Source organism: Dreissena polymorpha, chromosome 1 (genome assembly GCF_020536995.1).
Source record: "Dreissena polymorpha isolate Duluth1 chromosome 1, UMN_Dpol_1.0, whole genome shotgun sequence".
NCBI classification, from domain to species: Eukaryota; Metazoa; Mollusca; class Bivalvia; order Myida; family Dreissenidae; genus Dreissena; species Dreissena polymorpha.
The window spans coordinates 109,840,765-110,129,122 of NC_068355.1; the positions used below are offsets into that span (position 1 = coordinate 109,840,765).

Here is a 288,358-nt window from a genome sequence, read left to right on the forward strand (position 1 = left end):
GCATAACTATTATATGTGTTAAACTTGAGCGTGTGAGCGTGTGTTGTCATAGTGTGCATGTAATCTGTAATGAAAACGACACAGTTATTTCCAGAAAAAAAAACATATAAAGGTACTGATTTGTAAAACTGCTGTTACCTTTTATTTGATTGACTGTTCATAAAGCTAAATACTAATGTGCTGTGTCAATGAATACTACCATATATGTGATCTCACAATTTTCCTGAAAATTTATAATAATTATGTGCACGGCCTTTGTTAAAATGGAATTATAAGTGGTCGTTATGAGAGAAAGTATTGAGCACAAATGAGTATACATGCATATACATAAAGTTGATGTATGATAACGAAAACAATGACACATTCTAATTGAACCATGGTAAAATCAAGTATCACAAAACAATTATATCCATAAAACTTTTGATTTTCAAGATGTGTGTTCCAAAAGTTTTTTTGCAATGAAACTCAATGCAGAGAGAATGGTAGGAATACCATAACATGCATAAGTGTAGCTTATGGACCCAATCTGGCCCCAGTGCTGTTATTCACTTGCCGCACTCCACATAAGTATGAAGATGAAGCAAACGACAATCAAAATACTATCCTATGCGGACTTAGAGGGTGAGGATAAGAGGATGAGGAAGACCTATGCCCCCACCCCCCGAAAAATTACATGTAAAATATATTGCCATCCTTCAACGCGTTTTAATAACCCTTATTTAAATGGATACTGCGACTTGGTGGTATTATTTAACAAATAATATATTTTTCTGAAGTACTAAATGTTCGATTCATCGCACCTTTTGGTTACTGTAACAATCTTTCGGTATTTTAAAATACATTAGCACGTGATTTTGTATAATTTCTTGCTATCACATGGTCTTTGCAGTTTTCTGTTTTTGCAAGGTTGTTAATCGTTAAATAGACCCTTACCGGCCTCTCTAAACCCGGAATAGTGTAGCCGCTCCTGTCCATATGTCTGAGAAAACTTTGAAGCAATACGTACGTTCTGGTGATATGTACACCAATCTAATTGCAAGGACATTTCCTAACAATACTGTTCCGTATGATCAACATTTTCTGAGAGAGATTTGTTTCAGATGTCTTCAACGTATTTTTCAAAGTGCCATAAGTCCGTGAAAAATAACTGAAGCGAAGAACGCTCTAGAAGTATGAGTTTACTTAAAGAGGTTTATTAAAGTTCAGCCAGTAACAACCTAGAAATAGTCTGGCCAAGCAAGACAATATTTATTTCAGAAACTTTGAGTATCCGAAATATGAAACAACAATCATTGAAACTAAACCACCTTGTGTTATGCACACTTTCTTTTGGTCACGAAGCTTTCCGTAGAATTTTGTAGCTTTCTTATACAAAAGTTGCAGTTAAATAACCTGAACAAGCAAATTCGTTGAATTGATATCCCCCGCCAAATAATAAATATTTCTACAAATTTGTGACCTTTGATGTGTGACCTTGACTTTGGTCAAAAACACATAGGTCTTGCACTGCCTGATAATTGAGAACAAGTGACCTGAAAATCAATAGGGGTCATCTGCGAGTCATGATCAATGTACCTATGAAGTTTCATGATCCTTGGCATAAGCGCTCTTGAGTTATCATCCGGAAACCATCTGGTGGACGGACGGACCGACATGAGCAAAACAATATACCCCCTCTACTTCGAAAGGGGGGGGGGGGGGGGCAAAATGAGAAAACTGCCCCCCTCCCAGCAGCCATGTTATTCGACTAACCAGAATCATTTTTGAACTCAAACTCCCGATCAAGGAAACAAATGTTCTGAGCAAATTTCATGAAAATTGGGCCAAAAATGTGACTTCTACTGTGTTCACAGTTTTCACTATATACATATAGAGAAAAATGCCCCGCCCACTGGCGGCCATGTTTTTTTCACCGATCCCGACCATTTTCAAACTCGTCCGAGAAATCAATAAAACCAATGTTTTGACCAACTTTCATGATTATTGGGCAAAAATTGTGACTTCTAGAGTGTTAACAAGGTTTCTCTATAGCAAAATAGGGAAAACTGCCACTATATACATATAGAGAAAAATGCCCGGCCCACTGGCAGCCATGTTTTTACACCAATCTCAACCAATTTCGAACTCGGCCGAGACATCAATTGAACAAATGTTTTTGCCAACTTTCATGATGATTGGGCAAAAATTGTGACTTCTAGAGTGTTTACAAGGTTTCTCAATAGCCAAATAAGGAAAACTGCCCCGCCCACTGGCGGCAATGTTTTTCAACGGATCGGAACCACTTTTGAACTCAACCAAAATATCATTAAGACAAACATTTTGACAAAGTTACATGAAGATTGGGCATGAAATGTGAACTGAGCAATCAGGTGAGCTAAAAAGTTAGTAAAAGGTCGAACCTGGATTGCGCTTCTCTTCACTTAAACAACCGATCTACAATTATATTACGATCTTCGACATAAACTATAAGAGTTAGTGGGCGGACAATGTATGGTTGCCTCAAAATCGACTTGTGATCCAGAATTACGCCCCGTTTTTCAATACGGACGTATACAAAGTACTCAAAAGCAATCATTAATTGATTAAGCTATTTATTGAAATTTCGGCAGAGTCACTAGTATATAATGTTTTGTATGTAAGATCCAAATGTTTGGTTACCATTCGCATAAGCGTTCTTGCTCAAACAAGAAAACATATCACAAAGATAGCACTTAGGAAAAGTTATTGAACTTTGCTTGTTAGTAACATGTATACATACAGTACATCAACAATAATGAGTTTATGCAGTCAGTAAATCATCAGAAACAATAATAATCAGGTGAACTTTAACTTGAATAAAACAAGTACTTAGAAAATGAAGAAATTAGAATTCAAAATATATAACTTATATTGCTTTCCAATTTTCTGAACAGCAATTATTTGTTTTAAATTGATTTACTATGAAGCAACAGCAAAACGAAGGAAATTGGATTAATTTAGCTGCATTTACATACAGACTTGGGACATTAACCTTACCAATCAAAAACAAAAATAATCAGCAAGCAGAACAGAAACAAAAGAAAAAGTACCTTTTATTTTTTGGACCTGTGTATTGACTGAACTGATAATCTTTTCAATCTTTTCTAATACAGTAAATTCCTTCAAATAAAGTCTTCTTGTTGGAAGAAAGTTTGTCCTAAAATGTGTCTTAACAAACACAACTTTTAGAAGTAATACAGTAACCAGCGATTTAACACAATAATTCTTGGAATTATTCTGATGTATTTAAATATAAGGTCCTTGAAGCAGACAGTACTGAGGTATATACATGGCAAATAATGAACAGATCTCCAATTTAAAAACAAAACAAGTATAAATAGAACTTAATGAAAATTTTATGTTAAGCTATGATTATTTTCAGTGACAATACAAGACAAGTTAAATATTGTCAAACGGACATGTAAAACCATAACAGAAAGCAATCTAAAGATGCAAGTATTTTGCAAATGCATTCATGTCCAATTATGAAATATTTAAAGAGCATCTACACTTAACAATTCTTTTGAATTGTAATTGATAAAAACTCATATTTTAACTCTTAGAAAAAAATCTATATACAGATCATTAAAATGATGACCTCAGATATACCGGTATGCACAACCATGTTGTCTTTTGTTTGGTTGTTAACCTTACCAGAGTTGCTATTTACCAATTATAAATGGTCAAAGTTCAGATGAAATGAACTGCATGCACTTTGTAAGTATATAAATTCCATCTTGACACTAAGCATGGGATTAAATATAAAGTAAAGAGTTGAATATGTCTGCGGATCTTGACAGGTCTGTCTTAAACCTTCTTCACATGAGGGTAAGGGTTAGCCAAATGTTTTATACATTATAAAATAAGTTAAAGTTAAGAAAGCTTGACACAGGTTTTCATTCAAAATATGCTTAAATTCACCAAGATGTTATCTCATCGTAATATTAAATTGTACTGTTTTTATACTTGTACTTATATAAGTAATACAGTATAATGCAGAACATTCTTACAAATTAACCTAATTTGAAAATATACTTTTAGTTTTAAATATAAATGACACAATATGTGAACTCATTTTGCAGTACAATTCAATTAAGTACCCTGAAGTGTACATACAAACTTGCAATGTAACTGTACTTATTTGTTTATCAATGTTATCACGAGATAACATCTGTAATAAAAGATAATGGCACTCCAAAAATGGAAACTTCAGCTCAGATCAAGAATTAAATAGAAATTATCCATGTAATAAATCAGACAGCACGAGAGTCTTGACAAGTGGTCACAATTACCTAATGCAGCAATAAACCTTGCAGTAAATGGTGCATCATGAGAAAGAAAATTCAATTAATGACAAATGCTGTCTGAACATAAATCTTACAGTTGCGCAGAAAAGTTATCAGTTCAAGTTTTTTTCAGCATGATTAGGAAAATGGCTTTCAAAAGTTTAGAGAATTTTTGAAAATCAAATGTGCTAAGCCAATCAAATCATAACAGTAGCATAAACAAACATTAGAAATAATTTAACTTTGTGTGCTGGTGACATAAGCAGTGAGGTAAAAGAAAAGCATGTATAATGGGTTCACCTTAGATGATCTATGTATAGCAAAGAACTTTAAAGGGGCCTTTTCACGTTTTGGTAAATTGACAAAATTAAAAACAAATTGTTTCAGATTGGCAAATTTTCGTTTATGATATTTGTGAGGAAACAGTTCTACTGAACATTTACAATGCTCTAAAATGGCATCTTTTGACAATTTAAAAACCTTAAAATCATCAAGCGTTGCAAAGCGAAGCGATTGAATAATTTAGACAGTTCTGCTGTTATCGTTATATTTATGATACAACAAGGCTTGCTTATATAAAGTATAAAATACACAGTGCCCCAGATAAGCTGCGTATCTGCGTCTTTTACCCTATTAAAATGTTTTAAAACGCAAAGAAAAACATATCATGCGTATTAAAAACGCAACCAATTTGACTTATACACAAATTCGTCAAATTTGATGCGTACAATACAATAGCTTTGATCAAAAATGCTTTGCTCATTTTCGGTATTTTCTCTTTGAAATTATTATCGTAATGCGGCGACGATTTCATTCAGCAAGCGCCTGGATGAGGGAGCATGAAAACAGTCAAATTCTCTGCGGACTAGATTTCATAGTTAAATAGAGCGTTTGACCTCAAAATCAATAGGGGTCATCTGCAAGTCATGATCAATCTACCTATGAAGTTTCATTATTCTAGGCGTATGCGTTCTCGAGTTATCATCCGAAAATCATTTTACTATTTCGGGTCACCGTGACCTTGACCTTTGACCTTGTGACATCAAAATCAATAGGGGTCATCTGCAAGTCATGATCAATCTACCTATGAAGTTTCATTATCCTAGGCGTATGCGTTCTCGAGTTATCATCCGAAAACCATTTTACTATTTTGGGTCACCGTGACCTTGACCTTTGACCTAGTGACCTCAAAATCAATAGGGGTCATCTGCAAGTTATGATCAATCTACCCATGAAGTTTCATGATCCTAGGCGTATGCATTCTTGAGTTATCATCCGGAAACCATTTTACTATTTTGGGTCACCGTAACCTTGACCTTTGACCTAGTGACCTCAAAATCAATAGGGGTCATCTGCAAGTCATGATCAATCTACCCATGAAGTTTCATGATCCTAGGCGTATGCGTTCTTGAGTTATCATCCGGAAACCATTTTACTATTTCGGGTCACCGTGACCTTGACCTTTGACCTAGTGACCTCAAAATCAATAGGGGTCATCTGCAAGTCATGATCAATCTACCCATGAAGTTTCATGATCCTAGGCGTATGCGATCTTGAGTTATCATTCAAAAACCATTTTACTATTTCGGGTCCCTTGACCTTGACCTTTGACCTAGTGACCTCAAAATCAATAGGGGTCATCTGCGAGTCATGATCAATGTACCTATGAAGTTTCATGATCCTAGGCCCAAGCGTTCTTGAGTTATCATCTGACAACCACCTGGTGGACGGACCGACAGTCCGACCGACCGACATGAGCAAAGCAATATACCCCCTCTTCTTCGAAGGGGGGCATAAAAATGTCTAAGAGAGGTCAAAAGACGTCGGGGATTGTTGCGCCAAAATAATACAAATTTTTCAAGAAAGCAATAGCCAATAAGTGCCGAATCATTTGTGTTATCGATTTTGTTAGAATCTGTATATGCAGCAGTTAAGTTGACATCAGTTCATTAAAATTTATTACGATTTTAGGATAGTTTACAGTTTTATAAAATCAATACAAGTGTGCAGCTTCAACAGAAGTAAAGTAGCAATGATTTTAAGGTATGCATTTTTATAACTCATTTCACACTATTTCAAGAATGAGATCACCCTATTTTTCAAAATCAATAGGTTAAAAAACCTTTTTCCCAAATAATTTTCTGGGGCACTGATACATCACTCATTGTATGAGCACTGATGGCCAAGTGATGTAAGCTTTTCACCAGGGGTCAGTGGTTCGAGCCCAGTTGAGAGTTACTTTTTTTTCTCTTTAATTTTATTCTTGTTTTATTACTGAAGCTTTTTAGATCCAATGTTTACATTTATCAATATCAAGCATTTAATGACAAACTTCAATACATGCAGAAATCTCTGAAAAGGTCCCTTTAAGGAGGAAAATAACAAGAGGAAAAAAATGCTTATTTTTTGCACTTGTAACATGTGAATGTAATTTTTCATCAGCATTTTATTTATTTAAGCAACAATTAAATGCTTTCAAAACTATACTTTTTGCTATTGAAGAACTATTTCATATTGTTCATTATAGAAATTTACATTTGTCAAAGGCAAATTCACACTTACATGTATGTTTTTGAAATATACAGTATATAATTTACATTTAGCATTCTTATACTGTAGACAAATAATGTTGTCACTTTGTAAGGGCTATGGTACATTTCAAAGACCTGTTTATGCATTAAGCAATATTCATAACAAGGCTATTGCAAAGCAATATATGTCCCCTACAGACTCCACCATTGTCAGATTTTTTATTTTTTTTATTTGTTGCCATAGCAACCAGAATTTTTGACGTAGGAAGAAAATGAAATGATGTGCATAATGCCCATATTGCCATCTGTCCATGTTTCAAGCGCATGAAAAAATATGAAAAACTTTTAAAGTTATCGCAGGATCCAGAAAAAGTGTGACAGACTGACAGGCACACAGAGCGCAAACCATAAGTCCCCTCCGGTAAAACCTGTAGGGGACAATTAAAGACACCATGAACTTTCACCATTTGTGTTCATAAATACATGTATTCAGAGTTCTGTTGCAAGAAGTCAAGCAAAAACAATAATTCTTTTTCCTTTTCATTCATGACTAGTTTACCATTTAAACAGCAGATAGGACACGGGCTATTTATATTTCATGTTAATAAAGGCCTGTCAATAGGTAATTCTATATTGATTATAATATAGTGTATTCATGTTCATTAGGTGAGACCATTGACACAGTTTTGAAATGTTATCTAATATCTACATCATAAAAAATAACAGAATGTGGTTTAAATAAATATCACATGACTTTAGTCAAGAGTACATGTAAAATAAATGTATTGGTGACAATACATTCATTGTTAGATATAAAAGTATATCTAAAATAACTGTAACAATTAAACAAGTTATTGTATTGTAACATATGCATTTTACATTTGAGAGAAACAAAAATGATTCTGCCCATTTAAAGTAACATGGACACCTTTAAAATAACTTTTTTTCAAACATATTTTTACACTGCAAAAATGCTGCAAAAAGACTTTTAATCTGCTTTTTTTATTTAACTTCTGACTTAACATTTTTTGTGTAATATTCCTATTTGTCATTTGTGGCATTCTGGCAGTGTTGGTCTATTCCATTTCTTTGGGTTTATGCCCCACATAAACTAGATTAATTGGATGTATTTGTCATGTTTTCAGTCAAAGCAAATGAGTTTTATTTGAGGCTTTGTCAATAAGTACATGTATATGAGTCTCAATAAAAGGTTCAAATAACAACATATTTAAACAATTGAAACTTGTAATGTAGTAATATGAAAATAAACATTTAACAAGAGCACCACATAGCCGGTGCCAATGCTGGGCTGTGGGTGCAGTTTTGAATAAATGAAAGCTTGTCAGAAGTGACCTTGACCTTTGACCTAGTGGCCCAAACATGGGTGTGGCATGTAGAACCCATCAAGGTGCATCTACATATGAAGTTTCAAAGTTGTGTGTGGAAGCACTTTGATTTTAGAGCCTATGTTCAGGTTTTAGCAAGACGCGGACGGCAGATGCCGAACACCAAGATGGCTAGGACAATACCTCAGGTTTTCTCCGAAAACAGTCGAGCTAGAAATGACTGCAAGTATATTCAATTATAGTATTATTATTACATATATAATCACAGTTTAATCAAAAACATTGATTGCAAATCAATACAACACTTCAAAATGAAAACACAAAATAAACAAGGCAAACTCTATGGCAGTTGGTGACAGCTTAATCTTCAAAACTATATCTTTTATGATGCATAATTGTCATACAGCCATCAATATAATCATTAAACACTATATTATACAAACTAAGAATAAAATATAATTATTAAATAGCTTTCAACCTATATTTTAATTTAACATATTTCAATTTCATTTTGTTTATGTAAAATACTGTTTTTAAATCATGTAGTAATTTTGCTTGTACTTTTTTCAAGTGTATGTTTATATTTTCTTGGTACCTTTGGCATAATTAACATTTTCTTTGTCTTAATAAAAACTTATAGTGCCCTTCGTAATTTTTCTCTACTTCTGAACTGACTTCATGAATAGTACACAGTGTACACTCAGACCAGCTTTTGAGTGAAAATTACCGGTATGTAAAGAGATACATATACCAGAACTATACAGGTATATGTATTAGTGCTGCAACAATACGCCAAAAACAGTATTGCAATATATTGTCAGTTCAAAAACCCGTATTGCAATATATCGCAATATATTGCTAACTTGTACCAAAATTATAACTTGCCAATTACCCGATAATCCCATAAATTCCAATTTTAAAGCAAATTCTGGTAAATATTTACTATAATTGTGCTCAAGAATAATAAGAAACACAAACATTCGCAAATTTTCTTAAGTATCAAATACATTTTTGAAATTGTTACTATTTAAAGATGTGATGAAATAACGTCCAACCGGGGCGTTTTTCCCACTGAACACGCGTAATTCAGCTGATGTGATGTTCCCGTTTTTATACGACACAAAATACACCCATACTTTCCATGCGACGTTCTACATGTCTGTATAATTTTCGCGCGCTTTTTATTGAGACAAAGGATAAAGCACTTTTTATTTGACGCTATAATTTTTTATTGTCGCGTTAGCATTCAAATTTGGAAGCGTGTTTCCGAAATTCGGATTACAAATAATGCTCAAATCAGAATCGAACGAAACATTTACAGCTGTGCGCAATTAATTCAACGATAATCTGTTCAAAAGCATCGAATGAACGCTCCCATGGGTGTAACAACGCTTCTCCGTATAATACACTTTTTAGAATGCTATTTTTACGTAAAAAATAATTTACACTGCTTTGTTTTGTTTACCTTTTTATCATTATTTCGGATGGCTTTTCTGGACGAAATGTGAGTGAATTTTTGTAAAATTTTCGTACCGGTATGATGAAAATCATATCGCAATACAATATGCGGATTGCGTATTGCGATATATACCGATATACCGGTATATTGTTGCAGCCCTAATATGTATACAGTAATGTCAGAGACGTAGTTATCTTCGTCTCTAGAAATGTGAACAATCAATTTACTGATTCAGTTATATGTGCATTTTTCTATGGGCTATTCAGTTTTTTGCTCATCATTTATAGATGTTTAAAATGGAATCTGCATATAAATCATAACATTGTAAATTTCATTGAATCTATGTTTGAGTCTTATTCTAATTTCACACATTACCACTCTAAATCAGGCAACTTTGAGGCACTTCAAATATACAATGAAAAAATCACATATGTATCTTGTCATAAAATATCACATTTTTTTTGTACAGTGCTGTAGATCGATATTATGCATATTCGCTTAAAAAAACATCAACATATGGACATTATATAATTATAAAAAAAAAAAGTTTTATAACAACGCTTTAATGGTATGAATGAAGGTACATGTATAAATATAAATACTTAAAAACCCGCAACTTTAGAGTTTACTTTAACACTACAAGTAACTTTTTGAACTAAATGAAACATATTTTTTGCAATTACACATCTTAATTTAATATAGTATAATTTCTTAACAAATACCAAACCTATAGGGTCAGGCAAACTAATGCATACATGTCCCTAAGCATTCCTCCACTTAACTGATAAATTTTAAAAATAACCTAGCACCTATCTGTATCGATCAAAATATTTTACTTATGCATAATGGGTAAATGTTTATCCATCTAATACAGTAACAGTATTATTTATTGAAAAACAGTTCCAACGTAAGCATTCTGTACTCTTCAAAGAGCAATCACCATAACTACGACCAACAGTCAGCACATCTTGCTTGTGAGTTCTGTTGACTTGGACCATTACACAGTCTACTGTTTAAACAAGGAGAGCCATTAAGGGCCTCATATTTACAGATTTAGGCAAGGAATTTCCAACCTGTTCACTCAAAGCTTCTTGCAAGTGATTTCTTACAGCTGTGGCGAAACAGCCCACTATGTAAGTAATGTCCTATTATTTCTGATGAAATAAGGCAAGAAAATTCGCACACATTCAAGCATAGGCATCTTGCTAGCAGTGGCCAAATACTTCGGAAGATATTTATCAAGAGAATTAATGCAATTTAAATCAATGCAACTAGCAAGCAATTTCTCCAGCAACGCCCAATGGGGTACTACTCTGACTAGTAATAATGCTCCGGACAGTGCTGTACTCTGTGACGGTTGCTCTGTATGCTTCTCGGATGTCTGTAGTTGAGTCGTCTGACAATGGGGAACCATTTTTACCATAATTCACAACCCAGCCAAGACCTTTTTCTGTTGCAGCTGCTAAATATCGTTTTCTTCGGTTCATTTTATAAACTCGTAATCTTTCTTGTTCTTTATCATCATCTTCTAACACAAATTCCCAGCGTAAACTTTCCTCACTTCGAATTCTTGCCGCTTCCTCTGAAGCTTTGTTAACACTGGTCTTTGACGGTTCAGATTTTACTGCCTTTTCTTTCTTTGAAGAAACAGCACCATTGGCTAATGATTTTGAACCACTTTTTCCCTTGCTGCGAGAGGACCCATTTTTGGATTTCACAGACATTGTGGAAAGGTTTGTTGAAAGTATCTCGTCAATGTTCGAAAAGGAAACACTGGCTGGTTTCTTTTCCAAATTAATAGTTTCGTTACCCAACAGACAACTGGCTGAAGCTGTGCTGTTCGGCAAATCAGTTGTTTCCCCCAAACAAGGAGGAAACTGAAGTAGAGATCTGGGTTTGAGAATTCTAGTGACCAGTTCTGTACTGTTGTCAAAGTTTGTATTTGAGGCAGCTGATTGGCTGGTGGCGGAGGTGAGCTGAACCTTGCTGGCAATACCTGGTGACCCACTGGGTCGCGTCAGTGAGGAGTCGGACTCAGCACCTTAAATAGATAAGACAACATATGAGATAAAACTACTTATTAATTTCCATCTGTAGAAAGGAAAGAGACAAATATGACACTGATAATTCAAGGTAATCATGCAGTGTTTGAATTACCTGAAGGCAAAAATTAACATTTGCTACATATATTTCTACTTCGCTATAGAAATTTCTGGAAATGTTAGATTTGCATGCAATGTTTTTATAGTTTAAAATGGAAATTACTATAAACTACACTTGGTTTGTGGGGGTATAAAAAGTTGAAATCTGCTCATGTGATGACATGCTGAATAAGCTCCAAACAAGTAAAGGACTAAACAAACAGCAATATGTTAACAACTTCAAACAAGTTACTTGTTGTTCCTGTTCTCTGCACTTCCTCTTGAATTACTCTATTAATGTACACAGTTTTATATAAATACCTTCAATAGTGAGTTATGCTTTGTAAAACGGAAATATGGTTCTTTTACTCTACAATAACCGTTAATCCCCTCTATCAGTACCCGGTACATATTATATTTTAATCTCTTTAAACTCAATATGAATCCTTTTTATACTCCCTGAGGTATGCTACACACACGACCCAGGAAGGTAGGACATTCAACAGGACAGACAATTAGATATACAGATGTGGGCTTTGCCACAAAAGCTAAATACTCTCACCAGCTACTATTTATAGATCTATTTTTATTAATCCAAAATCACTATCATCACCATGTGCTCGTTTCAAAATCACAAACAAAACTCACTGTTCTTTCTTGTTAAATATTTAAACTTCTAAACATACAATTTCTACCAGCAATTATTTGTTTATATGGCAAGTTAATTTAAACATAATTAAACAAGAAATATCTTTTAAAAAGATATACGGCGTTGATTGTGGTTGGAGTTTGTGAAAGGTAAAGCGTTCAATGAATGAGATCAAGGTAACGAATGTCATTTTCTGTGCAGTTCTTAGCTGCATCACACGCAGTACATATGTTACGCAAAGTTTTCGCGGATTATTTTTCATTATTACATATTGCTGGTCATAAACCTATAGATACAAAACAGAAAACCAAAAGAAGAATGGAAGTGAAATTAAAACATATGAGTCAACCGGCCACACGCGAAGTATCTGTACATATTTTAAATATTTAAACGCGTGTTCTTCGAACAAACCTGTTTTAGTGGTTTGTCGGGCATTGCTATTTGATTCGATTATTAACAGTATCGAGAATCATCGCGCTCATGCTTAATACATTAGTCAAAATGGTGAAACAATTCTTGTTAAATTAATCAAAAATAATATTGATCATGGTATTGTTGAAAACACATTAAAAATCTATTATTGACATACCATAATTATATCGCTGAATATCTTCATTTAACATATTTCTGGTCTAAAGAAAATTCCAGTTCACCTAGTTCACGCGATAGCGTCTATATTATATAACGATTATTTTACTGGCCGCGAACTCAGGTCAGCACATAAGGTAGTCGTGAAGACGCAGCGATGACCTGTAAATAAACTCTGACATTCACACACACTGTCCGCGAACTGACCCTGATACCTTGTGGGTTGAAATGCAATGCATTAAAGTGAGGCCACACTTCCACTGCTCTTTATACTTTTACATGTTAACATGTTGACAGGAATATGGAAGTCAGTACTAAATATGAGAACATAGCCTCTAAGTACAAACGCTCTTGCGCTGGCAATCCCCTGAAAATAAAAGGTGCACGCACAAACTGTATTGATGTCGAGAGTTGAGTGTAAAACTGTTCTATCTATTAAGCCTTTTCATTATAGATACAATTGTTTCATGCAGTTAAACAGTGTTACAAAGAAGCGGACATGTTTCCAATGTTCTGGTGGTATACTCAATTCAGCCAATCGAATAAATGAAGTGTATTTATTCGTGTCTAGCCACGGGAAATTGTATTTGAATTTTATTGGACACTAATACACAGGTCAGGTAAGGTCAAAAGTGACGTTAAACAGCTATGCCGAAAAAAGAACAATCGATAACCATTTGCCTCCCTTTTGGGGCATACAACTTACCGTAGTTGAATTTAAAGCTATAAAGGAACATTGGTGATAAAGTATACTTAGCCAGTAGGTTGGCAGAACAGGGTCATTTTTCAGTTCTAATAAGTATGGAATTAAGCTAACAAAAGTTAACCTTCAATTAAAACGAACTTGTTAAGTCCTGAAAATAACATTGTAAGCATAATTGTAGACTCTATCAATACTTCACAATGGCCTTAAGATAAAGTTAAACAATCTTGGCCAACTATCAATTAAAACACTTTGTCCTATTTTGAATATTCACTTGCTATTGCAATTACAGCCAATTCGTCAATAGGTTTATAGAACTTTTGTTACTAAGATAGCAATATTTTTACGCACCAATTCTAGATTGAACTGATTTTAACAGGCAATTAAATCTGTTCAAAAAGTAGCTATTAGCTTACACCCCATGGACAGGCTTGTAGTATTGCATTATACTTCTGTATAATAATATTGTCATTTGTGTAACTAAAGAATGTTACAAACCATAGACCTATATTTTGGAATGCTTCGGTCATTGGAATTACACTAAATTTAGCCTTGGGAAAATACAAATGTACCAACATTGTGCTTTTCAGTTACATTTTAATTGCACTTTTTTGGCGATACATAATTGAAGAAATCGCAGAATATATATATATATTTATAAACCAAGGTTACATTGTCATAAAGTAACAGTCTTGAGCCTTTTAAGTATATTAAGTTTTAAAATGAGAGGCCAAAAAGGTCCAAAGTCGCTCTGAGGCCCTGAAATACTAAGGAACTCACTTGCAGCCCCAAGATATCATTAGAACAAATAATCTGACCAAATTTCACCAAGTGAACTATAAATGTAACTTTAAGAGTGCTAACAAGGTTTCACTTAAGCCATATTCGGATAAATTCCTCGACCCCTGGCGGCCATGCTTTTCATCAGACCCAAACTATTTTCAAACTGATCCAAGATATTATTAAAACAAATGTTCGGACCAAGTGTTATGAAGATTGAACAATAAATGTGACAATAAGAGTGTAAACAAGTTTTTACTATAGCCATATAAGGGAAAAAGCCCTTCCCCTTAGTGGCCATGTTTTTCAACGAACCAGAGCCATTGTCAAACTCGTCCAAGATATCATTGGGACACATCTTCTGACCAAGTTTCATCAAGATCAGACAATAAATGTGGCCTCTAGAGTGTTAACAAGGTTTTACTATAGTAGTATGTATAGCCATATTGGCAAAAATGCCCCTCACACAGGTGGCCATGCTTTTAAAGCGAGCAGAACCATTGTCAAACTCCTTCAAGATATCATTCGAACAAATGTTCTGACCAAGTTTCATGAAGATTGAAATGTGACTTTTAGAGTGTTAACAAGTTTTTGCTATAAAGGAAAAATTCACCGCCCCAGGCAATAAAGTTTTTCAACCACCCAAATCCATTTTCAAACTCTTCCAAGATATAATTGGGACAAATCTTTTGACAAAGTTTTATGAAGATAGGACAACAAATGTCGCCTCTAGAGTGTTAACAAGGTTTTACTATAGCCATATATCGCCATATACAAGAAAATGCTGGTGGTCTTAGTTTTCTTTTCAACAGACCAGAACCATTTTCCAACTAATCCAAGATGTCATTAGGACATATGTTCTGACCAAGTTTCATGAAGATCGGACGATAAATGTGGTCTCTAGAGTGTTAACAAGGTTTTACTATAGCCATATATGGTAAAATGCCTCGCCCCATGGTGGTGTACAGAATATTAATAACATTTTTTCAATAAACTTTAAATTTACTACATTCTAAAGATTTCTATTTTTCAATTTGTTTTCAACTACTTTACAAGATGATATGCATATATAATTATAGCACTCTTTTTATAAAGAATAATGATTCTTGTGAAGATAATTACCAATGTCCGTATGCAGTATTTACAATGATGCAAACCGGAATTAATAATGCATGTAAGGGATAGTTAGATCCAAATTCACTGATCAATATAAAAACCTTGTAAAGAAGTTAATGATGTTGTTGTGTGCTGTCTTTCAAAATCTATAAACTAAGTTTAAATGGGGGTTGACAGAGTACATTCAAACATTTAATTCCAATACCTCATTTCATTCTTTTTTGTCACAATATTCTAGTTTGGTTTTTCCGATATTGCAATGTAAAAGTGTTATTTGTACAATAAACCAACATTACAAATGTTTTAACTAATTTACTATAAATAAAACAAATTGCACTTTCAAGTATTAAAGGGACCTGTTCACATTTTGGTAAATTGACAAAACTGAAGAAAAAAAAATGTTTCAGATCTGCAAAATTTTCTTTCTAGTTATGTTTGCATGGAAACAGTAAAACTGAACATTGACCATGCTCTAAAATATCCATCATATGCATCTTTTGAGGATTTAAAATCCTGCAAATTATAAAGATTTATATACGCCAAATGATTAAATAATTTAGAGAGTTCCACTGTTATTGTTATATTTTGTGACATTAAGTATTGCTTTTATTAAGTATAAAATACCCTTCACCCAGAGCTCCAGATAAGATACGTATCTGCGTATTTACCTTATGAAAAATTAAAAAACCGCTTTAAATGATCGATCGAAGTGCGTAACCGGTAAAACAAATAATCCTTTTAAGGGTTAAGTGTAAGTTAACCTTTGAATCAAAAGTAAGTCAATCGAAAGAACCAAGAAATAAAAATGGCGGCCCACTGTGTTCTTGATTCGAAAAAGGGACGTTTCAATCGAACAGCGGCTCCTGCAGAAAGTAATTGTATATTACAATATGCCATAAATCTTATGATGCTTCTAGAATTTTTTTAATAATTTTAGGCGATCTCATTGTTGAAGAAGTTTATTATTAACTTACATAGACCACATATAGTGTGACTTTATTTTTCATTGCACAAGCAGTGCCATAACTTAGTTAAATTGCGAAATGGCGTTTGTGGTATACTACATGAAAACTATATGCAAGAAAGACCAAATCAAGGCAGAGATACAACACATGTAAGTTGAATATTTTAAAGAAAGTATGTTCATATCATCATTGATAATTTATTCTGTTTGCATTTATTAATTAACAAATAATAATAATTCTAGATTAAACACGCCATGTACTATGTCAGTTTTCTATGGAAATGGAAAATACACCTCAAAATTCCGAAATACCCTTTATGGCTGAAACAAATGAGTAAAATACCCTTTAACAATAATTTCAGGGGGTAAAATACCCTTTAGACTAAATCCTTATCTGGAGCTCTGCCTTCGCCATGTATGACCACCCATGGCCGAATGGTGTCAGTGCTGACTTTAACTGCAAGGTTTGTGGTTTAAGCCTTGTTGAGGATTACTTTGTTTTTCTTGTGTTAATTCTATCCTTGTATTTCACTCGAGCTATTTAGTTTCAATATTTACAATTATCATTTTGAAGCATTTAATGAAAAACTTCAATACATGCTGAAACCTGTAAGAAGGTCCCTTTAAGGTTTAACAAAATGCCGATCTTACATTTTTATCAGTGGTTATCTTTTGATTGATTTAAAGCACCTTATAACAGGAGCTTAAGCATTTTCAAATTTGTATTAACAGTGTTGTGTAGTTGAAATACTTCGCATAATTTATCTCTTTATACAAGTCAGTAATAAACCTTATCCACACATGTACATGTACCTCTCTAATAGCCCTGAAATAATCTCTACTTGTCTGCCATCATATCCGAAACTGAATTTAAATGCTTTCCACTTAAGACATTATGGAAAAATGATCTAAAATGGTTTATAACATAAAACACAAATAACAAGAAAATAATTCTGCAAGTCTAAACACCGGTCTGGCAGACATGGGATCGCATTCAGTAAAAGCAGATTAAAATTTAAATTTTGTATTCAATCGACTGAAAAGAAAACCAACATAAATGGATAACCAACCAAAAGTGTGATATTGCACCTCTGCCAAAAAAATTGATTAATAGTCACTTAATAGATTAACCACCAGTTGGATACATAATACGATAGATCCTATATCCTTAACTCACCCCACACTGAGGTCAGTAGATAATGATTTATGCAGACAATGACGTTTACATATCAAATCTCTATCAACATGCGATTACAATGTACTTAAGTTTTGAATTAATTTTTTGCTATTTACATATTGATATTCAATACTAATATTTGTTTTTTACAAAGTAGTAAATTTTAACCGCTTAAATGACAGTTGGCAATACAACCAAATAATGGTTTGCAGTTGTAAACATTACAATAACTAGTCACAAAGAATTTATCTTATCTGGTGTTCATTAATTAATTATGAACAATTTGATAGCATTATTTACACTGTTAAAGCTAAGGAGTCATAACAGTACAGTATCTACAGTTTTTAATTAACTCTGAAGTTTCTTTCACACATTATTACTGTTTGATGCAAACTTAATTTTAAATTAAGATTTGTCTCTTGTTTTTAAACACTAAAACAATACAACAAATAAATGTTAATATACTCATTCAAAACGTAAATTTATATGTCTGTTAACAGGTATTGACACTTTGCCCACTTAATAAGTTGTAATGTATAATTAAGAAATAATGTTTAATTTTGTGTTGTTTATCTACCAATAAACAACAGAATGGAGTCTTCAGGCATTCAAATTAATTCATCATGGTAATAGCCCCAAAGATGCTTATTTTTTACCAATAAGCAGCCACAATGCAAAGATTATTTCAATTCTATCATTGCAAATAAAGTTTGAAATTCAAATGAGAAATATAACGTGGGCTCCATGCAAGACTATCGTAACACACTTTTTGAAAATATTACAGGAGAAGCAAAAAACATTTGATTTTTCTTAAATTCTTTTGTTAAAGACAGGAGTTCCTTATTGTGAGTACAAACAACAATCTATTATATAATAAATTATGGAATAGTAAAATCAAAATTAACTTTCATCATATTTTATATTTTGAAATTTTTTTTAGTTACGATACTTTTGCAGGGAAAATGCTAAATTTTTGGGTGGGTTTTCCACAGAAAAGTATTGTAACTTGAGTTACGATACTTTTCCGTGCAAAATACCATACAAATGTAAGGAATATTTAGTTGCAAAACTATCGTATTTTTTGTTGTTGAAGTTTTCAGCTGCTATAAATAAAAAAGATTTGTCTGATTTAATTTTGGCAACTTTTATAATCATTTCTTATGGCCAGACTTACAGTAAGTTCAGGAAAATCTAAACAGACACTGTTAATATTTTGACACTTATATTCAATAACTCTTGAACAGTATGAAACATTTATTCCAGCAATATTGATTGTTTTAAACATTGTTTTTAACTAAAAATTGATACAAATCAAGAAATAATGGAAATATTTTGAAATTTATCAGTAAAGAAATATTCAGCTGTCTTTTAGTTGATGTTGTTCTAAAATACTGGTAACAGTATTAATATATTTTGCATACGTATTTCCATAAGATAATAATCTTAATATATTCACAGAAATTTAAAACAAAAATCGGATGTATTTTAAAATATATAGTGATAATGATTTGAACTAAAATCCAGAATCATTATTCAATAATGTACAATATTGTCAAGGCTATTTTCATAATTATTTGATGGTTATAATGATAATGCTTTGATGATTCCTATAATCTGACTTATTTTAGAATGATATGGAAAAAATATCCCTTTGAAATCCTTTTAAGTAAAAATTTATTCCCATGCAATTCACCCACTTACGATTAGTTTACAAACATCAAAAGTACTGCACTATTTCCAGTATGAAAAAAACAATCTTACATTTCTTATTGTTATAACTTGCTTACTAGTTTCTATATAAATTGAACTAAATTTTGATGGATTGGAATAAGTGAAATCCAAATTGACAGCTTTATAATAAATTACAAGAAACGGTAATTAAATCAATTACAAATATCAAAATTATCAAATGGCCAGTATATGAAGAGACTGTTACCCTACTCATGAGGCAGAAGTAGAAAAAATCAATGGTGCCCCCTTTCAAGAAGGTTGTCTGCACAAAGATCCTATGATGTCTCTTAGTTTTATAGAAATTAAATCATCCCTCAATAAGAATATTGTGCTGGGTCTTGTTATGTCTCTATATTGTGTAATGGCACATAGATTTACAGTATATTCCCCACAGTCATAACACAACTGATACTTTAATTGATTTGGATAATTGATGTCCATTTTTATGGTTTTAAATTAAAATCAATCTACCTTTTCCACTCTGTTGTGCCATTGAAATACAAATGTATTCTATAAACATGCCCTTACAGTCATAGAAGTTTATATAATCTGAGGACGTCTATAAAACTTTACTATTCCCTAGACAACATGCCACACCATTTCATAGACTATCAAACTATTTTGTCTTCTTGTCTCACCATTCCTTAGACTACTGATCTGAACCTGACTATTCCTTACAAAAATGACTTCAACTTCACTATTCCCTCATTGACAAGCTGCCTCACTATTCCCTACATAACTGACCTCAAATTCACTATTCCCTAGACAACTGACCTCAACTTCACTATTCCATAGACAACTGACCTCAACTTCACTATTCCCTCGACAACTGATCTCAACTTCACTATTCCACAGACAACTGACCTCAACTTCACTATTCTATAAACTAGTTGCCCCACTTTTGCGTAACTTTTGACCTCAACTTCATTCTTCCATTGACAACTGACCTCAACTTCACTATTCCCCATACAACTAACCTCAACTTCACTATTCTATAGACAACTGACCTCAACTTCACTATTACATAATCAACTGACCTCAACTTCACTATTCCATAGACAACTGACCTCAACTTCACTATTTGCTATACAACTGACCACACCTTCACTATTCCCTAGACAACTGACCTTAACTTCACTATACACTAGACAACTCATGAACTCAACTTCACTATTCCCTAGACAACTGACCTCAACTTCACTCTTCCATATACAACTGACCTAAACTTTACTATTCCAGACAGCTGACCTCAACTTCACTATTCTAAAAACTAGTTGCCTCACTTTCGCTTAACTTTTGACCTCAACTTCACTATTCTGTAGACAATTTGCCTCACCATTCCATTGACTATCAACCTCAACTTCACTATTCTTTTGAATAGCTGCCTCAATATTCCTTATTCTAATGACCTCAACTTCACTATTCCCTAGACTTCTTGCCTTACCATTCCCTAGGCTACCAACCTAAACTTTACTATTATTGTCCCTATCTTCATGTACCTAAATATTCCTTATTACCAACTTCTATTCCTTTATGCATCAAATTACCGAAGTTTTAGGGGAAAAAAAACGTGTTTTTCTAAGTTTTTTAGGTCTGAATCCTTAATTAATGAATGTAAGTATGTTTATTCAAGGCCCTATATTTCACCGAAAAACCTGAAATGTCCGGTATGAAGTAACATGCATTTTGTGTCAAACAAAGTTTGCGGGTATATTCACCCTCGCTGATGTCATAGTTATAGCTTTGTAAATGGCAACCGTTAATGGCATGAAAACCAAGAAAGAAAGAAAACAAACTATGTACTCTGTAAATCAATAAAGCTTTTGGGCCCACAAGGGATAATTGGTTAATCTAAAATCTGATAGTCCAGTTAATACATAATGACCCTCCATACATTTTCAGTACTATTATGCATTTAGTTTACACATCAGGCACCTTTTATCAGAAATAACAAGTTGATTTCAATCTAGAAAAGTGAGAATATTCAATGTAGGAAGGCTTAGATAGAATAATTACACGATTCACCAATATGTTAATACCAATTTTAATTTATATGATATATTTTTAATTGATAACATGTTATAAATGTTATAAAAATAATAGTATTCAAATAGTGATTTTTTGGTCAAAATAGTCAAAGCATTATCTGCTTTCATGAAACAAGAAATGATAAAATTATGATGTACATGTATAGCCTTTATGTTAATTTATTTTTATAGTTGAAAACAATCATCTTAGAAATCAAATAGTACTGGTTATAACAATCTTGTTGGAGATGTATGACAGTGTTGGCCTATCAACATAATACATCGCTTTAGGGTCTTTATGTCGCATTTGCCTTGTCTTTTAATGCGGATAATAGTTTGCAAATGAAGATTTTTTTATTGAATACCTTTCTTTAAAGACCTAAAAACATTTGTTTTGTAAACTGGCAATAAAACAAAATTATGCTTCGATCTTGACATTTTTTCAATATAACCATAATTTACACGAAGCTCAAAACACATACCGACACATTAACTTGTATGAGTTCCAAACTATAATCTGTCTATGTGTTGAATGAACAAATCTACAGAAAAAAGTAGGGATTTCCCAATTGCTATATCCTTTATTCTATACTACACAACAAAGATTGTCAAACAGTTATTCAGATCATTATTAAATTCTTCTTGAAGACAATACAGAAAGTTTTTGATTTTGCTTACCGGTAGTTTAGGTATTTGTTACAAATGGAAAAATTTCAATTGGACCTATTGGGGTAAATCTCTCCAACATTGTAATGGCTCTTGGTAAAGCTCAATTAAGGAGAAAACCTGAGTAAGACATCTAGGCCGAAAAAAATACATATTACCAACAATAATGATGGATGTAGATTACAATTATCGTTATGAACAGAAAACAGAAACAAATCAACAGAAGGATATAACTTTGTTGACTTATGTGGAAAATCTTAACTATAACCATGCTGAAAATAAATTAAAAACATTCCCAAGTACTAAGTTTTAACATATTACAATGTAAAATGTACCCCTGAAAACTCAAGTTACGATAGTTTTGCATGAAATAATTATCATGATGTAATGCATTTTTGTATGTAAGACTATCGTAACTCAAGTTACCATAGTTTTGCAGGGAAAAAACAGCTATTTTTTAATTACAATATTTCTGCTCTACAATCATTTCAACTATAAAGATTGGAAATATAGTGTTAGTAATTTTACAGTAAATGTATATCATTAAAATACTACGAAAATACCAAAAAGTCATTTTCTGAAAAAAGTGGAGTTACGATAGTTTTGCGTGGAGCCCACGATATCAACTATGCAATTAACAGGCTACATGCTTCTTTTTGTGTTGTTTATAAGTAGTTTTACAATTATTATACTTATTCTTTGTTAGGCCATAGAAAATAAATACGCAGATTCTCATCCCTGTCGCCCATCAAAATCGTCCCGCCCGAACGTTTTTCATTTTGAAAAAAAAATCAATAAAAAATTCGAGCCTCAAAATACTGAGGACGAAACGGCTGAATGAGTACGAAAATAGCAAAGTGCAAATCGGCAACTGAATTTCGCTGAGACACTTATCGATTTATAACGGCGCACGAGGGTTGTCTGAAATTTAAGAGATCGAGCGAAAACAACAACAAAATGTTTCTTATTTTGAGGTATAGAAACGACGTTACAACCATAAAAGATTGGTACAGGGTGTCAAAATGTGTAGAAACTTTAAATCTCTCGGACCTGTACAATAAGTTCATTTGTGGTTCGTATGGTCAAGCCCCATCGTTGAAAGTTGACCACCCGAAAATCGTCTGTGCCTTCGTCGGCGCAAATAAATTAGAATTGACACAGGTGTCACCCGATGTTACAGTTAGTCAAACTGTCGGCTGTCTAGGAAATTTTATTTACTTAAGTATAGGAGACCCCCCGGAAACTTCCCACATTAAATGTGCATCATCTTTATTCTCAGCATCTTCATCCAATTAATACAAACTAAACTTGAAATTGTAAATGCTGTCTATTGAATGCATACCGTGTTTTAATCAATGATATCTAGTCATACTGAAAAAATAATGTAAAGGGTTCTGTTACAGATTTGTATTTTCTATTATACTTTGTTTAGTCAATGTTTTATTGAATGTCATAATATGTTTAACAAGATATTAAAGGGTAAAATAAAACACAATAGTAAAAGTTTGATAATGTATTTCTTTTATTCTATATAATTTTACATACATACATACATATAGGTGTTATGCATATAAACCAACAAATTCGTGAACATTTCATTACATATACATAATATAGGACAGACACATAAAATGAAAAACAAGGGCTGTTTGTAAAACATGCATGCCCCCCATATGGGCTGTCCGTTGTAGTGGCAGCCATTGTGTGAACACGATTTTTGTCACTGTGACCTTGACCTTTGACCTAGTGACCTGAAAATCAATAGGGGTCATCTGCTAGTCCTGATCAATCTACCTATGAAGTGTAATGATCCTTGGCAAAAGCGTTCTTGAGTTATCATCCGAAAATCATTTTACTATTTCGGGTCACCATGACCTTGACCTTTGACCTTGTGACCTCAAAATCAATAGGGGTCATCTGCAAGTCATGATCAATCTACCTATGAAGTTTCATGATCCTAGGCGTATGCGTTCTCGAGTTATCATCCGAAAACCATTTTACTATTTTGGGTCATCGTGACCTTGACCTTTGACCTAGTGACCTTAAAATCAATAGGGGTCATCTGCGAGTTATGATCAATCTACCCATGAAGTTTCATGATCCTAGGCATATGCATTCTTGAGTTATCATCCGAAAACCATTTTACTATTTCGGGTCACCGTGACCTTGACCTTTGACCTAGTGACCTCAAAATCAATAGGGGTCATCTGCAAGTCATGATCAATCTACCCATGAAGTTTCATGATCCTAGGCGTATGCGTTCTTGAGTTATCATTCAAAAACCATTTTACTATTTCGGGTCACCGTGACCTTGACCTTTGACTTAGTGACCTCAAAATCAATAGGGGTCATCTGCGAGTCATGATCAATGTACCTATGAAGTTTCATGATCCTAGGCCCAAGCGTTCTTAAGTTTTCGTCTGACAACCACCTGGTGGACGGACCGACAGACCGACATGAGAAAAGCAATATACCCCCTCTTCTTCGAAGGGGGGCATAATAAAAAATAAACAAGAAATTTATTTGTCGGAAACACTATGTCCCCTTCTGCGCCACTTTGATTTAGTTTTTTTGACCTTTGACCTTGAAGGATGACCTTGACCTTTACCTTTTACCACTCAGAATGTGCAGCTCCATGAGATACACATGCATGCCAAATATGAAGTTGCTATCTTCAATATAGCAAAAGTTATTGCAAAATGTTAAAGTTGGCGCAAACAGACAGACAGAACAACAGACAGGGCAAAAACAATATGTCCCCCACTATGGTGGGGGACATAAAAATAAAAAGCCACCCACCCGCCCAAATTTCCCCCAAAATTTGGATGAGAATCTAATTATTTATTTTCTTTGGCCTTAGAATGATTGCTTCAAACTTTTTAGTTTCTGTTCGTGGTGAATATTTTACAGAATATACTAACAAACCATGCTCAAAGTCTTATGCATGTTATCTGAATTTGGAGAGGTCTAGCAAAAAATAATGGATTGATTAATGATCCATAGGACGTCATTTAGTACAGTCAAAACCCGATGACTCGAGCTCGCTGGGATGAACAGCAAAAATTTGAGCCATCCACCATTCGAGCCAACAGATTTCTGATATACTTATGTAAACTTACATGAATCGGCATTAGATTAACATCACAATTAAAAGAGCATTCATACTGTCTAAACTCCATGCTACTTTCTGATATTGAATTAATAGGAACCAAATAAATAGTTAATATATACTCTCATTTATCAATATTTAAAAAAAGTTACACATACAATAAAACAAATATCATAAAATAAATGTATTTGATATAAGTCTTAAAGAGCGGTTTTACGTAGCACATTTACGGGTACATGTAAGAAACAGCACTAAAAACAAAACAAGCATAAGCATTATTTAAATATAACTGAAATATAAATCAGCATTACAATTTACACGTATTTATATGCTTGTTTTTTTTTTAAGAATGGCATGTTGTCAGTCTAGTGTTTTGTTCATGAGTTGTAGTACTGATATAATTTGCAAAATTTTCTATTCCTTCAAGTTGCCATTGTTCATGTTTTGATGTAGTCGTTTGAGCCATAATAAAAATCCATCTACAAAAAAGCCAGGTTGTTTTTTACAAAATGTCATCTTTTACTCAAGTTAACTAACATTTTTTCGATATGTCGAAGTAAGCTCAATGTGACCCAACTTTTTTCCTTCTTTATCTATATTAATGAATATCGCATATCTCGATTTTAGTTATGTCGAAGAATTCGATATCTCGATAAAAAATTTGTCCCAAGTCCTGATTTTACATGTATTCACTGTGGTTTATCTCGAAGTGCGAATAACTGTCCCAGTGTCGGCAAAGGTGAGAAAGTTTTTCTTTGATACTTTACCGTCCAGCTTCGCCCGGCTGCTCCCGATACAGTGCGGTAGATCATTAATCCGTTAATTGCATCAATGACCACACGTGTGTAATGTCGTTAGCCATTAACACTTGAGTAAGGCCTTCACTTTATAACCTGTGGGTTTATTTTATCCTGTACAAATAATCAATTGAACTTTGCATTTCAAACAACAAAATGTACATGCACAGTTTAGTATTCCAGAACGTGATTTACGCATGTTCAGATGAAAACCCCTCGTCTTTATTGGACGTCAATGGCATCATAACTTTAAATAGCAACATAAACGGATGTTTACTCGACAGTTTAGAAAAAGATAAGCGCATGTGTTCATGCAATTCAGTAACACGTAAAACGTCATTTTAAGCATTTAAATAGCAAATTTAATCGTGCCTCGTAAAAACGTGTATATATCAGGTAATAGATAGGGTAGTAGAGAGTATTATGCCACACGGTGACGGCTTTATTTAGACCACTTAGCAGGTATATAGATCATGTTAAAAACAAGGTAAATTTTTTCTTTGAAAACGCCTTATTGGATATCTCGAACTCTCGTTATCGCAATATTTTTTCTTATTCCCGCCGACTTCAAGTTAACAAGAGTAGACTGTATAATGAATCTGCTTCAATAAGAATTGTTTTGTTCCCATCTGTTTTCATAAAAAATTAGTTGACTAGCAAGTGCTGTGCTTTCATTTCCAAATCCTTGCCATTGCAATGTTCACTTAAATCAGCTAATAATTTCAATAAACACCAGAGAGCTTCTAACACAATCAAGAAATGTAGTTATCCCCACGCTTTTTGAAAAAAAGGTGGGGATATTGTGGTTATCTCCGCCGTCCGTCCGTCTGTCTGTCCGTCCGTCCTGGCCACTATCTCCTCCTACACTAAAAGCACTAGAACCTTGAAACTTACACACATGGTAGCTATGAGCATTATGCGACCCTGCACTATTTGGAATTTTGATCTGACCCCTGGGTCAAAAGTTATAGCGGTTGGGGTGGGGCCGCGTCAGAAATTATCACTCATTTTTTTAGGTTATTTTACATTTACTTCTTTATTTCTACACCGATTCACTTCAAATTGATACTGGACCTCTCTTATGACAAAACGGTCAATCTCAACCATGCATGGCCCCATTCCCAACCCTGGGGCGCCCCGCCCACATAGGCCACACCCACCCAAAATTTCCATTTACTATAATTTTTTCATTTCTACACGGATTCACTTCAAATTGATACTGAACTTTTGTTATGACATAAGGGTCAATCTCAGCTATGCATGGCCCCAATCCCAACCCTGGGGCGCCCGCCCACATAGGCCACACCCACCAAAAAATTCCATTTACTATAATTTTTTCATTTCTACACGGATTCACTTCAAATTGATACTGAACTTCTCTTATGACATTAGGGTCAATCTCAACTATGCATGGCCCCATAACCAACCCTGGGGCCCCGCCCACATAGACCACACCCACCCAAAATTGCCTTTACTATAATTTCTTCATTTCTACACCGATTCACTTCAAATTGATATTGAACTTCTCTTATGACAATACAGTCAATCTCAACTATGCATGGCCCCATTACCAACCCTGGGGCGCCCCGCCCACATAGACCACACCCACCCAAAATTGCCTTTTACTATAATTTCTTCATTTCTACACCGATTCACTTCAATTTGATACTGAACCTCTCTTATGACAATACGGTCAATCTCAACTATGCATGGCCCCATTACCAACCCTGGGGCCCCGCCCACATAGACCACACCCGCCCAAAATTGCCTTTTACTATAATTTCTTCATTTCTACACCGATTCACTTCAAATTGATACTGAACTTCTCTTATGACAATACGGTCAATCTCAACTATGCATGGCACAATTACCAACCCTGGGGCGCCCTGCCCACATATGTCACACCCACCCAAAATTGCCTTTTACTGTAACTTCTTCATTTCTACACCAATTCACTTCTAATTGATGATGAACTTCTCTTATGACAATACGGTCAATCTCAGCTATGCATGGCCCCATTACCAACCCTGGGGCACACCTAGGTCAAACATTCGGCGTGGGGATACGCGTCGGCCTCTGCCGTGCCATTTCTAGTTGATTTTGTGTTTATTATAGCTAACTAGGGTAAACAAAAATAAGTGTGATTAATCTGCCTTTCAAAAATTCTTAGGTTTTTATATGAGCATTTTTTAAGTGACCTTTTTCTAAAGTTTCCCTCTGCCATTTTTTTAATTCTTGCTAAATCACTGCAACACTAACAAACATTACTCCTATACCAAACATCAGCTTATTAACACTACTGATAGGCGGATCCAAGGGGGGGGGGGGGGGCGTACGCCAATCGCCAAAGTAAAGTCAATTCATTTGATGTTTCACACTTAACTAGATCTAAATCAAGATTTAAACTAATTTTTCTTCTTTTTCGTACACAACATTTCCCACTAATCACAGACAATCGCTAAATGTTTTAACTTTAGACTCTCTGTCGCCCTGTTTTTCAAGTCGAACTTTGCGATTCTGATGTATCCCTCTTTTTGCATGTTGATTCTCTTTTCACGGCATTTTATGTCAACAAAGATGGATGCGCCAACACCAAAACGAGCGAAAATGCAGAAGACTTTGACAAGCTTTTATCCCAAAGCTGTGGGAAGACTGTAAAACTTGCCATTTTATACTCTCTTTTTATACTCCCACTTATCTGTAGAAATCACCATTATACCTTGTTATCATGAATTGCCTGTCAATCAATAGTTTTACAGGGTTCGCCAAAACTTGAAAAATCTGTCAGTCATTCGGACTGACAGACTTGAAATTTTTGTCAGTCCGAATCAGTTTCTGTCAGTCCCACTGTCCGACTTAACTATAGCAGCAAAACACAACAAAAGAGAGTACCTTTTAGATGTTTATTGGTTTTGATCACATTAAAATACAATAAAAAACATGTCTAAAGTCGATATAATTAAACAATTATTATATTAATAATAAACCACATATAAACCAAAGGTATTCTTTTTAGACTTCTTTTTGTCAAACTGTTTTTTAGCCTGCACAGCTCTGCAAATCCGTGTTCTTGAGAAGTTAGGGTGACATCCAATCAAGTTTGACTTAATTGCACACACCCATTCACACTACTTTGGATGACTTCAATTTCTGTTTATTAGCCAATTTCACAAGTTCTAAAACAACACCTATTGTTAAAATATTTTCTCTTAGCCGAGGTTGATTTCCAGGTTCAATTAAATGAATGTCTTTCACACCTATTTCTTGATAGAAAGGCCCATTACCACCATCCATTCTTGTTGTCTGAAATAACACAAAACATATTGCTACAAACTATCAACAACAAATCAAAACATAAATATCCCTATGTCCGAATTTTAAAATATCCGAAATATAGTACATCGGGTGAAAAATCTAATTTTGATTTCAGAAATTGTTGGTGTGTAAATTAAAATATATCCTTCCCATAAGAATATAATAATGAAACTATTTAACAGAAATGCTCACAAATGCCTGTTGAAACAAGTTTTCATGCGGTTTTTGTTGTGGAATAATTAAATGGAACAAACAAAATGGCGGACGCACTCGGTTGCTTTTTTTAACAAAGACCGTTGATTTTGAACTCGCATGTGATAGTCAATTCTAATCCAACTTTAAACATCAAAACATCAAAATGAAGGTAAGAAAAAAAGGATTTTGACAGAAGTTGAACAAAAAGCATTTACCTTCTATTTATCCAAAAGCATATTTTACACTTTGAGTGATCTTTTTGAAACCATTTTTCATCCGATTGTGTCGGTCAGTCGGACCGATTATCTTAAATCACTTGTCGGTCCTGAGAAATATTTGCCGGTCAGGACCGGCGGACAGACGGTTTTGGCGAACCCTGGTTTTAACGCACACATGGATAAACCGCTTGATTACGTCATTCCGTTCATATATTTGTTTACCTCATTTGCAGACAAAAGCCGGCGTGGTGCCATAGTAGTTTTTGTCTCTTAAATTTTAATAATCCTGAGAATCAGGTTCAAAATTTGGTCGGGCCACATTTTAAAAATATTTTTTCCACCATTTATTTACGGCATTTTTCTATTTTCTTTTCATAACAAATTATTTTCTTATGATGAATCATTCAATGTATACTTTAGTTTAAATAGATCTACTATACATTTTTACGGAAATGACAGAGATACGGGAAATATTGATACTGAAGTCATTTACCGGCGTGACATGCTCGAGAAGTGGTTGTCAAAGCCTTCAAAATCACTAAAATTGTGGAGCTTTCCAGGGGCTTTGCCGCCCTGGAAACCCTAGAAGGGCTTTGCCCTGCACCCCCCCTAACCAGAAATCCTGGAGCCGCCCCTGCTACTAGTACAAGTAGCATTTGGCTTTTATTAAAGTTTTATATGAGCTAAAGACGAAGAATATTGTAAAAAACAACAACAAACTTTCAAACCAAATAAGCAAAAGTGGTTACCCGTCCGATCAAGTGTTCCTATCCCTTCAACTTCCAATGAGTCAGGGCTTTGATCACTTTTTGCCGACTTTTTAGACTTCTTTTTCTTTCTACTCGCAGATTTTTTCAGTTTTTCAAGCGCCATTTGTGATTTTTTGACAGACAATTTAGCATTTAGGTTTTTATCCATTCCACACGCAACACAATTTCATTTAATTGACATTTATACTATTTCATACGAGGTTCTACTCGAACGTCTTTACGGCATCCGCCATGTTGTTTACCGTGACACCAGCGTATTGATCGTTTAAAAAAATAGTTCATCTATTAAAAAAGTTCGATAAGTATTGTTGCTTTTATCATATTCTGTTATGTTAAAAAAAATATTTCAATGTAAAAACTGCGATTTTAGAAAAAATGAAAATAAATGATCCGTTGCTAGGTAAACTGGTTTTCCCGCAATATATAACGGTGTCAGGGAAAAAATATACCTCTAGGAATCTTTTTGGGTTACATACTGCATAGTATCATTCGTAGCATATTGCACATTGAAGACGTACACGGTAAGCCCTGTGCAATATCAACTCAATATCAGATCGGTGAAAATAATGAATCACGGAGCCCATCCAACCGCGAGCTCATATTTGCGATATGAAAATTTGTAAAAGCCAACAAACAAACTTCAATTGCAATGCGCATTACTTGATGTTAAGATTTGTCAAATGCAAACGTACCGAAGACAACGCTTATTGTCCCCTACCGGTTTCACCGGAGGGGACTTATGGTTTGCGCTCCGTCAGATTGTCAGTCTGTCTGTTAGTCTGTCCGTCACACTTTTGTGGATCCTGTGAAAACTTTAAAAGCTCTTAATATTTTTTCATGAAACTTGCAACATGGATAGATGGCAATATGGACATTATGCACGTCATTTCATTTTGTTCCTACGTCAAAAATTCTGGTTGCTATGGCAACCATTTTTTTTTTAAATATTTCTGAAAATGGTGGAATTTCTGACAGTGGTGGAGCCGTTAGGGGACCATATTGCTTGAAAATAGCCTTGTTTAAACCTGTAAGTTGCTGATATCTTCACATTGGTCAGGTCAGCACATAAGGTACCGGTAGCCATGAAGACTTGGCGATGAAATGTAAATAAACGTTGACATACACACGCACAGATATCTTTACAGTACATTCGTTTTTGACACTTGACAAAAGTTTGCTAATATTTCGCGTGCGTGTGTATTTCGAACTTGATGTTATCCTTCTGCATCAGAGGTTCGTTGCATAAAACGGACCCGGAGTTTGTTCCAGAACGCATGTATCTTTACCGGTAACTCACTTGACTCACACACATTCTTGATGCTGTTCTGTAAGAAGTATTACATTTAAAATAATTGAAACACTTACGCTGTTTTCTTAATACGAATTCAATTTTCTATAATTGCGTATCTAGACAACTATTATCGGTGAAAGAGTTAAGTTATAACCATCTTTATAATAAGTTTCTGCTAAAGTTATTCATTTTCCTCGTAGTTGTTTTCTGAAAATTTACAGGTTGTACGTGATAGTGTTTTTTTTTAAAGATAATTGATCCTAAAACACTATATACTTATATGCTTTTATGCATCCATTTTCGTGGAAAGATTTTATCTAACCGATGTGTATCACGAAAGTGTTAAATAAAGGCTACTCGTTGTTTTGCATGGCCAACTTCTGGATTACGAACGAAAGAACTCGATATGAGTGTAAAACGCTTCATCACCGTATGAGATCGCGAAACGCGAAATGATCATCTTGATATTGAATCGTTACAATCAATTTCGGGTCCACACATCGCATTTTCGCGTCCTCCACAAATATAACATACGGGATCACGATGTGAGGTTGCGATATTAATATCACGATTTTGCATCATATTTACCGGAACACAACATCGCATCGTTTTTCTCACACTGTCAGTGCCGGCGACAGAGTATTTGGCACCCTTGACGAACGGTGTTGCACTGGGCTCCACCCGCGCCTACGGCAACTAATTATGTAATTAATATTAACTTTCACAGATGCATATGTGCTGCCGTTGGTTGAAATTCGTATATACATTCGATAAAATCTAGGTATGCATAGTAGTTTATGATGTAATTTCATTTTTTTCCCGCGCTTTCGCCTCCGCGAATGTAGAAACGAATTCCATCAGTTCAATGCCTCTATCAAGTGCATGTTCATTTGACAGAGTAGCTAGTCCAACAAATATATTTCTGGTAGCATGGATGTTCGCATATATGTTTTTATGAGTTTAAGCTTCGAGAAGCTTCGCTCACCACTTGCCACGGAAATTGGACGTGTCGAGAGGATCGAACGCGATTTGCAAGTTTATACTAGTGCTGGCGACACTATAAGTATGTTATATTAGTTTTCAATATAAAGTTTAGTACAACCTGTGGCAATCTATATCGTGCAACTCGCATGCAAATGGCTTTCAGTTCACTGCTTAGATCAACTGAATCAATCTATGAAGTCTCAATTTTGCAAAATTTTCTCAAGATTATAAAAAATGTTCCATAACTTCATTTCTAGTTTTATTCTGCAAACTGTGAACATCATAGAGGAAACCAAACACCGAACTAATTTGTTGCGTCAGATTAAATCTTTCTTCAACCGATTGTATTGCTGTGTCAAGCGAAGTAAAAGTTTACTTTGAATTTGTCATTTGGATCCTGAATAGGTTCATTGTCATTTCCTACGTATGCAAATTATTTCTTCTGTCTTCTGATAAGGGCTGATACTGGTTCGAAAAATGCTGGTATATCAGACTGAATATTTCAGTTGCACTTCCTTCGTGTTATTTCTGCGGTTAACGAGAAACTTCTTTGATTGTTTCATCAAGATTATTGATGGCACAATTTACATCTAATTCTGTTGTCTGAAGCTGTTTACTTTTTATGTTGATCTCAAACAAAACGTCATGCCACACAACCGACAAACTTTAAACTAGAAATGGCTTTTGCAGTACCGGTGTGTATGTTCATGATATATAACCTAGCTGATGCCACTGTAAAATTTGTCTCACCGCAATCTCTGCCATAGCATCGTAGATATCACTTATAGCTGATTATGAAAAGGTTTTAAAGCATCAATTCGACTTTTCCATCTTGTTTTTTTTCAGTGGTCTATCAGAAATATTTGTATATTAATTTAAAACTTCACAACGACGAGTAGATAAAGAAAATACGGCATAAACACGCTGCACTAGATCAAAGAAAGGCTGTTGCTTTAAAGCAACATTTTGCATCATCATCATCCAAAGTCAAGGTATGTTCACAGCAAGGAGCAAACGATGCTCGGGGATATTCATCTAAACAATTTTGTTCTACACCATTGTCTTTTCCCTTAATATTGTTGCCATTGTTTTGTCATAATAGTATCAGATGTCTTTTTTAGAAACACAAACCCCAAAATTAAAAGACGGCACTATTTATTTATTTATATTTTACGTAGCCAATAGTGCCGCCCAATAAAATTGTCGCACCAGGCGGCCGCCTAGTTGGCCTAGTGGTTGAACCGGGACTGCACACTGTCAAATCCGAATTCGAACAATCGATCAGTTGGCTGATATTTCTGTGTTGTCCATTCATGAAAGACCATAGACCTGTAGCAAGTGGTGTCAACAAGTTATTTAAGTGATTGGATTTATGAGCTTTTGTGTATTAAATTTTGATTAATATGCATGTGTTTAAACTATATATGCTCTCTGATACTTGTGTAAATAGATTGAATTGCAAAATGGACCGTTTTGTGGTTCGTGTATCGTTCTTCAGAACCGCACTAACCAAGTGCTAAGAAGAGATGTCTCGATGAGCCACAATCTGGTACATCTACCGGTAATCGTACAAAATTCTCAGACAAGGACTATGATGCGAATAAAATATTGCGGAAATTCCAGGAATCCTGTTTTATTTAATCTAATTTAATCTAATTTACGTAACATACCCCTGCATGGGTGACACATGAAGCTGATGACGATGACTGTGTACTATAACTGTGTACTACGTGCAGTTTAATAAGACTATTTGATATTGGACTGAATGAAATCATTGTGCCACTGTGTGATACTGTTGATAAGTGATTGCATGTCACATCAGACTACTTGTTGTATTATGTGTTTGTAAATGAATATTTAAAATAAAGATGAAAACTTGCCTCTTATCATTTTGTAGGTAAATTGTATGGACTACCAAATATTTTTACTTAAATAAGAAAATTTTCGGACACTGTATACAAAGACATGTGCTCACATTAGCCACATTTTTACGGATTGTTGATTTGCGCTATCTTCCGCGATAATTAAAATCGTTTTACATCGACTATCTGCTGATCCTGAGTGGCTGCAATATTTTGTGTTTTTAACGATTGCCAGTCAACTCGTACCTAAGTCAACTCGTACCCTAGTCAACTCGTACCCGATTTGGTCAACTCGTACTTTAGTCATTTTTCAGATTGGTCAACTCGTACCTTTTTAATATTTGTTCTTTATGGAAACAAATTGCGATGGGTGTTTGCATGCATAAGATGGTTTTTTTATGTTTATTGCAGGTACGAGTTGACCAATTAAAGTTATATTTTGGCATAACTTGTATGTTGTTTTTTTTACCAGGGTACGATATGACTAATTAAAGTAATTACCTAAGTATATATATATTTATTCTTATTAATATGTCCAATATACAAAGATTATATTATCTAAGAAATATATAGAAATCATATTTTCTTTCAAAATATATATTTATTAACAACAATCATTATCGATGTTAAAAGGAAAAATCTTACGGTATGAATCAGTAAAATATTTGTTAACTTATTCCATTGCATGATTTTTATAAATATTACCAAATTGCAAAATAATTATCATCCATGTCGTTACACTTGTGTATTAGTTAATAAATGTTGTTGTTGTTGTTGCTGTTGATATATATGCCTCAAATTATGGTTCGTCTCAAAATTGAGTACATGATTTAATCAATTAATCAACACCTAAAATACTTATTAACACCTACGTGACACGGGTCGTTAATATCGTAATTTACTTAATCTTCATCTTTGTTAAATAATGATTCACACATTACTTGACACGGGTCGTTAATATCTAAATCGATTTAATCTGCACCTTTGTAAAAATGAAGAACACCTTTGAATCCAAACTAACAACTAACCAATCAATTAAAAAAGATTAGGATTATTGTGTAAAACAAACGGATTTAATGAGTATTTAGATGTTTTAGCATTCTTCAATAAAATAATAAGATTTCCATGTAAATTTGAAACAACGGTCATAATGTTCGAATAATTTGAACATTAAATTAAAAAGAATGCAAGTTATTGTCTCTTGTGTTTTTATTTTGGCATTTAAAAAACACACAAATAACATATACTACATTCACATTTAACACAAAAAAAACATTATATTTCACACAGGGTAACAAACAAACCATCTACATACATCTATTAAACACAAGAACTTTTATTTATTAAACTTAATACAACTACCGACATAGATTATGTACAGCAACAAAGTTTCACATTTAAAACAGAAACAGAACCAACACTTGTTTTCAAAGATCTCATGATCGGACTCGGGCACAGACTCATTGTCGGACTCGGATTCCGAGATACTGTCGTCACGGAGATACACTTCCATGACCTCAACCGATGGCCGTTCTCTACATGGCACACAAACAAACGTGAGTTCGATTACGCCTTTCACCATTCTGTTGTACTGAGCAAGTGTTACACCTAAAAAGTATACAACCCGTTTTAAAAGTTTATATTTATAGCCGTTACAATTCCATGATACATCCCTATGTACAAATACAACGACGAAATAAGTTATCCTGCAGACATATATATTAATTATGTATACATTTAAAGACCTTGATTATTATGCATTACGTTATACTAGTTTATTTAGCACAGAATATAAGCACTTGATATTAATTAATATTATACAACTAAAACAAATACACAAAACGACCCCACAATTATATACGTATGTACTGACGCTATATATTATAAAGATGTAAATACCATCAGTTATTGACCAATTCAGGTACGAGTTGACTAGTGGGGGTACGAGTTGACCAAAAATCGGATACGAGTTGACCAAATCGGGTACGAGTTGACCGAAGGTACGAGTTGACTTAGGTACGAGTTGACTAGCTTCGGTTTTGAACAAAGTAATTTTTTTACGCGGTATATTTAGACAACAACAACAACCGTATACCACTACAACAAAATAAATAACAAATGTGTTCCAATCAAGAATTATGGAGTGATGATGAAGACTCTTTATTAATCGAGACCTTAAACAAATGTATTGAACATAATATAGGTGCTACCTAATTTACGGGCAAAAGCTTTTTAAGTTTTTTTGATAACCATGTATTTTTAATAAATATATTGACATGATTGTGTTCAAAATATAATAATTGTTGCAATAATTAAGTATCCCGGTGTGGGGTATTTTCGACGATGTAACGATTTTTCAACAAATGGCAATATAAATGATGCAAATAAATATGAAAGTCATGAATATTTTCATAAACAAATTTGTTTTAAATAGATTTGTATAAAAAACTTAATCAGAAAAGTTGTATACTTGTTTACAATAGAGAAAAATGTCCGATACTCACCGTTTGTGTTCTGCGTATCGGGTGGGGTATTTTCGATGGTCGTGCTGCACTAATAGTAAATAGTTCCATACTCTTCAACAAAGATAAGGGGTATGGTCCAATTAAAAAATGAACATATTTAAACTGTATTTAACTAGTTTGAACAGAAATTAACAGTTTTAAGAACTTATTTACAGTTTTATTTATGTCAGCTGTCTATTTTATTAATGTTCAGCAGTACACTTAGGGCAAAGGAAAGAGTCACCCCGCCTCAGTACTTTGATTTGTATACAAAATGTCAAATGTACCCATCCCTGACGCAAATCACAACATCCCCACTTGACAATGTTGATGAATGAAAGCTTTGTGTCAGTGCAAGGGGGAAAGAAGAGCTTGCACATAATGCACTTGTCAGACTCTGAAATGTCACTTTCATCTGAGTCGGAGCTGACCACCTCTTCATCTGGGGGCTGCTTTCCTTTCACCGGAAGGCCGGAGGTACTGGGTACAGAGAAAGAGATGATACACTGTTCTACATCTGTACACTGTTTTCCCTGTGACTTCAAGTGAAGCTTTATTGCGCCAGCAACTGGCGATTCTGTTATAGCTCTGCCTCCCACAACTTTACTTAGGGTATTCTTTTGCTTTTTCTGTTGAACATTTTTTAGAATTTGACCACCTTTTGTTTGAAAAAAAGATTCATCTGATTTTTCAGGAACATCTTGAGTCGAGTTGTTATTTTTGAAAGCTGTTGATGGAGCCAGATCCAAGGGGCTTATCACATTTGGATTTAAGGGAAATACACCCGCCTTTCTAAAAGCTGCCTGAATATTTGAGGCAGTCAGGGTACTTGTGTAAGCTCTGCAAGCAAGGGCACACACTTCATACCGTGTGATGGCATTACCACCCCTTTCTCTTATGTGTCTATGGCATGCAGAATTCCAGGCATGTTCTAGGGGCCCATAGCAACTGACATCTAAGGGCTGTAACAGATGACTACAGTGAGGGGCCAAAACAAACAGAATTATGTGTTCTTTTTTTGTCCATTCAATCAACGGCAAAGATACGTGACTCTTGTGGCCATCATATAATATGAGAACATATTCATGTCTCCAGCTGGCAAATACTTCAACAAATGATTTTTCATGTAATGGTCAAATACAACAGAATTTGACCATCCACTTTCAGTGACTGTGCCTGCTGCTCCAGGGGTAGCTCCTGCTAAAAGGGAGTCCAACATACGCTTACCTGGAAACACAAAATAAGGTGGTATTTGGTGTCCGACACCACTAACACATCCAATCAAAGTAACTTTTTTTGACTTTCCAAAAGTAACTGCCTGGGTTTTGCATAATTTTCCAGAAACAATTTTTGGGGGTTTATGTTCAACATTCAGTCCTTTCTCGTCGATATTGAATATGCATTCAGGTTTGCTTGTTAAGTCATATTTATTCATTATGTTTGTCAGTTCTTTAAAGTAATTGTTGATGGAAATTGGATTAGCAGACATGGCACGTGATAGTTCAAGACTTCTAGGCTTGTTCAACTTCAAATTTGGCCATCTGGACATGAAGCCATAAAACCAGTCAATTTAGCCTAATGTTTGCCCTTTTTGTTGTATACCAACGTGTACAGCGTAGTCAGATGCTACATTGATGGTTTCCTGGCGTGAGTAGCCGTAGCCTACTTCAGCCATTGTTTGCAAATGGCTAGCTAAAAATGCCTCTTGATCTAACGTGAACAAAGTGTGGGGCCCAGATCTTAAAGTGTCTATGTCAACTCTGCCCTTAACCCGATCTTTTAAAGTGGTTATGGGCACTGCGAACATCTTTGCAGCTCTTTCCACTGAAATCCCATCCTCTACCACAGCCTGGTACGCTTCTGTCAAATCCCCAGGGTCATACCTCCTGTAAGGGCCTCTAGAAGGACCCTTATGCTACAAAATATATGATATAATTGTTTTTGCACGTGCCAAATACAGTTTCCTTATTGATAATATCTTAATTAACAATAAAAACGATGTAAAGACTCGCATAACTTATTACACGTTTTTTATGTTGAACAGTATACTACAGGTTCAAATGAATATCACGTGACTACTATGGTATGTATGACGAGTGAAGCAGACGAACTGTCAAAAATTTAAGTTGTTGTTAAATAAAGTTAAACTTTATTCGTGAATGGTGATATTTAGGGAATTAGCTGAAAGGCATGAAAAGCATCATATTTGAACAAAAGTATGTTAATTTACCGTCCGTATAGCCATGAAATGGTAAATTAGGTCATCGTTGATGGAGCTATGTATAGTCAATGTAAACAACATGTGACTTACGTTGAGTATGCGCGGCACGCATGTTTACACCGGAAAATGCGCAATCGTCGAAAATACCCCTACGTCGAAATTACCCGATGTCACGATAATGCATCCAAAAAAATCAATCTAAAAACGAGTTACATGTTCCTAGCTTAAAGATCTAGCATCTTTTTTTTCTAGCCACAGGAATTTAAAGCTAGTTCAGAGGCTGTGGATGGGGTGTCTGCTAACTGGCTTAGTCACTGGGAGTGGGAGGTCTCTATATTGATCCCTTTAGTGGGTGCATTCTTAAGATAACCCTGAAGATAAACTATGGTGTACCATTTGGGTTGAAAGTCAAGAAGACCTACAAGGTAAAAAGGAGAAATGTACGTTGATGTACAATAATTGTACGTCTGCATACACATATAAATACACTTTGAAATATATATTTGTACGTCAAAGTACAATTTGTACTTCGACATACATGTTTGTACTTCGACGTACAATTTTTCTGAACAGCCAATCAAAAAACTTGTCTCTTGAGCCGCTTTTCCTTCAGATTTATTCATAATAAATGTTTAAAATCTCTTTTTTAATTGAGTACAAAATGAGTAAAAATATCAGAATGGCAAAAAAAACACACAGAAGTTTCAAGTATTTAATGCTTTGAAATAGATTATATACAAATTTGAAGAAGATTCAATTGTTACCTTTTTTAAATTAAAATTATTCAGCATATTGTGAGTATTTATTGATCATGCGGGGCGGAGTATCACGACCGTCCAGCGCATTACTCTGTAGGAAATTCCCAACGGTAACCAAACAGTTACCAAAAATAAACAGGATAAAAAATGTATAATAATCTCCCCGTTGGTCGTATTTTGTGATAACCATAACTTGCATAAGTCAGAGGTTAATTCCGCCACGCCAGGTTAAAAAATACGCACAATATCTATGAGTTAGCGGTCGATAGTCGCATAATTTGGTATAAATTATTATCATAATAATGTTTAATAAATACGCACAATATCTATGAGTAAGCGGTCGATAGTCGCATAATTTGGTATAAATAATAATAATAATAATGTTCAAAGTCAAATATCTCTAAAAGCAACAGATGTAAGGTGTCTTCTGATTGGCTAACACTCAAGGGTCGGTGAAAATTGTACGTCGAAGTACATTTCTTGTTCTACCTAGTAGGTCTTGTAGACTTTCGACGTCATGGTACGTCATATAGACACTTAAGTACTGGTCCTACCCAGGAAACAGTTTGTTTCATCAAATGTCTCAATTCAACTTGACAGCTTGCTAAAGCAGTTGCATTTAGCATACAGTTCACTGATTTAACATAATCAAAATCATGTGATGTGTCAAATCAATTTTGATTGACAAATTTGACAGAATTTTTTTTTAATCCAATAAGATTTAGACTGTCAAATAACACACACTACCTATTGAAAGTCATGCCTGGAGCTTTCGTCTGTATTGTCTTCTTATTTATTATCAATGTATAATTATGTGTAACGGCATAACAACATACTTGTTTCGCAAATTTAAATATTTAATAAATACAGGTATCTTGCAGGTTTCTAATTTTCTTTCGCAAACTATTGTTGAATAGTTTAAATTTTGTCGCCACTAAAAAACTAGCCATTTTGTAGCAATTCTTAAATCACAGTCTAAACTGCATACACTTAGCTCTATAGTTACAATTTTAATGCAAATATTAGAATGCATCGTGTTATATCATCCATATTTTTTTATTTACACATTCAAATAACACATAACACAGTACATATATGAAAAGGTATGTGGTATTGTGTGGAGATAAAAAACACTTCACATCATGGAAGAATAGAGATGCCAACTATAATGCTTAAAACAAATATTTTTTAACAAGCGTTTGTGATTTGTCAGGATAATAATAACAATAAGATATTGAAAAGATCAAAGCAAATAAATTCGACAGTAATCTGAGATTCGGCAATATATTTAAGACAGGTTATGTTCACGAAAATTGTGTTTGGTAAGGACTGTCACTATATGTAGTGAACCTTCTTCGGCTTAAACCCACTGAAGATGAGTATTCAGGGGTGATAATTGAGTAATGACTTAATTCTGGAACGGTTGCGAAGAAAAACAAATAATGCGAGAATATTTAGTGCGATTCGCTACACAATTATGATGTCATTGATATAATTTTTCCCTATGTGGTATTCTTATGTAATTTTATGTCTAAATTTCCATATGTATGAACGGTCAACGCCCGCTTCGAGGGCTTTTGCCCGTACAATTGTAGTCATTTTTTAAAATCTAAAAATATAGGCCTAAATATTTATCAATAATGATAATAATGCAATGCAAGTTCGTGATCTTTAAGGGGCCTTTAAACAGATTTTGGAATGTATTGAAGTTTTGTCACTAAATGCTTTATATTTATGCCCCCCTTCGAAGAAGAGTGGGTATATTGCTTTGCACATGTCGGTCGGTCTGTCGGACTGTCGGTCGGTCCGTCCACCAGGTGGTTTCCGGATGAGAACTCAAGAACGCTGGGGCCTAGGATCATGTAACTTCAATTACTTCATAGGTACATGTATCATGACTCGCAGATGACCCCTATTGATTTGAGGTCACTAGGTCAAAGGTCAAGGTCACGGTGACCCGAAATAGTAAAATGGTTTCCGGATGATAACTCAGAACGCTTAGGCCTAGGATCATGAAACTTCATAGGTACATTGATCATGACTCGCAGATGACCCCTATTGATTTTCAGGTCACTAGGTCAAAGGTCAAGGTCACAGTGACCGAAATGGTAAAATAATTTCCGGATGATAACTCAAGAATGCTTAGGCCTAGGATCATGAAACTTGATAGGTAGATTGATCATGACTCGCAGATGACCCCTATTGATTTTCAGGTCACTGGGTCAAAGGTCAAGGTCACAGTGACCTGAAATAGTAAAATGGTTTCCGGATGATAACTCAAGAACGCTAATGGCTATGATCATGAAACTTCGTAGGTAGATTGATAATGGCTGGCAGATGCCCACTATTGATTTTCAGGTCACTAGGTCAAAGGTCAAGGTGACCCGAAATAGTAAAATGGTTTTCGGATGATAACTCAAGAACACTTATGCCTAGGATCATGAAACTTCATAGGTACATTGATCATGATTCGCAGATGACCCCTATTGATTTTCAGGTCACTAGGTCAAAGGTCAAGGTCACGGTGACCCGAAATAGTAAAATGATTTCCGGATGATAACTCAAGAACGCTTATGCCTAGGATCATGAAACTTGATAGGTAGATTGATCATGACTCGCAGTTGACCCCTATTGATTTTCAGGTCACTATATCAAAGGTCAAGGTCACGGTGACCTGAAATAGTAAAATGGTTTCCGGATGATAACTCAAGAACGCTAATGGCTATGATCATGAAACTTCATAGGTACATTGATCATGACTTGCAGATGACCCCTATAGATTTTGAGGTCACTAGGTCAAAGGTCAAGGTCATGGTGACCCGAAATAGTAAAATGGTTTCCGGATGATAACTCAAGAACGCTTATGCCTAGGATCATGAAACTTCATAGCCGATATGGGGGTCATGCATGTTTTACAAACAGCCCTTGTTATCAATAACATTTATTAATGACAAACTTTTAATCGGGTAATAATTGTGACCTATTAAGATTTTTGTCATGATATTGTCATATTTATGATTTGACATATGACATATTTCAGAATCTTGAAATAGCCCCCAGATAGGCTTGAAACAAATAGTCATACATTTGAAATGAACATTTCAGGTTAATGTTAGTATAGATACTACTTCTAATTAAGGCAGTTTTCTTAAATATATAGAACTGTTTCAAATAACTGACAATTTCAGTAGTAAATAATTGTATTGGTACATGTACTAACCACATTACTACCGTATATGTCCTTATTGACGCTCATGCCCTAATAGACGCGCAGGCCGTCTTATCTGGGGTTCATCGGAATTTATCGGAACCATAAGATAAGATTAATGTAGCCCGTAATCCATTAAAGAGTAGCACATAACACCAGAAAACATTGTTTTGCTGGCCATTTTGTTTTCAACACGGTGACACTGTAAATATGCTACCTTGCGAGTATACTACGTAGGTTACAAACCAACAATAATAATAATTATTGTCGTCAGCACAGGTGAGTGATAAATCATAGAGATATAGACGCGTTTTATGTCTTCTTTTATTACAGTCAAACAAATGATATTGGTCTAATGATCGCGTACGATAATTATGCATTTGATTTCTTAAAACAAAACGGAACGAGTACGCTGTTTCTGTTAAGCAATTACCATTTACATTGTTCATTATTGAATATATATTTTGTCGATGTATATTCCTCGAGGACTGCCTGTAGCTCGGATGCAGTGAAAGGACGTTGTCTTGGGTGGTACGTGCGCTTTACGCCGATGACGCCAACTGTATGGTATTGAGTGTTTGGTTGTATTGTTTGACACACTATAAATACTTATCAACTAGACACAGTGAAGGCGCGAAATACCAGGTTAACCTTGATTTAATGGTGAGGGTCTCTTAATGGGGAAATATTTAAGTTGATGAAAAATAAAATGGGATCCACGGCTGATTTACGTTAAATTGGACATCGCGATGTAGCGGGTCTGCAGCAGACTACGTCATACTATTGGATTAAACAATGTTGTGAGCGGAAGGTAATGAAAATGTTACACTGTTCAAATGTGAGGAATAGGTGATAGTGGTTCGAATTTAACGCACATGGGTCTTGAAAAAACACGCGCAGTGCGCGTCAATAAGGACATATACGGTACCTGTATGCATTTTAAAACTTCCTGCAAATTCAAAGCTATTGCTATTTTCAGATGAAGAAGAATGTCCTGTAAAATCAACTTCCAAAATTTGCTTCACCAGCCAAGATGAAAAAAAGTTGCCAAATCGATGCCTTGGCATAAATGGATATGTGAACAAAAATATTGACTGTGTCATTTCCGAAACACACATTGATGGTGAAGTTGCATGTCAAAGTGAAATGAGCTTGGTTGAAATTGAATGTGGGTCGCTTCCAAAACGTTTGAAGAAGGTACGTAATGCAAGCGATGCAAATCACAGTCACAATGCTTGCAACCCAAGGTCACAAGGTTACTCCTCAGAAAGTCTTCTCAATTCTCAATCATCTAACACAAAACCAGGGTCTTTGGATTGCTTCATTACCTGTGACAATAGCTATAACCCAGAGGAAAGTGTCAACGATAAGAATTGGCCATTGTACCAATTCAGACCGGGATATCTATGGGTATCAGATCTCACTAGACAGCACTGGTGTGAACAGCAACTCCATTACTCGCTCACTGTTCCAGGACTGGTAGAGGAGAAGCCTGTGATGACACAGGGCACCAATCTACACCTTGAAAGAGGTCAGTCAGTCTTTGAGCAGATTCATTTTCCTAAATAATGATTACATGACAATATCACAATTAGTGGTAGTTTATAAATTTAGTTACTTATTCACAAACAATTCATGTTTTTGCATTTATCATAAATTGTATTACATAATTTTGAAAAATGTCTTGTTTTTATTTCAGAATTGGCAGTACATGATATTGTTGATGTGAAAGTCACTTCAAATGAAGACATCTGGACAATAAAAGTTTTGAACATGATTAATGCCATAGCAGGTTTCATGAATGGTGGATCAATTGCAAGAGAAGTACCAATTTTTGGGGCCCCCTTCGAAAAGGATGTTTTTATTGTAGGCCTTATTGATGAACTACGCTTTGACCCAAAGGAGTTTAGTATTGAGCTATGGGAGTTAAAAACTAGGATGAGAAAATCGCTGCCATCAAAAGCTCAATGTTCCCAGCATCAATTACAAATCATGCTTTACAAAAAAATGTTTGACGACATGGTGAAGGGGCTTTTAAAGAAGGACACAATTGCAAAGCATCTTTGTTTGGATTTTCAGAAGGAATTTGGTGAGGATATTCAAAGCCATGCATCCAGACTATTCCTGTCAAGTACAAATTTAGAGGAGCTAATGGAGGATTTGTTTACTAGGATGCAATGTTTGACGTGCATTCAGAGCATAGGCGTAGAGTACGTGCATCAAGACACCAAGGAGACCATTGGAATGAAGCGAGAAGTGTATAATGAGACAGAATTGCAGAGGCTATATAATCATTATCTTGGGTTTTGGTGTGGGGACCGAAAGGCAGTGGGCGTTGAAATTGAAGACGCCTGGAAGTGTCAATCATGCGACTACGCGGACATTTGTGAATGGAGAAGACTCAAAGCCGAGGAGTGTGTACAGAAGAATTCAAAGACTTAGTAAACACTTCATTAATGATAGTGAAAAATACATTTGATTTTATATACCATATTTATTTACCAGAAATAAACATTCTTGACTGTATGATTTTTTATTTTATAAATTGTATTCTACATGTATTTAAAAATATCATAAAGTTTGTAAGGCATGCCATGTTTATCAGTTGCTCAAAATGTAATAACAAATGTACTATGTAACTAGGTGCAAAATAGTGATGTACCAGAACAAAATCATGACTGTGGAATCAGGAAAATAAATTTATTTAATTGTATACTGTAATTCTCTTTGAAATATTTTGTGATGGCATGTTATCTTTATCATTTGCTTAAAATTAAAATGATAAAGGTACTAAGGGCAAAATATTGTATAACCTGTGTTTCCCAAATGTAGCAATGGCAGAACTGGCTTACGCTTTTGTTTGGTAAATTCAAGAAAATATTGTCATGGTGTTAATCTGTCTAAGGTTATTATGCACAAATCTCCTAAAGAACACTGAAATTGTGCTGACAATGAATTCCTGATTTAAATTCTCCATTCTAATCCAATCATTTCTTTTTACAAAATACTTCACAACTCCCTACATAGTTGTTAATTTTTAAATATTTAAATGAAAGTCTTTGAATAAAATAATCCAGATTCCTTATGAATTTGCAGGGCTTGACACTAACTTCTACAGATTGGTGTCCACAGGGAACCGTGCCTATTAAAATTAGTTCAAAATCCTGGGAAAAACTGCTGTCCCTCACCAAAATTTGGGGGTCTCTGGTTCCCAGGACACTGTTAGTGTCGATGCCTGATTTGGTAAACTATTTTCAATTTTATGCATTCTTTGTTTATGGGGAACATCAGTGAATTAAAATGGGTAATTCACAGTTTTAAACCACGAAAACTTGTACAGTTGGAGACTTTCTAACGCAACATGTATTCAAATCAATATAGCTCTCTTGTTTTAGAACAGATTTTGTTGAAATTTTGACTCTTGACTAGTTCAACACATATCTACTACTTCATGTACATCTAAATGAAATTGATCAACATTAAAATATCAAACATAACATATTAAAATAATCACTGAAAAGTAAAATTCTCAAAATTGTACAACGTATAATAATAATGTGAAAAGTAAAACCTTGTTAAAAAATGGTCATGGTTGGTTAAAAAACATGGCTGCCAGGGAGCAGGCATTTTTTCTTATATGGCTTTTCTTTTGTAAAAACTTAACACTATAAAACTCACATTTATAGTCCAATCTTTGTGAAACTTGGTTAGAACATTTGTTTTTATTATGTATTGGATGAGTTTGAAAATGGTTCTGGTCTGTGGAAAAACATGGCCGCCAGGGGCAGGGGCATTTTTCCTTATATGGTTATAGTAAAACCTTGTTAACACTCTAGAGGCCATATTTATTGTCCTATCTTCATAAAACTTGGTCAGAATATTTGTCCCAATGATATCTTGGACGAGTTCAAAAATTGTTTTGGTTGGTTGAAAAACTTTGCCGCCAGGGGGCGGTGCATTTTTCCTTATATGGCTATAGTAAAACCTTTTAACACTATAGAGGCCACATTTATTGTCATGAAATGTGGTCAAAAGATTCGTTCCAATGATATCTTGTAAGAGTTCAAAAATAGTTCCGGTTGGTTGAAAAACATGGCTACCAGGGGGCGGTGCATTTTTCCTTATATGGCTATATAGGGCTGTAGGAAAAAACTGTCAGGCCCTCTTGTTTAATGGACTGGAACTATTTTTAATCATTTCCAACAGATCAATGAAAATATGTTCTCAGTAAGTTGTATAAAGATTGGACTAAAAATATGACCTCTAGAGTGCTTTATAGGTTTAACTATAGCCACATAAAAATAACTGTATTGACCCCAGGAACCCATATTTTTAAATATGGACTGGAACAATTTTCATACTTAATATATAATGCAAACTAGGGTTTTCGGCAAATTTCATGAAGTTTGGACAAACAATTTGATTTACACTGTTCATAAGGATTCACTATAGCCATTTTAAACATTCAATAATAGAATTCCTTTAATTTGATATAGTAAGCTAGTTTTTGACCCCTCATGATCCAGTGTTGAACTCGCCAGGATATCATCGAGACAAATTTTCATGAAGATTAGGCAATAAGTGTGGCCTGTAGTGTGTTGACAAGTGTATGTCAATTACCCACCTCTGATGGAAAAAAAGAACATAAAAGCTCAGACATAAGGTGATCTGTATTCTGTATTGACAGCACATGTACAAAGAAGGAGAATATGACTGAACAAGAAAAGCTGTTGGAATTTTAGAACAAACTTCCATACCAGCTGGAATAATTTCTTTAAAAGTAACAGGTCTGCAGATACTATGGATGAGAGTATTTTACTATTGGACTGCTTCAATTCCATTTTAAAATGCAGTTGCAAACAGCACTTAAACTCTTTTAACAGCATCAACACATATACTGTCTGATGACTATAAATTAGATCTTAATTCAGGTACAAGTCTTTTTTTACAAGTTTGGATTTAAACCAACTGTATATCACTGTAATTTCACAATGAAACAATTATCAGAGTGCATTCTACAGCAAACCCTGGAGTTTTTCATACAAAACCAGAAAAGAAACCAAAGTCCTTCAACATGCATCTTTCTTACAAATAAATAAAATACCCAGCTTCTATTAACATAATTACTGACAGTAGGAACACATCTTACAAATTATTGACAATCAAGCTTTAAGCCTCTGTCACTAGCAAACTCGGTGTTCATTAAAATTTCTAAATTCTTAACCTTACAAACAATGATACAATGAGCATATTTATTTTCAACTTCTTGCACGTCCCCGCCGATTTTCTCTATTGTCCCTTCTGGTGTCCTCCATTCTTCTAGGTCTATCGCCCTGTTGTCTTACACTGGAATTGGAAGGTCTATTCTTTTGCCTTGAAACCAATGGAGATGAATTTCTGCCCCTGTCTTGAGCTCTAGACAATTTTGTTCCGGAAGCTTCTCGAGGTATCTGCCTTTGGGCCTTTTTATTTCTTATGGCTGATCGCTCAGAAGCGTCGCTGTCACTTTCCGAATCACTACTACTACTGCTGCTGCTGCTGTCAGATGATGATGACGAAGATGATGAGGAATCATTCGAACTAGAATCATCTGAGCTTGAACTTGATGAACTAGAGGATGAACTACTGGAATCATTATCACTTTCCTTTTCCTTATTCGGGTCCTCAACATCCGACTCTGGTTCAGTATCTGTGGGAGATCGAGACTTGCGTATGAGTCTTGATCGAGCATCTCTACCTGCTCTGGTTCGATCGGGTAGCCTTCTGTTCTGGGGTGATATATGACGTACTGGCAAAGGTCTCCTGTTCAATGGTGAGCGAGATCTAGACCGCATTCGAGGCTGCACTGGTCTGTGACGTGGTGGGGAACGCATTCTTTGCTGCAACCTTCTATTAGCTGGAGATCGAGAGCGATTTGGTCGATCGTTAAATCGCCGTCTAACAGGAGATCGCACAGGAGATCTTGTTCTGTTCAAATCACGTCGCTGACTCCTGGGAGATGGCAATCTGTTTTGTCTCAAGGATCGGAAATTGTCCAATGATCGCGAACGTCTTTTTCTATTCATTCTTGAATCTTCTGTTCGATCTGGACTCATTGTGATTGGAGAAAATTTTCTTCTCTCCATTACCGGAGAAGGTCTTTTCTCAACATTTTCAGGGGACACCCTTTTACTAAGTCTAGACTTAATATTGGTCGGAGATCTCCTAGGTAAGCTTGAAATAGAATTATCATTAGTACGAGCACTTAATCTTAAGCGCACATCTGACTGTTTATGCACTTCGTCCATTTTAGTTTTTATTCCATCCGGTGTAACTCCCCTCGGTCGTTTACGAACAATCCTCGTCTGTTCAGGCTCTGATTCTTCCTCCTCATCCTCATCTGATGGCTCATTATTTTCAATATCATTTTCAATTGTCATGTGCATTGGTTTCACTTTCAGTTTTACGCCTCTTTTGACATCTTCATCCGATTCCGGCGACATTGACCTTGGACTCGAAGAAAGTGACCTAGACCTTTGCCAGGTCACTGGAGAAGGCTTGCGAGTGTCTTGGCGAATTTCGCGAGTGATCATGTTCAAATCGTCTGGGTTTATTTCCCTGTTCATCTTCTTTTCCCGCAATGCAGAACGAAGATCAACCCCCATTATTAGCTGACGTGCATCGCTTAAAGACTTTTCCCTCCTTTTTGCATCAGCAACAATATTCAGCGCTCCAACCATCTCACGGGTTCTGTAAAACAAGTTGTGGGGATTTATGTTATATCCAAGAACAAATCTATATCAGGAATGTAAATTAAAAGTTCATAAGCCAATGGCACCTATAATTTTTGGTGGCCCTCTAGATTTTCTTAGACATCTTGTGTCTTCTGTAACCAGTTTTGAAAGACCTAAGATGGGTAACCATGGCCTAAAAGTTAAGTTTCTAGCCCAGGTTATATTTCATAAATAGGTGAACAAAATGTAATGGGTTTTTATGTCATTTTGCAAACTTATAATCATGTTTGATTAACACGTTACTGTATGAAAACTGAAAATTCAGACCACTTCATTGATGGATTTTGCCAGAATAGTGTTGAACCATGATTTTAAAAGTTACAAGAGCTCCGCAGTCGGAGACTGATGCCCCCTAATACTGGGCCTTGACACAGGAATGACAATTTTTTGCAACAAAACTGACCATAAGAGTTAATTTTATCATATTAGTGTGACTTAGCCACTTTAATAAGTTTTCAGTTGATACCGAATTATGCACTTCGATTAAATCATCCTATTGTAAAATGGGTTGGGAATATTATAGTATTATAACTAATGATGTCACAATGATAGAAAATTCAAATAATCGTTGTTGGACGAGTAAGTCAGTGATAATCGATTCTCTTTTTGAAAAATCAACAGAACTGATTTAGTAGATAATCATTGAAAAGAATGAAATAGAGATAAACTCAGTCAGCAGTCAGTGGTATGCATCTGTGTTCGTTTATTACACAGTTTGAAACACTTACCTTTGTTTTTATTGTTTAACATATCACCCGTTAATTGTGATATGTCTCTCATTTTTCAACATTAAAAGTTTAATAAAATTATGTTGTAGCAAGATATTATTTCTTTGTCCTGTTAATAGAGCTTGATACATTCAGCTGAACATTTCAATAAGGGCCATCTACTGTCCAATGCCATTGCGCATGGGAAGAATACAAATATTTAAACAAGTCTCATGCTATTGGATGTAGCTGTCAGTCTCATGCTATTGGATGTAACAGTAAGTCTCACGCTATCAGATGTAACAGTCAGTCTCATGCTATGGGATGTAACTGTCAGTCTCATACTATTGGATATAACGGTCAGTCACATGCAATTGGATGTAATGGTAAGTCTCATGCTATTGGATTTAATGGTCAGTCTCATGCTATTGGATGTAACGGTCAATCTCATGATATTGGATGCAATGGTCAGTCTCATGCTATTGGATGTAACTGTCAATCTCATGCTATTGGATGTAATGGTCAGTCTTGTGCTATTGGATGTAATGGTCAGTCTCATGCTATTGAATGTAATGGTCAGTCTTGTGCTATTGGATGTAGCGGTCAGTCTCATGCTATTGGACGTAATGGTCAGTCTCATGCTATTGAATGTAATGGTCAGTCTTGTGCTATTGGATGTAGCGGTCAGTCTCATGCTATTGGATGTAACGGTCAGTCTCATGCTATTGTATGTAATGGTCAGTCTCATGCTATTGGATGTAGCCGTCAGTCTCATGCTATTGGATGTAATGGTCAGTCTTGTGCTATTGTATGTAATGGTCAGTCTCATGCTATTGGATGTAGCGGTCAGTCTCATACTATTGGATGTAATGGTCAGTCTCATGCTATTGGATGTAATGGTCAGTCTCATGCTATTGGATGTAATGGTCAGTCTCATGCTATTAAATGTAATGGTCAGTCTTGTGCTATTGAATGTAATGGTAAGTCTTGTGCTATTGGATGTAGCAGTCAGTCTCATGCTATTGAATGTAATGATCAGTCGCATGCTATTGGATGTAACGGTCAATCTAGTGCTATTGGATGTAATGGTCAGTCTCATGCTATCAGATGTAACGGTAAGTCTCATGCTATTGGATGTAACAGTAAGTCTCATGCTATTAAATGTTTATGGTCAGTCTCATGCTATTGGATGTAATGGTCAGTCTCATGCTATTGGATGCAATGATCAATCTCATGCTATTGGATGTAATGGTCAGTCTTGTGCTTTTGGATGTAATGGTCAGTCTCATGCTATTGAATGTAATGGTCAGTCTTGTGCTATTGGATGTAGCGGTCAGTCTCATGCTATTGGATGTAATGGTCAGTCTCATGCTATTGGATGTAATGGTCAGTCTTGTGCTATTGGATGTAGCGGTCAGTCTCATGCTATTGGATGTAATGGTCAGTCTCATGCTATTGAATGTTATGGTCAGTCTTGTGCTATTGGATGTAGCGGTCAGTCTCATGCTATTGGATGTAATGGTCAGTCTCATGCTATTGAATGTAATGGTCAGTCTTGTGCTATTGGATGTAGCGGTCAGTCTCATGCTATTGGATGTAACGGTCAGTCTCATGGTATTGTATGTAATGGTCAGTCTCATGCTATTGGATGTAGCGGTCAGTCTCATGCTATTGGATGTAATGGTCAGTCTTGTGATATTGTATGTAATGGTAAGTCTCATGCTATTGGATGTAGCGGTCAGTCTCATACTATTGGATGTAATGGTCAGTCTCATGCTATTGGATGTAATGGTCAGTCTTGTGCTATTGTATGTAATGGTCAGTCTCATGCTATTGGATGTAGAGGTCAGTCTCATACTATTGGATGTAATGGTCAGTCTCATGCTATTGGATGTAATGTCAGTCTTGTGCTATTGTATGTAATGGTCAGTCTCATGCTATTGGTTGTAGCGGTCAGTCTCATGCTATTGGATGTAATGGTCAGTCTCATGCTATTGGATGTAATGGTCAGTCTTGTGCTATTGAATGTAATGGTCAGTCTCATGCTATTGGATGTAGCGGTCACTTTATATACAAATGTTTAAACAAGTTTTTATTTTTTTTTACATAAGTACAACTTACGACTTCCCTAGGACGCCAGGAGATGATTTTAAATTCATTTTAAGGTGGGTTTTCATAACTGGATATTGTAAAACGCAAATGTATATATTGCGATAATGGTTACATGCTTGTATGTAAAAAAACTCACTTATAATAGCTAATTGAGCTAAATTGTCACTCCGGTACAACTTCAATTAAGAATACCCTTAGATCCTAATGACAGAAGAGGACCGTTTAATTAATCTCTAGTTAGGTAGCCGTGGTGTAATGGATATGGTCAGGTGACTGCCTAGCGACTAGCAGGTTCTAGGCCCAGGAAACGGACTTGAGAGCTTTTCAATAAGCCTGAGACTTTCGATGCAATCGAGCTAAAATAAATAGGTTTTAACTAAACTTATCTCTATTTAATGAACAGAATTATGTGTGTCATAACTCACTAGAAGTAAGTAAAGTTTTACACACACAGGTTGTAGGCTTGGGGATGCGAGTCATACCTGTTTGCCTTCTGCTTCTCCTCCAGCACGTCTGCATACATCCTCATGACAGGTTTCTTGCGTACGCCCAGCAGGCGGGTCAGCTCCTCCTCATCTACCTCACTGCCCCCCGAGTCGTCTGCCTTGTCCTCCTTTCTCTCCACCCGCCCAATTACAGGGAACTCTGAATCACTCTCACCACTCTCCATTGCATCATCTAAAAGTATACCCACAATTACATTATTACTTTCTATCACTCTGCCTGTCCAATAGAAAACTGAATCACTCATGCAACTTTCCATGGCATCGGGACAAATTGAGACACTCGTGATATATGACGGGTTTATTTATTGTTCAGATATATGGTCTTCACTCTGCAATGTATCATCTTGAATGATCAATGCAGTGACATAACTTCTCTGTCGCAACTCTACTGGTTACAAGAACCACAGAAATCTCTCATCACTCTGCAATAAATCATTTGGACAATTTGTCAATGTGACAGCATACTAAGAATGGCAGTTATTTCTTTAGACTTAAAAAGCATACAATGTCTTTAGGCTCAAGAGTACAAGAGTCAACCCCAAACAGAGGACTGTTTTATTTCCTGCTAAGATATTTTGAAGGTCTATTACACTTAGCGCAAACCTTAAACTGCCTGTTTAATTTCTTACTACAGCGCTGGGAGCATTTGGTATACTGAGAGTCTCTAAAGGTAGAAACTATTTTTTATTTCTTTAGAAGCGATCTTGAGGATATTCCCAGAGTGTTAAATGTGCAGAGACATAGCAAACATTAATCAAGATTTAAGACATAAACTATCATATCTGATAATTAAAAATTGAGCAGATACCTAACTGGATAGTTGTGGCTGAAACTTTACATGTCAATGACCTATCATGGGCACCAAGTAACACTATAAATTAAAATATATAAACCTGTTGTTTTTTATAAATAAAATATACTGACACATTTAATAATAATGTGGACCGCCTACCATCAGACTCATGTTTCTTGTTTGCCCTGCGTATATCAGCTCCCTGCATATCGGTCTTGATGTAAATGTCCATCTCCTCCACATCCTCAGGAACCACATTAGAGGAAAACAAGTCATCCTCATATGTTATCTGGAATCAAGTGGAAGAAAAACAGAATTTTTTATTTAAACAAGGGCTGTTTGTAAAACATGCATGCCCCCCATATTGGCTGTCAGTTGTAGTGGCAGCCATTGTGTGACATACGTTTTTTGTCACTGTGAACTTGAACTTTGACCTAGTGACCTGAAAATCAATAGGGGTCATCGGCCAGTCATGATCAATGTACCTATGAGACATCATCCGGAAACAATTTTACTGTGTCGAGTCACCGTGACCTTGACATTTGACCTAGTGACCTGAAAATCAATAGGGGTCATCTGAGAGTGATGATCAATGTACCTATGAAGTTTCATGATCCTAGGCGTAAGCTTTCTTGAGTTATCATCCCGAAACCATTTTACTGTGTCTGAGTCAACGTGAACTTTGACCTAGTGACCTGAAAGTCAATAGGGGTCATCTGCGAGTCATGATCAATGTACCTATTAAGTTTCATGATCCTAGGCGTAAGCATTCTTGAGTTATCATCCGGAAACCATTTTTCTAAGTTGAGTCACCGTGACCTTGACCTTTGACCTAGTGACCTGAAAATCAGGTCATCTGCGAGTCATGATCAATGTACCTATGAAGTTTCATGATCCTAGGCTTAAGCGATCTTGAGTTATCATCCGGAAACCATTTTACTGTTTCGGGTCACCGTGACCTTGACCTTTGACCTAGTGACCTGAAATAGGGGTCATCTGAGAGTCATGATCAATGTACCTATGAAGTTTCCTGATCCTAGGCGTAAGCGTTTTTGAGTTATCATCCGGAAACCATTTTACTATTTCGGGTCACCGTGACCTTGACCTTTGACCTAGTGTCCTCAAAATCAATAGGGGTCATCTGCGAGTCATGATCAATGTACCTATGAAGTTTCATGATCCTAAGCGTAAGTGTTCTTGAGTCATCATCCGGAAACCATTTTACTATTTTGGGTCACCATGACCTTGACCTTTGACCTAGTGACCTCAAAATCAATAGGGGTCATCTGCAGGTCATGATCAATGTACCTATGAAGTTTCATGATCCTAGGCCTAAGCGTTCTTGAGTGATCATCCAGAAACCATCTGGTGGACAGACATACGGATGGACAGACCAACATTAGCAAAACAATATACCCCCTCTTCTTCGAAGGGGGGCATAAAAAGAGAGGATCGAAAATTGTTTTGTCTCCCTCTTTTTTTGTCAGAAATTCCACCATTGTCAGAATTTTTTTATTATTTATTGCCATAGCAACCAGAATTGTTGATGTAGAAACAAAATGAAATGATATATATTAGGGATGGCAAAATTATTCGAATATTCGAATATTCGATTGAATGGTCAGCATTCGAATGATAAAAACGATATTTGCATTTTTTTTTCCAAACGTAATTTCACCAATATTTAATGACCTGCGAGCCGCTTACTAAAAAGCACCCGAAATCACTTGGGATTAACATGTTTGACGTGACGTTCTGCGTGTCAAACTGATAACGCGGCCCGTATCAGTGTTGATTGCGCAATGCAATATACACACTCTAAGAAAAGCCCCGAACTGTTGTTTGTCAATGGGGTGCCAATTAACAGTTTCAATTGACTGGCGAATAATAATTTAGTTTTGTGATCACAGTATGTACAGCCATTAAAATGTGCGAATTACTCAAATCGCGCAATGCAATATACTTACTATAAGAAAGGGCCCGAACTGTTTGTCAATTAGGTGCCAATTAAGGGCTTCAATTGACTTGCGAATAATAATTTAGTTTTTGTGATCACAGTTTGACCAGACATTAAAATATGTGAATTACTCAAACGTAACAAATGATATAAATTAAACAATCATCAAGGGATCATTATTCAAATCTGAAAATGCCACCAGCCCCTTCTGAAGTATGGAAATACTTTACACGGTCTGTGGATAAGAAGACCGCAACGTGTAATGTGTGTAAACTTAGTTTTACATATGCGCGGTCTACTACAAATCTGTGGAATCATGTCACTGCTAAGCATCCTGGTTCACTTGAAAGTGATAAACTCAAACAGCCATCAATGAAACAGTTTACTGCTACTGGTAGCGTTGGTGTATGTGGGTGTTCTAGTGATGTGATTACTAGTAAGATTGTGAATATGATTGTGGTTGATTACCTCCCATTAAGTTTTGTAGATTCAAAAGGGTTGAAAGAGTTGCTTTCGTATATAGCTCCGAAATTACACGATCCCTTGCCGAAATACTATTCGTGCGCGTATATCTGAATTATACGACGTCGAAAGGGACTCCCTCGTGAAACGCTTGGAGTCCACGCAGAGTGTTGCTATAACAACGGACACCTGGACGTCGAACGCAACTGACAGTTATCTAACTGTCACTGAACACCACATTACTACAGATTGGAAGATGGAGTCCAGTGTTCTAATGACACGCGCGATGCCGGAGGGACACACTGGGGACAATATTGCTATCCGTCTACAGGAGTGTGCCTCTGAATTCGGAATCACAGATCGCATTGAGTCGTGCGTACATGACAACGCACGCAACATGGAGCGTGCCTCCGAAAACTGTGACTGGGGTGACCTTAGCTGCTTCGGTCACACACTGCAGCTGACTATCAAACCAGCCTTGGAGATACCGGCGGTTAGCAAAGTGCTAAGCAGGTTCCGTAAATTGGTTGGGCACTTCAAACACTCAACAACGCTCACCGCTGAAATGAGGAGACGCCAGACATCACTGAACTTGCCTAGGCACGAGCTAGTTCAGGACGTAGTTACTCGCTGGAACAGCACCCACGCTATGCTGTCTCGACTGAACGAACAACGCCGAGTTTTGTCAGACATAATGCTGGACAGTGCGGTTACCAAGAAAGCAGACCAGCACCTGGCTCTTAGAGACGATGAGTGGATTGCTGTTTCAGAGCTGTGTGTTGTTCTGAGTGACCTAACAGAGACAACGTCGTACATGTCAACAGAGAAGAATGTCTGATGTAGTGAGATATACCCGATTGTACGTGGCCTGCTTGCTAATACTCTCCGTATTGGTGACTTCGACTCAGATGTGGTTAGGAAAGTGAAAGACCTCATAGCAGGAGAGTTACATCGGCGGTTCCATCCCACCGAAACTGAAACAGGCAGTTCTGTGCCTGTGCTTGCTGCACTGCTAGACCGCCGCTATAAGGATCTGGATTTCCTGTCGTCTGCGCAGCGTCACAAGGCAGAAGAGGCTTTAGAAGGCCGGCTGGATGACATACCTCTACGTCTCCCTGAAAGTGAACCAACACCGTCCAAGCGTCCCCGTTTGAGTTTCATGATATCAAAATCGTCAAAACCACAGACTGACGAACTACGCCGATACCTTCAGGAACCAGCTGATGAGTGTGCATCACCTCTTGAGTGGTGGCAACAGAATCAATGCCGCTTTCCTCGCATCACCATAGTAGCCTACCGTCTAATGAATTCCAGCTACATCAGTTCCATCAGAAAGGATATTTTCTTGTGCCGGACTGATAGTGAACAAGTTGAGGAACAGACTTACCTGTGATCTTGTGGACAAGATTATTTTCCTCAACAAGAACTATGTGACCTTGAACCACGACGACAATGAAGCATAAATCGCGTTTAAAAGGCGCTAACACCACCGAAATTACTTTGATATCGTTATTTAAAAAATTCAAACAAAACTTAAATTTTATGCCGTGATGTTTTTCCTTATATTTGTTCTTGAATTATGTTGTACTGTGCATGCTTTATTGATATGCTTCTTTATATAAACGTTCATGCTATCTTGACTTTAAAAATATTCAAATAAAAATAAAATTCTATGATACGATGTTTTTCCTTCTATTTGTTCCCGATTACAGTATCGGTTATAGTATTAGCCGACAGCGATACAATGATTCGATAGCAACGTTAATAAACAGCCTCGTATTTAGCAAACGGATATAACTTACAAAACAATGGAAATTAACACATAACAAGGTAAAATCAATGCAGCCGTTTTATGCGAATATTCGAATATTCGATTGAATGAATTTGCGAACATTCGAATACCGATATTGGTATTCGATGCCATCCCTAATATATATGCATAATGTCCATATTGCCATCTATCCATGTTTCAAGTTTCATGAAAAAATATTAAGAACTTTTAAAGTTATCGCAGGATCCAGAAAACCATCATTTTCAGCAGTATTTTTAGTCTATTTGTTGCCATAGCAACCAGAATTTTTGACGTAGGAACAAAATGAAATGACATGCATAATGTCCATATTGCAATCTATCCATGTTTCAAGTTTCACGAAAAAATATTAAGAACTTTTAAAGTTTTCGCAGGATCCAAAAAGTGTGACTGACTGACAGACTGACAGACAGACAGAGCCCAAACCATAAGTCCCCTCCGGTGAAACCGTTATGGGACAATAAACATGAAATATATAAGCTACATTAATGTTAATGAAATACACAACACCACAAAACAGGGATGTACATGAGGGAGTCCACTATCCCTTGGCCTATAGAATATGAGCTGGGCCAATGGGTATTCTGAGAAATGTCAGATGTCTTCTAAACACATAGCTACTGAAAAAACATGTGACTGTGAGTGCAACTTTGGTCAAAATGTAATAAATTAAGCTTGATAGAACTGTTTTAAATGTTCATTCCCACACCAAGGATTAAGTGTGCAACTATTTATCTGATATTTATTATGCTGGTATATTAGTTTACACTCGAGCCTTGGTCATCATGGTGATAAATCCCACCACTTCAATCCTATTGCTTACCTGGTTTCTGTCTGACAAGGACATGCTTTTTGCAGGTACACCAAATGTTTCCAGGTCCTCCGCAGGTTGCTGATTACGAAGAGACCGTTTCCTGAATAGATGATCACATTACATAGTGACTTATTTACTTAATATACATTCCTGTAAAACGAAATTACATTTTGAAACTTTTGTCTGTCTCTAAATTGTTAAGACACAAAAGCAATTTATAGAGTAATTACTATTAAATATAAATTATAATAAATTAAAATCAATTGTTTACAAAAAATTATAAGTTCATTATTTAAATGCGTTGTTCCTTCCATTTCCCATGCAGTTAAAACATTATATTATTTTATGTTTGACTAAAATGCCAAGAAAAAAATCAAATACTGTGAAACCATTATTATTCGTCCGACATTAATTTTCGCCTTTTTCGTCCTTCGACCGATGGACAAATTCAAGATCCTAACGAACAATCATGTCCCATATTTGAAACAAATAAGACTGAATTACCGTAGGCATGAGGCATTTAAATCCAGCGTAATCCACGCATATACACGGGGCTCGAAATTAACACTCGCACACTCGCAAAATGCGAGAAAAAAAGATTGCAAGGTAAGTTATAAGCCACTAGTATTTTTTGCAAATAAAGAAATAGTGAAAAAAACGAGTTATATTGCTTAATGCGTTCGACGGCGTGAACGCTTAACCATAGGTCAATTTGAACGTCCGAATACCCATATGCGGAAGCGCGCACCTTGTTAGTTGACTGGTATACTTATAATACAGATACACAGATGGTATTGATACAAAGAACATGAAACAGTCGACTATTCACACTCAAGTTAAATCAAGTTTTGACACAAAGGGGTGTTCATTATACAGTGTACTGACAACTGACATTTCCTGTAAAACGCGAATGCAATAAGGCTGTTTCGAATGCGTCAACTTCGTTTAGGTATAATAGTGTTGATTAGCGCTAATTGTTAACAACTTTATTACCCATTGTGTTTATTGTGTTTTTCAGGGGTGTTGCAGATTATACAGCCTACACGCGGCGAATCCGGATTAAAGACAATACTATTAAACGCAATTAAAATATGACGATGTGTGATCAACACCTGACTGAAATATATTCTGCGCTTTGTTACAAATTAATAAAAAACATTTTGGCAATTGGCTTCGTTGTTTAAAACACTCGTTAACGATTATTCAGTCCCACTTACCCGCTAATCATAACAAAGAACGTGTCAATGACATAAAATAATAAGGGACAGTTACTATCACCTAAAATAACAGACTTGTTAATTGGCATATGCCAAACAAGGCCCACCTCCTGCAAGTGACTACCAAGTGTCACCTCTCTTTCCCCAGCACGATTTTTTCGCAACCGCGTATTACATGTATTACAAACAAATCGGAGGTGTTTTTTTTTCAAAACCAGAAATGGACGAATTTAAGAGCGGACGAAATAGTCATTTTTATGAAAAGGGTGAAATTTTGTGCCGACGAAAATAAATGGTTTCACAGTAGTTATATAGAATTTTTTTTTTCTTTTATATAGTCAAATATTCAATATTTGCTTTCTCTTTAGGTAAAACGGTGGATACAACACTTCCAATTGCACATTTTTCATTATTTATGACATTTGTTACTGACATAGTTTCCATCATATTCATAGACTGAAATATTTTAATCGGATCAAATTCTTTGCCTTATTCCCGAGTATAAGAATGGATCGGTGACCCTGGTGTGGTCTAGATGCAAACATGCTTTACTGTTTAATCCATTTTTTTTAAATTAAATGACAAAAATATTTAACTATTGGAACTATTCTGTAAACATAAGTATTTATCTTCACATACTTACTTTGACTGACTGAGAAGACCCTTAATACCTGAAAATAAATAGACCATAATCATTCAGTTCAAACAGGCATGTTCTGACATAAATAAATAATACAGTTGACAGCTGGAAATGTTTAGTAACTTTAATGGAGTCAAAAAATATTTGGCATAGGATACAGTGCATACTATTTAAAGTGTGACAATTATATCTTGCAGGCTGCCAACATATCAGAAAATGTGAAAACCTGATTTTTCATACTTATCTCAGATGTTGTCTATGATTCTCAACATATTAAATAGCCGCAATTCACAAAATAAGTCATGTTGGTAGATTACCTCCATAATTAGGATTTCCGTATTTTTGATAAAATATGCTTCGTTTTTCAGCTCCTGGTAACTTCACATCAGCTGTAGAAAATAAAGGAGTGTAAAAAGGTTTATATCCACTATATCCCACTATATAATACACTGGGATGTATGTATACTCAATATTGTTTTACTGTAAATTGACAGATATACGGCCTGCAGGCAATATGTAACCTCCTATTGTGTTCAGTTCATGTCACACATAACCCAGCATTAGTCAGAATACTAGAGCTTGTTACCGAAGCGACAAATAATGCCCAACCCTGCATGTTATATGTTGAAACAACTTGTATTTATCACGTTATCTAGAATACCCTGGGCCCTCCCCTTCCTCAACTTTCTTGTGGGTATGTTGATGTGAATAATAACTTAAAGTAAAAGCATGCTTATTAAAATTAAACATATTATTTATTTTGTTGACCTTATGTCTTAAAAATTGCAATTCATCACAAATATGAGCAATAATTCACCCTTTTCTAACCTTTGGTAGCAAATCGCATAAAAAGACACATTGTCTTGTTGAGATAGGGTTTTGCTAGCCTCCATTTGCCCGGTGGCCATGGTATCTTTTCCAGCACGTCCGTCTTAGAAGAATCGTGGATCTCCTCCTCAGACTCGCTGTCTGATATCTCACCTTCTTCTGTTCCCTCATCTTCCATCCTGTCCTGAAACAACAATCATGTCCATGTATGAGCACATTAATTTTGACTTCCCACATGAATTGCTATGATACTGTGATATAAACAAGATAATCTACAAGAACTGAGTCTCTTAATGTGTAATATTTCCTGAATACTGTGCCAAGTAAGGATTTGTTCATTATATTTGTTTGCTTATCTACAGGGGACAGCCTAGGGTTAAGTCTACAGGGGACAGCCTAGGGTTAAGTCTACAGGGACAGCCTAGGGTTAAGTCTACAGGGGACAGCCTAGGGTTAAGTCTACAGGGGACAGCCTAGGGTTAAGTCTACAGGGGACAGCCTAGGGTTAAGTCTACAGGGGACAGCCTAGGGTTAAGTCTACAGGGGACAGCCTAGGGTTAAGTCTACAGGGGACAGCCTAGGGTTAAGTCTACAGGGGACAGCCTAGGGTTAAGTCTACAGGGGACAGCCTAGGGTTAAGTCTACAGGGGACAGCCTAGGGTTAAGTCTACAGGGGACAGCCTAGGGTTAAGTCTACAGGGGACAGCCTAGGGTTAAGTCTACAGGGGACAGCCTAGGGTTAAGTCTACAGGGGACAGCCTAGGGTTATAAGTCTACAGGGGACAGCCTAGGGTTAAGTCTACAGGGGACAGCCTAGGGTTAAGTCTACAGGGGACAGCCTAGGGTTAAGTCTACAGGGGACAGCCTAGGGTTAAGTCTACAGGGGACCAGCCTAGGGTTAAGTCTACAGGGGACAGCCTAGGGTTAAGTCTACAGGGACAGCCTAGGGTTAAGTCTACAGGGGACAGCCTAGGTTTAAGTCTACAGGGGACAGCCTAGGGTTAAGTCTACAGGGGACAGCCTAGGGTTAAGTCTACAGGGGACAGCCTAGGGTTAAGTCTACAGGGGACAGCCTAGGGTTAAGTCTACAGGGGGACAGCCTAGGGTTTAAGTCTACAGGGGACAGCCTAGGGTTAAGTCTACAGGGGACAGCCTAGGGTTAAGTCTACAGGGGACAGCCTAGGGTTAAGTCTACAGGGGACAGCCTAGGGTTAAGTCTACAGGGGACAGCCTAGGGTTAAGTCTACAGGGGACAGCCTAGGGTTAAGTCTACAGGGGACAGCCTAGGGTTAAGTCTACAGGGACAGCCTAGGGTTTAAGTCTACAGGGGACAGCCTAGGGTTAAGTCTACAGGGGACAGCCTAGGGTTAAGTCTACAGGGGACAGCCTAGGGTTAAGTCTACAGGGGACAGCCTAGGGTTAAGTCTACAGGGGACAGCCTAGGGTTAAGTCTACAGGGGACAGCCTAGGGTTAAGTCTACAGGGGACAGCCTAGGGTTAAGTCTACAGGGGACAGCCTAGGGTTAAGTCTACAGGGACAGCCTAGGGTTAAGTCTACAGGGGACAGCCTAGGGTTAAGTCTACAGGGGACAGCCTAGGGTTAAGTCTACAGGGGACAGCCTAGGGTTAAGTCTACAGGGGACAGCCTAGGGTTAAGTCTACAGGGGACAGCCTAGGGTTAAGTCTACAGGGGACAGCCTAGGGTTCAGTCTACAGGGGACAGCCTAGGGTTAAGTCTACAGGGGACAGCCTAGGGTTAAGTCTACAGGGGACAGCCTAGGGTTACGTCTACAGGGGACAGCCTAGGGTTAAGTCTACAGGGGACAGCCTAGGGTTAAGTCTACAGGGGACAGCCTAGGGTTAAGTCTACAGGGGACAGCCTAGGGTTAAGTCTACAGGGGACAGCCTAGGGTTAAGTCTACAGGGGACAGCCTAGGGTTAAGTCTACAGGGGACAGCCTAGGGTTAAGTCTACAGGGGACAGCCTAGGGTTAAGTCTACAGGGGACAGGCCTAGGGTTAAGTCTACAGGGACAGCCTAGGGTTAAGTCTACAGGGGACAGCCTAGGGTTAAGTCTACAGGGGACAGCCTAGGGTTAAGTCTACAGGGGACAGCCTAGGGTTAAGTCTACAGGGGACAGCCTAGGGTTAATTCTACAGGGGACAGCCTAGGGTTAAGTCTACAGGGGACAGCCTAGGGTTAAGTCTACAGGGGACAGCCTAGGGTTAAGTCTACAGGGGACAGCCTAGGGTTAAGTCTACAGGGGACAGCCTAGGGTTAAGTCTACAGGGGACAGCCTAGGGTTAAGTCTACAGGGGACAGCCTAGGGTTAAGTCTACAGGGGACAGCCTAGGGTTAAGTCTACAGGGGACAGCCTAGGGTCTTATCTACAGGGGACAGCCTAGGGTTAAGTCTACAGGGGACAGCCTAGGGTTAAGTCTACAGGGGACAGCCTAGGGTTTTATCTACAGGGGACAGCCTAGGGTTAAGTCTACAGGGGACAGCCTAGGGTCTTATCTACAGGGGACAGCCTAGGGTTAAGTCTACAGGGGACAGCCTAGGGTTAAGTCTACAGGGGACAGCCTAGGGTTAAGTCTACAGGGGACAGCCTAGGGTTAAGTCTACAGGGGACAGCCTAGGGTTAAGTCTACAGGGGACAGCCTAGGGTTAAGTCTACAGGGACAGCCTAGGGTCTTATCTACAGGGGACAGCCTAGGGTTAAGTCTACAGGGGACAGCCTAGGGTTAAGTCTACAGGGGACAGCCTAGGGTCTTATCTACAGGGGACAGCCTAGGGTTAAGTCTACAGGGGACAGCCTAGGGTTAAGTCTACAGGGGACAGCCTAGGGTTAAGTCTACAGGGGACAGCCTAGGGTCTTATCTACAGGGGACAGCCTAGGGTCTTATCTACAGGGGACAGCCTAGGGTTAAGTCTACAGGGGACAGCCTAGGGTCTTATCTACAGGGGACAGCCTAGGGTTAAGTCTACAGGGGACAGCCTAGGGTCTTATATACAGGGGACAGCCTAGGGTTAAGTCTACAGGGGACAGCCTAGGGTTAAGTCTACAGGGGACAGCCTAGGGTTTTTAAGTCTACAGGGGACAGCCTAGGGTTAAGTCTACAGGGGACAGCCTAGGGTTAAGTCTACAGGGGACAGCCTAGGGTTAAGTCTACAGGGGACAACCTAGGGTCTTATCTACAGGGGACAGCCTAGGGTTAAGTCTACAGGGGACAGCCTAGGGTTAAGTCTACAGGGGACAGCCTAGGGTTTTTAAGTCTACAGGGGACAGCCTAGGGTTAAGTCTACAGGGGACAGCCTAGGGTTAAGTCTACAGGGGACAGCCTAGGGTTAAGTCTACAGGGGACAGCCTAGGGTTAAGTCTACAGGGGACAGCCTAGGGTTAAGTCTACAGGGGACAGCCTAGGGTTAAGTCTACAGGGGACAGCCTAGGGTTAAGTCTACAGGGGACAGCCTAGGGTTAAGTCTACAGGGGACAGCCTAGGGTTAAGTCTACAGGGGACAGCCTAGGGTTAAGTCTACAGGGGACAGCCTAGGGTTAAGTCTACAGGGGACAGCCTAGGGTTAAGTCTACAGGGGACAGCCTAGGGTTAAGTCTACAGGGGACAGCCTAGGGTTAAGTCTACAGGGGACAGCCTAGGGTTAAGTCTACAGGGGACAGCCTAGGGTTAAGTCTACAGGGGACAGCCTAGGGTTAAGTCTACAGGGGACAGCCTAGGGTTAAGTCTACAGGGGACAGCCTAGGGTTAAGTCTACAGGGGACAGCCTAGGGTTAAGTCTACAGGGGACAGCCTAGGGTTAAGTCTACAGGGGACAGCCTAGGGTTAAGTCTACAGGGGACAGCCTAGGGTTAAGTACAGGTAGAAGTCACCTCTCCCTCTACTAGGCTTGAGGAGAAGTTAGGAACAATCAAGAAGTCAAGTTTTCTTATTATATGATATGTGTCTTGTAATAAGTTGCTTTATTTTCAACATTTTAAATTTTTAAATATAACTTTATAATGATTTTTGTTTTATGGAATTCAATAATCTTAACTGTTATTTGAATTAACCATAAAGTAAACAGAAAAGACAACAACAAATCTTATTTCACTAATAGCATTAAAATGTTCATGAAAGTGCATTATATAATAACATCCAAACCCCATCCACCCACACACTAGACATAACATTGGTAAACTGTTCTATAATTGTACTAACAACACATAATATTGATGAACTTTTTGACGATGCTGCGAAGCAGCTCGTCTAAGTTATCATACCATGAAAAAATTCTTCACAATGGCGACCTATGTAAACGACCGAGCAAGTCCGATTGAGATAGCTCGATTTTTCTAATCGACATACCTAGCTGATTATCATTGAAAAAGGTATAGGAAGCTCAGCTATAAATAGAACAGCATATTCTGGGAAAAAGATTAAATAATAGTTTGAAAATGTTAATTTTAAATCAGTTATATTCGATCCATTATATGTTTATAGATCAATGAAACAACTATGCATTTTCTGTATTGTATTTGACATTTATCGTGATTCAGTAAATAAATAGCGAATTAAAACGTGTATAATTAACTTTCAACGTGATCATGAGTGTAAAGAAAACGAATTATTTCGAACCTACCATTTGTAAACGTTGTAGCGACTATGGTATATAAACAGCATAATAGACGTGTTACATCTGTGAAACTCGTTCTTATGCGTGCTTTCTCATTTTGCATATTTAATAAACTTTTCAAACAGAAATTACAGAGCCACATCAGTGCACATACTATGTTTGATAATTCATTCGTTTGTTGGATATTGTTTGCTGTTTTAAACACAAATTAGGTCATATAGCGGAGATTTAGTTAACCTTACCATATGTTCATGGGCGAACTCACGTATTCAAGTGCTCTTATGACTATGTGCTCATACCTACTTTTAGGAATCATCATGAAATTATTGCCGTACTTAACAAACAAACATACCTAAGCTTATAGAATTAGAGAAAAAAACAATAATCAAAAGAGAAAAATTATACCAGTATGTTCATGCACATGGGCATGTGATATCACGTCCGTACATATAGCATCATTAACTTAGGAAAGGAAACAACGAAATATAAAGTTTGGTATGATATACATGTGAAATTAAAGAGCATGGTGTAATTAAAGAGCATGTCAAGTTTTGAATTTATATGCTAAAACGTAATGTTATAACCCACAAACGTTTTACTGTAACAGAACGTTTTTTTAAGATAAGTGGTTCAGAAAATACACGTCAAATATCTTTTTAAAGATATTTCTTGTTATATTTGATCGAGAATGTAACCCGCCTCCCAGTTTTGCTGAATGGATCAAGTTCCCCACGGGTACTACTTCCCCGTACCCCCATTTTTTTTTCGTACCCTACGGTTTTTTTACCCAATTTTTTTCGTACCCAATTTTTTATCATACCCAAATTTTTGTTGTACCCACATTTTTTTTCCTACCCAATTTTTTTTTCGTAACCAAATCTTCTTTCGTACCCAATTTTTGTTTGGCATAATTTTTGTACACAAAATTTTCGTACCCATTTTTTTTCCTACCCAAAATTTTCGTACCCACATACACAATTGTGGTGATGTAGATAAACTTAAATAGATGCTTTTATATCAATCCTCTTCAAAAGCATTGTCACACCAGTACTGTCAGTACTTTGATCTATCATTGCACTTAATACACAAGATTTTTAAGGACTTCTCTAAAGTTGCATTATTGTAAAAAGATTTTTATTCATTCACAAAAATTAAGATACTGTAAAACCAACATTTTTGACTATTCAAGTGTTGCACTCAATACACAAGAATTAAATGAATATTCCTTTACTTCAATTTCTACATCAAACATATGCTGAAAGTTACTTCGCAGCAATTACTACAACAAACTGTTTATTTGGATTTTTACTGAAAACAACAGTATTTCACTCATATTACAGCAGTCGGTTAACCTACTAACAATGTTCCTGGGTAAGCTTGTCTAACCTGTCTAACCAGTCCTTAGAGCACACACTAATGACATTCACAGAAAAAGTCCCTACACCACATACTAGTCCTCACACTGTTCCATACCCCCTGTGTCTCCAGTTGAGTGGGTTTCTCCACCGCAGCCACCTCCTGCCTGTCCTCCGTGAGGTCCAGCTGATCTTCCTCCATGGCCTCACCCTCACAAACTTCCTGCCTGTCACCCTCACTTTGAACCTTCCGTCTGTCATCTTCACCCTCACATTGAACCTTCCGGCTGTCACCTTCTGTATCTCCTGATCCTTTCATTGAGCTCTTTTTTGCTTTAAAAAAGGGAATGGATCATTAACTCATCCTCCAAGGCCTATTTCTTTTTTACCTTCAGAAAGATATCTTCTAAGACCATCAAATATGCAATTTTGAAAATTTCGGTCTACATTAACCTGTTTGTCTGTTTAATTGTCTGAGCATGTTAATATATTTCAGTATGCAACCATTACAATTATTCACCACTTAAGAAAAATCAAAGGATGGTCAACTTATCTCTCCAATTGAGAAGTAGCCAATAGTGAAATGGCAGAATGAAAAGTATAAATGAAAATAGCTGCCAGCTCCACAGTACCTCATTATCCACCAGAATATTTTTATCAGAATACATTAACTTCAATTTTACCTGCAATAATCATTATGAATTATAATCAAGGGTGTCAATTGTCCCAAATTTAAAACCCGGAAAATTAGGCCAGGGATCTGGGAACACAGGTCCCCAACGGAGAAAAAGGGCAGGGCCCCCCCTCTCTGGACTCCAGTGGAGCCATCACTAATTGTACTATTTTATAGTTGTTCTAGTTGCGATTCTGGTGAAAATTATGCAAAATATTATTAATCAGACCGTCTGCATCACCACATGTGTATTCCTCATTATAGGTTTGTTTACAATGGACGTAAAAATAAATTAAATAGGCGAAAAATGCTGTATCCGAAAAACAACAATCCAAAAAATGTATGTATGTGTTTTGTACATGAAACAAAATGTGCATATTGTTTGAATGCCGAAAAATGAAAACCATTCATCTAGCAAATACGTAATCAATATATAATTTGGTTAACATATTGCTTTACAATATGCTATTGAACTGCTTTACTTTGCTAATCGATCACTTAGAATATTTCATGATGGCGGACATGTGCAACGTTTCGTTGACTTGTACTAATTTCGGAAAGTAGCGACGATTTTCTGTCAGTTATTGTTCATGTTCAATTAAATACCGGACAAAATTGGTACCAAGCGCAAAGACGATGAAGCTTTAACAAATATATTTATTTTGTTCTGAATTGATTGCGCTCAGTTTAAACGAATTTTCCCCTATTCCCCCCCCCCCCCCCCCATCATAAAAAAAAATCTAATCAGATTTTCATTAATCTCAAAATCGACCCTGGTGGGCCGAAATCCGTATTTCCGGAAAAATCCTGAAAATTGACAACCCTGTATAATAAATGCAGCAGAACTAAACTGATTTTCATTAATATTATAGAAAACCGATTTCAGAAGTTTAAAAAGCAGTCAGCAGAAAACCTGTGAATGCAATTGCCTTCACTTTGCAGCCAACGTATTGTGTCTATTTACAGTTTCACACATAACAATTATTGCAAACTAGATAACATGGAACAGCAGCTTTACCTTTGTCCATACTTTCACTTTGTTTCTTTGACACTGTCTTGGAAGACTTCAAGCCATATTCTTCCATAACTTGCTCATAACTGCGACTCAGCTTCAACATGGCCCGAGCTGCAGTGACCTTGTCCTGCCATACAACGTTGCCTGAAATAGATATCAGTACTGCCTGAACAGAGGAGAAAAGTAATACCTTCAGTTACTGCAGAGATCAGGAAAACTCTCAACCCCACCTACATATCAAGCTAATTTTGAGTCTAGAGGGCATTTTTTATTTAATTTGAAAAAAAAAACTGTTTCATAATTCTTGTAATTTTGAATACATACATTTGTAAATAATAACTCTGATCTACAAAATAATTTGCCTGCTTATCCATGCGATTAGAGCTTCTGAATTACTTTTAAGATCTTGTTTTCATACAATTACTACAAAAATGTAACAATTTTATTTAAGTACAAGAGGGCCAAAGGCCCACAGTTGCTCATCTGAGAACTGCTCTCAGAAACTTTTGAGATGTTTCTAAAACCATTTTCAAACTTGGTCAAAATAACAAATACAGAATTAACAAAGTTTTACGATAGCAATATAAGGAAAATGCCTAGCAGCCTGGCAATCATGTTTTTCAACGGATGGGAACCCTTTTCAAACTCAGCCCAGATATCTTTTAAACAACTGTTGTGACTAAGTTTCATGACGATTGGACAAAAAAATATGAGACTAATTGAATAGTGTTAACAAGGTTTTACTATAGCCATATAAGGAAAAATGCCCGACTTTCTCGGCCCCACCACAGTTATTGTTGTCATTCTTTATAAAGTACCGGAAAAACGGCACTTTCCCAATTAGGAAAAAACTACAAATTTCCCAATTGCTGTAAAAAATATTCCCAATTGAAGTTTTCTAAATAAAATGCAACATTTAGTTAGTTTCCCTGTGCAGCTGTATGGCTTGAACCTAAGTAAATTAATATTGACAACTTGACAGCACTAAGTTATCAACTTTAGGAGTATTTTGGAGCAAACAACCAAATACACCGATTTCCCAATATGAAGACTTCACGCTGCACATTTTTCCAATTTCAGGGTTTTTAAATTTTTCCCCAGTTGGGCTGGAACTGGTACTTTTCCCATTTGGGAAAAAAAATCGCTGCACCATAACCATTTTTGGAACTCGCCAAGCTAGGATTATAACAAATGATATTCTTACAAAGTTTCGAAAAGATTGGAACATAAATGTAACTTCAAGTGAGGTAACAAGGTAATACTATAGCAAAATAAGGAAGAAAAGGCCCAGGCCCATTGGTGCCATGTTTTTTCAACATCTGGAAACATGTTTGAAGTAAGCCCAGATATCCTGAGAACAAATGAACTGACCCAGTTTCATGCAAATTTGACTAAATATGTGCATTATGGGATGCTTATAAGGTTTATCCATAGCCATATATTATACCTCACATAAATTTGTTTCTTTTTTGCGTATATAAACTTCACAGGTCCGTTATTTTGAATAGTGCCCTGTAAAGATGCGCACGCATATTCAGCGGGCGCTATTTTGAATAGTGCCCTGCAAAGATGCCACGCATGTAATAGTGACCCTGAGAACAAATGAACTGACCCAGTTTCATGAAAATTTGACTAAATATGTGCATTTTGAGATGCTAATAAGGTTTTACTATAGCCATATATTATACGTCACATAAATTTGTTTCTTCTTTGCGTATATAAACTTTACAGGTCCGTTATTTTGAATAGTGCCCTGTAAAGATGCGCGTGCATTATCAGCGGGCGCTATTTTAAATAGTGCCCTGCAAAGATGCGCGCGCATGTAATAGTGACCGCTAGAATGTTTATTTGTAACATTTGTGCAAGTTTTACAACTGTTGTTGTTGTTCAGAGTTTATTTACAGGTCCATACGAGCCTCTTCACGGGGTCATTTTGGATGGACCTGACAAGTTTTACAACAAAGAGATTTCTGCTTTATATAGTAAGGGTAAACGCACGATTCGTTTGGCAGATCACAAGCCTGTGTCTTGTATTATTAAACACCTCTTGAACAAGAGCTGTCAGATGACAATGCGCTTGACTTTTCGAGTGCTTGACAGTATAACGTAAGCCATCATGGGGAAATTTTTCATATTCAATAATTTATTAGACGATCATTCAAAAATAAAAAAAGGATTTTTTATATATTTTTTGGGGGTATAATGTGGGGTGTGGTAATTTATTAGATGTTTAAAAAAAAAAATTGGGGGTGGGTGGGGCGGGGGGTAGGGGCATGGGGGGGGGGGGGGGGGTTAATGAGAGGGGGGTATAATGTGGGGTGTGGTAATTTATTAGATGATGTCTAAAAAAAATATTTTTTTTGGGGGGGGGGGGGTAGGGGGTGGGGGGGTGAGAGGGGGGTATAATGTGGGGTGTGGTTATTTATTAAATGTTTAAAAAAAATTGGGGGGTGAGGTTGGGGTGGTGAGGTTGGGGGGGGGGGAGGGATTCTGGTAGGGGCGTGGGGTATTGTTTGGGTGGAATCCATTGTGGAATTCAGGTAAGTGTTGTTTTGTCAAAGTGATAATAAAATGTGATCATAAATAAAGAAGTTATGGCAATTTAAGCAAAATTTTAAATTATCTAAGTGTAAAAGGGGCCATACTTATGTCAAAATGCTTGATACAGTGGTCTGCTCTTGTTATCCCCACGTTTTTCGGAGAAAAAGTGGGGATATTGTATTGGTGTGCGTCTGTCCGTCCGTCCTGGTCACCTGCTCCTCCTACACTATAAGCACTAGAACCTTGAAACTTACATACATGGTAGCTTTGAGCATATGTGCGATGGTGACAGTGACGGAATTTTGATCTGACCCCTGGGTCAAAAGTAATAGGGGTTGGGGCGGGGCCGGGTCAGAGATTTTCACTTATTTTTATGCCCCCCGGTATGGCACATTGGCCATAACTTTTGCAATATTGACGATAGCAACTTGATATTTGGCATGCATGTGTATCTCATGGAGCTGCACATTTTGAGTGGTTAAAGGTTAAGGTCAAGGTCATCCCTCAAGGTCAAAGGTCAAAAAACAAATCCATGGGAAGTAATAAGCTTCAAAGGGAGGTAAGTAAATAACATGCCAAATGATATAAAAAAAAAAAAAATCAAAGTGGCGCATAGTTACACAGTAGTGGCGCAGAGATGTATTTAGTATTCATTTGTTTGTGTTAACTCATCTGTGAAATGGTTTAGCTCAATCTACTGTTTATACAAGGGATTATAAAATATTGGGGCAAAAAGACACCTGTATATAAGAGAAGAGATAGAATGCAGTCAAGCACAAAAAGCGTGAGAAACTCATGGAATATAGCCTCAAGAATCTATAAATGGGCTGAAACTTTCAATTTGTGCAATTACAATTTTAGACTCATTACTGAAAATCTGTCAAAGTGTGTGGGGAAAAATGTGAGAAACAATTTGAAGCAAGAGGGACTTTGAACAGGCACATCAAAGACAGACATGAAATTTAACATATTCATTGTTGTGTACAAGATTGCGATAGAAAATTTTTGAGACGCTAATATTTAGTCAACCATTTAACCTCAAAACATAACTTTTCCAAAACAGAAGCAAGAAGATTGGCTATAAGAGAGCATGTTCAGTCATCTCATAAGTCATTCCATTTAGGATGACATGTACATAATTGACTACAGTAAAGTTGATTCATTATTAGATTTTTTAGGAGAGCAGGATGAGGAGGAGAAATTAGGGTATAGATTTTCACTCATTTTTTAGGTTATTTTACATTAACTTCTTCATTTGTACATTGAATTACTTCAAATTTATACTGAACATCTCTTATGACAATACGGTCAATCTTAACTATGCATGACCCCACTACCAACGCTGGGGTGCCCCTGTGTCAAACATGCGGCGTGGGGATACGCGTCGGCCTTTGCCGCGCCATTTCTAGTTTATAGGTTGGGGTCATGTTGGTAAACAAGTATGCAACATATAAAAGCAATATGTCAAAGGATATAGGAAATATTTGGAGTAGTACACAAACTTTAACATAGATTTATCAATAATATGCATATTCTAAGTATAAAAGGGGCAATAATTATGACAAAATGGTTGATAGAGTTGTCTGCTCTTGTTTATAGGTTGGGGTGATGTTGGTAAACAAGTATGCAAAATATAAAAGCAATATGTCAAGGGACAATGAAAATAAATGGGGTAGTACGAAAACTTAAGCATTTGCTGCATATTCTAAGTGGAAAAGGGGCCATAATTATGACAAAAGGCTTGATAGAGTTGTCTGCTCTTGTTTATAGGTTGGGGTCATGTTGGTAAACAAGTATGCAAACAAGGGCTGTTTGTAAAACATGCATACCCCCCTATATGGGCTATAAGTTGTAGTAGCAGCCATTGTGTGAATACGTTTTTTGTCACTGTGAACGATAGTGGTGGTGGTGGTGGTGGTGGTGGTGGTGGTGGTGGTGGTGGTGGTGGTGGTAGTAGAAGAAGTAGTAGTAGTAGTAGTAGTAGTAGTAGTAGTAGTAGTAGTAGTAGTAGTAGTAGTAGTAGCAGTAGAAGTAGTAATAGTAGTAGTAGCAGTAGCAGTAGAAGTAGTAATAGTAGTAGTAGCAGTAGCAGTAGCAGTAGTAGTAGTAGTAGTAGTAGTAGAGTAGTAGTAGTAGTAGTAGTAGTAGTAGTAGTAGTAGTAGTAGTAGTAGTAGTAGTAGTAGTAGCTGAAGTAGTAGTAGTAGTAGTAGTAGCAGCAGCAGCTGCAGTAGCAGCAGCAGTAGTAGTAGTAGTACTAGTAGTAGTAGTAGTATGCATTACAAAAATGCAGTTAGCCTTACATTTGGTAAAATTTAAATATATTACAAGGGAGGCAAATGCTGTAACAATAAATTTAAACTAATTGCATTTGTTTCCCCTGTATATAAGAAAGATATAATAGTGTATTACCTCCCCTGTCCTGCTTTTATTTATATTAATCAACAAAATTAAACATTAACACAATATTAAATATACAAACAAGGGACAAAATTGTCACAAAACCAGGTTTTCATTGTGAAAAAAAAATCTGATAAAGGGAGAAAACTCAAACTGAACTTTTGAAATGAACAAACAAAATTAACCCCCTTTGTAAGGTTTGTTTTAAAAAAAATATATTTTTAGTCGTGGCGACCTTGACATTGGAGATATTGACGTGATTCTTTCGTGCGACACACCGTCCCATGATGGTGAACAAATGTGCCAAATGATTTTAAAATCTCACAATGAATGACATAGTTATGGCCAGGACAAGCTCATTTTTGGCCATTTTTGACCTTTGAACTCAAAGTGTGACCTTGACCTTGGAAATATCGACGTAATTATTTCGCGTGACACACCGTCCAATGATGGTGAACAAATGTGCCAAATGATTTAAAAAATCTGACAATGAACGACATAGTTATGGCCCGGACAAGCTTGTTCCGCCCGCCCGCCAGCCCGCTCGCCCGCATTCGCTAATCTAATAACCAGTTTTTTCCTTCGGAAAACCTGGTTAAAAAACCTGGTTAAATATACAAAAAATATCATATTCTGATAATATTTTTACTGATCCACTGTATTTTACTAAAAGGATGATGTTTCATTGGACTGATAATTATAGATTTAGGATTACAGACCAGTTACTTCAGTAATATTGTTCAGAGTGTGCCCTGTTGGCCGCGTATGCATTCTTGAGTTATCATTCAAAAACCATGTTACTATTTCGAGTCACCGTGACCTTGACCTTTGACCTAGTGACCTCAAAATCAATTGGGGTCATCTGAGAGTCATGATCAATGTACCTATGAAGTTTCATGATCCTAGGCCCAAGCGTTCTTGAGTTATCATATGACAACCACCTGGTGGACGGACGGACAGACAGACCGACATGAGCAAAGCAATATACCCCCTCTTCTTCGAAGGGGGGCATAAATATGAAAGCAATATGTCAAGGGACAAAGAAAATATTTGGGGTAGTACGAAAACTTTAACATTTACACGCAGACGTCGACGCCGGGATGAGTAGGATAGCTCTACTATATATATTTCATATAAAATAGTTGAGCTAAAAATACAAAAATTAAATGCTATATTTACAGTCGTCGAAATTCGCACTAGTCCGACAGCAAAAAACTAGTATTTTTTCTTTCGGGCTTGTAGGAAATCCAATATTACAAGCCCGACGTGCTTGTACAATTCATTAAACAGAAAATGAGTTCCACTTTCATTTTCAATATTTGTAAACAAAGTTTTGAGCCGCTTAAATCAACAGCCGCTTATGTTTTAACACACTGCGCACACATGCTGGACAAACAGCCGATAATTAGATTACTGCGCATAAAGCGCATGGTTTTGTGGTTCCCAGATTACTATTATGTAAAATAAATGTTTTGCGTTGCGTTCGGGGCACAGAGAGTAATGGCCGAACAGTTGTCATTCAAGTACGTCGTTGAGGAATGCGAATCTGAGGTAACTGTGATTGATGCATTTGTCAACTGGCTTTTTGTAGAATAACCTGGCATTTAATTGCTTATATATTTTCTGGTGGTTCAGGTTTGCTCTCTCTTTCACATGGATATAGGGGATACATTTCTGCTATTTTTTTACCTAAACTTTATGTATATATTTATAATTGTGATTTGATTGAAATCCGTGTGTGAAATTAATTTCTTCTTATTTCAGGATCCGAAAGAGGCTGGCTCAGATGACGAGGAAGCTAACATGGATGAGGATGAAATTAATAAGATATTTGTATTGTATTCTAAAGATTGAATAAATGAATGCTTCTTTGGATGTTTTATGTTATGTTTATCTGCATTTTTAACAAAAATGTTTGGGCTAGTAAAATCTGACTCGGGCTTGTTCAAATTCCCATAGTACTAGCCCGACTTGCTTGTAGATTTAAATCTGAATTTCAATGACTGTATTTATGATCAATGTTTAGAAACATTTTGTCTGTAATAAATGCAGATATTTCTATATAAAATGTATCTTAATATGTGAAATTCTTTACAATAAAAATGAATTTTGTATATAGAAGCGAATTTTTCCAAGTCCTACTTTTGCAGGGAGACAACTCGCACACAACAATAATGCCGTTCATATTCTTAATTGTAACGATTCGTTTGGCAGGTCACGAGTGTGTGTTTTTTATTATTAATATCTTAAAAAATACAACAATTAAATGCCATATTTGGAATCAATGTTTTGCAACATGTTTTCTGTGATATAAGCAGTTACCTTTATATAAGATGTATCTCAATATGTAAAATAATTTACAATAAAAATGAATTTTGTATAAAGAAGAGAATTTTTCCGTGTCCAACTTTCGCAGGGAGACAACTCGCGCACTTAATAGTAACTGATAAATATTTATGGAATTTATCTTGTGTTATTTATTTTTATTTCTATTGCCATTTATCTGCACAAAAATGTTCGGTATAATATAAGAAATAGAAAACCTCACTTCAGGCCCAATGGCAGAGTAGTGACCAGCCAGGCAGCCCCAAATAGTATACGGACCTCAGCCTTCGGCTTCGGTCCATATACTATTTGGGGCTGCCTGGCTGGTCACAATTCTGCCATAGGGCCCTCAGTGAGGTTTTCTATTTCTTAAATAAGGAAAAATGCCCTGCCCCTTGGTGACCATATTTTTTTTAGACAAACCATAATCATTTTTGAACTCAGTGAAGCTATCATTAGAACAAATTTTCTTACAAAGTTTGATAAAGATTGGACCATAAATGTGACTTTCAGAGAGTTAACAAGATTTTACTATAGCCATACAAGGAAAAATGCCCACGCCTCCTGGAGGACATATTTTTCAATGAACCATAACCATTTTCGAACTCAGCAATGCTAGTATTATAACACATGTTCTGGCCAAGTTTCGTAAAGATAAGGCCATAAAATTACATGCCACTTAAACTAGAGAGGTAACAAGGTTATACTGTAGACATATAAGGATAAATGCCCTGCTCCCTTGGGACCATATTTTTCAACGTCTGGAACCATTTTGAAACTAAGCCCAGACATCTGTCCAAGTTTCATGAAGATAGGACTATAACTGACTTTAAGAGTGTTAAAAAGGGTTTTCTTTAGCCATATAAGGAAAAATGCGCCACCCCATGGCCGACAATTTTTTCAACTGACCTGAAACATTTTTGAACTCATCCAAGATATAACTACAACAAATGTTCTGAGCAAGTTTCATGAAGATTGGACAATAACTGCGACTTCTAGAGTGTTTACCGGTACAAGGTTTTACAATAGCCATATGAGGAAAATGGCAACCTGGTGGCCATGTTTTCAACCAACCGCAAACATATTCGAACTTGCCAATGATTTCATTGGGGCAAATCATCTGACAAAGTGACATGAATATCGGACCATAAATTTGACCTCTAGAGTGTCATCAAGGCAAATATTGACAACGTATGACGGACAAAGAGCACCTTGTGCTCAGGTGAGCTAATTATACAACTTCAAATCCAGGCGTTTTTTTTACTAAGAAAGTGACGCCGATAATCGGCGTCTTCCCCTTCCAGAATTTTCCCCCTAAAACTACCATTTCCCCTCCAAAAATATAATTTTTCACCAAAATATAATATTTTACCCTCAAAGAAATGTTTTTTTTTTCTTTTGGGAAGTCGACACTTATCCAATTTGTACCATGTACAACGATCTCGCTCTCTCTCTCTCCCGACAAACACTCAAATCTGGGAATTCCAGTGATTCTATATATAGCTCTTAAATTATGTCATGGAAACCGGGCAACTAATTATATCATTCATGTGACTATTTTACTGGATTCCGGTCTTGCGCGAGAAGGGTGTTTCGTCAATTAATTACCGGAAACCAGTCGAGTTTTCATCCGGGTTATGTGAAAGACAAGATGGGTATAAACGTTAAAACAGAAAAAGTCTCACAATTGGCGTTCATACATGAACAAGATAAAACGTTCGGACTTGGAAAATATTAATTGCGTTGACGCGTTTTTTAAGAATGCATCATCAAAAACCGTTGAAACCCAGCAGGATTCGGAGATACATGTAATCAATATCGATTAATACTGTCGGATTATTGTGAAAGTGAAAGTAGACAATCGGCAGCTGCCGCACATTTCCCTTTCAATACTGTAGCAGATCTAGATCGTCAACCCATTCATCATGAAATTGAAATCACAATATTGAAATCGTTCCCCGGCCCCAGTTGAAAACATTTCCCATTATTAGATCTACCCCTGCAACTTTATTTAGGACTTTGACTTTAATATCATACTTGTTCATGTGTTTAAGAACAAAAAGGTCAGAGACATGCCTCTTTTTCTAAAAAAAACCCTGAAGTCTGTAGGCGAGTTATAGACATTGAAATGAACAGTTTTTATTTTTTCCCCAAATATGTCTCTTTCGCGCTCGATTTTCCCCTTTTACCCAGCGTCCAGCGTCTTCCCCTTTTTAAAAAAAACACCCTGAAATCAATCTACTCACATGAGCCATCATCTATCCATTCACACTTGCCGGGAGCAAACTCGTTAAAGTAGCTGAACACGTCCTTTGTGTTCATGTCATGTACACCTCTGAGATGGACAGCTTCCATTCTAATCCCACGTTCGTCCTTCGTGCTCAGGTCAGCAGGCTTGATGCCAAGGCTGTCAACATGTTTCATACAATGCCTCAATTTTATTATACTAATAATTAATGATGTGCTCATTTTAATATAACACACATTCAAGTAAAAAAAGTGTATTTATTTTTGTGCACTTCCCATTTGTATGTAGATAGAAATTGTATTTATGATTTCACCATATAGAATATTAATCAATGTTACACAATAAAATGTTAATTTAAATCAAATATTAACATACATGTATTTGCATATTCTGATTAGACTGTCTGCTATTCCTTAATAGTTCCTAACCCTGCTATTCAGACATCTTAAATTCTGGCTCCTGATTAGTCATATTCGCTGGGTTTTACTGTAAATAGCTTCATGAAATACAACAAAAGCTATTTTTGACTATTTGTTGTAGTTTTTAAAACAAAACAAAGACTGGTGGATCACTACCTTCTTCAGGAAATTCAAATACTAACAACATAGAGTGAATATCATTCAAGTGCTCATAAGGCGTTCTAACCGTTAAAGAGATAACAGGAAACTTTTCCCGTTCGGTATAGCTGTATATTACATCATGACTTGGGCTAGTGGATTCAAACAATACATATTTAGACAGCCTATTTGTTGGTCTCATCTACAGTTCAATGTTGCAATGCATGCTACCTGTCATAGAGTGACTGAACATCCACAGGCTGTTCTGGTTTGTAATCCAGACCAAACCTCTTAGCTCGCTCTTGAAGTCTCTCAACAGAGTTCTGAATCAATCAAGTTACATATATATTAATAATATTAATAAAATACCATCATGCCTTAAAAAACTGTTACTGGAACTTGCGAATTACAATAGGAATCCATATTTGGGTAAATATGTTTGGCCTATTCTGCCTGTTCCCATAAATCATATACATAAGTGAAGAAGAACCAAAAGTAGTAAATTTGTAGTTAGTATCATATTACATGTGTTCACAAAATATAATTACCAGTTGCATTCTTTATATTGTTATAGTTCCACAAGAAACCAAAATAGATTTGAACATACATCGCAGCATGTAACATGGACAGGCATAATAACAACAAATATTTTAATGAGGAAAATATACTTCAGAATAACAATATGCAGATCAAACCAAAACAACTTTTGGACACCTAGTTTAAGCATGAATGAGAGCTGACTTGCTTCAAGACACTGGTAGACAATGATCTAAATCATAAATGAGTTCTGTACAGGCAGCGTGTAAGTTACTTTTGAATAGTGTAAAGTACAAAATCTATCTATCTATCTATACTGTCTAACTCCCCTTGCGGGTATTATTGACAGGTGCGCAGTCAATGCAAAAGAATGAAATAGATACATACCTCAAAATCTAAATCAATTCCAGTCACAAAATCCCCAGATTTGTTTTCATACACTCTTGTGGGCTGTGAATGAAATATAAAAACAACATTAATTTTCTAGAATACATCAGAATATTTGCATAAAAAAACAAAATTATATAATCCAAATATTTCAAAGTTGGTTTGTTTTAACAACAAAGTTCACATAAATGTAAGTTCGAGAAAAGTCTCACACACACACACACACACAAATGTAGGATAGATTATATTTAGTTTTTCCAGACTAAAATATAAACAACTATGGCAGACAGTGGTATTGTTTTTGTTGCTACTGCGGTTAAAACTGAAGGATTTTCGCTTTTACAAGGCAATTACAGGTGTTTTTCTTTATTGTTTTTTTATATCGACAAATACTGACACATCAGGCCTTTTTGGACAATATCATATAAAATATAGTAATATACTTTGTTTAGATGTTTATAAAATAAAATTGAGATAAAATAATCATTAGACATTAGTCAAAATATATAGATTAACAAATTATTTTATTTTTTACAATTTCGGATTGGGATGAAGTCCATTTGCTTCAGAATCGGGTCCATGTTATGGCCTTTTTGCGTAGCAGAAAACTCCCTGATTTATTCAAAGAATTTAAGTCATAAATGCTTGTCTTTGAAATCATTTACTGATATATGAAGATGGTTTCTAGACACAAATGAGCATTCCTTAAGCAAGAATACCATGTTGCAGTATATTTTAGTGGTAGGGAGACTTCTTCTTGTAAATGTTTGTGCAAGTAAGTTGACCGCTTTACAGCAGACTTGTGCGAATAGGATTTGATTTGTTCTTTTAGCCTGAAGACTTTTGGATTGCTTGATTCCAAGGTGTTGGAAATCAGTTGAAAATTGATGAAGCTTTGGAAATTTGCAGATGTGCAGATGTCATATATTTATATGAGAAGTACAAAAGTTGTTAACAATGTGCTTTTTTCTTTTATTTTAGTATATAAAAAACGGATCATTTTGAGGTTTTTGGTATAGCAGCTATGTGAGGTGGGTAGCAGCTTATTTAGGCTCCATTAGTCAGTGTTGGCTCGGGTACTACTTACGTGTACCCCGGGTACTTTAAGTATACTTACATGTATCCCGGGTAGGGTAAATGTACTCAATTGTACCCGGTCGATATTAGACTGTACCCGAGTTGTATTCCCGCCTAAAATCATATGTTGTAAAACGTGCCACCGATTATCTTGAACAAACTTCTCTTTTAAAAAAAACTGTGTAAACATGCTTTGTGAGTAGGAGTTTCGATAATATAGAGGCCATTTTACAGAAAAATGACATCAATGTGAATATATTTAATTTAAAAAAATAGCCGACAACAACCCATTAAGCTTTAAATTTCCTGGGTACGTTTTAGTATATTTACCGTACCCGGGATACATGTAAGTATACTTAAGAGTACCCGGGGTACATGTAAGTAGTACCCGAGCCGACAATGACCAATTGAGCCTTATTTAGTGTCTGTGCAGTGCTCAATATGAAACTGAAATCCATAAGTAAAGTTTGATTAATTTACCCGAACGAAGGGCTGTTCTTTTTTTGAAGGATTGACCTTATTCAATAACACGTTAAACTGAACGTCGTGGTTTTCTTCAACGTGCGATTGTTGGACTTGATCCGAAGATTGTTCTGAAACTTTATTAATAGTTGCTTTTTTCGCTATTTTTATATCAGTGTAATTGTCATCAATGTCGAAGTTTGGTTCTTCTTCTAGTGATAATTCATCATCATCATACTCATCTGCCACAGAGTTATCGTTGTCAATTGCAATTTTAAGTGTTGCTAATTTTTCTTTTCCGTTGAACGCCATTTTGTTTTTGGTAAGCAAGCTTATTTTTACATAAATTTTGATTGGATAAATTTGTTACGAACACAGTTAGTGGTCAATATTAATTTTGCTAATCCCCGTCGCATTTTAATTTATGTCAAACCGGTTTCAAGATAAACGGCCGCAAGTATATCATACCGACAATAAATAAATATTGATTTGATTTGATTTGAAGCCTGTAATAAGACAATAACATACGGCAAAGATCTATATTGACAGATTTGTGATTTTATGTAATGTGAGCCAATGCAGCAGTTTTGCATGATTTATACTTTCGAGAAAGGTCCGCGTATATTTAGATATCTTCATTATCTAGATTGTAATTAGTTGATATGTCGCCAGTAAATGGTACACAAAATGAAATTATTGCATAACATGAAACACAACATATTATAATTTTGGTTTCAGCTGTATTTTATTGTTAATGTTAATTTCATCTACAGTTAACATATTTCACAACTTCATGACAACATCAGGTTTCAAGTAACAAAAATAAATATCAATTATAAATAGAGCATACAACACTTACATCAGCGATACCGTATCTGAAGATCGCAACCCTAAGAAGCTGTATTCCTTCATCAAAACAAGAAGATGTGACAGCAGTGGTATTGCCCCCCCCCCCTTAAACAAGATGGACTCTTGTATAACGATCCAATGTCTAAGGCTGCAATCTTGAATGAGCAATTTACAAGTGTGTTCACAGAAGAGGACTCAAGTAACATCCCAAAGATGAGCGGTACACCATACCCTTCAATGGCAACCTTCGACATCGGAAATGAGGGTGTACACAAACTCTTGCGGAATCTGAACCCACACAAGGCAACAGGACCTGATGCCATCCCTACAAGGTTCCTTCAAGAATTTGCGAGTGAACTCTCACCTATGTTACCCTCATCTTTCAGGCCTCTCTGTCACAAGCCTGTGTGCCTGATGACTGGAAGCAAGCATTGGTGGCTCCAATATTCAAGAAGGGCGACAAAAGCACACCTGCCAACTACAGGCCTATCTCCCTAACCTCTGTCTGCTGCAAAATCATGGAGCACATCATGCACAGCCAGATAATGCAGCATATGGAAGACCTGAACATTCTGTCAGACGCACAGCATGGGTTCAGGAAGCGCCGGTCATGTGAGACGCAACTACTCCTGACCCTACAGGACCTCTCGTCAGCTCTTGACTACGGTGAGCAGATAGACGCCATCTTACTTGACTTCAGCAAGGCGTTCGACAAGGTTCCGCATGAACACCTTGCTGTGAAACTGAAGCACTACGGCATCAGTGGAAACGTTCTCACCTGGATTAAAAGCTTCCTCTCAAACCGAAGTCAACAGGTACAGGTCGAGGGCGTACAGTCAAAACCAGCACCAGTAACTTCAGGTGTCCCTCAAGGCTCGGTGTTAGGACCCTTGCTCTTTCTGGTGTACATCAACGACATGCCCTCCAAAGTTCAATCCACAACAAGGCTATTCGCGGATGACAGTCTTCTGTACAGAAAGATTAAGTCTCCAGAGGATGCACAGATACTGCAGAATGACCTCAATGCCCTCTAGGAGTGGGAAACAACTTGGAAGATGTCCTTCAACCCCGACAAATGTGAGGTTCTGAGGATCACAAGAAAGCGAACCCCGACTCAAGCAGACTACAGCATCCACGGGCACCAGCTGGCCTTAGTCAAGACAGGAAAGTACTTAGGCGTGACACTTGCCAGTGATCTTTCCTGGAAACCACATGTGGACAGCCGCACTAAGTCTGCCAATAACTCTCTCGCCTTCCTCCGCAGAAACCTCTCAAGCTGCCCAAAAGACATAAAGTTGCAGTGCTATAAGTCACTAGTCAGACCTGTCCTCGACTACGCATCAGCAGCTTGGGACCCTCACACACAGGCATGTATTCAAGAGTTAGAGGCTGTACAGCGAAGAGCAGCGCGATTCATCACAGGCAACTACAGGACTACAAGCAGCACTAGCCAGATGATCGCAGACCTTGGGCTACCTACCCTAGAACTCCGCCGCCAGCACTCTAAACTCCTGATGATGTATCGGATCACATATGGTTTTCTCGACATTCCAGCCACCGATCCTCTCCGGCGATCCATCACATCTACAAGAGGACGTGGTCTTGAAGACATGGATGGTGCAGTGGTCCGTTACTGGATACCCTACTGCAGAACAGACACCTACCGCCACTCCTTCTTTATCTCTGGAGCTCGATTGTGGAACCAGCTACCAAAGCACCTCACAGTTCTACAGACCCCAGAGTCATTCAGGGAAGGACTGGCCGGCCTCCAATTCAAACATTGAGCTTTCCTGACTGTACATATTATAAATATTAAATGTTTTATTCTTTTAACTGCACTCTCACGATCATCTTGTATATAACAAATGTACGAGTATGCTCCAGAGTGAGATTAGTACATCACATGGAAGAAGAAGAAGAGCCAAAACTGTAAAGCTACTTGTGCATAAATAATTTCAGTGGTACATAAAACGTCGGGATTTTACAAAATAATGTTACGATTTACTTGTTAAATTGCTAACATCTGAACACAACATAGCCTATTAAATAAGAAGTCAACTTTGACTGATAGGTCCGTTCTTCTCACAGATGGTTAGCGTATGGCTATGATATTAATCAGTGAAAACATCATATTGAATGATAAGTAATCCAATAATAACTGAAAAATCAACTTTTCTGAAATCAAGTTCTTATCAAATATATATACAACAAGGTATTCAACTCAAAGTGACCCGAAAACGGAGGGCATCGCTTTGAACAGCCATTACTGCATCAATTGTGCAGCGATTTTCACGAACTCTGTCTTATTCAACGCAGAAATTTATTTTCTTTCTGGAAATGTACATATCTTTTTACAAATGTTGGGTCAAATTTTAAGAAATAACACAATACACAACTCGCTTGACCTACTCGTTGTCGATCTTACGGAGGAGTCCGGAGGTAGCCGATGTATCACGATTGGTGGCATGGTCGATGCTGGTTCGCCAATTTGTGTTGGGTTAATATCACTCTCGTGGGCGAACACTTACTTGTATGGCCGATTCAGTATGTTGGCCATGTCTAACGGATCGCTGTAGAGGCTGTCGTTGTCTTTCAAGGGGACCATCAGAGAGTTGTCCTTTCTAGTTGACTTTCTGAAAGCCAAGAACCTCTTCTGTTTGTTGGGTTACCTGTCCTGTTCTGTGTCAGCGGTTTCTATAAGGTCTTCAATGTAGTTCCAGCAAGCGGCATCTCTCTTAATTGAGTGGTTGCGTTGGCAAGTCGGTCATTTGGCTTCACTCTATCTCTTTGTCTGATGAAGAGGTTTTTTCTATTTCTGTGGTAAGCTTTGCTTGCTTTTGTGATCCATGGTTTGATGCTAATCCCAGATAGACGTTTCGATGATTTGTGTTGGTTCATTAGCCGTTTTAGTTTCTGCTCAAATGTAGACAATATGTCATTTACTGGAATGTCCATGGTGTTTCAACAAACTGCGTAGTATTGGCTTACAATTTGGTCTAGGGATGCCTCTTTAAAAAAAATCATTAGCTGTTTGGACTGTGTGCTGTGTTTAGCCCTTGGCCCAGTGCATTCGTTCTCCCAGTCATTCTTGGGTTAGTTAGTCTCCTCCCAGCCATAGATGGGTGTTTTCTTTGATACTGATGAGGCAGGCATTGAGCAGTATATGGAGGTCTTTCGCTCTTAAATTTGACCATGATCCACACCGCCTTTAAGTTTTTGAATGAATACTCCTACTCCAGGGAGTTTGCTACATTAATCTTTCTTATAAGCATTGTTATTGGTCGAAAACACTTCTGGTTCTCAATAATAATGTTTTTTTTACAAATTAAATTGTTAGAAAAAAACAACAACAATATTTATTAGGGCCTTTTAGGCATATCGACGACCTTTTTATTTTGTGGCCGTTCTAACTTGATTTCAAAATTAAAAATGGCCGCGTCCAATCCGGCTGCAATTTCGCCTGTTTGGGTAAAAAAATATTATCAATTGATGAAACTGTAGACAAGCAGAAGTTTCATCCATTCCTATAGATTAGGAACAATCCTTATTTTGGAAATTGTTACATATTTCAGACTTAACTTGACTTATTCATCTTTTCTTATAAGTATCTAATATTGAGATTGTATCAATGAAAGAAGTTGTTCTTCGGACAGTTCAACAAAACCCTTTTCACAATCGGCCAAAATTAATAAGAGGGCGTAGTCAAGACTCGCAGAATTTTAGATCGAGGTTGAACATGTATCCATTTTTAATCCTTCCACTCCACTGTGAATCACAGGGATCTTTAAAAAAATCTTTTTTTTAAAGATCCCTGTGCTGTGAATGAACAAAAACTGTCACGTGACCACAAAAGTCAATGTCAGTTGTCATTTTTTGACAACAAACAGCCGCGTAAGGTAGGTTTTTCGGCATAGCTGTATTAAGCCAGCTTTTCACCTTACCTGACCTTTGTAAGTGTCCAATAAAATTTCCGCAGCTAGGTACGAATGAATACACTTAATTTATTCCATTGGCTGATTTGAGTATACCAACAGAACATTGGAAACATATCAGCGTCTTTGCTTTTGAGCCCTTTGTCCCGCCTTCCCGATATGAGACGATTTGTCCCGACATTTGTAAAAAACGATGTAAGGTCTATAAGTTCCCAATAAAATTTGCTATTCAAGCTCTGTTTCGCTAACACTTACCCCCGATTATCCCTTTATTGCCCCCAATTAACAATCCGATTCTACTTATCGTGTGTACAGTCTCCGCCAAACTAGTCAAATTTTTACAGGACAGTAGGTCCTGTAAACTGGGAAAAAATACAGGACCTCCTCTTTTTTTACAGGACCTACCAACTACATAACTATATTAATACAATCACACGAAAAGCGACCATACATGGTACTTGTTTAGTTTGATAAAACATGTTCTGAAAACTATTGAACACATTTATCATTATAATTGCACTATGTACAAAAAGATTTCATTTTCATTTTTTCTTCATATTTTTTCCACTTCTCTTTCTGTTTTTCAGAAGAATCAGGTGGTGCCGGTCGTTTTCCACCGGGAGTCGCTCCCTCGTAATATCGTAGAAACATTTTTCAAACAGTTTTCAAACTCGGAGGTAGCGTTTGTTGATTCTTGTTGCTAAGTCTCAGTGCGCATGTCAGAGAGGAATCTGGTCAATAAGGCCTAAACCGACGGCCGCCTAGATAATTGATTTTCACGCAGGGACATTGACAGTCAAGATGATGACATAGCAAATTAAGATGATCACAATTATTTATAACTATCTCGATTATGTCCATACAAATTGATATTTGTATCATTTAATAATCAGATTTATAATTATCTTAATCAGCGACTAGGCCGTCATGGATTTAGAATGTCCTGACGAGCATTCGTCATATGGTAACGACGCAAAAAATGGACCAATCAAGTGCATCGCACAATTCTGTAGAGTAGAGCGTTGGAACGGAAAGACGCGTTAGCTATTTTTATACCGCGGAAAACTTTCAGAGCCGTAAAAACATAAATAATCAACAGTTTCGTTCTATTTTTTTTACCGGACAATCGGTCCTGTAAATTAGACCGAAAGGCCGGACCTTACAAAATTTTACAGGACATGTCCGTCGGTCCGACCATGTTTGGCGGAGACTGTGTGTACCAGTGTTGTTTATGACACCTTATCAGCGATTTATCGGCTAATTATTGATTTCATCAGGCATTAACACTTCATGACTAGACATATTAACATATTAATGCTTATCGTGTCGAAAAAATATTAAATATACAGGCTTACGAAGACAGTAATTAATAATTAATAGATACTGTTACATAGAAAAGGTATACAACATTCTATATTAAATCTGAACTACAGCAATCTTAATAAACAAGAAATTCTAATAAAGCTAGGTACGAGCCATGACAGGGTGCGAATGATTCGCCCAAACTAAATGACGGGATTGTACTCAGTAGGAGTGATTACAGCAAAATATACTATTATAAACATGTAGGGAATTATACAAAATAGTGATAACGACCAAAACTTACACCATAATAGGCCAAGACAACACGATAAACGAAATACAACAGTGAAAATTGTCGACTAATCGCCATGCCATGTAACGAAACGAGAACGAGGCTCAACCGCGCAAAGCAGTGTAGCGGCAAGTAACTAAAGGAAAGTGGAGAGGCGAAAACCAAACATCACACTCCCCGTCTGATATCTAACGAGATATCACTAAGCGATAACAAACCGAGTCTCTACATAATTACAATAGCATACAAGTCTTTCAAAAATTTAACTGAAACATTTAAGAAGCGGACTGAAGAGAACAAAATCTTAGTACACTGTAACAGGCACAAAAATTCTGTTATAACAAATGAAATCTGGCACAAAATTATGGCATTTCTTGGTTTTGTTTTGTTATGGAAATTGACTACATTAATGACATAAAAAAATAAGAATATGAAAAGAAATACATGTAATACAAACTTATACAGAACCTAACAACAACAACAACATTCATTATACTGTAGTATCTGCACTACTTTCACATCCAATCACAACATTTGCTATATGTTTCACTAGATAACAATCAAGTTGTTCATAGTCTTTTGACACGTTTGATAACTTGTCAAAAAATACAAAGTTTCAACAAAACACTGTTCACAGTTCTAACCTCTAACAAGTAAAATTGTTTCCACAACCACTGGGGGCTGACGAGGTATAAGCGTAGTCCGTTTCGCTACGAAGTCGGGTATATGTTTTACTACGAAAACATTGTGTACATACACTACTTAATCAGGCGAGTTTCATCTTTTCTGGTGTTTATGGATTAGAGAACGGAACATCCAGTAATGGTAGGTACTTATTTTCAATAACAAACTAATAACAAATGTGCGTAGTTTCAGCCTGTACATTTATTTTGTGGTAAAATCGAAATATTTTGATTTGAAGCAATGCATAAGGTGGTTATTATGTTAAAATAGCCAATTACGGTAGCTTAAATCGAATAAAACGACATGTTACTTTGATTCATTGTACATTACACATTTTAAAGTACAAAAACGGTTACGAACATGTATTTTAATTATTCAAATGCTTTGTTTCGAAGGAAATTACAAGTCCCTTTATGTATAGGTTTCGCACAGAGTATGTATTGGTTGTGCTACGAAGTACAAATATAATGTATAGGTTACTCAACGAAGTCTCTGTATCCTTTTCAGGACATATCACATGCAGTTTGCAGTTACTGCAGACTACCATTTCCCAGTGCAAAAGATGCTGTGCTTAATTGTGCGCATGAGCATCCAAACGAAAAGGTTCCCTTTATGTGGGAGATGCCTTGTGACACTGCACCAGGTGTACAATACAGAAATCGCACGTTCAATATTATGGGTGGCGACATTAAAAAGTATGCTGAAAATATTACATTCAATCCGGTTTCTGGCAAATTCATAATTCCGATAAAATCTACAGTGACAGAAAGTCATGTGCGAAAGATATCACGAATTAACACGCCCGTTGTCAGATATTTCCCGAGCCAGTGGTACCTTCGGACAATGTAGACACAACCGGGATGGAACCGTCAGAGCGCCGGTTTAATTATGTACCGTAGCTATACCGGGACTCTGTCGGCATTCACCAGGCTCCCCGTAGCTCTGCCGGGGTCTGTTTGGGCCCCGGTGGAGCTATGGTGCCGTACCGGTGCAGTTCCGGTTGTTCACAGTGCCACGCCGGTCGTTGTCGGTCCTTCCCGGTGACTCGCGGTTCATCTCGGAGGTATTTAACATTTTAATATTTTGCCAGTGCAGCCCCGGTTGTCCCCGGTCGTCTACGGTGCAATCCGGTGGAGCACCGGTTCATCCCGGTATGGCCCCGGTTCATCCCGGTAGATGCCTGATCACGCGCCGGGGCTCCGCCGGCATCATAGTGAGACCGGACCTTAAGCGCATTGTAACACAAGGTAAATTTACCGGCCGTCATGTACACAGTAAACAATAACCTGTGACAGAAACCCACTGTCAAGCCTTAACAACAATACATTGATAAGGAAATTGTGGATTTGTGCCATTGGGGTCCTACTTTCCACACCTTACGGCTGTTACAGGTGTTGATTTTACAGGTAAAATCATGTATACGAACATGAAATTCATCTCAAAATTAGTTGGCGATAACCGATTTTCAAGAAAATCGCTTTGACAGATAAAATGTAAAAATCAAAATCCGTATGAGATAAAGGATCGAAGTTGGGACATGGGATTTACTTTGACATAAGCAGAGTTTCGAGATAACATAACGAGCATCGACTGTTACTAGTATTTGTTAAAGAATACCGTATGCTAAAAACCTATCGTCGGTCTCTATCAAAAAGAACGTATAAGGGATTGTCACAAGGTGAAGATGCGTAATTTATATTGAGACCGACGACAATAGGTTCTCGACTCTCAACTGTCGTCTTATATATGGATTTTCGATTTTGATCGTTTCCTTTGGCCTAGTCGTGAATTTAATTATATCATAATAATGTGCATTACCATGTCGACTGTGCGCTTCGGATCATGTTGTGTCGTTGTTACTATCTCTTCCCCAAAGGAAACATCCAGCCACTCCATGACTCTGTATTTAAAAAAAAACATGTTCTTTATTTCGCCTTTGAGAGATAACCAATACGTCCTCTGTGAGGAACGCATACACGCTAAAGCGTTGTCGTAGCGAGGCATATACGTATACTGTCAGAGACATGATCATACATTATAATACTATTTAGCCTTTATTTCTGACAACTGGGTCACCCTATACATTTCTGAACACACCAGTGGCTTAACAATACATACATCAATATGGAAATTGTAAAATTGTGTCAATTAAACATAGATGTAAACCTTAATTGCATTTTTGTAAAATAAAACTTGACTTCGGTTTGATAAAGCAGCGGTAAATTTAATGTTTAACGCATAAACCAGACACTAGTTGAATCATAATTTGATGTAACAGACCTATGAAATGTCATTGTGCTTAAATTCAGAGTTTTGTTATTACAAAAGCATAATCTTACCTGTTTTAAACACAAATTTCCACTAATCCGTTCTTCGATGTCATGTGTATGTACACAATGTTTTCGTAGTAAAACAAATACCCGACTTCGTAGCGAAACGGACTACGCTTATACCTCGTCAGCCCCCAGTGACAACAGGTCTTGTTAGGAACACTTGTTTATCATCTCTTATTAAACATAACTCAACTTTGCGAACCTTTCCGTCTGAGCTCGGAAAAACTGTTTTTACTCTAGCAACAGGCCACTGATGTCTGGTTACTTCTTGATCTTTAACAAGAACAACATCATCAACTTTTAAGGGGGGCTGTTCTTTGTTCCACTTTGACCTTTGTTGAAGGGACTGGAGGAATTCTTTTTTCCACCTTAACCAAAATTCATTGGCAAGATACTGGACTCTTTTCCATTGATCTCTATATAAATCTTTCATAGAGAAATCTCCTACAGGGAGTTTGCTATGGTCAAGTTTCATAGTGAGCAGGGCAGAAGGACTAAGAATCTCAGAACATTCTGGGTCGGAAGAAACGGGTGTGATCGGCCGAGCATTTACGATAGCACTGACTTCTGCCATCAAAGTGACAAGAACATCGTGGGTCAGATTGTGAGTATTTAGCAGCATGGAATCTAAAATGCGCCTAGAAACACCGATCATGCGCTCCCAGGCGCCACCCATATGTGAGCTGTGGGGTGCATTGAAAATCCAAACACTGTCATACTTCCCCAAGAAGTTTTTTGTCAACTGGTCCTCCACATTTATGGTATTTACTGCAATGTTGTCAGTGGCACCGATGAAGTTCGTGCCCCTGTCTGATCTAAAGACTTTCACCTTCCCACGAATAGCCATGAAACGGCGGAGCGCATTTATGAATGCAGAACTGGACATCTAGTCCACAACCTCTATGTGCACAGCACGAATCAACATACAAGTAAAAAGCACAGCCCAACGTTTAGAACTGGCCTGAGAGCTACGTGTCTTGCGGGAAACCACTTGCCAGGGCCCAAATACATCAACACCTACATAAGAAAAGGGGGGCTCAGATTCAGTTCTGTCCACTGGTAGATCCGACATCTTTTGAGATTCAAATCGTCCCCTAAGCCTTCTACATATGACACAATTGTAAATGTACGAAGAGATAGCACGTTTAGCACCAACAATCCAGTACCCACCTTGTCTAATAGCACCTTCTGTAAAAAGACGGCCTTGGTGCTGTACAGTTTCATGAAAGTGTGCAATCAGTAGCTTCGCAATGTGGTGTTTACCAGGGAGGATAATGGGGTGTTTTTCTGTCAGGGGGAGTCTACTCTGACCGAGTCGTCCTCCAACACGAAGAAGACCGTCTTGGTCAAGAAATGGACTCAAAGATACAATCGGACTGTTTGAATTAATATCATGCTGCAATGACAAATTTTGTACCTCTTCTTTGTAAACTTCAGCCTGTACTGCCTTCAGTACAACAACTTTTGCCCTTGATTTATGCCCAAGCGAGTTAGATTCAGGACACACATGCCAGCTCTTGCACTTTGTAACTTTTTTGAATGACATAAAGATGTGCAACAGAACGCTAATAGCTAACAATAACTTGCTCCATGAAGAGAAGCGCTCAAATCGATCACAATCAAATGCCAGAGGGGCCTGAACCCTGGTTGTCATGGTCACAACCTTGCTTCGAACTTCTGAGTCTAAATGAGGGTGTACTAAAGGGTGAAACTCTGGTACCTGGAAAACGTGCTCGTAGAGAAATGAGGGCCCTAACAGCCAAGGGCTGTCTTTCAACTTAAGCGGACTACTACCTCTAGTGCCAATATCAGCTGGATTCTTCTCAGTACAAACATAGTTCCACTGCTGCGGAGTGCTAACCCGTCTTATTTTCTGTACACGGTTTGCAACATAGGTATGAAACCTACGCGACTGACTACAAATTTATCCGAGTACTACACGACTGTCAGTATAAAAACTGACCTTTTCAAAATCTACATGAAGATTCTCTGAAACTAAAACAAACAACTCTGTTGCAAGAACAGCAGCACAAAGCTCTAATCGAGGGATGGTATGACTCTGTGTAGGGGCGACCTTCACCTTACCCATAGCAAAACTAACGTGCTTCTCATTTGAGCCTACACCAACTATAAACACTACCGCTGCAATTGCCTTCTCCGAAGCATCGGAAAATATATGGAGTCGAAGGTTAGACAATGAACTGAGAGAGACCCTAAAGAAACTTCTAGGTATCTTGACTAGGTTCAAACACTGCAAACTTTGAAGCCAGTTACTCCACCTGACCTCAACATCATGTGAAAGAGGTTCGTCCCAGTCTACGCCACTGTTAGTGACATCACGCAGCAACAACCTACCCTCAATAATTGCAGGACCAAGGAAACCCATAGGGTCAAAGATGCTATTAATGGTTGACAGAATTCCTCTTTTAGTTACGAGTTTTTCCTGACATTGATTGGAGAACACAAAACAATCTTGGCTTAAACTCCATTCTAGCCCTAAACTTTGAGAAATAGGGAGAAATTCCTGATCAAAGTCAAACTTCATTAAACTAGGGGCAAGATCATTCTCTGGGAAAGCCTTTAAGACCTCTGGATTGCTAGATGTGATCTTATGGAGATGTATTCCAGTAGCAGTGAGTGAATTCTGGGTCCGTTTGACCAAACTTACTGCAGCTTCAACGGTAGGACAAGACGCAAGACCATTGTCAACGTAAAAATCTTGATGGACAAACTCAACAACATCTTTATCAGATTTTTCTACAGCCTTACGCAACCCATAAGTAGCAATGGCAGGGGATGGCTTATTACCAAACACATGTTTAGTCATACGATATTCAACCAATGTTTTGGAGGGGTCATTATCCTCATGCCAGAGAAATCTTAGAAAATTTCTGTGAGTTTCTGTCACACTGAAACAAAAAAACATCTGCTCGACGTCAGCCACAATGGCCACCTCTTCTCGTCTGAAACGAAGCAACACTCCCAATAAGCTGTTGGTGAGGTCTGGACCTTGTAAAAGAACAGAGTTAAGAGAGACCCCTTTGAACACTGCGGAAGAATCAAAGACAACTCTTACACGATCAGGCTTGCGCGGGTGATAGACCCCAAAGATTGGCAAATACCAACACTCTTCTCCGTCACACAAGGGAGGGGCTAATTCTGCATGAGAGTTTTTCAAAAGATTCCCCATAAAGTCAAAGAAATGTTCTCTTTTTACACTGTTTCTTTCTAGACTCTTAGCTAACGTTTTAGCTCTATGCTCTGCTTGCACTCTATTCTTTGGGAGTTTAGGTCTTGATGGTTTGAAGGGTAGAGGGGCAGACCACTTACTGGTAGGGTCTAGGACAAACTCTTTGTCCATGAGGGACAAGAAATCACGATCTTCAATTGACAGTGATGGTTAATCATCACGGACATCCAGTGCGAATCCAAAATCAAATGCATACATGTCTGTATGATTTGACATAGTACATAGTTTGAACAATGTACAACAACCATTATCTATAACATACGTGTTGTCACAATCATGCTTTACAAAATCTGTTTCAATGTTCTCAGACACATTTATCTTACTAGTACATGGTTGTAAAAGTGAGGCACGCCCATCACCCACGACAAAGGTTTTGCTTACACGGACATTGCTAATGACATGCGACTCACCGATACAGACCTCTCCTATTTTGACCCAGCCTAGGGGCAATAACTGCGCAAAAGGGCAACCATTCAGACCAATGCGCTGATCAATAACGTGATGGATATTTGTAAGGTCGCGACCTAGCAACATCAAAATTTTTGCATCTTTGTCTACCTCTGGGATATGTTGGGCAACATCAGATAAATGTGAGTGATAGGCAGCCACACTAGGTGAGGGTATTTCATCCCTATCTGAAGGGATATCAGAGCATTCAATAATAGAAGGTAATTGAAATTCAGTCTTGCCATCAATAGATTGTATCAACAAATTTTCTGATTTTCTACCTGCTTGTAATGACACACCTGAACATGAAGAGAGAGTATATTCAACAGTTTCGCTATCAATATCAAGAAAATCAAAGAGCTCTGACTTTGCCAAAGACTTATTGCTCTGGTCATCAACAATTGCATAGCATTTCAAAACCTTATCAGGAGTTTGTTTATTCATAACATTAACTAGACCAATTTTGGCACATGATTTGCCCACACCATTTTCACATATCTCTGTGCATCTTGTCTGAACACCAGGGTTTGTCTGTGGTCGACTTGCATCCTGCTGCTTCTGCTCCCCGCCTTGAGAACTCCAGGGTTTAGGAGCTGATTCTCTATGTAACAATGTGTGATGATTATTTTTACCACACTTTTCACATTTATTATTACTTACACATTTTGCCACAGAATGATCTTTACTAAAGCACCTGAGACACAATCTGTCTTTATTTAACACTTTCCTTTTTTCTTCATGGGTCATACCGGTGAAAGTGTGACACTTTGACAAGTGGTGGCCCGAATGATGGATAGGACACGCTGTTTCCTTCATAGATCTTGGTTCAAATTCAGTTTTTTTGGTAGTCACCGATCTTCCACTTTCACCCATTCTAGAAGTGGTTGAACCTGGTTGATCCGTGTCAAACTTGAAACTCGAGTCATTGAACACGATGCTTTTTTTCTTGATGAAATCCGCAAAAAACGAAAACGGCGGAAAAGGTACCTTATGCGATTATTTATATGCAGCAGCACGAGAGATCCATCTTTGCTGTAAATTGTATGGGAGCTTTGCAATGATCGGATTAACACCCACAGCCGAGTTGAAGTATGCAAAGCTTGCTGCGTAGCTTGGATTTTCCATTAAACCCTCAACTTCAGCTAATATGTCAGCAAGGTCAAACAACTTGGTTACATCTTTGTTGGTGAGGCGAGGGAATTGTTTTTATTTTACGTTTATAGTGTTCATTACGGTTTCAGCTGATCCATATCGCTCATCCAAACGAGCCCAAATTTTGGCAACAGCCTCGTCCGAATCATGCAGGTAAGCACTCCTCAGACTAAGCGCATATTTCTTCGATGTGGGGCCGAGATAATTCACCAATAAGTCAGTTTCTTCATTGCTATTTAAGTTCATTTCTTCACAAACTGACTTAAAACTTGCCTTCCAGGCCCGGTAGTTGTCCGAACAATCGTTAAAATTGGAGATGAGGTCTTTTCTCAACAGAAACTGACTGATGTTGTTATGTTCATTAAACGTGCTCATTTGTTGCGAATATAATGGTCGATGTTTCTCAATGTAATTTTTGACTGAGTTCATTTTGTCTTCTTGCTCATTTGGTAGTTGCAAACTGACAGAACCTGCAGAATTTGATGTGTTACACATCTTTCTCAATTCCTCTGCTTCAACCGCAAGAGTGGCTGCCTCTTTTAGTTGGTGAAGCATTTCTATTTCAGCATCCAGGTCGGCTTGTTTTAACAAAGCAGATGTTCTCTGCTTTTTCAGTTCCATCTCTTTTGCCGCAAATTCTAGCTTCAACTTTGCTGCTTTAGCTTCAGCTGCCTTTTTCAACATAATTGTCGTAAATGAGTCACTTGTAGACGATACATTTGACATAACTTCAATCTTTTCAGAGCGTAGAAGTTTAATTTGTCTCAAGTATTCTTTTACTTGACTCTCACATTCCATGAACATATTGTCAACATAAATTATTTCAGCTTCACTTTCAAAAGTTTTTGTTGATTCAAGAAATTTCATGAATTCACTGTAGGATTGCTGAACAACAACATAAAGGTCACTTGCATTGTCTCTGCACTTATTCAAAGCTGAAATGTCGCTGTTAACTGATAAACCCGGGTCCTTTTTAACATATTCAGTTAAGTCATAAATGGCACCCCTAAAACGTGTGTAGAAGTCTTCAACCTTTTTCTTGAATAACTCCATGGCTTTAAAAGTCAATGATCGCTGCCTATTTGATCTCCTCATGAAGACGAACCATCAACGAAGGCGAGATGTTCTTGAAGTACCATAATAAAGGGTTATTTTACTATTCTGGATTATGCAAAGGAAAGCCTCCAGATAGCTAACAAGGGTTGGGGCGATAAAAGAACAAGACGATTTCTAATTAAAGATTTTCTTCTGTTTACGCTCCAACTTGATGGTAAAATACTGGAAATAAATCAAACAATAAATGTATAATACTGTACGTGACTAGACAGAATACTTATTATGACCGAGAAATATATCAAAATTGAACTCTTAGTGAACACTTCATGACTAGACATATTAACATATTAATGCTTATCGTGTCGGAAAAATATTAAATATACAGGCTGACGAAGACAGTAATTAATAATTAATAGATACTGTTACATAGAAAAGGTATACAACATTCTATATTAAATCTGAACTACAGCAATCTTAATAAACAAGAAATTCTAATAAAGCTAGGTACGAGCCATGACAGGGTGCGAATGATTCGCCCAAACTAAATGACGGGATTGTACTCAGTAGGAGTGATTACAGCAAAATATACTATTAAAAACATGTAGGGAATTATACAAAATAGTGATAACGACCAAAACTTACACCATAATAGGCCAAGACAACACGATAAACGAAATACAACAGTGAAAATTGACTAATCGCCATGCCATGTAACGAAACGAGAACGAGGCTCAACCGCGCAAAGCAGTGTAGCGGCAAGTAACTAAAGGAAAGTGGAGAGGCGAAAACCAAACATCACACTTCGAGTAAAGCATCCATAGACTTCTTTTGTCCTTTTGTTTTTGTTGGTGTAAAAACGGTTGAGGCGTTGTTGAGAGTTAAAATGAACACAAAGACGGTTTGCTTCCACCAAAAACCTACCTCTGAAATGTGTACGGCCGCGCATTCCGTGTGTAACTGATGTAACTGTTTGGTAGATAGTTTACTGTAACCCGTACTTTCAGTGTACTGGATAGCCTCCCTGCGTTAATGTTTGCCATTGAAATTAATATAATGAGTGTTGTTGTCGTAATGTTCTAGATTTTGTACTTTAAAAAGATGAATATTATCCTCGTTGTTTGCTATTGTCTTATTTTATAAAACTGTTATTGTTATGTTTTAGATTCCATGCTTCATATCAGATGTTTTATGTCTTGAATAAAAGTATCACGAGTATTTGTTAGTACTATACTGACTACAGTAAAGGTGGCATGATAAAACGTTTTAGGTGTCCCGCTTTTGGGTCAAATGTCCCGACAATTTTTTATGGAATGTCCCGCTTTGGACCTAAACAATTATGGCATGTATGGCAAATGCGTTTGTACTTGAAGGCTATGTTCTAATATTTAGTACTTACTTCCATATTCCTGTCAACATGTTATTGTTAATATGAAAAAGTAAAAAGAGCAGTGGAAGCGAGGCCTCAATTTAATGCATTGCATTTCAACCCGCGAGGTATTGGGTCAATTCGCGGCCAGTGTGTGAATGTCAGAGTACAGTACACTCCACGCGTTTTCCCCAAAAAACGCGCTCCCTCCGCGGGTTTTTTTCTGCTAGCGAGTGTTCACGCGGCGTTGAGAGAGCGAGGTGAACTCGTATAAAACACTCGGCGTTACGCCGCGTTCGCTAATTCCCGCGGCGTGTATTACTTTAGCCTAGTCGGTAAATGCAGACAATTTCCGTTCTTATCAGTGACCGCCGCTCAACGCCGCGTTAGCAGTGTGCTACTGGGCATGCCAAAAAATAAAAACATTGTTATAATAAATTGTTTAAAGCGGGTATATACGATTTTGTCAAATATTAATGAATTTATATAAAATGTGTAAAAAACAAATTATATATATATTTCAATATAAATTAAAATAAAAGTTAAGAAGAACATGTGTCGAAAAATGCGAAATATGCCAGATATTTAATTCTCAAATTGAAAACGGCTGTACAGCCGAATTCGCCAGCATGTATATCATACATGTACAATGTGAATCTAAACTTAGTTTAACGGTTTATTTGAATTTCTGCAACGAAATCTATTCATACGACACACGCACACTAACTCCAATCCTAATACAAAGACGAATGCTTCGGTTATTGTAGGAAAATATGTTCGTCACAATCGGCTCGGGCCGCTAATTTGTCTTTGCTGCATTTTTATGAAATTCGGCTTTAATGTATAATTTTTCTTGTCTATTTTGTGTACTTGTAACATATTTTATCAATATATTACAAATAAACACATATAAAAAATCGTATATACCCGCTTTAAATACTGTAGTACATGTATAAAAAAGATACTTGTATAGAAAATTAATACGTATAAAAATTATGTTTTTATTATGTATTTAAACAAATTATTATAACAATGTTTTTATTTTTTGGCATGCCCAGCAGCACACTGCTAACGCGGCGTTGCGCGGCGGTCACTGATAAGAACGGAAATTGTCTGCATTTACCGACAAGGCTAAAGTAATACACGCCGCGGGAATTAGCGAACGCGGCGTAACGCCGAGTGTTTTATCGAGTTCACCTCGCTCTCTCAACGCCGCGTGAACACTCGCTAGCAGAAAAAAAACGCGGAGGGAGCGCGTTTTTTGGGGAAAACGCGTGGAGTGTACTGTACCAGTAGCGACTTCTTGTTGTTTCGACAATGGCCCCTCAGTCTGTACGATTATAGGGTGGTAGTTTTCTTGAAAAAAACATGGCGGCCATTTTGATTATTTACGATTACACAACATATTTTTACCAATTTAGCAGCCAGGATAGCGTTGTATCAATGTACATGGAAGCCTACGGTATGTTGAATGAAGATATTCAGCAATATAATTATGGTATGTCAATAATAGATTCTTAATGTGTTTTTAACAATACAATGATAAATATTATTTTTGATTAATTTAACAATAATTATTCCACCATATTGACTAATGTATTAAGCATGAGCGCGATGATTCTCGATACTGTTAATAATCGAATCAAATAGCAATGCCAGACTAGCCACTAAAACAGGTTTGTTCGAAGAACGCGCCCATAAATACGGATACTTCGGATGTGGCCAGTTGACTCATATGTTTTAATTTCACTTACATTCTTATTTTGGTTTTCTGTTTTGTATCTTTAGGTTTATGACCAGCAATATGTAATAATGTAAAATAAGCCACGAAAACTCCGTGTAACATCCCATATTGCGTGTGATGCAGCTAAGAACTGCACAGAAAAAAGACATTCGCTATCCTTGATCTCATTCATTTAACTATCACAACCATATATCTTTTTTAAAAGATATTTCTTGTTTCCAATATCTTGGCTGATCATCCTCTGACTTTCATACGACCTAGTGCAGGCCACAGGTATTCGGCGTGGGCCAAGTCACTTTAACACCATCAATTTGTCATAAAACAACATTTTTTTATCATATTGACAAAAAAAAAGGATTTTTTTTCTTTTTCTGATATCATATATATATACAAGGTAGGTATCTCTTGACACAGAAAAATCACCTTCGTCAACATTTTAAGCGATTGATTGCATAAATGGCGGTCGATTTTCGTAAACTATGTACCATTTTGTTGGGAAAGGTTGCCTCGTGACGAAAAATGACCACAAACGGCTACTTGCCAACATAACTACAAGAAAATACTTCTCGAACTCGTAGAAATACTTGGTCGGCTTCGATCTGACCGATAGTTCAGTGCCGATTTAACAAGAGTAAAATTATCGAAATACCACAGCTACCGAACATATGAAAACAATATAATTTATGCTAATGTAGATTTAAATTAGATATAACAAGTTAAGATTTATGTCATTATGCACAACATATATAAATTCTGAAACAACAAAAATGAGCTATTGTTAATAAAATAATATGCAATCTTATTGATTTGTGACTTATACTTTTTTACTTGTTTAAATATTTTCTGTAAAATTTGAGTATCATTTAAAGGGTGTCTATGATGATTTCTGTGTATTGTCAAAACTGCTAAGGTGTTTGTTGTTTCTTTCAGCTTAGCCTCATGTATATGCTTTTGTCAACGTAAACAACATCAAACTCAAGTTTTTGTTTCAAAACAGTTTAAGGTTCTAGTATACAATTTGTTTACTCACACTCGATTGGTCATTGTCGGCTTGGGTACTACTCACATGTACCTGGGTACACTTAAGTATACTTACATGTACCCCGGGTACGGTAAATACACTAAAACGTACTCAGGAATTTTAACGCTAAATCAGTCGTTGTCGGCTTAAAAATTCATGTTTATATTCCCCAAAAGATATGCATTTCCGACTGAATTTGAATCTTGTGAACTCCAAGCCACAAATAGCTTAACATTTTTTTTTTTTTAAATGCTATAATTTAATTGGCATTAAAACGTTTGACAATCGATAACATTTCTAAAGAATGTAAACATAAAGCGGGGTTCAAGCTCACGACGTCAGGTTTCTACGCAACTGTTAATGTTATACAGAATATTAAACAGTATAGATTAACAACCAGAATAATAGAGTTTACAATTTCCTCTTAAAATGCCTCGACACTTTTAGACAAAAAAATCTCATTATAAACATTAACAAAATAAACATTAATTACTAAATAATCGTATATTTTTCATTTCAGAGTTGTTGGGGCCCTATAGTGACACAGTCCATTTAATTAAAGGAATTTTAAATGATTTAGTGTTAATATGAACATGTTCGGAAACTTATTGTAATGCCGGTTAATGCTTCTTGCTATTTACTTAACAAATACTTACATGTGTCTGGTGAGGTCCTCTTTTGTACTAAATTGCTTCTCACAGCAAGAATACTTTGACAAGCCGCGGTGCCTGTCCTTGTGCCGTTTAAGCCCCCACGTGGTTTTGAGGGCGTCTCCGCAAAAACGACACACATTTGACATATCTGTAAACAGGTTTAATATACTACATAAACACTATGCATTGTGTTCGGAAACTAAACACAGCTCATGTATAATATAAACAAATTATTCGAAGATATAAACTTTGGATAGTTTTTAAAAATGTAATGTTGGCGGGATAATTATCTATTACTACAATTAGCAATTCAAAATGAATTTAAAATTTTAAAATAGTCATAGTAAAATGTAATGTAACCATTTTACGGCATATCTTTATAACTTATAACAGCGGGTGACCACTCTTAGGAAAATTTACATGTACAACACACACATGCGTGTCGCGCTCGCACCATATCATTTGCCATATTCGGTCACGAATGTCAACTTTCTAAGGAACTTTTTCACTTTTCGTACACATTAATGTATACGGCACAGTTGCAGTGCTAACGTGTGCGTGGTCATAAATACTATCAAGCTTCTAAATCTATTTTAACATTAATATAATACTTGCTTAAGTAAATGTCATTATATAAGTAAACATAGAAGTGGTAGTCCCTAAAAGGTCAAAGGAAAACCCTGCATATACATGTATTTGTTTACTTGCATATTTTTGCTACTGACGTTTGCCATTCCTAAACGTACTGCTGACGTTTGCCATATTTGTTTTCACTCTTTAAACGTTTATTTATTATCCGATAGATATTTTTGTTTGCTTATGCATAGACATATGTAATATATGTTCGTCCGGTAAAGCATAGACAGTTCTGTGATCGCTAATTTTCGAGAACACTGACTTTTTGTAATTTTACTACTGACGTTTGCTTCTTAAATCGAAAATTTGTGTGGAAGTGTTCTCGAAAACCAGAGCAACACACAAATGCGTGATATACCATTCGGAAGCTATATGCATGCCATATTGCCTGCACTAGGTCGTATGAAAGTCAGAGGATGATCAGCAAAGATGTTGGTAAAAAACCTACCTTGCGCGGCTGTTTGTTGTAAAAAAATGACTACTGACTTTGATTTTTGTGGTCACGTGACAGTTTTTGTTAATTCGCAGTGCACTCATAGGCAAGGCGTTGAACAGTCCAATTAGGCAGAATGTCACAAATTCAACAAAAGTGCAAAACTTCTAAAAATGGAAAAATATGTACTGCCCAGCACTTCTTGTGATGTTTTCATCAAAGGCATGATACAATGAGGAGGGCAGATACTTTGATAATAAGGGATAATGATATTGTCAACACAGTGACAAGATGAGATTGTAAGAATTAGTAACAATATATACTTCCCATTTTAAATGATCTGCATTACCCGGTAAATAAATGTTCTTGAATTAAGTACTTAGTTCATTCCATTTTTTACACACATTTTGAGTCTCTGCATTTGAGCATTTTTTATCACAGTGTTTAATCAAAGATCGATCAATTATCTTGTTTATTGATAGATCTGTGGTTTTATTGCCCCTGTGATCAGCACAAACCCATTATCTCATGATCAGATACTGTGCCCACAAATATTAATAACAACTAGTTTTTTTCATAAGCCACGGGCAGCAGATGTCTGGCCATTAAAGATGATTTATGATACCTACATGCAGACATGTCTTCTTCTGGTAGTAGTATTGCGTAGTCATTTCTAGGACTAATTTACGACGCAAAATACTCAAATTGAAAATGAGTCTTACAGATTATCAGAAACTAAATACTTTATAGATATATGCCAGTTTCATCATAATTATAAAAAGAATGAAGTTCGTTCCTACGCTTATTTTGACACAGGTGGACGTTCGTTCCTATGTTATTTTGACAATGCGGACAATGGTTCCTACATCATTTTGACAGCCCGGACTTTGGTTCTTACATTAATGCTATTCTGGTCATTATTATCACTTTTTTTCTAAATGAATATTTCACTCTTGGTAATTTTTAACCGGATTTTTTAATATGTCATTAAAGTGTGTGCTACAATTAATATTTGTATATTTTTATTCAGGTTTAACAATTTTTAGTGAGCATGAGAATAATATCTATCAATGATAAAAGTTATTGGAATATATCGACTAACATGGAGATCTGTTATTAGCGAAATCTTGTGGATATCTGGGCATTTTTAACTGCATTGTCACTCTAGTGTAGACTTAGACGTGTGTTTCTTAGCCTACTGGCTACCTTAGAAACATAGCACAGGCTGACCGCGTTAGTTCGTTAGAAGTTCCATGTTGGCAGTGAATTTAAGGGAGTTGCCCATTACTATATACATGTATACATGACGTACATATTGTTTTCACAGTTAAGGTCAGGGATTTTTCAGCACTGTCTGCGCCTCCGGAAAACGGAGGCACTCCCAAAGCAAACGGACCCGATCCCAAACCGAAATTATTAAAAAAAATCCCTATTTCCATAAAAAAAATTTTTTTTTTTTTCTTTTTAAGAATGAAGTGTCTTATAACTTGTGTGACTAACCAGTGTTTGTTTTGGTAAAAAATATCTGCTATAAGGTTTTGACTGTACAGTTCTTATATCAGAGTGTAACTGTAACTGAAAAACAAAACTGCAGTACTTGAATAAACGTTGAACATGCCCAATATTGCATCTTTTTTATATAAAGAAGACAAAGTTACAAATAAAAACAAATTTATTTGTTAAACCACTGAATTATTTTAGCATGATAAATTCACAATTTTTTCCCAAATGAGCCGTTTCATCAAAGCAAAAATTCCCAAAATGGCCAATTTTGTCGATAAAAAATTCCCAATTTGGTCAGACTCCTTTTCCCAAAATAGGCAGAAAAACCCCTGAAGGTATTGCCTATAATTGTACGAACCAATGTCTGGATGTAAAAATCATGTAGGAGCGAATGTCCGGGCGTGAAAGTTATGAAGGAAAGAATATCAGGACTGTCAAAATAATGTAGGAAGGACTGTCCGGGTTGTCCAAATAACGTTAGAACGAATGTCCAGTTAGTCAAAACAACGTAGGAACGAATATCTGCTTTGTCAAAATTAGCATAGGAAAGATAGTCAGTGGGAATGAAAGTCCGGATCCTATTAAAGAGCTTAATACCTATACGCTTTAAATATTTATTATTTTAATGCTTAACATAGAACGTATTGAGCGGCCCGGTACTGGTAAAATAAAAAACCGTCATTGAGTAAGGCCTAGTCCTGTAAAAAGTGTAAGTAAGTCTACGGAACAATATTGTTAAAACAAGCATTTTTGTTGACCACAACGAGGTTAAAACCATTTAATAATGTTTGCGAAAAATGCAAACATTATAGATTTATTTTATATATGTGTCACTTATAATCACGTGCTATCAATATGCATGCACAGACAGTTCAGTTTGCACTATGTCCGTTTTTTCACTTGTCTATAGAATTCTTTAATATTGTCATTCACTGAAAAGGAAAATTGTAAGTACAGACAGTGTCAAAACAAAATTAACATAATACTTAAAGTGATATCATGGGCATCTAACAGTTTATAGGTGTCAATCGCAACCGTTGTTTATTTTTGCTGTTTTCACTTCATATACACTTATATTTGTTAATGCAGCATCAACATACTAAAACAATATCCCGGAAAGAGAAAAAAAAAAGAATTGGAATATCAACCATACTTTCATTTGACAACTGATCATGCATGTACAATGTTAACCTAAATTTAGTTTTAGTGCAGATTCGTTCATACGACACAAAGACACAATTTTGTTTTACGGATCATTTCGGCATAGAGGACTGGGTGAGTCATGTAAAATATCGAATATAAAATATATTTTTAGCGAGGCTGTTTTGGAGAAAACCTGAGCTATTGTCATAGCCAGCTCGTCGTCTGCCGTCCATCGTAGGCGTCGTGCTAAAACTTTAAGATTGGCCGTAACTTTTTAAATATTGAAGATAGCACCTTGATATTTGGCATGCATGTGTTTCTCATGGAGCTGCACATTTTGAGTGGTAAAATTTCAAGATGAACATCATCCTTCAAGGTCTAGGGTTGACAAAACAAAGTCAAGGGTAGTAATAAGCTTTAAATGGACATAGTTATCTGACCTGCCCACGTATATATTTTTGTTAAATAAATCAAAGCGGCGCAGTAGGCGGCATTGTGTTTCTGACAAACACATTGTGGTAAAAGGTCAAGGTCATCCTTTACGGTCTATGGTAAAAAATACAGATTTAAGGGAAGTAATAAGCTTTAAAAAAGGAGAAAATTATTCAATATTGAACATAGCCACTTTATATATTTGGCATGCATGTGTATCTCATGGAGCTGCACATTTTGAGTGGTGAAGCTACAGTCACAGTATAGTGGCTTTAAATTATTTGCTACTAAAAATAGAGATTTGTTACAGACAATTATTTTCAAGGGAAGTAATTTATATAATTATAAATCTCATATTATATATTACTTTACCAAGAATTGAAGTTCTTTTCACAGTTACTAACAGATATATTATTTTGATTATTTATAACTCAAATGATTGATTTTTCAAAGTTTTTTTTTAAAATGATATAATGATAATTTCTTTGATGTACATTACAGACCTGTGGACTTATGTCCATAGATAAATGACCAACTCTGGTTTTATTTTATGAAAAAGAAAAAAAACTCTGGTTTTATTTTATGAAAAAAAAACAAAAAAAACAAACTCTGGTTTTATTTTATGAAAAAGAAAAGAAAACTCTGATTATGATCACTTTTAAACCACAGGCCTTGGTTGTCAGTGATGTCTGACATGGTCTTAATTGACTGTGAGACCCTCCCCACCCCCACCCCCCCAGTTGGATTGGACACTTTAAACCACAGATAAATAGAAATTATATATCAATGCGGCGCAGTAGGGGGCATTGTATTTCTGACAAACACATCTCTTGTTGGGTCACTAGGTCAAAGGTCAAGGTCACTGTGACCTCTGAAAAAAAATTAATTAAATTCTGACAAGCTTTCGCAGCCGAGCATGGCACCCGTTATGCGGTGCTCTTGTTATAAACAACTGGTAGCAAGATGAGTTGCAGATAACCAGTAACCACATTTTCACTAACTCTTTTGACCTGTTAATTCTTTTCAGCTCAATTCAACAGTGCAAAATGCCCATAATATCACTTTAAATAGTGTCATTTACTTCGACTTTTATAGTACTTTGTCATATTGTTATTCATCAATACTCTTAAACTTTCGATAGTTCACAAAATATATCACACACCAACACACCCATACCTTTGAGAATTATAGTTATATAATGCTATGCATTGTATTATACGGCCTATGTATATCTTTGTTTTGTTTAATTATTGCTGTTTAGTCTCCATACCACCTTTACTCTGATGGTCATTGGTAACTCGTATGTTTATGAAGATGAAATACAATTTATAAATTAACACTAATGTACTAAATATCATGTTGTTGAAATATTATTTAGGTGTTAGAATATTTAATGATTATATTATAATAACTTATACATTTATTGACTAAACTCATGCCTGTGTGCATATGTTTGACGTTATTGTAACCAGTGTAAGTGCTCATGAAAATTCTGAATGTAAAAAACAACAATCAACTGGTATAAAATCATCTATATTCGTGGCCAAAGAATGTTACACGTTCAGCCTCGTTCTGAAATTCGACGAGTCACATGATATCTAAAAATAGCAACAATGGTAGTAATATGATATTGGTCTATTAATAACATGAGCATTTTGTTTGGAAAAATATACATTTGGCATAGAATTTAGTAAAATTTATGTTGAAATGCAAATAATTGTGAAAATATGATCTTTTAACCCATTTATGCCTAGCGTCTACAAAAAGTAGATCCATATAAGACGCTGCATAATGCGGCGTCTCATCAGGGTCTTCGCTGTTTGCTTAAAGAAATTTCTGTAAGAAATATTCTAAAAATATAAATAAATATACCAGACATCTCTAACTTTGGAAATAAATTGATCCAATTTAGAACGATGGGAGAGTCCACTCGGCATAAATGGGTTAAACAGTTGTGCTGTACCAGTGCTTGGTTATTGTTGTCCCCTACCGGTGAAATCGGAGGGGACTTATGGTTTGCGCTCTGTGTGTCAGAAGGTCTGTCACACTTTTCTGGATCCTGCGATAATTTGAAAGTACAGTCCAACCCCTCTTAAGCAGCCAGTAAAGGGAAACAGCCAAATTGGCTGCTTAAGCGGGGTGGCCTCTTAAGAGGGGGTTGCGTCATAGGGAGTCTGGAGTTGATGAGTGCATGGCCAACTGTTCAATTTTTGTATAAACAAAATGGTGAATATGTGTACATATACTAAACAATGTATAGACTTAATATAATTTTATTTCTTCTTTTCTAAACTCAGCTATTAAACAAAATTTTGATTAAAAAAATAATAAATAATATTCATCTTTCTAATCATCATCATTAGAATCAAGTTAATGAAAAAGATTCATTCTCGTGATTCATTGTTTACACAATGCGCGTTGTATGGCCCCAATGCACTTAAAATGGGAACAGTTGTGAATCAGTTATGCATGAATAACTCGCGTGTCACTATCAATCGATAATTTAATTGGATATGGCAGTTTTATGGCTTTGTAATACCTACCGCACGAATTGGTCCCCGACAGTGATCTCCTCCACGATAAAATCGTGGCCAGTTACTTAAGAGACTGGTAATAGCAACCGGGTGTAATCCTCCTGGCAATCGTGCTTTTCATGCAAAAATTATAAAAACATTATTTCGCCGCGTAAAGGGTTTTATCACAATTCATATATTGAAATCATTGTAAATATAAAACAAATATAAATGCTTTGTTTAATTCCCAAATGAGAATACCGTAATAATTTGTTAACCGAAACACACTCCCGATTGTTTTATGTTAACGAGATGTTTACAAATTCTAGCATCAAAAAAGTCCTCATGTATTTCTTTTGTCCCGACAAAAGCGCGCGAAAATTATGCACCAATGTACAATGTCACGTGAAAAGCGTGCGTGTATTGATTTTTGGATAAAAACTTTGTAGCACAGAGAACATGTAGATCAGTTGATTTCGGCTAAAAGTTTCGTTGTTCTTTTTAACCAGGTTTTTAACCAGGTTTTCCGAAGGAAAAAACTGGTTATTAGATTGGCGAATGCGGGCGGGCTGGCGGGCGGGCGGAACAAGCTTGTCCGGGCCATAACTATGTCGTTCATAGTCAGATTTTAAAATCATTTGGCACATTTGTTCACCATCATTGGACGGTGTGTCGCGCGAAATAATTACGTCGATATCTCCAAGGTCAAGGTCACACTTTGAGTTCAAAGGTCAAAAATGGCCATAAATGAGCTTGTCCCGGCCATAACTATGTCATTCATTGTGAGATTTTAAAATCATTTGGCACATTTGTTCACCATCATGGGACGGTGTGTCGCACGAAAGAATCACGTCAATATCTCCAATGTCAAGGTCGCCACGACTAAAAATAGATTTTTTTAAAAAACAAACTTACAAAGGGGGTTAATTTTGTTTGTTCATTTCAAAAGTTCAGTTTGAGTTTTCTCCCTTTATCAGATTTTGTTTTCACAATGAAAACCTGGTTTTGTGACAATTTTGTCCCTTGTTAACTTTTAATTGGCCGATAGTTGTCATAATGTGTGATTGAAATAGTATGATTCAACAACTACAAATAATAAATTATAAATTAATAATCTCTTTTCCAGTAATAATAGGTGATATTCGCACATGTGGAAACAAAAAGATCAAACGGTCGCATATTGCTTTAAACCCAATAACCCGATAATCCGCCGCTAATTAATTGCAATTTGCAAACTGGCTGTCAAAATGTTTATCACACATCACGCTTCAGTACTACAGAGCCTAAACCGCAGACTGGAAGTAAGTATCGATTTTATCGCGGTTGCGTCGGTGTAATTTTGCCAATGAGACTGACTTACTCGCGCGAGACCACTCATATGGGGGAAATTGAACATCTTGGATACAAAATTGCTGGCAGCTGGCCGGAGAAACGGGGTTACTGCTTAAGATGGGTGCATTATACAGTGTTTATCGACGGTCGCGGCACAGACCGGCCGCCTACACGGGGCGACCGGCGATAAGGGGTGACCGGAAATAGGGGTTGGACTGTACTTCATATTTTTTTAATGAAACTTGAAACATGGACTGATGGCAATATGGAGATTATGCACGTTATTTCATTTTGTTCCCAGGTCAAGAATTCTGATTGCTATGGCAACAAATAGACTAGAAATATTGCTGAAAATGGTGGAGTTTTACCGGTAGGGGACATATATTGCTTGGCAATAGTCTTGTTTGTAATGATACAGGGCCCTCAATCTATTAAATCTGCCGCCGCAGTCCCCCACCTGAAAAGTATACTTTTTTCTCCTCCCCCCCCCCCAAAAAAAAAATTTTTTTTTTTTAATAGAAAAATGTGTCTCATGATTATTATATCTCAATTTTATTTCAATTTAATCTTTGCAAACATACTAAATTATGAAAAATGCAAAGAATATAGTGCAAACATGTACAAATTTAATAATGAGAGAGAAAGTAAAAAAATCCCCCAAAAAAGGAAACGCAGCGAAAATTCCCCCTCCTAAGGGCTGCGGACCCCTTCCCCCAAAGTAGTGTGAGGGCGCTGTGATATTTCCTGGTTTTTTTTTTTTTCAACGGTGTAAGGCTCTATTAATTTATGCTCATAAACATGCAAAACAATACATACAATTGGTGTTGTTTATTCTAGACAAATATACCAATAAACCTTTACATACATGTATATACCAAATGCTAACGTGTAAGAGATTGTTTACTTTTGAACAAATTAAAGGCATGTTCTGTACATCATGTAGGGTATTTTCGACAAACTCATTTAACTATTATACTTCCCAAAAGGTTAAGCACACCACTTCAAAATTAATTGAACACTTGTTATGAATTTCAAAAGGGACATTCTTTATATTAAAAAAATCGTTTATTTTAATGTTCATAATATCCATTTCATATTGCTCTCAAATGATAGTTTAATATTTTTAGGTGCCTTCTAGATAGAAGAATGTATCTATAAAACCTATAACAATTGTTGTTCAAAAAATGCTATGTATATTCATTTTTCATAACATGTCATATTTTGAATAAGATATAAAGAAATGTATTATTTTGGTGGGGACGGCAGTTTGCATGTGTTTGATATCCTAGACTAGCAGAGATTAACTAACAGAATACGGCACACCCAATTTTCTTTTTTCTCGGGAACCTTTTTCTGTTGAACATTATACTATATATTCTACAAAATAATCATATGGCTATTCTTGAATGTTTGTATGTGTAAAACAGACGTTATGACAACATTGGATTCAATTAGAAATTATTTAAATTTTAAATGACTTGGAATATTGAGGGATTAGTTAAAATGGATGAAAACTGTGGTAACTATTGTTTACCTATGTGAGTGTCCAGGGTTTTTTTCCCACTTTTTGGGAAGATAGCCCATGACTTTGGAATTGGGAATTTTATCGGCATTTTCATGAAATTGGGAAAATAAATTAATTAGCCTTTTTTTCCACATGAAAAGTCCACTGATTAGGGAAATACTAAATTTGATATAACTCTTTATAATCATTCAAATTTAAAGAAAACAATCATATAATACTTTGTTAGATGTAATTGAATTAAAATTGAGATAAAATACAAATAAGACTTCTTAAAAAAAAATAAAAAATTTTTTTTTTTTTTTTTTTTTGGAAATTGGGAATTTTTTGCCACGTTTTGGGAAAAAAGTATACTTTTTGGGATTGGGAACATAGCCGAATTTCGGCTATAAAATCGGGCCAAAAAAAACCCTGGTGTTAAAAATACCCCTACATTGAATTTTTGTGTTGCATTTGGTAGTTATTGCTCAAATTTTATTTGAAATGAAATAATAATTTAAAGAATATTGTTATTGTAATATTTTAAAAAAGTATTTACTCTACATTCATGATGTCAAATCATAGCTTAGCCTTATGTAAAAAGTTTAGTTGTGTTTTAAGCAGAATAAAATAAGAAAATAAAGTTAAAGCAGCAAAAATGTCCAATGGCCTTCCAGAAAATGAACCCAAATTTCAGTCAATGATTATTGCCACCTTAGAGTCTTCTGACATATTTTTTATTGGTAGACTAGTGGCAGGCTTCAATAGACCATTATATATGTTTAATAGTGAAAGTTGCTACGCAACATTTCAATCAGCTGCCCAGAATTAGAACTGATGAGGTTGCTATTTTATGTCCTAAATTTCAAATTTCCATTCTCTAGATGTTACACTTACAGCCAGTTTGTATTTATTTCAGGCCAAATATCAAGCTTGCATATCAAAGCCATTTGTGCCTCGATGCCTAGAGCTGGAGAGCATTCTTGCCAACTCAAGTCAGAAGGTACATTAGTTAAAATAATTGATAAATTGCCAACTAGATTTTGATGTAAAATATCTGTGACAATACCGGGCTTTTGGGTTTCATGCATCAGAAGGGAGACATATAGATTCCGCACTTTCTGTTGATCATTCCGGCACCGTGTCGTGGCACACATTGTACATGCATGATATACATGCTGGCAAATTCGACTGTTCAGACATTTTCGATTTCAAAATGAAATACATGTATCTGGCTTATTTTGCATTTTTCGACACAGTCATGTTCTTCTTAACTTTTATTATCCCCACGCTTTTTGAAAAGCGTAGGGATATTGTGGTTATCTCCGCCGTCAGTCCGTCCTGGCCACTTTCTCCTCCAACACTTTAAGCACTAGAACATTGAAACTTACACACATGGTAGCTATGAGCATATGTGCGACTTTTTGGAATTTTGATCTGACCCCTGGGTCAAAAGTAATGGGGGTTGGGGTGGGGCCGGGTCAGAGATTTTCACTCATTTTTTGTTATTTTACATTATCTTCCTCATTTCTACACCAATTTACTTCAAATTGATACTGAACATTCCTTATGACAATACGGTCAATCTCAATTATGCATGGCCCCATAACAAACCCTGGGGCGCCCCGCCCACATAGGCCACACCCACCCAAAATTGCCTTTTATTATAATTTCTTCATTTCTACACCCATTCACTTCTAATTGATACTGAACTTCTCTTATGACAATATGGTCAATCTCAACTATGCATGGCCCCATTACCAACTCTGGGGTACCCCGGCCACATAGGCCACACCCACCCAAAATTGCCTTTTACTATAATTTCTTCATTTCTACACCGATTCACTTCTTATTGATACTGAACTTTTCTTATGACAATACGGTCAATCTCAACTATGCATGGCAACATTACCAACCCTGGGGTGCCCCGCCCACATAGGCCACGCCCACCCAAAATTGCCTTTTGCTATAACTTCTTCATTTCTACATCGATTCACTTCTAATTGATACTGAACTTCTCTTATGACAATACGGTCAATCTCAACTATGCATGGCCCCATTACCAACTCTGGGGCGCCCCTGGGTCAAACATGCGGCATGAGAATACGCGTCGGCCTCTGCCGCGCCATTTTTAGTTTTAATTTATATTGAAATAAATGTATAATACGTTTTTTTACACATTTTATATCAATTCATAAATATTTGACAAAATCATGCAGTCCCACTTTAATGTTATAAACATAAATAAATTGGTAAACATTTGAAAGTTTCAGATTACTTTCATTGTTTTAATTGATAATTTTCATCGTTTAACTACAACTGCTTTTCAATTTTGAATTTGTCTTTGTGGACATTATATCTGTTGATTGACAGAAAGTGTACATTATTCCTTCAAAGCAAAAGAGTAGTTCATTATTTCAGAGCACTATCTTGATTATCAGCCCTTTATTAATTTGTTTTTCTTCTTTTTAGCTCAACTGTCACGAAGTGACATGGTGAGCTTATGTGACCGTGTGATGTCCGGCGTCCGCTGTGTGTGCATGTGTGCGTGTGTGGGTCCGTCAACAATTTGCTTGTGTAGACAGTAGAGGTCACAGTTTTCATCCAATCTTTATGAAATTTGGTCAGAATGTTTATCTTGATGAAATCTGGGTTGGGATTGTATTTGGATCATCTGGGGTCAAAAACTAGGACACTAGGTCAAATAATAGAAAAACTTGTGTAGACAATAGAGGTCACTAGGTCAAATAATTGGAAAACCTTGTGTAGACAATAGAGGTCACATTTTTCATCCAATCTTTATGGGGTCAAAAACTAGGTCACTAGGTCAAATAATAGAAAAACCTCTAACAGCATTATTAATTGTTTTCCACTAAGTGTACAATAATAACTTATACATTGTATATCAGATTAAAGAGAATAAAATTTTCTTTATTATGGTTTTTTATGTAATGAAAATCCATAAAGGATAAGTGTTATTAATTGTTGCTTAATTATTGAACAATGCTGATTATCGGTATTGATTTTTTTCCTGACATGCCGTCCCAGATATTAAACTCTTTAAGCTGTAGACTGTGCATCAATACATCGCCGTGTTATTGACCTGAAAAATTGATACGCAGTAGGCATTAACACCGGTCAGAACGGGTCATCGAGACAAAGGAATATTACTGGTGTGAAAACAAAACATCGTAGCGGCTTAAATAAACAATTACATCTGATTAAAGATTGCTGCCAATTTAAATCAATTTGAGTAAAAGCCCTTAGCGAATTATCAACTTAGTCACACAATAAACTTAAGTAAAGAAGTTTATAATTGATTTTAATTTCGTAATGTTGTAATGATTAAAGGTCTGATTGATTTTGCAATTCCGTTGGACCAAAATGTCCGACTCAAAAAAATATAATAAATATCTTTAATAATCATCGTCTGATGCTCCGTGGGATTCATATATTTGCCATCAAAACATGTAGAACTAAATACGTTAAAGGGACTGTCAACCACGACGACGTAGAAAAGAAAAGTTGTAAAATACCGTATTTTTTAACAATTATTAGTTTATATTGATTAAAATATCACGACTGGTATATTAAATTACTTGAAAAAAGCTGTTAAGGTTTCATATTTTCAGTATATTTGGTAATAAATTTTACTGGGTATGTCTACCAGGTAAATACTAGGGATGGCATCGAATACCAATATCGGTATTCGAATGTTCGCAAATTCATTCAATCGAATATTCGAATATTCGCATAAAACGGCTGGATAGATTTTACCTGGTTATGTGTTAATTTCCATTGGTTTGTAAGTTGTACGCTGTCGACTAATACTATGACCGATACTGTGATCGGGCACAAATAGAATGAAAAACATCGTGTCATAGAATTTTATTTTTTATTGATTCCACAGATTTGTAGCAGACCGCGCATATGTAAAACTAAGTTTTACACACATTACACGTTGCGGTCTTCTTATCCACAGACCGTGTAAAGTATTCCATACTGCAGAAGGGGCTGGTGGCATTTTCAGATTTGAATTATGATTCCTTGATGATTGTTTAGTTTATATCACCTGTTCCTTTTGAGTAATTCACATATTTAAATGTCTGTGCAAACTGTGATCACAAAAACTAAATTATTATTCGCAAGTAAATTGAAGCCCTTAATTGGTACCTAATTGACAAACAACAGTTCGGGCCCTTTCTTGTAGTAAGTATATTGCATTGCGCGCTTTGAGTAATTCACACATTTTAATGGCTGTACATACTTTGATCACAAAACTTAATTATTATTCGCCAGTCAATTGAAACCGTTAATTGGCACCCCATTGGCAAAAACAGTCGGGGCCTTTCTTAGAGCGTGTATATTGCATTGCGCAATCAACACTGATACGGGCCGCGTTATCAGTTTGACACGAAGAACGTCACGTCAAACATGTTACTCCCAGGTGATTTCGTTTGCTTTTTAGTAAGCGGTTCACAGGTCATTAAAAATTGGTGAAATTACGTTTGGATAAAAATGCGAATATACGAATATCATTTTTATTATTCGAATGCTGACCATTCAATCGAATATTCGAATATTCGAATAATTTTGCCATCCCTAGTAAATACCAGTTAACTATAAATAATGCCAGTTGATTGATCATCATCGTCACATGGTAAACCCAGGAATGCAAATTGTGCATGCGTAGTGAATTGTATATATCTAATATAGAAAATCAGGGTTTTTTCTGCCTATTTTGGGAAAAGGAGTCTGACCAAATTGGGAATTTTTTATCGACAAAATTGGCCATTTTGGGAATTTTTGCTGCGATGAAACAGCTCATTTTGGGAAAACATTGTGAATTTATCATGCTTAAATAAGTCAGTGGTTTAACAAATAAATTTGTTTTTATTTGTTATTTTGTCTTCTTTGTATAAACACATGCAATATTGGGCATGATCAACCTTTATTCAAGTACTGCAGTTTTGTTTTTCAGATACAGTTATACTCTGAGATAAGAACTGTACAGTCAAAAACTTATCGCAGATATTTTTTACCAAAACAAACACTGGTTAGTCACACAAGTTACAGCATAATTTTTCTCTGCTTTCTGTTTTTCAAAGCATCACATAGCTCCTCCAATGTTTTGTCATTCAGATCTAGACCTTCAATGCAGGTAAGCATCAGATGAGTAAGTTTGGTTTGTGTGAATAATCATAAGTCATAAGACACTTCTTTCTAAAAAAAAAAAAAAAAAAAAAAAAATTTATTTTTTTTGGAAATTGGAATTTTTAAAATAATTTTGCGTTGTGATCGGGTCCGTTTGCTTTGGGAACGCCTCCGTTTTCCGGAGGCGCAGACAGTGCTGAAAAACCCCTGAAAATGATCAATCTACTAGCGTTATTTATAGTGTTTATATCGTTATGTCACCTATTTTCGCGATGTACTTTCGATTTCAAATCACGAAATTTTATTACCAATTATACTGAAAATATGAACTTTTTTCAAGTAATGTAATATACCAGTCGCGATATTTTAATTAATATAAACAAATAATTGTAAAAAAATACGGTATTTTAGAACTTTTCCTATTTCGTCATTGTGGTTGACAATCCCTTTAATACCAGTGTCGTTTTTATGTTTTCGATCTATTTGTGTCCTCCGAAGAATAGCTCCCACATGTTCGGTTATACGCGTTATTTTCCGAAATAACTCGGATCACGCGATACTATATTCGTAAAATATTCTGAACGTAGAGACGGAATTTGCCGAGTGTGTTCCGATGTATCTGAAATACAAACTGTTGCTACTTGGTTTATTCCGTGACAGCGTCTGGAAATTTCCAAACGGATATTTATAAAGTACTAGATCTACATTCATGTGCATGTCAAATCGCAAAATGCGAGAGCCGGGACCATGCAGCAAGGTGCTCGCATTTGTTAGAGGTCAATTGTCCTCAATGTAAACAGCATTGCAAAGCGAAAATAATGTTGACTTATAATTGTTTTCAGGTGATTTCGTTTTCAAAATATTGTTGTCTTCTTTCCAAAAGATTATTTCACAACTAATTTTATTGTCTTTATATTTTGTATTGTGAGATTTGCCTGATATGCTGAGGTTTCTTACCAAAGTATTACCTGGTGCTGATAATATTATATTGAGAATATTGGCAAAACAAATTCGTCGAGACTCAAGTGATTGATCATCTATTAATTGAAGGTACCTCAGATGAGCAGGAGACTGCTGAACCTGATAATGTCGTAGACTTTGACGCAGAAACTCAACAAATCAATTAACAATACTGTAAAGGTGATAAGAGTGATTACTGTTCAGATTTTCAGGAGGAAGGAGACAATGATAAGAAGATAATCAATTACTGTGAAATCATTTATTTTCGCCAGCATGAAATTTCGTCATTTTTATAAAAATGACGTTTTCGTCAGCACTTAAATTCGCAAATTCCTGACTTTGAAAGGAAAATGCTTCAGTCAATATCCGATTTGTTTGTCTGAAATATATTGCGGTTGCGAAAAATCGTAGTGGGAAAAGAGGGAGGACACTTGAGAGTCACTTGCAGGAGGTGGGGCCTATTTGTCGCATGTGAATATACTAGTCTTATGTTATCAGGTGATCAGTAATTTGCCCCCATTAGTGTATCATTATTATGATTAGCAGATTAGTGGGACCGAATAACCTTTAACGAGTGTTTGTAACCCGGTTTTGAAACAGTGAAGCAAGTTGCCAATTGGTCCTATTCATTTATTATCATGGCCAAACTAATAACAATCTTACCTTTATCGGCGCAAATTAGAGAAAGTGCGAAGATTATGGGTTAAAATTAGCAAACAGTTTGGTCAGTTTTCAATAAAGTTTCAAGAGTTTTGCATCGTAAATATTTGATCACTTTAAGTACAATAATTTTCGGAAGTATAAAATTAACATTGCATTATGGGACAGCGGTTTCATAGGGCAAAGTTCAGATTAAATTGTTACAACCAATGGACGAGTGAGTTTAAATTAGATTGAATGCAATAGGATACAAAGCAATGTTTTATTGCGTTTAACTCAGTCATTCGAAACACGTGCTTTCCGGGGATTTCTTAGAAATCGCGCAAAAATAAAAGTGAATTTTTGAAAACAAGTTCCCTACGTAACAGACAGAGTATGTATGCGTGGATTACGTTGGATTTTAGTGCCTCATGCTTTTGGTAATTCAGTCTTAATTTGTTCAAATATGGGACATAATTGTTCGTTATGATCTTGAATTCGTCAATCGGTCGACTAACGAAATTTACGAAAATTAATGCCTGACGATATATAATGGTTTCACAGTATTTGAATTCCAATCTCTATTCCCATAAAATCTGTTAATATCTAGTAATATATAGTAACATACTTGTTTTATGATATTACTAGATAGTACATACTTGAAATATGTCATCATGATATAAATAAATACTATGTGTAACCGTCATTTCATTTTGTGTTTTCTCTCTTTTTGTTTGGTCTGACAAACACTCATCCGGTCTGACAGAATTTGGCAATCCGTCAGACCGATTGTCTGACATCAATCTGGAAGTTTGGTTTTGTCTGCTAAATGTGTTACAATTGAGAATGATAATAGATGAACGGGTATAAAACCCTTGACATTTTCGGGTATAAAGTGTCGGAAATTGCGACTGTTATTATTGCGAACATAGGCAATAAGCCTCCTCTGGACTCTGACGAATCTAATGACCCGGTCTCAAAAAAAAATCAAATCTGATAATAGATCATTCAAAGATGTTTGGCTTTCGGAATTCAAGTGGTTAGATTATAATGCAAAATCAAAAACGATGTATTGCAAAATATGCATACAGTTTCAAAAATCAAATTCATTCACATCTGGGTGTAGTATGTTGAAAAAAGACAACATTTCAAAACACGAAAAATCAAAAGGTAATAAAAAAGAATGACAATCAATATTAAAATGTATATACATTAATATATTAATAATATATTAAAAATAACAATAATATTTTGTTATGTTCATAATAAATATATATTGACACTTTTCAAAATGAGCTTTTTGTTTTGAAATTAAGCATATTTGATTTTGTTTTTTTCAGATCACAAAGAGGCCTCACAAGCTCCTAGTCGTAAAACATCAATGACAAATGCGCAGGCTGCAGCAATATCTAAAAGTGAAGCAGCTGTAGTGTCGGCTATGACTAATGTGTACTTTGCTGCACAACATACTCTCGCATCATCGCTGGACATTGCCAGACCTGAACAGATTGTGTGTCTTGCAGGTAAAAAATAAATAAAACATCTTTAAAACAAATTTGATTTATTTTAAATTGATTGAATTTTTTTTTTTAAGTTTGCTAAAAAAATTGAGCAAAACATATTTGAAAACAAATTATATTTTCAGGTTGCAAATTTGTATTAATATATTTTCAGGGTGCAACCCAGCTCAATGACCTTCGAGTTGACAGCCACACGTCATATGAACACAGCTCCAGTGTGTCGAAATTTCAAAACTGTATGGCAGACGTTCTGAGGAGTGATCTTCTCCAGAAGATACATCCATCATGCAAGTACAGTATCATGATCGATGAGAGCACAGACATTTCAGTGAAGCAAAATTTAGTGACCTATGTTAGACTTTTGGAAACTGATGAGTTTGGAATGGCTTTGCCACATACTTACTTTTTAGGTGTGGCTGAACTTCAATGAGCAAATGCAGAATACATGAGAATGTAGTTAATTTGCTTGGTAGAAAGGGAATTGACATTCAAAATGTATGTGGGTCAAAATTTATGTGGGGTGAGCACTGACGGGGCTTCTGTAATGGTTGGGCGAAATTCTGTGGTAGTCACCTGTCTGAAGCGTGCAGCACCAGGTGTGTTGGCAACACACTGCATAGCACATGGGTTGGCATTGAGTTGTGCCGGGGCAGCCTTTACCATTCCATTTTTGGTAAAATACCAAGAGATTTTGAATTCTGTTTATAAATTCTTTCAAATTCTCCAAAAAAACATGTCCACTCTTTCGCAAATTCAGATGGTTCTAAATTGGGGAACAAAGAAGTTCAAAGAAATGTTTCACACTATGTACTTCTATAAATATTGTTGTAAACTGTTTATTTTTGTTATTCACACATGATGATTATAGTAATAAACATATTAAAGCTTCGTTTTGTAGTTTCTTCTTTAACACCCCTTAGCCTAGACATACAACAGGTGGTTCCGAATGCTTTGCTAAAACTTTGGCTACAGTTTCTAAAATTTGGCTACACAAAATTCCATTTGGCTCAAATGTTGGTTACAGAAATTTTTGGGCCAGGAGAGCTCTGTTTGGATTGTATTTGGGTCATCTGGGGTCAACAACAAGATCACTAGGTCAAATAATAGAAAAACCTTGTGTAGACTATAGAGGTCACAGTTTTCATCAGACCTTAATGAAATTTGCTCAGAATGTTTGTCTTGTTAAAATCTGGGTTGGGATTGAATTTGGGTCATCTAGGGTCAAAAACTAGGTCAAATAAAAAAAATAATTGTAGACAGTAGAGGTCACAGTTTTCATCAAATCTTTATGAAATTTGGCCAGAATATTAATCTTGATGAAATCTGGGTTGGGATCATATTAGGGTCATCTGGGGTCAAACACTAGGTCACTAGGTCAAATCATAGAAAAACTTTGTGAAGACAATAGAGGTCATAGTTTTCATATGATCTTAATGAAATATGGTCAGAATGTTTATTTGAATGATATCTGATTTTGGATCGTATATGAGTCATCTTGGGTCAAAAGTTAGGTCACCGGGCCAATTCTAGTCAAACCTTGTGTAGATGAAAGAGGTCACAGTTTACATCACGTCTTAATGCAATTTTGTCAGAATGTATTAAAGGCTCTATAAAGGTCACAAATCCAATTATTATGCATATCAGCTGGTCTAATTTTTACCGGATTTCAGTTACTCTTGCATAAAAACTGCTAATAACACAGCTTAGGTACAACGTTGTCAAGAATTATGGAAGATAAACCCGTTTCATAATTGGATGAAATGTTAACATTTTTGCAACTAACGTGATGTGTAGCCTCAGAGCGTTGACATATGCTAAAAATAGCCGAAAGAAAATTCAATTTTAATTCTATTTTAACAACTTTGTACCAGCAGAAAGTAACTTATTAGATCACTACAAACGTTTTAACCATTTAGAAGAGACCTACTTTGTGAGTGATATCGGAAAATGTTAAAAGTCATCGTTATATTTTTGGTGACCTGAGTCACTTTCACTTTCTCTTTCACGAGTAAACAGCGATGTAAATAAACTGATTGTTTGTAAACACAATTGACTTGGAGGACACTTTATTTTGAGCTCAAAACAATTTGTATTGCTCATTTTTTTATTATTATGTCCAATAGCATATATATATATATTGTTTTTTGATAACCTTTATAAATAAAATAATAAAAAAATATTTAAAAATCTGTAAATAATTACGTATCTTCATCTTTATAGAGCCTTAAATGAATGAAATTTGGCTTGGGATTGTATATGGGTCTAATAAAAAGTTCATGAAGCAAGGTTAGTCAGGTGAGCGATTCAGGGCTATCATGGCCCTCTTGTTTTAAATTCCCTTCAATGCAATTGGATATCCAAATCAAATGAACACAGAAACCACTGTCGTAGAAAATGTCATCTGAACACTGTATTATGTGAATTGGGAATAAGACATCAAACTGGGAATGGACACCATTTTGGTGATTTTCTCTAACAAAACTATTCATTTCATGATCTACATTTATTTTTGTAATATATTTTCTATAATTTAAGCTTAATAAGCAATTTTCCATGACTTTTTCATTAACAGTGATTGTATTTTTATCATTTAAAGTGTATTTTTAAACTGTGTCCATGCGCGGCATGGACACAGTTTCATTTCATGAGGATTTTTTGTTAAATTAATAAAAAATCCAGTTGTGAAGTAAAATCAATTTAAATGATACTATTATATATGCAAGTATCTGTTTTAATTATAAATTGTCAAAGTAGATAAATACAACATATAAAACTGCATATTATGCACTTTTGATAAAACACAATTTATTCCCAAATTGATGTCTTATTCCCAATTCACATAATACAGTGTTTCTGGTACAAAGAGCAAAGATAAACCCACTAAAATCTGAAAGTAACCACATTGTTATGATCTTTTAAGTATTCTGATGTTTATGCTGAGTTGAGACCAATTTCTATTTAGTTGCTGCTGTAAGCATGTAACATAACAAGGCATTGGTCAATACTTTTGGCATAAATGCACCAAAAGAATGCAAGCACTGTCAATGTTGCATTAGTAAATAAGTGTAATAGTAAAGATTGTGAAAGATTTTGGACAGACTGATGTTTTGTGGAATTATTAAAGTGGATTTTGAATTTGAGTGATGAATGATTCACACCACTATATGTGAATGGGATCACTGATGTAAGATGTCCAGTGTAAGAGACAAATATTTTTGAAGTTGTACAAACAATTTTTGTGTGAAGTATTATATTTTAGTTTTATCAAAATTAATAAATGAAATTAAAATGCTTTTTTAAAACTTCACAAATGAGACAATAATGCCCTTTCCCTTTTGAAGGTAAAAAGACCAATTTAAACACTGGCTCACAGGTTGACATTATATTCCCATCATAGTTAAAAAAACTAACTGTTAGCAGTTTTACAGAATCAATAATTCTGCATCAGAATTAGATACAGAACCCATTTGTGTCAAATATTTGTTGCAATCTAAATACATTTGTTGCAGGATCTGAGTTCCCTGCTACCCTATATCCTTGAGAATATCTTTGGTTGTGGGCCAGAACCTGGTTGGCCATTAGACACCCTTTCCAAGAGCCATGGGGTTGAATTTGATGTGGTGACAAAGTTTCTTGGACCAGAGGGACCACTGCTGAATTTTGTTTACAAACTTCAGTTGGACACTTATCTGACATATGAGTTTCCATTCGCAAGTTTACCGGTGAGCTAAAATTCGTTAAAATATCAAACATTAAATAAATTGCTTCTTATGGAAATCTTGACTACCAAATTAAATAAAATACACATTGAAATCTGTAACATGGTAATAATTTTCCAAGTAACATTTTATTGTTCAGCAATCCTTTTCTTTGATTAAAATATACAATGTATAATAGTCCAAACTTACTTGTGTGCTCGCATTTCTGATCATCTATGTTTTTCTTTGTCTATATTTTTATTTTGAATTTTCATTACACAACGGAAAACTCAAAAATAATATTTCTGAAAGTCTAAAGATTTAGAGTGTCAAAAGAAATCCCTATTGTAATGCCTGGAGTTAATTCACAGGTGTATCTACTTTGTCATAACCAGATTCTGTAGTATATATTCTGATGTATATATTGTATATGCTTCGTTCATACCAATCATCTGTAGTATATTATCATTTGAAAGTAAGCATACCGCAATCTTGCCTTCTTTATTAAAAAAATAAACATACTATTTAAAATATTATATGTAAGTAGAAATATTGTTGCCCCTTTCAATTTTAAAATGTAATTCTCACTCGAGCATATACTGTAAACGTATAGAAATTCGTCGGTATAAAATTTCGTGGTTTAATACAAAACAATTAATTCGTTGACACGTAATTTCGTGGATTTAAAATAAAAAAACAAATGATTCGTTGATACGTAATTTCGTGGATTTCAAATTTTCGGGGAAGACTGACCATCATAATAATTAAACTTTTATTAAAACAACCAGAGTAATGCTTATATGTGTTGACAGCAAGACTTGAGGTTAATGTGCACTGAAGGATGACAGTTTTGCCGATTTTTGTCGATAAGAGGGATAAAGCGGTGCACTTGTGGGTCCCCCTCGCTAATTGCCGCGAATGTTGTTTTGACAATATTTGCAATTCTCAGAGCAATCGGTCCCCTAGTAGTTACAATTGAGTAATAAGGTCCCCAAAATACACGTGTGAAAACCATTGTCTCTTTAAACTTTAATTGGCACTATTTGACATTTGTGCTAAATCTGCAAACTGTTAATTTAACGACGTCACGAAACATTGATATTCTATATAAACACACTACTTGTTATTCATTCTAACTTTAAGTAATCATTTACATCGTAGTTGAAACGTAAATAATTTACGTCAAATGGGTGGAAAATAACAACAACATTCTCAATTCGGAAATGGCATTCGGAAATGACCCATTTCGGATTAAAAATGTATAAATAATCGCTGGTACTTGAATTCGTGGTTCAGCGGACCAATGAAATCCACGAAAATTCGTACCATCCGAAATTTAATGGTTTTACAGTAATCTGCATGCCTTTTTCAGGGCCCCACCCGCCATATGATTGAAGATGGGAGTTTGCCCATGTTTTATGTGAACAAATTACAGTACCAGGGCTACTCCAAACCTGTGCTCACACTGGGTATTAGTCATATGACAACTTATAGTGCTTTTAACAATAATCATGTTAAGTCTGCATTTAAATGCTAACCATTTGGACTGAAGTGTGTGATTATGTTAAAATCTAACCTATATATATCAGGGATTTCAATAGCTTTTTAAAACCAGGAGTAAAATGACCCTGTGATTGACATTGTTATGGGTAATATGAACTTTTCTGGGGTCATAATACTGAGGTATAGATATTTAGTTTCTGAATATTTTTTTTGGACTGTTCTAGAAATGTTGCAATTATAAATGTGAGTACATTAATTTACCAAAATACAGCACACTATAAAATAGATGTGTGTTTTAGTTTTATGGTAATATTTGCTTCAACATGATGAAAGGCAGATAATTTGCAAGAGTAAAACGTGTAATCATTGCAGAATGCTTGCATCATAAAGCAGGATTCTGCTTCAGTTGAAATCCATGTAAATATTATTTTTTAATTAATTAAGAATGTCATCTGGTTTACTCATGCTATTACTTTCTGATATCATGTTTAATCAGGTTTTCCGAAGGAATAAACTGGTTATTAGATTGGCGAATGTCGGCGGGCGGGCAGAACAAGCTTGTCCGGGCCATAACTATGTCATTCATTGTGATATTTTAAAATCATTTGGCACATTTGTTCACCATCATTGGACGGTGTGTCGCACGAAAGAATTACGTCAATATCTCCAAGGTCAAGGTCGCCACAACTAAAAATAGATTTATTATGCCCCCCTTCGAAGAAGAGGGGGTATATTGCTTTGCTCATGTTGGTCTGTCTGTCGGTCGGTCGGTCCGTCCACCAGGTGGTTGTCATACGATAACTCAAGAACGCTTGGGCCTAGGATCATGAAACTTCAAAGGTACATTGATCATGACTCGCAGATGACCCCTATTGATTTTGAGGTCACTAGGTCAAAGGTCAAGGTCACGGTGACTCGAAATAGTAAAATGGTTTTTGAATGATAACTCAAGAATGCATACACGGCCAACAGGGCACACTCTGAACAATATTACTGAAGCAACTGGTCTGTAATCCTATATCTATAATTATCAGTCCAATGAAACATCATCCTTTTAGTAAAATACAGTGGATCAGTAAAAATATTATCAGAATATGAGATTTTTTGTATATTTGTATATTAAATATTGTGTTAATGTTTAATTTTGTTGATTGATATAAATATAAGCAGGACAGGGGAGGTAATACACTATTATATCTTTCTTATATACAGTGGAAACAAATGCAATAAGTTTAAATTTATTGTTACAGCATTTGCCTCCCTTGTAATATATTTAAATTTTACCGAATGTAAGGCTAACTGCATTTTTGTAATGCATACTACTACTACTACTACTACTACTACTACTACTACTACTACTATTGCTGCTGCTGCAGCTGCTGCTGCTGCAGCTGCTGCTGCTTCTACTACTACTACTACTACTACTACTACTACTACTACTACTACTACTACTACTACTACTCTACTACTACTACTACTACTACTACTACTACTACTACTACTACTACTACTACTACTACTCCTCCTCCTCCTCCTCCTCCACCGCCACCGCCGCCGCCACTGCCACCGTTCACAGTGACAAAAAACGTATTCACACAATGGCTGCTACTACAACTTATAGCCCATATAGGGGGGCATGCATGTTTTACAAACAGCCCTTGTTTTGAAACATAGGTTAATTATAAACAATCAGTTCAGTTTGAGTTTCCCCCTTTATCAGACTTTTTTCATATTGAAAACCTGGTTTTGTGACAATTTTGTCCCTTGTTTAGATGGCTTTTTTCGGAGAAACCCCGAGTTATTGTCATAGCCAGCTCATTGTCTGCCGTGGTGTCTGCCGTCCGAGCCGTGCTAAAACCTGGACATTTTGCTCTAAAATCAAAGTGCTTCCACCTGCAACTTTGAAACTTCATATGTAAATGCAACTTGATGAGTTCTACACTCCACACCCATTTTTGGGTCACTAGGTCAAGGTCACTGTGACCTCTAAAAAAAATTCTGACAAGATTTCATTTTTAGCTCATCTATTTTTTGAAAAAAAACTATGAGCTATTGTCATCACCTTGGCGTCGGCGTCGGCATCGGCGTCCGGTTAAGTTTTGCGTTTAGGTCCACTTTTCTCAGAAAGTATCAATGCTATTGCATTCAAACTTGGTACACTTACTTACTATCATGAGGGGACTGGGCAGGCAAAGTTAGATAACTCTGGCGTGCATTTTGACTGAATTATGTGCCCTTTTTATACTTAGAAAATTGAAAATTTTGGTTAAGTTTTGCGTTTAGGTCCACTTTTTTAAGAAAGTATCAATGCTATTGCATTCAAACTTGGTACACTTACTTACTATCATAAGGGGACTGGGCACGCAAAGTTAGATAACTCTGGCGTGCATTTTGACAGAATTATGTGCCCTTTTTATACTTAGAAAATTGAAAAATTTTGTTAAGTTTTGTGTTAAGGTCCATTTTATTCCTTAAGTATCAATGCAACACTTACTAACTACCGTAAGGGGACTGTGCAGGCAAAGTTATGTAACTCTGACTGGCATTTGGACGGAATTATGGGCCCTTTATACTTAGAAAATTGAAAGTTTGGTTAAGTTTTGTGTTTTGGTCCACTTTACCCCTAAAGTATCATAGATATTGCTATCATACTTGGAACCCTCGAAACTATCATAAGGGTACAGTAAAAGGACAAGTTGCATAACTCTGGATGTCATTTTTACGGAATTATGGCCCTTTTTTGACTTAGTAACTTTGAATATATGGTTAAATTTTGTGTTTCGATCCACTTTACTTCTTAAGTATCAAGGCTATTGCTTTCAAACTTCAAATACTTTCATGCTATCATGAGGTTACTGTACCTGGCAAGTTGAATTTTACCTTGACCTTTGAATGACCTTGACTCTCAAGGTCAAATTATTAAATTTCTCTAAAATTGCCATAACTTCTTTATTTATGATTAGATTTGATTGATACTTTGACAAAACTACTCTTACCTGACATACCACAATAGACTCCACCCAAACCATCGCCCGTGCCCCCCCCCCCCCCAACCCCCCCCCCCCCCAACCCCCCCCCCTATTTTTTTTTTTTTTTTTTTTTTTTTTTTTAAGATCATCTCACAAATGACCACCACACCCTCACACTATACCCCCCCACCCACCCCACCCCCTCCCCAATTTTTTTTTTAAACGGTTAAAAAACAAAACTATTTATTTTGATTATTTTATGTTTGAAATACCGTCCAACCATCGCACCCAAGAATCCCACCCCCACCCCCCCTCCCCCCACCCGAATCCCCCTCCCTATTTTTTTTTTTTTTTTTTTGAAGATCATCTCACAAATTACCACCACACCCTCACACTATACCCCCCCACCTCACCCCCCCCCCCATTTTTTTTTTTGAAACGGTTAAAAAACACAAATATTTATTTTTATTATTTTATGTTTGAAATACCGTCCAACCATCGCACCCAAGAATCCCCCCCCCCACCCCCCCCCACCCCCCCTGATTTTTTTTTTCCTTTTTTTCGCATTTTTGGAAGAAAATGTAATAAATGTCCACACCCCCACACAATGCACCGCTCTTCACTCCACCCCTCCCTCCTTTGTGATTGAAAATGAGAGTCCCTTCACCTTTAAAAAGAAAATAGATGAGCGGTCTGCACCCGCAAAGCGGTGCTCTTGTTTCAAAATTGCACCTACAGCTGAGTGTTGGCACCCATTATGCGGTGCTCTTTTTCAAATTTGCGATTAATTTCTGGTTTACTAGTATGATTGATGTCTGATATTCCTGTTTTATTTTTAGTTGCTATTCATGTTTAATTCACCTTTTACACTTTGTGATTCTTTTATGACTTTCATGTTTCACGGTGTGACTGATTTTTCTACCCCCATTATGATTGGTAATGGGGGCTATATACATGTAGGAGTCACTTTGTTGGTCGGTCTGTCTGTCCCGCAAATTTCATCCCATCTTCACCAAACTTGGTCAGAAGTTGTATCTAGATGATGTCTAAGTCAAGTTTGAATATGGGTCATGCCGGATAAAAACTAGTTCACTGCGTCACTTCGTGCGTTTTAAACGGAAAGTTTCTCCGGACCATAACTATGTCATTTATCGTTAGATTTTAAAATGACTTGGTACTTTTGTTCACCATCAAGGGACGGTATGTCATGCGAAAGAAGTAGGTTGGTATCTCCAAGGTAAAGGTGACACTTGGAATTGCCCAAAAATGAGCTTGTCCGGGTCATAACTTTGTCATTTATTGTGAGACTTTAAAATCATTTAGCACATTTGTTCGCCATCATTGGACGGTGTGTCATGCAAAAGAATTACGTCAATATCTCCAAGGTCAAGGTCACACTTTGAGTTCAAAGGTCAAAAATGGCCATAAATAAGCTTGTCCAGGCCATAACTATGTTGTTCATTGTGAGATTTTTAAATAATTTGGAACATTTGTTCACCATCATTGGACCGTGTGTCATGCTAAAGAATTAAGTCGATATCTCCAAGGTCAAGGTCACTCTTTGAGTTCAAAGGTCAAAAATGGCCATAAATGATCTTGTTTGGGCCATAACTATGTCGTTCATTGTAAGATTTTAAAATCATTTGGCACATTTGTTCACCATCATTGGAGGGTGTGTCATGCGAAAGAATTACTTCAATATCGGCAATGTCAAGGTCACACTTGAGTTCAAAGGTAAAAAATTGCCATAAATGAGCTAGTCCGGGCCATAACTATGTCATACAATGTGAGATTTTAAAATTACTCAGAACATTTGTTCACAATGATTGGACGGCGTGTCATGCGATAGAAGTACATCAATATCTCCAAGGTCAAGGTCACACTTGGAGCTGCTCATAAATGAGCTTGTCCGGGCAATAACTTTGTCATTTATTGTGAGACTTAAAAATCATTTGGCACATTTGTTCACCATCATTAAACGGTGTGTCATGCTAAAGAATTACTCCGATATATCCAAGGTCAAGGTCACACTTTGAGTTCAAAGGTAGAAATTGGCCATTAATGAGCATGTCTGGGCCATAACTATGTCGTTCATTGTGAGATTTTAAAATCATTTGGCACATTTGTTCATCATCATTGGAGGTTGTGTCATGCGAAAGAATTACGTCAATATCTGCAATGTCATGGTCATACTTTGAGTTCAAAGGTAAAAAATGGCCATAAATGATCTTGTTTGGGCCATAACTATGTCATACAATGTGAGATTTGAAATTTACTCGTTACATTTGTTCACAATCATTGGACAGTGTGTCATGCGAAAGAATTACGTTGATATCTCCAAGGTCAAGATCACACTTGGAGTTCAAAAGTCAAAAATGGCCATAAATGAGCTTGTCTGGGCCATAACTATGTCATTCATTGTGAGATTTTTAAAATGACTCTGTACATTAATTTTGTTCACAATAATTGGACGGTGTGTCATGTGAAAGAATTCAAGAGTTCAATGGTCAAAATGGCCATAAATGATAATGGCATAATCATTCTTAAAAATCGCCATAAATTATCTTCACTTGTTTTGTGAACACAGCATGCAAAATATTCAGTGTAAAGTATGTAGGGTATACGTCATGTCTGAGACAAAGCTCTAGTTGATTAACTTGTTCCAGCGTGTGCGGTCAATTTAATTGATTGATAACTTAATTGTTTTAGTGTGAGTGATTTTTAATTAACTTGGTTCAGTTTTTGATTGTATTAAGTAATATTATGGTGTATGATTAATTTCTGATTTACCTGTAGGTGCATTTGAATTCTACATGTTCCACTTCTGCCACATGTTGGTGTGCCCATCATGGCAGTCAAAACAACTCAACTGGAACAATATGGCAGATGTTGTGTATCCGTTTCTATTGGACAAGTACTTGCACTATTTTCTGCCTCTAAACAAGAAGAGTCTTCCAAAGTTTCCACTCTCACCAGCGTCAGTCAGGAGTTCTATGATGCAGTCTCCGACTAGGTGCGCGTTCTTTCTTTTAGCTGTGGATACTAGAAAACGCACATTATCAGCAGGGTTGTCATTATGATTGTAAACAAAGGATTATTTTGGAATAGTAACCGATTCGGCCGGGGGTCAAGGGGGCCGCCTAGGCCACCTCGTAGGTCGAGGGCAAGGCCCTTGTAGGGGGGTAAGGGGGGGGGGCAGAGCCCCCCGACCGAAAACGAATTCTATACATTTTAGGGACAAAATACTGCTATTCTCAGAGCATAAAGTTCAAATGAGGTCTAAAAAGAATAGAAAATTTTAAGATTTTCACATTTTTAGTATACTGTACAATGTAAAAACATATTATATTGATAGATCTTTGCATGCTCCAATTCTATCCATTACCCGATAATCCAGTATTATTACGATTTCTTTTTTTTTCAAAACCAAATTACGGCCAATATTGACGATGCATGACGTCCGCCATTTAACGCAAGTGCATATACACATTGAATTGTGGGATTGGGGAATTCCCATTGAACATGCGTGAATCACGTGACGCGATTTGAGAGCATTGAGAACCGTTTATATTTAGTAATTACGACAAATCAACGACTCAATCTAAACTGTTACATGTACCTCCTTTCAGAAAAGTTTGCGAAAGTGAAAGTGAATATCTGAGAATAAATTCAATAAAAACGCGTTTTTCTTTAAATTTTACCGAGTACTTTTCATTCCGGATCGTGATATAACTTGTCAGGTCATTCATGCATGTAGACCTATATGTATGCTGCATAGTTTGGCAATCTCAAAACACGTTATTTACCTACTTATTACGTTATGTGTTATGATCAGTTGTATAACAAAATGCATTATTTAATTGAAGTATTTTCAAATGCGTATAATTAAATGTGTTATCCGAAATCATTTTCAGATTTCATTATTCACGGAAAATTAAGAAAATTCTAGCAACAGAGACACATATATCTCGTGTTTTCCATGTACAGATGAAAATCATGCCAAAATTAAACTTCATGTATAACATCACGTCATTCTTCCTCGTGGAAAGCGTGGACTTTAATATTTAGATGCTGAATTACAACTTCGTAGCTCAGAGGTCGCTAATATCTTTTTTTTGTAGACAATCGAAGAGCATTGTTTAATATGTGGAAACTTTTTCTCTAACTAAAAAATAGTTAATTACGCTATACGGTGCTACATGCGTCGAGATACGGTCAGTAATAATCTGTGAAATGTACAGCTATTTGATACAGTTTCACGTGGGGTCAGCGTGTATTCGGCTGCCTGAGCGCTGATGGGTTGACGTGCTTACCAAGAAGAATTTGATTGACAGCTGGAAAAATCAATATTGACCACTCACTGAGAAATTCATTGAAAACGGTAGCTCTTAGGCGGAGTTAACGGACTGGCTGAATGACCGGGCGTCGCTCTACTATACTACGGTTATTATTCCTCGTCAATTATTATCGGTTTGCGTGATCAAAACTTCCGATCGCAATTTTAAAGATTCGGGAAAAATAACCGATTTTCTGGCGATTTTTACCGATGAATTCAATCGGCAATCGGTTAATAATGACAACCCTGTATCAGTGCAATAATAATTATTATATAAATTCAAAATCATTATCATCATCATCACCACACCACCATCAGCACCAGCCATCACCTCACTCAAAACCATGCTATAGTTTGTCTACCTGGAAGCACTTTTTATGGAATTATTAAGGACATTTGTGAAATATTGCATCTTGTCCAAGCCAAGTTCTTAACGTAAAATCAAAAAGAGTATTTTAGAACAGAAGAAAGTCCATTCTATCAAATGATTATTTGATAGCATAAAGCAACAGTGAAATTAACTGCTTTTTATGCCCCTTTCTTCGAAGAAGAGGGGGTATATTGTTTTTTGTCTGTCTGTAATTTTGTCACAAAACTTTAACCTTGGTTAAAGTTTGATAACTTTTGCAATATTGAAGATAGCAACTTCATATTTGGCATGCATGTGTATTACATGGAGCTGCACATTTTGAGTGGTGAAAAGTCAAGGTCAAGGTCATCCTTCAAGGTCAAATATCATTGTATTTTTTTTTCCTAAAACTGAACCCTTCGTTAAAGTTTGGTCATAACTTTTTGAATATTGAAGATAAAAACTTTATATTTAGCATGCATGTCTATCTCATGAAGCTGCACATTTTGATAGGTTAAAGGTCAAGGTCATCCTTCAAGGTCAAAAGTCAAAAAATACAATCGAAGGGAAGTAATAAGCTTAAAAAGGAAGATAATTTTTAAACTTGCCAAATGATATATTGAAATTTTATTTCAAAGCTGCGCATTTGGGGGCATTGTGTTTCTGACAAACACATCTCTTGTTTAAGTATTTTCCTATTAAATATTTTAGTACAAAGCACTCGCCAGGGTCAGGGACACAGACGAGGTCAAGGTCACGTTTGGGGCTCCTGAAGGCCAACCTTCTGTCTCCACAGAAATCCCACATTCAGTCCCCAAGTGCTGAGAAATTAGAGGCAGAAATCTGGTGGTCGGAAACGTTTGTCCAGGTATTTTTGGGGCCACATTGACTGCCATTCATTGTAATGCCTGTGGTATATTATAGCTTGTAAAATCAACCACTTGCAACTTGCTCTGTCAATGTATAGTACTGAAGAAGATTATTGTCTTTAATGTGTTCAATTCATTTTTTTGCAATTGTCTTTCTCTAGAAATTTTGATTTTGCAGTTGATATTATGTAGTTTTGTTTTATTGATGCTTGAACACATTTAAAATAAATAAATATATTAAATTGTTCTTTAATTGTAATGTTATTTAACATTAAGTTATGGTTTTTGTTATACCGTATTTAGATTGTTGCTGAATTTTGGCTCCACCAAAACACCCATGACGTCGAGCGAGGAATTACCACACATAGTCTGGTAAATATTTTACCTAAATTATCTGTAAATACAGCAAAATCAGTATTAAATAAATATAAATACCTGGTTCAACAACCTGGAGTGACGGCAAAGGCTTGTAGCTTTGGTTTTCTAAGCCATACTTAATATAGAGGATACAATGTTAGTGTCATTGTGTATCTGTATTTATCAGACGAGTTGAAGAAGATTTTCACACCGAGGCATGCTCAATGACACTAACGTAAAATTCTATTTATCCTAAATTATTTTTTTTGCGAATCTAACCTTGCATAGTAATATAAAAATTGTGATTTTCCCATATATTCCACATGAAATGGTCCTTGAGAATTCATCACAAAAGGTGAGTAACAAGACAAAATATGGCTATATGCCTCAATTCAAATTTAATCAGCATTCCAATTGTTACGCACTCAAGTAGAACACAAGCAGCTTTGTTCAAATTTAAATTCAAAAAGAGTAGTCCTTACATAAATGTACTAGCAGAGTAAAGGCAAGCTGTTGTATACAATAAAAGGTTACACAACAGCGTGTATTCTTTCTACAAAATCCTTTAACTGTAGGATGAGAAGGTTTTGTTTCAAATACTTAGCTAATATTCTTCAGAAAAGTAGAAATATTGAAATTACTCAGTTGTCCACGGATAAGTTGATTGCATAATTCTATTTGTTTGTAAGCAAATATTACTTTTGTCTGAGATTTGTGGTTAGTGTTACTGTTTTTGTTTTAATTTTTATAGTTTTCATATTTAAGTATTAAAACAATTAAAACATTTCTACTATTTGTTCAAAATTTTGTTTGATAAGATGGGCCTCTTTATGTCTTAGAAAATGTGTTTAATACACCAGGTATTCAATTGAAACTTTGCACATGTGTTTGTGATCAGTGTGGGAGGTCACTGACCAAGTTCCACAAATGATTGGAAAAATTATTTTAATGCTTTTAGTGTGTGAAATAGGCAAAATGTATTGGGAAAATATCCATGACTGTAGGGACAAATTCTAGTTTGACTGATTCTTATTCTAGATAACCCCACAGTATAATTTTTTTTAATTATTGAACATTCTTGATTATTGCTAAAGAAATCATTGAATCTTTCATTACATAGTCTTGGCACCGACACAACTCTAGTTTGTCTGAATCTTTAATGTTTGTAAGTATTGAACTTTATCATAGAAAAAAGTCTTTGTTTAGGGCAAATGCTAAAAAGTTATGATAATTTACATGTAGAATATAATAAACTAGTATGGTGTTGAGAGTACTGGATGCGATTCTTTTAACAAAACCAATTAGATTGATTCTATTTCTCAGAACACTTAACAAGTGTAAAATATGCATGTATTATATACCTTTTTTAGCTCACCTGAGCACAATGTGCTCATGGTGAGCTTTTGTGATCGCCTTTTGTCCGTCGTGCATCATGCGCCGTCAACATTTGCCTTGTGAACACTCTAGAGGCCACATTTATTGTCCGATCTTCATGAAACTTGATCAGAACATTTGTCCCATTGATACCTCGACTGAGTTCGAAACTGGGTCATGCTGGATCAAAAACTAGGTCACTAGGTCAAAAAAAGAAAAACCTTGTGAACACTGTAGAAGTCACATTTGATGCCCAATCTTCATGTAACTTTGTCAAAATGTTTGTCTCAATAACATGTTGGTTGAGTTCAAAAATGGTTCCGGTCTATTGAAAAACATGGCCGCCAGGGGGCGGGGCAGTATTCCTTATATGGCTATAGAGAAACCTTGTGAACACTCTAGAAGTCACAATTTTTGCACAATCATCACGAAACTTGGTCAAAACATTGGTTTGATTGATATCTCGGACGAGTTCGAAATGGTCTAGATCGGTAAAAAACCATGGCCGCTAGGGGGCGGGGCAGTTTTCTCTACACATGTATGTATATAGTGAAAACATGTGAACACTCTAAAAGTCTTTTTGGTCCAATGTTCATGAAATTTGGTCAGAACATGTGTTTTCTGGATATTACGGTTGAGTTCGAAAATGGTTCGGATCGGTAAAAAAGCATGGCCGCTGGGGGGGGGGGGTCATTTTCCTTATATTTATATAGTAAAAACAGCTTGTGAACACTCTAGTTTAGCATGTGACGGGAAGTAACTGCAAAATGGCTTTTGAACAATTATGTTGAATTGACAGAGTTGTCTCCCTTTTTTAAATATTTTGTTTTTAAGCACAAGAAGATTAAGTGGAATTAATTATAAATGATAGTTTTACATTCTGGAAGATAGCAAACTTTTGAATATGTTTTTTATTGTTTGATGATTCTGTACAATATGGCATTCTTTTATCAAACGATTAAAGCGAGACTACGATTTTTATATGTGTTAAATTGTAATATATTGATTAATACGTATTACAATAACACAAAATAGACAAGACATTGAAGACGAATTTCATAAAATGCAGCAAAGACAAATTAGCGCCTCGAGCCGATGGTGACAAAAAGATATTTCGTACATATTTTCCTACAATAACCGAAGAATTAGTCTTTTTATAAGGATTGGAGTTAGTGTTCGTGTGTCGTATGAATTAAGATTCACATCGTACATGCATGATAAACATTCTGGCCAAATTCGACTGTACAGATTTCGAATTCAGAATTAAATATCTGGCTTATTTCGCATTTTTCAACACATGTTCTTCTTAACTTTTATTTTGAATTATATTGAAATGTATGACCTTGTTAACACTCTAAAGGTCACATTTATTTTCCGATCATCATGAAACTTGGTCTGAAGATTTGTCCCAATGATATCTTGGATGAGTTCGAAAATGGTTTTTGTTGCTTTAAAAACATGGCTACCAGGGGCGGGGCATTTTTCCTTATATGGCTATATATGACTTTAGTAAAACCTTTTTAACACTCTAGAGGCCACATTTATTGTCCAATCTTGATGAAATTGGTCAGAAGATTGGTCTCAATGATATCTTGGATGAGTTCGATAATAATTATGTTTGCTTGAAAAAATGGCTTCCAAGGGGCGGGGCATTTTTCCTTCTACGGCTATAGTAAAATCTTGTTAACACTCTAGAGGCCATATTTACTGTCCGATCTTCATGAAACTTGGTCAGAAGATTCATCCCGATAATATCTTGGAAGTGTTCAAAAGTGATGCCGGCTGGTTGAAAAACATGGCTGCCAGGGGGCGGGGCATTTTTCCTTATATGGCTATAGTAAAACCTGGTTAACACTCTAGAGGTTTATTTTCTGATCTTCATGAAACTTGGTCAGAAGATTTGTCCCAATAATATCTTATCTCAGGTGAGCGACTTTGGGCCTTTCAGGCCCTCTTGTTGAAATGTTATTCTTGAATAGAAACATTAACGAAAAAATACTATTTATGTCAAGTAAACACTGTTAGGTATCCAAATTACTATATTTGCTGAAGCCAGGGAAGTTCTTTTACATTAAAATGTATTTTGTTTACCAGATAAGGACACCGGAAACTAAAGTAGTGAATACTGATTTCTGGTTTGAGAATTTTGCTTGCAGAATCTATAAGTGGAAAAAATACCTTATGAGGTATATAATGATAGGGTATCGAAACACCAAACATAATATAAAAATGATGAATTTAAATTAAAAAGTATATTGTGAACTTACGTATATCTATGCAGATAAACAAGTTGTAAGGCTAATGTTTTCTCCATATTGATTTAAATGATAATTAGCTTTCACATGTTGACTGAACAAAGACATTTTTCTATGTATTAGTTAAGCATGCTATATATATGTTGTATACTGTTATATTTAATGTTGTGTGTATGGAAACCAATCTTTTTCATATGATTAATTGACAGGTGAGGCTCATTATATCTTTGGAAACTTAATGAAAATTGACTATAAAATAAAACTTTACAGTTTTGTATCATAGCACACTCACAAATATTGCTGCTGTTTCCTCTTAAATTAATATGGAACATACACACACACATTGGGTGGTTTTCATATACTTGATAATATATTAAACTTGCACCAGGGACAGAAATAATCAGGGTCTAATTATGCAATGGTCCCTTGAATTTGTTGTGGGCTGCTAGATCTTTTGAGAATAATCATTATGTTCTCTGAACAAATGAGTACTGAAAAACCAGTGGCTCGTCGACTTAAGTCAAAGAATAAAGCATGTTCATAAAACTGTAATGTCCACACAAAGTCTAGACTAACTTGTCATCAAAAACCTAATTACATTGTTTGTCATTTAGAACAATTTGTCATGGACATAAGAATCATTAATTGTCTGTAATTTACTCAAAGTCTTTAGTATGTTGTCTTGGGTCTTGGTCTTTTCTTTATATTAATATTTAAGTCGAAGAATGGGTTGGGGAATATTGGTCTATGAGCAGGCTACCATGGTCTAAATAATTATTTATTACCTTGTTGCTTGCTTGCATATATCGGCTTTTACTTGTAATAGATTTTGTTGTACGCCGACCAAAAATGATGGTTAATTAGTGTTGCCTTCATGCAAACATGTATTTGCACAAATTATCATATGCGTATAAAATGGCTTAGTGTGACCAATCATTACAGCGAAGGCAATCTTGTCCTATTTAGCCATTTCTAGGTTAATGCATTTATTAAAGAGACCTTTTAGCTAGGGATGTCAACAATTATATATGAAGTCTATTGTAAGGCATGCACAAAAGCCTCAATAAAAATGCATATGTATACAACACAATTTTGGCCATATATCTGCTTGAAAATCCCACTTCCAGCCAACTCTTTGCCATATATTGATGGGTATTGAAATTTAAAATATCTTTACACAAATGTTAAGCATTATTATTTTTATATTTGACCTGTGCCGTGTATAACACCCTTCTCCCAACCTCAATGGTCAAGGTCACAATTAGAGGCAAGAGGTCAAATATGGCCATAAAAAAGCTTGTTGGTACTTAAAATATTCTTTCAACAGCTTTCCTGACTATAACTTTGTCATCAATTATTGCTATTTTAGAATAATTTACTTTCAACAGGGGTGTGAATTTTCCGCGGATCCGCGGATTTCCGCGGATCGGGTTGTCCCGGATGTCACTTCTGAGATTTGCGTAAATTCGTTGTAAAAAATGTGGTGAGGGGCTACCACTAATTCCGCGGACGTATTTCATAAGCGGCCCGAAATATCCGCCGCCCGCGAAATCTCTCCGCATTTTACACTGGTATATTATGCCTAAGCATTTTTAAAACGAGCCATATAATTGGCTTTCGTTTCCCAATCTTCCAATCAAAATCGTGTTCTTAAAATGCGCTCTGTGATTTGTTTGCAAATGGCGCCGTTGTGAAGAGAAAATTAAGATTATTGAAATAACAAATAGCAATCGAATAAACGACTGACATCACCTAGTCTGATAGGAATAATGAAATGTGTTTGTCAAAAAAAGACTACGTTTTAGATACAAGCAACACATATTTTGTTAAGAAATGTGCCCACTGAATTTGTGTCACGGAAACCAGTGTTTGCAAATTGGAGTTTAGTCTACTCGCGAAGTAAAACAATTTAGAAGAGTATCGTTCGAACATGGAAATAGACAAACATGATTTGATTTTTATATGTCTGTGGGTCTGTGTATAATCAGATTCATATGCATATTCTGCTTTCCACGCTGTCCAGTTAACTGAAATAGCTTTGAACTGAGTGAAGATGTGAAATGCAAGATATTGAAAGGTAAACAAATTAAATATATTCATTTAACTCAGTTAATACATCATTAACACCAGAAGAACACTCAAGTGTGTTTGTTTATATTTAGTCTATTAACTGTAATTCAATACATTGAAAAACTGCTGCTATTGATCACAATAAATACTTACTTAACTGTTTACTTTGCATCCTCAGTATGTTAAATGTGAAGTTTAACAAGTTTAATAAAGAAATGTTGTTATGAAGTTCAAAAAGTTGTTTATTTTAATGTCTGTTTTTATGTTTGTCATTGCGTTTTGCGCGCCATTCGCGTAGTCAAAAGCAGTCAACAGAATTTTCCTCCCCTCTGACTTTGCCTCAATCACACCCCTGTTCAATCACCAAGACCAGGAGACAGCGTGCTGAGTGTATCACCCATCTACCAATATCAAAGGTCAAGGTCAAATAGAGGATAGAGGTCCATTATGGCCATGCAACTGCTTGCTTTTAGACAAAATTTGAGTTTTTGACAAAACTTAAATCTGGGGACCTAGAGACACATGCATTGTTCATCTCAGATTTATACAATAAAAGAATAGTTTATTAGACTATGAAAATAACATAGAAAACATAGACATATACTGTAAATAATGTTTTCAAAAAAAAGCCATCATCTGTAAAAAAAATATAATTTCTACCTTATAATTTTTCAACATCTTGGTTGCTATGTTTTAATCAAGATAAGACATGTAATCTCCCACTTCATTGTGTACTTAAATCTCTTAACAAAACCTAATAACATGTTAGATGTATAAAAACTATGAATTTGAAGAATTGTTTATTCATTTGTACAAATATTAAATCATCTTAAACAGGCTACATGTACTAAGTGTGATATCACTTTAATTAGTCATTTTTATGATTTAAGTGCTAGAAGTTTGTCTGTGACACATTCAAGTGATTCCACTTGCTGTGCGATGAGCCTGCAATTAGATATTAATTGACATGTACAGAAACTCTTGACAAGAACATCCATCCATGACCAGTATGGTGTGCTGAGATGTCATTATTACGTGGATTGATTCTCTGTCCTCCATCAATTTATTCTATCAATCCATTGATTCCATCCATCCATCCATGGATTTATCAAATCCAATCTTGTCCAATCAATCTCATTTCATTCATCCCACCTCTTCCATCCATCTCATCTGATTCGATGGATCTCATCCAATCTGTCCATTTCCATTCATCCCATCAAATGCATCCCTTTCCATTCATCCCATCCAATAACAAGTCTATCCTGTCCCATACATCCATCCCATCAATCAAATCAACACATCAAATCAAATCCATTGCATCCATCCATTCCTTTAAGTCTTAAAGTGTCTGCTAATACTACACAGAATGATTTTGTTATCTTGGTAATTTGATAGCTTTGATTCAAACAAAAATATTACCTTCACATCATCTAACTTGAAAGGTCACATCAATTAAAAGTATTGCTCTACCTTAGCTATGTATAATTGTCTTGAAGCTTGTGTTATGAATAGCTTTCACATATAACAGTTGTCATGTATCATGTATGTTATCAACAACTATTACTAGACTACTATAACTACCTACTGGTCGCCTATGTCTTATTAGTTTGTCTGTCAAAGTCTTTACAAAAAATCTACCTTCTAGTCCCCTTTGTTTTTTCAGTCAATATATATATTTTTAATGGACGTACAGATTTGTGAATTCATGTAATAATTGTTTTTCATTTACAGTTTTGTTTTTGCATGGTTGTTGATTCTTCGGTTCAATTTTGATAAAAAAAATAGATTTTTAAAACAATCTTATCAATTACATCTGTATTAGCATTAACAATTGTATATACGAAAGCTCTAAGATATTCGGAATTCTTATTCAGCCATAACTGTGTTATAGTTTCTAGCATGCCTGAGTTGCAGTGGTCTTATTCATATGGTGTCCGCCCTGTGACCAAATAATACGGTGATTAATCCTTGTTTGGGGAGTGTTGTCATGATCTTTCCAAATAAACCAAGTACTGCTACTTCCCATCAGACAAAGAATGAATCAAAAAGTCTGCATAATCCCTTTGTATGGATTAAAACATCACTTATTTATTGTCAACTTTCAATGTTTTAGTAGAAAAGAAATCATTAAAATAAGAGTTGTTTTGGCTCTTTTAATGTTTTGCTACTGATGTACACGGCCGTTAATCACGCGCGCCACCTCTTTTTTGAGATGCATTAATAAATGAGCCAATGCAACTTCCGAGGTGGCGCTCAGGCCCGGATGTTTTGAAATTTAACAGATAATTTTACAGGGTGATTAGGTTCAATATGTTTTTCAACACATTTTGCAATATTTTTAAAAATCTGCCAATGTAGTGCGATTCAGCAATTATTAATTCATCTAAAAATGTACAGATACATACAATCACAACCCATTTGGAAACGTGAGGACCTTTATAAGTTGTGGCATGGTAGAATTTGTAAAAGCAAAACAATGTCTTTTGCCTGTGTGACGAGCATGTTCCATGCCAGTTAAATCGCTCATTACATAAAACGATTGCTTTGAACCTGTGCAAGTTAATGCGTGCACAAAACATCGGCCTCTAGCCGATCAAATAGATACATTTGCATTTTTCAAAAAGAGATGAAGCCAATGCCAAGGAGGTGGCACTCAGATTAAGAGGTGACACCAATGCCCATTATAGCTATTTGTAAGTGAAATATTTTATGTTATGATTTCTATTATGTTTACATGACTTACATTATTTTTTGTAAGTTTACTTCTTCAGCACATTTGAGTCGCGCGTTTTTAATTAGAAATAGTAGTTTTCTAATAATGTATTTTGATGGATTTAAACGATCGTCTTTGTAAGATAACAACATTTAATATGTATTATACACAAGTGTTAGCGGAAAAAGACCGAGCTATCATCATTTTTTGGAGTTGATAGTGGGAAAAACAACATAAATGAGCCTAATTAAGATTCGTTTACCTTGGCCTTATAGTAAATTAAGCATTGGGATTAACTGTCACATTAAGCATTGGGATTAACTATCACAAATCATAGTTTCAAGAAGAAGTGTTATCTTATACTTATTTCTTGAATTATCATACTGTAAACAACTATTGATGTCGATGAATTATTTTGATAATGTTGAACACTAAGTTATTGGTTTGATTGAGTATTACAAATTTTTGGTAGACATCGTAAAATATGTTTTATTCATGTTGATGACTTCTTAATTAAGTTGATCACGTACTGGTCGTGTACGTAATTCCGGCCTGTACGTAAAAAATCGACCACCTTTGTTTAATCATTTTCATGATCTAAACACACATATTTTGATTATTTTTTTAACAATCAACTTGAAAACCAACCCTACTCTCAAAATTTTGCAAATTAAAGACGCATATCACTGTAAACGTCTGCATTAAAATGTCTAAAAAATATGACGAAATATTTCTCACATGGGAAAAGTGATGTCATCATCCATAGCGAAAATTATATTCATATAAGAAACAAATATATTTGATAAAATTATTATTATTTCTATCTGATAAACTTTAATTAAGGTATTTTTAATTAATTGTATAAAACCTACATTTAAAACATAAAAATCAGGACCTAAATATAAACTTTTAATATATAAATTACCTCCCTTGATTAGAATATTAGTAGGTTACACGTTGTAAAATTAAATATAAGCGTTTACTAAAAATTGACACTAAAGTCAACTTTTTAGACAAAATGTTTTTACTTCCTAAGCTATGTTAGAAAAAGTTGATAAAAACTATTAAAAATATTTTTTTTTTATGAATTTGCAGTTCCCCATTAACAGTGCCTGTTTATATTTATTAAAATAGGTAGGGGGAGTAACTGGTATAATAATGTTGCATATATTTTAAGTTTCAAGTCGAAACATTTTGTTTGTGTAAACCTTTATTAATACTCTTAAAATGAGGACATTTGTCTAAAGATATTGCTTTGTAATTGTACCTGCAGATTAAACTGAAAAGTGGCCGATTTTTAGGTACAATAGCCCTACGAAAATTGATAGTTAATATGTCATTAATTTCTGTTGATAAAAGTAACATACACTGATCTTATTCTATTGAAATTTTCATGCTAGGGGTGTTTTGAACCCAGGATTATATATGTGAAGTTTAGTTTCAACCAGTTGCCTAACACAAAAGATTTTGTTAAAATAGTCCCAAAAGTGGCTGGAATTACGTACACGACCAGTATATATTTAAAGACTTCATCTTATTTATTATAGTTTATCTTATTTATTATAGTTTGTGTTTATGTTCTGTAAAGATTTGGGCCTTTGTATGTACGTTGAGAAATACATTTTATATAACAAATAACATCTATCAAATCTACATCATGTGATAATGTCATTGCGATACGACTGTAAATTGATACATCCTGCATTGGTGCCACCTCCTATCATTAGCGCCACCTCCTAAGCATTGGCTCCATCTCTTTTGGAAAAATGCAAAATTATCTACTACGTCGGCAAGAAGCCAATATTTTGTGCATGCAGCATCTAATGTATGTTGTACGCAATCGTTTGATGCCATTAGCGATTTAATTGGGTGGACATTTTCTCGTAACACAGGCAAAACTCATCGGAATGCTTTTTAAAACTCCACCATGCTACAACTTATAAAGGTTCTCGTGTTTTTAAATGGGTTGAGAATGTACGTGTCTGTACATGTTTGGATGAATCAATCTTCGCTGAATCGCACTACATTGCCTGATTTTAAAAATAATGCAAATTATGTTGAAAAAACATATAAAACCTTATCACCCTGTAAAATTGTCCATGCAATTTCAAAACATCTGGTCCTGAGCGCCACCTCGGAAGTTGCATTGGCTCATTTAATAATGCATCGCAAAAAAGAGGTGGCGCGCGTGATTAACGGCCGTGATGTAGGCTGCCTTCAACCTGGAGCTGCCTGCACCAGAAGAGACATCAATGACTTGGTTAAAAAACACATATTACAAAGAGGCTTTAATGACATTCTGTGAAAGATTTAAAATAGCTGTAAAAATCCAACTGAAGTTAGTAAAGAGCTTGAAGCCTCTGTAGGTAAGTGCGAAAAAATAAATTGTAATGCCATGTTTGATGATGAAAAGAATATTCGACTTAAGGAACAATATTTGTATGAAAGCACCAAAGAAAAATTATTATTGATCACACATACACACATATTTCAAGCTATATCATATCCACCACAAGTCAGAGGTGTAATTTTTCCTCCTTTGAACTGATTTTTTCCCTTTCAATGTCAAGTTAATTTTACAAATAGTTATTAACTTTGCTGGATCTATGCACAGATGAAGAGTTTTTACCCTGTAAAAATGGGTAGGGCATTTTCCTTCCCTCAGTCCCTTCTTGAATCAAACCCCAAAGCCGCTCTTGTGATGAAGAATTACGTCTGCTTGACAGGAAAGCTTTATGCCAAGCAACAACCATGTGCGTCTGGTGAGGCTTTTATTGAAACACCTCCATTACTTTGTGAACAGCGTTGAACCAGAGATAGTAGCCTCCCCTTACTCCACAGCTGAGACAGCACCCTTGGATGAATTCAAAAGGTAAGACTTAACAAATCCGGAAAGGGCAGGGCGTTTTCTTGCATGAAAAAACATCGGATGGTAAACTATGTACGTTGTGAGTCAATGAATTGTGTTGTTTCAGCTTAATTTTTTATATTCAAGCATCCATTCAACATATATTATATGAGAAGTGTTCCGTATTAAAAATAATTTGATGCCTAAACTAGGTAATTATACACTGCAACTCCAATATATCGCGGTTGAAGGGATCCAAAGATCGTAACTGTGATATATCCGCCGCGCGATATAAATTGTCAAGTTATTCATGCATGTATATGTATGCATTAGCATAGTTTGGCAATCTCTAAACACACTATTTATTTACCATATTGAATTATGTGTTATATCCAAATGTTATTCATTAGTATAACACAAAATATTATTCCATGTAAGTATTTTCAAATGCGTATAATTAAATTTGTAAACCGAAAACCATTGTTAAGTATTATTGTTCAAGAAAGCATGCACAAATTAGACCCATGTACAAAATGACGTCATTCACCTCATGGAAAGCATGGGCTTTAATTTAATAGTAGTGCAGTTTGACAAACTGAGGGACATGATTCACCTCTCAATTAAAAGCAAGAAATTTACACTGTATCTAACGCGCACAGATTGTTGAGATAGGTCAGTATTGACTTGTGACATTTACAGTTATAATTGTATACACCTTCATGTGTTTACTGGCCTTCATGTGTTTACTGGTGCGTTTCGGCAGTTCAAAGCAAAGTCAATAGAGAATGATAACACCCAAAACCGGTGATGTTGGGCAAGTTGTGTTATTGTTTATCGCAGTACACCGGTGCTATAGTGGTGTACGATGAGAGCAAACGATCTGGTTAAAACTGGATTATGAATGTCCGATTAAACAGAAATTCAAGTGGGTAAAAAAAAGGGTAAAATACAACTTTGAAACGGATTTTATCTCAACAAATAATCAGATTTTATAACATGTAATTAAGGAATAATGCTCATCAGATTTTTAGGAGCCATAGCCGATTCGCGATATATTGGACAACGCGATATAACAGACCGTGATATATTGGAGTTGCAGTGTATATGTTACGAATCTTCAATAGTCAAAACACTTGTGTCTGTATTTACTTCAACATTGAAGAAGCATTAGGAACAAAAATGAGTGGATTCATTTTTAAGTTGAGGCCATGCATAACAATTGAAGAAGGCCACTTGTGTAAAAAGATTGGAGCATAAAAATGGAAGGCCCCCCCCCCACCCCCTGTCCCCCTTGTCTTCTGCTTTAACTAAAGCCCTACTATTGAGGCAATCATACTGATACCATGTCAGAAGTGTGGTAAGCAGATCTGCCCTCCTCTAATATGCCAAAACAGACAAATAAATTAAGATATACAACTACTTTTAGCCAGGGTTGACACAGTGTATTTTAATTTAAGGTAAATGCAATGTGCTTGCTTCAAGCTCCTTTCACAAGCTGAACATGTCTTGTACATAATTATAAAACCAATATTTGTTGAGCAAGCAGGCAGAAAAGTTGTCTTTCAAACAATTTTATTTGAGAATTTTTAACATAAATGGAATAAATAACCCATAACATGTATGAGATAAAAACTAGTTATTTTCAGGTCCTTGCTTCCTATGTTACTGCAAAAGAAGATTTACTGTTATCTCCGCCATGGCTTCGAACGATGGCCCCTGGATTCATCATTCAGACTGGTTGGTACATTCTGAACATGTGTTCATCATTCAGACTGGTTGGTACATTTTAGCATGTGTTCATCATTCAGACTGCTCGGTACATTCTGAACATATGTTCACCATTCAGACTGGTTGGTATATTCTGAACATGTGTTCATCATTCAGACTGGTTGGTACATTCTGAACATGTGCTCATCATTCAGACTGGTTGGTACATTTTAACATGTGTTCACCATTCAGACTGGTTGGTACATCCTTAACATGTGTTCATCATTCATACTGATTGTTGCATTCTGAACACTTGCTCATCATTCAGACTGCTTGGTACATTCTGAACATGTGTTCACCATTCAGACTGGTTGGTATATTCTGAACATGTGTTCATCATTCAGACTGGTTGGTACATTCTAAACATGTGTTCATCATTCAGACTGGTTGGTACATTCTGAACATGTGCTCATCATTCAGACTGGTTGGTACATTTTAACGTTTGTTCACCATTCAGACTGGTTGGTACATTCTGAACATGTGCTCATCACTCAGACTGGTTGGTACATTTAAACATGTGTTCACCATTCAGACTGGTTGGTACATTCTGAACATCTTTTCATCTTTCAGACTGGTTTGTATATCTTGAACTCGTTTTCATCATTTAGACTGGTTGGTACATCCTTAACATGTGTTCATCATTCATACTGGTTGTTGCATTCTGAACATGTGCTCATCATTCAGACTGGTTGGTACATTTTAACATGTATTCATCATTCAGACTGGTTGGTACGTTCTGATCATGTGTTCATCATTCAGACTCGTTGGTACACTCTGAACATGTGTTTATCATTCAGGCTGGTTGGTACATTTTAACATGTGTTAATCATTCAGACTGGTTGGTACATTTTAACATGTGTTCACCATTCAGACTGCTCGGTACATTCTGAACATGTGTTCATCATTCAGACTGGTTGGTATATTCTAAACATGTGTTCATCATTCAGACTCGTTGGTACATTTTACATGTATTCATCATTCAGGCTGGTTGGTACATTCTGAATATGTGCTCATCATTCAGACTGGTTGGTACATTTAACATATGTTCACCATTCAGACTGGTTGGTACATTCTGAACATCTTTTCATCTTTCAGACTGGTTTGTACATCTTGAACTCGTTTTCATCATTCAGACTGGTTGGTACATTCTTAACATGTGTTCATCATTCATACTGGTTGTTGCATTCTGAACATGTGCTCATCATTCAGACTGGTTGGTACATTTTAACGTGTTCATCATTCAGACTGGTTGGTATGTTCTGAACATGTGTTCATCATTCATACTGGTTGGTACATTTTGATCATCTTTTTATCATTCAGACTGGTTGGTACATTTTAACATGTGTTCATCATTCATACTGATTGGTACATTCTGATCATGTGTTCATTATTAAGACTGGTTGGTAAATTCTGATCATGTGTTTACATTTCAGACTGGTTGTTGCATTCTGATCATTTACTCATCATATAGATTGGTTGGTACATTCTGATCATGTGTTCATCATTAAGATTGGTTGGTTCATTATGATAATGTGTTCATCATTAAGACTGGTTGGTAAATTGCAATAAAAGATTCATCATTCAGGTTGATTGGTAAAATTTGAACTTGGATTTATCATTCAGACCGGTTGATAAATGTTGAACATGTGTTAATTATTCAGACTGGTTGGTATATTCTGACATGTGTTCATCATTAAGACTGGTTGGTATATTCTGAACCAAGATTCATCATTCAGACTCGTTGGTACACTCTGAACATGTGTTCATCATTCAGATTGCTTGGTACAATCTGAACATGTGTTCATCATTTAGACTGAGTTTTTGTGTTCTGAATGTGGATTCATCATTCAGATTGGTTGGTACACTTTGAACATGTGTTCATCATTTAGACTGAGTTTTTTTCGTTCTGAATCTGGATTCATTATTCAGAATGGTTGGTACACTTTGAACATGTGTTCATCATTTAGACTGGGTTTGTTTGTTCTGAACCTGGATTATCTTTCAGGTTGGTTAGTATGTTCTGAAGATGTGTGAACATCTGATGTATGTCCTGTCTTTTTGTCTAGTGTTTCTTATGAAGACTTTAGAGCGGCTGGAAAATTTGCATTTTAAAGAATCAGTTAACAGCCAAGTCAGTGTCTCTTATCTAACTAGGTTTTAAATATATACTGTAATAGCATTATTGTTATTTGCACACTAATTTTTAATGGACTTTTGTTGGTCCTTTCAAACACATAACCAAATTTCTACTGAACTCTCAAGTCTGAAGTCTTATAAAGTCAGCAAATATAAAAGAATTTAAGGAACTTAGGCTCCTTCTACATTTAGTCATTATAGCTATATTAGTGCAATATTTGTTGTTTGATAAGTATTAAACCCATCATTTAAAATATTAACTTCAGTCGACAGCTATATAAGTTGGCGCAACTGCTTGCTGGGGTTTAAAGCCCACCATGTTAATGTAAGTACCCATTTCAGATGTTGGAGACGTGGCTGACGTTCATCCAGCCGTGGCGGTACAAGGATCCAGAGAACATCAGCCAGCAGCACAAGGAAACTGAGAGGGTGGATGATGTATGGTAGGATCTCATCTCACCATTCAGAAGGGAACATTCTCAAATCTTGTATAAGTGGATAAGCTTTTATCTTTCCACATGCATTTTGTGGATGACTTATGGTACTACAATGTTTTTTTAAGTATCAGGGTTGTGATCTTTCCGCGGATCAGGTTTTCCGGGGTCATTTCTGCTAATCGCGTACATTCAGAAAAAATGGTTAGACCAATTCCGTGTGCCTATTTCAAAAGCGGCCCGAAAACTATCCTCATATTACACTGGAAATTTCTGCCTAAGCATTTTGAAACGAGCGATGTCATTGGCTGTCGTTTCCCAATCTGCCAATTAAAATCCTTCTTTTAAAACGTTTTTCGAATTTCTTTGCTAATTTGTTTACAAATGGCGCATTAGTGAAGTGATAATGAACATTATTGAACGAACGAATCTCACAAAATCTAGGAGATTGAAAAATAATTGAATAACAAATTTAAATGGGAACAGGGAAGAAACAACAGTGGATATAAATCAGCATTTCCACTGTCTGAATGGGTACAGAAGATCGACTGTCTTGGTAAGGCTAAACTAAAGTCATTTTCCATGTGAAAAAATCGTGAACTAAGGATCCCATGGTAAATTGTCTTTAGTTGAACACTGTAAAATTGTTGACCTTATTTCAAATTTAAAGACCGTTAGTTGAACACTGTAAAATTGTTGACCTTATTTCAAATTTAATGACATTGAGCTCAAACGAAAGATTGCCTTCATCGTTCACAGGGATCGGAACACGCATTGATTTTGATTACAATTAATACTGGTGACTTTGCATATGTTTAATGTGATTTTATAAAGGTTTTCATAAATAAATCTTGTAAATAAGTTTAAGATGGTGTTTATTTAATGTCTGTTTTAAGGTTTGTAATTGCGTTATCTGCGCAATTCCCGTAGTCAAAATTCAGTATACAGAATTTTCCTCCCCTCAGTCTTAACCTCAATCACACCCCTGAGTATGAAAATGAACTGGCTGAAATCATTCATTAATGTATGAACGCTTTTATCTTTCCCCTGGCAGAACATCCATGACGTATGTAGGATTACAACTGGCGTTTCCAATTGAACATTCTGAAATTATTAGGTTGTGTTTGCTTAGTGTGTATGATTCCTGCAAAGCTATTATGAGGTGCCGTGTTTGATCCTTATTAGGTTGTGTTTGCTTAGTGTGTATGATTCCTGCAAAGCTATTATGAGGAGCCGTGTTTGATCCTTATTAGGTTGTGTTTGCTTAGTGCGTATGATTCCTGCAAAGCTATTATGAGGTGCCGTGTTTGATCCTTATTGGGTTGTGTTTGCTTAGTGTGTATGATTCCTGCAAAGCTATTATGAGGTGCTGGTTTGATCCTTACTCTGGGAGCATTCTCAAGATTTCTGTCTAAACTATAAAAGTTGGATCCAGAAAACTGGAAAGTGAATCAAAAAGCCTTTCTTTTTCAGTGCGATCCTGATACCTTTTTATACCTAAACACTTGCATTATTATGGATCAAGTTCGAGTTACGATCCTGTATCTGTTTTTTGGCCTAGTTGCAGGCCTCAGAGTTGGACAGAAATTTTCTCTAGAATACCAGTTTCTATACTTTTTTCCTTAACACTTTCAGATATGTACCGCATTTTGGTGTGTGAATCGATCTACATGAAGTTTTCGTACAATTCAATTTTAAAACAATTTACTCACTGCAAAAGGCTAACATGAGACGACTAGCTGAATGTTTTTTGTATCTGATGTCTTATTACCTTTAAGGTCAAGTTCACAATTACAAATCAGTGTCAAATTTGGCTATCAGCAGCTTGTGTTTGACATGAGCAGACTTTTTGAGGCAAAAGTGAAAGCAGGGGCATTCTTGCCCTATTGAAATAATAATGTTTTGTTTGAGTCTTCACAACCTGGCCTAAGTTAGTCAAAGCTTTAATAAAACCAAGTTTACATTGCTTACCGCTGCAGCAAGTAAATTTTGTTAGTTAATTTAAACAATTTTTTGTAAATTGTTCACAACAATTTACACTTCATTTATGTTTGAATGTTTGACAAGCATTTTTTTTGTCCTTTTTTATGCCCCTGAAGTTGGGCATATAGTGATTGCACTATCCGTCTGTCTCTGGGTCTGTCTGTCCGTCACACTTTTGCGTTTAGGTTTCTAAAAATGCTCATAACCTCAATGTTGCTTCAGATGTAGCCTTCATATTTGGTATGCATGTGTTTAAGGACAAGGCCTTTCCATACGCACACAAATGTTGACCCCTTTGACCTTGAACTTAGGGTCCGCGTTTAGGTATCGAAATCTGCGTTTAGGTTTTGAAAAAGCGTTTATCAGGAGCACATATCTTCCGATGGAGACAGCTCTTGTGTCTTATTCTATTTATTTATATGATCTTAAGTATGATAGTTAGCGAAATTGGCCAATTAACGTTTCACCAATAGGGCCCTGAATATTACAAAGCCAGTCAATAACGACATCATACTTATTTTGCTTTGAAAATGTTTAGGTTTTCCTTTATTTGCATAAACTTCCTGTTCTTCAATTTTCAGGTTTCCATTTATTCGTGATAACTTCCTGTTCTACTCAGCCATGTTCGAGGAGTTTGTACAGCGGGCCAAGCGAATGCACCTGACCTCCCTACAGCATGCCTACATCATCTTCAGAGTCGCCAAGGTAGCCTACCTATTTGGTGTGTAACAAACATGCAACTGTCAACTTAAATATACTGCAACTCCAATATATCATGGTCCGTTATGTTGTGTTGTCCAATATATCACGAATCGGCTATGGCTCCCAAAAATCTGACGAGTATAATACCCAAATAACATGTTTTGATTTGAGAATATGCTGAGATAAAATCCGTTTCAAGCATGTATTTTATCCTTTTTTTCACTCCTTTAATTTTCTATTTCATCCGTCGTTCATAATCCAGTTTTGACCAGATTGTTAGCTTTCATTGTACATCACTTTAACACCTGTGTACTGTGCTTAACAATAATCCCACTTGCCATACATCACAGGTCATTTCAGGTGTAACCAATCTCTATTGAATTTGCTTTGAACTGCCGAAACAAACAAGTCCACACATGAAGGTGTATACAATTTTAACTGTAAATGTCATGTCAATACTGACCTATCTCAACAATCTTTGTGCCTTAGATACAGTGTAAACTACTTGCTTTTGATTTAGAGGTAAAGATCTCTCACTTTGTCAAAATGCACTACTATTAAAGCCCATGCTTTCCATGAGGATGAATGACATCATTTTGTACATGGGTCTAATTTGTGCATGCTATATTGAACAATAAAACTAGGCAATGGTTTTCGGATTACAAATTTTATTATTCGCATTTGAAAATACTTACATGGAATTACGTTTTGTGTTATACCAATGAATAACATATGGATATAACACATACTTGAATAATGTAAGTAAGTAAGTAAGTGTTATGAGATTGCCAAACTAAGCTTATGCATACATATACATGTATGCATGAATAACCCTACAATTTATATGGCGCGCCGGATATATCATGGTCGCGATCTTTGGACCCCTTCAACCGCGATATACACTGCAACTCCAATATATCACGGTCCGTTATATTGTGTTGTCCAATATATCGCGAATCGGCTTTGGGTGTTACCATTCTCTATTGAATTTGCTGTGAACTGCCGAAACGCACCAGTAAACACATGAAGGTGTAAACAATTATAACTGTAAATGCCACAAGTCAATACTGACCTATCTCAACAATCTTTGCGCTCTAGATACAGTGTAAATTTCTTGCATTTAATTGAGAGGTGAATCATGTCCCTCAGTTTGTCAAACTGCCCATGCTTTCCATGAGGTGAATGACATCATTTTGTACATAGGTCTAATTTGTGCATGCTTTCTTGAACAATAATACTTGACAATGGTTTTCTGATTATAAATTTAATTATATGCATTTGAAAATACTTATATGGAATTATGTTTTGTGTTATACCAATGAATAACATATGGATATAACACATAATTCAATATGGTAAATAAATAGTGTGTTTTGAGATTGCCAAACTATGCTTATGCATACATATACATGCATGAATAACTTGACAATTTATATCGCTCGCTGGATATATCACGGTCGCGATCTTCGGATCCCCTCAACCGCGATATATTGGAGTTGCAGTGTATTGGAGTTGCAGTGTATATAAAAAGAATATAAATATTGAATAAATTGAATATAGCCAGGGCTTTTATTGTCCCCTACCTGTGAAACCGGAGGGGACCTATGGTTTGCTCTCAGTCTGTCTGTCGGTCAGTCCGTCACACTTTTCTGGATCCTGCATTAACTTTAAAAGTTCTTCATATTTTTTCATTAAACTTGAAACATGGACAGATGGCAATAAGGAGATTATGCACATCAATGCATGATGTTCCTATGTCAAAAATTCTGGTTGCTATGGCAACAAATAAAATAAAATAAAAATTACTCACAATGATGGAGTTTCACCGGTAGGAGACCATATTGCTTGGCAATCTCTTGTTAAGTTATTAATTTCATAACTTCAGAATAATAGCAATGTAAACTTCTTGGCAGTTGATTTTGGCAGATAGGATTGGAATATTTTGAAGTTTTGACATAATTGCATGACTTTTAGTAATGATTTTCACGTAATGTATTTGTTAGTGCTGAAACAGGTACCTGAAATTACCCTAATCCGCGGGTAAAAAAAATGCCTGCAGATCTGGGTCAAAGTTTTTGCGCACGATACCGGTTCGGGTCGCAAGTTACCAAGTACAAAATTACATGTTGAACGTGTAGCCAAATCATCTTTTTTTTTAAAGTGAAGAAAACCTCACAGATTTAATCATTTTAAACAGTGTTGTTTCTACAAATAGTCATAAATGAATAGAAGTGACGCACCAAAAGCATTAACATCCACTCTAACATATAACTTTAAAGGAGTAGGTTCACTCTAACATATAACTTTAAAGGAGTAGGTCCACTCTAACATATAACTTTAAAGGAGTAGGTCCACTCTAACATATAACTTCAAGGGAGTATGTCCACTCTAACATATAACTTTAAGGGAGTAGGTCCATTTTAACATATAACTTTAAGGGAGTAGGTCCACTCTAATATAATATAACTTCAAGGGAGTACGTCCACTCTAACATATAGCTTTAAGGGAGTGGGTCCACTTTAACCTGTAATTTTAAGGGAGTAGGTCCACTTTTACATATATATGAAGGGAAGTAGGTCCGCTTTAACATTTAACTTTAAGGGAGTAGGTCCATTTTAACATATAACTTTAAGGGAGTAGGTCCACTTTAACATATAACTTTAAGGAAGTAGGTCCACTTTTACATATAACTTCGAGGGAGTGGGTCCACTTTAACATATATCTTCAAGGGAGAAGGTCCACTTTAACATATAACTTTAAGACAGAAGGTCCGCTTTAACATATATCTTCAAGGGAGTAGGTCCACTTTAACATATAACTTTAAGGGAGTGGGTCCGATTTAACCTGTAATTTTATGGAAGTAGGTCCACTTTTACATATATCTTAAAGGCAGTAGGTCCGCTTTCACATACAACTTTAAGGGACTAGGTCCGCATTAACATATATCTTCAAGGGAGTAGGTCCACTTTAACATGTAATTTTAAGGGAGAAGGTCCACTTTAACATGTAATTTTAAGGGAGTAGGTCCACTTAAACATATAACTCTAAAGTAGCCACTGTTTGTACACCTAGATTAAATGAGGTACATGATATTTGCATGTAGAGCTACTTGCCAACCCATATTTGTTTTGTTTCTTAGGTCTTCAGTTTGCCAGGATTTCCACAGATGTTGAGAGAAGGTAATTTTTTGTTAATTTAAGTTTATTATTAATGTAAAAAATGGGTCTTACTTTAACCATATCTTAGCTTATTGCATTGGTTAAGTACATTTATGTGTTCTTTTCTTGCATGCATTATGATTTTCTTTTATAGTTTAATATGTATTAGCAAGGAGCTTGCAACACAATGTGACTCTCCATATGTTTAGCCATTTAAGAAAGCTAGAAAATACCTGTATTGTATATATACATACTCTCTCAAAATTGCTGACCTATTTTCACATAAGTAGACATGGGTGTTAATGTTGATTAATTTCAAATTGTGTGCCTGATCAATGTCACATAAATCATCTCCAGCCTGACCCATCTATACTATCCGATCTGATGACATCACAGGTCATAACCTTTAAATAACCAATCAAATGGTTCCCTTCAATCATGTTTGGTATACTTTTTACCCTGTCGGTAAGGATTTAAGCCAATCTCCTATATGTGTTCAAATATTTTATTGGTTGAAATATTGACCTTGAAAAGTCAACGGACCTTGACCTTTTATTTGGCAAATAAGCGTGTGAACATTAGGATTTAATTTTAATGAGATTTAGTTCTTGATTTACATCTTTTAAATTTAGAAATTTTGCTTTGTTATATTTTATCTATGTTTCACCTTCTAGTTACTCTTAACACTATAAACACAGTTTTAATAGTTGCTGTGTGATTTAATTTAACTTCTGTACATGTCTCTAGTGGAGCGTCTCATGTACAACTCTGGCTACCGACAGCACCAGGACCTTGGGGGCAGCTGCATAGCCCCAGACCTCACAGCCATACTCCGTGTTCAAATCTCTGATCTGGAGAGGCCTGACTTCCAGTACATTAACTTGTTTGGGCGACAAACAGATGCTGAGGTATGCAATTATTTAAGTGTGAAGAACATGTGTGTAAAATATTTGCACCAGGGATCATATTTTTTTCAGTTTTGTCGGTCCTAGACCGATTGGGGTCATGAAAGACCGATTCAAAATCCCAAACAGTCGGTCCGATTCTGTTTGTTAAAATTCCCATGTCATGAAATCGATTACACAGTGCACATACTAACACACCAAATAGCATTCTTATCTTGATTAGGTGTGATAAGCCATTCGCTGCAGTCTCTAAACCGGTCAGGACCAGTTTATTGCACGTCAGCCGACTAGTATCAGAGTATGACCCTTAGCAGAGAAGATTCGCGCGGTTGTGTATTAGTCATCGATAATTTCACTGGCTTATACCTAGCACACTTATCGGTCCATAATGTGTACTCGTCCACGATAAAATTGTTGACAGTTGTCAGTTACTTCGGAGATGAAAACCTCCATGTTATTCTCTTGGAAATTGTGCATTTCATGCATGATACAGTAAACTTTCATATAAACAAAGAAGAAAATTGGATATTCTGCAATAATTGTGGGCGGACCTTATACGCTGAAAGCACGCGCTTTAACTAAACAAAATATGCCGATACATTTTCCACCAGCGTAATAATCCGGCAATAAATGAATGAAAGTCGCGGATCTGATCGACAGATCAGCCAAAAGTTATTTTTATGGGCGGAACTTCACATAAAATAGTACACAAGAAAAATAATATACATTGTATAAATCTTTAGTAAAAATCGTGTTAGAATCGAAATAATTCATGTACTTTATTGTTTGTTGTTGAATAACTCACGACCGGAAGTTCAGATGCGTGGTTTCAAATCACTCATGCTTTGCACTCGTGATATAATCCCTACGCATCTTAACTATCAGCCGTGGGTTATTGGACAACAAACTATAACGTACACAAATTATTTCTTAACTATTTGGTTTTGTTATTGTCAGTAGCCAACCTACGCACAGACATTTGTTCGGTTCAGTGCATGTTTGTAAGCTATTATCAAGTCGACAACAATTTAAAACATCGGTAAAGACTTACACAGATTAATAATATGGACAACGATGAAAAAGTCAGATAAAACAGCACACAAAACAACAATGAAATAGCAAACTATAAAACCAATTAATAAAACTCGTATGTTCCGTATTTTTTTTAAATGCCTAAGGGAATTTAACTTGTACATTTATTATACCACCTTCATGAATGGCAAAATCAATGGTATATATTTTAACGTAATTTGTCATGATTTCGGATATAAATTTTCGGACACTTTTTCCCCATTTAAATCCAGACCGATTGATGTTGCAGGAAAATATGATCCCTGATTTGCACTATTATTTGAAATACATACAAACATGTGAAATATACCTTATATGTATAGATCTGTGTAGATGTAGAACATATCAATATTTATACAGGTATATTCATAGAGGTACAGTCCACTCTCGTTATCTCGACATCGGATATCTCGATTTTCTCGATATGTTGAAGTAAGTTCAATGTCCCAACTTTTTTCCTTCTTTATCTATATTAATAAACATCGCATATCTTGATTTTCGTTATGTCGAATAATTCGATATCTCAATAAAAAATTTTGTCCCGAGTCCCGATTTTACATGTAATTACTGTGGTTTATCACGAAGTGCGAATAACTGTCCCAGTGTCGGCAAAGGTGAAAAAAAATTCTTTGATATTTCACCCTCCCGCTTCACCCGGCTGCTACCAATACTGTGCGGTAGATGATTGATCAGTTAATTCCATCAATGACCACACGTGTGTAATGTCGTTAGCCATTAACACTTGAGCAAGGCCTTTCACTTTATAACGTGTGGGTTTATTTTATCCTGTACTAATAATCGATTAAACTTTGCATTTCAAACTACAAAATGTACATGTACAGTTCAGTATTCCGGAACGTTATTTATGCATGTTCAGATGAAAACCCCTCGTCTTGATTAGACGTCAATTGCATCATAACTTTAAATAGCAACATTACTGGATGTTAACTCGACAGTTAAGAAAACGATAACCGCATGTGTTCATACAATTCAGTAACGCTTAAAACGTAATTTTAAGCATTTAAATAGCAAATTTAATCGTGCCTCGTAAAAATGCGTATATATCAGGTAATAGAGAGTATTATGCCACACGGTGACGGCTTTAGTTAGACCACTTAGCAAATATAAAGATGTTAAAAACAAGGTAAATTTTCGTCTAATTTTTTCTTTGAAAACGCCTAATCGGATATCTCGAACTCTCGGTATCTCGATATTTTTCTTGTTTCCGCCGACTTCGAGATAATGAGAGTTGACTGTATGTACATGTTAAAAAATACATTTGCTTTATTATTGGTAAAATTAATTGAAATATACATGAGCCCTGTCTCTGTCATAATTTTGGTGTACAGTTGGATTCATGGATGTTATAACAACAATAATTATATAGCTATCTTTTGGATATTGCAGATGCAGCATTTGCTGAGGCAGATCCATGCAGCAAAATCTGCACTTGAGGCAACCGTTCAGGAGCCAGAGAAGAAGTCTGAAAAATCTGGCTTTGCTGCCTTCTTTGATATGTCCTCATATTTTGAAGACAACTCCAAGGCCTATGGGGACATGAGTGTAGTGGAAGTGAAGAAGGTCATAAACCACCTGGAGCAAACAGTCACTCACTTCTGTCAGCTGTTTGGGGTAAGCTTGTCTGCCGTCAATTGAAGTGATGACATCAGGAAACAGTTATTTTTAACCAGGTTTCCGAAGGAAAAAAACTGGTTTTTAGATTGGCGAATGCTAGTGGGCGGATTGGTGGGTGGAACAAGCTTGTACGGGCCATAACTATGTCGTTCATTGTGAGATTTTAAAATCATTTGGCACATGTTTTTGTTCACCATCATTGGATGATGTGTAGCGCGAAAGAATTACGTCAATATCTCCAAGGTCAAGGTCACACTTTGAGTTCAAAGGTCAAAAATGGCCATAAATGAGCTTGTCCAGGCCATAACTATGTCAGTCATTGTGAGATTTTATATTCATATGGCACGTTTGTTCACCATCATCGGACGGTGTGTCACGCGAAAGAATTACGTCAATATCTCCAAGGTCAAGATCACAATTTGAGTTGAAAACCTGGTTTTGTGACAATTTTGTGCCATAATGCAATGAAAAAACGACCGGAAAAAGGCTTCGAAAGAGAGGCATATTGTTTCCCAAATGTTGTACTCATTCACTGTTACATTCAATCATTTGGACTCATTTGATCATCACCAAACTTTTTGAAAATGCTGATTGGTATTAAATGGAAGCCAAGTGAAATAACTGGCGAAGTCTCACTAGGCTTTTTTCAGTTATAGAACTTTAAGTATATCCATTTGTTAAGTTTTGTTATATAATTTCAGATCTGTAGCATATGGGCATATTTAAAAGGTATGAACTTGAAACTCACATAGGTTGGAAGATCTTTTAAGGGAAAATACAGTAGGTTAAAACAAGGAAAATGCAATGAACAGCCACTTTTGAAAGTTTTGATACTTACCCAAAAGTCTTTTCTGACAATCAGTTAAACATAACTTGGTAATTTAAGATTATCTTAATACAAAAAATTGCACAAGTTGTTTTAAGAATTGAGATACAGATTGATTGTTAACTCTGTATCAATTTGAGTACATACAAATCCTATGTGGGATTTATGTCCCAGTCTAAAGAGTGACCCTTGAGTTAAGTATTTAAGTACTTGATTACATGTTTAATGTATGTTTATAAAATAAACTATAAATTGAATTTTTTTTGGTAGGGAAACAAAACATTTAATTACTTATGGGACATTGAATTTTGTAGATGAAACCTAACGAGCAGGCCATGTTCATTCCACAGTCGCCGGGGGACACCTCCCGTATCTCAGGTCAAAGGTCAATGATTGGAAACATGTCACTAGGTGACCAGACGTCGCTGATGAATACCTCTATGGCCTCGTTACCAAGCACACCTGACCACAAGATGACTAGTCACGGACCAGAGTTGACCGAGGCTGGAAGATTTCAGGTGATTTAATTTTGTAACACTGTTGTTTGTCAGTTTTTATACCCCCAGATCAAATGATCAGGGGTATATTGTTTTTGGCCTGTCTGTCTGTCATTGTATGTGTCTGTCTGTCATTGTATGTGTGTGTCTGTCCCAAAACTTTTACCTTGGTCAGAACTTTTGCAATATTGATGATAGCATCAGTGATTCATTTTGAAATCTACATAAGTGAGTCCTTGGGACTCGCATATTTTGAAACAATGGGTCCAAACTGAAAACAATGGGTCCCAGATTGTGTCTTTGTAAATTTGTTGCAAATAATCTACTTAACATGATACGCCTTAGCAAGGGGCTTTTTTATGCAATTTTACAGCTTAAAACAGAAATAGGTTTATAGCAAGTAAAATCTTTATTTGTTTTACTTTTAATAACAAACAGTGAAACATATAACATCTTAAACAGAGAACTTTTAACATCTTTAAAAATTTGGACTGACTAGAGTTTTAATAGATTGGATGACTAGTGTTTATAATTTTTTGGTCAAAATTAACCCTTTCAAACAGTGTGACAAAAGACCATTTCTCCTTTGGCCAAAAGGTTTATAACTTCATTACAGATTTAGTGTAACAACACTCATACTGTATTTAAGGTGTTTAGCCTTTTCACCTTGTTTTTTCTCCACAACTTCACTCTCATTAGTTTGTCTTATTTCCCTACAGTAAACCTGTTCCTGAATTTGGTCAAGACCTTATTCTGTACAGAAAAAACCCTCTCACATCCTGCAGTATAATCAGATGCAGATGTCTGTGTTGTTATATGTACCTACATATTAGGTAACATAGGACAGAATACTGTATGACCTGTATCACTATTATGTATGTACAATATAAAAATAAAAGATGCTATTTATTTCAGAACTTGCAAATTTTAATTGTCACTTAGAAAAAATAACACTGCTCAATTAATCCAGAAAAGTATAATAACATCGCTTTACTATATAAATAATAACTGCACTCACAATAGACAAAACCAAACTGTGTTTTCCGCCATTTATTCTTCACATTTAAACCACATAGTTTGCATCGAGGTTGCGTTATCGATAAATATCTTCACAACGAGTTTAAATTGTTGAGGATCAATTTTGAAAACCTTTTTCGGTGGCATTTTCTTTGTTTACCATCTGGGACAGTCAATTAAACGTCAAACGAACTTTTAATAAAACACCGTAACTGATTGGATAATTGATATATTTCAACCAATCAAAATACGCGTATAACATTCGGAATGAAGTTATGAGACTTCCGTTCTACTTTCCAAAACGGTGTTGACATGTGTTTTGCTTATATCCATGAATCAAACTCTGTATCATGTACAACTTTGACGTGTTGAAAATCGGAGTTTTTAAACAATGCATCCCGAGTATGCACATGTTTGAGAATGATGCGTCCCCAGAAAAAAACGTGCGTCTGGCACGCGGGACGCACAGCAAAATGAATCACTGTAGCATCTTTATATTTGGCATGCATGTGTATCTCATGGAGCTGCACATTTTGAGTGGTCAAAGGTCAAGGTCATCCTTCAAGGTCAAATATATGGCTTCAAAGCAGCGCAGTAGGGGAAACTGTGTTTCCCAAACACAGCTCTTGTTCTTTTTATGAATGATAAGTATATTATGCAGAAATATCTAACAATTCTTACATTTTTTTCTTACTAAAACATTTTTTTATCCTATGACCAGATGAAAATCGATAGTATAACAACGATCATATAAACATGAGCTTTATACTATCGCTATTTTTAGATCAGATTTGGGTTTTTCCAAAAACTGGAGAATCTGTTTTTGTCAACTACGGAAAAACTAAATCGTCAAAAAATGCCATATTTGACAGTTATTAATGGAAAATTGTGAGGAAATAATGGGATAAATAGAATATTATGTGAGTTTTGGATAAAGATCAAGTTTATCATGCTCGGCACGAACCATGTTAGCGCTAATAAAGCCTCGCGCTACATCGGTTCTAAGCCTCGCATGATAAACTTGATCTTTATCTAAAACTCACATAATATTCTCTATTTATGTTTGTTTCTAAAGTTCAGAATTTTGTTGAACTATATATATTTTATGAAAAACTTGTTTTTCCTTTTTTTCTTCATTATTAAAAAGTAGTCAAAATATTGTGCTTTCCAGCAATTAACTTTAATTTGCATTGATCAATCTTGATAAAACTTGAGATATAAAAATCTTTTATGAAGACCTAGATTGGGATTGTATGTGCGATATAGCAAGCTTTCTTGGAGACCTAGATTGGGATTGTATGTGTGATATAGCAAGCTTTCATGGAGAGCTCGATGGGGATTGTACGTATGATATAGCAAGCTTTCTTGAAGACCTAGATTGGGATTGTATGTATGATGTAGCAAGCTTTCTTGGAGACCTAGATTGGGATTGTATGTATGATATAGCAAGCTTTCTTGGAGACCTAGATTGGGATTGTATGTGTGATATAGCAAGCTTTCATGGAGACCTAGATTGGGATTGTATGTGTGATATAGCAAACTTTCATAGAGACCAAGATGGGGATTGTATGTGTGATATAGCAAGCTTTCATAGAGACCTAGATTGGGATTGTTTGTGTGATATATCAAGCTTTCAAAGAGACCTAGATTGGGGTTGTATGTGTGATATAGCAAACTTTCATAGAGACCAAGATGGGGATTGTATGTGTGATATAGCAAGCTTTCATAGAGACCTAGATTGGGATTGTTTGTGTGATATATCAAGCTTTCAATGAGACCTAGATTGGGGTTGTATGTATGATATAGCAGAGCTCCAGATAAGGTTTTGTGAAATTCTTAAATTACTACCAGATTTTCAAAAAGAATTCTTAACTCTGTAGTTTTATTCTTAACGTTACTACTAAGTTTTGGAAAATAATTCTTATTTTTTCTAAATGACCAAAAAATAAATAATAATGGTTATTTTCATGCAAAATAAATCAAAATAAACATACTAGCAACTTTATTTATGCGAGTTCAACAATGTCTTTTCAGTATTATACAATGTTATTTTTCAAATACCTTCATATGCCCAAACTGTGCTTAGATTGTATGCCTTTGATGAATTTTTACATATTTCACAATTAAAACGGGTCTCCCCTTCAATCTTTTCAACGATTAGCCACGGGACTTGTCCCTTCCACTCGTTCAATGTTTTTTTTGTGTTTAAGTTTGGACCCGTCGTGTCGCGTTTTTGTTTAGCTTTTCCGACTGTGTCGGCAACTGAACAAACAACATCGTATAAGATCTTTTGTATAATGTCTTTCTTAACATTTAACTTCGGCTCACTTTGCGTACAATATGTTAAAAGCGTGTTTTCGGACGCTTTGCAGTTTTTTAGGACGTTCTCTGGGCGCCGCCATTTTTTTTGACAGATAGACTGTATACGCCGCTTTTATTGGAAAAAATGCGCTTTGTTATACAAACCCGATAACCATTCTATATAAGCACCGCAAAGATCTTTAATACGCGAAAAGAACTAAATAAAATCGATATGATCCGATGTAAAAATAATATTCGTAACTTGATTCTGAAATTCTTAATGGTACGACAAGATTTTAAAATAAATACGTAAAGGACTTGAAAATAATTCGTAATTACGAAAATACGACCCTTATCTGGAGCTCTGTATAGCAAGCTTTCATGGAGACCTAGATTGGAATGGTATGTTTTTTTGAGAGAAGAAAGCTAACACAAAGACTTTATTATGAACCCAAAGGAGTGCATATAGTGATCGCAATGTCATTCGGTTTGTCTGTCTGTCTGTCTGTCTGTCTTTCCGTGCATTTAGGTTTTGAAAAATGCTCATAACTTCTTTGTCGCTTCAGATGTAACATTCATATTTGGTATGCATGTGTATATGGACAAGGCCTTTCCATACGCACACAAATTTTGACCCTTTGACCTTGACCTTGAACTTAGGGTACGAGTTTAGGTTTTGAAAAATGCTCATAATTTCTATCAAAGTGTTTATAGGGGGCATATGTCATCCTATGGATACAGCTCTTGTTTGAGGTTCCCTTCTGGGCCAGTCTAGTCAAGGTCACTGTTAATAAAAAAAGGAAAACAGAAAAAAGGTAGTTTCCAATCAAAAACTTAAGTTTGAATTGACCAATCATGATAAAACTAAGGATATAGCAAGCTTGCATAGAGACCTAGCCTGGAACTATACTTGGAGCATTGTTTGTAAGGTCATGTTCAATGTAAATATAGATAAAGAGCATGCGCTTATAAATGTATAAATATTTGCAAGAGCTTTTTAGCAAGGCATTTTTCCTTATATGGCTTAAGTAAAACCTTGTTAACACTCTAGAGGCCTTATTTTTTTGCCTGATCTTCATGAAATTTGGTATCATGATATCATGGACTAGTTCGAAAATGGTTCCTTTTGGTTGAAAAACATTGGATATTGTCTGATCATCATGAAAGTTGGTCAGATGATTTGTCCCAATGATGTCTTTGGCGAGTTGGAAAATGGTTATAATTGCTTGAAAAACATGGCTGCCAGGGGGCGGGGCATTTTTCCTTATATGGCTTTATATTGCTATAGTAAAACCTTGTTAACACTCTATAGAGTCCAAATTTATTGACCGATTATGAAACTTGGTCAGAAGATTTGTACCAATGATATCTCGGAGCTGTTCGCAAATGGGTCCGGTTGGAACAAAACATGGTGGCCAGAGGGTGGGGCATTTTTCCCTATATGGCTATAGTAAAAACTTGTTGAAGCTCTGAAAGGCACAATTATTGTCCAATGAACATGAAACTTTTTCAAAACATTTGTTTAAATGATAGTTTTTACATTGAAAATAGTTTTGATCTGTTGAAAAACATGGCAGCCAGGTGGCGGGGAAGTTTACCTTATATTATATAGTAAAACCTTGTTAGTACACTGAAAATTTATAGTTCACTTTTCATGTAACTTGGTCAAAACATTTGTTCTTATGATATCTTTGGCTGCACAAAACAATTTAGTTCCTTTTTGTATCTCAGGTGAGCGACTTTGGGCCTTTCAGGCCCTCTTGTTTATTTTTATTTGGTGTTGGTAGCCTACATGCAGACATGCTTCAAATTGCATTTGGGTCCAGTCAGGTTGATGCCACGGTCACTGTTACTTCAAATCGCAAAATGGTTTCAGTGAATAACTAGAGCTCCTAGAAAAAAATGGAAATAACATAGCCATGAATTGTTGTAAAAAATTTCATTGTCAAGATTTTTACATTATTTGTGATCATACTTTAAATTTTGTATGAATAGACTTTCTTGACCACTTGAGTGAATATATTTTCAGTTGATGAATGGCCTAAAGAAATTTGACCTGACCTACCAAGGGGATCCGGACTTACAGCCAATCAGAAGCTTTGAAAACAAAACCCTTGTTCGGGTGCTACATAAATTGTCAGACTGTCTCAATAAAATGGTACACGATTTGTCTCCTAAGCCTGTGCTTATGCTTGAAAGTTATGTTTCAAATACTGATAACCTGAAAACTTTCATGATAAATTTGATATTGATTTTGGGTTCTGTTATGATTTTTTCGGCGTAAGCTGTATTAAGCCAGCTTTTCACCTCTCCTGACCTTTGTAAGTGTCCAATAAAATTCAAATAAAATTTCCCGCGGCTAGGTTCGAATGAATACACTTCATTTATTCCATTGGCTGATTTGAGTATTCCACCAGAACATTGGAAACATATCCGCGTCTTTGTAACACTGTTTTACTGCATGAAACAATTTTATTTCTAATGAAAAGGCTTAATAGATAGAACAGTTTTACACTTAATTCTCGACATCAATATAGTTTGTGCGTGCACTTTTTATTTTCAGAGAATTACCAGCGCAACGCGTTTATATTTAAAGGCTATGTTCTCATATTAAGTACTTACTTCCATATTCTTGTCAACATGTTAACATGTAAAAGTATAAAGAGCAGTGGAAGCGAGGTCTCACTTTAATACATTGCATTTCAACGCGGGTCAATTCGCGGCCAGTGTATGAATGTCAGAGTTTATATACAGGTCATCACCGGAGTTCGCGGCCAGTAAAATAATAGTTATATAATAAATACGCTATCTGTGAACTAGGTGACCTGGAATTTTCTTTAGACCAGAAATATGTAGATTCTTAATGTGTTTTCAACAAAACAATGATAAATATTATTTTTGATTAATTTAACAATAATTATTCCACCATATTGACCAATGTATTAAGCATGAGCGCGATGATTATCGATACTGTTAATAATCGAATCAAATAGCAATGCCTGACAAACCACTGAAACAGATTTGTTCGAGGAACGCGCCTATAAATACGGATACTTCTCGTGTGGCCGGTTGACTCGTATGTTTTAATTTCACTTCCATTCTTCTTTTGGTTTTCTGTTTTGTATCTATAGGTTTATGACCAGCAATATGTAATAATGTAAAATAAGCCGCGAAAACTCCGCGTAACATCCCGTACTGCGTGTGATGCAGCTAAGAACTGCACAGAAAAAAGACATTCGCTATCCTTGTTCTCATTCATTGAACTATCAACGCCGTATATCTTTTTTTATAAATATTTCTTGTTTTATTTAATTTAAAACCTGTCTGTAAAGGTGGATGTTTAGATGCAGGAATGATGTAATTGTACTGCTACTTGTGTAAAGTTTTAGTTATAATATTATCTTGGCACTTGAGCATGTGCATAAAATCTGAATTATTCATACAAGAGATCGCAAACCGTCATGTGGAAAACAATTGGTGCTATATCATTAACCTCTTACTCTGCAAAACCACAAAAGGAATGGTCTAAACTATTGTCTATTGTATGATAAGGTTGTAATCTTGTCTCTGTCAGACACAGTGTTGTATTAGGCTTTTATCTGTTAGAGGCATTGTCTTATTAGGTTTTAATCTTTTAACTGTCAGACCCTTTGTTTGATTAGGTATGAATCTTGTGTGTTTCAGATCTTTTGCCCATCTATTTTACACGAATGCTTGTTACCTTTTTTTTTTCTTTCATTGCCATTTACATTTTCAATGTGTGATGCTGCCCAATATATTGTAAACTGTCTATCAAGTTTTGCATATTCTGGTATTAGCTCTTGTCAAGTAAATTATTGCTTGTCTTTATCACCACAAACTTGATAACTATTTACTTTCACTAATGATATATACATATGTATACCTGTACTGTAACCCCATATTTTCACTTTGGAGTATATATATTAATTACATAATATATATATTAATTACATTATAACAGTGCTCCAGCTAGGCCTAAATCGAAGGGCGCCGCGCCCTGCCCTCCCGAACCTCCGCCATGCCCCCCCCCCCCCCCCCCGAACCTCCGCCCTGCCCCCCCCCTCCCCCCCCCAAAAAAAAATAATATATTTTTTTTTTTTTTTACATATGATTATTCATAAATCTCTTATTACATTGTAATTACTTTAATCCTCATTGTAGACATTATACTGAATGGTTTAATAATAATGGGAATAATACAATTATTTATAACATATAAATTCACATGCAATAGGAAGCATTCCAGAAACACCCGCGCGCTTGTACGTGCCCTTTTCACAAAATACTGCGCGTCGAAAGTGCCCTTTTGACAAATAATGCGCGTCAAAAGTGCCCTTTTGACAAAAAAGCCCCCCTGCCCTTTTCAAATCCTAGCTGGAGCACTGTTATAATTATTAGTTAATACTTTTGAAGGTACTGTACCCCAAATTTTTACTTTGGAGTATATACATTTTTTTACATAATACAGTCCACTCTCGTAATCTCGAAGTCAGCGGGAAGAAGAAAAAATATCGAGATAACGAGAGTTCGAGATATCCGATTAGGCGTTTTCAAAGAAAAAATGAGACGAAAATTTACCTTGTTTTTAACATTTAAATACCTGCTAAGTGGTCTAACTAAAGCCGTCACCGTGTGGCATAATACTCTCTTCCTGATATATACGCGTTTTTACGAGGCAAGATTAATTTTTTCTATTTAAATGCTTAAAACGACGTTTTAAGTATTACAGAATTGCATGAACACATGCGGTTATAATTTTTCTAAACTGTCGAGTAAACATCCGGTAATGTTGCTATTTAAAGTTATGATGCAATTGACCTCCAATCAAGACGAGGGTTTTCCATCTGAACATGCGTAAATCACGTTCCGGAATACTGAACTGTACATGTACATTTTGTAGTTTGAAATATTCTTTCAAGTAAGCCATGATAATGACTTTTGGAGTTCAATGATGGAACAATATTCTGTAAATTTGCAACGGTTAATATACACAAAAATATAACTCAATGCATTTTGGAATGTTGTTTGTAAAAACAAATAGTCTTTCGGCCTTGCGGCAGGCTGTGTATTAATTGCAGTTAATTGATGTTAAAAAGTGACAGGCCTTACTCAAGTGTTAATGGCTAACGACATTACACACGTGTGATCAGTGATGCAATTAACGGATCAATTTCCTACCGCACAGTATCGGGAGCAGCCGGGCGAAGGGGGACGGTGAAGTATCAAAGAAATTTTTTCTCACCTTTTGCCGACACTGGGACAGTTATTCGCACTTTGAGATAAACCACAGTAAATATATGTTAAATCGGGACTCGGGACAAAATTTTATATCGACATATCGAATTATTCGACATAACGAAAATCAAGATAAGCGATGTTTATTTATATAGATAAAGAAGGAAAAAAATGGGACATTGAGCTTACTTCGACATATCGAGAATATCGAGATATCCGATGTCGAGATAACGAGAGTGGACTGTATATATTAATTACATAATGAATACTTTTGTTAATTTTACAGTGTATCAACATATACTTCATTCATTACGAAGCATTTTCCTTTCAGTTTCACACTGAGATGGAGAGACTCTGCAGCCGTCCAGATCTTATTGGGAAAATGTCACAGGTTTACTTGTCTGCCCCAATATCACCATCCAAAGTTCCTAGCTCACCCATTCAACGAGAGGTGTTTGAACAACTGACCAGGCCAAGAATAAGCCTTCGATTCCTTGGTAGCTACCAGACTCTGATATACCTCATTATAGTGTATTTTGCACTCAAGTATCTAGCTGGATTCGGGCCCATAGGCTATTTAATGTTTCTGGTGCTGTGCACTATTGTGTACGGGTTGTTCCGGGCATTGACTTTAAATAAACTTAAAGACATTAAAAGCAATTGAAATTTAAGCATTACTTGGTGGAACTAAGCAACAGGTGTTTTACAGTGAATACAACGTCATAATTTCATGAGCCTGGTCTTTGACGGTAAGATATCGGAGGTGTGATCAAGAATATCGATATGACAATTTCTGTTTTTGAGATTGTACTCCCGTTTTACGAATAATAATATACATTGGGAATTCTATGACAAAACATGTTCAAGTTACATCAGGGAGAATGTTAAATACATCTCAAAAGTGATATACATGTATTGTGAGTTAAAAGATAGATATTGATTTCATATCAGTGTTTACCTAAGACGCATATCAATATTACTAACTGTAGGATAACATAATATGTAATTATAAAAATATATTTTTGGTCATTAGCAAAGGTCATAGAATTACTCCAATATTACTGTGCTTAAAATGTATATAATGTACTGTGCAATTATGTAATATTGTATTCATAATTTGTTCTGAAGTAATTTTGGAAATTGTTCGTGAGTGCAATAGTAACATCATCATTAATTATAATATTTTGTTTACATGATTCTTTAGAAAAAAGTATCTTTTTATTCAAACTAATAATTTAGATAAATGTCTCGTATGGTAATAGTTAAGGTGACATGTTTATTTTGCATGGCACAGTTTCGTGTAGTATATCTGTATGTTACTATATATGTATATATTGTTGTGTATGAAAGATTTCTTCAAAACGCACATGAACATTAAATAACATAATGCAATTGACATTTAAATTGAAAAAAGAAGATAAAGTTTCTTTATTATGATCTCCATAATAATAAGAACACAGGGATTGAAGTCTCCCTATTAATGGAATGAATGCATCTGTCTTAAGCATCATCCCTCGCTTGATTGATGGTATGAACATTGTGCATAACATTCCAAGGCTCATCCCTCAGACATGTCTCATGAAAATGTTACTCAATGTCCAAAATAAGTCCAATAATTAATGTTAAAATATGTAATGTGTAAACATGAGTCAGGTCTGTTATTTTGTTAACTTCAAAGAAACTTAAATGAAATAAAACAGTAAAAAATCAAAAGACTTACTTATGTTGTTACGGTGTATGAAACTTAATTTTAACTGCGAAATTATTGATTGACAAGGATCTAGCAAGTGACGTGTCATCACACTTACAATCAATTGTTGTGACACAAACTCTTAGCCAACTGCTTGACCATGACAACACACACCAACACAAAATGGAAATAAAAGGATGTTGGAAATGTATTTCAAGTGAAGAACTACTTAAATGATTGTTTTAGTCTGTGGTGCGATTTTTCCTTTAAGCTGATTATCTCCATGTTATGATAAAGATTTCATTCATTTAACCTGTCTGTTCGATGTTAAGTAGGTCATGCGAGTTGTGTATCGTGTTAAAAGTTGACCTAGCATTTGTAAAAATATTGCATTTTTGCGTTGAATAAGACCGAGATCGTAAAAATCACTGCACAATTGATGAAGTTATGGCTGTTCAATGAGATGCATCCCGTTTTCGGGTGATTTTGAGTTGAATACCTTGTTATATATATATTTGATAGTGAAATATTTTTTAAGAAAAGTTGCTTTTTCGTTATAATATGATTATTTATCAATCAAAAGGATTATTTCACAAATTATTATCATAGCCACACGCTTACCACCTGTGCACTGGGCAATAACGCAATTAATTTTAGTAGTACCCGAGCTGACGGTTTACAGTCGACTCGTTCCTAAGTCAACTCGCACGGTAGTCAACTCGCACGTTTTTTGACCATTCTAGGTTCAAGCTCGTATTTTACACTGCAAATTTTGGTTGAAGTACGCATGCTATAGTTCTAAGATACTCATATTTGAGCATCTGCATGTTATCACAGGAAATGTTTCAACTGATATTGAATGTCATTCAAGTTGACATATAATGTGTTCATGTTTAGTTCGCCGCTTCGCAACAAAAGCGGTTTCTAAACGTGCTAATTCGTATTCGTACAGTTTGTTGCCCTGTTCCGACGGGATTTTGACATCGACAGGCCAAATTGTATCAAAACATTCAATGATAAAGAATGTTTTTGCTGGGATAGGTCGACCAATTACTTGCCTAAATTATCACAAAAGATTAACCTGAAGTTCAAAATATTTTTTCTCAGATTTATAAATATTTACATCGCACAATGTTGCCCTGTTCCGGTGCCTCTTTTCAGTTCCGACGGTTTACCGTTATTTTTTTACTAACCCGTAAAAATCGCTAAAAGAGGTAAATTAGGGGAATGCAAAACGTCTTAATATGCTGCAGAAATAATATTTGGACAACTATTGGGAAAAAGGCACCATCTTTAGGTACGAAATTGAAGATATCGTTATGAAAGGCTATCACCAATTCAAAATAAGGCCTCCAATGCATACCGAGTTAAATGTGGACTTAGAATATACAAATCTATATGATGCAAATGCAGCATTAGTGTGGATTCCACCTATTGAGGACTTTCCTCCAGAAATGAGACAGAATGTAACAGACCAAAGTCGTTTCTTAATATTGTATGACATTGCAGGATTGCCCATAGGCCATGTGCCAAGAGGACTAGCTGGTGCATTCAGAAATATCATAGAATTGGAGGGTAAAATCACTGTTTTAGCCACTGGAGAGCCCTGCCCTAGCTTTGCGCCCTGGCCAGCCCCGGAAGCAACAGGTGGGGGTCATTCCATGTGACTTCATCATAACCTGTGCAGATAATGACTTTAATATCATCTCTGATGCCATCGATAGTATGCCCGAGAAGGAGGCAATGAAGATACAATAGATGTAAAAAAATGACGCAAAACAAAAATACATTTGTACATATAATTATGTGAATTGTCCTTCAATAATAAAACATATGAACCATTACTATGACCTTATGTTGGTTTTTTATCGTTATTACAATTATTACATGTAGCTACATAATACAAAGTAGGCTCATTTCTGATACAAGCACTCCAGCTGAAAAGTTAACACAACTATGGACACACATTAACAATATCTTAAGCATACAAGACTTGGTGTATATTGAACAATGTCACAGTAAACTATTCCAGCAAAGTTACAACAGTGCATATTTTATTTAATTGACAAACAAATGGCAAAATAATTATACTCCTTCAGAGGTTAAAGCAATCTTATCATAGTCATGGTCTTCGGGAATACAAGAAACATGGATCCAACTGTCGCATATATCACATTGAACCCAACCATCTGGATCCTCTGGAACTTTCTGACAAATCATGGTTCCTATCAGCTCTTGTTAAAGGAATACCTCTTCCTACATCTTCTAAGGCCTCTTTCACTCTAATCAATTTACCAGGTGATTCTCTGTATCCCCTCTTATATGTCAAAGTTATTTGTGTAGCTTTTTTACTGTGCTGGGCTCAAGTGTTGAGCTTGCTTCCGGGAACTGTAGTTACTATTACGTGGAGTCCTGCAGTCTGACCCACTGTTATAAAGCCTAATTTGTCCCATGTTCCTGTTGAAGAAAAAGAGAATACATTTAATAAAAGAGAAACAGAAAATGATTGAAAAAGCATGGTGATATCGGATGTCAATGCCTGCTTACAGTCAATATTTATTGTTTGGGCCATAGGAGTCTATATCAACATGTATACCGCCACGTGTTGGAAATATTTCAATAATCTCTTTGAAAATATGGACAGACAGACAGACGAACATAAATAGGTTATTGAAATGTAACCGGAGTCTGAGCAACTGACAATACAACAAAAAATAGTTAAAAATTTATCAAAAACTGTAAAATTGCAGGAATTTGCTCATTGTCCCTGAGGAGCCTCACCACTCAATGTTACGTCAAATCCATCGGAACTGGCCAAAAGTTTTCCATTTATTTTTGTTATAATTTCATTCAGATAACAGATATTGATTTATATAATATTTTTAACATATGCTGTCTGTACCTGTGCAATAACTTCTGCACTATAAAATATTCCCTGCCATGCCCAAGAAAAATTTGACATGAAACTCATTATTAAAAACGTCATTTTTCCGATTTTCAACCAAGTAAAAAAATTAACCTGCCATAAAGTATTTGGGATTTTGTTACCTAAGATAAAGATTTCATCAATCATGTACTGCTTGTTCAACAATGGCACGTGTGCGTGTAAAACGAAACAACTTAAGCTTTGTGGCCGCCGCTATTTACTGAAAGAACATTCGGATTCCATCGGAACCGGTGAAACGTCGGAACAGGGCAACGAACTGTATTCCTTGTCTTAACAGCCCTTCTGGGCCAACCGTGACAAGCACGTAAAAGTGTTAATGTAAAGTTTGTGACACCGTTGAGACCTTCTTACTTATATTAGACTTATAAAAGTGCACCGCGGATGTAGCCTTGTTTTTAATGACGTTTATTATTTGTAAGTGTCTATATCTTTCAGTATGTAGAGTAAATAAAAGTCTTCTACAATGGAACTCAACACTCTGAAGCCTCATTAATTTACCCCTGTGTCTTAAACCAGAACAGTCTATAATTGTGTGTACTTTCTCGTCTGTGTTGAATGAGTCCCATGTATTTGGCATCAGTCTCTCGATTTCAAAGCGGATGTCGGCTATAATGGGTTTTCGTATTTCTGACGTCAATGAACAGTTCAGAATAAAATGGCTTAGCGTTTCTGGAGCTTCGTTACATAGAGGACGGTGTTGTAAAATTATTTCAGTTGAAGGTAACCTATTGCAGATTTTACAACACCGTAATTTAGCATGAGCATGCGCACTAAATGTTTCCTGTTTACATTCGTTACAGAAAGTTGCAATCATAAATTTCATCAATAAAGGTATGAACACAAATTTAAGCATCGTCAGTTTGTAGTACAAGTGCACCATGGTGAAAATTGATAACAATTTAATTTAAAAATACATATTTCTATAGCTTTATGCTGAATTTTAATATTGTCATTCTGCGACTAAAATTCAAGTGCTTGCATGTTTGTCTTTTTCTTTTTAAGGGGCCGTCCAACAAATTTTGGCATGTATTGAAGCATGTCATGAAATGCTTTATATTGATAAATTTAAACATTTGAACAAAAAATCTACAAAAAAATTAAAAAAATTAAAATTTAAAAAAGGAAAAAAGTCACCCTCATCAGGGCTTGAATCACTGACCTCTGGAGTCCTGGAGTAAAATGTCTCCCACGTTGATCACTAGACCATCCATTCTCATGCTAAGAGCAGATTTATTTTCTTTAACTATATAAGCAATCCTTGTAGTATCCCAAAGTAAAACGACAACAACAGATCTTTCCAAATTATTCAATCATTTCGCGTCGCATGACGCTTTTCAGGTTTTCAAATCATCAAAAGATGCATATAATAGCGGCTCCTATTTTGATAATTGGTATCTTAAAAACAATAATTTTTGTTTTCTCAAGGTTATTATGGCTCAATGAGTCATTGTTGACCCGTGACAGGCTTGGCGAAATTGGAAAAAATCTGCCGGTCATCCGGACAGCATTTCAGAAAATCGGCCAGACCGGAAACATCAACAACAAAACTATGTACATTAACATAAACCCTTTATTTAGCTTAACAAGCCTCTGCTGGCACAGTGCTTTATCCTAATAAGATAACAGTTTTTCGGTGTTAATCAATTCGTCATGATAGCCTGGACAATCTTCTTCAATTTCCTTATCTTCTTCAGTGTCACACAGTTTATCAATCTCCTTTTTGAAGTTAGGGTCTATAACATTGTAAACTAAAGTAAGAAGAAATATCGAAAATAAAATTGGGGTTAACAGACACTGACCTGTACAATCAGGGCTTGACACTAACTTTTTTTAACTACTGACCCGAAGGACCACCAGCTTTCAGAAATTACTGGTCCTCCAAGATTTCAAGTAGTCTGACAATTTCTATGTTATTTCACTTAAATTTAAACTTATTTTCCGGACTATCCACAATGTATTGTGCATTTATAAATAGAAAACTATACTGTATTAATAAGTCATTTTGGTGAAAGCGGCAGTATTCAGCATTTTCACGACCTTAGAAGGCTTAGCTTCTTCCTTGCTTTTTTTAGCATTTTCTTTAGCGACATTGAGTTAATAAGTATCTGAATTTTGATGGGCTTGAAGAGAAGGCTTTCTAAAATGTACACACCCTGTCACATACGAATGTCCTTCATCTTCATCAACACGGGCCTCGGCACAGTACTTTACACAAATTCTACATGTCATGGTTTTTTTTTGGTTGAATAATAATCAACCCAATTGAATTCTTTTACCCATGAATCAATAATTTTTTTATCTCTTATCCTTTTCATATTTTCGCTGTACTTCAAGCTCCTCTTCATTGGTTTTAGGTTTTTTAGGTGGAGGTTCAATCTCCCCTGAAATGAAATTCCACATCGCGAAAACTTATAATCTTGAAAATAGGCACGTTTACTCTTCGGCAATATCAAAACATTATTAGGCGCCTTCCAGTGTAAATTCGCATGGTAAACAAAGTATATTCTAATGGTACTCATATTGATAAAATGCTGATTATTGCTGCTTTTTCAAAATAATAAATACCATTTTATTTCTTGATCTGAACGCTTCGAATTTTATGTTCATTTGTGTATCGATCACGGCGAAGTCCGGAAACATTTGCAGGAGACATTTGCGGAACGCAAATCGATTTTAATCCGATTACAGGTTTTTGTTATCCGGGCATCAAGAAAAATTGCAATTTCCAATATGTTGCTATTTTTATGCCTGTCTCGAGTCGGCCCATAAAATAATGATGAAATTATCTGTTCATTATGAACATATAAAGTTGTTTTATTGATGAAAACATAATAAGTTGGCCAGGATTTTTAACTGGTTCGACGGATCAATCAAATTTCTAGTTTCACTGGTCCTCTTTTTTTTACTAACCCCGGGTCAACGGACCACCGTTAGTGTCGAGCCCTGACAATGTAAAATGATAAAATTTTTGGAGACCTATGACGAGTGCATGTTATAAAGATATCACTAGAACATTGTTTATATTTAAAGCCATGCTTCATTAAGAAATTCATATTTTAATGTCCTTATCTACTCAAAAATATGTCAAAGCTATCAAGATCTTTTTTGTTAGAACACAGTTGCCATTTTTGCGCGTTTGAAGTAGGTGTTGTATAACCAGTTCGATTAGCTAATTGTACGTAACAAATTTATTACAAACATCAAAACAATAAGCAATTTCATTTTCATGATGTAAGGGGTTTGCTTTTCGAATTCTCAACTTAAAAAAAAAAGATTTGTTTTCATTCATTTCACATTTTGCCGGTTGTCAGGACCGACATTCTTGTTAAACCTGCCGGACCAAATGGGAATCTGCCGGTCAGGACCGGCGGACTGACAATTGCGCCAAGTCTGCTGTAATGGCCCACAGTTCACCTGGAGGTGACTAGAAGCAGTTCTTGTCACCCGAGGGTGACTTCAAGCCGACGCTAGTCACTTCAGGCAGGGCTTTTTTCCTGATTTTGTAAAGCGGCCCTGGCCCCTTAACTTTGTGAAAAATAAGTCGTGAATTTTTTAAATTGTGAGAAAAAATTAGTTGCAAACTTGTACAAATTGTGAAATTGAATTGTTTAAGAATGAGTATAGTTAAAGGGGCCTTTTCACAGATTTTGGCATTTTTTAACTTATTCATTAAATGCTTTATATCGATAAATGTAATCATTAGATCGTAAAAGCTCCAGTAAAAAATCAAGAATAAAATTAAAAAAAGGAAAAGAACATTGCCCGGACCAGGTTTCGAACCAGTGACCCCTGGAGTCCTGCCAGAGTCCTGAAGTAAAAACGCTTTAGCCTACTGAGCTATTCCGCCGAGTACACATACTTGACGTATTTTATACCTTATATAAGCAATCTTCGTAGTTTCACAAAGTTTAACGACAAAAACAGAACTCTCCAAATTATTCAATCATTTCGCGTTGCAACGCTTTATAATTTTTAGGTTTTACAATCGTCAAAAGATGCATATAATGGCTATATTAGACCATGGTAAATGTTCAGTATTACTGTTTCCTCACAAATATCATAACTAAAACGAAAATTTGCGAATCTGAAACAATTTTTTTCAATTTTGTCAATTTACCAAAGCGTGAAAAGATTCCTTTAAAGCATGTTTAATACTTGCATCATATTGAAATGTATGTAAATAATGCATTCAAATTATATTATCATTGTCTTGACACTTACTTTCAACAAATAACCACTTACAGTTAGATCAACAATATTCTGAATGGTAAACTCTATATAAAACCGTAGAAAATCCTAACCCCTGTCAATATCTTGTCTGGCTTAATAAACTTATGTAAGAAATTAAAACCAGTTATTTTTTCAGATTTACAAAGAATAAATACATACACTGTTTGAACATTACTACGCATAATGAAAATGCATAAAAATTAATGTTCACAGTTATGCTTTAGTTTAACCAATATGTACAATTGTAAACAGATAAGATATAGAATAACAAGTCTCACTTTCGGTTATCAATGCATGAATCATATGCTTTCTGTTTCAGCAAAATTTAAAACTACTTTCCTTATAATGTAATCAATGTCTGTTTTAATTTTGCATTTTAAAAATGCTGTAGAAATCTTTTGTGTCTTTATTGTTATAGGGAATTGCTATAAATCTGGATAATTTGATGTTTTTTTTTAAATCTTTAAAACATACCAACGCCAGATTTCCACTGCCATTTTGTTTGTTCATGGTGAGGTTGCTCGGCCGCGCTTGAACTACAGTACAGTCCACATGTTTTCCCCAATTTCCCTTGACACTCTGCAGACAGTATCTCTGAGGGTGATTAAGAAAATTCGCGATATGCGTCGTTTGCATGATTTGGGACTCCGCAGTTAATGATAGGCAATTTGATAAGCCGATGCGCCGGCCCTCGACGTTGACAACGCGGGGGGAAACTCAGTGTTTAACGAGATAACGATCAATTAAACTATGTTTGACTTCCTGATTTTCAAATAAAATTACATTTATTACAAGTACATATATATATATATATATATATATAGTTATATAAGTAAAATGTAATAATCCAGATTGTGAATATTATATAATAAAAGTAAAAACACGTGTCTGGGATTTTAAATATATATTGATTTAGCCAACGCGTTTAAAATTTAAACCTAATTTAAAACGTCTGTTAACCAAATCTTACTTTTCATCTCAAGAACCAAGAGTATCCAAATGTAATGACTCTAGATGCGCCCTGTGTGGTTATATTATTGAAGGGAATTCTTTTGATTTTAATGGCAAAATGTTCAAAATAAAAACTAATATGTCATGTGATATACAAAATGTGATTTATGTATTATTATGCAATGGAAGCAAACAATATTATATAGGTCAAACTGGCGATAAACTTAGAAATAGGCGATCTGTCCATGAACAACAAATGCGAGACCCCTCAACAAGACAGATGCCTTTAAGTAAACATTTAGATGAATGTTCACATAATGAACCAAAATTTAAAATATTTCCATTTTATAAGCTATTTTCGAACAATATTTCAGCTAGGTTAGCAAAAGAACAACATTTTATACATGTATTTAAACCCAAATTAAATTTCATTTAATATTTATTGACCTTATGACGTCATAATTGATATGATGTTATCTCCATGACATTTTGACGTTGTAATATATTGTATTATGCCCTGATGAGCTATGCGAAACGCGTTGGCTAAATCAATATACACAAATGTATATTTAAAATCCCAGACACGTGTTTTTACTTTTATTATATATATATATATATATATATATATGCAATTAAAAAAAACAACCAAGATAGCTCGATCCCTATGTGGTTGTAGAAGTAGTTGTTGTTGTATAGAAAACTCGTTGATTTACAACGAACAAAACATCTTTAAACTGATATTTACCAATAAATATAAGTTTGCAACATTGTTTTTATTTTGATAATTTAATCCAAAGTTTTCATGTTATCAGGTGTTTTTAGCTCACTTGTCACGGCGTCGGTTGTGTGTGCGTGCGTGTGTGCGTGCGTCCGTCAACAAGTTGTTTGTGTAGACTGTAGAGGTCACAGTTTTCATCCAATCTTTATGAAATTTAGTCAGAATGTTTATCTTGATGAAATCTGGGTTAGGATTGTATTAGGGTCATCCAGGGTAAAAAACTAGGTCACTAGGTCATAAACTAGGTCAAATAATAGAAAAACCTTGTGTAGACAGTAGAGATCTCAGTTTTCATCCAATCTTTTTTGAAATTTGGTCAGAATGTTTATCTTGATGAAATCTGGGTTGGGATTGTATTTGGGTTATCTGGGATAAAAAACTAGGTCACTAGGTCAAAAACTAGGTCAAATAATTGAAAAACCTTGTGTAGACAGTAGCGGTCACAGTTTTCATCCAATCTTTATGAAATTTGGTCAGAATGTTTATCTTGATGAAATCTGGGTTGGGATTGTATTTGGGTCATCTGAAGTCAACAACTAGTTCACTAGGTCAAATAATAGAAAAAACGTCAACAATTTGTTTGTGTAGACAGTAGAGGTCACAGTTTTCATCCAATCTTTATGAAATTTGGTCAGAATGTTTATCTTGATGAAATCTGGGTTGGGATTGTATTTGGGTCATCTGGGGTCAAAAAGTAGGTCACTAGGTCAAAAACTAGGTCACTAGGTCAAATAATAGAAAAACCTTGTATAGACAATTGAGGTCACAGTTTTCATCCAATCTTTATGAAATTTGATCAGAATGTTTATCTAGATGAAATCTGGGTTGGGATTGTATTTGGGTCATCTGGGGTCAAAAACTAGGTCACTAGGTCAAATAATAGAAAAACCTTGTGTAGACAATAGAGGTCACAGTTTTCATCCAATCTTTATGAAATTTGATCAGAATATTTATCTTGATGAAATCTGGGTTGGTATTGTATTTGGGTCACATGGGGTCAAAAACTAGGTCACTAGGTCAAATAATAGAAAAACCTTGTGTAGACAATAGAGGTCACAGGTTTCATCCAATCTTTATGAAATTTGGTCAGAATTTTTATCTTGATGAAATCTGGGTTGGGATTGTATTTGGTTAGTCAGGTGAGTGATTCAGGGCCATCATGGCCATCTTGTTTCTATACTGAACATGTAAACAAATGACCGAGGACCCTATTAAAAGTCTCGCAAATCTGTGTGAATTGACAGTTTGACGTTATGAAAGGAAAGCCTCTCCTGTCTAAAGGTATAACTTACTCAAGTAAGCACGTTCAACGAAGGTATAAGGAATGGTTTTAATTGTCGGAACAAAGTCAATTCTCTGCTGACTAATGCATTTATTTTCTCTTTGTAGGTAGGTTATTCCATTGATTGCTTAAAGAAGGTGGTTACTATTGAGTTGATAGTTGCATTAAATATTCACAGTTGTATTCTAGATGCCTTGACATTCAAAACAATGTTTTACCAGTTATTATGGACCAAATCGGCAGAGTGACATTCACACATCTTAATTCTTTTGTTAAAACACCGCAGACAGTAGTCTACACAATAGGTCAGTAGACAAGCTTTGCGTGTTTTCATAATGTCAAACACTTAATCCAGTTCCGTCCAGATGTCATCTTTAATCAGTTTACAGTACAATTTCTGTTAAAATAATAACTACTAAAATACCGTAACGCTAAAGATTCTACGTGTTCGATTTGGAATTAATTTGGAGGAAATATCAATTTATTCGCGATATAATTGTGTTAAAAAATACCAAAGAAACTTTTAACCAAAATCAACAGAATTCAATGTTCTCTGCGCAACAAGTTTTGTATAAAAAAATCAATACACGCACGCTTTCCAGGAGTATACCTTGACCTTGTACATTGCAGCATAATTTGCGCGCGCTTTTGTCGGGAAATATACATAATGACGGTATATTGGAAGCATTTATAAACGTTGTGTTACCATTAAAAATTGTTAGGGTGTTTCGGATTACTAATTATTATTCTCATTTGGAAATTTTACCGAACATTTATTCTTGTGTTATATGTGTTATGAATTAAATAATAATTTGTCAAAACACTTAACATGTCGTATATTCATTCATATTGTAGACGTACCTGTGAATTAAAAAAAATATTTTTATATTCATATTAATTTTCTATACAGTTATCTTTATTAGCTCACCTGATTGCTCGGGTGAGCTTTTGTGACCAGTCTTTGTCCGTCATCCGTCTGTCCAACCGTTAACAGTTATTTGTTAACACCCCAGAGGGCACATTTCTTTTCCGACTTTCATGAAACTTGGTCAGAAGTGTTGTACCAATGATATCTCGGTCGAGTTTGAAACTGGGTCATGCCGGGTAAAAAACTAGGTCACTAGGTCAAAAAAGAAAAACCTTGTAAACACTGTAGATGTCACATTTTAAGCCCAATCGTCGTGAAACTTTGTCAAAATGTTTGTCCTAATGATATGTTGGTTGAGTTTAAAAGTGGTTCTGGTCCGTTGAAAAACATTACCGCCAGTGGGCGGTGCAGTTTTCCTTATTTGGCTATAGAGATACCTTGTAAAGACTCTAGAGGCCACATTTTTTGAAACTTGGTCAGAATATTTGTCCCAATGATATCTCGATCGAGTTAAAAACTGGGTCATGCTGGGTCAAAAACTAGGTCACTCGGTAAAAAAAAAACAAACTTGGAAACACTGATAAGTCACGTTTCATGCCCAATCTTCATGTAACTTTGTCAAAATGTTTATCTTAATGTTGGTTGAGTTCAAAAGTGGTTCTGGTCCGTTGAAAAACATGGCCGCAAAAGGGCGGGGCAGTTTTCCTTATTTTGCCATAGGGAAACCTTGTAAACACACTAGAAGTCACAATTTTTGCCCAATCATCATAAAAGTTGGTCAAAACATTGGTTTTATTGTCATATCTCGGACGAGTTCGAAAATGGTCCAGATCGGTGAAAAAACATGGCCTCCAGTGGGTGGGGCATTTGTGAAAACATGTGAACACTCTAGAACTCTCATTTTTGGCCTGATTTTCATGAAATTTGGTCAGAACATTTGTTTCCTTGATACAAGAGTTGAGTTCAAAAATGGTTCTGGTCAGTTGAATAACATGGCTGCCAGGGGTGGGGGGGGGCGGTGCAATTATCTTATATTTATATAGTAAATATATTAAAAAAAGCTTGTGAACACTCTAGAAGTCACATTTTTTGCCTAATCATCATGAAAAGATTGGTTTTATATATATCTCAGATGAGTTCACAAATGGTCCCGATCGGTCAAAAAACATGGCCGCCAGTTGGGGTGGGGCAGTTTTCCTTATGTGACTAGAGACAAAACCTTGTGATCGAATATAAGTCACATTTTTTGCCTTATCATCGTGAAACTTAGTCAATGCATTGGTTTTATTGATTTCTTGGACAAGTTGGAAAATGGCTCAGATCGGTGAAACACACTTTTAAGCTCACCTGATTGCTCAGGTGCAGGTGAGGTTTTAGGATTGGTCTTTGTCCGCCATCCGTCCACATTTGGTTTGTAAGCACTCTAGCTTTCACACTTCTTAATCATTCTTTATGAAAGTTTCTGAAAGATCTCAGTCAAGTTTGATAATGAGCAAAATCACATAATTAATGCCATAATTATTGCCCTTAGAATGTCCAAATTTTCATTATATTATACAAAATCCTTGTAAACACTCTAGAGGTCACAATTTTGTTTCAAATTTTTATGAATCTTGGTCAAAACATTTATTTTTGTAAGCAAAGTTTGATGTCTGGTAAGGGGGTCAACTCAAAATATAGGTCACCAGGTCAAATCTTACAAAAACAAAAGCACTCCATACGCCAGAGTTTTGGTTCAATAATGATGAAACTTGACCAGGATGTTTGTCTGGACAATATCTAGGTCAAGTTTGACGTTAGGTAAAGATTGAATGAACCGACTCCTCTCAGTTGAGCAAACTAGGGCCATCTAAGCCCTCTTGTTTTTATATGCCACAGTATTTGAACAATTTTTTCATAATAACGTTTTTATTTGTTGGCATGCCCAGTAGCACTGTGCTAAGGTGGTGTTGCGCGGGGGTAGCTGATAAGAACTGAAATTGTCTGCATTTACCGACTAGGCTAAATTAATACACGCTGTGGGTAAAAGCAAATTCCCCTTGCTTTCCAACTCTGCGTAAACACTCGCTAGCAAAAAAAATCTGCAGAGGGAGCGCGTTTTTTGGGGAAAACGCGTGGACTGGACTGTACTGTAATACATTGGTTGCACCAGTTAAAATCTGTAATTGATTCATGTTTGTACAATCGAAGACAGTTAAAGGATTTGTAAATATAATTTGCAAATTCGGACTAAAAACAGTGAAACAAGACATATTTTTAGCTCATCTATTTTTTTGAAAAAAAAAGAGCCATTGTCATCACCTTGGCGTCAGCGTCCAGTTAAGTTATGCGTTTAGGTCCACTTTTCTTATAAAGTATCAATGCTATTGCATTCAAACTTGGTACACTTACTAACTATCATGAGGGGACTGGGCAGGCAAAGTATGATAACTCTGGCTTGCATTTTGACAGAATTATGTGCCCTTTTTATACTTAGAAAATTGAAAATTTGGTTAAGTTTAGTGTTTAAGTCCATTTTATTTTAAAGTATCAAAGCTATTGCTCACTGAAAATTGTTTCATTTATATTGCCGATCTCACGTGTTATTTTATTTTCCAATAATTAATTATCTTAAAGACGATAACGATAAAGATAAACTTGTTTGTGTTTTTTTTTTTTAATTATAATATTACGTGTAAATGTTTTGATTTCAATGAATTATGCATGAAATGCACAATTTCATAAGTCTCCCAAGTAACTGTCCACGATTTTTTTATCGTAAAGGAGTACACATTGCGGACCGATTAGTGTGCTTGGTATAACTAAGACACTGAAATTTTTTATTGGTATTGGAACGGAGTTATTCACACATGACTAATTCACAACCGCGCATTTTATTTACATTTCCCATCTCACGCGTTCTTTTCGAGCGTCTATAATTGACAGGAGACTTTAACGACTCAAACTTCTCAACACCATTACTGACATTATTGGCGTTAAACAAACAATGGAGGTGTGAAGTCGTTTGCCGGTTCGCATGTTTTGATAATAGCCCAGCTACACAAAACTTTACAGGTGACGCAAATTGCTTGATAATCACAACCCCAATCTTGACAAGACGTATGAAAACGTGTAAACAAACACAACATCAAATTTATTTACACATTTGAAAAGCAAGAAAAACAAGGGCTGTTTGTAAAACATGCATGCCCCCCATATGGGCTGTCCGTTGTAGTGGCAGCCATTGTGTGAATACGATTTTTGTCACTGTGACCTTGACCTTTGACCTAGTGACCTGAAAATCAATAGGGGTCATCTGCGGGTCACGATCAATGTATCTATGAAGTGTCATGATCCTAGGCAAAAGCGTTCTTGAGTTATCATCCGAAAATCATTTTACTATTTCAGGTCACCGTGACCTTGACCTTTGACCTTGTGACCTCAAAATCAATAGGGGTAATCTGCAAGTCATGATCAATCTACCTATGAAGTTTCATGATCCTAGGCGTATGCGTTCTTGAGTTATCATCCGAAAACCATTTTACTATTTCGGGTCACCGTGACCTTGACCTTTGACCTAGTGACCTCAAAATCAATAGGGGTCATCTGCGAGTCATGATCAATCCACCCATGAAGTTTCATGATCCTAGGCGTATGGGTTCTTGAGTTATCATCCGGAAACCATTTTACTATTTCGGGTCACCGTGACCTTGACCTTTGACCTAGTGACCTCAAAATCAATAGGGGTCATCTGCAAGTCATGATCAATCTACCCATGAAGTTTCATGATCCTAGGCGTATGCGTTCTTGAGTTATCATTCAAAAACCATTTTACTATTTCTGGTCACCTTGACCTTTGACCTAGTGACCTCAAAATCAATAGGGGTCATCTGCGAGTCATGATCAATGTACCTATGAAGTTTCATGATCCTAGGCCCAAGCGTTCTTGAGTTATCGTCTGACAACCACCTGGTGGACGGACAGACCGACCGACCGACAGACTGACAGACCGACATGAGCAAAGCAATATACCCCCTCTTCTTCGAAGGGGGGCATAATAATAATAAATATATCGGGAAAGACCTTGCTGACATACTATTGTAAATCAACAAGTGCCCCCAAATAAATTGTGTAACCCTAGTACAGTAGGGTATAATATTGTGGGAAAAAACAAAGTTTAAATAAAAATGGCTTCCTTGTTTTTCATATTCTTCTTCAAATTTATTTGATTTCAATGCTCTGTATGTACCTGAAAAAGATAAAAAATATTAATGTTAACTTTATAACGATTGTCCATCTATATTCAGATTGTAAATATAACACAATTATTAACATAGTAACAGTTAAAACAACGGGGAACAGAATGATGCGAGTTACCGTAACTGGGTAACTGACAGGGAAAAAATGTCTTGGCATGGCTGTAGTTATGCATAACACGCATCAAGTTTTAAAAATTAAATTTGGGGGTAAAAATGTGCGCCTTATACACAACCTTTTACGGTAGATTCGATTGAAACTTTGACAAAACAACTCTTATCTGACATACTACAATAGACTCCACCCAAACCATCCCCCACGACCCCACCCCGAATCCTCCCCCCCTCCCCAACCCCCGAATCCTCCCTCAACCCCCCCATTATTATTTTTTAAAATTAAAGATCATCTAATAAATGACCACCACACCCTCACACTATACCCCCCACCCCCCACACCAAAAAATTAATTTTTATGCCCCCGGTAAGGTGGCATTTAGCAGTTGAACTGTCCGTCAGTATGTCAGTCAGTCTGTCGGTCCGTCCAAAAAAAACATTGGCCATAACTTTTTCACTTTTGAAGATAGCAACTTGATATTTGGCATGCATGTGTATCTCATGGAGCTGCACATTTTGAGTGGTAAAAGGTCAAGGTCATCCTTGGAGGTCAAATGTCAAATTTATGGTGTCTGTTCGTCTGAAAACTTTAACATTGGCCATAACTTTTTCAATATTGAAGATAGCAACTTGATAGTTGGCATGCATGTGTATCTCATGGAGCTGAACATTTTGAGTGGTGAAAGGTGAAGGTCAAGGTCATCCTTTAAGGTCAAATGTCAAAAATGTGGCGTCTGTCCGTCCGAAAACTTTAACATTTTTTAACTTTTTTAATATTGAAGATAGCAACTGAAAATTAGGCATGCATGTGTATCTCATGAAGCTGCACATTTTGAGTGGTGGAAGTTCAAGGTCAAGGTCATCCTTCAAGGTAATTTTTTTTTTTTATTCAAAGAGGCGTTCTCATGAAGCTGCACATTTTGAGTGGTGGAAGTTCAAGGTCAAGGTTATCCTTCAAGGTCAAGATCATTCTTCAAGATCAAAGGTAAAAAAAAATAACAAATTTCAAAGCAGCGTTATCATGAAGCTGCACATTTTGAGTGGTGGAAGTTCAAGGTCATTCTTCAAGGTCTAAGGTAAAAAAATAATAATTTCAAAGCTGCGTTATCATTAAGCTGCACATTTTTAGAAGTGGAAGTTCAAGGTCAAGGTCATCCTTCAAGGTCAAGGTCATCCTTCAAGGTGAAAGATAAAATAAAATAAAATTCAAAGCGGCATTAACATGAAGCTGCACATTTTGAGTGGTGGAAGTTCAAGGTCAAGGTCATCCTTCAAGGTCAATTTTTTTTATTTTTTAAATCAAAGCGGCATTCTCATGAAGCTGCACATTTTGAGTGGTGGAAGTTCAGGGTCAAGGTCATCCTTCAATGTCAAGGTCATCCTTCAAGGTCAAAGGTCATTTTTTTTTTTTAATTTAAAGCGGCGTTCTCATGAAGCTGCACATTTTGAGTGGTGGAAGTTCAAGGTCAAGGTCATTCTTCAAGGTCAATGTCATCCTTCAAGGTCAAAGGTCAAACAAATAATAAGTTTAAAGCGGTGTTATCATGAAGCTGCACATTTTGAGTAGTGGAAGTTCAAGGTCAAGGTCATTCTTCAAGGTCAAGGTCATCATTCAAGGTCAAGGTCATCCTTCTAGGCCAAAGGTCAAAAAAATATATTTTAAAGCGGCGTTCTCATAAAGCTGCACATTTTGAGTGGTGGAAGTTCAAGGTCAAGGTCATCCTTCAAGGTCAAAGGTAAAAAAAATTATTAGTTTTTTTTCAAATTGGCGCAATAGGGGGCATTGTGTTTCTGACAAACACATCTCTTGTTTTTTTCAAACATGGTTAAAAACCACAAATATTTATTTTTATTATTTTATTTTTGAAATACCGTCCAACCATCCCACCCAAGAATCCCCCCTTCCTCCCAAAAATAAAAATAAAATAAAAATGCATTTTTTTTGCATTTTTTTTTGCATTTTTTTTGCATTTTTGGAAAATAATGTAATAAATGACCACACCCCCACACTATACAACCCTCTCCACTCCACCCCCTCCCTGCTTTGTGATTGAAATTGAGATAGGTCCCAGGGGTTGAAGAATCCACTCGACCGCTCGCATATGCGAGTGAAAATACCGGTCGGGCGAGTAAAATTTGTTAAATACTCGACCGACCGGGCGAGTGCTGTTTTTCAAGTTGAGAAATATAAATTCAGTTCCAGAACTCCTTCCACATCGATACAAATTGCGAACAATTTTTCGAACGAACAAAATACGTTAAGTACACAAAGAAACTGCAGTTTCATTTTGACAATGAAAAATGACGTCACGGGAACAGTAAAAATAATTCTCGAAATCGGCTGCGATCTTTTCGTCGTTTTCAGTGCTCTTAGCGAATCGATTAAAAGTGCATAAAACTGTTAAATATATTGGTCATTCCATGAATTTTAATGTAAGTATCAATAAAACAATAATACATCACTTGCTAATTATTATACTTCTTATATTTAATTAAAAATAAACAGAAAAAAATAATTATTAATAAACAGAATAATTCCGAATTTGGTGATTAGAAGCCTTAGGCAAAATTTACCATATTGTAACCGTTTTTCAATCAAGCATGTTTTTCAGTAAAAGTTCGTCTGAAATATTAAAATGGAAAAGGGTTCTATTTTAAAATATCTGCAAGGTGGTGGCGACAGGGAACAGAAAGAATTAGAAAGGTCGTCAAAACGAGAATCGGAAAGAATTGAGAAAAGGAAAGAGGTGCAGGAAACTTAAGGAAAGCAAATATAATCCATTAGATAATGTAGATAATTTGTTTGCAGTTTAGTGTCACTATGTTTAGTAGGTTTAGAAGGTTCTGGTTGATCATAACTATAAATATAGATATCTATTTTTTTAATGCAGGGCGAATAGATTAAAGTGAAGGGCGAGTGGATTGTCAGGCCTACTCGCCCTGCAGGGCGAGTGGCTCTGGAAAAATTCTTCTCCCTACACCTTTAAAAAGAAAAATAGATGAGCGGTCTGCACCTGCAAAGCGGTGCTCTTGTTAAATTATGAAATGTTCGTTTTTGATACTTTTGAGCTCAAAAAGTCTGTTTAAAATGATTTGAAAAGGCTGTTTAAAAAAAAAAATTGCCGCAGTGTTAGATTTGTGAAATGTCTGTGTCAAAATTGTGAAATGTCCGTCCACTGATGACATGAAGCCAATTGTAGTCACCTGGAGGTGAAATGAAGCTATTAGCCTTGGACAGTAGATGACCCCTATTGAAAATGGGGTCACTAAGTCAAATGTTAAGGTCACTATCACACTAAGTGTGAAAATGAACTGTCGGTAGACCAGTCTGAATGTTGATAGACCAGTTTGTTTCGGATCCATAACTTGTCAAGGAATTGACCGATTGGCTTGATACTTCACATGTGAAATTGTGCATTGGCCTTGGTTAGTAGATAATGCCGATTGAAAATGGGGTCACTAGGTCTAAGGTCAACGTCACTATCACACTAAGTGGGAAAATTGTTTTGGATCAATAATTGGTCAACACATTGACCAATTGGCTTAATACTTCACATGTCCATTGGCCTTGGACTGTAGATGATCCCTATTTAAATTGGGATCACTAGGTCAAAGCCCTGTTTGCGGGGGCATATGTCTTCGACTGCAGAACACTTGTTTAATACATAACGCAGGTGTGACATCCCCCTATACTGGCTCGTCTGCTTGAAAACCAATCCATGTGCTAAAGAACATGTATACTCAAGACGGCTTACACGCGGGTCGGTTTAACTCGAGGTATTTGATAAGCGCCCTCTGGATTTTTGTAATTAACAAACCTGCATGAACTACCTGTCAAATGTGACGGAAAACATTTCACGCTGCCAGTATGAGTTGATTTTTGGTAATAAAATGTTGTATAACTCCGACTCGAACAATATTTGATTGTTTTAGTTTAATTGATTGTCTTAACGAAAAAATAGGACAGTGCTTGAAAATAACTGTGATATTTATTGTCCCCTACCGTTGAAACTGGAGGGGACATATGGTTTGTGCTCTGTCTGTCAGTCTGTCTGTCACACTTTTCTGGAGCCTGCCATAACTTATAATGGCAATATGGAGATTATGGACGTCATTTTATTTTGTTCCTACGTCAAGAATTCTGGTTGCTATGGCAACAAATAAAAAAAAACATCTGAAAATGGTGGAGTTTCACCGATAGGACATATATTGCTTGGCAATAGTCTTGTTTTATTTGATTTCGTAAATTTCATATATTTACATTTTTATATACGTTATGAGCTGTCACTTTGAATGGTATGATTAGTGCTGTTTTACCTATTTAACACAAATCTACTGGGCTAAAAAATGAACATCAATGGGGGACAGTGGTGTTGTTTTTGTTTCTATCGCATTTAATATTGAAGGATTTTCCTCATAAAAAGGCAATTATATTATAAAGTTAAGTTGAATATGATTGTCCTTTAAATCATTTATCGGATATATGAAGAAGGTGTCTAGACGCAAGTGAACATTCCTTACCGCAAGACTATCCTGTTGCATGCTTCTGATGAAACCGTTTATGGATGTTTCATCCCACTGATATTTGTGTTGAAAGGGTTAGGTGTTTTTCCAAGTAGTAATATATATGGGGGTAAGTGCGAATAATATGGTATTTTTTTGTTTATCATTATGGGAAGATTTTGCACCCTAATTGTCACCTCAGTGCCAATAATCTTCCAGCTATTGACCCTCTGGGTGGCTAGTTGAAGCAACTCAAAGAAAGTCACTTCCTGGAATCAAGGTGGAACTTAAATCAGTAGTATTAGCAACATAAACTGTATTCTGGCATAAATAAATGTAACTCAATAAGTTTATAACAATAATGACAACAGGGTTTCTTGGTTGTTTTTATCTCACCTGATTGCTCAGGTGAGCTTTTCTGACCGGTGTTCATGCGTCGTATGTCCGTCCGTCCGTTAACATTTGCTCGTAAACACTCTAGAGGCCACATTTGTTGTCCCATCTTCTTGAAACTTGTTCAGAAGCTTGGCCCCAATTAAATCTCGGCCGAGTTCAAAACTGGGTTGTGCCGGGTCAAAAACTAGGTCACTAGGTCAAAAAAAGAAAAACCTTGTAAACACTGTAGAAGTCACATTTTATGCTCAATCTTCATGTAACTTTGTATAAATGTTTTTCTTAATGATATCTTGATTGAGTTCAAAAATGGTTCCGGTCTGTTGAAAAACATGGCTGCCAGTGGGCGGGGCAGTTTTCCTTTTTTGGCTATAGAGAAACATTGTAAACACTGAAGAAGTCACAATTTTTGCCCAATCATCATGAAAGGTGGTCAAAACATTGATTTAATTGATATCTCGGACGAAATCAAAAATGGTCCAGATCTGTGAAAAAACATGGCCGCCAGTGGGCGGGGTATTTTTCTCTATATGTATATGGCAGTTTTCCCTATTTGACTATAGAGAAACCTTGTAAACACTCTAGAAGTCACAATTTTTGTCCAATCATCATGAAAGTTGGTCAAAACATTGATTTTGTTGATATCTCGGACGTGTTTGAAAATGGTCCAGATCAATGAAAAAACAGGGCCGCCAGTGGGCGGGGCATTTTTCTTTATATGCATATAGTGGCAGTTTTCCCTATTTGGCTATAGAGAAACCTTGTAAACACTCTAGAAGTCACAATTTTTGCCCAATCATCATGAAAGTTGGTCAAAACATTGGTTTTATTGATATCTTGGACGAGTTCGACAATGGTTCGGATCGGTGAAAAAACATGGCCGCCAGTGGGCGGGGCATTTATCTCTATATGTATATAGTGAAAACATGTAAACACTCTAGAAGTCACATTTTTGGCCTAATTTTCATGAAATTTGGTCAGAACATTTGTTTTTTTGATATGAGAGTTGAGTTCAAAAATGGTTTCTGTCAAACCTTGTGATTGCACACTATGGAAGTCACATTTTTATGCCCCCCTTCAAAGAAGAGGGGTTAAATTGTTTTGCTCATGTCGGTCCGTATGTCTGTCCACTAGATGGTTTCCGAATGATAAGTCAAGAGCGCTTAGGTCTAGGATAATTAAACTTCATAGGTACATTGATCATGACTTGCAGATGACCTCTATTGATTTTGAGGTCACTAGGTCAAAGGTCGAGGTCATGGTGACCCGAAATAGTAAAATGGTTTCCGGATGATAACTCAAGAATGCTTACACCTAGGATCATTAAACTTCATAGGTACATTGATCATGACTCGCAGATGACCCCTTTTGATTTTGAGGTCACTAGGTCAAAGGTCAAGGTCACGATGACCCGAAAAAGTAAAATGATTTCTGGATGATAACTCAAGAACGCTTATGCCTAGGATCATGAAACTTCATAGGTACATTGATCGTGACTCACAGATGACCCCTATTGATTATCAGGTCACTAGATCAAAGGTCAAGGTCACGGTGACCCGAAACAGTAAAATGGTTTCCGGATGAAAGCTCAAGAACGCTTATGCCTAAGATCATGAAAGTTCATAGGTACATTGATAATGACTTGCAGATGACCCCTATTGATTTTCAGGTCACTAGGTCAAATATCAAGGTGACCCGAAATAGTAAAATGGTTTCCGGATGATAACTCAAAAACGCTTATGCTTAGGATCATGAAACTTCATAGGAACATTGATCATGACTTGCAGATGACCCCTATTGATTTTCAGGTCACTAGGTCAAAGGTCAAGGTCACGGTGACTCAGCTTAAAAAAATGGTTTCCAGATGATAACACAAGAACGCTTACCACTAGGATCATGAAACTTCATAGGTACATTGAGGTGACCCAAAATAGTAAAATTGTTTTACTCAAGAACCCTTATTCCTAGGATGATGAAACTTCATAGGTACATTGATAATGACTTGCAGATGACCCCTATTGACTTTCAGATCACTAGGTCAAGGTCACGGTTACTTGACACAGTAAAACGTTGTTTTTATGTCCCCCACTATAGTAGTGGGGGACATATTGTTTTTGCCCTGTCTGTCTGTTGGTCTGTTGGTCTGTTGGTCCGTTGGTCTGTTGGTCTGTTTGCGCCAATTTTAACATTTTGCAATAACTTTTGCTATATTGAAGATAGCAACTTCATATTTGGCATGCATATGTATCTCACGAAGCTGCACATTTTGAGTGGTAAAAGGTCAAGGTCAAGGTCATCCTTCAAGGTCAGAGGTCAAATATATGTGGCCAAAATCGCTCATTTTATGAATACTTTTGCAATATTGAAGATAGCAACTTGATATTTGGCATGCATGTGTATCTCATGGAGCTGCACATTTTGAGTGGTGAAAGGTCAAGGTCATCCTTCAAGGTCAGAGGTCAAATATATGTGGCCCAAATCGCTTATTTTATAAATACTTTTGCAATATTGAAGATAGCAACTTGATATTTGGCATGCATGTGCATCTCATGGAGCTGCACATTTTGAGTGGTGAAAGGTCAAGGTCATCCTTCAAGGTCAGAGGTCATATATATGTGGCCCAAATCGCTTATTTTATTAATTCTTTTGCAATATTGAAGATAGCAACTTGATATTTGGCATGCATGTGTATCTCATGGAGCTGCACATTTTGAGTGGTGAAAGGTCAAGGTCATCCTTCACAAGGTCAAGGTCATCCTTCAAGGTCAAACATCATACAGGGGGACATTGTGTTTCACAAACGCATCTTGTTTTGGATGAAAACTCAAAAAAGCTTAAGCCTAGGATCATGAAACATTATAATGGTCAAGTTGATAGAATTTTCTTATTAAATCAATCAAAAATGGAATTTATCATGTAGATGTTTTGAACACCTTATAACTTTGTTATCCATCTGACATGTGTGCATTATAATCATTGCATCTTTTTAGCTCACCTGATTGCTCAGGTGAGCTTTTGTGACCGGTCTTTGTCCGTCGTCTGTCGGTCCGTCCACATTTATTCGTAAACACTCTAGAGGCCACATTTATTGTCCGATCTTCATGAAACTTGGTCAGAAGCTTTGTCCCAATGAAATCTCGGTCGAGTTCAAAACTGGGTCGTGCTGGGTCAAAAACTAGGTCACTAGGTAAAAAAAGAAGAAAAACCTTGTTAACACTGTAGAAGTCACATTTTATGCCCAATTTTCATGAAACTTTGTCAAAATGTTTGTCTTAATGATATGTTGATTGAGTTCAAAAGAGGTTCTGGTCCGTTGAAAAACATGGCCGCCAGTGGGCGGGGCAGTTTTCCTTATTCGGCTATAGAGATACCTTGTAAACACTCTAGAGTCCATATTTTTTTGTACGATCTTCATGAAACTTGGTCACAACATTTGTCCCAATGATATCTTGATCGAGTTAGAAACTGGGTCATGCTGAGTCAAAAAACAAAAACAAAAAAAAACCTTGTAAACACTGTTAAGTCACATTTCATGCCCAATCTTCATGTAACTTTGTCAAAATGTTTGTCTTAATGATATGTTGGTTGAGTTCAAAAGTGGTTCTGGTCTGTTGAAAAACATGGCCGCCAGTGGGCGGGGCAGTTTTCCTTATTTGGCTATTTAAAAATAGTAAACACACTAGCAGTCACAATTTTTTCCCAATCATCATGAAAGTTGGTCAAAACATTGGTTTTATTGTTATATCTCTGACTAGTTCAAAAATGGTCCAGATCAGTGAAAAAACATGGCCACCAGTGGGCAGGGCATTTTCCTCTATATGTATATAGTGAACACTCCAGAAGTCACATATTGGCCCGATTTTCATGAAATTTGGTCAGAACATTTGTTTTCGGTCAGTTGAATAACATGGCTGCCGGGAGGAGGGGGGGCAGTTTTCTTATATTTATATAGTAAAAAACAGCTTGTGAACACTCTAGAAGTCACATTTTTTTCCCAATCATCATTAAACTTGGTGAAAAGATTGGTTTTATATATATCTCAGATGAGTTTGCAAATGGTCCCGATCAGTAAAAAAAACATGGCCACCAGGGGTGGTGGGGCAGTTCTCCTTATGTTACTAGAGGGAAACCTTGTGATCGAACACTATAGAAGTCACATTTTTTGCCTAATCATAGTAAAACTTGGTCTATACATTGGTTTTATTGATTTCTCGGACAAGTTGGAAAATGGCTCAGATCAGTTAAACACACTTTTTAGCTCACCTGATTGCTCAGGTGTGGTTTTAGGATTGGTCTTTGTCCGTCGTCCGTCCGTCCACATTTGGTTTGTAAACACGCTAGCATTCACGCTTCTAAAGCATTCTTTAGGAAAGTTGCTGAAAGATCTCAGTAAAGTTTGATAATGAGCAAAATCACATATTGTAAACGTATAGAAATTCGTCGGTATGAAATTTCGTGGTTGAATGAAAAACAACTAATTCGTTGACAAGTAATTTCGTGAATTTAACATTTTCATGGAAGACTGACCGTCATAATAATTAAACTTTTATTAAAACAACCAGAGTAATAACAAAGCATAATCTGCTAATCTGTGTTGACAGCAAGACTTGAGGTTAATGTGCACTGAAGCATACAAGTTTTGCAGATAATTATCGATAAGAGTGATAAAGCGAGGCACTTGTGGGTCCCTGCTTGCTAATTGCCATCGATGTTGTTTTGACAATTTTTGCACTTCTCAGCGCAATCGGTCCCCTATTAGAAACAATTGAGTGATAAGGTCCCCAAAATACATGTGTGAAAACCGTTATGTCTCTTGCACATATTGACATATATGATAAATCTGCAAACTGTAAATTTTACGACGTCACGTAAAAGAAATGTGTTTTTCTCCGCAATTGGTAATGGTATTATTATATTTATTTACCATGATTAATAAAACGTACATTAACGATGAGGAATAAAAAAAGAAAAACTGATATAGTGTAATGTGACCTACTGAAGTGAAGTAACTATTACAAAAACAAATATCTCTGATAACTGACAACACAAGAAAATGTCGAAAATGACATTCGGAATTGACCTATTCCAAATTTTCATTATATTATACAAAATCCTATTAAACACTCTAGAGGTCACAATTTTGTTTCAGATTTTATGAATTTTGGTCAAAATATTTTTTTTTGTAAGCAAAGTTTGATGTTTGGTAAGGATGGTCAAAACAAAATATAGGTCACCAGATCAAATCTTACAACAACAAAAACACTCCATACGCCAGAGTTTTGGTTCAATAATGATGAAACTTGACCAGGATGTTTGTCTGGACAATATCTAGGTCAAGTTTGACGTTGGGTAAAGATTGAAGAACTGACTCCGCTCAGGTGAACGTACTAGGGCCATCTTTGCCCTCTTGTTTTTGTAAGTCTTTGTTTTGAGTATTTATCCACAAATGACACGCAATGTGGTTTTTCTCAACAATAGAGTGAGGCTCAAATAATTGATTGTGAAACAACAATAGAAATATTCGCAGCAAGCTTTGATTACATTTATTTGTTGGTTCCTGTTGTCAGAATAATTCATTGTGTTTGAAAAAGCAAACCTGTTAAAAAAAAATCTTTGCAAATCACAATTAAAGTATTGCTGAATGAGTTCGAAAATGGTTTTGATTGGTTGGAATACAATGCCGCCAGGGGTCGGGGCGTTTTTCCTAATATGGCTATAGTAAAAAACTTAATAACACCCTAAAAGCCACATATTTTTTCTAATCTTCATGTAACTTGATCAGAAGATTTGTTCTAAAGATATCTTGGATGAGTTCAAAGACGGTTCTGGTCTGTTGAAAAACATGGCTGCCAGGGGGGCGTGGAAGTTATCCTTATATGGCTATAGTTGAACCTTGTTAGCACTCTTTAAGTTATGTTTATAATTTATTCTTCATGAACCTTGGTCAAAACATTTGTTTTAGTGATATCTTGGGCTGCACAGAACAGGTCAGTTCCTTTGTGTCTCAGGTGAGCGACTTTATGCCTTTCAGGCCCTCTTGTTCACCTTTTAAATGAGATTGCATATGTTGTAATTTTTTAGCATGTCATTTTATGGAATGACTCTGCATGTCGTTCTTGTATAATTTCACTGCAATATTGATTTACTAAATTGCAATGTTTTTACACAAAATAATTGACCATTGCCACAATATTAATGACAATTTTAAAAATTAAACAAAAATATGTAGTTGTATATATTTTAAAATAGGTGAACCTACATTTGAAGGATTTGTATTTATAAAGGTAAAGTTTCTCCAGAATACAAAGATTTTAAACTGAATTCAATTGTATCTTTTTTCCAGTGTTGAGTTTTTCCTGATAGCAAGGACTACCTATATCTACCGGTAATTAAAATGGCATTACCAACCATCCCACATTACTGGACCACAAGAAAAAATGTATATGAACAGAATATTGTTCGGAGGCGCAACAATGACACAGACTTCAGAGACAAGTGGGCCAGCACTTCAAAAAACTTCCTGAAGAATGATGTGGAGATGACAAAGCAGCGGGCATGGGAATCTGACGATTCATTGAAAGAAAGGTAGGACCATATTCACAAGTCATTTCAATAAAAAATTATCTTATAAGAGCAATTGAAAACTCTGCAATGAGACAATTAAAAAGCATAGACCTTTAAAGCCTCTATAACGAACAAAACCAACGATTTAGTACTTCGTTTGTTTTTTCCCAGCATTGCAGCATATAGAAAAGGTAAAGATGAAGAAGAAAAGAAGCAACAGCTGATTAGGAGACGTCTTAAACTTGCACAGATGCTTAAAGAAGAGCGAAATGAATTTGAGGTAAATAGGCATACATTTAAAGTCACATAAATACTCAAAATCGACAAATATTTTGTAAAATATTTCGTAAAATAAAGTTAACCAATAACAAAATCAGTGTTCCGAATAGCAAAAGCCAAAATTTCAATGCTAGATGTGATACTGTAACATAGATTTAAAGAGATACAAAATGCTCAGGGTTTTTTTGGCGACAATATTCCATGTGAATTTCCCACAAGATCATTTCTGAACATTTACAAGCACACACAGGACTGGCTTCAGGCAGTGTCGGACAAACAATGTATTTACGAGAACTACGTCGTTCATCCCACGCTGCCGGAAACCAATCTTGGGTTTGCTTGTTAATGTTTGGATATCATTGCCACATATTCACATAGAATTTATTGTCATACAAACAAAATAAAAAAGAGCATTTGGTATTGTGTTAAATCTGTGATGTAATTTGATTTGTGTTCTATTCCCAAACCTTTTTTTATGCAGACAGGAAAAAGTTTTGATATAATTTGATTTTTCCTATCTTGAGAATCCTGATGCAAAATGATTATTCAGCATTTATAATATAATAAGTTATTTGGTTGCTATAGGTTTGTTCATCAAATTCCAGAATTGAATTAGTGTTTGTATCTTATATTACATTTTTATCAACATAAGTCGTATTTCTTAAGCAATTATTAAGAATTAAATAATTAAGAATTTTCACAAATTTAATTGCAAAATACAGCGTTTGTGCTGTACATATAATGGCATTGTATTCTATTGATAATAGAGAAAACAAAAACTGTATTTTAATTTATTTTTTTTTACAGGCAGAACTGAAAGGTTTTTCCAAAGATAATTTTGCACGCCTGGATGACATGAAAGAAAGAGCAACCTCATTACGCAGTGCAAGAGAAGAGACACGCAAACATGTAAGTGTGTGGCTGCAATAGGTCTTACATGATTACAATTGAACTATTCTCTTTTAAGTTACCCCAACCAAAACCAAGGGAAAAAAGAAAATGCATTAGTGCTCACCCGCAATAGTTGATTTTCTTTTATTACGTACATGGGTTATTTTGATACAACAAATGTGCTATTTTGACGGCTTAAGAGAGATACCAACTATCTTTATACATAAATTAAAACCAACTTGTTGTTTCAAGAACACAGAGTTTGTATAAAATATGCACATAATCAGTCCTTGCAATATTTAATATTTCAATTATACAGGTTGCTCAAGAGAAGTTATATGAACACTGGAGACAAAATAATCCAGATATACGAAAAGTAAGTAATAAATATGTTGCACTGATGTAATGTATTGTGTACATGGCCGGCTACATGTCAATAGTAAATCTAAACAAATAAAAAAACTATTTTCTAAAACTAAATACATTCATTATTTTAAACAAACTAAAACAAAATGACTAGGTTAACTTGGGGTTTTCATAGTAGTATGATAACATGAATCACTGACATTGAACAATTTATATTTATATTTTCTTAGAATAAAAAACACACTATTTGAATCAAAGTATTGTTTTGATTAAAATTTGTAACTGCACCCCTTGGACCCAAGAGGCAATTATTTTGTGTGTCCAGAGCCAACTATTACATAATAAAATATGTTCACAAGTTAAACATGAACACTGGAAATAGTTACATATTCCCATATTTCAGATAGAGTCAGAGCAACTGAAGGATTATATTATTGGCCAGTGGCCTGGGCAGCTGGCAGACAAACAGGAGGTACCCATATAATTATGTAATATGACAAGTAAAAGATTTTGTTGCGCAAATTATGTGAATTCAAGATCTTGTGTTATATTATTTAAATTCTGACTTCATAGAAGTCTGAACTACTACAAAGTCATCAAGCTGATGGCATTAAAATATTTAATAAATAGTATCATGTTTGCATTATATTTAAGTTTTTGAAAAACAATTTGTTTGAACATTGTTGTGTATGCAATGATGTAAAAATTGGCAAGATAAGAGATTTACTTTAAAACTTACTGTTGATTGAAGTCTATAAATTTTTATGTTGTATATCTTATTTTGTTTGTATAATTACATAATATTATACATTTTAGTCAAATACTATGCGATATAACAAACTTTCTGTTATAGAAAATATAATATATATTTTGCTTGTCAGTAACATTTTCATTAAATTGATTCAAGGCATAAAACATTCAGGTGTCAAAAGTGATGATATTGAAAAATGCTTGCATCGAAGAACAGGATTCTTTTTATATTCAAATCCCGTACAGTTGTGCACACATTGAAAAATTAATATCTTACATCTAATATCAAGGCATATCACATAGTGCACTTGTTTTTATTTATTCATTTATCAGGAATTCAAATGTATAGGGGTCCCCTTCAAAATGGCACATATACGGCTACACGCTTTGGTGGGCCTCTAGATTTTGTGAGAAAACTTTGATGTCCTCTGAAAAAATTAATGCAAGAACTATTTGGAGAATTATGACAGATAAGTTAGTTTCTGTCCCTGATGGTTTATTTTGCTGTAAATTCAGAGATTGGACTATGCGAGAAAAGAACAGGAGGAAATTGAGAAGCAAATGGAGGAAGAACGTCTGGCTGGCATTGCAAGAGACCGCCAAAAAATGGAGGAAAAAGTGGAAGAGGAGAAGAAATTAAAGGAAATGTTGAAAGAGCAGATGCTTGAGCTGAGGGCTCGGGATGCAGAGGTAATATGGTTCTATGTTTTATTGTCACTTATTAGACTTTGCATTGTAGAATATCGGTCGTTAGTAAAAACTAAGTATTTCTTTGGAACGTAATGCCCCTTTTTCAAGTATTCTTTTTGGAAGTTATTCCCTCTTTTTCAATTCATAATTTCACTGACATGATTTTAACATTTGCAAGATATATAACATAATTCATCAGCAGGCATCCACCACTATCAATGTCTCCCTTTATTTCATCAGGTAAATCTTCCACTATTTGATCTACTTGTTATCTAGCTGGCACCTGTTATGCGGTGCTCTTGTTAACTTAAGTAACACATAATTGTATTGATTTGTTTATAATCATTAGTATGTTTATCAATTGTTTATAAGCTGCATGTATGTGGAAAAAATGTGAAAATATTTTAGGAACAACATGATCTTTCCAATGAGAATCTATTTATAGAACAAGCACATGTGCAAAGTCACAGACCTAAACAACCTATTAAAAATGCCAATGTTATGGTCATAATATACTAAATATTTTCCCTATTTAATTAAATGTAAAAGTGACAATTTTAAACGAACATAAATGCAACATTTTGCACATAGAGACCCCCATAACCATACCTTTTCTTAAAGGGAATTCTATGCAGAATCTATTTATGCAATAAAAAAGATTTGTCATGTACAAACCAAGAAAGAACTACACAAATCAAAATTGATTGTTTTTGCAACTTTTTCCAGCTGTTTTCTAGTGAAATGTTACCTTTTTTGGTGCATTTTTTTCTGTTGTCTCTTAGTTCATCATATTTCAGGAATTTAGTATTTAACACCTATTCATGCCCTACCACCATCTCCAAAAGATAAAACCAGAACAATCCTTATATATAAAACATGCCTTCAAGTAAAATGTTTTTTTTAGAGAGTACAGCCCTACATGACATGATTATTATACCTCGCCATAGGCGGAGGGATATTGTTTTGGCGTTGTCCGTCCATTCGTCTGTCTTTCTGTCCGTTCGGCACTTTTGCGTCCGGAGCCGAATCTTGGAAGTGCTTTGGCAGATTTCATTGAAACTTGGTATGAGTATATATATGGATAAGAGGATGATGCACGCCAAATGGCATTGTACACCATTTGTTAATAAAGGAGTTATGGCCCTTAGTATCTTGAAAAAAACAAAAAACTTTTGTGTCCAGAAGCATATTGGTGGGGGATATCAATTCAACGAATTTGCTTGTTTAGTATAATGTTACCTATAATTATGAGAAATTTGGTACATGATACAGATTACTACAGGGAGCTCAGTCTAGCCAGCATTTTATCAAATCATGGCAGATTTAAATGCAGTTTTTGTTGGTATGTCTGATAAAACACATTGAACTAAAGATATACATATCAGACACATGTTTGTTTTTAAAATCTTTTCACTTAAAATATTTGGATGTATTTATTAATTGTATATATACTATGGATACACATGCTAGTAAATCCAGCTTGCCCATGAAAGTTGGAATAGGTTAACTTACCTCCATGATATAACTGAAACTCTTTTGAAAATGGCAAAAAGTTCAACCTGAAACAAAATTTAATAAAATAAGCCCCACAAATTGTCCACAACATCTCACACTCTATCTCCATATTTTCCACCACTTAATATCTTCCACCACGATATATCTGCCCCCCTTTATACCTCCCACCATAATTAATCTCACACCACTATATATATTCTACCACTATATATCTCCCATCACTATAAATATCCCTCCATTATATATCTCCCACCACAATTTATCTCCCACCACTATATACTACCCACCTATACATATCTTCCACCACTCTAGGTTGGCGCTAAGGTAAAAAAAAGTAGTAGCCAAATTTCAGCCTTACAAAGACAACCCACATATAAGCTGATTTGCTCTATATATGAGTGTTCCTGTGGCTTTGTGTCACTGTGTGAGACTAACATAAGAAGGAACAACAACATAATTTGTATCTTAATTGTAGTAGTATCAAAAAGCATTGTATTAAATAATCAATCAAATCTCATAAAAATACATGTACTGCAATATATTAGTCGCAAATCGACGCATTTTTTGTATAGTTTAAATGAGTCAATACTTTCTAATTATGTGCTGTAGAAAAGCATTGTAAATAAGTTCTTTAAACAGACATGATGACATATTTATGTACTTTTATTAAACTGTTACCGCAAAAAATTGTTATCGGCTATTGTCTTCACAACTTACTTGCCATCAGTAAATAAATGCGCACAATTTTCCTTTAACTTTTCATAAGTAACAGTTATTTACAACAAATTTTGCAGTAATTGTTTGCAGTAAATAGGTGTGATGATGATGCCGGACGCCGTCTTTACTTTCCTCGTAAACCAATTGGACAGTGAACATCAGTTTGTTAAATACGGCATGAAAACAGGAATTTAGAGAGTGATTTTGAAAATCAGAGGATCCATTTTTTAAATCGCCAAGTTCATGAAAATCTTATTTTGTAATGCCAACCAGGAATTGTAATCGCCAAATGCAATTTTGGCGATCGGTAAAGCTATCTTGTCCACCACTATATACTCCCACAAGTATATATGTCCCACTACTATATCACCAGTATCTCCCACTACCATAATTATATCTCCCACTACTATATATCTCCAACTACCACATATCTCCAACTACTTTATATATCCCACTTGTATATTTCTCCCACTATATATCTGGCTCTATTTCAGGCGGAGTTGTTGAGGAAGGAGGAGGAGGAGTTGGAGAGGCAGCAGTGGGAGCTGGAGGGCCTGGAGGAACAGAGGAAGCAAATGGAGCTGGCACGCAAGAAACAGGACTTTGGGTACACATCCATTTGGTTTTCCAATACTTCGTAAAATATTCGGTCAACCAATAAAAGATCAGAGTTCTTTATAGCAATAGCCATAATTTCAATGCTAGATGTGGTATGGTAACATAGATATTTTCAACACTAGATCTGGTATTGATATAACTGTATACAAAATGCTTGTTTTTATTTTTTGTATCACAATGTATTCCATGGGAAATTTCCTTTAGGATATCTGAGCATCAACGAGCGAGAGTGGCTTCGGCCAAGCTCAGGTTGGCTTGTAAATTTTCTTAGAAAATTCACATGCAATATATTGTCTAATAAAAATTAAAAACAATAATTTTGTTAAATCTATGTCACCGAACCTTATCTAGTGTTGAAAATTTGCCTATTGCTATTAGGAATGCTGATTTGTATGGGTTAACTTTCTTTTACAAAATATTTAAAGAATATTTGTTGTTTTTGAGTTTTTCTGTCTCTTTAAACATAAAGACCTACTTTGGCATGTTCTAGATTTAAAACAAACCTTCGAAGCTGGGGTTGCCAACCTACATGAACCATATTATTTTTGTTTCAAATCTGCCCAATCAGCTATAATAAAGCACACCTTTGAAGATATGGGGGTATATTGCTTTGCAACAGTTACTGTCCATGAATGGATGGTTGGTCTGTAGACCATTTCTTTCAGCCGTATTTATAGAAAACGCTTTGAACAACTATTATCCAAAATGATTTAATGGTATTTTTGTTGAAAGTGATTTTGGGGTCAAAAGGTCAAGGTGATAAGGGCTTTAAAGTCTGCAACATATCTAGCGAATGCTTTGACTTACAATCATCTAGAATATAGAGAATACTTGGTTGGTGCCGAGATGGAGAAAGTTTATCCGGTGAGGCTTAGAAAAAGAAAATAGGGCGAGCTTTAGCGAGCCCTATTTTCCTTTTTCGGGCCGACGTATCTAGTGTGTAGTAGGCCTCCTACATTCATGACGACCGAATAACTACCGATTGTGTCACGTAAAAATAGTTCCACATTAAACTGTTCCTTTTAATACTTTCCTATTGAAAATATGAGAAAAAAATAACAAACGAATCGAGAATGTGATTTTATTTTTATTAACATTAATGACAACTTTAATCCATTGCTTATAACAATAAATTTACAAAGATATACATATCCGTTTTCTGTTATTCCATCCCTTCGTCGAAATCCATTTCTGTTTTTCCATCTCTATTATCGAAATGTATTTTAAACCACACTATTTTTTGATAGCGTTTGTATCAAATGCTAACCATTCTGACCCAAAACCCGATTTACGAAATCGTAATCCTATCGTAGCGAATTATTTTATTCCTATTGAAGTTTACTCATGAATGACAAACACACAATCCGAAAAACGTTTATAATTCGTTTGATGCTTTAAAATATTTAAAAAAAATACTGTTTAGTGTTTAAACCACCACGTCAAAATTGTCCCTAAAATCCTGAGAGAAACTAGATAGAATGTTTTGTCTGAGAAATGACGTCACACTAGATACGTCATAAATTGCGTAATCAAGAAAATGAAAATAATCAAGCAATTAGGCATTAAGAAAATTTCAAATTTGTGAGGAAAGAAAGATGCCTATTAATTTTCTGGTCAAAGGTTAAGATGAAAAGGGTTTGTAACATGACATTTAGTTCCATATGAAGTCTTGAAAATGTTTTAAATGTGTGCAGTTAATAATCTGTTCCTAGCATTTTCATAAAATTCTTGCTGAGACTGTCTTTTTTAGTCTTACTGGAGGCTTTTACCTATTAGTTTTGGTTTCCTTCCAGGCGGGTTCTCCTTCGACAGCATATTGCCCAGATGAGAAGACATTCAAAACAAGTACAGGAGGAACTTGTAAGTTTATTGTATTTTTCTGTGTTTCTCTGTGCCAGTAGTAGATTTTACCTTAATAGCCATAGTGGGACAGTATTCATTCCTTATTATACCCCTACAAATGAAGTCTGTGGGGGTATACTGGAATCGGTTGGTTGGTCAGTCTGTCAGTTGGTCTGTCACATTGTACATGCATACTTTGTTATGTGAACTTGTCTATCAGTTTTCTATTTATAAACATGAACCCTAACAGACATTTTGTTTATACAATGTTAAGGCACATCACTTTACTTTGTGATATTTTTAAAGTTATGTTTCCATGAACTTAGGCAAATTATGTATACATTATTGTGCATTTGTATTTTTATTGTTAACATGTCTCTCTTTTTTGTATCAGCAAACTTCAGGTTTATGTTGTTCATACTATGCTGCATGATTTTGCTGATTAAGGTGCCTCTGAAAGTTTGGATACTAACATCACTGTACATGAATGTATACATTGTTTGTAGAACAGTTTTCTGTGTATCATAACGAAACTATTGTCAGATTTGTTGTGCTAAAAGTTGGACACCTGCTTGAAATGAGCCATTGTGGGGGTATTTGCAATTTTAAATTACAGTTCTAACTCTTTCCAGACCTGGTCATATTTAGCAAGGCTGTTTTTGGAGAAAACCCGAGCTATTGTCATAGCGAGCTCGTCCGCCGTAGGCGTCGTGCTAAAACCTTAACATTGGCTCTAAAATCAAAGTGCTTCCACCTACAACTTTGAAACTTCATATAAAGATGCACCTTGATGAGTTCTACGCGCCACACCCATTTTTGGGTCACTAGGTCAAAGGTCAAGGTCACTGTGACCTCTAATATCAAACTTTAACATAGGCTCTAAAATCAAAGTGCTTCCACCTACAACTTTGAAACTTCATATGTAGGTGCACCTTGATGAGTTCTACACACCACACCCATTTTTGGGTCACTAGGTCAAAGGTCATGGTCACTGTGACCTCTAATATAAAACTTTAACAAAAACCTTAACATTGCCTCTAAAATCAAAGTGCTTCCACCTACAACTTTGAAACTTCATATGTAGATGCACCTTGATGAGTTCTACACGCCACACCCATTTAGGGTCACTAGGTCAAAGGTCAAGGTCACTGTGACCTCTAAAAAATAAAAAAAATAAAATCTGACAAGCTTTCGCAGCCGAGTGTGGCACCCGTTATGCGGATCCCTTGTTTTAATTTTGAAATATTGTTTGTAGTTGTAAAACATTCTTATTTGCCATAGCTTTCTTTCTACAGTGGAAACCCTCTAAACCGGATCCTCTTTATACCGGAATCCTCTCTAAACCGGACAAATTGTCCGGTCCCATTTTTTTCCCTATAATACCATGCGTAAAATATCTCCTCGAGACCGGAATCCCCTCAATTCCGAATACCGGTCATTCTTTGGATCAAAATTGGGTCATTCCATATGTAATTGTACCCCTCTAAACCGCTCAGGGCCGGTTTATCGCACATCAGACCTAGTGTCGAAAAGTTGTGAATAGCGGTTAAAAGACGCGTGAAATTAATAAAGGTGGTCGAAAATTTGTAAACTGTAAAATTTGCAAACCAATTTAAAGATGCTTGTCCTGTGATGTATATATCGATCAATATCGGTGATAAAACTGATTATAATTACTGATAACAAACATAGAGTTCTTTAGTGTGTTTTGTTGTTGATGTAGGAAGCCGTGTTAAATTTTAATCATCTTAATGCTATTATATTTTGTGTAGTTTGTTACAAATTCTTATTTAGTGTCATATAAAATGGTGATTTGCAGAGTTCTTGAAGCAGTTGCATTTAGATATTCATTTAGATTTTCAAATTGGTAATTAAGATAACTAAGACTAAAAATGTCCGAACCTCCTTCTAAGTGAAGGCGCGTGGAATTGTCTCTAGTAGACAAAATCAAATTGATAAAAGAGTCAGAGATGTTCCCTAAACCTACCCTCAAGATGCTGTCAGAGGAATATAGGGTAGGAAAGTCGACGATCGGGAATATCGTGCGAAAAAAGTCTGCGTAAAAATCTCATTGGGAAAACTCTTCACCAAACAAAAGTTGGTTTAACAATGAAATTAAATTTAGAAACATCAACGAACTTGTATGGGACTTGTTCTGTATTGTAAGGGCTAAGTCAATGTGTAAAATTGTTTGTTTTTCAGGTTGCACTGTTTGTTTTATGTTGATATTGCTGAGACTGAATGATATTGCTTTCGAATCAATAGATTAAGTGACATGTGTTGTTCTTATGTGATGCAGTATCAATAAATGTTATATGTAAATAAAGTATTAAATTTTGCTGAAAGTGTTTTTTCCACATCAGCTATGTAATTGAGCTTCTGAAAGTAAAATAGACAATGTCCCCTCTAAACCGGTATCTTCTCTAAACCGGAATTTCCTCTTGGTCCCAAAGATGTCCGGTTTAGAGGGTTTCCACTGTATCAAGTATCCCTAAAATGATTAGATTTTCAAAAATCTTAATCAGTATGTCAATTTTTCAGCAATGCTAAAATTAAAACTTACTTGCCCATTTCTGATGTCTTGCAGGAGTTGGATCGCAAGATCTTGGAGGCGCTGGTGGAGAAGGAGGAGGAGTTGAAGCAGGTCCACACAGCTCGCAGGGAGAAAGCCAAGGCAGATGCCTCATGGATGAAGAAGGTACCATAGCTGCCATCATAAAAAATGGAGGAATTGTGGCTGACAATTTTGCCAGACAATGGAAATTTTCTCTATTTGTGTCATGTTCTTAAAGTTTACATAAAAAACAAAACAGCTCGGGTTAAAAATCTGTTTGTTCAAACCACAAAGATGGAATAAACTTGAACTTCTAATGAATTCTGTGTAAGACAGAGCAATCAGTCCTGAAATGTTATCTAATCCATGTGTTTTGCTGTCAATACTGTGTAACCAATTTTTGTATCTGACACTATTTTTTTGTGGATTATCGTAGGTCCATTAAATCAATAGTCCAACAAACATTCAAGATCAAAGGCCTATATCAAGCACTTGAAAAAAAAAATCAGAATTTATGATCTAACAAAAATGCCTGATTTCATGAATTAACAAAATGTAATGTCAACAAAAATACAAGAATCTACAGTAACTAGCATTTTAAGCTGGTACTATTGTAGATTTTTTACCTTTGCTCTGGTCTTCACATGAATTTTGCAACTTTTCAGGTTGTGGAAGAACAGATTAAAGTTGAGAAAGCCAGGGAAGCTGAATTAGATCTTCTATACCAGTAAGTAAGAAAGTCTGAGGCAACAGACAAAAGATCCTAGGTCAATGTCTGCATTGTTTTAGTAAAAATTATTTGTGACCAAAAATAAATGAATACGAAATTGAATTTTCTTTAAGTATAGGGGTAATATTTATTCTAACACTGTTTTTTTTCCCACCTAATGTCAGAAAAGCTTAATTTTTGCAATCTATACGGTATGTGATGAAACAATATCATGTCTTAATATGGTAGACTGCACAAAATATAAGTCTAAGCAATGCAAGGGGTATTAATTTTATCTGCTGGTAGGTCTGGAGGGAAGTATGGATATTAAGACTTTACCCCTCTAAATTTTGTTCAAATTGTTATTTATTTGCATTAAAGTTACATGTAAGTTTGAATGATCCAGTAGACAGATGATTGTATTTAATCTGGTGAAAAAATGCCAGTAAAAAAACTGGAGAATTTCTTTGTGCATACAAAGTTTAATGTTAGATACAGTTTAAAAATGAATGGGATATTAACATAATCTGAGGTTTTTGTAGTGAATGTTGTAATGCATGCGTCTGTTTCTTCAGAGATGAGGCTGCCAGAATGTGGCAGAAGAGGGAATCAGAGTGGGAGAAGGAGAGACGAGCCCGGGAACGACTCATGAAAGAGGTACCGGTAACACTAGCTGTAGATACTGGGGACACACTGTCTATGTTAAACACAGATCAAGTTGTAAAGCTAGTGAGCTGTTTGTGCCCAACAAACAGACTTGTCTGAATATTTTACACGGACTTGGTGGACTATTGATCTCATAATGTTCACACTTTTATGTCTTTATTAAAAAAAAAATAGATTCAAAGTATGAATTAACAACATTATGTCAATCTGCCTTTATCAAGGTTGATATTCAATCATTCTGTACTTATAATATGGGTATTATAACATTTATTCAAATGGGATGAATATAATTATATCATGTGCTAACCCTGTTTTCTGTGAGCATTTAATTTTGTTGATCATGTACATCATAAACATGTTAATACTAAGTAAGCACTTAGCAGTATATAAGTAAATATGGAATCAATGCTTAAGCTGGTCTTAGGGTAATAGATTCGTCTTCAGATTTTTAAGCAATACAACATAGGGTCAATTATATATACTGGTAGTGATAGTGATCCTCAAGGTGGTTGTACTAAAAAAAGTTTTACAATAATTAATGCTTGTTAAAATGATTAAGATTTTCTTCTGAATTTTTTTAATTTCACTTACAATATCTTTTCTAAAATTTTCACATTAGTATGATTTAAGTTACAATTTTTAACCAGGTTTTCCGAAGGAAAAAACTGGTTATTAGATTGGCGAATGCGGGCGGGCTGGCTGGCTGGCGGGCGGAACAAGCTTGTCCGGGCCATAACTATGTCGTTCATTGTCAGATTTTAAAATCATTTGGCACATTTGTTCACCATCATTGGACGGTGTGTCGCGCGAAATAATTACGTCGATATCTCCAAGGTCAAGGTCACACTTTGAGTTCAAAGGTAAAAAATGGCCATAAATGAGCTTGTCCTGGCCATAACTATGTCATTCATTGTGAGATTTTAAAATCATTTGGCACATTTGTTCACCATCATGGGACGGTGTGTCGCACGAAAGAATCACGTCAATATCTCCACGGTCGCCACGACTAAAAATAGATTTTTTTTTAAAAACAAACTTACAAAGGGGGTTAATTTTGTTTGTTCATTTCAAAAGTTCAGTTTGAGTTTTCTATCAGATTTTTTTTCACAATGAAAACCTGGTTTTGTGACAATTTTGTCCCTTGTCAAAAGATGGTTTATGAATATCAGCCCAGGGTAAATTTTTCATAAATATGTTAAAACAAAGAAAGAGTGGCAGTAAAAATTGTTGAAAACAGGTATTAACACAGATACAACACTGACATTTGGTTGAAAGCCAAGCCACAATTTCTCACACAAATAGCCTGGTTTAAGAAAATCTGGCTTAAGTCTTTATTGATTCATAATACTATTTTAAAATTGATGTAGTTGTCCAAAATATATATAGTATATATATTGTCAACAGTTTTGGGGGAAGATAGCCCATGGCTTTGGAAATAGGGATTATAAAATTGGTCCCAGAAATGAACACATTTGATGTGTCTGTGCTGGCAAACAGTTCACACAGTTTGCAGTAGCCTTTAAATGGCAGCACTATACATGTAGTACAACCATGTAAACCTGGCTGGCCTCATATTTTGGCAAAGAAAACTAACATCAAGCATCAGGCACCATTTAATTAGAAGGAGGCACTTTGCCTTCTTCGGAAAAGGACTACTGGTATCAACATATTAAACATCAGTCAGCAATTTGCTTTTGAGTTTCAAGTATGACAATGCAATACAGTCACTAGTTATTGAATGACTATCATTAACAATAGGAGGACTTGTAGACAATGTTTGCTTGTTTAGTGACACGTTGGTCAGGTTTTTGCATAGAAGTCTTTTTCCAGGCATATTTCGAATTGTGGGACATATTTGTTTTCCATTCAGCCAAATCACAAAACTCTTGAATTTCACTGCAAATATAATAACAACCAAACATCACTGAGAAAATCGGGAAGACGAATAATGCCGAATATCCAGTTTGAAGATAAGTCTTAAACCTGTATGAGACCAGATCAGACTACCCTTTTTTTAAAGCATAACAACAGATGTTATTAGGTTTTTTGCAGATTGGGATTTTTGTGCAAATTATGGGGAAAAATTTATACTTTTTATACCCAAATTAAACGAAGTTTAGGGGGGTATGTAGGATTGAGCTTGTCTGTCAGTCGGTCTGTCTGTTGGTCGGTCTGTGTCCGCTCTCTAATTCAAGCAGTTTTCATCTGATCTTCACTAAACTTGGTCAGAAGTTGTATCTACATGATGTCTAGGCCAAGTTCGAACATGGGCCTTGCCAGGTCAAAAACTAGGTCATGGGGTCACTTAGTGCTTTTCAAACATTAAGCATGTTGTCCACTCTCTTATTCAAGAAATTCTCATCAGAGCTTCACTAAACTTGGTCAGAAGTTGTATCTAGATGATGTCTAGGCCATGTTTGAACATGGTTTATGGCAGCTCAAAAACTAGGTCACGGGGTCACTTTGTGCATTTTAAACATTGAGCATGGTGTCCGCTTTCTAATTCAAGTAGTTTTCATCTGCTCTTCACCAAACTTGGTCAGAAGTTGTATCTAGATGATGTCTAGGTCAAGTTCGCATATATGTCATGCCGGGTCAAAAACTAGGTCACTGGGTCACTTAGTACCTTTTACACATTCAGCATGGTGTCTGCTCTCTAATTCAAGTAGTTTTCATCCGATCTTCACCACACTTGGTCATAAGTTGTATCTAGATGATGTGTAGGTCGAATTCGAACATGGGCAATGCAGGGTCAAAAACCAGGTCACGGGGTCACATAGTGCGTTTTAAACATTGAGCATGGTGTCCGCTGTTTATTGTGAAGACAACATGCAAAATATTCTGTGACAAAGCTCCAGTTGTTATTTGGAATTGAGCCGAATATCCCCTGTAAAATAGGGCAAAAAAAACACATGAACAATCTAACGCGTATGTTTTCAATAGCTTCTATTATCATTAACATGCTGTTTTGAACAATTTCTTGCAGTATGTAAAAAGTCAGCTTAAGCTGATCCAATTAAAACAGACTTTAACATTTTCTACTAATCTGGGCAAGATTTTCTACTCTGGTCTTATTGTACTAAGATATTGTTCAGTGACAAGACAGGTTTTATGATAAGAAATACAATTGAAATCAGGTGCTGGAAGGACGCAGTGAGCAAATTGAAGATCGTCGCGAGGAAATCAAAGCCCGGCAGGAAGAATCACTGAAACATCGCGAGCAGTTGGTACGGGAACTGGAGATAGCCAATCAACTCACTCGGAGGGACTTCCAGAAAAAAGAGGCAGATAAAGAGCAGCTCAAACTTGATCTAAAACAACAGGTGGATAACATTTGGTTTTTATACAATCATCATGCCTATTACAGCATAATTTTTCTGTTTGTCTTTGATTGCCTGCATTTGGTAGGCAAATATTGTCCTAACTTGCTAAGCAGTTTTTGTTGCTGTTTACAAAACATAAAAAAATACAATTAAAATTTATTTCAAGGTTTGTAATGTTTATATTGAGTGTACTGTTATGTTTACCTGAAAATAAAAATGTTCTTGAAAATGTTGTTTAATAAAAAAGTTTTAAGTTTGCATTTGTGCTTTTTATATTTTAATATATTTTAGAACAGCAGAATGCCATTTTTGCAAAAAAATATATTGTTTCCACACCCAATTTTATAAATGCAATATTCCAGTTAACAAGTCGTAAGGTGCAGGAAGAGGAGTCCAAACTGCGAGAACTTCGAGAGCTGGAACGAGAACGAGTTGAGGAGGAAGAGTATGAAGGCTTCTTGCGTCAGGAGACGGAGAGACTCAAGTTGAAGGGATTCACACCTCGGGTACGTAACAGACTCTGCCTGTCTGGTATAGCTTACACCTTAGGTAGGTAACAGACTCTGCCTGTCTGGTAAAGCCCACTCCTCAGGTAGGTAACAGAGTCTTTCTGTCTGGTATAGCTCACACCTCAGGTAGGTAACAGAGTCTGCCTGTCTGGTATAGCTCACTCCTCAGGTAGGTAACAGAGTCTGTCTGTCTGGTATAGCTCACACCTCAGGTAGATAACAGAGTCTGTCTGTCTGATATATCTCACACCTCAGGTAGGTAACATACTATGCCTGTCTGGTATGGCTCACTCCTCAGGTAGGTAACAGACTCTGCCTGTCTGGTATTGCTCACTCCTCAGGTACGTAACAGACTCAGCCTGTCTGGTATAGCCCACTCCTCAGATAGGTAACAGACTCTGCCTGTCTGGTATAGCTCACTCCTCAGGTAGGTAACAGACTGTCTGTCTGTCAGGTATAGCTCACACCTCAGGTAGGTAAAAGAGTCTGTCTGGTATAGCTCACACCCCAGGTAGGTAACAGACTCTGCCTGTTTGGTATAGCTCACTCCTCAGGTAGGTACCATAGTCTGTCTGTCTTGTATAGCTCACTCCTCATGTAGGTAACAGAGTCTGTCTGTCTGTTTGGTAAAGCTCACACCTCAGGTAGGTAACAGAGTCTGTCTGTCTGGTATAGCTCACTCCTCAGGTAGGTAACATAGTCTGTCTGTCTGGTATAGCTCACACCTCAGGTAGGTAACAGTGTCTGTCTGTCTGGTATGCTCACTCCTCAGGTAGGTAACAGAGTCTGTCTGTCTGGTATAGCTCACTCCTCGGGTAGGTAACATAGTCTGTCTGTCTGGTATAGCTCACTATTCAGGTAGGTAACAGACTCTGCCTGTCTGGTATAGCTCACACCTCAGGTAGGTAAAAGACTGTCTGTCTGTCTGGTATAGCTCACACCTCGGGTAGGTAGCAGAGTCTGTCAGTCTGGTATAGCTCACACCTCAGGTAGGTAACAGAGTCTGTCTGTCTGGTATAGCTCACATCTCAGGTAGGTAACAGAGTCTGTCTGTCTGTCTGTCTGGTATAGCTCACAACTCCTGTAGGTAACAGAGTCTGTCTGTCTGTCTGGTATAGCTTACTCCTCAGGTATGTAACAGAGTCTATCTGTCTGTCTGTCTGATATAGGTTACACCTCAGGTAGGTAACATACTCTGCCTGTCTGGTATAGCTCACACCTTGGGTATGTAACAGAGTCTGTCTGTCTATCTGGTAAAGCTCATACCTCAGGTAGGTAGCAGACTCTGCCTGTCTGGTATAGCTCACTTCTCGGGTAGTTAACAGAGTCTGTCTGTCTGGTATAGCTCACTCCTCAGGTAGGTAACAGCCTCTGCTTGTCTGGTATAGCTCACTTCCAGGTAGGTAACAGACTCTGCCTGTCTGGTATAGCTCACTCCTCTGGTAGGTAACAGACTCTGCCTGTCTGGTATAGCTCACACCTCAGGTAGGTAACAGACTCTGCCTGTCATGTATAGCTCACTCCTCAGGGAGGTAACAGATTATGTCTGTCTGGAATAGCTCACACCTCAGGTAGGTAACAGACTCTGCCTGTCTGGAATAGCTCACTCCTCAGGTAGGTAACAGACTCTGTCTGTCTGGTATAGCTCACTCCTCAGGTAGGTAACAGACTCTGCCTTTCTGGTATAGCTCACATCTCAGGTAGGTAACAGACTCTGCCTGTCATGTATAGCTCACTCCTCAGGTAGGTAACAGAGTCTGTCTGTCTGGTATAGCTCACTTCTCAGGTAGGTAACAGACTCTGTCTGTCTGGTATAGCTCACTACTCAGGTAGGTAACAGACCATGCCTGTCTGGTATAGCTCACACCTCAGGTAGGAAACAGACTCTGCCTGTCTGGTATAGCTCACACCTCAGGTAGGTAACAGAGTCTGTCTGTCTGGTATAGCTCACCAGTCAGGTAGGTTACAGACTCTGCCTGTCTAGTATAGCTCACTCCTCAGGTAGGTAACAGATTCTTGTCTGTCTGTCTGTCTGGTATAGCTCACACCTCAGGTAGGTAACAGGGTCTGTCTGTTGGGTATAGCCTGCTCCTCAGGTAGGTAACAAGGTCTGTCTGTCTGGTATAGCTCACTCCTCAGGTAGGTAACAGAGTCTGTCAGTCTAGTATAGCTCACTCCTCAGGTAGGTAACAGAGTCTGTCTGTCTGGTATAGCTCACACCTCAGGTAGGTAACAGACTCTGCCTGTCTGTTATAGCTCACTCCTCAGGTAGGTATCAGACTCTGCCTGTCTGTTATAGCTCACACTTCAGGTAGGTAAAAGACTGTCTGTCTGTCTGGTATAGCTCATACCTCGGGTAGATAGCAGAGTCTGTCTGTCTGGTATAGCTCACTCCTCAGGTAGGTTACAGAGTCTGTCGGTCTGATATAGGTCACTCCTTAGGTAGGGAACATACTCTGCCTGTCTGGTATAGCTCACACCTCGGGTACGTAACAGGGTCTGTCTGTCTGTCTGGTATAGCTTCTACCTCAGGTAGGTAACAGACTCTGCCTGTCTGGTATAGCTCACTCCTCAGGTAGGTAACAGACTACCTGTCTGGTATAGCTCACTCCTCAGGTAGGTAACAGACTCTGCCTGTCTGGTATAGCTCACTTCCAGGTAGGTAACAGACTCTGCCTGTCTGGTATAGCTCACTCCTCTGTTAGGTAACATACTCTGCCTGTCTGGTATAGCTCACTCCTCAGGTAGGTAACAGAGTCTTTCTGTCTGGTATAGCTCACACCTCAAGTACGTAACAGAGTCTGTCTATCTGGTATAGCTCATCCCTCAGGTAGGTAACATACTCTGCCTGTCTGGTATAGCTCACACCTCAGGTAGGTAACAGACTCTGCCTGTCTGGTATAGCTCACTCCTCAGGTAGGTTACAGACTCTGCCTGTCTGGTATAGCTCACTCCTCAGGTAGGTAACAGACTCTGCCTGTCTGGTATAGCTCACACCTTGAGTAGGTAACAGACTCTGTCTGTCTGGTATAGCTCACACCTCAGGTAGGTAACAGACTCTGCCTGTCTGGTATAGCTCACTCCTCAGGTAGGTTACAGAGTCTGTCTGGTATAGGTCACTCCTCAGGTAGGTTACAGACTCTGCCTGTCTGGTATAGCTCACTCCTCAGGTAGGTAACAGACTCTGCCTGTCTGGTATAGCTCACACCTTGAGTAGGTAACAGACTCTGTCTGTCTGGTATAGCTCACACCTCAGGTAGGTAACAGACTCTGCCTGTCTGGTCTAGCTTACACCTCAGGTAGGTAACATACTCTGCCTGTCTGGTATAGCTCACTCCTCTGGTAGGTAACAGAGTCTGCCTGTCTGGTATAGCTCACATCTCAGGTAAGTAACAGAGTCTGTCTGTCTGGTATAGCTCACACTTCAGGTAGGTAACAGACTCTGCCTGTCTGGTATAGCTTACATCTCAGGAAAGTAACTGAGTCTGTCCATCTGGTAAAGCTCACACTTCAGGTAGGTAACAGATTCTGCCTGTCTGGTATATCTCACTCCTCAGGTAGGTAACAGACTGTCTGTCTGGTATAGCTCACACCTCAGGTAGGTTACAGACTTTGTTTGTCTGGTATGGCTCGCACCTTGAGTAGCTAACAGACTCTGTCCGTCTGGTATAGCTCACTCCTCAGAATGGTAACAGACTCTGTCTGTCTGGTATAGCTCACACCACAGGTGGGTAACAGACTCTGTCTGTCTGGCGTATAGTTTATATGCCTATAGAAAGAAGTATAGTGGATATACTTGAATCACGATTGACATCTGTGGCATTGTGCGGCTGTCTGTCTATATACACTTTTCCAGTTACTACCCATACACTTTTTAATGAAAAGACATGCATACATGCATCTTTTGATATGAAGTTGTACATAATTATGCTGTTGTTATCATGCTTATTGAAATTGTTAAATTTTTGTCCCTTTTCAACTTATACTATGATTATTGCAAATAATGTCCAAAAAACTGCTCATAAATTTTCAACTTACCACCTTAAAACTAGTTTGCACTGTTATGTGTTTTTATGAAGTTGTGTATAGTTATGCTGTTGTTATCATGCTTATTGAAATTGTTAAATTTTTGTCCCTTTTCTATGAAGTTGTGTATGTGCAAATTTTTCCCCTTTTCTGGGTTAACTGCAACAAGCTCTGGTTTTGCCCTGCCAGAAATGCATAAATTATTACATCTGTGAAAGGGCTTTTAGTGTATGTTTCCGTCCTTGCAAAAATGAAAGGGAGTTTTCTGAAGACAATATTTTCTCATAAAGTGTTATGACTATCACGCAATAATTGTCATGAATTTAAGTTAGAATTAACTGTTGATTGAATCAGTGTCATTTATTTTACAGCATCATGGAAGACAAGCGTGGATGTAAGGTGAAACGTTTCTACTCAACTGAAAAATGGTTACACTCAACTTTACACATTTGGAAGCAACTGGACTACCGGTTTTCTGTGTTCAGCTCACATTAAAGATTTAACTTAGGATTTCTAAGCCATAACTGTAACTTGAACTTGTTTAAATGTTCAATCTTAACAGAGTGTAGAACAAATCAGTGAAGCCCCCTATTTGTCCAAGCCAATAACAGTTTCTACACAATATACTGCTTTATCCTGTTTTCATTTTTGTGCATGCACAGACTGGTCTGGAGCTGCCCTGTCTGCATATGGAATAAGGCCCATTTTTACATGATGCTGGTAATATCTTCTAGGTAAAATACAATTATGTTTTGTTTCATTTTATATTATTTTATTAATTTTAACCAAAATGACAATCTTATTGTATCATATGTCTTCTTGTCAGCTCTGGCAACGCGTTTTCTCTATTCTTGGAAACTAATTGATTGAATTAAATGTAAATAATGTTCTGGTATGGTTTGTCATCTTTGAGTTGTTTGTACACTGCATGAAATTTGTTCAGCAATTTTTTTTTCTTTACCATGTGATAAATATTGCCATACAAAAAGACTTTTCAGAAGATGTATGCATGTATTTATTGGTTTTGTTTAAATATTTATACTGTCGAGATTTTTATTTATGTAATGGGAGGTACACATTTAGATGCTTGATTTTTGTATATATATTAAAGCATGTCAGTAGACTATATTAAATGTGTCTAGTATTAAAGTGTTGATTTTTTTAGCTCACATGTGCACAACATGCTAATGGTGAGCTTTTGTGCGTCCCACATCGTCAACATTTTGCCTTGTTAACACTCCAGAGGCTACATTTTTTGGTTTTGTAGTGGTATGATCAACAACCAAAAAAAACATGTTAATGAACCTTGGTTAGACTAAATGACCTATTGATAGTTTAGCTGAGTTTGAAACTGGGTCCTATTTGGTCAAATTAAAGAAAAATCCTGTTAACGCTGGAGTATAAGTCAAATTTGAAACTTGGTTATAACATTTGTTCGTATAATGTCCCAGTTCGAAAATGGTTCCGGTTTTTCGAAAGAATCGTCAGACAGATTTCTTTAGATGGCTTTAATAAAAACTTGTGCATTATTTAGAACTTTACATTTTTAGTAAAATCGGCCGAGTTCGGAAACATTTGTGATTCGTTGAACAACTAGGCTGCTCGTTATCTGGCTATTAGGGCTGCAATGGATATCCGACATATTCGAGATTCAAGGATCCAAACGAGCGCGAATCTACCCGTGATTGATAAAATCGGTTTTGAATCCGGATCTGATTTGAGTTAAACCTTTCCTTTCCGGTAATCGTTTTTTTCGCGCCAATACATCTAGTTAAATTGTTTCTTTCTGTTTGAAAGACTTACTGGTATGTAGATTGTCACGATTATCACTACCTTTTCGACAAAAACATGGCACTACACAGTCTACCGGTACTTTCGTTTTTGATGATGCAAAATGGCGCAGATGAAAATTCACGATGCACCTAAACAATTAAGATCCTCGGTGTGGAAGCATTTCGTGTTTATCAGCATACTAGTTTAACAGAACTTGACAAAGCAAATGCAATTTGCAAAGTATGTAAGGTTCACCTTGTATATATGTTTACTTTCAGTATTTTGTGCAGTTTGAATTTTGATGTAAGAATTGGTTGTTCATTGAGAAATCCTGAAGATACAGGAACTTTGTATAATGTATTATTAGCTCTACTGGCCGAAGGCCTGAAGAGCTTATGTCATGGCGTGGTTTTTGTCGTCCGTGTGTGTGTGCGTGCGTGCGTTAGACTTTTTCTTGTTTACTCGATAAAGTCCAACAGTTTTCATCTGATTATTCTCAAACTTTTTCAGTGTCTTTATATTAATGAGGACTCGAACCCTTTTGAAAATGGGTTACATCAGAGTAAAAAGTCCAGAATTACCTTCCCTTGAATTTGAGAAAATTGTGAAATAAGGCTTGCATTGAAGTCCACAGTTTTCATCAAATCATTTCCCAACTTGCACAGTGTCTTTATCTGAATGATGAGTCAAACCCTGTTGAAAATGAGCAATATGGGAGTTATAAGTCCAGAATTATCTCCCCTTGAATTTTAGAAAAAAAGAAAATCTTTAACATTTTGCCATAACTTTTGCAATATTGAAGATAGCAACTTCATATTTGGCATTCATTTGTATCTCATAGAGCTGCACATTTTGAGTGATGAAAGGTCAAGGTCATCCTTCAAGGTCAAAGGTAAAAAAAATCAAAGCGGCGCAGAAGGGGACATAGTGTTTCCGACAAACACATTTCTTGTTTGTTTACAAATAAAGTTCTATCTTTTTGAAACTTCAACGGATGTTTTATATCATCAAGGGCCAGAACCCCATTGAGAGTGAAGAAAATTTGTCCAACTTATTGTTGAAAAGGAGCCATTTGAAGTTTAAAGTTTACGTTCTTCTTGTTTATGCAATAAATTTCCCATTTTGGGTCTGTTTATTTAATACTTACTCAGATTGGTTATACTTTCAAGGGCTTGAGCCCTATTGATTCCAGCCAGTAGAGAGATTCAAGTTCTCATGGGCCTCTTGTATTAAGTATTATGTTATGATAAGTACTAAGTGTTTTGAAATTCAAAAACTTGTTAATTTATTTAGATGTTTTGCGATACAGGAACTGTTCTAATGTTATCTTATTGTAATGTAGAGGTTTGTAATACAAATGTATAAAGTTAAATGACTTAATAACAACACAAGTGTGAGGTAATATATTTAATAGCATTCTATTGAAGCTTAACTCTACAACTACTAATAATGATATTACCCCAAGCAATTCATACAAGAGACTGAATGTGCGGGCTGTCTGCATCTATGTCATGAGTAACCCTTGGGTATGTTAATTAGCTATAGCCTGTATCTATGTATCTGGATCATGGAACAGAAACTATTTTTTTTCAGTATTTTTAGGTACTTTAAGACACATGTAACTTGACAAGACTTATGATTTGTGAAGCAACTTTAATCTAGTCATATTGCAAAGTTTTTGTTTATTTCAAAGGATTTTGAGGCTTCTTAAACTGTAACTTGATTACTGTTCTCTGTTTGGAGTATTACAGTTTATAATAATAATAATAAAAGTTAATTACTTTTTTTCATAAGAAATATATAAGTTCTGGTGTTTCAAAACACAATTTTGGTAATAGCGATATAAATTATCATTTATTTTGTGTATTTTTACTTTCAAATTAGGATTCGAACCGATATTGGATATTCGGGCCTTTGGATTGGAATTCGGATCCGATTGAAATTTAGGATTCGCTGCAGCACTAATGGTTATGGTGAAACCCTCTAAACGCTCTAGAACTAAACGTTAAGTCCAGTCTTCATTAAACTTGATAATATCATTTGTTCTAATTAAAAAATCGGCCAATTTTGAAAATGGTCCTGGTCTGTTTTTCCTTAAATGGCGTAAATAAAACCTTGTTAACGCTCTGCTTATCACATTAATTCATCCATCTGACTGAAACTTGGTCAGTGCAGTTTTCCCCATGAAATCTGATCTGAGTTTGAAAATGGGTCACTGGAGGTTGAAAATGGGTCACTGGAGGTTTACAACTAGGTCACAAAGTCTAATAAATAAAGCTTGCTAACACTCTAGAAACCGCATTTTTTCGAATTTTCCTGAAATTTTGCAAACGTTTTGTTATGTTGTATGATATCTCAGATGTATTAGTTTAAAGTCTCTATAACACTAAAAATCAACGAAAATTTCGTAAAGTATTTTGTAAAATAAAGTTAACACCTAAACAGTGTTCCTTATAGCAATAGCCACAATTTCAACGCTAGATGTGGTATGATTACATAGATTTGTGTAGATACAAAATGCTCGTTTTAATTTTGTTGTGACCACAATACATTCCATAGAACTTCCTGCGAATATATCTATTGATACGACACACAAACAATTAAATGGTACCATGTTAAAACCACAATAAAAACGAGCATTTTGTATCCACAAACATCTATTTTACCATACCATATCTGGCGTTGAAATTTCGACAATGGCCATAAGGAACAATGATTTTTAATTGTTTAGCTTTATTTTACGAAATATTGTACGAAATTTTCGTTGATTTCGAGTAGTAATGTTACTTTAAGTTTAACAATACCACAATATTTCGAATAGAAGATACCATATACCGGTAATGGCAAAATCGATAGTTGCAATAGTCCTAATCCAAGCTTTTGACCCTCTGTCGCGCTTTGATGTGTACATATGTACTCGTAAAAGCGCTAAGCATTTTATAAGGAGAAATTGAGAAACCTAGTGATGTTAGAATTTATAACTCGACAATCATCATGATAGTTGGGCATACGCCTTCATTGGAAGAGTCGCTTTTAACGCCAAAGTTCGATCAATTGTAAACGTTTAGCCCATTAAGCTCATACGGCAGTCAGAAAACAACAAGTGAAGGACATTGCACATTGACAACAATAACAAGCAGGACACACGATATACTTATGTTTAACGTTTTATTCAGCAATCATGATTAATCTATTACACATTAGTCCCACATACAGAACCCTTCTAAAATACGCGTAATCTGGCGGCTATTGTGCCCAAATGGCGGAGAAAGGGAATACACGATCTCATCATTGTTTCTAGACTCGTCCTGGAAATTTTGTACTAATCTACATATTAAAAGAAAAAAATCGATAATTTATACTACATGTTTCATAAATTCTCACAGCTGTTTTATAGCGTCTCGTAGTTGCGCCAAAATATCGTTATGTTAATGGCAGGACGAAGATATGTGATCTACTGAAAATGCTCAAAATGTTGTAGTGAACGTGTTTTAAAATATAAATTCTCGTAATGACTGGCATATAAGTAGCACATGGAATAGCATGTGATCAAAAGAGGATTAAATATACTAGTGCTGCTTATCTAGTAACATCATTGTTTTATTTATATCAAACAACTAATACTGACATGTATGGTATCCGACAAAAAGAATACAAGTCAATTTCAAACGACGATATATGTACAAGTACACAAATGTCTGTTTAAGAAAAGGGCTTGAGAACGGGGTTTTGAGCAATAGTGTATAAACGAGCTATTCTAGTTACCAGATTTTGATTTTTAAATCATTCTGCAGCCGCTACAATCATTGGTCAAAATATTTTAGTTTTCTTCACGTGAAACATACTACATTTCAATACTAACTACATCACTATGCCTTACCATGGATCACGCTGAATTCATTAAACTCTATCAGTTTATAACGTAGATTCTAACACAGTATACACTTCAAAATAATTTATACACTCGATTAATCTAATATATAGTTTTAATATAGCACTTTATACATTCAAAACTCATACTTTGACACAGTCGTAGAATCTTATATCAGCTCACTCAATGACTATCATCAATTTGCAGCAAACGCACTCTTTTTTTTACACACTCCAAAAATCATTCTTAACAGCCAATACCCATCATTTTACACAGTAGTAATTATACATCACTTTGCACATTCAAAACCAATAATTTGACAGGGTCATAATAGTAAACACCGTGAACGCCTACTAGCATTTGTTACGGAAACAGAAACAGTCTTTTACACAATTAAAGTCTATCATTCCACATGCCATTTGACAAATCCGTTATATACAAATTTTCACGGGCGAACTCTATCACGTTACGTAGTCGAAACAAAGTGATCAATGAGCGTCATGAATAGAAAAATATGTAAATAAATCTCTCCTAAATAGAAAAACAATAACCATATTTAACAATATATTAATTCATTATTGCAGTTAATAACAACTATACTAAATATACACGCAATACCGCATTTTCTATCAATATATTTTTTAGCTCAATTAATATACAGGATTATCAAACAAAGCAATCATATAAAATCTTCATCGTACCACTATTAAACAAGGGCATATCGAAGAAACAGGTTGAACATCACGCCTTTATTATATTGTAACCAAAGTATTTTTGCTATGAAATATATATCTCTCCGATTTTATTGAATTTCTACAAATTTCTCATCACATATGCGTTACATTCATAGTCATTCTCCCACAAGAAGGATAACACTATGTAAAGTAACCCTAAAACATACAATAAATACACTTCGAAGAATGAAAATCTCAACATAACCAATATATGAATATACATGTATGCTACTACGTAATTTTATTCATAATTAAGCGCTCAATACGATCATTTTCTCGTTTTTTTCTAATAACAAGAAAAATTAGTTCGACCGGTATGGGTGGAGACTGAATTCAGACTTCAGATGAAACAATTTAAAATGGTGTAATGAAAAGTCATGGTATTATATATTTGAATTCAATTTCGCAGCATAAAAGATAAACTAGCATTTCTTCTGTGCGTGAAATCATCCAAACAAATTGCGCATTAACTCAACGTTTGTCATTAGTAATACTATAACGAGTCATACAAAACGTTAATGCTGTCTTCCAGCTTATAAACTTAACAATAAGATTCTTCCAGGAAACGTTCAATTTATTTAACATGAAGGATGGTCGAATTCAACTATACGCATCATCTTATGTAGCACACTAGGCGTGCGACATTCTATTCAAATAAGACTAGTGACTAATATAAATTGTATATTTTGATTGAACACCGCCAACCGTAATGTCGATGACAATACCCATGGAATGCTGTAAATCAGCTTTGCAATTTGTTATTTTAAAAGGGCTAACGATTTTTTGCGATAACGTTACAAAAACAGACAAAAATATCAAATAAATTATCTAACAGAATGTAACTATACATATTAAATGACTGTGTTTTTTTTTCAAAATGCGCTGATCAAAATCTTAACATATAATCGACTTATCGAAAAAAGAACAACAATCAAATCGGTCAAAAATGAATTTTTCGTGGTGTAGACTCGTATAATAGAAACATAATTGGCTAACTTCAATTAGCCACAGTGTTCAATTGCGTTTTGACAATTTTAGTATAGTTGCATTTGCAAAGAATCTTAATGTCACCTTATAAAGAGTGTTTTAATTCAAAACAATATATAACTGTTGTACCAAAACGGCCAAAATCTATTGACGCTTTGTTATCACATATTTGTATCACGTCCATATTTATAAATACAGCCATAACGGCATACCAAAGATCCTCTTAATCCATTTATGCCTAGCGTTTAGAAAAAGGGCCTTGGCAAACAGCGTAGACCCAGATGAAACGCCGCACAATGCGGCGTCTCATCCGGGTCTGCGCTGTTTGCTTAGAGGAATTTCTGTAAGAAATATTCTAAAGATAGCAATAAAAAGGTTTAAATGGGTTAAATGGCATAGTACCGCAATGGTGGACGCCGTTGAAAGACACCTGAATCTCATAATATCAACACTGCTATCACATTGAATCCCTTAGTGGATATACTTATACTTGGCAGCAAGTCACCTCAGTGCTACATTTGCAGATTCATTCCGGGTATATTCAGCACGTCTGTTAAAGGGGCCTTTTCACAGATTTTGGCATTTTTTTAACTTATTCATTAAATGCTTTATATTGATACATGTAAACATTGGCTCATAAAAGCTCCAGTAAAAAATCAAGAAAAAAATAAAAAAAGGAAAAGATCATTGACGGGAGCAGGTTTCGAACCAGTGACCCCTGGAGTCCTGCCAGAGTCCTGAAGTAAAAACGCTTTAGCCTACTGAGCTATTCCGCCGAGTACACATTTTTGACGTATTTTATACCTTATATAAGCAATCTTCGTAGTTCCACAAAATTTAACGACAAAAACAGAACTCTCCAAATTATTCAATCGTTTCGCGTTGCAACGCTTTATAATTTTTAGGTTTTAAAATCGTCAAAAGATGCATATAATGGCTATATTAGAGCATGGTTAATGTTCAGTATTACTGTTTCCTCACAAATATCATAACTAAAACGAAAACTTACGAATCTGAAACAACTTTTTTCAATTTTGTCAATTTACCAAAGCGTGAAAAGATCCCTTTAAAGGAATCTTTTCACGCTTTGGTAAATTTACAAAATTGAAAAAAAGTTGTCTCAGATTCGTAATTTTTCGTTTTAGTTATGATATTTGTGAGGAAACAGTAATACTGAACATTAACCATGCTCTAATATAGCCATTATATGCATCTTTTGACGATTTTAAAACCTAAAAATTATAAAGCGTTGCAACGCGAAACGATTGAATAATTTGGAGAGTTCTGTTTTTGTCGTATAATTTTGTGAAACTACGAAGATTGCTTATATAAGGTATAAAATACGTCAAGAATGTGTAGTTGGCGGAATAGCTCAGTAGGCTAGAGCGTTTTTACTTCAGGACTCTGGCAGGACTCCAGGGGTCACTGATTCGAAACCTGCTCCGGGCAATGTTCTTTTCCTTTTTTTAATTTTTTTCTTGATTTTTTACTGGAGCTTTTACGATCCAATGTTTACATTTATCAATATAAAGCATTTAATGAATAAGTTAAAAAAATGCCAAAATCTGTGAAAAGGCCCCTTTAATGTTTCGTAAGATTGCGAAGAGATCGTGTAGTGTTATTGAGACATGGTTTTCTAGGCCCAAATAAATCACATATTACAGTAATTGAAGTTCTTTAAATTCTGTTCAAAGTGTGATCATAAGCTTGCTAATTCTAAAAAACGCTCTATTAACACATGTGTTGATCAGGCTCGATTGGTAATTGTCGGCTCGGGTACTACTTACATGTACCCCGGGTACTCTTTAGTATACTTACATGTACCCCGCGGACGGTGAATATACCCAAGAGTACCCGGTCGATATTAGACTGTACCCGAGTTGTATTCCCGCTCAAAATCCGATGTCGTAAAGCGCGGTACCGATTTTCTCCAACAAACTTCTCTTTGAAAAAAAAAACTGCATCAACATGCTTTTTGAGTAAGAGTTTCGATAATATAGAGGCCATTTTACAGAAAATTGACATACATGTGAATATAATTAATTTAAAAAAAATAGCCGACAACGACCGATGTAGCGTTGAATTTCATGGGTACGTTTTAGTATATTTACCGTACCCGGGGTACAGGTAAGTATACTTAAGAGTACCCGGGGTACATGTAAGTAGTATCCGAGCCGACAATGAACAATCGAGTATTAATCAAAAGCATGTGTTGGTTGAATATGATAACGGACCTTATAATGAAATTTCTACTTGAAGTTCTACCATATCTAGCATATTAAAAGATTGAATTTTGTCTCCCCTAATTGCTTTTTGTACTTTTTCATTCTTGCTTTTGAATCTGGGACCGGCTTCGTTGATTGCAACGTTTGCCATCAACATATCTAACGCATGAAGTTTAATAGTATTGCACTGTTTTAAAAGTTTAACAATATTTTCTTCGTATTTCTTTTCCTTCTCCTTGGTTTCTGCTGTATTCTTACTATGGGCATCAGACTCTATATCTTCGATTAAATCAGTCAGTGAGATCGGTACACACGTCTTGCGGGGTTTACATTCATCATTTTTGACCTCGTCGCACGTTTCGACAACATTATCGCGTTTTTGAATATAGACTTTCTTGGAGACAAAATTTCCATTTTTTATATTATCTTCTTTAGCAATGGCCTTTGATTGATTTTTCTTCTTCTTTTGATGATGATCATTGTTTGAGGACGATGTTTGAGAATCAGATGATAAAAGAAGTTGTCTCGAGAGCGAAGAGTAAGGCTTCTGATTGTCGATTGCCGCAGTACTTTCAGGAGATTGCTTTTTATTGTTTGTTTTTTCATTCGCTGATTGATCATCCTTAGCCCTGACTGTTTGCAGCTCAATGTAAGTTTTTTCACCACATTGACACACTGGTGTGTCACCATTATTCTCCTTTTGAGACTGGGACAACCACCCAAATATATGCCGCTTCCTATATTCGTCACCGGTTGAGATCATCGTACCGTTGGTTGAATCCATAAACTCCTGGTTATTAATGGATTCCGCATACGATGTTATTGGTCCTTTCATTGAATGTTCCAAATTTACAGACGGCTCCGTGTCTGTTGAAATCACAAGATTCGGCCCCATGTGACTAGTGGTGTTGGGCTCCTCGAAACACCTCTGCTCCTCTTCATACCTAAGCATGTTTCTTTTGCGGCGTTTAATTGGATCTTTAGGAGACAACGGAGATTTGAATTCCTGATCCGAGGACGAATTCGAGTTAGAATAGGAGCCACCTTCTAGCTCCATATCGCCTTGCCACATTCTCGCATTTGGATTTTTGCTATCGTATGGTCGCCATAGATTTTTGCGTTTTTTTGGTAACATTCTGCTGTAAGCGTTATAATGTTGGTAGTCGGGGGACGAGTGGCTACTGTCGTAACCCGGGGAAGACGGGGCCGAGCAGCTTGTAGATGGCGATGGTGTTTGGAGATTATACATATGACCGTTTTGATGATTTGCTAGGTTTAAGTTGTTATGAGCATTCCGATCGATCATTTCACCCTCGTAAGACCCTTCCTGATTGGCTCGCGAGTACATATCGTGATGATACTCTTCAGCGGGTTGGTAACAACCGGGATAATACTGATTGTATCCGATATCGGATGAGGATGATGTTATGTTTATCATCGGAGTTGAGATATACATGTGATTGCCGCATGGATCCATGTCTTGGCGGCGTGCTGAGAGATCGAGTGGTCTAATTGGGGTACCCTCAGAATAGGAAGAGGAACGAGGGATTCTGGACATCATTGCCTCTACGATGTATGAGCGAGATCGGATGAAAAGAATGTGTAATCTGAAAAAAACAACACTACATTTAAACATGTATTTATGGAAACGAGCAGTGTCGCTTTAAATATAAATAAGTAAAGTCAAGTTGTTCCAAACGTTTGCCATTGACAATAACCATAACATTTCTTTTTAACTTTTTCATCATCAATACGTTGTTAATCACAGTAAGTTTTTAAGAAGGCAAATAGAAAACGTTTGATGAAAACTTCTGATTGATGAAACTTTTCTGAGTTTAAATCAATACGGATAAACATTGTTGACGCGTTTGACATTTTGGAATTGGATGTATTAATCTTAAAATATATTGAAGCTTAAAACTGGTTAACCAGCTATTCCAGAAAACTCGAGTAGGTTAAATGACCGCCGTTGTATGACCGAAATACTTGTGATAACTGCGACAAAATTGCAAGTATTTTAATGACATGCATTTTATAATAAGCGATTGTGTGTAAGATCAAAATGTATCTATATAAAATAAAGGGTACACCGAAGAAAGATCTATGATGGATATGAATGTTTTGCACGTCTAACGGTATGTTTATTGGGTAATACCAGAAAATAAAACTAATGTAATGAAAGTATGAAGCATTGGCTTAATAAATGAATGAAATATTACATACTCGAATTCCTGGTTAACAAAACATGAATGTGACCGCTCGGAACGGAAAAATAATTTGTTCATAAAAGCGGATTTAATACATTACTGAAGAAATGAAGATCGAATTGTTTGTGTTGTACAAATAACTAATGTTCATCCCTTACTTTGAATGGTAACAGTATACATGCACTTGCGTAAGTCTACATTTCAGCACACAGTATAAAACAAGATTGCCTGAAAGGCCTAAAGTCGCTCACCTGAGATACAAAGGAACTGACCTTTTCTGTGCAGCCCAAGATATCATTAGAGTGCTAAAAAGGTCTTACTACAGCCATATAAGGATGATTTTCCCGCCTCTTTGCGGCCATGTTTTTCAACAGACCGGAACCATTTTCAAACTCATCCGAGATATCATGAGACAAAAAAGTTCTATCCAAAGTTTCATGAAGATTGGACAATAAATGTACATTTTTAAGCGTTAACAAGTTTTTAGTAAAGCCATATAAGGAAAAATTCCCCGCCCCCCTGATGTCCATGTTTTTCGACCAACCGGCACCATTTCCGAACTCGTCCAAGTTTCATGACAATCAGACAATACATATGGCCTTAAGAGTTTCTACACGGTTTTAAGATAACCATGTAAGCAAAAATTCTCTGCCCCCCTCCCCCTTTCGAAAACGTTTTTCAATCAACCGGAATCATTTTCGAACTCATCCAAGAGATCATTGGGACAATCTTCGGACCAAGTTTCATGAAGATCGGATAATAAATGTGGCCTCTAGAGTTTTTACAAGACAAAAGACAAACAAAAGACGATCACAAAAGCTCACCATGAGCACATTGTGCTCCGGTGAGCTCAAAAGTAAAACTAACAACGGGTTAATTATTACACCACGTGCCTCGGCTATCATCGCGTGGTTGGTTATAACGGCAGGGAATTGATATCGACCCATGTTCGGAAGCATTCAAATCTCTGCGCGGAGGTTGAGATAGGACAAATAGTTTCGATTGATATAAACTTGGTTTAGGAAACACAAGACGGATTTTTGCCAGTTCATTCCTTATCGGAATGTTTCGTTATTCCATTCATTACTGCTTTTTCTTTTATTTCTGTTTTTAATGTGCCACCAATTTCAATCTGTTATTTTGTTGAAAAAAAAGGACACGAGAGAATGCTCACGCACGCGCTTTTATTAAAACCTCACGCAACTTTGTCGATTAACGCTTGTTTACCCACTGTTATAGATTCCTTATCACATAAATTACATTTAGAGCGAAAAAACGTGTGATAATTTGTGTTTTCTTGGAAAGAGAGATATCAATATCGAACTCAAAAGCCACATTCCCCACTATTGATTGACGTCCTTCATAGTGGTATGTAAAACGTTGGGTGCAACCGTTTATCGATTCAAGCTGTACAAGCAGCAAGTCCTTCCAGATCTGAAAATATTTCTGGTTTTGTAAATGTTTATGCAAATAAGTGCAGTTTCTATATAATTGAACTTACCATACATGTTTGCAGTCGAAAATGAAAATAGGACTGGAAAATAAGTAATTAAAAAATATTAATACGATGATTATTGAAATCGACGATAAGCACGTGGTACACAATACAATGACGTCAGTGCTTATACAAGAGCAATTCTCGGACCCAGCCACATCTTTTTTCCAACGCGAAAAACATATTTTCAGACTTGTTTTTGAATCGATATCAGGCTCGCATTATCGTTTATAGTCAGCCGAAGGCAACGCTTTGTCGTTCCTATGCGTGGCCATAATACTGCTAATGCTAAGGTCCAAGTGTGTTCATACCATCACAAAAGGATTCCATTAAGTACATGTAATTTACAAACTGAAAACCAACGATTATTTGAACACCATTTCCAAGTTCAGTGATAACCACTGAAGTAATAGCTTACGACGGATGCGCTTTAAAAATTTAAGAATCATTCAACGCAGTTTGAATTCTGATTCTAGTATGTTAAAGTCTTGAATATGAGCATATTAACTTAATACGAGAACGTTTGAAACTTATAAAAATATAAATGTGTCATCGTTAACACATGTTATAATGATCAAGTATCAATATTCCCGATAGATTTTACTTATACTACGGCTCATGTGTAACAATTTAGCGGTCGTAAAGTATATTGTCTACGAGTTTTTTTTTGTGTTTATTTAAAAGATCGCGCGAAAAGCTTGGAAACGGCCTTAACCCATTTATGCCTAGTATCTAGATAAAAGGCCTTGGCAAACAACGTAGACCCAGATGAGACGCCGCATGGGTCTGCGCTGTTTGCTTAACGGAATTTCTGTAAGAAATATTCTAAATATAGAAATAGCTATACTAGACATCCCTAATTTTGGAAATAAATTGATTCAATTAAGAAGTATTGGAGTCAACTAGGCATACATGTGTTAAAGGTAGTAGGGCATTGGTACTGTGTCTGTTGTATTTATTGGCTTCATTAACAATTTAATTTTCTCCGGTAATCCGCCTTTCAGAGATAAAAAATAATAATTGTATTGTCAAAGATGTTTTGGTGACATGGTGATGTAACGGATTATTCAATTTCTTATCATCGAATAACTTTAACGCATTTTTTTCTCTCAATAGTCTTAAGTTTTAAACATTAAATACTTAAACGAATGTAACTATTTTAAAATCCCGTTACAAACGCAGTAACACTTAAATGTAAAGGCAGTGTCCGTTTGTTAAAGAAGGCACAGGCATTCGGAATTTGTTGTCCCCCCCCCCCTCCCCCCCCCCCACACACACACAGCTGCTACCTCCCTCAAAAACCCCTCAAAATTGTCCATTTGTTATACAAAATATCAAAGCAACAAAAGCAAAAATTAGTTTTTGTTGTTGTTTTTGTTTTTTAAATTGTCTATGTTATCTGTATATATAAGTAAAAACCCTAACTTTTTTAGTTGTTGTTATATATTTTGTATAACAAACGGACAACTACGTGGGATTCTGGAGGGGGTAGCAACAAATGTCTAGTCTGGTTAAAAGGAAATTTTCACGTTTTGTATAAAAAATGTTTCAGATTTGCAAATTTACGTTATGGTTAGGATATTTGTGAGAAAGCAGTTATACTTAACATTCACCATGCTCTAAAATATCCATTATATTCATCTTTTGAAGATAAAAAATACAACAATAGAAAAATTATAAAGCGTTGCAAAGCGAAACGATTGAATAATTTCGAGAGATCTTTTGTTGTCATATTTTGTGACACTTCGAGGATTGCTGATATAAAGTATACATACTTTATTTTATGAGCACGGATGGCCGAATGGTCGAAGCGTTAGATTTCTACTCCAGGCGTCAGTGGTTCGAGCCTAGTTCAGGGTTTCTTTACCAGTTTTGGGTTTTTGGAGCATTCAGATATAATGTTAACATTTATCAATATAAAGAATTTTATGACAAAATCTGTGAAAAGCTCACTTTAAAATTAACTTCTATTTTAATGAGCAAAATTGCGTAGAGGCAATGTAGTACAGATGTGATCAACCCAAAACAATAGAACGCTTTATGTTTGGACACGAGTTTTTATTGAGCGGAGCCTTGACCGATTTGTAACCTCGTGCCCATACGATAACCTCAGTTGAGTAGCACGATCGAGTTGTATACGCATGACAATGTACATGGTTGATAAAGCGTTATCAACATTATGAAGAATGTATAAATAATGATGCGGTGGTGTATAGTTCACACACGTTTTAGTTCCGCGACCGTCTGATCGTTCGAAAAATCACCTTTGATGGGTTTAATTAAACTGATTAACACGTAAAAAAAAAGTTTAAATTAAAATACAAAATAAGATCATTCACCCCCAAAAATTAATGAAATTGGGAACATAAGATAAGATAAGATAAGATAACATAGTTTATTAAAGTCTCATCATCATGCACCTAGTAAAACATATATAAAATAGCTTTAAAACATAGTACATAAATGCCACTCACAAGTGAGTTATAAGAGAATGTACATATTATAAAACTACAGTTCAACGTCAATAAACTTTATGAACATATTCCACTCCAACAAATGAGAATGTTGTTCAAGTTTTCAACTTCAAATATCGGTTTTAATTAATACAAAATATATAAGAGTAAGATAAATCTTAGATCTAATAGCTATGAGTTAAAAGGATCATTTTGCAAATCTAGTGCCAATATAACTTCTAATTGGAGCAGAAAATTGAATAAAATTAAAGTTGTCAAAATACAAATTGTAAAAAAAATGTAATGTCTACAAACATATTAGTTTCAAACTCGATAATCCAGAATTGTGAACAGCTTAAGAGACCATTTTAACATTCACCTATTTTTTAATATACATCTATCATTGTATTCAATAGTATTAATCACGATCAACATACACACTTAATTAATTTACAAGTCATTAATTATAATAGCCCAGACAGTTTTAATTAAACCTGGTACATTTACAAAAGAGATTAATTCAACCCACCTTTATGCCGTAAAAAGTAGGGAATAATTATTTTGTAACGAACAATATAACACAGTAAAAGGAAAGTCATTATAAATAGTACTGATATGATTATTATGTAAATCAAAAGAATACATAAAATAAGTAAAAAGAAAGTGAATATTCAAATTACTATATCGTTTATGTAACTAAACAAACAAGTATTTAAAAAACGTAAAATTTTATAAATGAAAAATCTAAGAGAGTAGTCAAGGGAGAAATACTTCTAAAAATGTAATCCGATACAGGAAGCTGTAAAATGATAAAATGAAGTCTGGTTTAAAAGTGAGTATTTTCAATGTCCAACATCCGCATTGATATTTTTTTTACCAATTTTTCCTTGTATAGTCGGCGTCAATAATTTAAACTATTCACGTTCATCTGGCTAAGGCTTCATATATACCGAACAATATTCTCGTGGTAGTCACTTAACATAGGACTTTCAAAATAAAAAAAACATCACGGAAACATTTACTTCTCCTTGAATGCAGGTAAAACCCTTCATTTTACTGCTTATTTACTAAGCTTTATTTTTGAAATCTCATTGGAATAATATATATATGTCTTTTGTTTGGTATATCAGCGGCCTTTTTTTTGGCTTTCACCTTTTTAAAGTATGGACGTAATTTTCATTTCTAGTAGACTTAATCTTCAATGCAAACATCTTGGGTTATCGTTTTCCAATGAAATTGCAAGTGTATCCCTTGCATAAAATATAATTATATTTTCTAGTTTATTTGGGAAATTTTAATTTATTTGGGAAATTGTATGACAAAGTCTCTATTAGTAATTATACTAAAAATAGTTTGATTTAAATGAAAATATCAGATAGTTATTAAACATTTATTATTATTCAGTAATCCTTTGTGTGCCGTATTAATAATTGCATTTGGTATAACTTTTGAAAAGCGATTTGATATATAGCGATATATGTAGGATTAAAAGTTCAAAACAGTGGCACATTCCAAAATTGTAATAACTGATATTTATAATGTGTTTTATATCAACATCTGTATCTAGTACATTCATACATTGAATTGAAAAGATACAACACATAAATGTGGTAGTTCTTTTACATAATTATATTAAACCTTTAAAGTATTAAGTTGAAAAACCTCTTATGTATGCTATTAATGAACATGTATTGACTGGCACTTGACGTCGGACTTTCAAAATAAACAATTATCACGGAAACACTGTTACTTCTTGATTTCAACAAGAAACACAACAGGTGACCACTTCTTAACTGATAATTGCTCGCATTTTACAAAGATTATCAGCAAGACACTAATTACAATTTCTGCAAAAAATTCTTAGCTACAAACCCGTCAGTAACTTTTCAATTGCCAGCGTGTTGATTTGTAACGCACAATCAAAACTTGCATCTGAATCTGATAGTATGAGTCGCGTTCTGAGAAAACTGGGCATAATGCTTGTGCGTAAAGAGTCATCCCAGATTAGCCTGTGCGGTCCGCACAGGCTAATCAGGGACGACACTTTCCGCTTTTATGATTTTTTATGTTTAAAGAAAGTCTCTTCTTAGCAAAAATCTATTTTAGGCGGAAAGTGTCGTCCCTGACCGCACAGGCTAATCTGGGATGACACTTTACGCACATGCATTATGCACAGTTTTCCCAGAACGCGACTCATATACACATCCTCTGACAATCTACCTACGTTTGTGACCAAGATTATCTGAATTACTATTTTTGTCATGTTAACTTGAATTTGACAATCTCGTTACTTAAATCGCACTTTGGTTGCTTTTTTCTAAAGCGATTGGTAGTTTAAACATAAAAAGCACCTCCAAATGTTGTTTACCAAGATCTTTTATTTATCCATAAGAACCAAGTGGTGCCTTTCCTAATTGTAATTTCTTTTTTGACATTTTTTGTCTTTCAAATTGTAATGTTAATTTTGAAAAATTGACTTATTAGTTATTGGCTAATGGTAGCATTCAAGTAAGTTAACGTGCCTACAACTCATTGATCGGGATTGAGTGTTTTTGCTTAAAGCAATGTGGTAAGGTAAAATAGTAAAATAATTTCTGTAAAAAACAACACGTTCAATTGTATTTATATTTGTTAATAGTTTAGGACCGGCGCTCCCATAAAACAAAAGCCATTAAAACTTTGGCCTTAAATCGAACCGCGCGCATTTTTTGTGCCGCGAGAAGTACACATATTGCTGACGACAACATTTTGGGTTAAATAAGGGTCACATATAAACCTACCAGATGGGCGAACACGTCAAACATTAATTAGAAAATTAGCTTTTGTTGTTCTTCACAATCCTGTCGAACAAAATCAAATGTCGAAGCCAATATCAAATATCCGGCAACGATATTTCCTTACCTCACCGCTCACTTGCTATTTTTATTATTAAAACTTACATGTTTTATTTAATTTGAAACGAAACGAGTGTAAAACTTATCTAATTTAAACGAATGAATGTGTCTCAAAATGAGTTTGCATATAAATCGTTTTCAATGACAGTGTTAAAGTGGTCAATGACTGCGTACAGTTGACTTGCTTTTCGACACGTCTAGGGTCAATGCCCTATTGTTAAACAGTATATTTCTAGCTTCGCCAGTTTTGCGTGCGTTTAGTGCGTTACATGTTTTTAGGAACCTTAAACACAGTGAAAAAAAATATTCGAAAAATAGAACCATATCTTAAACTATCACACACATTGAGAGAAATGTGCTCCTTTTGTGGAAAGTTTGCTCTGTGAAAATCGCTTTTATTGGTTTAATATCTTCTCTTTTTTGTCAAAGGCGACTGATTTATTTTTCAACAGGTTATCTTACTGGTGAACATTTGCTATTGTTGGCGAGTATTTGTCGTACTGTACAACGACAATAGTACCATTATAAAAGCTCAATAATAACGACATGAGAACTTCTGATAGTGATTCAGATCAGATACGTAGCATATACGAATGCAATGTTGCACGTGTAAAATGAAAATGTAACCCGTATTACAATTATAGTTCTAAACATCAGATGAAGTTTAATGGTTAATAAAACTGAACCCAATGCGTTCAATACAACAATTAAAGTGCCGTTTGTACAGCTGTGCTCGAAGCGAACAACTTTTTATGTGTACATTTAACAAGAAAGTAAATACACTAAATCATAAAATAAAGCAATAATTTGTCTTTATAGTTAAGTCAATAATCGAACATTTTATTTGGTTATAAACGAAGCGTGATGTACTCATTCCCTGAGTACATAACTAAACTAAACGTTTGTGAACAACAATACATCGGCGACCATGTTAAAATTATTCTTGTCCCCCCCCCCCAGCGAATATAATAAATAAGTATATAATACATAAATAAAACAAAATTATTTCAATAACACATACAGCGCATACTAAATAAAAACAACGACACTAAATAAAAACAACGACAATGCACTTACTATAAAATGTACTATCCAATAACTGTAAAATCTGAAAGCTTTGATTCACTGAAATTCCATGTAAATTTCTAAGGTCCAACTATTGTCGGTTCTCTTAAGATGACGTTACGTTGGGTAATACTGTAGATACCGACAACCATTTACTTTTTATAAACAAATTCACCCATATCTGACCCTGTGTTGACCCGACACGATATTTTCCTAATGGTTTACGGCGCGGCCAATCTATACATACAGCGGCTGACATCGTTAAGGCCAACGGAGAGCAGATCAGTGGTTTTATGTAAAAGTCAATAACGTTTGTGAAGCGCAGTTGAAGAAATGCTGATTTTGAGCAGCCATTTCCATGTCATTATATTCTTCTTTTTTGTGTGTGTAATTCATAATCATGATAATTTTTATCGTCAATATCGTAAAAATCCTACCTATTTTCCTCATAATCGTAAAAAACATCATAATCATTATCAAAATCGCCATATAACTACAACAACAACAACAACAACAACCGCTACAACTATATCTACTACTACTACTTCTACTTCTACTACTACTACTACTACTACTACTTCTACTACTACTACTACTACTACTACTACTACTACTACTACTACTACTACTACTACTACTACTACTATTACTACTACTACTACTACTACTACTACTTCTTCTACTACTAGTACTGCTACTTCATCATCATCATAATTATCATCATCATCGTAATCATCATCACCATCATCATCATCATCATCATCATCATCATCATCATCATCATCATCATCATCATCATCATCATCATCATCATCATCATCATCATCATCATCATCATCGTAATCATAATCAACATCAACTTTTCTTCTTCTTCTTCTTCTTCTTCTTCTCCTAGTTCTTCTTCATCTTCTTCTTATCCTTTTTCTTCTTTTTTCTCTTCGTCTTATTCATCATCATGTTTTTATTTTTATCATTATAAATCAAAGTTGTTGATTTAGCTCCAAAGAAACAATGAAATATATTTTCCTTTAAAAATAGATTTATTCTTATAAAATAACAATCTGTTATTTATACGCCTGCTGTGTATGTTCGGATTTATTAAAGACAAATAATTGCGGAAAAGTAGGAAACAGAGTAAATCTTACCCGTAAACGTTTTACGTCATGCGTTTTTGGCGCTTTAGAGGCTAAATATCATGACTATTCTTAATATCACATAATAAAAGCGATTAAGATTGATAAAGATTTTAAACAATAGCACTTATATCTCGTCTTTTCAAACATGACTGTACATATACAAGGTGACATTTAGTAGTTCAGATGAGGTATCAATACAAATATGAACTGAGGTGTGGCGGGGCTTACTGTGTTTGAGGATGGTTTAATTTAGACATAATTATAAATACGTCATTGGAAAAAAGTTCTACAGATAAGAACGTTATTGAACATGTGAACACTGATATAATAAGTTAGATTTTCTTTCAAAATATATGTTTTTCTAAATCGCGTCAACAGGAACACGTATTTCTCAGCTCCACTCAATATTTTGCTAATGCAGTTGATCGCAGTGTTACGAAAACCCAACATGTAAAGCCACCAACCGCACTCTCGCACTGCTAACCTTCAGAGATCTCAGAGGTTCAACGGCCGGCAATGCCCCATGACTGAACCCGGCGATCATATAACACGGTGTACACTAGATGCCGAAGAGTCAATAAACGATTATCACCACTGCTCGAGTGGCGCTTGGGCAAATATTGTATTTAGAACAAAGCTTTGCGCGTAGGATTACTTTTTATAAGATAGAAGTCGCTTAACTGTCCAAAGATATTGCAATTGATTGACACTTATTATTATATATATTCGTATATTCTTTCTATGCTTATTATTGATGTACTGTATATGTCATATTGTATCATTGTTCTATATTTCATATTTTAATATTTCTTGACAGGTCAGATTTACACGTCCAGAACACGAGCAGGCACATGCCCCAAACACTCAGACCCAAAAAATGTTCCGGCCACTCGTAGAAAAATTTCTTCAAAAAACTCGCAGATAAACCTTAACCCGACCACTCGTAGACTAAACATGTCCCGAACACTCATAGACAAAACACGTCCGACAACTCATAGACAAAACATGTCCCGACAACTCATAAACAAAAGATGCCCCGACAACTCGTAATATTGTTTGTCCTGGAATTATTGTCCAAAGATATTTCATTTGATTGACACATAATTACTATATATATTCGTATATTCTTTTATATTTTAATCAATATAAACTAATAATTGTACAAAATATGGTATTTTACAACTTTTCTTTTCTTCGTAATCGTGGTTGACCGTCCCTTTTAGTTGTATTCAAAAGGATGTGGTTTTAAAATACAAATAAACACGATCCCTGCTTTTTAATCAGCACATTTATATATATATATAGACAATGCATCATGTCGTTGAAAATTATTGATTGATACGAAAAAACAACACATTTATACGTCAGATGCACCAATACGAAATGAATTCTCGGACGATTCAATATCATAAACGCTGTACGTGTGTATGTGGCATTACAAAAGCAATTTTCATTTGCCTTGAGTGCGGACATTATAAAACTAAGGCAGAAACGTTGCGTATTAAGAGCTTAAAATATTTTTGTTCAACTAAAGAGTTACCATTTTTAAAAATAGACACAAACAACTCGCAACTGTTCAAACGTCATAATTAGCAAATTGACATTCCGCGTGGTATAACCAACTCATATGACGAACGTAAGTTTTTACATTATCCAAACATAGCCACGCGTTGAACAATGTGACGAATCACACGAAAAAAACGTGAGCAAATGCGACTGAAAACGCAACTGTGGTATCATTTTTAGGATCATGCACTAGTACCCGGAAAGCAAATGATCAAAATAATTAACATTTTTCCTTTTTATATATTTGTTGTTTTTTTCTGACACGAAGCAAACAGAGAGCAAACATTTTGATGTTACAGAACTCATGTCGGATTAAATTATGACTGCCCGTGATCGGAACTCTCAAAAACATATTGTTTGTCCTGGAATTATTGTCCAAAGATATTGCATTTGATTGACACTTATTATTATATATTTTCGTATATTCTTTCTATGTTTATTATTGATATACTGTTAATGTCATATTGTTTCATTGTCCTATATTTCATATTTTAATATTTCTTGACAGGTCAGATTTACACGTCCAGAACACGAGCAGGCACAACATGTCCCTAACACTCAGACCCAAAAAATGTTCCGGCCACTCGCAGAACAATTCTTTCAAAAACTCGCAGACAAACCTTACCCCGACCGCTCGTAGACAAAACATGTTCCAAACACTCATAGACAAACCACGTCCCGACAACTCATAGACAAAAGATGCCCGACAACTCGTAGATATAACACGCTCCGACAACTCGTAGACAAAACACACCCCGACCATCCGTAGATAAAACTTTTCCCGAACACTCGTAGACAAAACACCTCCCGACAACTCATTGACAAAAAATGCCCCGAAAACTCGTAGACAAAACACGTCCCGACCACTCATAGACAAACATGTCCCGACAACTGATAGACAAAACACGTCCCGACAACTCGTAGACAAAACACACTCCGACCACTCATAGACAAAAGATACCCCGACAACTCGTAGACAAAACACGCCCCCACCACTCGTACTCAAAACACGTCCCGACAACTTATAGACGAAACACGTCCCAACAACTCATATACCAAACACGTACAGACATCTCATAGAAATAAACAAGTCCCGACCACTCAGAGAAAAATGCCACTGCGATATATTGTTTAAAGGGTTGCTTATCTCAACTGTTATTTTTAGTTGTTCGCTGCGAACAACTAAGGTTAATACAACGCGTATCAATCCAATTTTTTGTAACTACTATAAACCTGATAACTGCCGCATCCACGAAGAGAAAGGTTTTTATAATTTATGCCAGAAAATAATGTGAATATCGTGTTAAATGGAATATTTTTGAACGGAGCGTATTAGTATATAGAAAAGAATCAATAAACAATGTTAGAAATATACGTGTCGCGGAAGAGAATTTTTATGAATGATTACAATAGTCCACTATCTGCTGCGTCTTAGTCACGTGGTAGTTTTTCTCAGCACATATCATTCATGATCTGAGGCTTTAAGTAGATGCGAGGAATTAAAACTACTGCTGATCAAAGAGTCTAATACACTATCACGCGTCTGTTGCGTAACCTCGTTGATAGTGCTTGCTACTACAGCGGGGTTAAATTTGATATGTCTGGGAAACGTTCTTTTGTTCTCAACAAGTAGCGGCGACATCTCATGTATTCTCAATAGCACGGGTGATAACAACGCACTAGTATAAGGTTAAGCTTGTTTATATTCACAGTTTTCAATTTATAAAACGTTGAACATGAGTTGCGAAAATGCTGACTTTGAAACAAAGTTTGAAATTTACATTGCTTAATAATTAAATTGAAAACAAAACTTAAACTATTGAGTGTGTTTTTTCACTTGTTAGTCGCATATTCACCGCATGAATTGTGTCGTATTATAGTCAAACCACACATTAGTGTTAGTAGATTAATTATTCTATAGCAGTTCACATCATATGTGTCCTCATATGGCTTATTATGAGTTTATTTCTCCATCATCGAAGTATATCGTATGTACATATTTAACACGCAGTTTCCTTTCGAAACATCCAAATCACGCATTCATAGCCGCGTCTTGCGAGAATGGGTCTTATGGCGTTTCGGCCACCGTAGCTTTAGCCAAGCCTGTGCATTTGCGTAGTCTGGTCAGAGGCGATGTTGTCCGCTATAAAATCACTCAATGTTTTATGGTCTCATTATGTATCTCCTGACCAGACTGAGAGATGCGCAGGCTGGGTGGGCTATAGCCATGATGGGCGAATATGGCATAAGACCCATTTTCGCTTGACGCAGGTCTCTTTAAATGTCTTTGCGAGTTGTAAAATTTAACATTTTAGCACAATACATTTCGATATAAAATTGAATCTAAAAAAGCAAATACAGCAAACTGGCAAAAAAGGGTATCAGGAACGATTTCCAGACGTGCTGACCGAGTACGGCAAACATTTGTGGTTAGATAATTAAACGATTTTCTCTAAACGTGATACTATACTATTTCGGTAGTTTTTTTTTTCTCATCTTGATAGAAAAACTGTGTTTATCGATAGTCAATTATGTCTTCCCCTTTCGATTTAGTTACCGAGTACAGACCCTGAAATTATGCGAGATGGATTTTAACGCGTAATTGTAACTGGGTCGCAGTTTGTGTCTATGTGTCGTTTGAACATGCAGAGAGTAGTCCGGGATTCCGTACATTGAACAGTGTTAAATCCTTTACGTTGCGCACAGCCACAGTGATGCAGCCAAATTTCATGGGATTTCTCTCGAATAAACCTATAGAATATGCGAATGTATTAATTCGTGCCTGCTGGCGTTATGAAGAGGTCATTTAAGGTGAAAAGCTGGGTAAAACAGCTACGCCGAAAAAGCGCACGAGTGTTCTATACCCATGTTAAGGTAAGAGCCTGGTGGACACCGTGTGAAGTACTAGGGTAACAAATAATGCATCAACAAAAAAGACAGGGTGAACAGCGTTGTCTTTATGACTAGCTAATTCGTGAGTAAAAAACTTCTGCTCGCAGATTTATTTATTCAATATTTATTTTCATCAATTATCTTATTTAATATTTTGAATTGTATATGGTGTCAAAAAGATGTGTAAAGGGAATTTCCAACATGAAAGTATATTGTTAGTGTGAAAGGTATTCGATATTTCAACAATATTCATTTAATATGATGGTGATTGCAAATTTTATTTTATATTAACTGGTTCTCATTATACCATTTTCATCATATTTTAATGCGTTCAGAACCTCAAAGAAAGACATGTTGTTTTTATTTTGTCTTAGTTATCTCTATAACATAAATATGAGGATGAACAGTGCACACACATCTCGACTTGTGCGTTAAGACACATTCTTTATAAATTTGAATGGGTTGTGTTCAGTTCAAACTTGCGATTTAAAAAGCTCTTACATAATTTTGAAAAATGAGTTGCATCTAAGATCATGCAAAAGCGTGCAATTTCAGTGCCTTGAGCACTTTGATTTAACAAAGTTTTCAGATTGAGCTATTGTAACGTAATTTTTTATTTGAATGAATAGTTTAAACATCAAGTGCTGTGTTAAAAGTAATTATATACTAAGTTCCTTTTAATGTAAAAATATATTTCAGAAAATAATGTTGTAGCCGTCGATATGTCTCTTTAATATAGTCAAATTTCAAGAATCTCCTAAACCACAATGCTTAGATATTTGGTATGAAACATATTCTAAGTATACACCTATTAATTGTGAAATAGTTTCAGCCTGTATAAAAACCATTTTCCAGATATGCGAGATACGGAGTCTTCATGAAGATATAGAGTCCTTATGGCCCTCTTGTTTCAAGACGGCCTTTTGTTATTTGTTAATGGTCGTCGAACCCATAGGTATTGTCGAAACTTTATAACCAGAACCATGTTTTTGAAGTAACTGGATTGCTTCACAAACATGTTCGAAGAAAGTTACAATTAAAATTACATCTCCATTTGACTATAAAGTCTGGTGTCTGAATGGGCATAAGCAAGAAACATTCTATATGCATTGGAATAATATTTAAAAAAATGACATTTTAGTCAATACCCAGTTATTGAAGGAATTATAATAAAGCGCGATCTAATGCTTATTTTATGACCCCGAAGGGATGTATATAGTTTTTAAACCGTCTGTCAGTCTGAACATCTGTCCACCCACAATTGTGTCCTATCTATATCATTGTTATTAGTGGATGGATTCTAAAATTACTCGGCATAATGTTTGAAGCAGAGTAAACGACAGTGTTGCACGCAAGACCCATGTCAAGGTCAAATTTAGCCTGTTAAAGTCATTATTCAAGATTTTGCATTGAAAGGTGTGTCCGGTCCATATCTATGTCATTTATGGATGAATTTAAAATTACTAGGCATAATGTAAAGCACAGAAAGACAAACTTTCTCGCACAAGACCTAGGTCCCTAGCTCAACGGTCAATGCCATACTGAGCATTTCAAGCCAATATTTCCATATGTCATAGTTCATTTTGGTCCACACGGCCTAACTGTATGCTAAAATGTATGTGCACACAACTTTTTGGTTCAGTGTACACATTATTATTGAACATGCAATAATTTCTATGGTCACTCCTTCCTCTGTTTCAAGTTAGGAAGTTTCAGTTATTTTCGCACGTGTACTTTATACTGGTTAACCAATCCAAGAAAAAGGGCGTTGGTTAGCTGGCTATGGTGGCTTAGAGGTGACATTCACTCCTCTTTTTTCTATCTCGTTCCCACGACATACTAACTCGAGGGGACGATTTACTAACTCGTCGGAACGAGTTAGCTATGCCGTGGGAACGATTTACAACGTCAAGGTAACTTATATTACTTAGTCGAGGTAACGAGACAGAAAAAGAGGAGTGCACAACTAAAATTAAATAGAAGTGCAATGAAAAAGGGCGGTGCAGTTAATAAAGGAGTTTTATTAACCAAAAGAGAGGAGAACGAGTTTGTTAGGTTGTGGGAACGAATTGCGAAGTCGAGGGAACGAAAACAAAATAATGAAGAGTGCAAAAACTAACAAGATTCTGATTGGTCGACCAAGGAAATTTTAAAAGGAAAAAACAAAATATAAAAGTCAACGAAACAAAATATACAAGTCGAGAAAAAAAAATTGACTGCACCGCTCTTTTATTTAGTTTTGCACTCCTTTTTTATCTTGTTCTCTCGACTTCTCGTTCCAACGAGTTATAAAGTAGTTCCCTCGAGTTAGCGAAATTTTCTCCCATATTGTTGAATGCACCCTCCTTTTTTTACTGCGCCGCTCTTTTTCAATGCAATCCTCTTTTATTTTGTTTTGCACTCATCTTTTTTCTATCTCGTTCTTTCGACTTAGAAAGTCGTTCCAAAGACATAGCTTACTCGTTCCCATGAGTTAGTAAATCGTTCCATCGAGTAAATCGTGGGAACGAGATAGAAAAAAGAAAGAGGAGTGCAACTTAAAATAACATAAAAAAGAGTCGTGAATGTCACCTCCATGCCACCGTAGCTGCTAGCCGGGATATGACGAAATACTAAACGGCTAACAATCGAAATTATCAAATAAACATGCACTTCCATATTCATTTTTATTTTGTGTGCGTGATGTAATTGTCACCAACCTATTCAGGGACTAAGTTTAAAATCATTTTATTGTATAAACATATAGTTATGCTATAGTAAAATATTGTACGCAAATAAGTTTATGTACACAAAACGATTGGGCCAAATGTTATAACAACATCACCAAAAGAGTCCATTTCAGAATGTTTAGGACAATGTAAAGATTAGCAAGATATCAAATAAACCTTTTTTTCTACAGCGAGTGAGGTTAAAAAGTTGACTCAGTTCATTGACTATACCGAACACCGAGTTTCGCATAATTTATATGGAGACATTAAAGGGGTTTTGTTAACATTTATGAACGCTCATTAGGGGAGTCAATTAGTTAATTTTCAAAGAGATGTGTGTATAGATCACCTCATTTGTTCTTACATTCTAGTATGTATCACATTCTTTTCCCTTCAAGGAAATATGCAGACCCCAATTGTACTCTCGTGTTGAAACCTTCACTTCCATACAAACAATACAAAACAGAATAGTGACGGATCCAGCCACTTTTATATTGTTAACGATTCTTAAATTGGGGAAGGTATTTTTACATGCCAATTTGCTACCATTCGCACTTTAAAGAACTTTACAGAATTTCTAAAAAAAGTGAAATTATCTGGTTGTCCCTCCATTTTTGGTGATATTTAAACACACATTGTTTTCATTGTTTGTTGCACTCTTAATTACTATTTAATTTGTCACAGGTAATACGATGGTGATGCCATTAAACATGTAGCATATGAAATCAATTGCGGTATCAATTGTACACATCGTATAGCATTTATACTTGACCAATCAAATGATATCCTATGTGATGAAACTAGTTTGTACATTTGCATCACAACTATCGTTTGTTTATTATTTATTTTGCTCAAATGCTAACGTGTAAAAGAGACATTTATAAGTTCTAGAGACCGTCACCGCCACCGTCACCGCATACCCCGCCGACGCCGCCACCATTATCGCCACCATCGCCACCAATGCCACCACCACCATCACCGCCACAACCACCACCACCTCCACCATCAAACTATCGTGCATAAATGACCATAAAACAACCTATGACCAACCATTATTAATTATTAATTTTTGATCCTTCTCCATTGACAGAGCAGTGACTCGGCGACCGGCGAATAACCCTCTCTGGAGTGGCCGTAATGCTGGACGTTACTCACTTATGCTCGCAATGTTTTTGCGCAATATATTTTCATGTCCCTATAATTCGGATTTTAATGAATAGGCAAGCTACAGGCCATTGTATTTATCTACGGGTTCATTCTGAGTCTTTCACAGATTGTTCACACCGAACTGACAAGCTTGGATATACATTTTTGCTTTGTTTTGAACGTTCACCGAAAAGAAACGTTCGCGAGAAACCTCAATACAAGCCGTTCAATGAACGTTATGGGAACCTATTCTTGAGTAAATTAATGTTAATATTGGCCAAAGGCCTTTCATTATATTCTCACAGTCAGATGCTCTTATCTAATGCGTCACGATTGCGTTTGCTTTTTTCTGAGCTTATAATATGTTTCCAATAAGTTTTTATTACATTTTGAAATCATATTTTCTAATACTGATATGTCAATCGAAGAGTAGAATTGAGTCATTAACTGACAAAGGTGTGTGTACTCTTATTTTCGAAGCAGTTTCATGATTTATAAAACATGATAAAATCATTAAAAACTAGACAAGACAAACTTCAACAACATCCTGTAGGTTTTTTGTAATGCCAAACTATCGATAAAAGGTATCCGTGAATGCGTTAGTGAAATTTGGTGTCTTTGTTTTACGAAGCAAACATAAATATCACGTATATCTCGTATGTCCTATTGTGTTTTTTCGGCAGCATATGGTAATCAAAGTACTGACAGTACTGGTGTGACGATGCTTTTGAAGAGGATGGATATAAAAGCATCACTTTAAGTTGATCTACATCATCACAATTGTGTATGTGGGTACGAAAAAAAAAATTTAGAAAGAAAGTATGGGAACGAAAAAATTATGCCAAAAAAAAATTGGTTACGAAAAAAAATTAGAGTATGAAAAAAATTGGTACGAAAAACAAATTGGTTACGAAAAAAAATTGGGTACGAAAAAAAAATTGGCAACGAAAAAAAATTGGGTACGAAAACAAAATTGGGTACGAAAAAATTTTGGTAATGAAAAAATGGGCGTACGGGTACGTAGTACCCCTGGGGAGCTTGATCCACAATCGCACATTCTTGACCCTTTCCGTCAAACATCGGATAAGAACCTCGAAGGCAATAGTATGAATACACATTTATGGCGTACCATTTGGGTCGAAAGTCAACAAGACCTAGTAGGTAAAAAGAGAAATGTACTTTGACCTACAATATGTTCGTCGAAGTACACTTTTTGTACTTCGACGTAAAAAATTGTAATTCGACGTTCAGTCTTTACTGACCCTTGAGTGTTGGCCAATCAGAAGACGCCTTACATCTGTTGCTGTTAGAGATATTTGACATTGAACATTATTATTATAATTATGATTTATACCAAATTCTGCGACTATCGACCGCTAACTAATAGATATTGAGCGTATTTATTGAACATTATTATTATTATCTATACCAAATTATGCGACTATCGACCGCTTACTCATAGATAGTGTGCGTATTTATTGACCTGGCGTGGCGGAATTAACATTTGACTTATGCAAATAATATATAATGGTTAACACAAAATACAACCAAACCAGGGAGGTAATTATACATTTTTAATCCCGTAATCGTTTGGTAACTGTTTGGTTACCGTTGGGAATATCCTACACAGTAATGCGCTGGACCGTGATATTCCGCACCGCATAGTCAATAAATACTCACAATATGCTTGATAATTTTATTTTTAAAAAAGGTAACCTTGAATCTTCTTAAAATGGGTATATAATCTATTTCAATGCATTAAATACTCGAAACTTCTTTGTAAAATGTTTTTGTTTTCAATTTTGATATTTTTTATTTATTTTGTCCTCAATTAAAAAAGAGATTGTAAACATTTATTATGAATAAATCTGAAGGAAAAGCGGCTCATGAAACAAGTGTTTTAATCGGCTGTTTAGAAAATTTTAACGTCGAAGTACAAACATGTACGTCGAAGTACAAATTTATTGAAGAAATGTACAGAAAATATGTTAAATAAGCAAAAGCGATATTTTTCTCGGCCACATAATTTTTGATAGTTTGATATCACAAAATTAAAGTGAAAGTAGAACTGTCAATTTGACAACCTGTCAATGTATTGTTTTTGCTGGCACGAGAGGGCGATTACACTTAATGTGTTGACATTTTTTACCATAGGCTTTGCCGATGACCTTTATAGTATGGGTGGCTTTGTTATTATTTATTGCTTTCGTGCAACTGCATAATTGTGTATATGTTTACAATACACAAAGCATAAATAATGATATAAATAGCAAACATATTTGAAATAATAAAGTTTGATATACTGTTTATAATGTAACTACACATCCAAGCAGTCCATCATACTATTGCAACAGAGCCACCTGGTGTGCCAACGCACCAGCAGACAAGTCAAATGCCTTCTGACTTAGTGCATTTTACTATTAATAACATCTACATTAGTTACAGATACATGTTTACATTTGTATGTGTTTGAAAAAATGTACAATCTTTAATGACATCATCTGACCATGCATGTCCTAGATTTCAAAATCAAGGCCCTGGTTAGACACATTGGTAACATTAACGTAAAACTGTTACCAGTCTTCTGAAATTAATTTTTATTGAACTATGTAATGAAATCTAAATCGGGCACTGATTTTTCTTGTTTCAAAACAGTCATAGATCAGTTGTGGCCTCTCGGTAATGATCCGTTTTTGCTTACTTGTCACAATCTTAAAACTTTCCACACTTCTATAATAGCAAATCTGGATTTAGGTGATCTTCAATGGTACATTTACACTTTAGCTCTGTCACAACAGTGCTGGTAAAGTCAAGTCACATATTTCAATCTAGGCCATGTAAAACTCAAAGTGTCAAAGTCAAATGAAAGATGCGTTCATTAATTATTGTCCCATTGTTTACTACTGCTGTGAGTTTTTATATAATATAACTGATGACCATCATGTGAGAGAAAAAATTACATTATCTTAGTATATCAGGTTAAGCAGCCTATTAGATAACAAAGTTGGCTAGTTTTCAATGTCGCGTCTGGGGATCAAACCCGCAGCACAACCTCCTGCAATCAAAGACGACACTCTTCCACTAAGCTTTTAGCAAGATTATGAAATTGTTCGATCCCTCGTCAGAGCAACCAAACCAAAAATTAAGTCAAATATTGCCGACTCTGTAATTTTAAATCCAGTTCATGACAGATAATGGTAGATGCAACATCTCTCACGCCCCCCCCCCCCCCCCCCCCCCCCCCCCCCCTAGCATCGCCTTAAGCAGTATTCAATTCTCAACAAGAAAGTGCTGAAGCCATTAATCCCGAAGGACCAAAAAAAACACTTGATTAATGTTCGAAATAAAATCATTTGATTTATGACAATACTATTACTTGAGCCAGGTCACAGGGAAAAGGGCAGTCTAATCAGTATCCAATTAAACTATTTGTTATTGTCAGAAAACGGCTTTCAAGCAAACAGCTTTCAAGCTACTGCAGGCTGATCTGGATCCAAACTGGCCACAATCGCCTTTATGTCTCTTTTACTGTGGCACAGTTCATTTGACTTAAAAATGATATTTAATACTAAAATAGAAAGAAGAAATAATACAAACCTGTAATATGAGTAAAGACTTTGTAATCAATGTTTTCAGGACAGCTATGTGATCTACAAATCCCATGTGATATGTTGATATCGGGTATCATAGTCATTCAATAAGTCGCAAAATGCTCGAATACAATTTACAGAGCAAAATGTGACTTAAATTGATAACTAAAAATACCAGTTTTGTCGTGTCAAGCTGTCAAGATCCAGATAGTCCTGCATTCACATCGAATGTATCCTTCGAATTCAATCCATTGTTGACATTAGCGGAGATTTAGTTAATAAATAACTCATATATCCTAAATGACAGTTTCTAAATAGCCAAACAAGCCGATGTATGCTGTAATAAAGTTTTGACACGAGTGTGAAGATTCTCTCATGGGCGCGGCCATTGTTGTATGACCTTGAGCGGTCCGTCTAAAATGAGTATATGACTCATATCCGCGGATATGAACGAAAAGTGCGAATATGAATGAATATAGGCAATATTTATGCGTTTTTTTTGCAGTTTTGTTATGAACAAATCACTGTTGAATTAAAAATTCACAATATGTGATAAATATGTTAAGACTGCCTCAAAATAGAGCAATTTAATAAAAGCGGTGGTCTGACTGGTCGTTCATCTACGCGATTATTAATTTGGAGTTACTGAAATTAAAATGCCAATAAAAAACGCTTTTAAATTCATTCGATCGTAACATTACACATTAGCGACGTGTATTTTTGTCACATAATGATTTTCATATAACAAAAATAAAGGAAAATACATTTTAAAAGCTATTATCTGTTCATATCCGCACTTTTCAGTCATATCCGCCGATAGGAGTCATATACGCATTTTAGTCGTACCCTATGTTGAGGCATGAACGACAACTCTGCTGGAGAATGTAACCAATGCTAATCAGCGAGATACGCCGATTAGAAAATCGACACTATCTCAATCGGACTGGCTCGGACTGGCTCGGTCTTTTACATAGCTCGCCATTGTGAAGAATTTTTCCATGGTATGATAACTTAGACGATGCTGAAACAGCATCGTCAAAAAGCAGACAATGCTCGAGTTAATTCAATGAATTTATTCTAGATATTATCGCTTGATTTCTGTTTGCGTTTGCAAATGAATATTTCATTATGTAACATCTATATCTTGTCGCTTAGTCCATGTTTGTATGTTTATGTATAAATGTATAAGTCGCGCTCTGGGAAAACCGGGCTTCATGCAATTGCGTAAAGTGTCGTATAATAATAATATCGGCCGTACTCTGTGAAAAGACGATTTAATGCATGTGCGTAAAGTTTCATCCCAGATTAGCCTGTGCAGTCCGCACAGGCTAATCAGGGACGACACTTTCCGCTTTTATAATATTTTTTGTTTTAAGAAAGTCTCTTCCTAGTCGTCCTGATTAGCCTGTGCGCACTGCGCAGGCTAATCTGGGATAAAACTTTACGCACAGGCATTAAAGGGACTGTCCAACAGATTAAAGCGTCGTTCGACGCGAATCGATATTTTGGTCAACTACGCGGATTGCTTTTATAGCTAAAAATACCTTCGTATCTGACGTGAGCGTGGATGGTCGATTGGTTAAGTCGGGAAACATTTTACTCCAAGCTTCCATGACTCTAGGGGTCAGTGGTTCGAGCCCTGTGGAGGTTAACGTTTTTTCTTCTTTTTAAAAATTGTATTTTTATTTCTTACTGGTGATTTTAGTTCAAATGTTTAAATTTATCAATCTAAAGCATTTAAGGCAGTTAATGACAAGCTTTAATACATGCAAAAATCTGTTGGACGGCCCCTTTAAACGCCCTTTTCACAGAGCACGGCTGCTATAATAATAATAATTTTGGCTCGACATGTGAGGAAAGAAAACACCAATCTACCGTTGAAATGCAATGCTGTTTTATAGTACTCTAGATTTGGGAAAAATAACAACAATCTATTAGTAAAGTGAAACCAGAGTGTATCTTAAAGAGAGTAATAGATCATATTATATATTTGTGTACATATTTGTGAACGCATCGATAATGGTTTATTACATTTATAGCTGTATATCAAGGAAAAGACAGTATACTTAAGTTGTAGCCCTGACTCTAAATTCACTCGCCGATATGAAGTGGGTCTAAAACAAATATTTGAAACTGTTAACCTTTATCAAAGGCATACATAGCCAAACAAACGGTGATGAATGATCTCGACAGAAAAAGAAACCCATTGACCGGGTAAACGTGAGTGAAATAGGTTCACGCAATCGGTCAATGAACCCAGAGAGGCCGAGGCTCAGTTATCTGTGCTCTCTGGTTCAATTAAGTAATTGTTAATCATATGTTCATAAACATGTGTAGTCTATTAGTCTAGTCAAGTATAACTTGAAATTATTAACATACGCTTAAACACATCATCAAACAAGATGGCCTTGGCGTAATGATATGCTTAGAGATAAGTAGGATTATTCACAGTTTTACGTGAACATATATTTTCAAAACAGATATATCGACTTTAATTAACACAGTTAGTAGTTATTTTCCCAAATGCGACGTTACAAATGGCTTGATACCATGCATTACCTGTGGATCAATATTTATTCTTTTATTTGCAAGAACTGTTCATTGAACATGCAGGTTAACATCGTGAATGGACGTTTGATTATGAACAGAACAAAACATTAAAGAAATGAATAACGACGCTTACATGTACATCTTATGCCTAAACTATGTTATAATAGCAGCTGCCTGTCAAAAGGTCATTTGAAAAGGAGGGATCAAACAGTAATAAGTAGTATACATAGTTACTATCGAACGTAATACATGGCCGTGGTTAAATAAAGAAATCGCATTTTTACAAAATATTATTGTGACAGTCAGCTATTACGATGTGAATATTTATGGAAATTTGATTAGCCTACGTATATAGTGTGAATTATAATGCTAATTAAAAAGAAAGAAATATAACTGATTCTACATAGATGAATTATAACTTCGCTTGGTTTATACCATATCCTTAACACCACGGCGATGTTTACTAAAGCGAGAAAAAGTCCATTCAAGCTGTTGACAGATGTGTAGCGCGCGACATATAGAATAATAGGTTATACAGATGTATCATTTTCCATTATAAACAGTCATACATTTAACCAACCAGACGTGAGTTCAATAAGGTGCATCGTCATTTCGTCGAACTAACTGGTATCTCACAACTGGCGAATATTATTGCATAACATTTCGTAAACACTATTACAATTCGTGTTATTTTTATCCTGCAGAGTTGATGTAACTGTCAAAGCATTTATTATACAAACACATTATAAAATAAAATAATGTTGTTTAAGTTTGTGATAATTCAATGAATCACGCTACACATCGTTTTGTATTATATCGGGTTAGGCTCATAATTTAAGTATTATAAAGAATACATACAAAATAAATAAAATGTATTAATACTGAGCCTGACGTATTACGTAACAAAATGGCAGTAACCTGTTTTTATTTTTATTATTTATCTACTTTTAATAGAAATAATTAGATATAATGACTACAACGCTGCATTTTTATTCGGAGTGAATATGTTGTATTAAAAGTGTAGATAATGACGTCATGAGAGCGTGTTCTTTATAGTTGTAAAATAGTTATTTGTGCCGTATTCTTTTGTGTTTTATGTTGCATCTTGGTATCACATTGTTTGTTTTGTTGAGTTGTTGTTATGTAAAGCAAAACTTTTACAGCTTAATGATTATATAAAAGGAAAGTCAGGATGTCGGATAATTTCATGCCTTATTGTTTCTGTTCCTGCTTCTACGTGTACAAAGCGAACTACATTTTTTGCCTTTCATTTCCGGTTTTATATCAAACGTCTTGAAGACGATTTATATCCAGAAAACGTATCGACATCCTCATTCGTTTGTTCTTAAATTTTAATATATATATTTATTGGATGTATTCATTTAAATCTATGAAGCCCATAAAATATAAAAGCCATAAGTTGTCAATATAATACATCGTTTCTATGAACTATTTAACTGAATGCACAACACATTGCCAAAATGCTCGCGCTTGCGACGTTATCACTTGACTGCATCATTTAATTAAACGCAAGTGCCTTGACATTTTAAAACGCAGCCGCATGAAAATATAACGTATCTGTGGGTTATGGATGTATTGTTATTTTTATTGTTATAAACTTACAAAATGTGTAATTGTGATATAAGGCTCGAATGAAACCGTTGAGACTGCATTTAAGATTTAATTAGAATGTAGAATGTACTAGAATAATGTCTCCGATAAGGTGTCTTATGAAAATTCAAACTCCAAATAGATTATTTAAAGGAGAACCGACAGTTCAGACTTAAAAAGCACATTTTATAAATGAATTTAATATAATAACATTGAAATAAAAACACAAAAATAAAAAAGGATATAGTGCTAAAAACGATGATTTTGATGATCGGTAATTTCCCAGTATAAAGAACTGTGTTTGTCAATTACTAGCATTAAAACAATTTTCAATCTAGACTGTGTTGATTTCCATTAGATTTGTAACGTGACATTTAGTATTTACCTGTTTGTACGATGGTGCAGTGTGTAGCGTTTGGCTGCAACGCTCGTCCCGAGAAGGGGACAAAAGGATTCTTCGGCTTTCAAGATCATGATTTCCAAAGTGTGACAGGACTGGACAATCGACGTTTGTTTTTAAGTTGATGAATGTAACGTTTTTAAATAGCCTTTACTGTGAGGTGTGTTATTATTTACATGCGCCAATTTCCCATTCGATCGCAATCGTTTGTTGATGAGAGTTGATGGCAATAGATGAATTATGTACATATCTTTGTCTATTTCATCTGAATTTGTCAATTGTTCATATCATCTTGTAATTGGGCTGTCCATGCATTGATTTGTACGTATCCTTACTATATTTCTGTTTGGAGATTGACATTTATTCAGACCGAGTAAAAACACGGGCAGAAGTACGTACCCTGGATATTTTTTTAGGAGCCCAAAATATTCAAATAAATATATAATATATCATGCTGTGAGTTAACGGCTGTACATATTTTTTTAATAAACTTTTTCTTAAAGGTTGTCCTATTGCCCATAAGAGGATCAAAGGCTCGTGTGAATTTGTGAATAACCGAAGCATTTGTCTGCTTAATTAGTATCGTTGTTAGTGTTCGTGTGAATAGATATTGTTGCAGGAAATTACAATGATCCGTAAATTTAAGTTTTAATCTGAACAGCATTTACGATTTCAGAATGAAGTATCTGGCTTATTTCGTATTTTCCACACATGTTCTTCTAGACTTTTATTTAATTAAAATCCGTTTATAGAAACGCAATTTTTCATATATATATATATATATATATATATATATATATATATATATATATATATATATATATATATATATATATATATATATATATATATATATATATATATATATATATATATATATATATATATATAGTATAAATATGCATGAAATATAACCATTTACAACTAATTTAATCCGTTTACTTACAATAGAAACGCAATTTTTCCTATATATAGCGAGAAATTGAGTGCTTTTCGGTCTTCACATGAAGTGCTTTTCGGTCGGTATATTGCCGATATTTATCATATTTTGGGCATTAATACCTCATAATAAACAAAAGGTAGTATAAATATGCATGAAATATAACCATTTATAACTAATTTAATTCGTTTACACACAATAGTAACGCAATTTTTCATTTATATAGCGAGAAATTGAGTGCTTTTCGGTCTTCACATGAAGTGCTTTTCGGTCGGTATATTGCCGATATTTATCCAATTTTGGGCAAAATGTAGTATAGACATACAATCATATAACCATTAATAACAAATTTAACCCGTTAACACACGCTAGAAACGATATATTGCATATATAGAGAGAGAAATTGAGTGCTTTTCGGTGCTATTCGGTGCTTTTCGGTGATTGTATGGACCGCATTCGTACAACGATAAGTTTCTAGCTATAACTAAATTGATCAGTTCAATAAGTGTCATTTATAAAACCGTCTTGATTAAATCATAATTCAATAATGAACTTCATTTAAATAACGCTGACCTGTATGTATAATACGAAAACTGGTCGTTATTTTTCGAACTTTACAATGACACTCGCTGATAGCGAGTCTTTTGTTGTGTTGTGAAGAAAGTTGTCTCACGACTACGTTACTTCCGGTTTGAACAAAAATGTCGACTCGATCGCAAAGTGTGAAAATTCGGCATGATTATCGGCTGAACACTCGCTGAATGAGATGGTTTTAAGCTCTCGGTCCACACATACACAATACACACAAAAAACATAATCACATCGTAGCCTTTTAAAAAATTGTTTCCGTTTATATTAAACATTTAGGTAGATATACATATAAATACGAAGTTATAAATTGATGTTGTGAACAGAACAGAACACAACTTTATTTACATCTCAGGCATACAAGTATGCAGTAAGAGGAACAATATATGTGAATTTATACAATATTTCAATGCACATGTGCTTCGCGGTTAACGGCGTACCGTCAAAATACAGGTACAAGAGACAAAAACAAAAAGACAGAAAATTACAACAACAAAAAACCAACAGAAAAACAATGGTTAGTGGGATAATGCAAGGAATAGCGTTGTATTTTCTTACTCGTATAAATGATGGGAAGTATTACAAACACCTATACAATTTACAATGCAATTCACAATACAATTCACAAAACAATTCACAATACAGTTCACACTTCAATTTTATGTATATTTTATGTATATTTGGACACACAACTAGGATAAAGGACGAATTATTTGATATTTCTTAAGGGGGTGTTAGCGAATTTACTAAATCTATGTAGGTAATCAACATTTTCTGTGGTCATTATATATTTGAGTTTATTAACACTAGGAACAGGTCTTGGGAACATATTTATATCGATTCTAGTGGTAGTAAAGTGGGTGCAGTTTAAAATGTAATGTTCTTCATTGCCGATATAGCCTTCATTACATAATGTGCACAGTCAATTTAGTTCGGGTGTGCCGTTCCATCTGCCAGTTTCGATTGGGAAATGATGATTAGCGGTGCGGTGCTTTAATATAGGTACATACTTAGATTTGGGAAGAAGCTTAAGGTATTTCTCAAATTCAAAATTGTTTTTAAATGAATTATAAAATTTGCCTTTGTTTGATTGGTTCAAGTCTGCATGCCACTGCTGAATGTATTGATCAATGAGTACACGTTTAACTTGTAATGATAGTGATTTTATACTGGGCGAGTTTTGTTCATGCCACACGATCGATTTGCCTGTCGTATCCAATATTTGTTTAATTTTAGATATCCATTTAAAGTTACGCGAGTTGTTGTTGATAAGGTTAATATACATTTTTTTAGAATATTTATTGTCATTTCCTAAAAGAGTTCTACTCCAAAAGCCTATCATTTTGCTGTAAATAGTGACAGATAGCGGATATCTTCCAAGTTCACCGTATAGCATATATGACGGAGTACTTTACGTGAAATAGTAATTTTTCTTAGGAATTCTCTATGTACTCGTTCTGTAATGTCTAAATTTTCGTAACCCCATATTTCGCAGCCATATGTCAGTATTGGTACAATAGTATGATCAAAAAGTTTTAATGTTAAATCTAGTGGCAAATCTGAATTATTTGCACGGATATAAAGTAAATGCATTGCTTTTTTAGCTTGTTCGATATTTTTTGGCGTGCGTTTAGAAATGAACCGTAAGCTGAAAATATGACACCAAGGTATTTGTATTGCATAACAATTTCGATTTTATTTCTGCCAATGTAAAATTTATAGGGCGCGATGTTTCTAGCCCCAAATATGATTATTTTTGTTTTATTAGTGTTTACATTGAGTTTCCATTGCGTGCTGTATTCATCAAATGCATTTAAACTTCTTTGAAAATCTTTTTCATCGTCTGACAGAACTATAGTGTCGTCGGCGTATAACAAAACAAGTAGCTTCAGCCAGAGATATGCACTAGATGGATCAGGTGTTTCAACACCTTATCCTTCGCGTATAATAATATGGCTCTCAAGGTCATTTAAAAATATAGAAAAAAAGGATCGGTGAAAGATTTTCACCTTGCCGAACGCCGTTTTCGCATGGGAAGAACGGAGACGGGCTATGGTCTAGGGAAACGCATGATTTGATATTTTGGTACATGTTATAAATAACATTTAATATTTTTCCTGTAACGGAGCTTGATAGCAGCTTTAACCAAAGTCCATTTCTCCAGACTTTGTCGAAAGCCTGAGAGAAATCTTTAAAGGCACAGTACAACTTCTTTTTATTTTTGTGCAGGGTTTCAATTAAAGATTGAAGAACAAATATGTGGTCCAAACAAGAGTGATTTTTTCTAAAACCTGCCTGATTTTCGTTTAAAATTTCATTCGATTCCAAAAATTTGTTAAGTCTCTCATTTAAAATTGACGTGAAGAGTTTTCCAAAACTTAATACTGTTATGGGCCTATAGTTATTAGGGTCGCTGCGGTCACCTTTATTTTTGTAGATAGCATAAATTGTGCCTTCAAGCCAGCCATTAGGCATATGACCAGTATCATGTTGAACAACTTTACATAAATAGCAAGAAACATGTGTTTAGTATTTTTTATATATTCATTTAGTATGTTATAACTAGGCCCAGCTGCTTTTGAATTTTTAAGGCGTTGAATATTCGCTTCAATTTCGGACTCGGTGATAGGCCTGTTTAATTCCAGCGTGTCGTACTGGACCGGTTCACTTGTATCTAAGTTAAACTCATTGTTTTCGGTCGTGCTATCATTACAATTTATGTTTTTAAAATGATTATAGAGCGAATCCAAACTCGGTGATTTCTTAGATTTTTTAGCGCCAATTCTATGTATATATTTCCAATATTCTTTGGGGCTCTTCGAATGCATTGTACGTAATGTTTGTGCATTTTTAAATTTATATTGGTTATTAAAAAAATTGATAGTTCTCTTGTAATTCTTACTAGCATTTTGTATCAAAGTCTAAATTGATAACGATCGCTCACAATTATATATGTTTTTGGCTTCACAATAGCAAGTTTGTGCTTGTTTACATTTAATACCAAACCATGGCCTTTTAAATGCATGATTGTATGAACATTGTTTGTTGAAAGTTTCGGCAGCGGCATTTTGGAACATTACGGTAATATTGTAAGTTATTTCATCAATCGATGTTTGTGCACAAGGGCAAACATCGCACATATATTTAATGTGGTCAATATTCTCTTCGTTAATATTATTAATAAAACTGCTCGATAAATTTTGTTTCCATTTTGCGCTTGTGTTATCTTAATGCAATTTCTGCTTGTGTGGCGGTGCTACTTTAATATTGCTCGATACGGTAAATTTAATTATAGCGTGACCATCGGAAAACAGCGAATTCGTCTCGATTATCCCGAACTCGGTTAAAAACACAAAACATTTAGCAGTGGCAATGGCATAATCGATAACTGAGCTATTCCGGTAAGTAAATTGACCAGTGTCTTGGTCCGTGCCCATTCGACCGTTTAGGATAAACAGATTGTTATTACGACAAATATCGACCAGTGCTAATCCGTTACTATTGTTTTCTTTATCCACAGATGTTCTGGACAGGAGTACATTACATTTGGTTAAGATATGGGACTTGTTAAGTGTACTTAGGGTGTCGGGATCGATACCCTGTATATCTGCACAGAAATCATCAATACATGTAAAATCGGACAGAGTGGCTGTTCTGGCATTTATGTCTCCTAAAAGAATTGTGTGTTTAAATTCGCTACACGTAATGCTTATTTCGTGGTCTAATTGTAGAAAATCATCGTCATTGAGGAATTTAGATTTTTTCTGGTGGAACATAAAGCACACCTAACATAATGTCATCGTCTGTGTTAGTTAAAATTTTGGAAATCTTAAGCCATAAAACATATTCACTATTAGATTTTTTAGTTTCTGTCCCATGTAGAATGTCATTTTTTACGAAAACACCTATTCTAAGATGGTATACACAAATTGTTACTTTATGTGAAATTGTATCATCCGTTGATAACATTGAAGAAAACAATTGACAATCAATAACACGATTGTTATTTGTTGCCAAACGAAAATTAACATAGTGTATAATCAAATGGGGTATTTGATTATCTACCTATCTCAATATTTAAGTTATGATAAGAACATCTTTATTTAGAAAATGCAATTATATGTTTTAATGATATGTGTTCTAAGGAAAATTATCTGTCTGTATCTAGCAGGGTTTTGTTATACATGTAATGTAACAGCGAGATGATAAATTTTTATCAAATTATCAGTTTTGAGTATAACAATATGTAATGCGCTTGCGAACGTGCCCTATGAATTAACTAACATCCCACATTGTTTTACTTATCCATACATACACATAGTCATAACGAAATAATATTGTTTTGACTGTTGAAGCCCAACAGCTTCACCCGGAGTCGTCTAACGATTTGAATATTATATAAAGTTTAGGGTATCTATGAGCACGGACTCTAGATGAGACGGATATGAAACGGGACCGTATCGACAAAAAGCTTGTCGATACTTTGCTACGTAACCAGTAGCTATCGATTAGCGTACATCGAAGCGCCGAGGTTATACATTTTGATGTACCCACTCACGCCTTTTTTTAAATTATACTTTCATTTTTCGGCCGATTTTGACAAATTATATATCATTAGAAAGCCTACGTTACGTAGTTTTCAGATATATAAATATATGTTTTTCTTCTGATTTTGGCAGCCCGGCGAGTTATAACTTTAACTTTTGCAAATATCACACCGTTTTACAGTCTAGATTTACGGTTGACATGTTCGTACTTTATACCGATTTGTAGTGTTTATATTTGGAGTTCAGTTTTAAAAATTGCATCTTGCTTAGGATAATAGAATTCTGTATACAATAAAAAAAAATGGTTTTAAAAATGAAATTAAGTAAGAAATGACTTTGTACGAAAGTATCGCGCGGTCCTAACGCAGACAACTGATGCTACGGTCTTGGCGATTATGCTTTTGTTTAGATACCGGCAATTTAATTTCCTTTGTCATGATTATTATATTTTTTATGGAATATATTGAACTATTTTGTTCACGAAACATATCAATAAAGCTAATTATTAATGACGCTTATTAAATTAACGATTTCAGCTCTTGTTTATAACAAAGACAGGGTGTTAATTTTATTACGTGACAGCGTATATAGCGGACCCTCTTGATATTTTTCGGCCGGGATTTTCAAGAATCTTTAAATAATTTTAATTAAATGATTATTTAAGGTAAACAACTTTTCATATAATTATACATAATAACCTCTTTGAAAATAAACAACAAACAATGAATGGTTTGACACCCATTTTATTTGAAGTATGCAAAGCCGAAAAATATCAAGAAGGTCCGCTTTATACGCTGTCTCGTAATAAAATTAACACACTGTCTGTGTTATAAACAAGAGCTGGTTGGGAGCGTGCCATTAATTGGGCGTGTCTACTCCCCTCTTCATGAACAATGACGAAATCCCATCTGTGCAAAGAGCTATACATCTCGGTATTATACAAAATGACTCTATGCTGAACAACCAAAAAGCTTATGTGGATGAAAATTTAAAAAAAAGCAAGAAGAAAAGCATATTCTAAGCATATATTAAAATATATATTCGGTAGTGGTTACAAAGGGCAAGCAGGACTAAATGTACTGTCCATTATTCATCTTTACAAATCTTATGTTCTTCCCGTGCTTTTATATGGATTGGAACTGTTATTACCTCCTGAACGCATTATAAACTGTCTCGAAGCATTCCAAAGAAAGTTTGTTAAAGAAATTCTTAGACTACCAGACAACACAGTCAATGCGGCAGTATATCTTCTATCCGGACTTTTACCGATCGAAGCACAAACTCACATACAGGCACTGATTTTCTTACATACTATATGCTCGAAAGATAAAAACAGTATTGAGTGGGCGCTACTTGTACGTCAGATTAGCTTTAAATCAGTTGACAGCTCATCCTGGTTCATACAAGTGCAGCATATAATGTTGAAGTTCGAGTTGGGGACTGTTGTTGACTTAGCTGACAACACACCCACGAAGGGAAAATGGAAGACACGTGTACTCAAGGCGGTTCATAGCTACTAGAATGATCAAATAGACAGTTTAACACCCTTATATTCCACATTGTTTTTCTTGAGACAAGATAAGTACGTGCCTGGTAAGATTCTCCCTTTGCTCTCATTGGAATATACGGCCAGAGAGTCAGAACGGTTAAAAACAAAGGTACGGTTACTCACAGGGACTTACATGCTCCAAACAAAATGTAAGAACTTTAACCAGTATGATATTAACCCAACATGTCAGATGTGTGATGAAGAAAATGAAATCCCAGAACATTTTGTGCTCATGTGTAGTGCCTACATAGTGTTAGACAGTCAATTATGGTAGACATAGAACGTCAGTGGGAGGCGATAACAGAGACTTCCTTTAATACTTTACGCGTAGACGAACAGCTCTACATACTCATCAACAGTTGGCCAAATTTAAAGGCTTTCCTGAAAACCCATTTGTCTACAGAATTTCACGAGTTTGAGAAGTATTGTGGAAGGTTGTTGTACGGTCTGGACAGGACACGTCAGTTGCTCTTAGTGACCAATGCAAGCCAGCGACCCCGTACCAAACACACAAAAACTAAAGAAGGGCACAATTCTTTATTAAACTTGCAATAGTGTTTATTGGGTATTTTTATTCAAGGCAATACAATTCAAATGCATGTACAGAAGCACTCTCCGACCTTCCGTAAATGAACTTTCACTTAATGTTTTATTTTTATTTTTATCTCATTTAATATTTTAACAACTAATGAAAAATCGCGCGTACAGTTCTAAATCGCATATATTCGCGATTAGTGGATAAACTGTTATATTCTAGTGACAGGTGTGTGATTTAAGGAGTGAATAGTGTGAACATGTAATAGAGTGTTCTACAAACGATTGTTTGGTTCCTCTACAAAGGGGGTTCAAGAAGAACACAGAACAGAACAGAATGGCTATTACAATCAAGCACTCACACCCTTGATGAGGCTTGATCAAGGTGTCAAAGTTTCAAACAATGACCTCTCTATTTTTGTATTAATTCCAAGTGAAAGACTAAAATCAAGCATGATTATAACAAACATGTAACTGAGTAAAAACAATCTACCTTTGTTAAACTGAACAAGATCTGTTACCCTTTACCACTAGCAATAATGCCCTCCGATTCAGATGCAATCGATGAAATACGAATGATGAGCAAATGAAATATTTACCATTCACTCTTTCGTATCCGTGCTTGGAAATTATGGGAAATCATATGACCCCGAAAAAAAGACATTGTCTTGTAAGTTTTTGGGCACTCTGTACACTGGTAGACAACCACTGATTCGATTGCTTTGTCACTATTACTTTCTTACACGGTTTAACATTCTCAGAATCATCACTGCTACATATGTAATCACCTAACAATTCGTCTAAATCTAAGTCGTCATCATCCCAGTGAAAAAAAATCCGATTTTGAATAGTTGGACATGATGCACTGATGTCAAAATACGAAATGATCTGCGTAACACCGACCGTGATTTTCAAGAATCTTTAAATAAGTTTAATTAATTGATAATTTAAGGCACATCACCTTTCATATCATTATACATAATAAACTCTTTGATAATAAACAACAAACGAATGTTTTTCACACCCATTTTATTTGAAGTGTGCAGAGCCGAAAATATCAAGAGGGTCCGCTATATACGAGGTCTCATATAAAATTATCACCCTTTCAGTGTTATAAACAAGAGCTGAAATCGTTAATTTATTAATAGTAAGATTTATTGATATGTTTCGTGAACAATATATTCGATAAAAAATATAATAATCCTGGCAACGGAAATTTAAAGGGATCTTTTCACGGTTTGTTTAATTGATAAAATTGAAAAAAGTTGTTTCAGATTCGCAAATTTTCGTTTTAGTTATGATATTTGTGAGAAAACAGTATTACTGAACATTTACCATAGTCCAATATTGCAATTATATGTATCTTTTGACGATTTGAAAACCTAAAAATTATAAAGCGTTGCAACGCGAAACGATTGAATTATTTTGAGAGTTGTGTTGTTGTCGTTTAAATTTACGAAACTACGAAGATTGCTTATATAAAGTATAAAATACTTAAACTGTGTATACCCGGCGGAATAGCCGAGAGGGCTGATGCGTTTTTACTTCAGACTAACTCCTGGACTCCGGGGGTCACTGGTTCGAGCCCTGGTACCGGCTACTTTTTTTTTCCTTTTTTAAATTTTAGTCTTGATTTTTTACTGGAGCTTTTAAGATCCAATGTTTACATTTATCAATATAAAGCATTTAATGACAAACTTCAAAATATGCCAAAATCTGTGAAAAGGCACCTTTAATGGTCGGTATCTAAACAAAAGCATAATCGCCAAGACCGTAGCATCAGTTCGGAGCGTCATGACCGCGAGCTACTTTAGTACAAAGTCATTCCTTATTTACTTTCATTTTTAAACCCAGTTTTTTTCTATCGTATACAGAATTCTATTCTCCTACGCAAGATATAGTTTTAAAAACTGAACTCGTAATATAAACGTTACAAATCTTTTTAAAGTACGACCATGTTTACCGTAAATATAGATTCTAAAACGGTATGATATTTGCAAAAGTTAAAGTTATAACTGGTCGGGCTGCCCAAATTAGAAGTTAAACTTCATATATATTTATATATCTGAAAACTACGAAATGTAGGCTTTCTAATGATATATAATTTGTCAAAACTGGCCGAGAAATAAAAGTAACATTAGAAAAAAGACGTAAGTGTCTACATCAAAATGTATAACCTCGGCGCTTCGATGTACGCTATTCGATAGCTACTGGTTACGTAACAAAGAAAAAACGCTCGTGGGTAAAACATAAAATGTGTTTTTCTCGTGTTTAACTCGCTATACATCCATTAATATCAACGGAAATATACTAAAAGTTATATTTTTTTTGAAAGAGGAATTAATAAGCAACAATATAACGTATAAATTAATAAAATCGGATGATTAGTTTTTTCATAAATTTGAATTGACTACAGTAAGGGTCAAATACTCGTTTCAACTCCTGTCAATATACGCTCCGTGCTATGAGTAAGCATACATGTAGTTAGTAACTCACACCAATATGCTATAAAATTGACAAAGTTAGCAACACATAATGGAAGACGCCCGCATTCACCATGAACAATACATGTGTTGGTAGGTTATTTAACATCCAGAATTTGTTTTTTATTAAATGCGTTATGTACAGCTTCAATTGAGTCAATATATTCGTATCCGCATATTTTTATCCTTAACATAGATTCGGTTTTATCATACTATCAATATTATACAGAATTTTTAATCGGAAAATATCCTTATACTTTTTAATAATTGTAAATGCCAAACAAACTGCTTTTTGTGCTTGTGCACTTAGCTGTTCGTGTGAAGCGCTCACAGATAATAGTGGTGTACACATTTATCCAATGTGTATATAAAAAAGGTTGTATTTATTTGCATGCCACTGAAACTCTAATGTTCGTAATGTATTTAAGGTCCGCTGTTTCTAAATACGATTATCTCTGTGTTTTTTTAGATTTAAACCCTTTCCAGTTAAGGTACACAAATCGTAAACATGTTTAATTGCTGTTGTAATTTTAAGAGACCTTTTCAGGTTTAGGTAGATTGACAAAATGGGAAAATAATCAGACCAGCAAAATTTTCGTTGTATTAATGTTTTTTTTGCTATGAAACAGTTATAGGCAAGAACAATTAAACATACCTAAGTATCTATTAAAGCGAGATTGTACGATTTTTTATATGTGTTAAATTGTAATATATTGATAACATAGGCAAGAACAATTATACATTAAATACGAATTTCATAAAATGCAGCAAAGACAAATTATCGCCCCGAGCCGACCGTGACGAACATATTTTTCTACAATAACCGAAGCATTCGTCTTTTTATTTGAACCATAGTTAGTGTTCGTGTTTCGTATGAATATTTATCGTTTCATGAATTTAAAATGAACCGTTAAACTAAGTTTAGATTCACATCGTACATGCATGATATACATGCTGGCGAAATCGACTGTACAGCCGTTTTCGATTTCAGAATTAAATATCTGGCTTATTTCGCATTTTTGACACATGTTGTTTTGAACTTTTATTTTATTTTATATTGAAATATATATATAATATATATTTATATAATAAGATTTTTACACATTTTATATAAATTCAATAATGTTTGACAAACTCATATAATCTCGCTTTAAATGCATCTTTTGTCTATTTAAAAACTTGAAATTATGAAGCGTTACAAACGCGAAAAGATTGTGTAAATGGGAAAGTTATGTTATCTTTATTTTTAGACTTAACGAAGATTTCTGATATTAAGAATGCAATATATTTATTGTCACGTTAGCACTGATGGCCGAGTGGTTGAAGTGCTAGACTTTTACTCCAAGGATAATTGCATCGATCCAAGATTTGGATTACTTTTGTCTTATTTAATTTTCTGTTTTTCTTTTACTCGAACTCTTTAGTTCCAATGTTTACATTTAATGACAAACTTCAAAACATACCAAAATCTGTGAAAAGGTCTCTTCAACTGATCTCTCGGCACAACAGGCTACATCATCGGCCAAAATTAGACGTATAATGTCGTGAATTTCATCGTAGATAATTCATCGATAGTGTACACATCGTCGGGTTCATATTGTCTGGTTCCAAGATTACATAAACAACTATGTAATTTTTACTAGTGAAAATAAAGTCTGTCGGTTGGGTTGCAGGGCTTTTTTCCTTGTGTGAGAATGGCGGTTTTCACAATTTTGAAAATTCGCGATTCAAGAACTTTGCGACTAATATGTTCAAAATTTTAGACATTCTGCGGCTCATTTAATTCACAATTTTGAACAGTTCGCGACTCTTTTTTTCACAAAATGGGAGGGCCAAGGCCGCTTCACAAAAACAGGAAATAAAAACCTGGGTTGGATTTACTATTTTGGGCTTTAACACATGAATACAGCGAGTTATACATATTAAGTCAACATTATAAACACGCCCATGTATGCCTTTTGTTTGATCATAAGCTTTATGGAAGTCAATGTATAAACAGTAAAATCTACCTTCATTTTTTACAGATATATTTTACATATAGCTTGTAGACAGTTATAATAATCGATTGCTGAATAACCAGTACGAAGTCTTTATTAAACAACGGAAGGATTGAGAACAGAGTCAGTTAAAAGTTGTTTTACTTTTTGAAAGAAATTTACGAAACATTTAAATTTTATATGTTAATTAGAAAAGTCTTAGTACATTTGTATATTACTACACAAGGTTCGATTAATTTAACTTAATCGGTTTTGGCCATTGTTTTACGACTAATATTTTGATTGAATGACCCCCCCCCCCAAAAAAAAAGCAAGAACAATGCATTGTTGCATAAAAATAATATAAGGTTTGTGTATTAGTGATATTGAATCTATCCAACACGTCTCCGCAAGGCTTATATCAGGAACCTTCATTTAAAGCGATATTATACGATTTTTCAAATGTGTTAAATTGTAATATATTGATAAAATATGTTACATTAACACAAAATAGGCAAGAACAATTAAACATTAAATACGAATTCATAAAATACAGCAAAGATAAATTATCGCCCCGAGCCGATTGTGACGAACATATTTTCCTACAATAACCGAAGCATTCGTCTTTTTATTAGGACCAGAGTTAGTGTTCGTGTGTGTGAATATTTATCGTTTCATGAATTTAAAATGAACCGTTAAACTAAGTTTAGATTCACATCGTACATGCATGAAAAACATGCTGGCGAATTTGACTGTACAGCCGTTTTCCATTTCAGAATTAAATACCTGGCTTATTTCGCATTTTTTGAAGCATGTTCTTCAGAACTTTTATTTTATTTATGGAATGAGTGATATATATTGACGCCATCTATTGATGACGTTCAATTGAACAAATGATAATGGCGACTAAAATTCGTTAAGCTCCTGGTTATAGCCGCGATTTGAGGCTCTTGAAAACTGGCACAACACGTTTGCTGAAATTTGATATGTATATGGACCAGAATGCGATTCACCTGTTGGCGTATTTGTTATGTCTGGGTCAAAACTAGTTTTTGATGAAATCACGAAAAAGTGGTGTTTTTTATTGCGCAATCGCTATAAAATGGCGGCTTTGCCGGAAGTACATGTAGCTTTAAAAGCAACCCCAAGACAAATCACCCCACGAGACAATTCACGCGCTAGACAATTCAAAATTGATTTTAAATAAAAAAAATTCGTACCCAAAATATTTCGTACCGATATATATTTTTTTCGTACCCATTTTTTTCGTACCTTTTTTGTTCGTACTCAAATGTTTTTTTTTAAACAAATTTGTTCGTGCCCAATTTTTTTTTCGTACCCATTTGTTTCGTACCCAAATGTTTTTCGTACCCAAATTTTTTCGTACCCACTTTTTGTTTTCGTACCCATATTTTTTTCGTACCCATTTTTTTCGTACCCAATTTTTTCTCGTACCCAATTTTTTCGTACCGATTTTTTTCGTACCCATTTTTTTCGTACCCAAATGTTTTTCGTACCCAAATTTGTTTTTACCCATTTTTTTCGTACCCATTTTTTTCGTACCCAAATGTTTTTCGTACCCAATTGTTTTCGTACCCATTTTTTTTTCGTACCCATTTTTTTCGTAACCAAATTTTTTAGTACCCAATTTTTTTCGTACCTATTTTTTTCGTACCCAAATAGTTTTTCGTACCCAATTTTTTTTCGTACCCAATTTTTTCGTACCCATTTTTTTCGTACCCAAATGTTTTTCGTACTTTAATTTGTTTTTACCCATTTTTTTTCGTACCCATTTTTATTCGTACCCAAATGTTTTTCGTACCCAATTGTTTTTGTACCCAATTTTTTTTTTCGTACCCAATTTTTTCGTTACCGAATTTTTTAGTACCCAATTTTTTTCGTACCTATTTTTTTCGTACCCAAATAGTTTTTCGTACCCAAATTTTTTTCGTACCCAATTTGGTTCGTACCCATTTTTTTTCGTACCCATTTTTTTCGTACCCAAATGTTTTTGGTACCCAAATTTGTTGGTACCTATTTTTGTTCGTACCCATCAATTTCGTACCTTAATTTTTTTTTGTGCCCAAATTTGTTTTTTTTATTCGTACCCATTTTTTAAGTACCCAAATAGTTTTTCGTACCCTAATTTTTTTCGTTCCCTATATTTTTTCGTACTCTAATTTGTTTTTATAACCAAATTTGATTTTTTTCCTATCCACATTTTTTTCGTACCCTTTTTTTTTCGTACACACATTTGTTCGTACCTAATTTTTTGGTACCCATTTTTTTTGTACCCAAATAGTTTTCGTACCCTTATTTTGTTCGTAGCCTTATTTTTTCGTACTCAAATTTGTTTTTGTACCGATGTTTTTTTTTTCGTACCCAAATATTTTTTCGTACCAAATTTGTGTTAGAAATAATCGATTTTCAATTTGATTTGAACTCTTCACTCATTCCATCCATTGAAACCCTTAAGGTGTCGCAACTCTAGTTATATGGAATGAGTGCTATATTGACGTCATCATTTGATGACGTTCAATTGAACGAATGATAATGGTGGCTAAGTTTTGTTAAGCTCCAGCGTATAGCCGCGATATGATAATCTTGAAAACTGGCCCAACACTGTCCCTAAAGTTTGACATGTATATGGACCAGAACGCATTCTACACGATGGCATATTCGTCATTTCTGGGAAAAATCTAGTTTTTGATAAAATGACGAAAAATTCAATCACTATAAACACGTGGCTTGGTCGGAAGTACATAACATAAGCGTTAATAGCAACCCCAAGACAATTCAACCCCAGGAGACAATTCACACACTAGACAATTCAAAATAGATTTTAGATAAAAAAATCGTACCCAAAATTTTTCGTACCCATATTTTTTCGTACCCATTTTTTTCGTACCCATTTTTTTCGTCCCCAATTTTTTTTCGTTCCCATATTTTTTCGCACCCATTTTTTTTCGTACCCATTTTGTTCGTATCCAAATGTTTTTTGTACCCAAATTTGTTCGTACCCAATTTTTTTTCGTATCCATTTTTTTCGTACCGAAATGTTTTTCGTACCCAATTTTTTTCGTACCCAATTAATTTTTCGTACCCAATTTCTTTTGATACCCATTTTTTTCGTACCCAAGTTTTTTTCGTACCCAATTTTTTTCGTAACAACATTTTTTTCGTACCAATTTTTTTTGTACCCAAATGTTTTTCGTACTCAAATTTGTTCGTACCCAAATTTATATTTCGTACCGATATTTTTTCGTACCAAAATGTTTTTCGTACCCAATTTTTTTCGTAACCATTTTTTTTCGCACCAATTTTTTTCATACCCAATTTTTTTCGTACCCACAATTTTATTGGTACCCATTTTTTTCGAACCCATATAGTTGTTCGTACCCAAATTTTTTTCGTACCCAATTTGTTTCGTACCCAATTTTTTTCGTACCCATTTTTTTCGTACCCAAATTTTTTCGTACTCAAATTTGTTCGTACCCCATTTTTTTCGTACCCATTTTTTTCGTTCCAAATGTTTTCCGTTCCCAATTTTTGTCGTACCCAATTTTTTTTCGTACCCAAATTTGTTTGTACCCAATTTTTTTTTCGTACCCATCTTTTTGGTACCCAAATGTTTTCTGTACCCGAATTTTTGGGTACCCATTTTTTTTTCGTACCCATTTTTTCGTACCCAAATTTGTTTCGTACCCAAATTTTTAAGCGTACCCATTTTTTTATTACCCAAATAGTTTTTCGCACCCTATTTTTTTGTTCCCTATATTTCTCGTACTCTAATTTGTTTTCGTAACCAATTTTTTTTTTCGTACCCATTTTTTTCATACACAAATTTGTTCGTACCCAAATTTTGTTCGTACCCATTTGTTCATACTCAAATGTTTTTCGTACCCAATTTTTTCTGGTACCTAATTTTTTATTCGTACGCATTTTTTCGTACCCAAAGAGTTTTTCGTACCCTTATTTTATTCGGTACCTTTTTTGTACTCAAATTTGTTTTCGCACCCAAATTTGTTTTTTTTCGTACCCACATATTTTTTCGTACCAATTTTTTTATTATATATATATATATATATATATATATATATATATATATATATATATATATATATATATATATATATATAAACTCATTAATATTTGACAAATTCGTATAATCTCGCTTTAAGGCAGATATCAATGTAGTGGTATGGTAAATACTGTTCCAATAAGGCAACCATTTATGCAAAATTGTTTCGATCCTTACGAAAAATATAAGTGTCCAGTTGGGTTGTGAAACGATGATATCAGGTAATAATTGTTCCGGCAGAATAACTCTCATCTTCAATTGGTTTGTAATAATACGTATTGTTTAAAGGAAAATAATAGCATTTTTAATCCGACAAATGGTTTAAATACGTACAATGTATGTTGTTGATTCACGATTTCGACATTGTTAAATCACGCGTAACGAGACTGCCGAGATAACGAAAGATTTAGGGTTCGGGGGAGGGGGGGTTCTGCCAGTATTCGCTCTACATGACACACCTTACCCATCCGCTATATTGACTTTATAAATAGAATAAAAGCGATAAATTGCCGATTTATTACTAATAAAAACAATCATTATTTTTATTATAACGTTCAACGACCATCTGCTCGATAATAGTTAAGTACCATTGTAATTAACGGCGCCGTAATTAACTAGTTTTTCTAAATTTTCAGAAATAAAAAACAATTGGTATTTGCACATTTCAGTGCACATAAGACTACTTTATTGTTAAATATGTTTGATTTGTAAATTGTATAATAATCTATTTATTTTTATTTGTTATGTTGCAAGCCTAACTTGTTGTGCTTTTAAAATACATAAAAATCAAATTGTTGACAACTATAATATTATTTAAGATCATTATTAAGCAAAAGTAAGTCCCCAATTCCAAGCTTACCCCGGCCAGCTAAACCGGTAGAGTGCTGATCTCTGACTCACTCATGGGTTGGTAAGTTTAAGCCTCAACTCGGGTTCATCTCTTTGAAATAATTACACCTTAGGCTACCCTGTCTGTAACCAAAATTGCAGTTAAGGGTCACCGGCATACATGTATCAAATACAATGTATGTGCTTATGTTAACATTTCCTGAAGATTCAACCACTGAGCAGGATTACTAAGGTAACCCCTTGTATTAATGAAAATAAATAAATATACTATTAGATGTATCCGAAAAGACAAACCAACTAGTACCTACTAGTACTATCATAAGGAACATCATCTACTAACCATCTATACTTCAAGGTCTTTTGGCTCTGCTACATCAACAGGAATTAGCGTTCGGTTAATGTTTTCTGTGTTGATCATAGGGATTACAATTTATAATATTTCACCCCAACAACAAAATCTTTACAATGATAGTAAACATTTTACAGTCAGGTTTTACTTCTATAAGGTTAAACACTAAATAGTGAATCAGTTTTTGAGATGAGCTTGTACCAAACACACACACAAGCTCCTGCACATACACACACTTTAATGAGCAAGTTTTTGGAGTGTCACAGTTATTGCTTGTTGGAATGTCTCAGACAAACCAGCATATACAAGCAGTCGTCACTTTAGCATTTTTTAACAACTAGCGGCAACCCGAATCTGTATGCATTAAATTTAATAGAACAGATTAAGGTTCATTGAAGAAATAAAATTCATTAAAACTTTGCTTTGGCTTTTCTTCATTCAATGTGATACAATATGGTTAAACTATATATCGTTTTAAAGGTAAAGACGGATAGAATAACATAAAAACATTTTTGACATTCAATATTTTTTGCTTTATTCATATTTTTGTTTAAAATCAATACATTTTTACACTCATTTACAAAATCTCAATCTAAAGTTAGGAAGGATATGCACGACCGTAAGTTGAATGAATACAAAGCTATATACATATACAAGGTCAAGTTAGCAACATTTCACAGAAAATTATTGTCGGAAAACAACAAATGAGTTATTATTTAACTGCATTTTTTGGATAATTTTTCTAAACAAAGTTCTAAAAATTTCTAAACTGAACTACTTTTTAAAAATCCAGGTATGGTGGATAATAAGAGTCACGTACCATTCTATTTCATGGGCTTAATAATTTTGCTATAACCAGATGGAAAATTTTAAACCATCTCAAATTGAAAGAAATTGCAGACGACATATAAAATTGTAAATAAATATAAAGAAATAGGTTTGGCTGGGTAAAAATCATTGTGATAAAAGGAGATATTGCTCATCAATAACAAGAATGTATGAGTTTTGTGCAGACGACTCTAGAAAGCATAGTTTTACATAGAAATACACAGCTACTAGGTATCATGGTTTTTCTTTCTTCCTACCTGAACTTCAACAACTACTGTCCTTGTACCGTTTTGAATAATGTGTTCCTTTTGGCAAACCGACTCTTTTTATACATTTGTATATCGATTCCTTCTAGCCATTTTGAATGCGTGGCCTCGCTGTGCTCCGTAGAAAAACGTGCATTACAAATCGGTCGAAATCACGTGAAGTAGTAAGAAAACGTGGTATGTGTATACACATACGTGAGAAAACACATATTTTTTTGACAGTTGGGACGCGACTAGTAAACAACTGTTAACATTAATCAGGAAGAGATCGCGCTTAATAACAGAAATGATCAAACAGAGATATAATCACTTACCCTATTTCAAATATTTTCCAGCTGAAAATTTCCCCCACACGTCTTTTTTTTAGTGTATTTGTATTGTTTTTCTGGAGCCGAAGTGCATATCACAGAATATCCATCCGACTTCCGTTGTTTTCACTATCGTTATTAAAAACTCCGTTTAAAAGAATTATTTTTACAATTAGGTTGTTGAAGCGAATTATTATTCTATATTATCAATAAAATAGTATACCGTGATGAATTGAACGCAGTTTCGTATCGATCTTTCTGTCAGTCTGTAAGCGTACTATTGTGTGCGCAATAATACAAGTGCATGTGATTCGACAACAATTGTAAACATTGGTGAAATGCTTCTTACAAAGTTATTTTTTGGAGTGTTTATGATGTCTGATCATGCAGTTTGCACACATCAGCGGAAAGATTACAATTCAATGCATTTGTCATCGTCAACCTTTTGGAATGTCAATTAGGCGATGAGTGAGTTTTTAGCATGTTTCTTTCGATTTTATTAATTTAAAAATGGCTGCCCCCATCGTCATGAAATGACATGTGTTCGTGTTTTGATATTTCTAGATACGTAATTTTTTTTTACTATTCAAGCGTAACTTGCCCTCATCAATGTCGATATTATTAACTAGTTATATAATTTTCCGCCGAAATACGTCGAATAAACATCATTCAGATTTTTGAAAATAATGTATATTTTTGTGTTAAAATCGCTTTGTATTTTTATTGATTATGTCGATGGTATGAGTCGATGCTGCACAAAATTGGTAGCAGTTTGAAGGAAAACCATCCTTTTAAGCAAATATATAAACATTTTCAATGTGGCACTCTTCGTTTAGTCAAATTTGAGTTCAATGCTAGGGATCCCACATTTTTCAAACTGAAGCCTCTACATGAACCTTAAAATACCCACTAGCCCGACTATATGAGTCTGGAAATTTTAATAGCCCAAATTTAATACATATTACTAGCCCCGAGCTGTCTGGCTAGGGGTAAGCGTCAAGACTGTAAAAGCAATAATAATTCTTCAAACATTGATAATTGTCTCGTTTTGAACAAATCTGCCATGACGGGTAGTTAATTGGGATAGCCCAACACACAACCAGTTAAGGATGACTGAGATGCAGGTGAAAGTTTCACCCATATGGATATTTAGCCAATGGACATTTGACCAGGGACACTTATTTTAATTCGAAGTAAATGATTTTTTAGCAGTGTTAATTGTCATGTCAACACATCACATGTTATGTTAAATGATTACATGACAACATTGGATGTGTAGCAACTTAAACCAACATCCATTTTATTATATTTCTGAATGTGTAGGATATTTTTTAATATAAGGGTATGAAGTAGACACACATCTAAAGTATCTTTATTTTTTTTCAAAGGACATAGTTATGTAACTGTGGTGATGTATAATATTAATTGCAAGAGTTAATAAAATTCCAGGTGTAGAAGTCTTGAGCTTGATGCAGAATGAGATACAGTATCCCAGTTTCTGTTGACACTGTGATATTCCCGAAAAAAAGTTTTTTTATAAGTTATAATATAAACCATTCAATAACATTTAAAGACAGCAAAGTTATCTGTTTTAAAATAATTGTTCTTTTTAAAGAAAAGTATTTTACCAAATGTCATCAAACTTCTAATTTGCCCAAACTTAACAAATAAGATATTTTTCCATACCCCACCCGCTTTTGGCATGTTTCGTTTTTACCTACTTTAAAATCGAAATAAAGCATAAACATGAACGACAATTAAATCAAAGATACTAAGCTAATAACAAATAACAAAAAAATCATACCATATAAGTTATATCTGCAAATTATTGGGAAATTATAATTGCATCAACACAGAACTGTATGCAGACGCACTGCAGTAGCTGATCAAGTACCCCTCCCCCCCACCCCGACCTCACTAAATCCACTCAGAGTTGTCTACCTTAAAATAAAGTCGAAAAGGTCAATAAGTTAACTGTTAAAAAATAAAAATGCGAGCAAATGTAACAAGTACCATCACTAACAGTTTGTTCAAACAATATACGTTTACACGATTTTTTTCTCCATATGGCAGGCATTTTTAAGCAGACACTTATTTATGATCACAATTTTGTTACGATAAACATGCGATTATTGTTGTTAATAGAGTTCAACAGTCTCCATTTTGAACCATGACTTCAATTTTACCCTTATCAAAATCGCTAGAAACATTGTTCAGTTGATTTGTAGCACTTGATCGACGATTATTATGCAAACAATGTGTAAGGTAGTTCAATGGCAGAGTAAAGCTCAAGTGAAGGAATTAAAAATAGGGCATAACGTCAACGCTTTTGGCCACATACCTCCAGATTTATTAGTGAACTTTTTTTAGTCCATTAAACGAACACAAAGTTTATTGAAAGCTGTCGTCGATTATTGCATTAACGTTTTTAAACATTGATAGCATTTTATTTTGAATAAGTATATGTGATAAACATTAAACATTCGTTTGTTTTGATGTCACATTGTTTGAAGAAAATACTACATGTATATTGTTGTTATCATCATACAACGTTACAGTTTGTATGCATAGAGGTTAAACGGACTGGGAGGTCATGCGCGGTCGTCGAACGTTCCAACCTTTCGATGAAGAGAAATGATCGCTCGTATTGTTACGCCTACTTATTATTTACTTTCGTTGATGGTACTTGAGAGGACTTTGAACCGTTATACAAAGTTTGAATTAACGTGTGGTCAATTAGGAAGCGATGTTGTTGTTGGTTTCTTCAATCTTGCGTAACCTAAACAAATAACTTATTACGTTATTCTTTGTCTGTCATTGTTTTCTTGTCAATCATTGGTTTATATGTAAAAACCGAACATTAATGACAAGTGAAAGGAAAAATCACTGTATCGGGCGCAAGAAGACGTTTTATTTTCTGGATTCATGTCTGTCTGCTTGTCTGTATGTCTGTCTATGAGTCTGTGGGTGTATCTCTCCATCCATTCATCCATCCATCCATCCATCCATCCATCCATCCATCCATCCATCCATCCATCCATCCATCCATCCATCCATCCATCCATCCATCCATCCATCATCCATCCATCCATCCATCCATCCATCCATCCATCCATCCATCCATCCATCCATCCATCCATCCATCCATCCATCCATCCAGCCAGCCATCCAGCCAGCCATCCATCCGTCCGGACGTCCATCAGTCCGCTCGGCTGCCTACATGTCTACGTTTTTGCCTGCCTGCATGCCTATGTGTCTGCCTGCCCGCCCACTCGCATGCCCGCCTGTCCGCCTTTCCGTCCGTCTTAAATGGAAGAGCAAAAATACATTACCCTCCATTCAAAGGATTACGAGTATGCCAATGACAGTAATTTGCATTTCAACATCTGAATTTAACCATAGTTATTTCATGCTTCAATTGCATAGCAAAACAGGTATCGTTTTATATCAAATAGCTCTTAAAGGAATGGTCAACCAGTTCGCTATATATCACGAAAAAAAGATAAGTTCTTAAATAACGTCTCTCTTTACAATTATTAGTTTATATTGATCAAAATACCACGACTGGTATATAACATAACTTAAAACATGTTGTTAAGTTTTCATATTTTCAGTATATTCGGTAATACAATATTTACTATGTCTTCCAGGTAATTTGGAGAGTTCTGTTGTTGTCGTAATATTTTGTGAAACTACGAGGATTGCTTATGTAAAGAAAAAAATACAACCCTCATTGCATGAGCATCGATGTCCGAGTGGTCTATATTGGAGACTGTACTCATTTTACTCAAGGACTCCGGGGGTCAGTGGTTCGAGCCCTGTTCAGTGTTACTTGTTTTCTTCTTTTCTTTTTATTCTTGATTTTTTTCTAGATAATTTTAGATCCAATGTTTAAATTTAGTAATATAAAGCATTTAATGACGTTTTTTTAGAACTTTTCTTTTTTTCGTTTATCTGGTTGAACGTCCCTTTACAATGCTTGTTGTGGTGGTATTTAATTACCTTACTATCATCATGCTTAGTAAAACGGTCTGAAAGACTTAGGTTAAATATTATATTAAACGTTTGCCGTCAATCTTGCACAATATAGCTACACGTATGGCCAAACCATTTGATAATTATAATTTTAAAATTGAAATCCTAAAATTTTTTCAGGTTCATATGCTGCTTAAGCATTAAACCTAGTTGTTTAACGTTGCGACGAGAAGGCATTTGTTACAATTTACGCCGCAAAATGATACATAACTTAAGCTAATTGCTTTTCCTGTATTATTATAAAATATGCATATATCACTGATTTGTTGCTCAAGTTTAGATGCAGTTGCTGAATTGCTGAACAAGTGGAGAGCCATCCTCAACATATATCAATCTGAACATATCCGAGTCGTCGTTATTTATTAAAATAAAAGATGATTCGTCAAAACAATGAGAAGAGTGACGTGAAAATTGCACTTGTTTCTGCCCGTCTGTTTGCCTGCCAGCCTGCTTGTCTGTCTGTCTGTCTGTCTGTGCCTGTGTATGTGTGTGTGTATGTGTGTGTGTCTGTCTGTCTCTCTTCATCTCTCTCTCCCTCTCCCTCCTCTCTCTCTCTTTCTGTCTCTCTTGCTCTTGCTCTCTCTAGCGCGAAATGAGAATGACTTGTCTTTGACAAATGATTCCAAATTAAGATAATAAGTTTTTAAGTTATACATCATTAAATAAATCACTAATACTTAATCTTCATTAAAGTTGATGTTCAGCCAATGAAGTTGCCTACTCTTTCTGTTCTCTCTTTTGCGCAATAGCTTTAAGACCGAAAACATTGTCGAGTTATAAATTCCGCTTCTAAACCAAGCCTTTGACTAAACTTTTCTAGAATTCTTTGCTAGAATAAATATCATATATATTAATATAAATTTTAATGGGCATTTACATTAATATATATTTATTATATCACCAAATATTTTATGCATGATATTTGTAATTGGAATTCCATGCTAATTGATTACTAGTAGGACCCAGCTTATGTATGTGCGTACAGATTTACTATAGGAAACACTTATGTATATTTTGCAATTGTATGCAAAAGACACTTATGTATATATTGACATTGTATTCAGAAGACACTTATGTTTATATTGCAATTGTATGCAGAATATGCAGAAGACACTTTTGTATATAACTACATATGTATATATTGGAATGGTATACAGAAATCGCGTATGTATCTTTTGCAATCGTGTACAGAAGACACGTATTTATATATTGCAATTGTACACAGAAGATTTATAACACACATAACATTACAATTCTCATTAAAATAACAAGCTTTGCGATACAATGTACTAAGTAATTCACCACCACTTTATATAAAAGTACTACAACACAGATGCCATATGTGTGTCACGAAAGCATAAAATGATTACTTTTATTGCTAATTCAGTTGAATTTAGCAGGTATTTGGATAAGTCGATAACAAGTTTGGCAATTTTCCATATTTATAAAGGATAGGTCCACAAGGTTGCATTGCTTAAACGATTAAACAATGGAATTTACCAGCTTGACGTTTACTTGTGAAGTGTGAATACCGGTAGTTGACCAAACAATACAAAACTCAGACGGGAGAAAAAATCCATAGGTATCGGTCAGTAACACTGTGAAAGTGTTTTCCACATCTAAACAAGAAAGCAATTGACGCAAAGCATCCACAGAGAGCCATTAAGCAGTTTACAATACGATACATAAGGCATGATCGTATCTTCAAATACATTATTAAATCACAGTAACTAATCGCTTGTGTTAAGAGACTAAGTTTTCATTATCCTCTTCACGATAATTAACCTCTCAACAATTATCATGCATATGATGTACGATAAGACAATGACGTTTTGCATTCAAGCATGAATTGTAAAACCTTGCTCATGAACGAAGCAATCAAGCTCAAGTTAGGCCACAAATTAAAATAATTTAATGTATAAATGTCATGCCCTCAAATCAACAATTGTTGCATACCAATTCAAACCAGTGCCTTCTTGGAGTGCATAAAATTATATAAAAAAACGATTTTGAGGTTAAACTAAGGTAATTAAACGTACACCTATCCAACTTTACCCATGATGCACTTGTAAGGCGGATGTGGAGCATTGTAAGCAGTTATATACATAAATGCTGTAAAGCAATAAATACGATCCAGTTTTTCCATATTAGATATGCTTTGATCCTCACATTTGATAAATGTATGTCCTTTTCACAATTTCTACAAAATATTACTGAAAAGTATAAGGGTATTCGATTCTTGTTAATTTTATATAAAATAATAAATACCTTCCAGTTGATCTAAAACATAATAACACATTACACATGTGAATTTCACTATTATATGTATTTTCCGTGATTTTATATATTTGCTCTGTTTCATACTTGCAATTTGCTACGCAGAGGCCCTAAGTACAGACTGCCTATTCCTGTTGATTTTGATGACTGCATTAAGAATATCGTAACATCCTTACATGGTTATTGCTCTAAATGGTGCAGGAAGGAAAATGCTGAAATTACTGCACTCAATGATTGGAAAACAAAAATATTTAGTATGGCCATGAATAAAATATGTTTTTATGATACACATCCTTTGGCCCTACCACATTCACCTAAATTTAATAAACAAAATCTCTGTAAATTGCTTGAAGACTTAAAATCTAAATTCGTCTTAGTTCCTGCTGATGAGGCTGCTAATAATGTAATCATAATATGACGAGTGTTTTATGTTCAAACTATTTCACAAGAACTTTCACAAACTACATCATATTGTGAGTACAATAAGCAACCTAATGAAATTATTACCGACCATATTGCCCAATGCATAACGTTAAATGTAATAGTCAATACTACTGACAAGAAATTGCCACCACTTTACTGGATACCTAAATTACATAAGACGCCATATAAAAGTCGTTTTATCGCTAATTCAGTGTCTTGTACCACCAAACAATTATCAGTGTATCTTACATCTGCATTGAGTGCTATTAGATATCATATAGCTAAATTTTGTAATAAAGTTTATGAAAATAGTAATATTAACCTATTTTGGTCAATAAAAAACACCTTAGAAGTTATTGATAAAATTGAAAATAAAAAATATAAGGTGTCACAGGTAAGTACTTATGATTTTTCGACACTATATACAACGCTTCCTCACGCTTTAATACAATCCAAACTTGTTTCTTTGATTGAAAAAACTTTTGCTAGAGAAATGTTTGTATCTAGCTTTAAACACTAAAACAGCTTTTTTTACTAATAAGATATTAGATAATTAAATCATTTGGACTGGTCTTGACTTTTGTGCAGCACTTACTTTTCTTTTGGATAACTTGTTTGTTGAATTTAATGGTAAAATATTTAAACAAATTATTGGCGTTCCTATGGGTACTAATTGTGCGCCACTTATAGATGACTTTTTTATATTGTTATGAAAGCGAATTTATGTTAGAATTATCTAAAACTAAGCAAGTAGATTTGATTAATTGTTTTAACCTTACTAGTAGGTACATTGATGACATACTTAATTTAGATAATCCATTATTTGAACAATATATTCACAAAATCTACCCAAAAGAACTAGTCTTAAATAGATCGTGTATATCCAATACAGACGCTGCGTATTTAGACTTACATTTAACTATTAATAATAATTTGATCAAAACTAGTTTATACGACAAACGGGACGATTTTAACTTTGAAATTGTAAATTTTCCGTTTCTAGATGGCAACATCCCGAAAGGACCTTCCTATGGTATTTACATTTCGCAGTTGGTACGTTATGCCAGAGCATGTTCGTGTATTAAAGATTTTAATGATCGTAATCTAATATTAACTAAAAAATTGCTAAAACAAGGCTTTTTGTATCATAACCTAAGAAATAAATTTGCTAGATTTTACTGTAAGTATGGTGATTTAAATTCAAAATATAATGTTTCTTTAAATGGCATTTAAATAATGGAATCTCCCATCCATCATTTTACGGAGATGTTTTGAAGCGTGTCCGCAAATTAAAATATGTTAAACCAAATGTTCATATTAAACTTTTCAATTTAATTGACTTGTTTTTATCAAAAGGATACGATGCTTATGTACTTAAAAACACGTGTTTGATGGTTTTCGATTCACTATATCTTTCTTCCCTTAAAATTTGGAATCATTAGTGATATTATAGGCATTTTTCACTGTTGAATAAAATTGTGTCATTGTGTCGTATGAACAAATCTGCATGAATACTACATTATAGGCATTTTTCACTGTTGAATAAAATTGTGTCATTGTGTCGTATGAACAAATCTGCATTTAAACTACATTTGGACTCAAATCGTACATCAAATCATTTCTGTCTTCAGTTGTCAAAACACCTATATACTGTTTGATTCCAATAATGTCGCTTTAATGGAATTACCATTTTTATTCATTTGCTTAATATTGAATCACCTAAACTTGTTTTATTAGTATCACAGCCCCATTAATATTTTTATTTAGTACTGCCCTTGGAATTTGTTCACGTCATTATGTCATTATGGATTTTTGTGACGTCATACGACCGACTTTCCCAGTTGTAATCTACATGCATAGGTCATTGGGTTTATAACGTTCCATTTTATTTATATTTTCTCTCTGATAGGCGTTTCTTGTTTGATTTAATTATTTTTAATTTGTTTAGCAGTCACATAAACAACCAAGCTATGTAATATGGAATCTTTACACCCATTATTGCTGCTTCTTCCTGTATTTGCGCGATGATTATCTGAGATATTAACTATATGATTCTATATTCTCAAATCTTTTCTATAAAGAAGGAGTGTAGTTGACAATTGTTAATAGTTTTATTTGATCGTTCGTCAAAAAGTTGTAATTCTGTTACTCTTGTATCTTCAATGCAATTGAGTAATTAAATAGTAATTAAATTGAATGCGTTTTAATTCCCTTTTATTATTGTTTAATTTGAGTTACAATGCTATGACGTTAAATTTTATTTACACTTAAATGTATTATGAATATTGCTGGGCCAAGTGTGAGGTTGAGCGCTCTATAACCAGGTTTAAACCCCCAATGCTTTTCATTGACCGTTCCAAGGCGGTGACCCCAGCTTTATTCATATTTTGTGTTTATGTTGGTTTGTATTGTGCTGTATTGTGCTGTTTTGTACTGTTTGGGCAATCGGTCACTTGCCTTAAATAAAGGACCAACTAATTGTTTTTAATGAAAATTCAATACTGCTCCAGCAGCTGGAGTTTCACTTCTTTATATTGCAAACCGAAAAACACATTTTAATATTGCAACTTTTTTCATCTTCTACGACGTTTCAATATAAAATAAGGATCAACAAATTGATACAAAAATGTAACGTCAAAAATTTCAAAACGTCAGGGAGATGACATGCTCACGTATCTCAAATGTTCTACATTGTTACTACAAAAGTCAAATCTTTCAGTTACTACTCTTTAATACATTGGTTGCAGGTGAGTTCTCTATTACAGATACGACACGACAGCAACATTGTTTGCGGGTAATGCCAGTTCAAACACTTATGATGTTATGGAATGATGAACATATAATTGAGTTGGTCAAATCGAATGATATATGCAATTGTACGTTCCTTTATACGTACTGAATGCCGCCGACAAAGCTGAGTAAATGTCGAGCCTTATTAAGCCTTCTTTATTTTCCCTCTTCCACGAATCCCGTGTATTACACTTCTATGTACCGGTATCCTACTGTGGTCGCAGCGACCTTAATAAGCCGTGATCGATACAAAAAGCACTTGAAATTGGAAACATTGACAAGGCAGCTGAGACAATCAATTGATCGTCCAACAGAACACAGCCATTACAATATGAACTAGATTTTTGGATAACTGAACGACTCTTTCTTACAGCGCTAAATCAAAATTAACGATTTGAAAGAGATGAAGTGCTGCTTTAGTGTATTATCGAAACAGGAAGACAATGTAAAGTTAATAAGGGGGCACCTCGATATAAAGTTAATAAGGTGGACCTCGTCATTGCCAGAGTATTTACGTCACTTAGAATATTCGTACAACGATCACGCACCATTTGGTCATATAACCTCCCACAATTCAAGAAAATGCAAAAGCGCGGCATAGTATAGAATTTTGATGTCAAAGCTGATCGTTGAACGTTCGACCCTCTGCGTTATAAGCAAAATGTTCAATGGTATACGTAGGCGACGTTTTGATGGCACTGCTTGTACACGACATTTCAAGTCAAAAGCAACGTTGGAAAGTTTCAACAGTGAGTGTCTTCAATTCTGTATTTTGAATATAATATTCGAAACAAGGAACTATTTTTACCTGTTTGACTCGATATTTCATAAATAAATTCATAATAAGCACTTCCTGCAATAAATATCCGGACTTACTTTTTCAAAATGAAAACATACAGTCAAGACAGATAAAAATGTAATGTTCAAATACCTAACGTTATAGTTTTGTTTTCTTAGCGTTAAGAATGATGTACTACGGAGGGTATTTTAAAATAGTTCAACAACCGTCTGTTGATAAACTCCACCAATATCTGAATATTACAAATACATTTGAACTAATGTTGTTACTCAACAACAAACAGTAATCATCCATATATAACACGTATTTGACCTAATCTTTCCGTAACCGTATACAGTAATCTCTGCGAAATAATTGTATATGAAATATCTAGTGTTTAGACGTTGTACACTGTACAAATTAGAATAAATAGTTGTATTGTCTTTGTTTGCAATCTTTCAAGTTAATTCGTTTACAAAATATACCTTCTCAAGTTTCTATACTGACAGGCAGTTCAGTTGGCTGCTTGCCATAAATAAAGGACCGCATCGTACAATAAGATTGCTTGTTTTGATAGTGCAACTGAATGTTGAATTTGTTTATGTTAGACTTGGTACATGTACTTGCCTAAAACAAATGTGAAAAGTTTAATTATTGGGAATGATAAGCCTACTTATATTTATGTAACTATCTGCGATTACGTGTTCACTGCGAGCCGTAATAGACGGCAATTTACCCCGTGGATAATTATGCATTTGTATGTACTAGTATCTTAAACTAAGTTTAAGATATTAAAGTCAACATATGTTCCAATATTTTTTTTGGCGCAGCTGTCTAACCCAGCTTTTCATCTTAGCTGACGATTTAAAGCGCCGAATTAATTTGAATATTAAATTTCCGCCGGTAGGCTAGAAACTTTTCGGAGCAGAACACGTTCAATAAATCTACGGTTTTTACATTTAAAATAATATGTTATTCTATTGACTTTCTATTTTTATTTGGAAGTATATGGTATGAAAAGGGATACATAAGTGCGTTTTGCAACGATGTTAAATGCGTGGTAACAATGATTAATTGTCTGTGCATTCTATTTACTGCGATACAAACAGCTATCATCATGCAACTCTATCCGAGGATTTGAAGTTTATTAACCTATTGCAATATTATAATCCCCATTATAATTATGTTGTATACATGTCTGTAAGCTTAGAGCGGATATTCAACTTGGCAGTCATGATATTGTAAGAATTTGATGATATTTATTTTTTATGCATTTTTTGATTATGTCAATACGATACAAATTCCTTAGAAATACCATTTAAATTAAAAAGGTTTTTACTTGTATTTGTGAGAAACGAAAACGGAGTACTGAATAATATCCACGCCAAGAAATGTCTTTGTGTACTTATTGACTTCCGGCTGTATTCGTAGACCTTGCGATCGCTAAGCTATGACATTGATTTTTATCATGCAATTTTATATTCGATACTACCTGTTTAGAGTTCATAGTTGGTCGCTGAACGTTTGACCCATGCCGCGAACAAGAAATGAACCCTTGATGTGTGCCTTATCGATAGCTTCATATTGACACACTCGTTCAATGTTCATAACAAAATAGGGTCATATTATGGGTGGAATTCGTTTTCGCAAACATATAACTCGCCGATATATATTCAACGAATATGATAAACTGAATATTTTTTGGATTGGAAGATGATTGCATTCCTATTGAAGCTCAACTGAGCAAAAATTAAGACCAGTCTTCGGCGTACGTGTGTGTGTGTGTTGCCAACTTTTAGTTCGCTACCACTTTGTAGACCACAATGTTTGCTCAATCGTAATGCAATTTTAACAAAACGTTTATCATGACTGGGTCGAGTGGGGTCAAAACCTAGGTTAATTGGACCAAGTTATAGAAAACACTAATACAATTATAAAAGCCACAGTTATGACACACTATCGATTAAACTTTATCCTACTGTTCATCTTGACTATGTATACTAAGTTTAAATATGGGTCAAGTGATGGCAACATTAGGTCACCAGGTAAAAACTCAAAAAACCAACCGTGTTACAACTCAAGAAACACCATTTATGACACAATTATTATTAACTTATTCAGAATGTTTATTTGGACTTAATATTTTAAGTCGAATATGGATAAAACATGGGTATCAACAAAAAAACAACAACATTGTTGCCACATCAAAAACACAATCTAAATGCAACTTAAAATATGTATCTTAACAATAGTGAAACTTAGCTCGAATCGAAATCTAGCTGTGCAATTAATTAAGCGACCAGATCTTCAACAATTATAATTTTACAGATATTAAAGGACTATTTACACACATGTATGCTGTTTCAATCGGAAGCTGTTAATCTAACAAATAACTTGTACAGTGAAATGGTTTACCGAGTTATTGTTTGATTACTAAACATCTTATAACACACGCTTTTATATATTGAGCAAACCTCTATCTGGTTTTAATTGTATATAAATGTTTTACACATCGTATAAAAACATCGTACAACAGAGTGCTCGCAACTTAGCTATGAAAATACGCAGGCGTGACCCGTTCTATATGTAAGAAAACAAAGGGTTTCAATCCATTTTTGAATTTCATCACTATCTTTCCGAAAGTTGTTTAACACCTGGCGTAAGCATATCCTTTTAAATAAGATTCGAATTATGACCTTGAACTTGGTATTTCTTTTTATAGTAAACTCCAAACGCCCGAGTGAAACAGGTTGGCATAACGTTCACACATCGGGCAATCAACTTTATATCTCAGTTTTTCGTTGAATCCTGATAATCCGACAACTGACCGTTCGGCATTTTATTTATTTCCAATAGTTCGATTTTTTATATCATGAGTCTATAAAGTAGTCCGATAAGAAGTTGACGTCGCTGTATTAAATAGAACCATCTGAAATGTCACGGGCGATCACTGAACGTTCACCACCATTTGAACGAGGCTGACGATGTGAAAGCCGGGTATGCAGATAGGGACACTGTAATGATGATTAGGTAACATGTTCAATACAATATTAACATGTTCGTTTCATTGACGTTAGAGCGAGACTATACGATTTTTATATGTGTTAAAGTAATATTATGGACATCTAACAGTTTATAGGTGTCTATCGCAACTGTTGTATATTTTTGGTGTTTTCACTTCATATACACTAACATTTGTTAATGCAGAATCAACATACTACGCAACTGTTGTATATTTTTGGTGTTTTCACTTCATATACACTAACATTTGTTAATGCAGCATCAACATACTAAAACAATATCCCGGAAAGAGAAAAATAATATCAACCGTACTTTCGTTTTGACAACTAATCTTGCATGTACGATGTGAACCTAAATTTACTTTTAGTGCAGATTCGTTCATACGACACAAAGACACAATTTTGTTTTACGGATCATTTCGGCTTAGAGGACTGGGTGAGTCATGTTAAATTATCGTAAATAAAATGCATGTTTAATAACCAACTAATAGTAGTAAGATGAGTTGCAGATAATTGGTCAGTAACCACATTTTAACCAACTCTTTTGACCTGTTAATTCTTTTCAGCTTAATTCATCAGTATAAAATGCCCATAATATCACTTTAAATTGTAATATATTGATAAAAATATGTTACATAACACACAATAGGCAAGAAAAGTTATACATTAAAGACGAATTTCATTAAATGCAGCAAAGCCAAATTAGCGCCCCGAGCCGATTGTTACGAAGATATTTCGTACATATTTTCCTACAATAACCGAAGCATTCGTCTTTTTATTAGGATTGGAATTAGTGTTCGTGTGTCGTATGAATAGATATCGTTGCAGGAATTTAAAATGAACCGTTGAACTAAATTTAGATTCACATCGTACATGCATGATTTACATGCTGGTGAATTAGACTGTACAGACATTTTCGATTTCAGAATTAAATATCTGGCTTATTTTGCATTTTTCGACACATGTTCTTCTTAACTTTTATTTTAATTTATATTGAAATATATGTATAATAAGTTTTTACACATTTTATATAAATTCATAAATATTTGACAAACTCGTATAGTCTCGCTTTAAACGTGCCACACGTACAGTATACAAATACTTTTGTATTACTTAAGTCATCACCCATGGCCATTGTCTTTTAACTTAAGTTGGGTTGATTGAATAAATTTACTAATTAAATATTATTTAAGATTATATTTGTATGGTTTTAAAAGTACGTTTATCATTCAAGTTTGCAACAGTATTAAATGATATAAAATATATTTAACGTATGCATTGTGACGCGGGATCTACAGTACCCGTGGGT

General features: G+C 35.5%; 5 protein-coding genes and 2 long non-coding RNA genes across 12 annotated transcripts; 3 read left to right on the top strand and 4 right to left on the bottom strand.

Annotated features, from left to right (window-relative positions):
* Positions 1-10,786: 10,786 nt before the first annotated feature.
* On the bottom strand, positions 10,787-31,007 carry LOC127844064 (uncharacterized). Its single transcript, XM_052374036.1, has 2 exons — positions 30,566-31,007; positions 10,787-11,681 (listed from the first exon to the last, which is right to left on the bottom strand). Exons 1-2 carry the CDS (start codon positions 30,732-30,734, stop codon positions 10,912-10,914), a joined length of 939 nt encoding a protein of 312 aa, XP_052229996.1. The 5' UTR covers positions 30,735-31,007; the 3' UTR covers positions 10,787-10,911.
* Positions 31,008-36,756: 5,749 nt separating this feature from the next.
* Positions 36,757-46,127, top strand: LOC127843884 (exonuclease V-like). Of its 3 annotated transcripts, none has more exons than XM_052373777.1 (3): positions 36,757-36,908; positions 44,394-44,945; positions 45,114-46,127. In XM_052373777.1, the coding sequence occupies exons 1-3, from the start codon at positions 36,842-36,844 to the stop codon at positions 45,854-45,856; spliced, it is 1,362 nt and encodes a 453-aa protein (XP_052229737.1). In that variant the 5' UTR covers positions 36,757-36,841; the 3' UTR covers positions 45,857-46,127. The 3 variants fall into 3 exon arrangements, with proteins under 3 accessions (XP_052229737.1, XP_052229746.1, XP_052229754.1); XM_052373786.1 differs by lacking the exon at positions 36,757-36,908 and adding an exon at positions 39,503-39,873; XM_052373794.1 differs by lacking the exon at positions 36,757-36,908 and adding an exon at positions 39,503-39,775.
* Positions 46,128-48,069: 1,942 nt separating this feature from the next.
* On the bottom strand, positions 48,070-82,600 carry LOC127843656 (nuclear cap-binding protein subunit 3-like). Its single transcript, XM_052373358.1, has 13 exons — positions 82,258-82,600; positions 80,701-80,763; positions 80,008-80,099; positions 79,218-79,378; positions 69,711-69,851; positions 68,138-68,352; positions 62,034-62,217; positions 61,523-61,594; positions 61,209-61,236; positions 59,358-59,448; positions 54,465-54,594; positions 53,489-53,684; positions 48,070-50,143 (listed from the first exon to the last, which is right to left on the bottom strand). Exons 1-13 carry the CDS (start codon positions 82,549-82,551, stop codon positions 48,673-48,675), a joined length of 3,138 nt encoding a protein of 1,045 aa, XP_052229318.1. The 5' UTR covers positions 82,552-82,600; the 3' UTR covers positions 48,070-48,672.
* A 3,904-nt stretch (positions 82,601-86,504) lies between these two features.
* Positions 86,505-170,828, top strand: LOC127843685 (sphingomyelin phosphodiesterase 4-like). Of its 2 annotated transcripts, XM_052373403.1 has the most exons (18): positions 86,505-86,556; positions 112,733-112,816; positions 123,596-123,808; positions 125,157-125,253; positions 131,053-131,269; positions 133,653-133,809; positions 134,114-134,182; positions 135,288-135,332; positions 145,306-145,451; positions 147,074-147,164; positions 149,673-149,773; positions 152,329-152,452; positions 155,589-155,628; positions 156,355-156,515; positions 158,991-159,215; positions 160,359-160,562; positions 165,889-166,017; positions 169,447-170,828. In XM_052373403.1, the coding sequence occupies exons 1-18, from the start codon at positions 86,518-86,520 to the stop codon at positions 169,777-169,779; spliced, it is 2,475 nt and encodes an 824-aa protein (XP_052229363.1). In that variant the 5' UTR covers positions 86,505-86,517; the 3' UTR covers positions 169,780-170,828. The 2 variants fall into 2 exon arrangements, with proteins under 2 accessions (XP_052229363.1, XP_052229372.1); XM_052373412.1 differs by lacking the exon at positions 135,288-135,332.
* LOC127844235 (uncharacterized) lies at positions 91,006-91,758 on the bottom strand. Its single transcript, XR_008032635.1, has 2 exons — positions 91,638-91,758; positions 91,006-91,198 (listed from the first exon to the last, which is right to left on the bottom strand). It is a non-coding gene; the product is annotated as an uncharacterized LOC127844235 (long non-coding RNA).
* A 1,762-nt stretch (positions 170,829-172,590) lies between the features above and the next one.
* Positions 172,591-173,435, bottom strand: LOC127844193 (uncharacterized). The gene is made up of 2 exons (XR_008032600.1): positions 173,353-173,435; positions 172,591-173,262 (listed from the first exon to the last, which is right to left on the bottom strand). It is a non-coding gene; the product is annotated as an uncharacterized LOC127844193 (long non-coding RNA).
* Positions 173,436-174,479: 1,044 nt separating this feature from the next.
* On the top strand, positions 174,480-218,014 carry LOC127843822 (trichoplein keratin filament-binding protein-like). 3 transcript variants are annotated; one of them, XM_052373672.1, is made up of 16 exons: positions 174,480-174,583; positions 197,069-197,114; positions 197,450-197,691; positions 197,842-197,950; positions 198,757-198,858; positions 199,160-199,216; positions 199,610-199,678; positions 200,473-200,646; positions 203,373-203,485; positions 205,290-205,356; positions 207,926-208,036; positions 208,558-208,619; positions 209,177-209,258; positions 212,405-212,590; positions 212,953-213,096; positions 217,497-218,014. In XM_052373672.1, the coding sequence occupies exons 3-16, from the start codon at positions 197,501-197,503 to the stop codon at positions 217,521-217,523; spliced, it is 1,494 nt and encodes a 497-aa protein (XP_052229632.1). In that variant the 5' UTR covers positions 174,480-174,583; positions 197,069-197,114; positions 197,450-197,500; the 3' UTR covers positions 217,524-218,014. The 3 variants fall into 3 exon arrangements, with proteins under 3 accessions (XP_052229632.1, XP_052229642.1, XP_052229651.1); XM_052373691.1 differs by lacking the exon at positions 174,480-174,583 and adding an exon at positions 187,151-187,195; XM_052373682.1 differs by lacking the exon at positions 197,069-197,114 and having other exon boundaries at positions 174,498-174,583.
* The last annotated feature ends 70,344 nt before the right edge of the window (positions 218,015-288,358 follow it).

Coding starts and splice junctions, on each gene's coding strand:
- LOC127843685 (XM_052373403.1), top strand. CDS start 86,518: ATGGCCGCGTCCAATCCGGCTGCAATTTCGCCTGTTTGG. Junction 152,453..155,588: donor TCATCTTCAGAGTCGCCAAG/GTAGCCTACCTA, acceptor TTTGTTTCTTAG/GTCTTCAGTTTGCCAGGATT. Junction 156,516..158,990: donor GGCGACAAACAGATGCTGAG/GTATGCAATTAT, acceptor TGGATATTGCAG/ATGCAGCATTTGCTGAGGCA.
- LOC127844064 (XM_052374036.1), bottom strand. CDS start 30,734: ATGGATAAAAACCTAAATGCTAAATTGTCTGTCAAAAAATCACAAATG. Junction 11,682..30,565: donor AGGAACACTTGATCGGACGG/GTAACCACTTTT, acceptor TATCTATTTAAG/GTGCTGAGTCCGACTCCTCA.
- LOC127843822 (XM_052373672.1), top strand. CDS start 197,501: ATGGCATTACCAACCATCCCACATTACTGGACCACAAGAAAAAATGTA. Junction 212,591..212,952: donor AACTTGATCTAAAACAACAG/GTGGATAACATT, acceptor GCAATATTCCAG/TTAACAAGTCGTAAGGTGCA. Junction 213,097..217,496: donor TGAAGGGATTCACACCTCGG/GTACGTAACAGA, acceptor TTTATTTTACAG/CATCATGGAAGACAAGCGTG.
- LOC127843656 (XM_052373358.1), bottom strand. CDS start 82,551: ATGGCGTTCAACGGAAAAGAAAAATTAGCAACACTTAAAATTGCAATT. Junction 54,595..59,357: donor CCTTGTCAGACAGAAACCAG/GTAAGCAATAGG, acceptor ACTTGATTCCAG/ATAACATATGAGGATGACTT. Junction 50,144..53,488: donor GAGAAGCAGAAGGCAAACAG/GTATGACTCGCA, acceptor CTTGTTTTACAG/AACCCGTGAGATGGTTGGAG.
- LOC127843884 (XM_052373777.1), top strand. CDS start 36,842: ATGTGTTCCAATCAAGAATTATGGAGTGATGATGAAGACTCTTTATTA. Junction 36,909..44,393: donor AATCGAGACCTTAAACAAAT/GTATTGAACATA, acceptor TGCTATTTTCAG/ATGAAGAAGAATGTCCTGTA. Junction 44,946..45,113: donor CAATCTACACCTTGAAAGAG/GTCAGTCAGTCT, acceptor TTTTTATTTCAG/AATTGGCAGTACATGATATT.